The 288358-nt window shown below is 45.7% G+C and overlaps 2 protein-coding genes across 2 annotated transcripts in view; both read left to right on the top strand.

Moving 5' to 3' along the window:
* mmp28 (matrix metallopeptidase 28) overlaps positions 1-106851 on the top strand; it is a 147244-nt gene extending 40393 nt beyond the window's left edge. Inside the window, exons 2-8 of the mRNA XM_041198347.1 lie at positions 44643-44722; positions 61297-61484; positions 85384-85605; positions 88719-88964; positions 100917-101066; positions 104615-104782; positions 105755-106851. Coding sequence (XP_041054281.1) covers positions 44643-44722; positions 61297-61484; positions 85384-85605; positions 88719-88964; positions 100917-101066; positions 104615-104782; positions 105755-106158 — 1458 coding nt within the window. The 3' untranslated portion in view covers positions 106159-106851. The remainder of the gene's footprint in view (positions 1-44642; positions 44723-61296; positions 61485-85383; positions 85606-88718; positions 88965-100916; positions 101067-104614; positions 104783-105754) is intronic.
* Positions 106852-166317: 59466 nt separating this feature from the next.
* LOC121282962 (GAS2-like protein 2A) lies at positions 166318-271208 on the top strand. Its single transcript, XM_041196808.1, has 6 exons — positions 166318-166686; positions 197750-197991; positions 215662-215769; positions 218159-218255; positions 220305-220608; positions 267944-271208. The coding sequence occupies exons 1-6, from the start codon at positions 166320-166322 to the stop codon at positions 269739-269741; spliced, it is 2916 nt and encodes a 971-aa protein (XP_041052742.1). The 5' UTR covers positions 166318-166319; the 3' UTR covers positions 269742-271208.
* The last annotated feature ends 17150 nt before the right edge of the window (positions 271209-288358 follow it).

Below are 288358 nucleotides of genomic sequence, written 5' to 3'. Positions count from 1 at the left end.
GAGGTGCGTGCGTGTGTGGGTGGGTGGAGGTGCGTGCGTGTGTGGGTGGGTGGAGGTGCGTGCGTGTGTGGGTGGGTGGAGGTGCGTGCGTGTGTGTTTGTGGATCTGTGTTTGGATGTGTGTGTGTGTGTGTGTGTGGAAGTGTCGTGTGTGGAAGTGTAGTGTGTGGATGTGGAAGTGTGTGCGCGCGGATGTAAGTATATGTGTGTGTGCTTGGATGTAAGTGTGTGTGGCTGGAGGTGTGTGTGTGGGTATGTGTGTGTGGTTGGAGGTGTGTATGTGGGTGGGTGGAGGTTTGTGTGTGTGTGGAGGTGTATGTGTGTGTGTGTGTGTGGGTGGAGGTGTGTGTGTGTGTGGGTGGATGGAGGTGTGTATGTGTGGGTGGGTAGAGGTGTGTGTGTGGGTGGAGGCATGTATGTGTGTGTTTGTGCGGGTGGAGGTGTGTGTGGGTGTTTGGAGGTGTGTGTGTGTGTGTGTGTGTGGAGTTGTGTGTGTGTGTGTGAGTGTGTGGGTGGAGTTGTGTGTATGTGTGTGTGTGTGGGTGGAGTTGTGTGTGTGCGTGTGGGTGGAGTTGTGTGTGTGCATGTGGGTGGAGGTGCGTGTGCGTGTGGGTGGAGGTGCGTGTGCATGTGGGTGGAGGGGTGTGTGCGTGTGGGTGGAGCAGTGTGTGTGTGTGTTTGTGTGGGTGTGTGTGTGGGTGTGGGTGGAGGTGTTTGTGTGTGTGGGTGGATGGAGGTGTGTGTGGGTGGAGGTGTATGTGAGTGTGTGTGGGTGGAGGTGTATGTGTGTGTGTGTGTGTGCGGATGTCAGTGTATGTGTGTGTGTGCGCGCAAATGTCAGTGTGTGTGTGCGTGCGGCTGTCAGTGTGTGTGTCTGTGTATGTGTGTGGATGTCAGTGTGTGTGTGGGGACGTCAGTGTGTGTGTGTATGTGCAGATGTCAGTGTGTGTGTGTGTGTGGATGTAATTGTGTGTGTGTGCGCGGATGTAAGTGTATTTTTGTGTGGTTGTAAGCGTGTGTGGATGTAAGTGTGTGTGTGTGTGGATGTCAGTGTGTGTGTGTGTGTGCGCGCGGATGTCAGAGTGTGCGGATGTCAGTGTGTGTGTGTCAGTGTGTGTGTGTGTGGATGTCAGTGTGTGTGTGTGGATGTTAGTGTGTGTATGTGCAGATGTCAGTGTGTGTGTGTGTGTGTGTGCGGATGTCAGTGTGTGTGTGATTGTGTCCGGATGTAAGTGTGTTTGTGTGGCTGTGTGCAGATGTAAGTGTGTTTGTGTGGCTGTGTGCAGATGTAAGTGTGTGTGTGTCCATAAGACATAGGCTGAATGGCCTACTTCTGCTCCTATCAAGTCTGCTCCACCAATCATGGCTGATCTGATAATCGTCAACTCCACTTTTCTGTCTTTTCTCTATAACCCTTGTTTCCCTAACTGATTAAAATCCTGTCTATCTCAGCCTTGAATATACTTAATGATCCAGCTTCTACATCCCTCTACAGTAAAGAATTCCACAGATTCACTACCCTCTGAGAGAATAAATTCCTCCTCATCTCTGTTTTACATGGATGCCACCTTACTCTGAGATTATGCCCTCTGGTCCTAGACTCTCCCACAAGGGGAAACAACCTCTCAGCATCTACCCTGTCAAGCCGCCTAGGAATCTTATATGTTTCAATAAGGTCACCTCTCATTCTTCTAAACTCCAATGAGTACAGGCCCAACCTACTCAACCTCTCCTCTTAAGAAAATCCCTCCATACCCAGGATCAACCCAATGAACGTTCTCTGGACTGCCTCCAATGCCAGTATATCTTTCCTTAGGTAAGGGGACCAAAATTGTTCACAGTATTCTAGGTATAGTCTGACGAGTGTCTTGTATAGTCTTAGCAAGACTTCCCCATTTTCATACTCCATTCCCTTTGAAGTAAAGGCCAACAATCCATTTGCCTTCCCTATTTCCTGCTGAACTTGTATGCTAGCTTTTTTTGGGATTCATGCATGTGGACCTCTAAATCCCTCTGTGCTGCAGCTTTCTGCAGTCTTTCTCCATTTAAATAATATTCAGCTCCTCTATTCTTCCTGCCAAAATGCGTAACCTCACACTTTCCCACATTATATTCCACCTGTCAAGTTTTTGCCCACTCACTTAACCTGTCTATATCCCTCTGCAGATGTTTTATGTCATCCTCACCACTTGCCTTCCCACCTATTTTTGTGTCATCTGTAAACTTGGCGATTGTACACTCACTTCCCTCACCCAAGTCATTAATATATATTGTAAATAATTGCGGCCCCAGCACTGATTCCTGTGGCACTCCACTAGTTACAAGTTGCCATCCTGAAAATGCCCCCCTTATCCTAACTCTCCGTCTTCTATTAGTTAGACAATCCTCGATCCATGCTAATATTACTACCCCCAACACCATGGGCTCTTATCTTACTAAGTAGCCAATATGTGTGGTATCTTATTGAACCCTTTGGAAATCCAAACATATTATACCTACTGGTTTGCCTTTATCTATCCTGCTTGTAATCTCAAAGAATTCTAATAAATTTGTTAAGCATGATTTCCCCTTCATGAAGCCAAGCTGTCTCTGCTTGATTATATTATGTATTTCTAAATACCCTGCTATTACATCCTTTATAATAAACGCGAACATATTCCCAATGACAGGTGTTAAGCTAACTGGCCTATAGTTACCTGTTTTTTGTCTCCCTCCCTTTTTGAAAAAGGTTGTTACATTGGCAGGTTTTCAATCCTCTGGGATTTTTCCAGAATCTAAGGATTCTTGGAAGATTTCTACCAGTGCATCCACTATCTCTGCAGCTACTTCCTTTAATATTCTAGGATTCAACCCATCAGGTCCACTTCAGCCATCTCTGCCCTCATTCCTTTGTAACTACCCTTATTTAGGTTTAGCACAGTTGTTTCCGACCCAAGTTTCTCACTCTCAAACTGAATGCTAAATTCTACCAAGATATGGTCACTGTTCCCTAAGGGATCTTTTACTCTGAGATCATTTATTAAACCTGCCTCATTACATATTACCAGATCCAAAATAGCCTGATCCCTGGTTGGATCCACAACATATGGTTCTAGGAAACTGTCCCGAATACATTCTATGAATTCTTGCTCGTGGCTATCTCTGCCAATTTGATTCTCCCAATCTACATGGAGATTAAAGTCATCCATGATTAATGTACTGCCTTTTTTACATGCACCCATTATCTGATGATTTACTCCCTGTCCTACAATACAGCTACTGTTAGAGGGCCTATAGACTGCTCCCACCAGCCTCTTTTTCCCCATGTTATTTCTTACCTCCACCCATATGGATTCCACATCTTCCGATCCAAGATCATTTCTTGCTATCGTATTTATTCCATCTCATACTAACAAAGGTACCCCACCATCCTTTCCTTCCTGCCTGTCTTTTGAAAAGTCACATACCCCTAAATATTTAGTTCCCAGCTTTGATCTCCTTGTAACCATGGCTCCACAATGGCTATAAGATCATACCCATTAGCCTCTATTTGTTACGGCAATATATTCATTTTGTTCTAAATACTACATGCATATAAGTAAAGAACCATTCATTTTGCCTCATCACCATATTTCCCCCCTTTGACCCTACTTGCTTCTTTTTTTTAATGTTTGTACACTCTGTTCCCTCCTGTCACACTCTGGGTATCATTACCTAAATAGCTGCCCTGCAATGCTGCCAATCCTTTTGCTTTGTAAGTCTACGTATCCCCTCTCCAGAACCCCCCCTTCCCATTTAGTTTAAAGCCCTCTCTACAGCCCTAGTTATTCGATTCGTCAGGACACTGGTCCCAGCATGGTTCAGTGAAGTAGGTCCCATCAGAACAGTTCCTTTCTACCCCAAACAAAAACAGAATTACCTGGAAAAACTCAGCAGGTCTGGCAGCATCGGCGGAGAAGAAAAGAGTTGACGTTTCGAGTCCTCATGACCCTTCGACAGAACTTGAGTTCGAGTCCAAGAAAGAGTTGAAATATAAGCTGGTTTAAGGTGTGTGTGTGGGGGGCGGAGAGATAGAGAGAGAGAGAGAGAGGTGGGGGGGGGGTGTGGTTGTAGGGACAAACAAGCAGTGATAGAAGCAGATCATCAAAAGATGTCAATCTACTACAATAGTACAATAGAGGAAGTGAGAGGAGTTGAAGGAGAAATTATTCAGCGTGAGAACAAGTTCAGCCAGACGGAGGAGAGTAGTGGTGGATGGGGATTGTTCGAGCCTCTGTTCGAGGAAGAAGCTAAGGGCCCTCAGACCATCCTGGTGGGGGATGGAGGTGTAGAGGGATTGGATGTCCATGGTGAAGAGGAAGCGGTTGGGGCCAGGGAACTGGAAATTGTTGATGTGACGTAAGGTGTCAGAGGAATCACGGATGTAGGTGGGAAGGGACTGGACAACGGGAGAGAGAAGGGAGTCAAGATAACGAGAAATGAGTTCTGTGGGGCAGGAGCAAGCTGAGACGATCGGTCTACCGGGGCAGTTCTGTTTGTGGATTTTGGGTAGGAGATAGAAGCGGGCCGTCCGAGTTTGGGCGACTCTCAGGTTGGAAGCTGTGGGAGGGAGATCCCCAGAGGAGATGAGGTCAGTGACAGTCCTGGAAACAATGGCTTGATGTTCAGTGGTGGGGTCATGGTCCAGGGAGAGGTAGGAGGAAGTGTCTGCGAGTTGACGCTCAGCCTCCGCGAGGTAGAGGTCAGTGCGCCAGACAACAACAGCACCACCCTTGTCAGCGGGTTTGATGACAATGTCAGGGTTGGACCTGAGAGAATGGAGTGCAGTAAGTTCAGAGAGAGACAGGTTAGAATGGGTGCTGTTGTTGTCTGGCGCACTGACCTCTACCTCGCGGAGGCTGAGCGTCAACTCGCAGACACTTCCTCCTACCTCTCCCTGGACCATGACCCCACCACTGAACATCAAGCCATTGTTTCCAGGACTGTCACTGACCTCATCTCCTCTGGGGATCTCCCTCCCACAGCTTCCAACCTGATAGTCGCCCAACCTCGGACGGCCCGCTTCTATCTCCTACCCAAAATCCACAAACAGAACTGCCCCGGTAGACCGATCGTCTCAGCTTGCTCCTGCCCCACAGAACTCATTTCTCGTTATCTTGACTCCCTTCTCTCTCCCCTTGTCCAGTCCCTTCCCACCTACATCCGTGATTCCTCTGACACCTTACGTCACATCAACAATTTCCAGTTCCCTGGCCCCAACCGCTTCCTCTTCACCATAGACGTCCAATCCCTCTACACCTCCATCCCCCACCAGGATGGTCTGAGGGCCCTTAGCTTCTTCCTCGAACAGAGGCTCGAACAATCCCCATCCACCACTACTCTCCTCCGTCTGGCTGAACTTGTTCTCACGCTGAATAATTTCTCCTTCAACTCCTCTCACTTCCTCTATTGTACTATTGTAGTAGATTGACATCTTTTGATGATCTGCTTCTATCACTGCTTGTTTGTCCCCACAACCACACCCCCCCCTCCACCTCTCTCTCTCTCTATCTCTCCGCCCCCCACACACACACCTTAAACCAGCTTATATTTCAACTCTTTCTTGGACTCGAACTCAAGTTCTGTCGAAGGGTCATGAGGACTCGAAACATCAACTCTTTTATTCTCCGCCGATGCTGCCAGACCTGCTGAGTTTTTCCAGGTAATTCTGTTTTTGTTTTGGATTTCCAGCATCCGCAGTTTTTTTGTTTTCACCTTTCTACCCCAGTGCTGCTGCCAGTGCCCTATGAACTGAAACCCAATACTCCCACACCAAACTTTGAGCCATACATTTAACTCCATGACTTTATTTAGCCTTTACCAGTTTACCCATTGTTCAGGTAGCAATCCTGAGATTGCTTAATTTAGCTCCTAACTGTTCAAATTCTTTCAGCAGAACCTCCTTTCTAGTCCTATCAATGTCATTGGTACCCAAATGGACCATGATAACTGGTTCCCTCCCCTCCTACCCCAAGTTCCTCTCCAGCCCCAAGGAGATGTCCTTAACCCTGGAAGCGGGCAGGCAACACATCCTTCGGGACTCATGCTCACAGCTGCAGAGAACAGTATCTATCCCCCTAATTATATTGACCCCTACCACTACCACATTCCAATTTGCTCCCCCCACTTGAAGGTGCCGTGGTCAGTTTGCCCCTCCTTGCAGTCCCTGCTCTCGTCCACACAGTTTGCCAGTACCTCGTAACTGTTGGACAATTGCAGGGGCTGAGGCTCCTCGAACACTACCCCCTGGGTCCCCATACCTGCCTCACCTGCAGTCACACCCTCCTGTCCCTGATCACAGACGAAGTTCGAATTATCTAATCTGAGGGGTGTGACTGCCTCCTGCAGCAAAATGTGTGCATGTGTGTGTGAGAGTGTGGATGTAAGTGTGTGTGTGAGTGTGGATGTAAGTGTGTGTGTGTGAGTGTGGATGTAAGTGTGTGTGAGAGTGTGGATGTAAGTGTGTGTGAGTGCGTGGGTGTGAGTGTGTGTGAGTGCGTGGGTGTGAGTGTGTGTGAGTGCGTGGGTGTGAGTGTGTTTGAGAGTGTGGATGTAAGTGTGTGTGAGAGTGTGGATGTAAGTGTGTGTGAGAGTGTGGATGTAAGTGTGTGTCAGAGTGTGGATGTGAGTGTGTGTGAGTGTGGATGTGAGTGTGTGTGAGAGTGTGGATGTAAGTGTGTGTGAGAGTGTGGATATAAGTGTGTGTGAGAGTGTGGATATAAGTGTGTGTGAGAGTGTGGATGTAAGTGTGTGTGAGAGTGTGGACGTAAGTGTGTGTGAGAGTGTGGATGTAAGTGTGTGTGAGAGTGTGGACGTAAGTGTGTGTGAGAGTGTGGATGTAAGCATGTGTGAGATGTGTGGATGTAAGTGTGTGTGAGTGCGTGGGTGTGAGTGTGTGTGAGAGTGTGGATGTCTGTGTGTGTTAGAGTGTGGATGTAAGTGTGTGTGAGAGTGTGGATGTCTGTGTGTGTGAGAGTGTGGATGTAAGTGTGTGTGAGTGTGGATGTAAGTGTGTGTGAGATGTGTGGAAGTAAGTGTGTGTGAGTGCGCTGGTGTGAGTGTGTGTGAGAGTGTGGATGTCTGTGTGTGTGAAAGTGTGGATGTCTGTGTGTGTGAGAGTGTGGATGTCTGTGTGTGTGAGAGCGTGGATGTAAGTGTGTGTGAGAGCGTGGATGTAAGTGTGTGTGAGAGTGTGGATGTAAGTGTGTGTGAGAGTGTGGATGTAAGTATGTGTGAGTGCGTGGATGTAAGTAAGTGTGTGTGAGAGTGTGGATGTAAGTGTGTGTGAGAGTGTGGATGTAAGTGTGTGTGAGTGCGTGGGTGTGAGTGTGTGTGAGAGTGTGGATGTAAGTGTGTGTGAGTGTGGATGTAAGCGTGTGTGAGTGTGGATGTAAGTGTGTGTGAGTGCGTGGGTGTGAGTGTGTGTGAGAGTGTGGATGTAAGTGTGTGTGAGTGTGGATGTAAGCGTGTGTGAGTGTGGATGTAAGTGTGTGTGAGTGTGGATGTAAGTGTGTGTGAGATAGTGGATGTAAGTGTGTGTGTGTGAGTGTGGATGTAAGTGTGTGTGAGAGTGTGGATGTAAGTGTGTGTGAGTGCGTGGGTGTAAGTGTATGTGAGAGCGTGGATGTAAGTGTGTGTGAGAGCGTGGATGTAAGTGTGTGTGAGAGTGTGGATGTAAGTGTGTGTGAGAGCGTGGATGTATGTGTGTGTGAGAGTGTGGATGTAAGTGTGTGTGAGAGTGTGGATGTAAGTGTGTGTGAGAGCGTGGATGTAAGTGTGTGTGAGAGCGTGGATGTAAGTGTGTGTGAGAGTGTGGATGTAAGTGTGTGTGAGAGTGTGGATGTAAGTATGTGTGAGTGCGTGGATGTAAGTAAGTGTGTGTGAGAGTGTGGATGTAAGTGTGTGTGAGTGCGTGGGTGTGAGTGTGTGTGAGAGTGTGGATGTAAGTGTGTGTGAGTGTGGATGTAAGCGTGTGTGAGTGTGGATGTAAGTGTGTGTGAGTGTGGATGTAAGTGTGTGTGAGATAGTGGATGTAAGTGTGTGTGTGTGAGTGTGGATGTAAGTGTGTGTGAGAGTGTGGATGTAAGTGTGTGTGAGTGCGTGGGTGTAAGTGTATGTGAGAGCGTGGATGTAAGTGTGTGTGAGAGCGTGGATGTAAGTGTGTGTGAGAGTGTGGATGTAAGTGTGTGTGAGAGCGTGGATGTATGTGTGTGTGAGAGTGTGGATGTAAGTGTGTGTGAGAGTGTGGATGTAAGTGTGTGTGAGAGTGTGGATGTGAGTGTGTGTGAGATAGTGGATGTGAGTGTGTGTGAGATAGTGGATGTGAGTGTGTGTGAGTGCGTGGGTGTAAGTATGTGTGAGAGTGTGGATGTAAGTGTGTGTGAGAGTGTGGATGTGAGTGTGTGTGAGATAGTGGATGTGAGTGTGTGTGAGATAGTGGATGTGAGTGTGTGTGAGTGCGTGGGTGTAAGTATGTGTGAGAGTGTGGATGTAAGTGTGTGTGAGAGTGTGGATGTAAGTGTGTGTGAGAGTGTGGATGTAAGTGTGTGTGAGTGTGGATGGAAGTCTGTGTGAGTGTGTGGATGTAAGTGTGTGTGAATGTGTGTGAGAGTGTGGATGTAAGTGTGTGTGAGAGTGTGGATGTAAGTGTGTGTGAGTGCGTGGATGTAAGTGTGTGTGAGAGTGTGGATGTAAGTGTGTGTGAGAGTGTGGATGTAAGTGTGTGTGAGAGTGTGGATGTAAGTGTGTGTGAGAGTGTGGATGGAAGTCTGTGTGAGTGTGTGGATGTAAGTGTGTGTGAATGTGTGTGAGAGTGTGGATGTAAGTGTGTGTGAGAGTGTGGATGTAAGTGTGTGTGAGTGCGTGGATGTAAGTGTGTGTGAGTGCGTGGGTGTGAGTGCATGTGGGGGTGTTGACTGAGGAGAAGGTTTGAGCTTGACTCTGAAACTCTTACAGTTCAAGAGACTCATGGTAATTGGGGTAAAATTTGGACTGTAGGGGGTTTCTTCCTCTTCTCCTCCAGTAACCCCAAAAAAGAATTAGTGGAAATCTCTAAGAAATGGTGTCTGAACAGCTGAGGTTATGGCAGGAGATTGAAAGAATCCTTTGGGCATTGCAGTCTAAGCTTACATGTGAAGGATGGCTATGTGGGCAAAGTACCAGAAGGCAACTAGTTCCCATGTCATAGTTTGGCACACTAGCCATCATGAAAAGAAGGGAGAATATTTGGTTGTGCGGGGAAGGTTTTTCTTGCTATGTTCTCAAATGTTTCCTGACTGACTATTGTTCACAGTCAATTTGTACTGAAAACCGCCACCTTCAGACTATGCACAGCCCATTTCTCCTGAAATAGAGTGCTCCCATTTACCATGGGAAGACTGACCAGGGCTGTGGTTTCAATGGGGTGGAGGGCTGCCTCTGTGCAGAGTGGATTTTAATTGCTGTTTTCCTGCACTAACAGAAATCTCTGTGGTATCTAACAGTCCTGTGGTAGAATTGTGTGCTTTTACGACTAGGCCAGGATTAAATGCTGCACTACACAATTATCCCGCTGTCTCCGAATGTGTGTGCACTTTGTGGTTGCTTCAGTTTTGTGCCAGTATAAACTGGCATGGTGCGTAGAGACTGAAAACCAATCCTGCCTGTGAACAAGTTAGGGAAGAGCAGCGACAGAAGAGAAATATCAAGTGCTGTGAAACTACGCAAACACTTATCAATCCTAATTTTTTAATTGGACCTTTTCTGTGCTCCTGAATCAAATGAGTTCTGGGGAAATTGTGCATGTCTGTTAGAGTTGAGTATGGGAATTGAATTTGATGTGAAGAAACTCATATTAGCTCCATTATCATACTCCAAATCCGCTATCATGTTACTAAAGCACTAGTTAATCTGCATGAGAGCATCTCTGGGTTTGTGAACAGAAATATTTCCAATGAACGATTGTACCATGATTTTTAAAAAATTCATTTCTGGGATTTGGGCATAGCCAGTATTTATGTTCATCCCAAGTTGCTGCTGAGAAGGTGGCACCCTTCAGACAAGGTCTCACGGAATAGGAGCAGGATTTGGAGTAGGCCACTGGCTTCTTCGAGTCTGCTCCGCCATTCAATAAGATCACAGCTGATCTGATTGTGGCCTTAGCTTGAACTATCACAGTCTAATTCTTTGTAACAGGCTGAGTAGTTCACTCGACTTCTTCAGAGGACAGTTAAGAGTCAACCGTGTTGGTGTGGGATGAGACTCATATATAGGCCAGACGGGGTAAGGCCAGTGGTTTCCTTTGCTAAAGGACATTAGAGAAGCATTTGGGTTTTTATATCAATCCAGCAACTTCATGGCTAGCCCCCCCTTTTTTTTTACTAATACCAGGTTTTTAAAATGGAATCAAAATTCTCAAACTGTCATGGTGGGATTTGAACTCACTGGACTATTAGCCCAGACCTTTGAATGACTATTCAAGCAACATAACCAGCATACTACTGCACCCTCTAGACCTGCTAGTGTGTTCCTGCCACTCAATATGTTGTGGAGCCACAGATTATTTTACGGTAACTTTAATAAGTTTTTTTAAAAAAAGTACCTAACAACCTGCTGCAGCTTTGATAGAGGTGAATATGTTATATAGGTGGCAGAGCTTTCAGTGTGGCTCACTTGAATCATTGTAGCACTGTCCCTTTAAGAATATCAACTTGGCTGCCCTTTCAAGCTGCTGGATGTTGCCATCAGAGCCAGCAGGGGGCAGCACTGAGGTTGCTTCACTGGAACATGTTCTTACCCGAATGCTTAACAGACAGCTGCACTTAACCATTTGAGCACTGATTGACTGGAAACCAAAGCATTTAAACATGCAATGGTAAAACTGAAAGATATATCTATCATTTTGTGAGTTTTAATTTTGAACTCGAGGGGGAACAAAATCCAAGCTAATACTGCAGGCAGTTTGAAACAAAAAACAGAAAATGCTGGAAATAGCCAGCAGGAGGCAGCGTCTGCGGAGAGAGAAACACAGGCCTCTCCACAGATACTGTTGAAGTTATTGGCTATTTCTAGCATTTTCTGTTTTTGTCTCAGGTTTCCAGCATTCGCAGTATTCTATTTTTCAATTCCTGCAGGCAGTTTGTTCTGTTTCAGCAGTGAGTAAGCACATTGGATTACACAGGAAACCTGGCACAGAAACAGGCCATTCAACCCAACCAGCCCATGCCAGTGTTCATGCTTCACTTGAGCCTCCTCCCATCTTTCCTCATCTAAATCTATCACCATAAGCCTCTATTCCTTTCTCCCTCACATGCTTGTCTAGATTCCTTTACAAGCATCTACACTATTCGCTTCAACCACTCCCTGCGGTGGCGAGTTCCACATTCCCATCACTCTCTGGATAAAGAAATTTCCTCTGAATTCCCGATTAGGTTTCTTGGTGACTATCTTATATTGATGGCCTCTAGTTATCTTCTTTCCCACAAAAGGAAACCTTCTCTCTGTATCGTCTCAATCAAAACCTTTCAGAATTTTTAAGAGCTCTATTAAGTCGCCCCATAACCTCCTTTTCTCAAGAGAAAAGAAACCCAGCCTGTCAGTCCTTTCCTGATATGTATACCCAGGCATTTCTGGATTCATCTGTGTAAATCGTCTTTGCTCCCACTCCAATGTCTTTATATCCTTTTGATATAGCTAGTTGATAGTTTGGCTAGACTGCATACAGTATCCCCAGTGTGGTTTAACCAAGGTTCAATCCAGTTTTAGCATAACTTCCCTACTTTTCAATTCTATCCCTCCAGAAATAAAGCCCGGTTCTTGGTTTACCTTTTTATGGCCTTGCTAATCTGTGCACAACTTTTAGTAATTGATATATTTGTTCTTGAGATCTCTTTGTTCCTCTACCTGACCCAGCCTTGGACCTTCCAGCTAATAAGTGACCTCCTCTATTCTTCCTACCAATGTGTACTGCCTCACATTTATCTGCATTGAACTTCATTTACCAATTATTTTTCCATTCTGCATGTTTATTAATGTCCTCCTACTATTTGTTGCAGTCCCTCCCAATTTGGTGTCATCGTGCAACACCTCACTGGATATTGAGTAACTGATTTCTGGGTTTGAGGCTGTAACGTAATCTCATGCTTTGAATGCTTTATAAACCAAAGGTTTATTGTAATTCATCAATCTCTGGATCCCCCAGACTCTGTGGAGAACTGCCTGGAACTGGTCACAAGCAACTGCCAAGCAAACCACTTAAATTGATTCAAAAATCCAAGCTATTTAGATGTGCAACATTCTTCACAAATAAACAACAGTTTCTTGTTGTTTAAATAAGTTTGCAAGTTACCTCACCAATGATGCATGCTGGCATGCCTAGCATTGCCTCACATTTTGACAGGTCTGTAATTTACAACCAGTGACCTTACCTCTGCTCCTTCTCTATATACCCAGAGAGCAAGCCTTTTGGCAATGGATTACACAGACCATGAAAAGGTAGCATAACCCTTCTTGATGTCATTATTTGACTGATAGAAGAGTGTTACTTTTTTTTAGTCTTTCATGGGATGTAGGTGTCATTGGCAAGGCCCACATTTGTTGCCCATTCCTAATCACCCTTGAACTGAACAGCTTGCTGAGCCATTTCAGAGGGCAATTAAGAGTCACATATAGGCCTGGCCAGACCAGATGTGAGGACAGCAGATTTCCCCTCCCCTAAAGGACATTAGTGAACCAGATAGGTTTTTTTTTTACAATGATAGTGCCCACCATTACCAAGACTAGCTTTATGGTCCAGGTTTATTAATTGAACTTAAATTCCACTAGCTGCAGTAGTGGAATTTGAACCCATGTCCCCAGAGGATTGGTATGGGCCTCTGGGTTACTACTCAAGTGACTTTACCACTGCACCACCATCAGGTGAATTGTTGAAAGCTGAAAGTCAGTTGGGGAATGGGAGAAGTGGAAAGGGACGGGGGGAGTGAAGCTTGTTGTTGCCAGCAGGATGAAACAGGTTGGCCACGAATTGACAGCTGAGTTTTCACTGTACCTGATCTTCTTTCCACTGAAATTCACAGAACAATAGTTCCAATTCTTCTTGTTCCCTGGTCTCACTGTCACTTTTACGTGGTTTGAAATTAAAAATCTTAGCAATATTTTCCATGTGAATGGAATGAGCACAAGAAGTAGGAACAGAGAAGGCCATACGGCCCATCGAACCTGCTCCACCATTTAATATAATCATGGCTGATCTTGGGCTTCAACTTCATTTTCTTGACAACTTCCCATATTCCTTAATTCCCTGAGGGACTGAAAATCTCTCTATCTGAACCTTAAATATATTCAATGATGTAACATCCACAATCTTCTGGGGTAGAGAATTCCAAAGATTCACAACCCTTTGAGTGAAGTAATTCCTCCCCATATCGGCCCGAAATGATCAGCCCTTTATCCTGAGACTGCACCCCTGATTTTTAGATTCCCCGACCAGCAGAAACAATCTCTTGGCATCCACACAAACAAGCCCCCTTCTGAATCTTGTATGTTTTAATGAGATCGCCTTTCATTCTTCTAAACTCCAGAGAATATAATGTCACCTCACACCACAGGACAACTCCCTCATCCCAGGGGCCAATTTAGTAAACCTTCACCGTACCGTCTCCAGTCCGGGTATATAAAGTAAAAACAGCTGCAGTCAAAAATCCGCTTCTGATTCGCCAAGAGTCTGTCAATGCTGCTGCTATTTAGAGTGATTTCATCCCTGGTGTCTCCTACCACTTGAAACGTGCAGCCGTCAGTACACCAGTGATACCTCACCGCACGCCCCACAGAAACCACAATGTTAAGTGCTAGAGATTCAGATGGGCTGCTCACTGTAAGAACATAAGAACATAAGAAATAGGAACAAGAGTAGACCATTCGGCCCCTTCAATAATTTCATGGCTGATTTTCTTGTGCTTCGATTTCCACACTCCTACCCCCGATAACCTTTGATTCCCTTGCCTAACAAGAATCGATCTACCTCTGCCTTAACAATATTCAATGATCCCACCTTCACTGCCTTCTGAGGCAGAGCGTTCCAAAGTCACACAACCCTCTGAGAGAAAAAGATTTCTCCTCATCTCTGTCCTAAAAGGGCGACCCTTAATTTTAAAACAGTACCCGCTACTTTGGATTCACCCACAAGAGGAAACATCCGTGCGCTCATCTCCATTGCAAAAGAAAATCTTTCACTGCCAAATCATGGTGAGTTCAAATTCTCTCTTAAAACTATGTGACTGTTAAGACTCTGCGCTCTCTTACCTTATTTTGAAGAAATATGTTGTGAGAGTCAAATGTTAGTTACTGTGGTTATTCTTCCAATGTGGGGAAAGGATCATATAACCATGTGGCTCTAATGATTGGCTAACTAAATTGGTCAAATTTATTTTCAAGGAATATGATTTCATGGAAGCATGAAGACTACAGCGGGTAAGCAGCAGTATAACATTTAACTTGTCCAGATGTTAAGCTGCTGCAAAACATAACTGATCTGAGAGTTCAGATGCTTGGCAGTTATACACAGGATCAGGAATGGAATCCCCAATAAAGGTAATGTGGGTGCATGACTCTAGATGGTATCGCAACATGGTAACACACAGCCAAGCAGGGAATGAGCATCATAGAACTGATGCCCAAGTAAACTCCTGACTTTCTTTGCAATGAATGACAAAAAGAGCCACTTCTTTTCCACTAGTCAGAATATTAATTATCTCTGTCACACAGGTGGCTGTCTGTCACCTTTTTGCCTAACCCAGCCAACACTGGAAATAAAAGGTACTGGTGGTTTTATCTGGTCCAATACTTGTTTGATAGTTGCAGCAATCAGTAATAACAAATATTGTCTTCCTCCTATATCCTTTGTTGAGTGAATCCAGAACAACAGAGCTAGGGAGGCTAAATAGGCATGGGGATCACGATGAATTGACCGCCCGTATATTGAAATGTAGGCAACTTGGTGCTACCCTCTCATTGTATAGATTTCGAGTATGCAGCTAGCGCTGACGGTGCTGCTCATTGGCTGCATGTGCTGGTATTGTAACTTTCCAGCACTTCTTGAATGGGAGGTCCATTGTGACTGGAGCAGGTGTTGGGAGGATGCAGGAAATGAATCAGTGAGGAATGGCACAACATGGCACAGAACAATGCCCCCTCTAAATATTTTTTATTCTGCATGCCCTATTCATTTAAGCTTGCAGTACCTTTAAATTATTTTACGTGACCATGCACATGTGGCATCTTAAAGGAGATGATTTGTGCATGGCATGTATGGCTGCAGCTTAGAAGGAACACTGGGAGGATGTGGGCTCCAAGATGCTGCCCTGGAGGCCTCAGTGGGAGGAGGTGGAAAGTAGGAGCAAAATCCTGTCTCTGCTGGAGGGCCTTCCAGACTCATGCTCAGAAAGGCAGTGGGAGCAGATAGCCATAGGGTTTAATTCCAGGCGTCTAGCCCTCAGGACCTGGATGCAAGAAGTTAAATGATTTCACATGAGTGGTCAAAGTTGGTGAACGTGTCTTCAAATGCCATATCCCATCAGCTGCACCACTAATCTCAGCCACTGCTCAATTCATCACACCCATATCACTCGCCTACCAACAATATCCATCAATCAGGATTCGATCTTCACATTCGCAGCTTCACTTCACCCTGACACATTACCTGCTGCACACCTCCCACCCACATCCCTCAGCATGCACATACTGCCAACTATTCAACCATGACCGATGCAGCACCCAAACAGATTACATCACGCTAGCTGCCACACTTCCCCCTCACACTACAAGGCGATGCACAAGATGAGGGAGCAGGCATTAATCGGAGGGAAGCAGGTGCATATCCAAACCCCTCCAGGAGGAGATGAGGCTGGTCATTATTGGAACGACAATTGCATGATGAGCCCTCAGCCAGCAGCAGGCTGAATCAGTTTTTGACATCCTACTTCCACCTCATCCCATGGTCTCTGTTGATTACAAGTTGTAGTTTGTAACCATGTTCCCCTTGCTTTCCAGGTCAGTTAGTGACATTGCGCATAATTTAACAGATAGCACAGAGGCAGGAACTGCATGTGCTGAGACACCTGAGATGCTTGAAGCCAGGGTAGGGAGTAAGGATAACACATGAGCCAGCTCGCCGGAGGGGGAGAGGTCCCACAAGATTGCTGTCACAAAAGCCTCTGCTGAGTGGGTAGGTTATGGAAGAATGCTCATGGGTATCTGCACAATGAAATGCTCAGGGAAGCCTACCAGAAAGCTTATGGTCAATGGCAAGGAGCCATGGAGGAGTCCGGCACAGGACCTTGTGCAGGCCTTGGAGCCCATCTTTTCCAGTGTGGAACATAAGAACATAAGAACTAGGAGCAGGAGGAGGCAATTCAGCCCCTCGAGCCTGCCCCGCCATTCATTATGATCATGGCTGATCTCATTCTGGCCTCAACTTCAATTTCCCGCTCTTTCCCCATAACCTTTCAACCCATTACTAATTAAAAATCTGTCTATTTCCTCCTTAAATTTATTCAGTGTCCTGGCATCCACTGCATTCTGAGGCAGTGAATTCCATAGATTAACAACCCTTTGAGAAAAGTAATTCCTCCTCATCTCTGATTTAAATCTACCACCCCTTAGCCTAAAGCTATGGCCTCTCATTCTAGAATGCCCCAGAAAGGGAAACATCTGCTGCACATCTACTTTCTCTATCCCCTTTAGCATCTTGTATATGGAAGTAGTGGATAACTACACAGAAGTTCATCTACAGTTACCTACAGTAAAAGCCTTGCACCCAGCCGTGCTGTAATCGCTGGAGTAACATTGTGTAGAAGCACTAGGATGGACAAAGGCCCAGGGAAAACAGGCACTAATGGATGCAAAAGGGTAAAACAATGCTGGCAGCATCTGTGGAGAGAAGCACAGTTAACGTTTCGAGTCCGTTTGACTCTTCAACAGAACTAAGAAAAAATAGAAAAGGGGTGAAATATAAACTGGTTTAAGGTGGGGGGGGGGGGTGGTGGTGGTGGGACAAGAAGAGCTGGATAGAGGGCCAGTGATAGGTGGAGATAACCAAGAGATGTCACAGACAAAAGGACAAAGAGGTGTTGAAGGTGATGATATTATCTAAAGGAATGTGCTAATTAAGGGTAGAAAGCAGGAGAAGCAAGGTACAGATAGCCCTAGTGGGGGTGGGGTGGGGTGAAGGAATTGAAAATGGCTAAAAGGTAGAGATAAAACAATGGATGGAAATACATTTAAAAATAATGGAAATAGGTGGGAAAAGAAAAATCTATATAAATTATTGGAAAAAACAAAAAGGAGGGGGAAAATTGGAAAGGGGATGGGGATGGAGGAGAGAGTTCATGATCTAAAATTGTTGAACTCAATATTCAGTCCGGAAGGTCGTAAAGTGCCTAGTCGGAAGATAAGGTGCTGTTCCTCCAGTTTGCATTTGAGCTTCACTGGAACTATGTAGCAGGCCAAGGACGGACATGTGGGCATGAGAGCAGGGTGGAGTGTTGAAATGGCAAGCGACAGGGAGGTCTGGGTAATGCTTGTGGACAGACCGAAGGTGTTCTGCAAAGCGGTCACCCAGTCTGCGTTTGGTCTCTCCAATGTAGAGGAAACTGTAGTAGACTAAGTTGAGGGAAGTGCAAGTGAAATGATGCTTCACTTGAAATGAGTGTTTCAGCCCTTGGACGGTGAGGAGAGGGGAAGTAAAGGGGCAGGTGTTGCATCTTCTGCGGTTGCATGGGAAGGTGCCGTGGGAGGGGGTTGAGGTGTAGGGGGTGATGGAAGAGTGGACCAGGGTGTCACGGAAGGAACGATCCCTACGGAATGCCGCCAGGGGGATGAAGGGAAGATGTGTTTGGTGGTGGTATTATGCTGGAGTTGGCGGAAATGTTGGAGGATGATCCTTTGAATGCAGAGGCTGGTGGGATGTTAAATGAGGACAAGTGGGACCCTATCATGTTTCTGGGAGGGAGAAGAAGGTGTGAGGGCGGATGTGAGGGAGATGGGCCGGACACGGTTGAGGGCCCTGTTAACCACTGTGGGTGGAAAACCTCGGTTAAGGAAGAAGGAGGACATGTCAGAGGAATTGTTTTTGAAAGTGGCATCATCAGAACAGATGTGACGGAGGTGAAGGAACTGAGAGAATGGGACTGAGTCCTTACAGAAAGCGCGGTGTGAGGAGCTGTAGTCGAAGTAGCTGTGGGAGTTGATAGGCTTGTAATGGATATTGGTGGACAGTCTATCATCAGAAATTGAGACAGAGAGGTCAAGGAAAGGAACGGAAGTGTCAGAGACGGACCATGTGAAAATGATGGAGGGGTGGAAATTGGAAGCAAAATTAATACATTTTTCCAGGTCCAGACGAGAGCATGAAGTGGCACCGAAGTAATCATTGATGTACCGGAGAAAGAGTTGTGGGAGGGGGCCGGAGTAGGACTGGAACAAGGAATGTTCCACATACTCTATATAGAGACAGGCATAGCTGGGGCCCATGCGGGTACCCATAGCCACACCTTTTATTTGGAGGAAGTGAGAGGAGTTGAAGGAGAAATTGTTCAGTGTGAGAACAAGTTCAGCCAGACAGAGGAGAGTAGTGGTGGATGGGGATTGTTCGGGCCTCTGTTTGAGGAAGAAGCGGAGAGCCATCAGACCATCCCGGTGGGGGATGGAGGTGTAGAGGGATTGGACGTCCATGGTGAAGACGAGGTGGTTGGAGCCAGGGAACTGGAAATTGTTGACATGATGTAGACTGTCAGAGGAATCATGGATGTAGGTGGGAAGGGGCTGGACAAAGGGAGAGAGAATGGAGTCAAGATAGCAAGAAATGAGTTCTGTGGGGCAGGTACAGGTCTGCTGGGACCGTCCTGTTTGTGGATTTTGGGTAGGAGGTAGAAGCGGGCCGTCCGAGGTTGGGAGACTATCAGGTTGGAAGTTGTGGAAGGAAGATCTCCAGAGGAGATGAGGTCAGTAACAGTCCTGGAAACAATGGCTTGATGTTCAGTGGTGGGGTCATGGTCCAGGGGGAGTAGGAGGAAGTGTCTGCGAGTTGACGCTCAGCCTCTGTGGTAGAGGTCCGAGCGCCAGACAACAACAGCACTACCCTTGTCAGCAGGTTTGATGACAATATCAGGGTTGGACCAGAGAGAACGGAGTGCAGCAAGTTTAGAGAGAGACAGGTTAGAATGGGTGAGAGGAGCAGAGAAACTGAGACAACTAATGTCACGCCGACAGTTCTCAATGAAATGATCAAGAGAAGGTAAGAATCCAGAGGGAGGGGTCCAGGTGGAGGGAGAGTATTGGAGCTGGGTAAAAGGATCCGTTGAACGGGGAGAGGACTCCTGCCCAAAGAAGTGAGCATGGAGACGAAGGCGGCAGAAGAAGAGTTCAGCATCGTGCCGAGCCCGAAATTCATTGAGGTGAGGGCGTAAGGGTATGAAACTAAGTCCTTTGCTGAGCACTGAACGTTCAGTGTCGGAGAGGGGAAGGTCAGGGGGTAAGGTGAATACATGGCTGGGGCTGGGATTGGAAGACGGGGTGGGGACAGAGGGACAGGCAGGGGTGGAGGGTCCCGGATGGGTGTTGGTGTCGATGAGTTGTTGGAGCTTGCGTTCCTTTGCACCTGAAAGAAAGAGACAAAGTTTCTTGTTGAGGCATCGGATGAGACAAAGAATAAAATGAAACTGGGGGCACACGCAGCTTTGAAAAAGGGTACAGCGGTGCTGCTGGAGGGAGAGGTCGTGTGTGTTCGTTTGGCTGCGCATGGCACTGAGTGTGGATCTCAGGATGCAACAAGAACAGCAGTCTGAGCAGAGTTGTATGTCCTGCAGATAGCTGTAATCCTGGGTGGGTTCGAAACGAGGGATGGAATTTCAGTTGAAATCCACGTGGGGTAAGCCGGTGACGGAGACAGTCACTGAGGAAGGAAATATAGCTGTGCAAGTGGGTTTTAGTAAACACTTTGTCAAACACCAGGAGAGAAATGGAAAGCAATGAAGGTGAATAAGGCAAAAGAGAGATATGCAAATCCTGACGGAGAGAAGAGCAAACTTCTTCAAGGTAGGCATTCCTTGAAGAGAAGTTGCAATCAATTAAATGCTAACATAAAAGCAAAAAACTGTGGATGCTGGAAATCCAAAACAAAAACAAAAATACCTGGAAAAACTCAGCAGGTCTGGCAGCATCTGTGGAGAGGAGCACAGTTAATGTTTCGAGTCTGCATGACTCTTCAACAGAACTAAGGAAAAATAGAAAAGGGGTGAAATATAAGCTGGTTTAAGGGAGGGGGTGGGACAAGAGAGCTGGATAGAGGGCCAGTGATAGGTGGAGATAACCAAAAGATGTCACAGACAAAAGAACAAAGAGGTGTTGAAGGTGGTCATATTATCTAAAGGAATGTGTTAATTAAGGGTAGAAAGCAGGACAAGCAAGGTACAGATAGCCCTAGTGGGGGTGGGGTGGGGTGAAAGAATTGAAAAAGGCTAAAAGGTAGAGGTAAATGGATGGAAATACATTTAAAAATAATGGAAATAAGTGGGAAAAGAAAAATCTATATGGAAAAAACAAAAAGGAGGGGGAAAATCGGAAAGGGGGTGGGGATGGAGGAGAGAGTTCATGATGCAAAAGGGTGATTAGTTTATGTTTGTATGCAATGCATGTGCATGAGTTCATTTATACGTTTGATTTGGAATATTTAGTTTGTGGTGACTTTTAGTTTTGTATTGTGGCCAAGATGGTGCCGTGATGGTCTGTTGTCAGAGGGAAGGTAAGGAATGTGGGGCTGTGGGTTAATGGGGAATCAGGGCTATGGTTACAGGTAGAGCACTCAATGTAGCTCTACATGTGTAGCCCAGGAAGAAAGGGGCTGTGCAGGCTATTCAGTCCCTTGCTTTTCCTCTTGCTCCACCTCCTCCTTCTAGCAGCTCTGTGTGCTCTCTGTTCATTCTCCCGGACATGCTGTATCCCATGGAGATGGCCTGCTGGTACACCCATGTCTGGCTGCAATTGGTTTGTACAGAAGCCTTGCAGTCAGCAACAAGTCCTTCTAGCACCTGCCTCAATACTCTCCGGTAAACCTCTGCAACTTGAAGCAACTTTGGAAAACACCAAACTCGAATCATACCAACAGCCTGAAGAAATGAATCAGCAACTAACCTATAAATAGTTGATGGTTCCATTAACTAGTGCTTGTGGGTGAGAGAGAGGTGGTCCTTCATGCTGTTGCATTGCCAACCCTCCAGGATTGGTCTGGAGTCTCCATGAATTGAAGATCAATCTGCAGGACATAGCTGTGTGCAACCCTGGAGAAAAATCATTGGGACATTAAAAAAAGATTGTTTTTTTTTTGTTATTTTCTTTGAACATTTCTCTTTACCAGATATAAAAATATTGCAAATGGGGAAGAAAGGCAGTTTGGTTGACAGTCAAGCATCATCCAATTGGATAATGAGTCTTTTTGCTTTCCAATTGGTGTAGGAAGGCAGTGGGTTACAAGGATGGATGTGTTGGCCGACTAATGGCTGGAGTGTGGGGGGAAAGTCATGTGATGAAACCTCCAGGAATGCATTTAATCATGGTTGGCAACCTTATGCTTAACATGTGCTCAGCTCTGTGAGGTTAGGGGCATCAGCCTGAGCAATAGGTTCAGTACTGACATCCTGATCTACTTGTTCTGCATAATTCTGGTAGGCGTTAGCTGCATGTGCTGTGCCTTCGCCACAATGGCGTCTGGCACGATTCATGGCAGAAGTGTACGTGTATCCATCGACATCGCTTTGATCCCCAATTCACACCAGTAGCACCCAAACAGTAGGTGCTACTGAGTCTAATTTCACTCCCCTTGGCCAACCCATAGTGAAATCAGGAGGCATTTTTCACATGAAGGGTAGTAGAATTCTGGAGCTCTCTTCCACCAAAAGGCTGTTGGGGCTGGGTCCACTGAAATGTTCAAAACCGACAGATTTTTGTGGGATAAGGTTCTCGGGCTAGAGGTAAATGGAGCTGATTTACAAATCAGCTATCATCTAATGGAGTGGTAGGTTAGACTCGAGGGGCTAAATGGTCTACTCCTATTCCTATGTCCCCCAAGCTATATATCTGCCTGTTCAGTATGGGGACATTCTGATTCAATTAGTTTGTTAATAGTATGTGACAATCCCCCTCTGTGAAACTCACTGGTCCAGTTAGGTTCTAGAAAAATGTTGGAAGCCCTAGGCGGTACTTGTGTATTGTTCCTTTCCCACAAAGAGGAAGGTATTCCTGGAGGAATAGAGCGACTTAATTTCATTTCAAAACACAAGACCACATAAAACGTGGGTGTTTGCAATGTGATTGAGCTTTCACTAACTGGTGGTCAATAGGCAGCAGGTCCAAATATGTAAAGCCAGCTGCCCTTTGGAATATCTTTATATCATGTGGAATTTTGGTTGTCTGCCACAAAAATGATGTAGATATGTTAGAAAGAGTGCAGAAACGAGTGCCCAGGAGGATTCCAGAGACTAAATACTACAGACTCAAGGGGGTGGGGGGAAGACAAAAGTTAAGGAGCAATGGGGACATGATCCAGGTTTTCAAAATGATGAAAGGTTGAGATAAACAGGTTGGTAATTGCTGGGCAGGGAGTACACAGACCATGAGAATGAAATAAATATTTCCCAAGCCTAGAAAGATTACAGATTCGAACGTGCCCTTTCTCCCCAGTGGATCAACAGAATACCCAAAACACGCTGTGTCTGCTCACACTGAACAAAAGGAGATGGATCAATAGCAGCCAGGAAGGGAGTGAGAAATATAGAGATTTCCAAACCCACTATGTCTACCACCTAGAAGGACAAGGGCAGCAAATAGATGGGAACATTAGCACCTAGAAGCTCCCCTCCAAGTCACATGCCATTCTGACTTGGAAATATGTCACCGTTCCTTCACTGTCGCTGGATCAAGATCCTGGAACTCCCTTCTTAACAGCACTGTGGGTGTACCTACACCACACGGACTGCAGCGGTTCAAGAAGGCAGCTCACCAGCACCTTTCTCAAGGGCAATAAATGCTGGCCTAGCCAGCGATGCCCGCATCCTGTGAAAAAAATACAAAAAATGTTATGAGGTCCAACTGCTTCTTGTGGAAGTGTTGCAGAGATTAGGGGTGCTGGTGGGAAAATAAGACCATGACTGAGCAGTGATATAAACATTTGATGGGCTGAATGGTTCCAAAACATTCACCAGCTCTTGCATATGCAGTTGCCGGAGAGTGTAATATCGACATCAAACATTCCCTGGTCAGTTAAATGTTAAAGTTTAAACGTCCTTATCCCTAATGTCAGAGCACACTTTACTATATCAGTGTGACAGCTATATTTCTCACACCACCTGTCAAGTTTCTGCTCAGTGAAATTTCCAGATTAAATGTTAAATGTGGGTGGTTTAGCACAGTGGAACCATTTACTGCAAACTGTGTTATTTATCGACAAGATGGATTGTTGTCCAGCTCCGCCTGCCTTATGTTTTGAATAATGTTGTTAGTGCTAGTTTGCTTGAGTCTGCTTCAGCTCACTCCAGTCTGGAATCTCACAGTGAAGGTAGAGAGAGGGGACATCCATTGTTTCAGGCTGAGCTGGATTTGAACTCAAGTTCAAAGATGAAAGGACAATACACTTCATCACTGTGTCACATTTTCTTGTTAACTCCAGTATCCATAGATCCTTCAGGATGAGATGTTAAACTGTGCTGGTGCCATTTGCCCTCTCAAAAGGGCAGAAAAGAACAGCAGGGGGTTTGTCCCTGATCTCTTGGCCTGTATCAATCCCTTGACCAACATCATTAAAACAGATTTATCTCATTACCTGTGGGTGCTTGCTGTGTGTAAAATTGGCTGCCACTTTTCCTTACAACAGTAACTACACTTCAAAAAGTGCTCCATTTTGTAAAGTGCTTCAGAACACTCTGAGGTCATGAAAAGCTTCATTTAAATGCAGGCTCATTCATTATTGAGGCAGGATGATTTTATATCAATGAAGAGCATTAAGATGCTTTATAGTGATTTCTGTTTGAGCCTTGTAAGTTGTAGCTATGTTTGTTTGGATGGAGGCTGTATGTGCTATAGAGGAAGAAGAGTGCATGTATGGAGGAATGTCTATTGACTTATTTAAATCCTATTAGTGACAGCCTAGGGGGAGAGGGCTTGAAGGCATTGTATCTGCTAGTTTTCACCTCCTCTAATCTACACCAGTATCGTCCGATCATTCCTCAGGTTTGTTGGAGTGTTGTTGGGAGAATGGGACCTGATCTCCCACATATTATACTTTTTTGGTGCAGCAGTACTGTGTCCTGAACCCTTGAGAAGTTACAGCTATCACTATGTTTTATCAGTGTATCCATTAACAGTCTCTTCCTCTTGTGTATAAGGTAATTTATCAATGTTTTCCTGTGTATGACTAATATATACATCATGGTTGTCTGCTTTAAGGGATTGACCAGACCAGCCTCCTGAATCCAGGAGTTCTACAAGACCACCCAGACATTATGTCATGAATTCTTTCCACCTGAATCAGAGAAACTCCTGAACGTATACTTTCCTTTTATGTTTACTGCCTAGAGAACCCTTAATATCGGAAGGATATAATTTTGAATCAGGGTCTCCATCTCAGCCTGGACCTCCAGCTGCTTATCCCACTTTTCAATATTTCACTTCATCTCCCTTTCATTTTCCGGTTCAACTAAAGAGAGACTTGCATTTGGATAGCGCTTTTCACAACCAATGGATGTCTCAAAGCAGTTTACAGCCAATGATGCCCTTCTGAATTATAGTCACTGTTATAGTGTAGGAAACACAGCAGTCAATAGCACATTGCAAGTTTTGCTTGTGCTGAGAGACAACTGGGGTGGGGGAAGCAGGAAGGAGTGGGGAGCAGCAGAGAGGCAGAAAGTATTACTGACATGGAGAGGTTTCACCTCAATTTGTTCCAATGTTGGACATTCTGGTCTCTTTTCACTTTGAAAGAGCAAGACAGATCTAGTAATTCACGTATTCTGCATCTTAAAGTAGCAGGGATTATTACACCTAAGTTTAGTATTAGTTTAACTGATAACAGTATTATACTCATGCATACATAACTCCAGTGTTATACTGGAGTATATATAGTTATCTAACACCGGTATTATATTAGTATATATAATTAGTTACATAACACCAATGTTATATGAGTGCCACTCAGGAACTGTTTACAGTTAATGGTTGTAAACAGGAGCTCTGTGTGGAGAACTGCAGGTCCAGAACCATACTTTATCCCCTCATGTTGTACCCCTGTGAATGGCACTCAAACAAAAGATTGTTTGTAGACATTGATGACAAGTTACTGAATACAGCAGGCATTATACAGTTTACTGCTTCAGATAAAGTATGATGTCCTGCTTTGTACATTGAAACTCTGAGACTGATAGACTAATTTGAAATATGTGGATTGTATTTACTAAAGTATATTTTTCCTTATCACATTCCCTCTCCTTTCCACAGAAAGCCTTGCTGTTCAAATTCTCAGATCAATGGGTTTTTCTCAGTGTGTAGTGGTCATTTTATTGTAACTAAATTCCACTTTGCCATATGACCTGCTTGTAAGCATGCGCAAATTATTTATGTTCTGTCCTAGTTACCACATGACAATGATAAAATATTATCTCCATTTCTGAAGTACCTTTCAACCCAAAGAGGAAACCTGGCACCGATCAGGAGCTTGAGAGGAGGGTTGAGGAGGTAATTAAAGAAATGCTGGAAAAGGTAAGTATGGAAGATGCTTTTGAAAGTGGCAAGAAATATGGCAAGGCTTTAGCTCCAGTGTACTGGGGTGGGGGGGTGGGGGTTATTTATTTTATGAGTTCTTTCAACTTGCCTTCAAGTTTAGTCAGCGGACACTCCTTGACAATGTGAGTCATTGTTTGGACTGCACCACAGCTACAGCCTGGGTGTTCATGGCAACCCCACTGATGTTGGGCGGCTGCACAAAGGCCTTGGCCAGTCTGGAAACAGTTTAAAAGGGCCCACCATCGCCATGGGAGAGCAAAGTTGGGTGCGATGAGCAGTGGGAGAGTGGTTTCTAGTGGTTTCTTGGCATCAGGGAGACATACTGCTGGTGGATTGAGGAGATCATTGAGTAAGGGTAAGCTTGGGTTGGAGTAAACCTTCTCCAGAGTCTTGCCTGTTGCAATTAATTACCCTCCTGATGTGGGAGGAAATGTTGCTCAGGACTGGGAACCAGGGGAGGCAAGCTGGTCGCAGAGTACTGTGCTGATGTAATGTTGAGTTGAGTTGTACATCGATAAGTTTACTGTGGGCAGATTGGTACCATACCGGGGCGCAGTATTCTGTAGCTGAGTATGAGATGGCAAGAGCAGGTTCTTACAGTCTTGGCTACTTTGCCATCAATGGTGGAAGAGAAGGACGGATGCAGACTACACTGGAGAAGAAAGAGTAGAGGGTATGACCTGGGGCTCATAGAGAAACAAGATTGAAGAGATATTGTGGGGCCATGGAGGGATTTATAGAAAATGGCAAGAATTTTTAAATCAATGTGCTGGGTTAATGGAGAGCCAGTGGAAGTTAGTGAAGGTTGGACTAATAGCTAAGAGGGACTTAGTATGGGGTAAGATATGTTTGGGAAAGTCTAGATCAATTGAATTGTGTAGTGTGAAGCTAGGGAGGATGTGAAGGCAACATTGGAGGTCAAACCTCCATGGGACCAAGACATGAATGAGGGTTACAGTAACCCTGGCATTGAGGAGGGGTGAAAGTAGCCAATATTTTATAGTTAGTAACTTGGGTTCAATATTCTTCCTGTTTCTACCCAACTCCTCTAGGCCTAGTCAGGTTGAGGTATTTCTGGGTTCAAGCCATTTAAACAGGCCAGACACTGCCCTACATAAGCCCATCCCTTGAAGCATCTTGTGCCAGGAAACAGAGAAAGAGTTAGTCTTGTGGGAGGGGAGAGGGGAGGTTAAAGGCAACTGGCTATTATGTCTTCTGTGGGCTTCAGAGGCTGTAGAAAGTCTCTGGGCCCAAAATGTTTCATGCTGTATCTGTAAAATAAGATCCTTCTGCCTGCTTGAAGTATTTGGGACCCAGGAGATGCTCAGGTCATGGGCCAAGCTCCAAATGAACACCCACCAATGTAGGCAGAGGGAAATAAGGTGCCATTAAGTCACTCGTGCTTCTTTTACACAGGATTTACAGGTGTGTGCCTACTCTGATCTCCAAAATATATCTGTGCAATTGAAAAAGGATAGGGCAGGGACCTAAGGGCTCCATTCCTTTATCCTCAGCATCGTGCTGTGGAATTGAGAGTTGCCCTGGCACAAAACAAAGGAAATTCGGCCATAAGAGATGTGAAGTCTGAACACCAGGCCAGGGGTGAACAGAACTTTGTGGTGACAGAGGATTGGGATCAGCCCGTGGATGAGGTTTCATGAAAAATGTGAAGGCCGCCTGGGCTCTTCGCCTGCCCGCCAACCTTAAGGTTGGATGGGTAGCATTCTTAACAGCTTTAATTTCTTTGTTAACAGCCTTAATAGGCTTTTGATAGTTCAGCGGGCATACAGCTAACTTGGCTGCGTGCCCGCCGAACTGACAATCTAATTGATGCGGGGTGACGTTAGGACACAGGCCCGATGTCACCGTGCGTCATTTTACACATTGGTGAGCGGGCCCTGCCCCTGCTCGCTGATCCGAAAATTGTTCCCCAGATGTGTCAAAATGATTTACAGCCAGTGAAGTACTTTTTGAAGTGTAGTCACTGTTGTAATGTAGGAAATACAGCAGCCAATTTGTAGCCAGCAAACTCCTCTAAACAGAAATGTGATAATGACCGGATAATCTGTTTTTGTGATATTAGCCAGGATGTTGAGGATAACTCTCCTGCTCTTCTCTGAAATAGCGGCATGGGTTCTTTTACATCCACCCAAGCTGGCCTCTGTTTAACATCTCACCTGAAAGGCAGCACCTCCAACAGTGCAGCACTCCCTCCACTCAGTGCTGCACCGGGAGTGTCGGCTTTGATCTTTGTACTCGGGGCCCTGGAATGGAACTTGAACACGGAATCTTGTGATTCAGAGGTGAGAGTGTTACTTACCTAGGACTGTCTGCTAACTAGCAGAGGAAATCTGTAACTCCTTCCCCCAAAAGGCAGAGGATGCTGTGGGGTAAATTGGAGCTTTTAAGACTGTGAATGGCAGTTTCCTGTGATGCACTTAAATCAGGTGACGTGGTGCAAAGGCAGCTAAATCGAATTGATGATCTTTATTGAATGGCAGAGTAGACTCAAGGAGCTGAATGGCCTACTCTCCTTCCTATGTATATTCACCCTCTAATTACTGTTGTAGAGATCTTTGGTACAAGGAAACGTGCCTTAAGTTTTGGGTTTTTAGTCCACGTTGTATATTTTAAAATAACGCCCCAAACAGGCTGGCACTGTTTGTTTATTCGACATTTGTTGGTAACCCTGCTGTACCCAATCTTCCACTCTGCTAAGTTTGGCAAAGTATTATTGCAATTGCACTCAATAGGATTGGAATATGTGTTTTTTAACAATCCTGAAGGAAGCACAGGAAGTATTACAATTTAGGAAATTATTTAAAGTGTTATCTAAAATTGAGAAATAAACTTGGTAAAGCAGGAGGCCATGGTGTTATAAAGGTTACCCAGAAGGAAAACACAATTTGAGCCAGCCCCCTTATTTCCCAGTTTTTACTGGTATTCCATTTTAGGGTGGGGAAATGTGTAAGATGTCACATATGGCACTTCAAAGTTTGATTTGCTTAGAAGTTAAACAATCTTCTTGTTCCACTTTTGTCCCCCTGGCCTTGCCTCAATGAAACCACTTCTGTGATGTTTTTGACCGCATCTGACATTCATGCCTAATAGAGAAAGAAGGCAAAAGAGAGAGAGACAGCGTGAATGCCATGCCTGTGTATAAAAAGAGCAACTTTTGAAGCGCAATGCAGTCTCTATCTGCAAACCAGCAGTTTTGCAGTAGAAAGGAGGTAGTTTTCTCTTCTCCTTGCCACCATGACACCTTTTAACAAAGAGAATTTTCACTACAAGATGCATTTAAGGAGAGGCCACATGAGCCTGCAAAGGAGAAAGGATTAGAAGGTTATGTGGATAGATGAAGGGGGATGGGAGGAAGCTTGTGTAGAGCCTATAAACACTGATGCGGACCAGTTTGACCTCTTCCTGTGGTGTAAATGTAAGAGATGAGTTTTTGAAGAGATCCCCACTTCTTAGTTTACCTTACATAAATGTCCTTCCTTTTGACCAGTCATGTGTGATTACTGTGGAAATTCTGCCAAAGATACTTTTGGAGCAGGACAAGGGTCAGTGAAAAAATTCGCCCGCATGGTTTAATTTTTGGTAAAACAGTAAATTCTTTATAAAACATACAACGTAATGATTAAGGTAGTTAAATAAATGTGACACTGCTTTTCTCATTCCCAATAATGCAAACTGTTCTGAATATTCTGATTTCATTGGCTGACTGGTACAGCTCTAAGAGATGTGTTTATTGACAATGTTTACCATGAACTTAAGACTGAGATAAAAATTCTGTTACTGATTTGATGCTGTCTATTTTAGGGAGTGGGGTACGTGCTAGCCAATAGTTGCATCACATTTGCCAGAGTGGTGGATCACTGCAGCCCCAAGATTAGGTTTAGGTCCTGTCTCCATATCTTCCAACCTGTTTCAGTTCCAACTCTGAGCATTTGTACTGCACACTGGTTAGACCACCAGGTAAACTACTTTGGATTATTTGTGGCTATCCTGCATAAAATGGAAATAATTTCACTTTATCTGTTGGCTTGAAAGGGCCTAGTGTGAAGTGAGCTTGTCCAGTCTCAGCCAGCGGTCTCACTCAGCACAAAATGGCCACCTCACTGAGAGAAACACTAAGAGGGCTTGGTGTGGAAACTGGAAATGCCGCACTTGTATAATGGTTCTGTATGTAGTCTGTTATATTGGTACTGGGGGAAGATTCCATTCCTTATTAGCATTCTTTATTGCAAATTTAACTCCCTGTTCACAATAGAAAGAAAGCCTTGTGTTTAGCTAGCATCTTTAATAACCTCAGGATGTCCCAAAGTGCTTCACAACTCTTGACGTAATTTTGAAGTGTGCCTTCATAACTCCCATCTTCCTCATATGCTTGTCTAGTTTCTCTTTAAATGCATCGATATGATTCACTCCTTGTGGTAGTGAGTTCCATATTCTCATCACTCTTTGGGTAAAATAGTTTTTTCGGAATTCCCTATTGGATTTTTAGGTGACTATCTTATATTGATGGGCTCTAGTTTTGCTCTTTCCCACAAAAGGAAACATTCTCTCTGCATCCATTCTATCAAAACCTTTCATCATTTTAAAGAGATCACCCCTCAGCCTTTTTTGCAAGAGAAAAAAGTCCAAGACTATCCTTTCCTGATATGCACACCCAGGCATTTCTGGTGTCATCCTGGTAAGTATTCTCTGCACCCTCTTGGTGCTTTTATATCCTTTTTATAATATGGTGACCAAACCTGCACGTAATGCCCTCAGTGTGGTCTAACCAAGGTTCGATACAGGCTTAGCATGGACTATAGTGGTTCAAGAAGGCAGCTCACCAACACCTCTCTAGGGCAATTAGGAATAAATGCTGGCCTAGCCAGCAATGTCCACATTCCAAGAATGAATTAAAAAAAACTTCCCTACTTTTCAATTCTATCCCTCTAGAAATAAAGCCTAGTGCTTGGTTTACCTTTTTCTGACCTTGTTAACCTGAGGCACAACCTTTAGAGATTGTTGTATTTGTACCCTGAGATCCCTTTGCTCCTGTATCCCACCTAGACTTGCATCTTCCAAGAAACAAATGACCTCCCTATTCTTCTTCCTCATTGTAGTGATGCTGCTGATTGAGGGATACCAAGATACCATGCTCCTTTGAATAGTGCTGCAGGATCTGAGAGGGCAGCAAGAGTCTGGGCTTAACATTTCATCTGCCATGGTCCAGACCCATAGTTACCGGAGATGATAGAAAATATGACAGCGTTTAACATCTCATCTGGAAGACATCATCTGAGTAACTGCAGCACTCCCTCAATACTTCATTGAAGTGTCAGCCTGCATTATGAAGTCAAGTCTCTGGGGAAGGGTTTAAACCCACAACCTCTTACTCAGTGGAGAGAGTATTCACCATAGAGCCAGAATGCTGGTTAAAATGGTTCATAGTAATGCATTTCTTTGGGAAAAAAATCTTACTTTGATTGTTTGTGGTAATAAGACATTTTTGGCAAGATTTTCAGGCCTTTGTTGATCAAAACAAAGCATATATTCAGCCAATTGGCTATAAATAGAAATAGAACCATACAGCCCCTTAATAACTCTCTGATGTAAGATGTGTCATTGTACAGCTTCTTACTTACTTGGCCTTGAAGCTTTGTATATAATTTTCAAATACAGCAGCTTGCTGTGCGTACATGATACATCTATTTCATGTAAATAATTTAATTATTATTTCAATGAATGTCTCAGTGTGCTATATGGTGAGATCAGAACATTTTAACCATTCCAAAACTGTTAATCTAAAATATGATTGTTCTCAACTCTTTGCTTCCAACCTTTCTCTCCACATTTTATTGATACTACTATGGCCATTGCTGCTCTCAGTTTGGCTCTTTGATGCCTCCTAATCACTAAATCTGTCAGTATGTCCACTGTTCCTCCTCCGTTTGGCTTCAAGTTGTCTTATTAGATTATAAAAGTGCAGCTGCTCCTTTGAGGACTGTTCTGATGGTTTCCTGCACTAGCCGATATAAATAGGAGATATACAACCCCTGTGTCAATGGCAGTGGAGACACAGTGTTTTGTAAGATGAAGGTGGAATCATTACATTGTGTTTCTAATAAAAAGCTACACTACATGAATCTAAACGAGGAGACAGATGGTAAGAGGCCATAACAATTTTGCTCTCCAGAGTAAAGTGCCTAGTGTTGCAATTAAGACTTATCGTGCTACGTGCTACTGTCTGACTGGCATGTGGGTGGCGAAGCCCGCATGCCAGAGCTTAAAATGTCGCGCGAGCGTCCCGACATCAGCGCACGGCATTGCGATATTTCGGTCGGCAGGCGCACTGTGCAGCGGGACACGCGCCCACCATTAATTAAACTGTCTTTGCCTTGTCAGGCTGGAGTTGAGGTGAATTCTTGACCAAGTCACTTTACATTTTCTGAAATTTCAGGGATGCTGATTTTTTTTGAACTATCTGTATACAGATCTGGCTTGCCTTAGTGAGCAGAAATCAGAAGGTGTTCCCAGCAAATTGCTCGGGTTCAACTGATGTGAAAGAGCCCATCACTTACTTTTTTGTCTTACCTGACATGTAGTGGTCATATCTTAAAAACTCTTATCATTTGTTTAATTCTTTCAGCGCTTGGATTGGGATAGAAACTCCAAAGGCAATCCTCATGTCCCCAACGCAGCATTGAGTTCCCTACTTACCTCCCTCTGGATTTTCAGGCAAACCTCATGCCTGGTGCTCACATGCTCTGCTTGAAGCAGGTGGGCATCTCGTTAGGGCCCCCGATGCCAATTCTATCTCCACTTGAGTTGTGGCCACCCATTGAGAGGATGGCAGCATAGTGGCAATGTTACTGGAATAGTAATCCAGAGGCCTGGATTAATGCTTAAGAGACATGGGCCGGTTGGGAGAGAGCGCAGGTGGCACAGAGCCGATCACCCCCTGCGATCAGCTGCGTACTGCCATTTTATATGGGCAGGCCAATTAAGGCATGCATGCAAAAGAACGTAGGAATCTCCCTGAGGCACAGAGCTGCCTCAGGGAGATTAACTTCAGATTTAAAGTTTAAAATAAAGAAAGTTGAAAATCATTTACACATGTCCCCTCATGTGACAGCATCACTTGAGCTATGTTTATGAAATGTTTAAAAAATTTTTATTAATGTAATAAACCCTTCATGAAACCTCATCCTTTTCATGAAAAATGCGCCTTCGCATTTCATCGGCATCATAGTTGCCAGCCTTCAGCCAATTCAATTCACTCCACATGATATCAAGAAATGGCTGAAAGCACTGGATACAGCAAAGACTAGGGCCCTGACAACACTCCAGTCATAGTACTGAAGATTTGCACTCCAGTGCTAGCCGCATCCTTAGCCAAGCTTTTCCAGTAAAGATACAATACTGGCATCTACCGGACAATGTGGAAAATAGCCCAGGTATATCCTGTCCACAAAAAACAGGACAAATCCAATGTGGCCAATTCCTACCCCATCAGTCTACTCTTGATCATCAGCAAAGTGATGGAAAGTAGAATTGACGGTGCTGTCAAACGACACTTAGCAACAATTTATTCACTGATGCTCAGTTCGGGTTCTGCCAGGGTCATTCAGCTCCACATCTCATTACAGCCTTAGCCCAACCATAGACAAATGACCTGAACTCAAGAAGTGAGGTGAGGGTGACTGCCCTTGACATAAATGCAATATTTGACCATGTGTGGCATCAAAGAGCCTTAGCAAAACTGAAGTCAGTGGGAATCAGGGGAGAACTCTCCACTGGCTGGAGTCATACCTGGCACAAAGGAAAATGGTTGTGTTTGTTGGAGGCCAATCATCTCAGTCCCAGGACACCGCTGTAGGAGTTTTTCAGGGCAGTGCCCCAGCTGCAACCATCATGAGCTGCTTTATCAATGACCTTCCCTCCATCATCAGGTCAGAAGTGGGATGTTCACTGATGTTTGCTTAATGTTCAGTACCATTTGCAACTCCTCAGATACTGAAGCAGCCTATGCCCTCATGCAGCAAGACCTGGACAATATCCAGGCTTTAAGATGCTGCAGCAGTCCTTCTCGCTCAGTTGCTCTGCCTGATTTCCGGTCCCCAGATCAGAGATCAGCCTGCTGGGTAGCAGGTTTGGCAATGGCACCTCAATGTAATGAGGATCCCTGAACTAAAATACCCCATGCTGACTCTTCCAGGTGGCTGCTGGGCACTCTCCACTCATCCTCCATCAAATTAACAGACAGCACCAAAATTGGTGTCTCAGTTTCCCTTCCTTCAGTCATGATGCTGCTCAGTGTACAGCTATGTATTTTATTTTATTCTTTTATCTAGTCTACATGATTTTTTTCTGCATTACCAATGACTCATGGATCCAGCAGGGAATGGAATTTGCTATGTCCATGATGCCCTCAAACACACCCTCACTCTAGTGTTGCCAACCCTTCAGGATTGACCTGGAGTGGCCAGGAATTGAAGATCAATCCCCGGGACACAGCTTTGTGCAACCCTGGGGAAAAATCATAGGGACATTTAAAAAGATTGTGCTTTTTTTAAATCATTTTCTTCGACCATTTCTCTTTATCAGATATAAAAATATTGAAAATGGGGATAAAGGTTGTTTGGCTGACAGTCAAGGATCATCCAATTGGGTAATGAGACTTTTTGCTTTCCAATTGGTAGAAGAAGGCAGTATGTCACAAGGATGGATGCGTTGGTTGACTAATGGCTGGGGTGTGGGGGCTAGTCATGTGATGAAACCTCAAGGGACACATTTAATCACAGTTGGCACCTCATCCCAATCCTCTCCCCATGGCCGAACAGAATATCCTCGCTTCACAGGCTCATGTATGAAGGACCAGCCACTGAAGTGACCCCTGGGTGACTATAATTGCAGCAGGAGAGGGACATAAATGAGAGGGAGAGGTGAAGGGGAATAAATCTGCACTCACAAACTGATGCTTCTGAATGTGGGACACATGTATAATGTATACTGTCCCTGTTTTCTCGCTCCATAATTAGGCGCTATTTTGTTTTTAAATGCAGGCAGGAAATAATATTGAACTGCTTGGCTTGAGTTTATTAGTGTTTCAGCTTGGCAACAAGATTGCTCTTAAAAGAAAGTTCTATGTTTAAGGAAGAACTCCATTCCTGTATATGGTGTTGATGCAACTTTTATGTTTAGTATGAAACTATGTTCTAAGTATAGCAAGGGGGTTAAGTGCAAGGTTCAAATGCCTCTCCACTTAGTTGTTCATTCCTGAGCTGGGATTAGCAGCATAAATCAGTTCATCAAAACAACCAATATGGTGGAAATCAGTCATTCTCGTGATTACTGCACAACTAGTTACACACACTAATAAGGCAGCAAGTGCAAATTATGAATATCACCCCCATTCTTTGGGCAACAGGTGATCGATCATGTGTTGAAACGGTTCCTTTGCTCATGTTGTGCCCTTCCCCCTTACGCCAATTTTTTCCATCTGTGCAATTCCATGTGGCATTTCCATGATCATGGTGTTGTTCCGAGAGTGCCAGCCTATTGGGGTTCTGTTCCCAGTTGTACCAGTGTTGACAGGAATCAGAGGGAGAAAAGTTCCATCCTGGACAGTTCTTGTGAATCCTGCTTCTTTGTGGCCTTGCCAGGGCTTTGAGGGCTTGTTTACTCGGCCACCTTTTCAATCACGGGTGGAGCAACAAAAATAAATAAGAGCGGGGCAGGCAGGTTTTACCCTCTGTTAGCCCCATTGAAATATTTAGCTTCCCAGCAATCTACTGGGGCAAAGCTTTCCTTTGTATGCTTTGTTTATGCATAGTCTACCACTACTTCTACTAACCAAAAAAAGGAAAGACTTACGTTGTAAAGCATTGAGGTACTTTACTACAGCCAATGAAATGCCCTTAGAGCAGTAACTACGCTTTAATGCAGCAGCCATTTTGCACACAACAAGGTCCCACAAACAACGATTAAACAAATGATCAGATAATTTGTTTGCCGTGTGGCTTGAGGAATAAATAAATATTAGTCAGGGAGGACTCCCTTGTTCTTCTTCAAAATAGTGCCTTGGGATCCTATACCTCTAGCTCAGGAGGCAGTTTAACACCTCATCTCCACAGTGCAGGATTCTTCCAATACTGCACAGGAGTGTCAGACTAGATCGTACCTCTAGAGTGAGATTTAGGCCCACAACCTTCTGACTCAGAGGCAAAAGATCTACCATTGAGCCATCACTGACATCTGAGTAGGACCCAGGAGGATAGAAGGGCAACCTTTCATAGATGTGTGATTTTGTCTCGTGTTAATTTGGAACACAGTTACAGGCCTTCCAGATTTCAATCTCAAATCCATTCAGAGGATATCACAGAAGTTTAGCCAATGAGCACCCTTAACATTTGTTTGAAGCTTATTATGACATCTTTGCTCAATGAGATAAAGATGATTCTTGATGTCCATTTGCTGTAATTTTCTCAATGACTCATTTATATATTATTATTCCATATATAAACCATCAAACCCAGATTGGCTTAGATTCCAGTTTGTAATATTCTCTGTTTTGGATGTGTAGGCATACTTAACTGAATATTGACTGAATATTTAAACTTGATAGAAGATTAGCCTCTGAAACAGACCCATCTGGGTTGGGCCATTGTGGAAATGTCTGGTCCATGATGAAAATGATAACTCTCTGGCATACAAGAGCAAGCTTGCACCTTGTCAACTGTATTTCACTAACGTAGCACTTAAGATAGCCTTATTTCAGATTCCGGTTGAAAAATCCCCGAATTTCCCAGTGAGTGAAAACGCCATATCATGTGCTATAGAGGCACATGGATCAGTAGATGGCAGGGTTGGTTCACAGTCTAGGCTGAGTTAGATGGCCTCAGCAGGGACAGTAGTTGAGGTGCCACAATTGGTCTCAGGGCTAGGGAAGGGGAAACTTCAGTCAGGGCTCCCACTCCAGATCTCAGTCTAGACAGCCCTGGTTGAAAGTTAAGCATGGAGGACAGGTATAAGATTATCCTTAACTGTAATGACCCCTAGGAGTGAATAACTGGTTGAAATAGCCCTGGACATAAAGATTGGCCACATGACCAAGATGCTGGAGGGTTGATCGCGCATGAGGGAGTGTCTCCAAGTGTTGCTGCCTTTGGTGGGGAGCCGGAAGGAAAGTAATTTGGAAGAATAATTGATGCAAGATGGTCCACTGGCTTTAATTCTGATGGAACCTCTTTGCTGGTTGTCTAGTTGGGTATTCCTTCATACAGCATAAACTTCTACCACCCTCTCCTTGGGTTGAGCAGAAAGGAAAGAGGCAACTTAGTTTAAATTTCAAAATGAATCTGAGAAGCGAGTCTGTGCCAGGCCTTTCCTGACTCTGGGTAGGTCACCATTCGCAATGGTTTGATTAATTCCTAGAATGATAAGTGTGCGACTATAATGAATTGAAATTGGGCAGCGTCTGATAAAGGAAGCTTAACAACTTGGGCTGGGCCCTTCATTAAAACTTTTGACCATAATTAGAACTGTAACAATAGACAATCAATTATAATATGTGGATGACATTGCATTACAGGAAAGCAGTGTTTAAGAAACTCAGTGACCCTGCATTCCTGTGGAACAACATCAATACTGTGTTGCTACAATTCAGTTTGTGGCATTACGGTCTCTGGTTTACAGAGACTGCATAAGTCAAATTTCCTATATTTAAAGAAAGAAAGAACTTTCACTTATACAAGATCTTTGGTGACAGCAGGATGTCCCAAGACACTTTACAACCAATGGGGTGCTTTTAAAATGTAGTCACTGTTATAAAATTGGGAAATGTGGCAGCCAATTTTGACTACAACAAAGTCCAACAAAAAGCAATGTGATAATAATCAGATAATTGTTTTTTTACATGATATTCCTTGAGGGATAAATTTGGGCTAAGATGCTAGGAGAACTCCTCTGCTGTTCTTCCAATAGTACCATAGGATCTTCTACATCCACCTGAGAGGGCAGACAAGGCCTCAATTTAACATCTGTTATGGACAGGGGAGAGAGCAAACCGAATTCCTTTATCTTCCTCGCTGTCTGTCCATAAGCAGAGGTGTTCTCATTTTTGAAATTGACTGTGGCGTGTTTCCCAAACCCTGTGTTTGTGAAGTCAATTTTTAAAGCAACTCACAGCAAACTTTCTTTAGGGTTAAATCAGAAGTATTTTTTATTCATACATTCAAACCCAGAGGATGGCCGTCGCCACTACATACACGCACACAAGAAGGAAATAGGAAAGAAAAGAGTTTTACAGCTAGCGGCGAAATTTTCCGTGCCCGTTGGCGTTGGGCTGGCATGAGCGGACAATATGGTGGGAAGGCCAAAAATCGGTTTCATGCTGTTGTGAGACCAGTTTGCAATCGTGCGCTCTGCCCGTCAATGGCGAGCTGCGTTTCCCGCTGCCGCACGTTGGAAACTTCACTTTAATATATTTGCATATCATTATAAGCTCTGCTCACTGGAATCATCGCCCCTGCCACATCAAATTTACTGCCCATGCCGGTGGGAAAGCACACCGGCGCAGAACACATCTTGACGTGCAGAAGTCTAAACTTACCATCAGGGCCTTGCTCATATCGTGGCTTCCATACCCCCCCAAACCCCTTCTTACCACCACCCACCGCCCCCTCCCCCCAAACCCCTCTCTCTTACTGCCACCCAAGCCCCTCCTCTTCCCCTGACACTGCTGGTGGGAGGGGTTGTGGAGGTGGCTCTGACTTTGGCAACACACACACACACACACACACACACAATGCAAATAGACCCAACAGGTTTGGTGCCTGGTTGTGTGGCCCATGTTGGTGATTTTATGTGTGGTTGGCTGGTTTGCCTATGGTGTTGCAGCTGCTCTGCCAATATTGAGATTTTGGTGTGAGATTTAGATCTTGAATTGCTGTGTTCTGTGTCAAACTGAGGTACGTGAGGCAGCAAGAGCGGGGAATATGCTTTTTTGGTGAAATGGTGTGTTTTGTTGCTTGGCAACCAGAGCTGATAAGACATCGGAGGAGCAGAAGATGCTGGAGTCCTACAGTAACCAGACCTTGGAGGAATACATGCATCACACGCAGGTTGGATTCTCATGGACATGATTTTGTTGAGTGCCTGCTTCGAACATCAGTGTCTTGGCCATTGTCTGTCGAGGGGGTGGGAGAGGAAAGTGTAAGTTTGACTGAGAAAGGAAGGTGTACCGGCAGAGGGGAGGGTGAGGTTGGGAGGCAGGGGAATCGATGGTCATAGAGTCATAGGGTTATACAACACAGAAACAGGCCCTTTGGCCCATCGTGTCCATGCCGGCCATCAAACACCTATCTGTTCTTAACCCATTTTCCAGCACTTGGCTCATAGCCCTGTAAGCTATGGATTTTCAAGTGCTTATCTAAATACTTTTGGTGTCCGGGAGGTGAGGTGGAGGTGGGGGGCGGATGTACGGTGGGGAGGAGGGTGTAACGGGGAGAGTATAGCAACTGGGGAGGTAGGTGTTAGGGGAGAAGAAGGTGTAAGGGAAGGAGTCCAGGAGGAGGAAGGAGTCCAGGGGGAGGAAGGAGTCCAGGGGAAGGAAGGAGTAAGGGTGGAGGAAGGAGTAAGGCAGGGGGTGGGGTATGTGCAGGTGAACGTGCAAGGGAGGGGCCTGTGGAGTCGATGACTGCCTCCTGGGGAGCAAACTGAGAGTGGGTGTGGTTGGAGGGGATGATGAAAATAAGAGTGGCCAGAGTGAGCTGATAGGGTGAGGGTATGATGAAAGCGGTAGAAGGGATGGCGAGGGTGGTTGGTGGGGACTCGGAGGCAGACCTGGGGGTGGGAATGAGGAGGTTGTGGAGGTCAATTTGGATGGGGGTGGATGTCTCAGGAAGATAGGGAATGTGCACGTTCACCTAGACATTCCAGAAAGAAAAGGGTTGTGGCTGGTAGGTGATGATGGAGAGATGGAAGGTGATGCCAGGGGGGTCGACAGTGATGGGGGAAAGGATGTGGGTGACTGGGAGAGGGAGATAAATGGGGAGTTGAAGACAAACTTTACCAGCACCATGCTTCTAATATCGAAAGTGAGCGGAGCCACATGCGGGACGGGCACAGGTGCGGCATGGGAGTGTGATCAGTGGGTGGGCGGAGATGCAGGTCAGTTCAGATGGACAACTGAAAGTGAACCTCAGCAGGCAGCATTGAAAATTATCAGGACATTGAGATGACTGTGATGGATGAATCCTCCACGTGCGTGGGAGAGGGCTTGCATGAGGCTCCGAAAGGCTCTGCCACACACACACTTCTCCCTCCAGAATCACTCGTGGGCCGGCTGCGTGCTGCTGAACTCTGGTGGGTGAGGGATGTGGGGGTAGGACTCACAAAGCCTGTCAATGAAGTTGAAAGACAGCACTACACATTATTTAGTGAAAGTGAATATATTTTCAGCTTATTAAGTGACAAAATGTGTTCACTTGTGCAACCACTTGTGATTGGAACTTCTTGACTTTTCTAGGCCTAACACTTCTAGGTGCTGCCCTGACATCTGCAGCAGGGCTGGAGACAGTCTGTGTAATGGTTGGACCTATTGCCGCTGATGCCTTCGGCTCGTATGCTCCGGAGAGTCGGCTTGCTTTGCCTGTCCTCCTGTGGGCCAGCTGCTTCCTCTGCGATGACAGAGGACAAGGTTGAGGGGGTCACAGGCAAAGGCGACTCGAAGGGAGAGAACAGCCTCTGAGATTCCTGAATGGATGACCCAGGGGTGTCCAGCTGCCGCTCCTCCTCCCTTCGGGTGCCAGAGAGCCCTGGCCTGACCCCTTGAGGGGAAGGAGCACCTGGAGGGACGTTGAGGTGCCCATTTTCCTCTTGTGTTGCCAATGCAGGAACTTACCCATGGCTACTGTGATGGAGTTCAGGCCTGCACACAACTCTGCATTCTGCTGGACCAGAGTCTCCATGGCGCCTGCCATCCTTCCCATGGAGACCTCCATACTCACACCACTTCCTCAGAGCTCAGGCAGACTTAGTCCTCTGACTCTTGTACCACTCTGTTGAGGGCTTCCAACAGCTCTGTGTGATGTCGCCCCACCTTTGGCTGACTCTCCACAATGAGTTGGAAGGCCAAATCCAGAGGTTCATCATCTGATTCGGTCCTCACTGATCTCTCTTCCCCAGCAGTCCTCTGAGTGCCAGGGAGCTTGGCTGAACCTGCCTCTGCCTGTTGTGGACATGTGTCTATGCAGTGACCATCAGATTGTGAACCTGAGCCTGCTCTAGATCTAGGTCCCACTGAGGTGTGTCACTCTATGATGGTGCAGGACCTGGGCAAGCACTGTGATGGATCTTCCAGGCTGCTTATTTCCAGTTCTTCAAAGGAGGAGGTGTCCTCTTGGCTGGAGGTGAGGATCTGGATTGAGCTGAGGGACTGGCTGGCTGAGGGTGTCGGTCGCTTGGCAGAGCTCCCTGTGAACCAAAGTAGAGATAATTAGAGAGGGATGCTGTGGTGCAGGATCCTCAGGTGGGTGTTTGCCACTGACCTCATTGTTGCCATAGGCAGGGTCCACATCCTCAGCAGTCAGCACGATGGCACACTCCTCCTAATGTAAGCCACTCCATCCCCAGTCTGGGACCTCTCCCTGCTGCTGTAAGTCAGCTTCCCCTGTATGAAAACAGATGTAGAGAGTGTGAGCAGGACACATGGCACTGCGTGGACTGTTTGGTGAGCGGAGACATGGACAGGATGAGGACGTGAGCTCGAGAGGATATGAGCCTGATGGAGATGTGAGGGTGTGTGTGAGAGTGGTGTTTTTCCTTGAGGTGTGATATCCCTGTGGATATGTGATGGGTTTTGTGAGTGTGTGTGAGTTCAGAGTGATGAGAACAGTGACTTACCTTGATGGAATGGAGGAGATCATTCACCCTCTTCCTGCACTGGATGACTATCTTCTTTTGCAGGGCATTGGCATTGACCATTGCTGCCACAGCCGCCCATGCTGGATTGGTGACCTTGCTTGCTGGTCTTTGCCCAGAGCGAGACTAGAGGACATTGTGGTGGGCCTCCATTGCATCCAGTAGGTGCTCAGGGGAGGCGTCGCTAAATCTGGGAGTAGCACATTTCCTCCCTTTGGTAGCCATCGGTTCCCAGCAGCTTCCTATCCCTTGAAGAGTGCCAGATCTGTGCAGGGGTGGCCTTTAAATATGACGCCCCATTTACTGAAGGCCTGATGTGAAGGCAGGTTGGCGAATGAGAGGGCAGTGACCTGGTGTGTTTCCCGGGAACGCATTATTAATAAGGCGGGATTGGGATGATACAGTGTGAAAAGTCGCCATTGCGGTCAGATGGTAAAACATCGTTTTTCCCTCCCACTACCGGACCTACTACAAACCTGGGACGATTCCAGCCTAGGAATGACTTTAAAAAAAAACCCAAAGGCATGGATATTAATTGACGTGAATGTTGGAGTCCAGTGAGGATCCTTCATGCAGGAATTAAAGTTCAGCCAGCTGAAAGCAGGAGTTGCCAAATTCCTTCAAGGTTTGTGATGATGCAGCAAGATGAGGTTGGTATATAGAGACTTGCTCTGCCCTACAGGCGATGACAGGAATCTTCCAGAGAACCAGGCTTTGAGGAGGTTTAGACTTGAGGCAGGCTTTGTTGTCAGCCTGGAGTCCAGCTTCGGCGTTGACAGGCTGGATGTTAACAGACTGCCCTGGAAGCCCAGGAATGTAACATTCAAAATTGTCAAAGGGCAGAGCAGTTTAAGTCATGTGGCATTGCCCATTGATGAGTCAGTTTCAGGTTAACAATCAGTTTCTATGGGCAGAATTTCACCCATGTCAGGCAGGCTCAGGGGGGTGGGCGGGGGTGGTCGGAAAGCTGACCTTCGCGCTTGTGCTCAAGTGCGCACTTCATACTCTCCCTGAGGCATAGAGCTGCCTCAGGGAGATGAAGTGTTATAAAAAATAATAAAGAAAATTAAAATGTAATGAAACATATCCCCTCATGTGACTCTGGCACATGAGCAGGGCCATGATATTAATTAAGTTTTTAAAAAATTTTTTTCATTTTTATTTGCTTTAGGAAACCTCATCCCACATGTAGTTGAGGCTTCCTAAAAAGTGCAAAGGCCGCTTGGCCTTTTTGCCTGCCTGCTAACCGTAAGGGTGGATGGGCAGCGAAAAATGTCAGTCAGTTGAGACTTTAATGGTCTTAACAGGCCCTTTTAATTGTTGGTGGGCATGCTGCTGAAATGAAATATTGCGTGATTGTGCGTTGATGTCAGGATGCCCACCCAACATCAACGCACGTCATGTTATGCACGAGTGGGTTGGACACGCACCTGCCCGCCGAGCTAAAAATTTTTTACCCTATGTTTCTGGTCAAAATCCATTGTTCACCTTAGGAGATAGATGGTGGCTATTAGCGTCTCCGCAGGCATAATGGGTTTCGATGGCTCCCCCTCGGTTATAAGTCTAGGCTGGGGAGACAGATTGTCTGTCTGCTTCTCCCTTGTTTCATTGATTGTAATGGGGTTCACACAATGATAGATTTGAGACTCCACAAGGATGAGGGTTGAGCTTTGTCCTGTTATTACTGTTGGAAGTTTACAGAACTGTAGCCAACTTGCAAATCATGGGCTGTGTAGCAGCCATGTTTCTGGTACAGCAAAGTCCATTTTTAATAAGCAGAAGGTAAGGTGTGATTTAAACAGTTTATGATTTCTTTCACATCTTATGGACATGGCACATCTCATTCAAAAGATGACACGTGTGACAGTGCAGCACTCCCTCAGTACTGCACTGATATGCCAGCCCTTCCTTTGGGGCTACATTTAACTGTGATTTCTCTCAGATGCACAGAATTGAAAGCAAATTCTTAAACTGCTGTGAATAGAACAAAACTGCAAACACAAGACAATTAATTACTTGGCAGCATGCCCCTTGCACTTGGATCTGAAAGAAGAACAAGACAGGCAGATTGACATTCTAGTTCAACACCATGTTTACGACCTCAGCATCACAAATAACCACTAAAATTCACAGGGATATAAAATGTAACTAACCAACTGTTTTTAAGATATGATCAGTCCAAGTCGTGCAGGCGAGCTATTTTTGGAGCCACCAAAATAATATAACCCAATTAAACCACTTCTTCTCAGGTTATACTTCAGTAAGTGTTCCACACTTTCTTTATATATAAAGCAAGTTACAAAGGGCTATTAACATCATCAACTTACCGTGGTCATCATGTGCTAACTTGTAGTGTTGCTGAATGGACAGACAAGGAAGTTGGTTTGCAGTTTTCACGGAAATGCAGAAAGGCTCCCTAAAAATCCTGGGAAATACCAAATACCGTTCACCAAAAATGCAAATTTGACTTATTCAGTCAACTACAAGCACTGGACATGCGTACATGCCCATAATTCACCCATGAGGGAAGGTTTTCTTTGTACACTACGAGTAGCAAAATGGCGAACCAAGTTATAAAGAATTCACTCATTACTGCACACATTGTGCAGAGAAATTCTTCCGCCATGTCATGCTCTTGCCATCATACTAAATGAGCAGAGGCTTTTTCCAGAAGAAGGGAAGGAATATTAGATGGACATAAATCCAGTGAGGTTCCCTTTTCAACTGCTGAGAGTTTATTGGATCCACTAGCCATTCTGGTAGATCAAAAGAAAGGTAGAAGGACAATATTGACTTATTAACTAGTCAAAAGTGTGGATAATGATATTTAATATATAATAATAACACTGCTGTTTTCATTCAGTTGCTCTGACTTTAATAGATTTCTCTTTCTTTTTCTTTCCCAAGGCATTTTTAAGAAAATACGGCTACCTTGAACCTGGCCCTCCCGAGGAATTGACTTCAGCTCAGGTCAAAGAAGCAGTGAGGTGAGGTTTTTATCTGTAGACACTGAAGTGATATTAGGATAACATCAACACTGCATACCCAAGGGTTAACTGATTAGTTGCTGCATCACGGGCCTTTGCAACTAGGGTGGAATTTAATCCCCCCATTCCAGAGGTGGGTTGGGAGGTAAGTGGATGGTATATAATGGGACAGGAAAGTTAGGGGTGGAGACCCAGTCTCCTTCCCGACTCACTCCAATTAAAGTCCAGTGTGGGGAGGTCTGAGAATGGCCTTCCTGCCTGGAGGCCAAGTGAGGCTCTTAAACCTTCCACTTAAGAGCCTCATCCCACCACCGCTGGTATTCAACCAGTGGCAGGTGGGAGCCTTGACTTGGCAGGTATACCTGAAGCTTGGGGGATCTTTACTTTTGTGCCATCTTGACTCCAGTGGAGAGAGCTGCCAGCAGAAAAGGAGGGACCCACTGGAAGGCATCCTCCTGCCCTTGAAATGACTCCTCCCTCACTTCACTGCGTCTCTCTGACCGACCCCGGCAATCCTGCCCCACTCACCTTTACCCCAGGACTCCAGGGCCGATCTTCAGCCTGGGCCTACTGCAGTACCGGCAGTGACCACCGCTCCCAGTGGCATTGCCGGTACTGGAGAGCTGCAGGCCTCTGATTAACCAGCAGTAACCTGTTGTAATGAAGAACTAGCATTTTTTAAGTCTGCTGGGAGATCAACTTTTTTGTTTTATTTGGCTTTAATTCAATGAGTTTGAATATCTGTTTTGGTTTTGTAGCATAGATTAGAGGGTTATAAGTTAGAGATCGCATTCAGGTTACTTATGTTGAGGAGTTTCCATTTCAGAGATAGAGAACCGGGTCTGCATTTTTTCCATTGCTCAGGCCTTGACCTTTTGAAGGGTGGTTTTCAATTTTCAACTGGCAGTAACCTAGCAGAACTGGCTCTGCTAAAGGAGTTAAAAAAAAAAGGATCTGCCAAGATCAAGACCTATCTGTGCAGCTCCATCAACTATATTTGGACAGGTTGGTGATGAATAGCTTGACATAAACCAGAAAAGGCAACAACTCAAAATCTGTCGACTGCAAATATAGCTCAACTAGTTCCCTTGTGGAGAAATGTAAACTATCTATTAATGGTTTTGAGGGGGAAATAAGCAATGCACCAGGTTTTGCTGGAAAGGGGCAACTCACCCCGTGTCCTGTCAATTAACCCCTTGCTGTAAGTTGCTGCAAGTTCAAGAAGTTAATGGCACCAAAAGGACACCTGGGGCCTTGGTGAACAATATGACAACTGTGCATCTCCTGAACCAATGAAATTTAAGGATTGAGAATGAAACAGAGGAACAATGGAAAGACAGGTTTTTGGTGCCTCAGGGTATCAAGGGGTTTGGGGAGTAGGCAGGAGAGTGGATTTGAGGCAGAAGATCAGCCATGTTTATGTTGAGTGGTGCAGTAGGCTCAGGGGAGTGGCGTGTGGTCATCTCTTGCTTCTATTTCTTATGTTCTTAAATTTTAGAAGGACATCGGCCGAATTAGATTGAAATTAGTTACAGAAAGAGAAATAAGGAGAGGGATGGAAAGATTAGATTGAGAGAAAGAAAATAGATATTGTAAAGGAAAGGTAAGAAAATATTAAAAAATGAAAATTTAAATAATCTCCAATGACAATTTACTACCTGTAACAATGTAACACTTTAAATTGCTCCCTTTCTGGACCACAGAGGTTGAGTGGCATTGCAGGAATATAAATCTCTTCATTAACTGGGCACTCATGATGTCAAGTAACAGCTCTAATTTTCTGATGCAAGTTTAATTGACAATTAATCCACAAAGGCAGCAATTTCCCGAAACGCACAGGGAGTTTGAGGGCACGTTGCTGTTTTTGCAAAGCTAAATGCATTCAGGGCAAACCTTGCTGGATAATATCAATGTGATATTCATTGCCATTCGGTGCATCATTACTTTGGCAGCAAAAACTGGCCCAATGATTTGATTCTACACAATTTTATGAAATGCATAGTTGTAGCCAAGCTAGTTTAAACATGTAAGAATTGTTAAATTAGCTTTTTAACAAACTGATTTAAGAACAAGTATGAAGATATCTGCTGTTACAAAGTGTAAAGCTGCACTATCCACATGGAATGACTGACTCACCTCCAATCTCCCATTGCCAGGCATTTCATTTAAAATCAATTCAACCCAAAAGAAGCTCCATTTACTTCTTCCCTCCTCCAATGGGGGATAATCAACAATTTGTCACAAGACAATTGCCAAGTGCAGGATTGAACCCTTGCTTAGTGGGCAGCAGATTCTAGCAACTCCCAAGAGTGGTACATTGAAGAGCGCAAACTCACTATAAAATGTGTGGATTCATTGCTCATATCTCCCAACCACAGCATGAATCTACATGAGATCCCACTGAACTTCAGGAAGGCTGGTTTCCTCTCTGCATCACAAATACAGCAGGCACTAAATCCTACCTGACCTCCGAGTAATCTCTTCCAGCCTCGCTCATTGTCAAAGTTCAGACTTCCCTCCTCATCCATATTTACCATTGACACCTGCCTTCAGTGTGGTGGCTCAATCTAAACAAGGCTTGGACTTTATCAGTTAGTCTGATGTTCTCAATGTTCGCTGTCATGTTTACACAGAGTCAGTGACTTGCACCATTTATACGCTCAGAAATACAAGTCTTTTCCAAAAGTCTGTGTGTGTGTGTGTGTCTGTGCATGTGTGTTATGATCCCCAGCTGAGATTACCCCTGGACAAGCCTGATCCCAGGGTGGAGCCCGGCTTGATATATTCTAACTTTTATTAGTTTGTTTAGATACATGGCGAGGGGTTACTGAACAGAGTCACTGGAGTCAGTTAATGAACTTTTAACAAAAGCATAAAACATTTATTAAACAAGAAAAGTGAACAATATTATAATACTCCTTCACCCACAACTATACCTCTACAGATATATACAGATTTTTAAGAATAACACAAGTTACAAAAGCTGTCTTATACTCTAATGTTCACAGTAAGTACACAATTCTTGTAAACCAATAGGCACCCTGTGGTCAAACACACCACACTCTGAAACCAAGTGACAGATGCCACCCCAGACAGATGCTATGGATCTCTTTGTAACTCTCCCCAGACGCTTGTCACACCGTGAGCTGACCAGTCTCACTGATCTCTGACTTTCACATGAGGGTTTCTAATCTCCACGCTCGAAGGACTCGCTTTGAGTCTTCTCCCAAACCAATGATTTCTTTCGGATGCCCTCCGCAAGGGTTTGCCTCAAATGTTTCAAACTCTCCTTCTGGTGCTCCCCTCCCCTGGGTCACCACATGTATTCCAGCTTCCTTCCACGCACTCTATCTCACCGACTCAGCTGTCAACAGTACACCATGCTTCACATGCCCATAGCAAAGAGTTACAGACCTTCAGCCATCTCTTGGGAGCTTCTGGCACCTTGCAAGCTGTTCTTGCTTTAAATCTGCTTTCTGCAGCTTTTGTCTCTTTAAATCTGAAGATCTGAAGCTTGAAGCCTTTCTCTCTGCCCCTGACTCCTTAACTTTACTTAACAGGACCCTTTCCAGGTTCCTGTCCTTCCTTTGACTAGAAGCTTAAGACTTTTTCCTGTTCCACTCCTCTGGATTTTGGGGGTCTTTACTTGGGACTTGCTATCTGTCCCCTTTGCTCCAATCTCTCCTGGCAGCTACTTTCAAAACCAACTGAACTCAAAGAGCCTCCAAATCAAAACTGCTGTTTCTATTTTCTTCTGTGTGTGCCTGTGGGAGGGATCGGTCTCTCTGGACCCCTGTTGCTAGGCAACAGCCCAGTTTCTCTACTCTTATTTGTTTAACTTAGCTGCAAAAGTTGTAAAACTCATTAGAAATGCAGGCACTTCTTAAAGTGAAACTAAAACTCAATTTGCCCTTTTCTTAACACACAGATACAGAAATACAAATCAAGCTTAAACATTAAAGCTAAAACTCATTGCTAACACCCACAAATACAAATATAACTTAGTTAAACTATCTCTATTTCCTAATAGTGTGTGTATTTGTGTATATATGTGTGCATGTGTGTAAAGATGTGTGCATGTGTGTCTGTGTTTGTGTGCTTTCATGTATGTATGCACGTGTATGCCTGTATTCAGCCGGAGACCAGGAACTTCCAATTTTATCATCATCAATGTGAACCAGTCCCCATGCAAACCTTCAATTAAAAATGTTCCTTTCTATAGAGTTATATAGTGTCACTGAACACTGTGGCGCAATGTGACATTATCTGGTGACCTGCAGTAAATGCATCCTCACACTAATGGGGCCTCATCCCCCCCATGATACCTGGTTGAAAATGGCCATTTCCACTGTTCCTCTTGGGGCTTCATTGGTCTCCCAGCAATATTAAGGCGCAAGCCCAGGAGAATCCCCGCAGAATTTCAGGACCAACAATTTAACATTGAACTCACTTTCTCAAATCCCAATATATTCCTAATCTGGATTTTCATTTTTGCTCAGTGGGTAGCAGTCTTGCCTCTGGATCAGAAGGTTGTGGGTTCAAGTCCTGCATCCAGAGACTCAAACACCCAACTGGACTGGCACTCCAGGGTGTTTCTGAGGGAGTGCTGTACTCTTGGAGATGTTATCATTCAGATGAGGTATTAAATGTAGGCCCCGTCAGCCCTGTTATCTGAATGTAAAAAATCCCACAGCACTATTTTAAAGAAGAGCAAAGGAGTTCTCCTTGGTGCCCTGGCCAATATTTATTTCTCAACAAACATCATTAAAACAGATTATCCAACCATTACTGCATTACCGTTTGTGGGACCAATTTGTACAGAGTCTGGCTGTCATATTTCCTACAATGCAGCAGTAAAGCGCTTTTGAACATCCTGAGGTTAGGATAGGCATTTATTTAATCAAAATGATGGACTTCAGTGCTCAGCAGTGCTACAGTTGCCCACTTCATCAAGCACTCCTAGCTCAGGCACAGAGGCAGTGTGTAATGGGCAAGATTGGATCAGCTGCCCATTATACATCTCTCCTTCAAATGAAGCAAAAAATTCCAATATTACCCATTTATGCTGTTACCAAAAGTCAAAATTATTGCTAATCTTTCTGCCCTTGAGACTATAAATTAACTTGCACTCAGGCAAACCTCACAGAATGACTATATGTTACTTTTTTGTCAGAAGACTTTTTAAAATATTCTTTTCATGGTTTGCAGGTGTTGCTGGCTAGGCTGGAATTTTTATTTCCCATCCCTAATTGCCCTTGAGAAGGTTACTTTTGTTACTAATTAAGTAACTAATTTGTAACTTTTTTGTCAGGAGACTTTTAAAAAATATTTATTTCACGTGACGTGGGCCTCACTGGATAGGCCAGCGTTTATTGCCCATCCCTAATCTGAGTTTGGGTGTTTAGATTTTTATATATTGTGTAGAAATAGACAGCTAGATAGCCAGACATTCACTCTTGGACTAGTGGGCTCCTTGTTCTAGGGTATAGGATGTTATACTTTGACCACTGGCCTCTCCCATTGACAGTGAGTTACATCCTTGGATGAGGTATGTGTTTGTTCAGACTTAGTCTGCGTAGTATTTGGCTACCTTTCTGTGTCATCCAGAATTGGGTGTGGTTGATTCTCAGTCTTTGAGTCTGTTGTCAACATCCAAACTGCAAAATGTTCCTTCCTGAACTAGTATAGAGAATCCTGGATGTCCAATCAGTAACTGAGGTGCTGCAGTAATACAAAGTGACTTCAGACAGTGATAACTCATACCCCTTTTTATGAGTTGAAATCTAGCTAATAACATTATGAGTTAACTAAAGATGACCCATGATTTATTACCCTTTCCACATCCTGTGTTATATCCATCTCTCTCCCTGGCCACTAATCCATGCTGAACTAGGCTGTTCTTGAACTTGACATCCTGTTTTACCCAGAGCTGAGCTCAAACCCCATATCCTCTGCATCACCAAGACTGCTGACTTCTACCTCTGAAATATTGCCTGTTTCTGATGTTGTCTCGACTCATTTGCTGCTGAAATCCTCACTCATGCTTTTGTTATCTCCAACTTGGTGATTCCAGTCATGTCCTAGACGGGCTCTAACCTTCTAATCCCCCTAAACTTGAGCTCTTCCAATGGCCTGCTGGCTGGCTACTAACTCCTGCCATATCCCAATCGCCATCACGTCTTTACTCGCTGACCCACATTGGCTCCTGAATCACTACTGCCTCACATTTAAAGCACCAATCCTGTGATCAAATCCTTCCATGGCCTTGCCCCTCCCTATCTCTGCAACCTCCTCCAGCCCCACAATCCCCTGAGGACTTGGTTCTGGTCTCCCTGATTTCCTTTGCTTCACTATTGGTTACCGTGGTTTCAGCTGCAATCGCCCCAGGTTTGCACTAAGTGCAATAGTGAGCGGGATTAAGGACGATTTACCCGCCGGCCGCAATGGTGGCTTTTCATGAGGCATACAGCTAGTTCACCAGTCTCCATACTCCTGATGTACTCCTCCTGCAGGATGAAAGAGAGAGACGTGTGGGTTAGTTTGGGTACACTGAGAACCTCTCTTTGTTAAGTCTGAAGGCCCCTTAATGCATCCCAGAGAGTGCTGGCCACCACTTGGATGGCTGCTCAGCTGGCACCGCATGGCTGCCCAAAACCCCAATCACCTCCACCTCACTCCACCTGACCGATTGGCAGTAGCTTTGCCCACTGGACTGCATGTTGTGTTCTCAGCTCAGGCACAGGCACTCTCCTAACTGCTAGGCTGCGCTGTTAGCTTGAACCATGGGGGAGACTGGTCCAAACCAGGATGATGACATTGTAAGGGATTGTGAGCACCTCCACCAGCGACTGCTCCATGGCTAGCTTTAGCAAGGAGATTATACAACGTGCCCAATCGTTTAACTGCCATGCCGTCCAGTAAAACACTCATTAGTTTGCAGTCTGTGCCCAAGGGGTTAGAAGCTCTGGAGCATTTAGTGGCACTTCCATGCCTCTGCATTGCTTGAGTGGGCAGAGAAGCTAGAGACCCGACTCCAATCATATCAATGCGGCTGTGTCTGAACTGTCTCAACTGCGGAGGGATGGTCACTTTGTACAAGATTTCCCTAATGCTTGGCTGCTTCCTTCCCCTCCCCTCCACCCCACCCCACCCCACCCTGCAAGAGCTTGTGCACTACTATCAACTGCAGGGCAGCCCTTGCTGCTCCTAACCCCAACATGCCTCAGCCTTGAAGTCCAACAGGCAACCCTCATGAGCGCTAAACAACATTACTGTGCACTCACCTCCGAGTTTCCCTCAGAGTGCAGCCGCCAAGTGCATGCCTTATATATGCTGTTGTGAAACACGTTGATGTACTCGGATGATCCAGCGTGGGAGGTGATTCTGGCAGGATGGGCTTATAATAATATGCAGATGTATTATGATGAGATTCCCCTTGTCCAGCATTGGGAAACTCAGCCTGCCATTGACAGGCAGGGCGGAGGATTGCCAGCTGGTTTCATGATATTGTGAAACCATTTTTGGCCTTCTCGCTATATTGTCCACTCACATCACTGAACATGCTTGATGCCAGCGGGCATGGAAAATTCTGCCCCTAGGCTCTAAAGTGCTGGAATTCCTGTATCTGTGTGTCTCCCTCTTCTTTTGCTACACTCTTTAAAATCTACCTCATTCGCCGAGCTTATGGTCACCTGTCCAAATGTCTCCTTCTTTGGTTCTTATGCTCCTGTGAAACACCTTTTACTCTGTGAAATGCAAATTGTTGTTGGATATTCTAGAATGTGTAGTAACAATGTGTATTTCAGTAGCATTCAGTTGGCTGAGATTTGGCACCTACAGGCAGTGTAGTCTTGGTTGGGGATATCCCCTCTCCCCTTATAAGCAGTGACAATGATGGGTTAGTACTTAGCTCGTGCGACTCCGCTGGAGTCTCAGAAACTGGAATCAGGTGGCAACTTTGTTCTCTTTGAAAATCAGGATCTTTTCGTGACAGTGAGACTCCAATGGAATTTTACAGCACTAAGGGGCAGAACCTGTGCTACTTATGCTCCACGCATTCATAACATGATATAGAGTGTCCAACACAGCCACTCCAAAGAGAAAACCTTTATCCAAAGAGCTTTTTAAATGATTTTTGTTGGTCCAGAAAGAATATCTCACTAAAAAGCAACTACCCAACATGCTCAATGTTTCACAGCCCTGACTTGTGGAGGAGTGGTACGAAATCATCTCCCGTTCTCCATAACCAACCTGGCCCACCTGCACTCTGTGCCCAGCAACATGCATATGAGGCCCAGCCATGCTTCCATGATGATTTTTAAAAATATTATTTGTTCATGGGATGTTGACTTCGCTGGCTAGGTCAGCATTTATTACCCACTCCTAATTGCCCTTGAGAAGGTGGTGGTGAGCTGCCTTCTTGAACTGCTGCAGTCCATGTGGTGTAGGTACACCCACCGTGCTGTTAGGAAGGGAGCTTCAGGATTTTGACCCAGCGACAGCGAAGGAATGGCGATATATTTCCAAGTCAGGATGGTGAGTGGAATGGAGGGGAACTTCCAACTGGTGGTGTTCCCAAGTACCTGCTGTTCTTCTAGATGGTAGGAGTCATGGGTTTGGAAGTCGCTGTCAAAAGACCCTTAGTGAGCTGCAGTGCATTTTGCAGATGGTACACACTGCTGCCACTGTGCATCAACAGGGGAGAGAGTGAAGGTTGAAGGTGGTAGATGAGGTGCCAATCAAGCGGGTGGCTTTGTCCTGGATGGTGTAAAGCTCCCTCAGTGTTGTTGGAAATTGACACTACACATTTCAATTTTAATGGATTCATGAAAATTAGGAATGGGCAATAAAGCAACCCCATTGCCATTTTCTGGAGGTCAGCTAGTGTATCTTATCATAACAGATGAGAAAATGAATTGGGTATTTTGTTCGGTATTGTATATTTTATCTTTTATATCAGGGAGAGAGGAAGCCCAGACGCTATACTGAGGAAGAGTTTCTTTCGTATCCACTTGTAATTGTAAACACCAATAGGAAGATCTACTGGGGGTTAACTTGGGTCAAGTCACAGCAGCTGTTTAACTATGCTTCAGGTAAAAGAAATCCACATTTCTTGTGCGACGAAGCATAACAAGAAACAGGAACACTTGCTGAAAACTTTGAACAAGTCACAACCTCATACATGTTTAAGATCCTTTGCTACATTGCCAGACACAGTTCCCCAGATAAAAGCAGAATACTGCGGATGCTGGAAATCTGAAACAAAAACAAAAATTGCCAGAAAAACTCAACAGGTCTGACAGCATCTGTGGAGAGGAATACAGAGTTAACGTTTCGAGTCTGTATGACTTCTTCAGTTCCCCAGATGTTGATCCTGTCATGGGTGCAATTTCTAAGTGTTAATCTTCTGCTGGGCATGGTCCCATGGGTAGAGGTGGCCCTGAAGTGTTTTAGCCCCGTGGTTATTCTGTATTAGTTTAGAAAGTTTAGGTGGATAGCAGGCTAGTTAACCATGAGCACCATTGCAGCATTGCTTGACTCTGTTTCAGCAAATGTCTACAAGTGCACTGCCAGCAGATGTCATTTAACAGGGATCAGAAGCAGGAACCCTGACAGATTTTCACTCATTAACCCAAGGACGTTGAATCTGACAGCAATATCCCCAACTTTTATCCCGCTGAGAAGTGTTAATTCAGCACAGATTGGGGGTTAACTCCAGGACCTGGGTGGGCTATGTAGCTCTGTTACTCAGCTTTAAGTAGCAGAGATATGAGGGAAGCATCTAGAATTCCACATGATCCTGGATGATGTTTGTTTTCTTCCCCTTGATTCATTCTGGATAAAGATGAAATTAAAATTATGGATTGAATTTGCGTCAATGAGATGAAGCAGACATAGATGACAGTACAAGGCGGTTAAAGAAAGACTTGCCTTTATATTGCACTTTGCATGATGATCAGACATCTCAAAGCACTTTGACAGCCAATGAAGTTTGTTCTTGAGTGTAGTTACTGATGTAATGTAGGAAATGTGGCAGCTAATTAGCACTCCGCAAACTCCCACAAACAGCAATGTGATAATGACCAAATAATCTGTTTTTGTGATGTTGATTGAGGGATAAATATTGTTGAAGACACCAGAGGGAACTCCCCTGCTCTTCTTCAAAATATTGTCATGAAATCTTTAATATCCACTCAAGCAGGCAGATGGGACCTTGGTTTTATGCCTTATCTGAAAGATAGCACCTCTGACAGTGCAGCACTGCTTCAGTACTGCACAGGAGTGTCAGCCTTGATTTTTGTGCTCTTGCCCTGAAGTGGAACTTGAACCCAGAACCTTGTGATTCAGAGGTGGGTGTGTTATCAACGAAGTCATATAAATACTGTCACGACAATAGCAGGTCAGACGCTGTGAATTCTGTGAGGAGTATCTCACCTTCTGACTCCTCAAAGTCCGTCCACCATCTATTAGGCACAAGTCAGGAGTGTGATGGAATACTCCCCACTTGCCTGGATGAGTGGAGCCCCAACAACACTCAAGGAGCTCGACACCATCCAGGACAAAGCAGCCCGCTTGATGGGCACCCCATCGACCACTTTAAGTATCCATTCCCTCCAGCCCTGATGAACAGCAGCAGCAGTGTGTACTATCTACAAGATGCATTGCAGAATCTCATCAAGGCTTCTTAAACAGCACCTTCCAAACCCATGACCGCTACCACCTAGAAGGATAAGGACAGCAGGTACGTAGGAACACCACCACCTGGAAGTCCTCCTCTAAGCCACACACTACCCTGACTTGGAAATATATCTCCGTTCCTTTACTGTCGCTGGGTCAAAATCCTGGAACTCCCTTCCTAACAGCACTGTGGGTGTTCCTACACCACAGGGACTGCAGTGGTTCAAGAAGGCAGCTCATCACCACCTTATCAAGGGCAACTAGGGATGGGCAATAAATGCTGGCCCAGCCAGTGACACGCGCAACTCCTGAAGAGAAAAGAGTCACAGTTGACGGATAACAAAAGAGTATGTTTGTCTCAATAGAAGGAAACATGTTTCTGTTCAGACCCTATGTCGGCATCACTTGCGCAACTCCGGCTAACATACCCACCCATATGGGAGTGGGTGCAGCAGATGTCTGGATGTGGTGGCAGGTGAAAGAGAGCTGACTGAACTGCTCTGTAGTGGTGGTCCCCGCCCCTCCTAGCTACGCAGCTCGATTTAATACCCAATGAGATTCAATCTGAACACCAAGGCTGAGACTGTGTGAGATGTGGGACCTATATTTTCTCTCTCAACTCTGGTTTAAAGGAAAAATTTGCATTTTTATAGCACCTTTCATGACCTCAAGATGTCCCTAAGCACTTTATAGCTAACAAAGTACTTTACAGGTATAGTCACTGTTGTGGATTAATAAGGTAGCAAGTCTTCACACAGCAACATACCACAAACAGTGATGAGATACATGACCAGATATAACAGAAAATGCTGGAAAAAGAAATGGCTTGATAGGATAACTACTGGGAGGTTGTTTCCCCTTGCTGGGGAATCTAGAACAAGGGGGCACAGATTCAGGATAAAGGGCTGATCATTTAGGACTGAGATGAGGAGAAATTTCTTCACTCAGAACATTGTGAATCTTTGGAATTCTCTACCTCAAAGGTCGGTATGGTCTCTTCTGTGCCTATTTCTTATGTTCTATGTCCTTCAATATCCAGCAGGTCAGGTAGTATCTGTGGAGAAAGAAAGAGTTAACATTTCATCGGATAAAATATTTTAATGATCGGATGTTGGTTGAGAGATTATTATTGGCCGGAGAGATTTCCCATTCTCTGAAATAGTGCCATGGGATTTTTACACAGGAAGGCAGGGCCCCATTTTAATGTTTGATCTGAAAGATGACACCTCTGACAGCGCAGCACCCCCTCAATACTGCCTTGGAGTGTCAGCCAAGATTATGCGCTCAAGTCTCTGGGATGGGGCTGGAAGTTACAACCTTCTGACTGAAAGCTGAGATATTTATCACTGAGCCAAATGAATAAGGTTCTTTTTTTTAAAGCTGCTAAGTCATGTAAACTTGAGAGGTGAATCTGGTCTAGGGTGGGAGAAGCGGGTAAAATATTTTATATCAGCCACTTTCTTATTGAAAGGTGGAGCAGGCTCGAGGGACTGAATGGCCTACTCCTGCTCCTAATTTGTATGTTCATATACCCCCAATTTGTGAACCACTTGGAAGTTCATGTTGAAGTTTTTAGCTTATAATTCTGCTCACAGTTACTTGGCATTAATTGGCCTAGGTTCATTGTAATGGGCAATTACAAATGCAATGAATATGTTTTAAGTAGTCAGAACAGTTTCTTGACAGAAACTACCTCTGAATTTAAACAGTTGGACAGATTTTCTGAATGCAGTTTTTACAACACAAAGCAGACTTTTTAATTTGGTCAACCCAAACAAATCTGTACTTTATTTTAGTGAACAAGATTTGGTTTTGGAAGAAGTTATTTTTTTCATTGGCTTAGCTATCTATCTACCCTACAGTTCAGCTCTGTTCATATACAATTGTGGAATGTTAGTGCATAGCAGGGGTCACTTGGCCCAGTGTGACCAATTGGCCCTTATCTTGTGATTGTCCCGTATTTGAGGTCAATGTCCTGTATCCCAGTTTGAATGCTGCCTGGAAGTTCCCCTCCAAGTCACTCACCATCCTGACTTGGAAATATATCACCGTTACTTCACTGTCACTGAGTCAAAATCCTGGAACAGTGTTCTTAACAGCACCATGGATGTACACACACCACATGGACTGAAGCTGTTCAAGAAGGCAGCTCACCACCACCTTCTCAAGGGCAACTAGGGATGGGCAATAAATGCTGGCCCAGCCAATGAAACCCACATCCCAAACATCCCTAAAATAAAGGATGTTTGTTTCCCTGCAAGTTATTTTTTTAAATCTTGCACAGTACCCATATCTATGCAGTACCCACTGTCTTGTTGGTATTGCACAGTTCTGGCTGCATCCCACTACTCCCCCCACCTCCACAACCCCCCCCCCCCCCCCCCCCCCCCACCCCACCCCCATGGTTCTCACCGCTCTGGCAGCAGAACCCCCATACTCCACCACCCCGCCCTCCATGGTTCTCACCGCTCTGGCAGTACCTGTCACCCCTGCTCAAATGGACCTCCGTGCCAGAGTGTCCTTTAATTTTCTCCGTGAGAGTTGGTCACCAGACTTGGTCCACTGTGCCATTGCCAGCTTTGTAGAAGAGCTGTCCACTTACCCCATTCTCTGTTCTTCACACTCCATAACCATTTACATTTAGACACATTCCTTTTTCCTTTCTCCAAAACCATTGAGGTTTAGTCACATCCCCTTATCCTTACCTCATATCCTCTGAAATGTTACTTTTCCACTTCACTTTAAAAGTGATTATGGATTCTGTTTCCCACACACTTCAATGACCGAGCAACTCGCTGTAGAAAATCATTTTTCCTAATTCTTAGCTCCGTTGATACTCTTAGTTACTTCCAAGGTGTAGGTAGCAGCCACTGTTACCAACTCATCAATCAGTGAAATCATGTTTTTTTTCCAAATTTTACCCTTATCAAGGCACCTTTAGAAATTTGATCACCTTTATCAGTTCTTATAACCTTCCTTATTCCAGGAAAAGAGTCCCAGCTTCTTTAGTCTGTACTCAACCCCTCATCCCTGGGATCATTCTGCATCCTCTTCAAGACCTTGACATCCCCTATAAACTAAACCGCTCAAAATTGGGCACAATGTTCTAACTGCAGCCTAAACAATCAGCAGTAGAGGTTTGCTTTTGCATTTGTGACACTATTCGTATAACCTTGGATTTCATGTTTTTTTCTATCACCTTGTACCTTTAAGGATTTGTCTGTCTGAATCCTTAAGTGCTTCTACTATATTGTGTGGTGTATATCTAAGTTTTATCTGACATCTATCGGCCCAACATGGGGTGGTTGAAGCAAACAGCATAGACCATTTAAGGGGCAACTAGATACATACATGAGGGAGTAAGGAATAAAAGGATTTACTGATAGGCTGAGATCAAGTTGGGTAGGAACAAGGCCATGTGGGTTATAAACATCAACATAGATCAGTTGGGCCGAAAGGCCTGTTTTTGAGCTGTAAATTCTATGCAGCATAACCTGTGGCCTCTTGAAGTCACTCATAGGACAGAATCTCCTGCTCTCGCTCGTGGTGAGCTTAGAAATGGGAAGGGCATGTACTTAGATGTGATGGTGGGGTACTCGAACCCCCACTCCTAGCCACCTTTGCACCCTGCCCAAATTAAGTTCTGAGCGGGAAGGTTGACCATGGGCCTTCCCACCCCACCACCAATTGAGGCCCTTAAACTGCCAATTAATGATCATTTATGGTCCTCAGCCCTCCATTGCTCGTATTAACCCACCCTGTCCTACCGGCAGCAGCCAAACTTCCCCTCTGGTGCTGCTGAACACAAGAGCTGCCGGTCTCTAATTGCCGGTCTCGGTAAGTGAGGCTTCCACCCTCAGGTTTGTGATTCCAGGGGAAGGCCTGCAGGTGGCCTCTCCACTGCCTGGTTGGCTTGTGGTTCGATGGGCCTTCCTGAAAAGAGGCAGCGAGGGTCTCCCGATGCCTCAACAGGAGTCTGCCCATTATTTGGTAACAGCTGGTAGGAGTTTCCCTTATGCAATTGAATAGAAATATAAAGAGAAGGTCTGCATTTATATAACACTTTACAGAACCACAGACTACCCCAAAGCATTTTACAGCTAATGAAGTGATTTTTTTTGATGTGTAGCCGCTGTTGCAATTAGGAATCATGGCACTGTCCCACAAACAGCAATGTGTTAAAGAAAGATTTTTTTTTTCTCTCTAGTGATATTTGTTGAGGAATAAATATTGGTCAGAATATTGTCAGAACTCCGCTGCTCTTCTTTGATCGTTTACATCCACCTAAGAGGGGTAGATGAGGCCTTGATTTGAAGTCTCAAATGAAAGATTTCCTTCAATCAGCACACCATTTAGAGTGTCTGCCTAGATTACGTGCTTAAATCTCTGGCATGAGACTTGAGCCCACAACCTGATGATTCAGAGGTGTGAATGCTGCCACTGAGCCACAGCTGACATTGGATTCTTCATTCTCTAGAGTTCTAGTTTGTAAACACTTTTGCTTGGTTTCTAACTCTCTCTGAGGGGCAGAATACACCTACCCGTTTTATCCGACCAGGGATGTAGAGCGACATAGAACCAATAAACATGATATCTACTAAGGTAATCGCCACTAAAAATAGCTCCAGCATTTCAATGGCACTGTACTAGCGTTCCTCAGGAATTCAGATGTGCTGATTCATCCACCCAAAGAGGCCCAACCATTTCCAGGGACAGTTATTCATATCTTACTCTCCATTCCCAACCTAATAGCCCCTCCTGCTATTATATTCATGAACTGCCCCAGGATTTAAGAGGCAGGATTTAGGAATTGCAGCAAGGAATACTGTGGACAGATAGACTAAATAAACCAGATGTCTTCCCCTGCCTAAAGCCAACACTAAGTTATAATTTTACTAGAATGTATAAGTAACCTATTCGCATATAAATTATAATCTGAAGAAAATGGCTTCTTCCCCTCAAAAAATCACATTTGTATTTTTGCTCTGGGTGTTTTGGAGGGCAGTTGTGACCCTGTCCACAAGTCAGTAAATCAGGGATAACACTCCCTTGGCCCGTTCGTGGAAGCCTGACTGCATTTTATGCACTTCAGGCATTTAACTGCCTGCAATCGGGGCTTCTGTCCCTTTAAGGGATGATGTCCCACCCTTAAGACTGCTGGTCAATCAGAGGGTCAGCAACTCTTCAGTCCCAGCAGCGCCACCAGGAGTGGTGGCTACTGCCAGGACTGCAAACAGGCAGGACCAGCAGCGATGGAGGATGCCCCGACATGGAGCTAAGTGGGGTATCTGGGGCCTGCCTGAATGACTCCAGCGAGGGTGGATGGGTTGTTCATGAGGGAGGGAAGGCCTTTCACTAGGGGCGGTTTTTGCCACCATTGTGGGGTCTTCTATTGGCCACAGGCTACCCGATTAGGAGAGCCAGCGGCACCCCCACCCCGAGCCTGGAGTGAGGCAGTTGGGTATGTAGCGGTATTCACCTGCTGCTGGTAGAAAACCAGCGGCAATGGGAAAGGGCCTTTTCTTCCCTTCAGTTGGCACTTAAGGGCCTCAATTAACCAGGGTAGGTAAAAGGCAATAGGGAAGGAGGGCTATTGCCACTTTCCCTGCCACTGGTAAAATGCCAGGGTGGTGAGAAAGTGACCGGCTTGCCACCCTGCACCATCCCACCTGATTTTAAGCACCCTCACCCCCCTCATACCATGCTCCCTGGGGGTCTGTAAAATCTCAGTCAGCAAAATATATTAAATAAGATATTAAGATTTGGGTGAGCATCTTGTTACCTGTGGTTGCTCCTTGCGCATGCTGATTGATTTGTGATCCCCTCTGAAGCTGCTGTTTTGAGCTGAATGGCCTTGCTGTGTGCTCATTGCTTCTCTCTGTGATGGCCTTTTGCAGGGAATTCCAATGGATTTCTCATCTCCCTGTCAGTGGCGCCCTGGATGAACCCACAGTCCGGCAGATGGCTGAGCCGCGCTGCGGAGTGAAGGATGTAGGGAGCCATAATACCTGGGAAGAACGTGTGGAAAGTCTTTTCTTGGGACGAGCCAGCAAACCAAGGCGGGTGAAGCGTTACTTGCAACAAGGTAAACAATACCAGTAGGTACTCTGTGTAGTGCTGATAATCCAATTACTTTGGCCTTGTGCACAGTAAGTTTTTAGAGATTAATGTGCAACATTTATCCATTGTCATTACTTCCTTTTTCCTCTCCCCGCACCCCCCCACCCTCCAGCTCCACCACACTTCCCAAAGGCCTACTCCAGAGACCTGAGCACTTACTCAAGGCTGACGTTCCGTTCAGTACTGATGAGCTGCTACACTTCGTCCAGGACTGATGAAGTGCCGTACTGTCAGGGGTGTCCTCATTTGGGATGTGATATTAAATCGAGTGTCTGTCTGCCCTCTCAGGTGGATTTAAAAGATCCCACAACACTATTTTGAAGAACAATTTCAGAGTTCTTCACAGTCCTGGCCAATATTTCTCTCATAACCAACATCGTTAAAAACAGATTGTCTGATCATTTATCTCATTGCTGTTTGCAGGAGCTTGCTGTGCACAAATTCGCTGCTGCATTTCCCACATTACACCAGTGACTATAATTAAACATTAATTTCTTGGCTGTAACATACTTTGCAAAGTCTTAAGACTGTAATTTCTTCTTTTTTTCCATCAAACAAACTCTTCTAACTGTAAAGAAGAGTCCGCCTATACTTGATAACGCTAAGCTTTACCAGTAAGATGTGGTCATGTTTTTGAACTGTAATTATTGAAGAATTACTTCATGAACTTTCTCCCAGATAGATGTTACAGTGATCTTGGATGGCGATCCTTCTGTAGCTTGGTAGTTTTAATAGGCTCACTGTTATATAACTGTAGAAATAATCCCCTGTGTGGCTCCTGGATTAGATCATCTCTCTGAGCATGATGGGATGATTGATGAGAGAAGAGAGAAAGGAAGGAAAGGAGAGAAAGGGTCAGGAGAGAAGATGGAAAGCAAAAGAAAGTTTGAGAGGGGAGAAGAAAGGAGTGTGAGTAAGGGAGGGGGAAGGAGTGTGAGAGTGAGGTATGGGGAAAGGAGTGTGAGAGTGAGGTATGGGGAAAGGAGTGTGAGAGTGAGGGAGGGGGAAAGGAATGTGAGAGTGAGGGAGGGGGAAAGGAGTGTGAGAGTGAGGGAGGGGGAAAGGAGTGTGAGAGTGAGGGAGGGGGAAAGGAGTGTGAGAGTGAGGGAGGGGGAAAGGAGTGTGAGAGTGAGGGAGGGGGAAAGGAGTGTGAGAGTGAGGGAGGGGGAAAGGAGTGTGAGAGTGAGGGAGGGGGAAAGGAGTGTGAGAGTGAGGGAGGGGGAAAGGAGTGTGAGAGTGAGGGAGGGGGAAAGAAGGGAAAAGAGTGTGGGAGTGAGGGAGGGGGAAAGGAGTGAGAGAGTGAGGGAGGGGGAAATGAGTGTGAGACTGAGGGAGGGGGAAAAGGGAAAGGAGTGAGAGAGTGAGGGAGTGGGAAAGAAGGGAAAGGAGTGAGAGAGTGAGGGAGGGTGAAAAAGGGAAAGGAGTGTGAGAGTGAGGGAGGGGTAAATACGGGAACGGAGTGCGAGAGTGAGGGTGGGGGAAGGGAAAGGAGTGAGAGCGTGAGGGAGGGGGAAAGGGAAAGGAGTGTGAGAGTGAGGGAGAGGGAAGAAGGAAAAGGTGTGAGAGAGTGAAGGTAGGGGCAAAAAGGGAACAGAGTGAGAGAGTGAGGGAGGGAGGGAGGGAGGGGGAAAGGGAAAGGAGTGAGAGTGGGAGGGAGGGGGAAAGAAGGGAAAGGAGTAAGAGAGTGAGGGAGGGGAAAGGGAAAGGAGTGTGAGAGTGAGGGAGAGGGAAAAAGGAAAAGGTGTGAGAGAGTGAAGGAAGGGGCAAAAAGGGAACAGAGTGAGAGAGTGAGGGAGGGAGGGAGGGAGGGGGAAAGGGAAAGGAGTGAGAGTGGGAGGGAGGGGGAAAGAAGGGAAAGGAGTGAGAGTGAGGGAGGAGGAAAGAAGGGAAAGGAGTGAGAGAGGGAGGGAGGGGGAAAGAAGGGAAAGGAGTGAGAGAGTGAGGGAGGGGGAAAGGAGTGAGGGAGGAGGAAAGGAGTGAGAGATGAGGGAGAGGGAAAGGAGTGTGTGAGTGAGGGAGGGGGATAAAGGGAAAGGAGTGAGAGAGTGATGGAGGGGGAGAGAGAAAGGAGTGAGAGAATGAGGGATGGGAAAATGAGTGTGAGACTGAGGGAGGGGGAAAAGGGAAAGGAGTGAGAGAGTGAGGGAGTGGGAAAGAAGGGAAAGGAGTGAGAGAATGAGGGAGGGGGAAAAAGGGAAAGGAGTGTGAGAATGAGGGAGGGAAGGAGGGAGGGAAGGAGGGAGGGAAGGAGGGAGGGAAGGAGGGAGGGAAGGAGGGAGGGAAGGAAGGAGGGAGGGAAGGAAGGAGGGAGGGAGGGGGAAAGTAAAAGGAGTGAGAGAGTGAGGGAGGGGGAAAGGAGTGTGAGAGTGAGGGAGGGGGAAGGAATGAGAGATGAGGGAGAGGGAAGGGAGTGTGTGAGCGAGGGAAGGGGGAAGGGAGTGAGAGAGTGAGGGAGGGGGAAAGTGAAAGGAGTGAGAGAGTGAGGGAGGGGGAAAAAGGGAAAGGAGTGAGAGAGTGAGGCGGGGGAAAGGGAAAGGAGTGAGAGAGTGAGGGTGGGAGAAAGAAGGGAAAGGATTGAGAGAGTGAAGGAGGGGGAAAGGGAAAGGAATGAGGGAGGGGGAAAGGGAAAGGAGTGAGAGAGTGAGGGAGGGGGGAAAAGGGAAAGGAGTGAGAGAGTGAGGCAGGGGGAAAGGAGTATAAGAGTGAGGGGGGAAAGAAGGGAAAGGAGTGAGAGAGTGAGGGAGGGGGGAAAAGAGTGTAAGAGTGAGGGGGAAAGAAGGGAAAGGAGTGAGAGATTGAGGGAGGGGGAAAGGAGTGAGAGATGAGGGAGAGGGAAAGGAGTGGGTGAGCGAGGGAGGGAGGAGGAAAAGGGGAAAGGAATGTGAGAGTGAGGGGGGAAGGAGTGAGAGAGGGGAAAAGGAGAGTAAGAGTGAGGGGTAGGGGCGATGGGAAGAGACAAAGCCAGGACATGTGTATGGATTAATATATTTGTTACTGGTATTGTGAACACTGGGTATTGCATTTCAAACAGATGCTTAAAATGAGGCAAAACAGAATTGTGACACTTTGAGGTTTTACTTGTTCAGTTAGTGCAGATCTTATTTCTGGATCCTTCACTGAATGATGCAGTCATGTGCAGTATCACAAGTCCTTTAAGAGGAATCAGTTGCTTGTAGAGTAATTGGATTTTTGGTTGCTTGCTGCAGGTGATGAGTTCTCTAAATACTCAGCTACCTGAGTTACATCAGCAGCACCGTGTCATTCTCTGCGGGACAGGACTTAGTTACCCCCTTGTCAGTTTGATCAAATCCAATCTGGAACACAAATCAGCATGAGGGAGAATTAGTTTAAAATCATGTGACAATGTAAACATATTTAAAAAAGCATTTTTATGAAAGCTTTCTTTGCTGGCACTTGTTTCTCTGCCTGAACATGCTGACTAGATTCCAGTCTTGCTGCATCAACTTGCTCTCAAACCATCTTCCATCTCAAACCTTTGTGAAATGTCTTCCATGCACCTCGTTTACACACCCATTCATTAACTGATGATGACAGGTGTGAATAATAATTCAAAAGGAGAGCTTGGGTTATGAGGAGGAAAGCTGGTCTGGTGAATGAAGTGAGACAGACTCCATGTCCTGAGAGGTAAAAGGTTAATTCAGTCATAGGAATTTATTTGGCAATTGCTTTGTTTCCTTGGATAATTTATCAGCAGAACAAGGGTATTAGAAGTGCAATTGATATTACTTCCTGGGATGAAGGTATTGTCTTATGAGGAAAGGTTGAACACATTGGACCTATACTCATTGGAGTTTAGAAGAATTAGCAGTGATTTTATTGAAGCGTATAACATTCTGAGGGGTCGATGCTGAGAGGATGTTTCTCCCTAATGGGGGATTCTAGAATCAGGGGGCACAGTTGCTAAGTCAGAGGTGAAGAGGAATTTCCTTTCTCAGAGGGTCACTAGTCTTTGGAATTCTCTACTCCAGAGAGCAGCGGAGGCTGAGTCATTGGCTCACTCAGCCTTGAATATATTCAGATTTTTGATCTACAAGAGAGTTAAGGGTTATGATGTGGGGTGGGGGGCAGGCAGGAAAATGGAGCTGAGGCCACAATCAGATCAGTCATGATTTTACTGAATGGACAGCCAGGCTCGAGGGGCCGAATAGCTTACCCCTGCTCCTAATTCGTATGTTCTTATGTTCTCCATTTTGACCTACTGAGCTCGAGAGGAAAAGCACCATTTTGGTTAAATTTGCTGCCTGCTATTGTGGTGAGTTCTGCATGTGTCAGGACAGTGCAAGTCTCAATTGCAGATTATAGCTGAATTATCAGATATCAATCAGAGCATCAGTGGAGCTGCTATCTTGCTTTTAGGACCCTTGATCAGGAGGAATGTGGGGGTGGTTTTAAAATATAACCCCATCCCATTTGGTTCACTTAAACTCCATATTTGCACAATGAGTTTGACTATAATTCTTGGCCTGTGACACTTGGTTCATTATAGGGATGTGGGTGTTGCTGGGAAGACTGCTAATTATTGCCTAGCCTTAGTCACTCTGAGAATGGTGGAGGGCCAGCTGACTGCGGCATTGTACAACTGGGTGGTTTGCTAGACCACTTTTGAGCCAACCATATTAGAGTGGGACTGGAGTTACATGTATGCCCAGGCAGGGTGAAGACACCAGGTTTTCTTCCCCTTAGTAAATCCATAGTTTTTTTAACTGAATTAAAATCCTAAAACTACTAAGGTGGGATTTTAAACTCTTTGGATTATTAATCCAGGCCTCTGGATTACTAGTTCAGCAACATAACTGCTATGCCACAATGCCATACTGTATCCTGTGAAATTATCTGGTAAGATACCCGACTTGACATTGATGGTTCTGAACATGACACTGAGCAATGTTGACCTTGCCATCACTGCTGGAAATGGTCAACAGGACCAAAAAGACATGGGAAAGACCTCTTTATATGTTGTTGGATCTATCTTGGCCCATAGGTTACGAAACTGTTCCATTAGGATGAGTTTTTGTAATGGATTTTTAATCTCCTAAAGGAGTTTCAGGTCTGCTTGCGTGCCTGTAGACCAGACCATGCAGACCTGATGAGTTCACATCAGCTTTTCAACATCTGGTGAAAATTTAAAATGAATGTCCCACCTGAGAGAGTTCCTTAATCCTCAACTGGTGTGGATTCCATTGATCGCATGTTCTGCCATCGCACATCCTCCTGACCTGTTTTAGCCTGTTCATCCCTGAAGTGTCTCTGCTTGTGGATCAAGCTCTGTTTTATATTGGATCATCAGCATATAGAGCTCCTTTCCTGCAGGCATCTTTGCATCCTTCACCTTTTCACCTGAATGAAATTCGTTTCTCAACAAAATGTTAAGTGTTAGCCAGAGAATAGGGGAGAACACACAAGCTCCATGTCAAGCGCAGAATACCAGCCTGCCTTTGTCATTCCCACTCCTTCCTTTGAGTAAAGATCTAGCTATAGTTCCTGTGTTATATTAACATTCCCAGTCCTTTGTTTGTGTTGGGTGGGCTGGATTTTCAATGCCAGGTCAGGAATCCAATACCCAGTTGAATTCTGGGACTCGATCTGTGCCTGAGCTGCATCACTATTGTGCACAATTTAAAAATTTAAACAGTCTAATTGGCCAGGCGGCAATCTCAGTGCCCAATAAGAGGCACTAACTGCCCCCTCCAGGAGGAAGGAGCTGACTGCCTGGCACTGGTGGCAAAAGCAAGTGGCAGCCATGTTGGGGCTGCTGCTGCTGGCTTTCTGATTTGAGCAGGCAGCTCCTGGGAAGTGGAAGGAGGTGGAAACGGACTTGCACAACAGGGTATAGGACCATCGCTGTGCTGGTGGGGCCCACAGATTTGTTGAAAATTCCACCGCTGCAAATTAAGTTATTTGGGCCAGCAGGGAAACCGACAGCTGAGCACCAACTTGCACGAGAATGGTCAGGCTCATCAGAAAAACTTTTCAAAATCCCATTCTGCTTTGCATCGGCCTCCTTAGGAAGTTCCCCAAGGAACTTAAGGAGCCATTAATTGATGTCAGGCACCTTCCCCACTCCCTCATCCCACAATCCCTTTAAAAATCTGAAACTGTCCTGGAGTTGTTGGGATCCCAAAACGATCCCTGGGACCGTGATTTTCAATATCCTACCGTGACGGGTCCTGACCCCACCCACAACTGAAAATCTGGCCCAAGGTCTGTCTATGGATCCTGTGTTTTATTGACATTCCCTGTCCTTCCTTCGTATCATTAGCTTGGTTCAGTTGATAGCACTTCAAGCCTCACTCTAGGATACAAGTTGAATCTCCATTGAAACTTCCCTGCAGTGTTTGAGAGATTGCTGAATTGTAGGAGGTGTAATCTTTCCGATGAGAAGTTTAATGGTCTACCTTCTGGAGTGAATGTAAAAGAACTCATGACACTATTAAATGAAATGCAGGGAGTTCCTCTGGTATCCTGGCCAACATTCCTCCTCAACCAACCCGAAACATTAGCCAATCCTTCACATTGTTTAACAATTGTGGGATCTGGGCTAGTAATCCAGAGAAAAACAGAATTACCTGGAAAAACTCAGCAGGTCTGGCAGCATCGGCGGAGAAGAAAAGAGTTGACGTTTCGAGTCCTCATGACCCTTCGACAGTTCTGTCGAAGGGTCATGAGGACTCGAAACGTCAACTCTTTTCTTCTCCGCCGATGCTGCCAGACCTGCTGAGTTTTTCCAGGTAATTCTGTTTTTGTTTTGGATTTCCAGCATCCGCAGTTTTTTTGTTTTTATCTCTGTAGTAATCCAGAGACCCAGGCTAATGTTCTGGGGGGCATGTGTTCAAATATCACAGGGGCAGCTGGTGGAATTTAAAATTCAATTAATAAAATCTGGAATATAAAGCTGGTCTCAGCAATGGTGAAGCCATCATTGATTGTGGTAAAGACCCACCTGGTTCACTAATGTCCTTTAGGAAGGAAATCTGTCATCCTTACCTGTCCTGGCCTACGTGTGACTCCAAACCCACAGCAATGTGGTTGACTCTAAACTGCCACTCAGTTCAAGGCAATAAAGGATTGGCAGCAAATGTTAGCCTTGTTGATGTCGCCCACGTCATATCACAGAATTGAAAAAACATTAATAATGATTGCACTTCTGCAAATAATTCCTTGGGATTGAAATGCTTTGGAACATCCTGCAGGTTCAGCCTGGGTGTTAATTTTAACCTAACTTTCCCATCAGGAAACTGCCTGGATCAAAATGGTGGGTGAAATCAAATAAAATTGGGCGGCTGAATCAATGCAGCAAGTTTCTTGTTGGTGGGTTAGGTTAAAATAAAGAAAGAACTTGCATTTGTATAGTGCCTTTGAGAGCCTCCAGATGTTCCAAAGTACTTCACGTGGCCAGTGACGTACTTCTTGAAGTGTAATTCCTGTTGTAATGCAGGAGACACAGCGGCCAATTTGCACACAGCAAGATCCCACATATGGCAATTTGATAAACGCCTAGATAATCTGTTGTTAGTTGGGGGATAAATATTGACCTGGGCATTGAGGAGAACCAATGTGGTTAGGATCTTTTATATCCAGCTGAGAGGCCAGATGGGGCCTTGGTTTAACATCTCACCTGAAAGTTGGCATCTTTGACATTACAGCACTCCCTGACCCACTCTGCTGTTCTTTCAATACAGGTTAGAGTTAAAATCCAATGAAATTTGATTAGTGTTAAAGCTGTGTCAGTTTGAGAATAAATTCCTGATTCTGGAGGAGGAGATAATGTTAGTTTTTGGCCAAAATAAGTGAGTTTGGCTGTTGCACCATGTTTTCAGTTGGATTTCTGCTGGATTATTTGCTGCATTGTAAGGTGTCGGATGATGAAATCATGTCTTGTTTGCCCTCAGTGTGCCTTGGAAATTCATCATTGAAAGAATGCAGAGTCTGTCAAAAATCATCCTATTCATTTAAAATAACCTGTCATTTCATCTCCTCGGAGCAAGAACCAGGGTTGACAGTTTTTATCTGCTGGCTATCCAGCTGTCAATTAAACTTTCAGAGAATTGACCCAATATTATTCCAACACTGCAGATAAACAGTTCATTCAGTCATCCCCAAAGGAACATTGCTATATTTTGCTTTGCATTAATTCCTGTTATTTAACCTGCCGCATGCCAAACTTTTCCTCCCCTCCCCCTCCCTTTGAAGAAAAAAGGAGAATATGCATTTATATAGGGCCTTTCAAGTCCTCAGAATATTCCAAAACACCACACATCACCAGTTTGAAAGTGTAGTTACTGCTGTTAAGTAGGCAAGCATGACAACGAGCAAGCTCCTCACAAACAGCATGATCCGATAATCTGTTATTCTGATGTTGATTTGAGGGATAACTCCCCTGCATTTTATCGTGATAGCACAAAAATGGGATTTCTTTTTTTTTACATCCACCTGAGAGGACAGATGGGACTTTGGTTTAACTTCTCATCTGAAGGTCGGCACCTCCAGCCATGCAGCACTCCCTCAGTACTGCACAGGAATGTCAACCCAGATTTTGCACTCAAAACTCCAAATGAGTTTGAACCTGCCAGCTTCAAATTAGCAGTTGAGAATTTTACCACTGATCCAGGACTGACTTAGGGTTGAGACGGCTGACCTGGCTGGCTACGCTATCTTCCTCTTCCTCCAGCAATCTTTCCCAGTTCTGCTTCCCAGGAAAATGCTGCCCCTTGGCAGAATTTTACGTTCTGCGGGCGGGCACCCACCTGACCCGATCAGGCATAAAATCATGCAAGATGGTGTTGGGTGAGCGTGACGGATGTGTGCGGCAGTCAAAAGTGCACCCACCAACAATTAAGTGGGCAATTAAGCTCATTAATTGCACAATTGAAGCGATTTTTTTTTTTTATGGCCTGTCCAACCTTACGGTTGGTGGATGGGCCAATCGGCCAGGCGGGCTTCACATTTTTCATGAAACCTCATCCATTAGGAAATAAAATAAAAAGCTATACCTGGGAACAGCATTTTTGTGATGTATGAATGGGAGAACGGTGGGAGACTGATTGACTTCGTCTGTCTGCCCATCTCCCTTCCCTCCTTCTCTGCATCTTTGCTGAGCCTCAGATTCGTTAGTGGTATTGCTTTGATGAACTGCAGTTTGAACCTCTGCCGCTGGCTAACTCTTCACCCGAGTCCTGGGCCTGCATTTAGCGTTAGCAATGGGTTCCCACACCGACCCCACCAAACTCAAAAAGTTAGAGAATCGGTGGGAGCCCTGGTTCACTTCTATGGGTGAGGCCCGTTGCTATTTAATTGTCTTCAGGCTAGTGGTGGCTATTGCCTGTGATGCACCCCTGCTCAGGGGTGGGTTGGGGCGGGGGTTGGGGTGCAGGGGGTTCAGGGGCAAGGGCAGTTTTCGGCAGCAACCCCCCTTCCCAATGTGTGATGTCTTTTGATTGGTCATTGACAATGAGGGACCCCACTAGAAGGCCCCAGGCAAATCCAGCAGGGTATGTTGGGCAGCCTTCAGGAGGCACAGGGAAGCCATGTGAGTCCCATTAAATACCGGAGTCACCACTAAATTCTGGTGGGCTCAGGGGTAATCGCTCTCAAGTGGTTCGTTAATGAGCCTAAATGACAACCTACTGCCGGCATGTGGGATTCCTGCATCAAGCCCTTCCTGCCCTCAATTTATGTGGGGACGGTTTTCCTGACCGGGAATCCGATGTGGGTGCGCTCCTCCCTGATTCTCCCTGCAACCGCCCCCCCCCCTCCTCCGGCCGTTAGCATGCCCGCTCTGGCAGGCTCCATTAAATTCCGCCTCTGGTCTCACAGGCTGCCGGAGATTACTTCAGCAGCTGCTGGGCCCGTGGGAGTAAGCAGGCCCTTACAACTGATGAAAACCACGCTGCTGAAAAAATTGTCAAAACTGATTAATTCTGGAGCTTTGGGAATCGCAGTCAGGAATCTAGGTGTCCAAGCATCCCTGGGAATTTTTGGAAAGGATGTTTGTGGTCACTGATTAGGAACAGCACAGGAATCTCTGTGTAAGCAACCCATTTCCTAACCCAGGAGAAAACTGCAAGAACCGAAACCTTCCACAAAAATCATGTACTGTACTTGCACAATTGAGGCCTTATTTGAAAATGATACTTAGCTGACTCCATCAGTGCTGTGGTCAGAAATTCCCCCATATTACTAACATTGTATGTCTGGAAACTTCTGAACCCTATGGAGTAACAAAGTACCAGATTCAATTGCACCTGCCTGCTTCCCTGCCCCCCTCCCCCCACTAACCCTGCCACCTCCCCCATGTCTCTGCTGGCACAGTGGAGTCATGGAGACTCCAGGTGCCTTCGTAAAGGCAGGTGGGAGCTGGATCTGGAAGTTCCCCCACCGACCCCTCCCCCCCATTTCTGACACTTCCCTATTTTCACCAAAGGTCAGGGAATGGGGGGCGGGAGTGGCTCCCGCCTGTGGGAATTCCAAACTCAGCAGGGCCATTTGAACTCCGCGCTGTATTCATACAGACCCCGTTTTTGCTTGAGCAAGGGCCTTATCCCGTAATGTGGGAGTGAACAATCTTTAGAGAAGTCATAAGTGCTCTTGAAAGATAAAGTCTGCAGAACTGTCAAGCTGTCAAGTTATTTAACTGGCCAGCCCTTTAAAAATGGAAAAAAAATAACGGCCTGTTTGTGTCTGTGAGAGTTGAATAAAATCTGTTCTAGCAGTTTCAATAGCCTTTTGTTGACATAACCCTGAATGCTATCATTGGAGCATTATTAACCCTTGGCTGCTTTCTACAACCAATCATTAACACAGTGGGAGGGAATGGGGTGTTGTGAGGTCACAATTTGATTGATAACTCAAAGAGGTGATTAATAGATTAGCTATCTTTGATATAGGGTTATTGATACAAGTCTGATTGTTTTGATAAAGAATTAAGTTGTTGAAGGGTGGATTTTAAGGAGAGTTTCAATGGGAGAGAGCAAGTTGCAGAGTTGAAGAGAGTTAGGAGGTCACCGCATGGACGTGTGTCCACAGCAGGAGGAGGCAGGTTCAACTGAGTTCCCCAGCGCTCAGAGGACTGCTGGGGATCAGGCACCTGTGATGTTTAAGCCACATGACAAGCCCCTGGATTCAGCCTTCCAACTTATTGTGGAGAGTCAGCAGAGCTGTTGAAAGCCCTCAACAGAGTCATGCGAGTTGGAAGACTGTATCCGCCTTTTCTCTGTGCGATATGGAGGTCTCCATGGAAGGATGATGAATACCATGGAGACCCTGGTTCAGCAGAATGCGGAGATATGCGAAGACCTGCACTCCACTGCAGTAGCCATGGGTGAGTTCCTGCAGTGGCAACATGAGAGGCAAAAGGGGCACCTCAACATGTCCCCAGGTGCTCCTTCCCCTCAAAGGGTCAGGCCCAGGCCTTTGAAAGGAGGAGGAGCAGCAGCTGGACACCCCTGGGCCATCCACTCAGGAATCTCAGGCTGTGCTTTCCCTCCGAGCCCCCTTTGCCTGTGATCCCTTCAAACTCGTCCTCTGTCACCGCAGAGGGAACTGCTGCCCACAGGAGGACAGTCAAAGCATCTGGGGCCCTCAAGGCCTGAGCTCTCCAGAGGACTCAAGCCGCAATCATCAGAGGCAATGGGGTCAACCATCGCACAAACTGTCTCCACCCCTGCTGCGGATGTCAGGGCAGCACCTAGAAGTGGTAGGCATAGAAAAGTTAAGAATTTCTGATCACAGGTGGTTGTACGGGTGAACACATTTTGTCATTTTATAATCTGAAATTATATTCACCTTTACTGAATAATGTGTAATGGTGACTTTCAGCTTCTTTTACAGGCTTCACGAGTCCTTTCCCTTGCATAATGCGCCCACCCACCGTCCCCCCTCCCAAACCACTAACATTTCAGCAGCATGAAGCCGGCCCATGAGATTCTGGAGGGAGCAGTGTGTGTGTGCGGCAGGGCCTTTCGGAGCCTCGTGCAATCATTCTCCCATGCATGTGGATCCTTCCCACATCACACTCACCTCAATGTCCTGAACGTTTTCAATGCTGCCTGCTGAGGTTCACTTTCAGTTGTCCATCTGAGCTGACCTGCATCTCCGCCCACCCACTGCTCTCACTCCCATGCAGCACCTGTTCTCACCCACCATGAGGCTCTGCTCACTTTCGATATTAGAAGCATGGTGCTGGTAAAGTTTGTCTTCAGCTCCCCCATCATTTCCTCTCGCCTAGTCATCCATGTTCTTTTCCCCATCACTGCCGAGCCCCCTGGCATCACCTTCCACCTCTACATCATCACCTACCAGCCAGAACGCTTTTCTTTCCAGGATGTCCAGGTGAATGTGCACATTCTCTACCTTCCTGAGAATCCCACCCCCATCCATACTGATCTCCCTGACCTCCTCCTCCCACCCCCCCCAGGGTTTGTGTCTGCTTCCAAATTTCCACCAACCACTCTCGCTGCCCCTTCTTCTGCTACAGCCGCACCCTCAGCCTCCCACCTTACCACCTCCCTCTGCCCTCTCACATTCTCACCATTCCCTCCTACCATGCCCACCTTCATTTTGCTCACCAGGAAGCAGTCATCAACCCCACAGACTCCTTCCTTGCATGTTCACCTGCACATCCCCCCGCACCCCCTCTCCTTCCTCCTTCCTCCACCCTTACTCCTTCCACATGCAAACTCCTTCCTTCCTGTGGACTCCCTCTGCTCTGTGGACTCCTTCCTCCACCCAGATTCCCTCCTCCCCCTGGACTCTTTTCCCCCTCCAAACTCCTTCCTTCACCTGAAGTCCTTCCCCTTTCTGAACTCCTTCCTCCCCTTGGACTTTTGCCTCTTCCAAACTCCTTCACCCCTCTGAACTCCTTCCTCCCTCCGAACCCCTTCCCTTACACCTTTCTCCCCCTTACACCTACCTCCTCAGTCACTGCATTCTGCCCTGTTACATCCTCCTCCTCCCATACTCCCTACCCCCCACAACTTTGCCAACCCCCTACACCCGACACCTTCGTTCCCCCACTCCCAACCTCATCTCGTCCCGATATACCTTCCTCTCCCAGTCAAACCTGGACCTTCCCCTCCACTACCTCGACGATCACCCATAGCAGACCATGGTCAAGACACTGATGTCCCGAAGCAGATCCCAGACATCAGTGGTGACCTTCCAACTTCTGTGAGCTGCTTCCCAGTGGAGCTAGGTCCATCAGGATCCACCCAGCATACGATGCACATGTTCCTCCAGGATCCTCTAGCTGTCAGGCTCCAGCATCTTCTGCTCCTCAGATGTCCGCAATGTGAGCAAGGCCCTGACAATAAATCCCGACTTCTGCATGTCAGACCTGTCAAGGTGTGTTCTGCACTGTCCTGTTTTCCTGCCAACATGGGCGGTAAATTTGATGCGGGGGGGGGGGATGATTCCGGTGAGCTGGGCTTATAATTAGTTGCAGATGTATTAAAATAACGTTCCTGCATCTGGTGGCGGGAAACGCAGCCCATTGTTGATGGGTGGAGCAGATGATCGCAAACTGCTTCACGACATTGTGAAACCGATTTTGGCCTTCCCGCCATATTGTCCGCTCATGCCCACCATGAAGCCTGACACCAACGAGGATGGAAAATTCCCCCCAAAGATAACTGGCATGTCCATGGCAGACACATCTGACTAACAGTGCCAGCCTGCCCTGGAAAACACTAGAGTTAGAGAGGTGAGCATTGGATCACTTGGCCACTTCGACCAGCCAGTGAACATGAGAAATATATTTGCCTTTGAACTGATTCTCGTGACGTCTGTCCTCTTGAGGAATATGAAAACTCATTATTCGTGAGCAATGCAGATGTCATACATCCTGCCTCATTTGGAAAGAGCATAAGCATCACTTTATTATCATCATCTGGGGATTCATTTGTAACCAGATTATATGAGTGTACATGTGGATCATTCATTATTCATTAAGTTTTCTATTCCTCTTTCTCTTAGTTCCCTCTGCAACAAGGCAAGTGTGGGTTGGAGTATTGGCGATACAATGTCATGACTGTCCCTGACACATGCTCCCATTGAGTGCACCTCCTTCGCTGGGAGGGAGAGATATGAGATGAACCCAACAGATCCCTGCTTTACTAGGCACTGTATTATCCCGGAAAGCTTAGCTAAACCTGACTCTGGTTCATTCTTCATCTAGTTTCCAGTTTCTCTAATTATTGCCCCGGTTCAGGGGCCCATCATGGCTGTGACATCTTGTTTGATGTGGCACGTCGGAGTGGAGGTCTCGAGCTTTCTGTCAAGGACCTCTTTGTCACTCTTGCATGGTGTTGTGTTGATGACAGAGTTTTGAGGAAAAGTCTGGCTCTGGGGTTATCAACTCTGGTTGGACATATTCCTGGAGGTATCGCCACATGAACACCCGTCTCCAACTGCCCCAACCCTGTGCTCTGACCATTGGTCACCAACACAACCATCTTCACGTTTAGGCTCAATTGGATGATTCTTGACTGCCAGTCAGTGTTCCTCAACACCAAACATCTCTCATTTTTAGAAGTAATAAACAAAAGTGTTCAAATAAAATGAAAAATAATTAATTTTTCTCTAGTTACTGCAAGTATAGTCCAGGGGGTTAATGTTTAATATCTTTAAGTGTCCAGGACAATCCTGGAGGATCGGAAACCCCATCTAGGTCCCAGTAGAGCCCGAGGCTCATAGTCTTTTCATGCAAGTCAGGCAACTGCCAAGATGATCCTGTCAAGTCGATTTATATTGTTTTGGAACAATCTAACCTAGGTGGCTCAATAAGAGAGACTGGTGGCCTATGGGGTGTGATAACTCTGAGTTGCCTTCCTGCTGTCATCTGCCTTCTTCCTCAGTTTCCTCTGTAGTTATTGAGCCGCAGAACTTGTGTCATTATTCCAAGAGTTCAAGTCACTGACTGCTTGTCCCTTTGCACGCAGTTCAGAAGCTAATGGACGTTATCTGCCTCGCTCCTTAGTGGAAATGACTTTCAGAAGAAGCCTGGAATTAAAGTCAGGGGGTGATTTTTTCTCATTATTGTGCTGAGATAAACACTTTTGGCCCAGACAAAGGTTTTTATTCTTTGAGCTTGCTTTTAGATACTTTGAAGTTAATTGTTTTTTGGTGGAATGGTGCATGCATAATTAGTAACAATAAGGCCGGAGTTTGAAAGGTTAGAAATTCAAACTTTAGAGGTGAGGTCTTATTTTAAAAAGACTTGGTAGTGTGATTTAAAATTTTTAACTTGCCAGGAGTGGGGCAGCCCTGTAACACACAAGAAAGTCGGAAGCCAGTGTTGTTTAGGAGTCTTAATGTGACATTCCCCATCCAGAAGTCCTTTCTTTTTCATATCACCATAGCTGCTTACAGTGATTCTCTTCATTCTCCCAATGGCTCATTAATCCTTCTTTTTCTTAGGCAGCCCCTCAGGATCGAGGATGACTTGCTTCCACTCGGTTCTATGGGTTCTGAGATGGCTGACGGGTCCGGCGTGTGATCTGCAGTTGTGACACATGCAAAACATGTGGTGCTTGAAGGGCTGGGTAGACGAGTTATTGGGATGTTTTTGTGCTCCCTCTGACAGCTCAACTTTGCCTCTGCACCTTCCTGCTGAAGCCTTTCAATCTGCTCAGTGCCTTCCCGAATAAGCCTTCTCCATTTTGGTCTGTCACAAGCTGGGGTCTCCCGTGAGTTGACGGGAGATGTTTTATCTCTTCAGGGATATTTGAGGACATCCCTAAAGCATTTCCACTGCCCTCCTGGGAGTCGCCTGCAGTTGTTTAGGGAATCTGGTGTCAGGCATATGGACAATGTGCGCCACCCAGTGGAGCTGGTTTTGAGTGATAAGCACCTCGATGATGGGTGAGTTGGTTTGGGAGAGGACACTGCCGTTGGATTGCTTTTCTTGCCACGAGATTTGGAGGATCTTACGAAGGTATTGCTGATTGTACTTCTTCAGTGCTTTGAGGTACCTGCTTAGGTCATCCAAGTCACTGAAGCATATAGGAGTGCAGGGATCACTGCTGCCTGGTATAACGCATCCTCAGTCTCGGGTTTGAGATCCTGGTCCTCAAATACTTTTTTCCTCAGTTGGCCAAAGGCTGAGCTGGCACCTTAGATGTGATGATGAATTTTGTCATCTATGTCAGCCTTTGTAAACAGGAGGCTTCCAAGACAGGGAAAGTAGTACATGTTTTCCAGGATCTTGCTGTTGGTGTTAATTGAGGGGGGGGGTATTGATGTTGGAGCTGGTTGGAAGAGGACCTTAGTTTACTGGGTGTTTGGTGAAAGGCCCATTTTCTCTTATTCTTCAGAGAAGGAGTCGACAGTGACCTGGAGCTCAGTTTCTGAGCGAGAGCGCACACAATCATCATCTACACACTGAAGTCAATGGCTGAGGTGGACTGGTTTGATTTTGGGTTGAAGGTGGTGTAGGTTGAACAGTTTCCCCATCTGTTCTGTAGATTATCTCCAGGTCTGTGGGGAATTTGCTGGAGGTGAGGTGCAGTATTGCAGTGAGTAAAATGGAGAAGAGGGTTGGTACAATGACACAGCCTTGTCTGACCCGAGTTTTTACTGAGATAGGGTTTATGGTGGTTTCATTGGTGAGGATCACGGCTTGCATGTCATCATGGAGTAGGCGAAGAATGGTGACAAATTTCTGATGCAGCCAGAGGAGGATACTCCATTTGCAGAGGATGCTCCATAAGCCTTTAGGTTGACATCTACAGCTTTTATGAAGTCGAGCAAGGCCATGTGTAGAAGTTGGTGCTGTTCATTGCTTTTTTCTTGGATTTGTCGTGCAGTGAATATCATGTCTGTGGTGCCTCTCGATGGGCAAAATCCGCCTTATCTGATCTATCATCTCAATCAGTGGAACCCCCAAACAACCCAGGCAACAGAAACTATGCTGCAAGAAGAGTAACATCGAGGGCCTTAAAGATCCCATCAAGGCAATCGTTGGCATCTCAGTCGGCACCTTACTGCCAACCTCTCAACCTCCAGTCACCAGGAGCTACAGTGTGCCCACAGAGACCACCATAATAAGCACCCGTGAAGAGGTTCTTGGACCAGGGAATATCGTGACCGGCTTGATGAAAATGACCAAGCGATACCGGGCCTTACTGAGCATGAGCGCAGTGCTTTCACAGACTGGAAACTTCACCACAGCGCAAGAGAAAAGCAGCTGCCCTACAGGTGTCTGAAGGCAGCGGCACAGCAAAAAACCAGCGACATAAAGAACAAATGGTGGGTAGAAAGAGCACTCGAGATCCAACAGTTGATGGACACCAATGACATGCTCAGTTTCTTCAGCACTGTCAAGCCCATTCATGGCCCTAGCAGCCAAGGATCCTGCTGAGAACTAAGCATGGAGGGGAGCCCACCAAAGACAGGAGGGGCAGTCAGTTCTCATCAGAAAGAACATTTGGAAGTACTCCTCAACTGAGATTCTGTCTTTGAACATACAAACATATGAAATAGGAGCAGGAGTAGGCCATTCGGCCCCTCGAGCCTGCTCTGCCGTTCATTAAGATCATGTTTGATCAGTTGGTGTTTCAAATTCCACATTCCCATCTACCCCTGATAACCTTTAATTTCCTTGCCTAACAAGAATCAATCTACAATAAAGGCAAAATACTGCGGATGCTGGAAATCTGAAACAGAAACAAAAAATGCTGGAAAAACTCAGCAGGTTTGACAGCATCTGTAGAGAGAATGACAGAGTTAACATTTCAAGTCCGTATGATTCTTCTTCAGAGTTGAATCAATCTACCTCTGCCTTAAAAATATTCAATGTCCCCACCTCTACTGCATTCTGAGGCAGAGTTCCAGAGTCGCATAACCCTCTGAAGGAAAATCATTCTGCTCATCTCTGTGCTAAAAGGGCGACCCCTTATTTTAAAACAATGTCCCCTAGTTCTGGAATCACTGACCAGAGGAAACATCCTTTCGTGTCCACCTTGTCAATACCGTTCAGATCTTGTATACTTCAATCAAGTCACCCCTCACTCTTCTAAATTCCAGTGGAAACAAACCCGGTCTGTCCAACCTTTCCTCAAAAAACAACAGACTCATTCCAGGTATCAATCCTATATCTTGAATGTCCTCAACTTCATTCCTCAATATCCCATTTGGCTCAGTCTCATCACTACCTGAGTCTGGAACAAAGTCAACAAAGCCATCTGACAGCTGAAAATCACAAAGCCCCTGGAATCACGGCTGAAATCTTGAAACATGATGGAGATACATTCCTGGCACAGCTGTACAACCTCATTTCCCTCATCTGGGAAGAAGAATGCAGGCTGGGGGATCTTGGGGAGGCTGTGATCGTGATTATATTCAAGAAAGAAGAGAAGTCTGATTGCATTAACTACAGAGGAGTCTCCCTGCTGTCAGAAAGGGACGATTGTTGGAAGAACCTTCCTCAACCACCTGCTCACGACGGTCAAAGAATATTGATTCTCTGAGTAAGTTGTCCAGTTTAGGAAGGTTGCAGGTGCAATTGCTGGTCTGACTGACAGCAGAGTTGCAGAAAAACCATTATAGATGATCCACAGGGTTAGAGAGAGGTAAAGTCAGGTATGATTGTACGGGATTTCTGGGTTTGTTGTGTGTGACTTCAGATATTGACAGTGATTTCTCCCAAGATTAAATAGTTGAGGTTCACATCTGAATAATGGCCAACTGAGCAAGGTGTAGCAAATGGTTTAAGCTGGCATGTAGGTTGAAAAAAGCATCGTTCCTTTATTCCAGTAGCATAAAAAAACTATGTAAACTGTCAAGAGAAAGCGTAACTCCAAGGAACAACTATTTACAGAAAATATTCACTGCTAATGTTCCAGATCTCTGTCCTAGTTAGGCCTTGGCTCCTCAGTGCTCACCAGGTTTGTTCAGGCTTGTCCTACTGCCCAGCTCTTGGCTGCAGTCCTCTTCCCCTCTCCTTGAGGCTTCTCAGACTCCGGGGTGCTGCCAGTCGGTCTGACTAGGTCCCTATTCTCATTCGTGGCTCTTCAGCCACTCTCTCAAGGGCTTCAGGCTGCCCTGGATTCCTGCACACTGCCACTCACAAGTCCTGGCTGCTTTTTCCCTCATCTCACGGCATCTGGCTTCGCCATCAGCTTGTCAAAGACACCGCTCTCTGCAGGGAGGGGCCCACAGGAGCCAACCAGTTTCCCTAATCAGTGCACACTCCAACATTGCCACCTGTTGCCAGAGGCCCTGGTACAAAAGTATCCAAGAGGTGTGACTGCCCAAAAAACTGTCTTGACACAAAGAGTAAACGACATCAGGGAAGGGAACTAAAGCAGTTTTCTTATTTTTAGTGTCAAACCATAGAAACACATCTCAGTTTGGTCACTGAGGCGTCCAAACAATTGCCTAAAAAGAAAATGTCAGTTGGTGGTTGGGCTGTGCAGTGGCTGAGCGATCTACCAGGACACATGCCTTAGGCTCAGTTTTGCACAAATTGACTGAAGGGCTCCCATTTTTGAAAAGGGCAGAAATAAAATGAGTGAGTTTAGAAAGTTTCACAGTTCCTGCAGCTCACTTGACCATGAAGCAGCACTAAGAAAGAGCACAAGGATCAGCCACATTGTGAATGGAAATTTCACCCTGGCCCAATGTGGGGGAGGGGTTCGTCTGAGGCAGAGGCAGTGTCGAGGGAGCTTTATACTACCTGAAACATACTTTGAACCGGAGCTAATGGTGCTTGATGAGTGGCAATGGGTTCTTGCCCTCAGCAGCAGCACCCTTCACACAAAAATTTACACATTAACAACTCAAGATCTGAAACTATTACTGATTCTGTGTTTGTGGAGGCGGGGGCGGGTCGGGAGTCTGGATAAACATAAACTCAGTGCTTTACTTGCTGTTTCTCTGGGAATCTACAGTTTAGAATTTTGCACCAAACTCATTGTTTACTTAGCTTCCAGTAAAAGTGCAGGAACTGCCTTATCTTCTGGAGAGCTGTGATTATTCCAACTGGGAACCATTCCATACTGATCTTTCAGACAGTGCTGTGGTTGACATTTAATCTTTTGCTCATACTTAAATTGGCTGAAGTGGTACGCTATAAAAAAAACTCAGCCAATAAATAAAACTTCCAAACCTCCAACCTTCTGCATTGCCCAAGAAGTACAACTGGATCTGTCATCTCCCAAATCAAAAGAGGACTTCCTGTCACTTTGTAGTGATTATCTTGCAGAAATTGCTGTACATTCCAACGTTCAGTTCTTTGTGATCGTTCAAGCCTTACTTCCTTCCATTGGACAGCCTGGCTCCCTTCAAAGTGAGGGGGGTGGGGGGGAGGAGGGGCAGCAGTGAAAAGTGCAAGTTATGTCTTTATTGGGTGTGATTTTAAAATAACTAGGTTTAAACGGGAGGTTGCCTTCTCTTTGGATCCAAATTGGGAGATGCAGACACTCAATTTGTGGGGAAGAAAGTTAACATGGGATTCCACCTGATGTTAAGGGTATAAGGCTTGACAGACATGTAATTTCTTGGCTATCCCAGGGACTGTGATTTGATTCCTATCTATTGACTTCATTATAAAGTGTGGTTTGAGGTCGGCGTCGATATCAAGGAGCAAGACACTTGCTCTGATGCCTAATTCAGTGGAAGCTGGTGCTTGATACCATCTTCAAGGAATGAGCTTCAACTTCAAAGGGAATACATTCTTATAACAGGGGGAACTTCCTTACTGTGGACATCAGAAACTTCACTGGGTTGTAATCTAGTTTAACTGGATCCCACCTCATTTTCTCTGCATCCCCACCACCACCCCACCTGAATATTGGGTGAGACAAAAAGGAACGTTCATTTTCAAGTATTAATTCCAGAGGCTGAATTGAGTTATTGAGCTAGAAGTATTCTGAAAAGTTTGCACTTATCAAAAGGCCTGTGAATAAAGATGATCATGTTCAAATACGCAAAGCTGAGAGAATAGTTAGAAACAGGTCATTTGCAGTGATTGAGGAGAAGGTATGTGATCAAATGAAAGAGGTTTAAAACAGAATAAGAAAACTTCATTACACTGAGGGTAGTGAGGCTGTGGCACCAACTACCAGAGTTAATGATTGACACAGGGAGCGGGCCAAGCTATTAACCTAGCACTTCATCCCAGTTATTACCGAACTTGGAGCCACTGACTGATTATGTGAAAGACCTTGTTGTGTTACATTGCAATGGAATTACTCTCCAAAAGCCAGACTCAGTCAGCATGAGATATGAACTGTGAATATTTGAAGAATGCTCATTAGGCCCTGTGTTTGTTTTTTTATATATTCTTTGATGTGACGTGGGTATCAGTGGCAAGGCCAGCATTTGTTTCCCATCACTAATTGCCCTTGAACTGAGTGGCTTCCTAGGCTATTTCAGAGGGCACTTATGAGTCAACTGCATTGCTGTGGATCTGGAGTCACATGTAGGCTAGACCAGGTGAGGGTGGCACGAAAGTGAACCAGATGGTTTTTACAACAATTGATGATGGCTTCATGATCACCATCACTAAGGCTAATTTATGTTCCAGATTTATTAGCTGAATTTAAATTCCACTAGCTGCTGTGGTGGGGTTTGAACCCATGTCCCCAGTGTATGAACTTGGGCCTCTGGATTACTAGCCTGGTGGCATTACCACTAAGCCATCATCTCCCCCAAGTTGTACTCATGAGTGTTTCAATGTTAGCCCCAGGGGATCTCTAAGGTAAGGATATGTGAGATGGAATGAGCTGCATTGCTGGAGTGATATTTCAGGTTGTATCCTTCAAGCATTTGATGTCTGTAGTTATACGTCTGCTAAGTGCTGTGTCGTGCTGGATGTTGAACCTTTATGAAGCTGTCTTTGGCCTGATTTTTTTGTTGCTGTTCTCCAGTTAAATAGGGAAGGTTAAAGCCACTGAAAAACAACAATATGGTTGAGAATAAAGCTCTAACCTTTGGTCATTGCCCATCCACCATAAGCCAGGCCAAATTTCCATTCGTAGCTATGCCACTGGGGGCTATGAAGATAAAAATCTAAATGTTTTGTAAATGCTTTATCATTAACAATGAACTTGGCTGTCCTTCTCATTTCCTTATGCTTGTCCTTGCCCTCACACAAATACACCCGACATCACCCATACACCTCTGACCAGAGTCACACCACTTCTACTTTCTAACTGTCCTCTTCATGACCATATTCTCCACATTGTGCCCTTCACTTCATGCCTTTTCAGGCTTAGGTTAAGAATTCACCATGTGAGGATCCCTAGCAGAGGAGCAGATCTCTGAGATAGAAGCAGAAAATGCTGGAAAAACTCAGCAGGTCTAGCAGCATCTGTGGAGAGGAATACAGAGTTAACGTTTCAAGTCTGTCTGGGTCCTAACAAAACGTTAACCTTGTTTCTCTGTCCACAGATGCTGTCAGACCTGCTGAGTTTTCCCTGCATTTTCTGCTTCTATTTCCAATTTCCAGCATCCGCAGTATTTTGCTTTTATCTTAGCAGATCTCTGAGGTTTGGTGGGATGGTGTTTCTGCATGAATCTGGGATTAACCATCTCTTGCTCTGCCTCAGCTCATCTGCTGCAAAAACTCACAACTGTGTCTTTGTTACCTCTAAACTTGACTATTCCAATGCTCTTTTTGCCAGCTACCCATCTTTCACTTTCTCTATCACAGCTGCCCACATCCTAACTCGCATCAAGTCCCGTTCACCCTTCACCCCTATGCTCACTGACCTATATTGGATCCTTATCCACCAACACCTCGACTTCTAAGTTCTCACCCTTGTGTTCAAATTCTTCCATGGCCTCACCCCTCCCTATAGCTGTAACCTCCTCCAGCTCCATAACCTTCTGGGAATTCTGTGCTTGTCCAACATTGGCCTCTTGTGCAGCACTGATTTTCTTCACAGCACCATCGGTAGCCATGCCTTCAGCTGCCCAGATCTTAGGAACATAGGAATTAGAAAGGAGTAAGCCCTTCAGCCCTTCGAGCCTGCTCCACCATTCAACAAGATCATAGCTGATCTAGTTGTGGTCCCAGCTGCACTTTACTATTTGACCCCATAACCCTTGACTCCCTTGCCTACCTTAAGCTCCTGCATTCCCCCTCTAAAATTCTCTATTTCTCCCATCCCCTTTAAGGCATTCCTTAAATACTAACTCTTTGTCCAAGCTTTTAGTCATGCACCCTAATATCACTCTCTTTGGCTCAGTGTAAATTTTGTTTGTTCTTCTCCAGGTTTAATGGACAAGAATTGCCCATGTCCATTCTGAAGTGGTGTCAGATGTGGCCCAGTGGTAGTGCCCTCACCCCTGAGTCGGAAGGTCATAGCATTAAGTCCCACTCGCAAGGTGCGAACACCTAATCTAGGCTGAAATTCCAGTGCAGTACTGAGCGAGTGCTGCACTGTTGGAGGTGCTGTCTTTCAGATGAAATGTTACATTGAGAGTCCTATCTGCCATTTCAAGTGTATGTCTTACAGAGTGTACAATCTTGTGGGGCTATTTTGGAGAAGAGCAGGGCAGTTCCTATAGAATTCTTGCCCAATTTTATCCCTCAGCTAACTGAACAAATATGTAACCCTTACCACACTGCTGTTTGTGCTGTGCACAAATTGGCTGTGCTTTTCCTACATTACAACAGCGTTTGCACTTCAAGTTTTTAATTGGCTGTAATGTGCTTTGGGACAACTTGGGGTCATGGAAGGTGCTATAGAAATGCAAGTCTTTCTATTCAATGAAGGCCTGGAGGTGTCCTTCAATCCAGGCGCACATTCTGGAGCATTTTAAGTAATTGATGTGGTAACTGGCTGATGATGCTCTGAGTAACCTCACACTGAATGTCTCTGGTTTTGCCTGCTCCCCTTTAGGAGAAAAATGGTACAAGCACCACTTGACGTACAAGATCATAAACTGGCCCAGGTACCTGGAACAAAACCGGATGAAGATGGCAGTGAAAACAGCTTTCGAGCTGTGGAGCAACGTATCACCCCTGACCTTCTGGGAGGTGATGGACGGCCCTGCGGATATCCGCTTGGCGTTCTACCATGGCGAGCACAATGATGGAATTGGCAATGCTTTCGATGGACCAGGTGCTGACTGCTGTCTCATCGTAAGATTTTTATTTAACATGCAATCTTACTTAGTGTTCGGGTTCCGGTCAGGAACCACAACCAGCAGGGAGAGGCGGAGAAAGTTTTCATGCAGAGTTTCTATGATCTGGAATGCACTGCTTGAAGGGCGGTGGAAGCAACTTCAATAGGAACTTTCAAGGTAGCAATTGGTTATATACTTGAAAAGGAAAATAAAATGCTGGGCTGTGGGGAAAGAGTAGGGAGGAGTGGGGTTAATTGGATAGCGCTTTCAAAAAGCTAACACAGGCCAAATGGCCTTCCTGCTGTGCTGTCTGATTCTATGAGCTGATTCATTAGGCTCACTCTGTTGCTATCTCAACCCTAAACAAAGTGGTTCTCCGGGACTGTTTGAAGAAGTTGACCTCAGTGTTTCCCGGAAAAGAGATTCCTCTGTTTGCTATCTAGTAACCCTCTGAAAGCTCGTGTGTCAATGTCAGGAGAGGAGACTCATCTTTGATGCCCTTCACAGTCAAACAGCTTGCCTACACTCACTGTCTAGGTCAACAGATGAAGTTGGGGTAAGGTATAAAATGTTTACCAGTACTTGTACCTGAACAAAAGCATGTTCCTTCAGCTGAGGTCGGAGGGGAATTGGGTAAAACATCTATTCAGGCCTTTATCGGATGAATGTAAAGACTGGAACCAAACTGGGCAAAAGTCTAAGTGCACCTTTTTAATATTTTAGCCACTGGGATACAATGCAACTCTATGGTTGTGAAATTCTGTTTACCTCTTACTGTTATCACTAAAACTGCGGGTAAGATGGGTTTGAGGTGATATTAAGAAGATTATTTAAGAAGATAGGAAGAAATGTGAAGCTTATATGAAAGCTTACTGAGGCCTTAGTTAGGCTACTGTCTGCAGTTTTGGGCTTCACACAATAGGACAAATATTGAGGCTTTCAAGAGTGTACTGTGCAGGTTCATTAGGAGGCTACTTGGCATGAAGAAATAGAGACACAAGTGGGCAGTTTTCATTGGAACAATGCAGATGAGAGGCTGATTTGATTTAAAATTATAAAAGGAACTTTTACTGAGGTTCCAGCTGGGAAATGGCAGATGCTGGGATACAATCAACCCCCTATATCAACGTCCAACAGTTGAATGGGTGGGTGGACCAAAAGATGCAGGAGTGTGCAAACAGGGCAAGTGAGTAACATCAGAACTAGTGGCTCATGTGGAGGATAAACAGCAATATGGACTGATTAGGCCGAATGACCAGTTTCTGTGTGGGCACAACATTAAAGCACCTTGGGTCAGAAGGGTTAAACTATGGGGACTGGTTGAATAGACTAGGATCCCCTGAGTATAGAAAAATAAGAGGACATCTAAATATGATAAGGTATTTTAAGGATTTGATTGGATGGAGAGAGAGAGAAACCATTTCCTCTGGTGGTGGGGGTACGATGACGTGGGGGGCCGGGTGGGGGTTGGGGGGGCCAGATTGCAGGGGTTGAATGGCCTCCTCCTGCTCCTATTGGCTTAAATATGGTTTCTTATCCCATGGTGCATTAGAATCAATGGATTGTGAACCTAAGGTGTGGTGTTGCGCAGTTTCTCACAGTAAATCTTTGCCCAAGATCTAATCTCCTGACCCAGGATAATTATCTGTTGAGATTCCTATTGAAGAGTTCAGCTACATGGGTATTTAATGTCATGACAATTCTCCAACCTGCATTCCCTTTGATTAATTGCTCCTCTGCTGATGTAGTGAATTTAGCCACAGTTATTCCTAACATTCACCTCTCTAATCATAATTGTGACTCCCCTTGTATCTGGTCCTGCCATCAGAACATCACCATAAGTGCGCTCAAACTCCATTTACAGGCAGCCCCTGACATAGAGCTTCAAACTGGTTTTGAACAACATCTCTGCCTTAATGCTTAGAATGCCAGATACTGACCTGACTGACCCAATCCTCCATCCATCTCTTAAAGAACTGACTCAATCCCTCCATCCATGGCTTAGAAAACTGACCCGATCCCTCCATCCATCCCTTACAAAACTGACCCGATCCCTCCATCCATCCCTTACAAAACTGACCCGATCCCTCCATCCATCCCTTACAAAACTGACCCGATCCCTCCATTCATCCCTTACAAAACTGACCCGATCCCTCCATCCATCCCTTACAAAACTGACCCGATCCCTCCATCCATCCCTTACAAAACTGACCCGATCCCTCCATCCATCCCTTGGAAAACTGACCCGATCCCGTCACCCATCCCTTACAAAACTGACCTGATCCCTCCATCCATCCCTTACAAAACTGACCCGATCCCTCCATCCATCCCTTACAAAACTGACCCGATCCCTCCATCCATCCCTTACAAAACTGACCTGATCCCTCCATCCATCCCTTAGAAAACTGACCCCATCCCTCCATCCAACATTGAAAGAACTGACCTGATCCCTCCATCCGTCCAGTAGAAATCTGACCTGATCCCTCCATCCATCCCTTAGAAAACTGACTCCATCCCTCCATCCATCCATGTAGAACTGACCCAATCCCTCCATCCAACACTGAGAGAACTGACCTGACCTCCAGCAGATGAGAGAGGGGTATATGTAAGGGTCAGCAGTGAAGTTCCCTGTAATTACTTTGTGGAGTGTGTAGGTGATTTATTTAAGTGCACATTCCCTTTAAATATTTTTTGCATGGCAGTGCCCGCACAGTGTTTTAAAGAGAAACTCTTGTGTGCAGCCTGTATAGGGACTTTTGTGTGGTTTAGAGGCATCATTGTTCAGTGGGCATCAGAGCTCTCTGGGCAGAATTGAGGAACACAAAAAGATGTAAAACCGAGTGGTGGCCATTTTTTCTAGGCCTCCTGATCGCAGTGATAAAATGATACAGGGTTTCATTTTCTACCTGGGATTTATGTAACCATAATTTAGGGTCAGACAGCATTCTTTCTGTACTGAGTACTGTATGAATTACCATTCATATTATGGGTACCATTGGGCACTGTATGAATTAATTCCTTACATCATCTTATTTAACATTTTTATGACAGTGTTTGGGTTCCTAGCAATTCTTCTCTGTCCTTAGGTTACTCTCCATATCTGTTGCAGGAGGAGCCTTGGCCCACGCCTTCTTCCCCCGAAGAGGAGAAGCCCATTTTGACAATGCTGAGAGGTGGTCTCTAAACCGTGGCAAAGGGAGGAATCTGTTCATCGTCACCGCACATGAGATTGGCCACACCCTGGGCCTCGAGCACTCTCCTGTTAAAAATGCCTTGATGTCTCCATTTTACAAAAAGCTAGGCCGAGACTTCATCCTAAGCTGGGATGACAAGATGGCCATTCAGAAACTGTATGGTAAGCCTGGGATGCATATGATGTACCTACTCTTGTTCTGTCTCATTTAATCTTTAAAACTATCCAACAAGAGGCAGTCAGGAAACCCTAGTGTTTGGCTTCAGTTAAAAACCTAGGTGAAGGGGTGAGATCCATAATATAAGGTGCCAACATGGTTGCAATATTCTTTTTAAAATTCATTCTAAGGACAGGAGTGCCGCTGGCTGGGCCAGCATTTATTGCCCATCCCTAATGGCCCTTGAGAAGGTGGTGGTGAGCTGCCTTCCTGAGCTACTGCAGCCCATGTGGTGTGGGTACACAATGCTTCTTCTGTAGTTTGATACAACTGAGTGGCTTGCTAGGCCACCTCAGAGGGCATTTAAGAATTAACCATATTACTGCATGTCTGGAGTCACACATAGGCCAGGCCAGGTAAAGATGGCAGAATTCCTTGCCTGAAGGACATTAGTGAACCAGATGGGTATTTGTAACGATCCAATAATTTCATGATCATCATTAATGAGACCAGCAATCTATTCCAAATTTATTAATTAATTGAATTTAACTCTGACAGCAGGTTTGGTGGGATTTGAACTTGTCACTGGAGCATTAGTCCAGGCTTTTGGATTATTAGTCTAGTAATGTTACCACTATAGTATGCCACTAACATGTAGGAGCGAGGTAAGCCACGGACAGATGATGACACCAAGCTACAAATTACAGATTGGAGGAAGAACAGAAGATTGATTGAAGTGAGATTGCACAGTTTGAAGGGCTAGGAAAGGATGGCCAGAGTTGTACAATGATCCGTGTTTTTGGCACATGGAAGGGGAAGAACCCACTAAGGTCTAGGCTGGAAAATTTGGAGCTCAGTAGGAACTATAGAGAAAAGCTCGAGGAGTAATCACAGTAGTGTCAAGAAATAGAAAGACGACGAGGGATGCAATGAAGAAAAGGAGGCTGGAAGCTAGAATTAAGAGAAAATTGGAAAGTAGAAGTTTGGCCCAAGATGTTAAAGGCCAAAGTTCAAATTCCAAGGCTTTTCAGTGAAATCCTCTGTGCCACCCAGGGATGGGAAAGGTCGATGGATTGTGGGAGGATTATTGAAAATTGGAGCTTAGAAGCTCCTCTTAGAACTGTTTTGTTATCCCCACAACACAATGGACCTGGAGCCAATGTTAGTCTGCTACTGATTGGTAATGGAGGTGAGTCAGAGAACAGAGATGGGGACAAGGAGGTAATTATTGGATTTATGGGTGAAGGTTAATGAGGCAGTCCTGCTGGGACCTGAGATTCACAGCAAAGCAAATAGTGAACTGCATTGAATCATGTTAGTTCAGCCTGTTTGAGTAAACTGAAGGGAGTGTGCTCTTGACCTTTCCCACAGGTCTTTGCTGAACAGAAGATAGATTTCCTGTCACCTCAAAAATCCTTCGTGTCTTTAGTTACTTCAGAAGCAATTTGAGTTACCATAGATTCTACAAGTTACACACAGGACTGGGGCCAGGGCAATGGAAATCATTATCGATTTCCACCTGTTTAAATCCTTGACAATGAGGTGGCAGGCTGCTGGCCAGCTTCACACATGAGAGGGGAGTGGTCCATCTGATTCTGTGTTTTTTGTTCACTGTAATATTCACAATACTGTCATAAACTGATCCTGAATACCAGAGAGAGAGAGTTGTAATTTTTTTCCCCTTTATTCTTTCATGGGATGTGGACATCGCTGGCAAAACCAACATTTTTTGCCCTTGAACTGAACATATCATAGGACAGTTAAGAGTCAACCACATTGCTATGGATCCAGAGTCACATGTAGGCCAGACTAGCAGATTCCCTCCCTAAATGATGTTTGTGAACCAGATAGGAATTTACAACAATCAGTAGGCTTATGGTGACATTTATATTCTAGATTTTTTAGCTGAGTTTAAATTCCAGTAGCTGCTATTGTGCGATTTGAACCCATGTCCCCAGAGCATTAGCTTGGGCCTCTGGATTATTAGTTCATTGATATTACCACTAGGCCACCATCAAGCACTAATTTAACCAGGATCTCAGTAACCTAAACCCTAAAGATATGAATGGTTTGTAAATCATACCTGGGCCAGCCTGACATAAACTACTCCCATTTTCAACTAAACTAAGTCAGCTTTGCATTAGATAAAGAATCAGTAATAGTCCCCAGTACTGTTGTGCACGCTCCAAGTGGTTCAAATTGAAGCCCAATGATGTTTAACTTGCTTCCTTTGATCACATTATCTTTACAGATATAGATATAATTCGGCCTGGCCTAATTCATCCATCCACAATGACTCCCACCCCTTATTGCCGCATACAATTAGCTCGTATGTGATTCCAAGATTTTTGGTCCACTCCACCATCTGGAAGTCCATTCTATACATAGATTGCTCTGTGTGTTTATGAAAAACAACCTGAGATTAAGCCTAAGTTTACCTTTACTAGCTTTAACTGACATTCCTTGTCCTACCCTCATAATTTAATTGGAAATAACAATCTCGATTTTCCTTTTTCCCATTCCATAAATAAAAAAAAGAACTCGCATTTATATAGCACCTTTATTGACTCCATGATGTCCCAAAGTGATTTTGAGCCAATGAAGTGCTTTTGAAGTGTATTCACTGTTGTAATATAGGTAATCAATTTGTATAAATTCACCTCTCAGCCTAGTTCTTCCCAGGTTGAACAGCTAACACTTGGAATTGCTCCAAGAATTGGCTTCACCTCCCACTGAACCTTTCTCAGCTGGTCAGTAGCAGATGCCCCAGAGAAATGACATCAGTGCCCATGTTTGCCTTTTCTCTAGTTCTCTGCAACATTACACTGAGAGATTGGAAAACCAAGGAAATTCTACCCCGGATTTCTTCAGTATTTCCTCATCTCATGGAGCACTCCCTCAAGTGATTTGAGTACAACAGACTTTCTCTGGTTCCTTCACATAACAAAATTATCAGACCAGGCAGGGGGAGGGGTTCTTTCCCACTGGTGCGCCAATGGCTGTAGCTGATAAGATTTTCAAAACAGCCTGAGAAACATCTGTAATGCAGCTGATAATTACATTTCGATCTGTGCACAACACTGGAGTGTTAAACCGATAACCGTAAAGTTCTTGGGACAGAACTGGTTATATATTCAGACAGGGAAATTTAGAATTGGAACTGCATGCGCTGTTAAACATGGATCCTTCATTATTTACTATTCTCTTCCTAGCAGACTCCCTCTGCTGGTGCAAGTGTGTATGGTAGCCTCAAGTAGACAAAATATACAATGCAATTTTCAATACGCTACAACTTCCAGGCCTTGAGCCCATCTCTAGTGGATATGTTTTGCCAGTATTGGCTGGATTAACGATAAAAAGGACACAAGACAGATTGGAGGGAAAAGCCTCTTGCTGAGGAAGAGCAAGCAATGTGAATTGGTGTAAATTTGCAGAAGAGGGGGGAAGTGCTAATACCATGTAGGTTATTTTAGTCAACCCATGCACAGAGTACAGCATCCAATTTTTGAAAAGGCACAGCAAAAATTTGAAGTAGGTCAACAAGTGGGTTTTAAACCCCAGCATGGCTACTTTGTGCCATTTGTACCCACTGCCAACAATAAAGTAGCACTGGTCAAATCTGTAAAGATTCCTAAACCCTTTGCCTTCCCCTCCAACCAGTTCCCTGAAGACAATTTTGAGGGTATCTGTGAAGGGGCAGGAGCTCACCTGAGAGGGAAAGGCTAAAACACCAGCATTAGTGAGAAGCAGAATTCTCCACAAGTTTAATTCCACCACTGGAACATCCTTGGCTGGCTGGTAAAATAAACTTATTTGGCAATGAAAGATCACATAATGGGAAAACCTGGGCACTGCCAGCCTGTGGTATTTAATCTATAGGGTGTTGGGAGGAGAGGGTAATCAAATACTGAGGGGGCGGGTAGTGGGGGGGATATGAAACTTCCCAATTCATATCCTTGGCATGTGCACCAGAGTGGAAAATCTCCACATAAATTACCAACGATATTTATGGAACAATTATCTTAAAAAAAACTGCAAGGCACCATCTGGATTGGCCCCTGTGAATGGGTTACTGTCTCTTCAGGAATTCCTGAGCTTAGCCACATTCCAGGAGATTAGAGTTAAATTGCTTCTGTATGACTGAGTGAGATGGCAGATTAGACTGAGTTTCTGATAAGGCAGCTCAGTGCTGCAAATTCATGAAGTCTACTTGCAAATGACCTACGCATTAGCCCTAGGTTAACAGGCCTTCTGACTAAAGCTTCTCATAGAAATAGGAACTGTTAAAAATTAGGTATACTAAAATTAGGCTGGTCATTTGTATATTTACCCTTGTGTTTGGCACACTCTCAAGAGGTCTGTTTGGGATCCTGTGGAGACCCAGTGCACTCTGTGACAGTTTGACACGAATCTCCATCTGCTTAATTTCCCAATCCTTAGCACTGTCAGGAAGTGTTGGTTGGCAGCAGTGTCAATGCAACGCGCGGTTGTGCACCTTTCACTGTCAACTGTGGCTCAGTGCTAGCACTCTCTCTCCACTGAGTTGGGAGGTCATGGGTTCAACCCACACTCCAGGGACATGAATCTACTCTGGCACTCTAGTGTAGTACTGAGGGACTGCTTCACTGTCAGCTGAGTGCTATCATTTGGATGAAATGTTGAACTGAGGCCCCAGTCTGCCCTCTCAGGTAAGAGAAGAGATCCTCGGGCAGTATGCGAAGAAGAGTGGAAGAGTTCTTCCTGGTGTCATGAGAAATATTTACCTTTCATCCAAAACAAATGATCTGCTTATTTTATCCCATTGTTGTTTGTGGAAGCTTGCAATGCGCAATTTTGTGCCTCAGTTCCTACATTACAATGGGGGAGATGGTGGCTTAGTGGTAATGTCACGGGACTAGTCATCCAGAGGCCGAGGCTAATGTTCTGGGCACATGGGTTCAAATTCCACCACAATAAGAATCTGAGGGGGCTTGACAGGATGGATGCTGCGAGGATTTTCCCCTTGTGGGGGGATTTTAGAAAAAAATAAGAGGTCACCCATTTCAGACAGAGGTGAGGAGGGATTTCTTCTCTCAGATTGTTGTTAGTCTTTGAATTCTGTACCCCAGAGAGCAGTGGAGGCTGGCTCATTGAATATATTCAAGGCTGAGTTAGGCAGATTTTTGATCAATATGGGAGTTGGGGTTTGTGGGGGACAGACAAGAAAGTGGAGTTAAGGCCACACTGTGGCACCAGTCAGATCAGCCATGATCTTATTGAATGGTGGAGCAGGCTCAAGGGGCTTGGTGGCCTACTCCTTCTCCTATTTCTTATGATCTTACAATCATTTCACATCCATGCTGTCATCTACAAGACCTTGGGATCACCCTAGTCTAACTCTGCAATCCCCTGTACCTTACCCACCTCCTCCATCAAATCCTTCATTCCTTGGGCCCCCTGTGGACACCCCTCCTTTTCCCCTTTCCAGCATGTTACGTGCATGTTGTTAACTGAACACCAGATGGCCTGCTGATGGGAGCAAACCCATTGTAACATTTATGCTCTGAGGAACCCCTTGTATTGTTATTCTTTGAGGGAATATGGTAGAGGATCTGGTAACAAAAGCAGCTAGCTATTGGGGTGTTTGACTGGATATTATCTCTCCCACTCAGTCTCTCCACCTTTAAAAGAACGTTGTCAACCTTGCCATGCTTTCAACTTTGCCTTCAGCCACTCTTCCTGTAGTCTCTTCCTGCTCAGCGTCCATTTCTATTGCACCGTTTTATGAAGTGGCCTGGGATTTTCTTTTGACCTAAGGGTGCTATATAAATGCACATTGCCGTTGCGGTTTGCACTTGCTTTAGCCGATGGTAAATACAGCAGAAACAGTTATGGAGGTAGTTGGGGGTGTGGGTTCTGGTGGATGGGCCCCATCCCTCTCTTCTACTGCTTGACTTCTCGAGAAATCTCTTTGACTTCAGATTTTCAACTGTCACCTTAAGCTCTGCAGTGTCTTAGACAGAGAAGGAATATTGCAAATTTAAGGCAAAGCTGACTGGAGTATATTTTATTTAACTCAATGTTAGCAAAGAGGTTGACAGAAGTAACTTCCATCTCGTGGAGAAGATTTTCTGGTAAAATTAGGAAGAGTTAAACCATAAACATCCTGACGGGAAATTTGTGGCATTTTCTAGCGTCACTGATGCAATCTAGTTGAAGGCCAGGGGTCCTGGCGCCTGTCAGCCTCTTTCCGTTTGGGAATGTGCTGTGGGGTCTTGGGCTGTTATTGTTAACACAGCCCAATCACCATTATCCAGACAGGACTCGGGACACCAACATGTTCTGGTTCAGTGAGAGTTTGGATAAACGGTTGTGAACTAAAATATTAAATTGGGATACATTGGAAATTCTTTAACTACGTGACCGTTTGGATAAAGGAGCATGGGCAATATCATAAGATAGGCCCAAATGGACATGCAAACAATGACTGTAGAGTGGCCTCTTAATAAGCAACAAGTTGGATTTACTTTTTTGCACTTAGTTTAACTGTAATCTATTGAGTTTAACTGTAATCTACTGACTTTCTCTTGTTTACACATGTACTCCATCTCCCTACCTCCACTGCTCTTTACCTGTGTCTGTCTCTATCATCTGAACATCTCTTTCTTCATGTCTCTGTGCATGTGAGTATATTTATCCGCTTCAGACTTTCTGCTCCTCTCAATCCCTCTTGCTGTATCTCACTTTCTGCCTCTGTCCAAATTTCTGCTTCTCCTTTGCTGTCTCTCCCTCTTTCTCTCTCTGCATCTGTCTTCCTATGTCTCTGTCTCTGTGTCTCTCTCAACCTCTCTGCTTCTCTTGCTGTGCAAATCTTTTGCTGCCTTTTGCCTTTCTTATTTACTGCACTTTATCCTCGGTATCATTTTAAGCTTGTCCTCCGTAATTTTTCTTTTTCTTAAACCAAAATGAAGTTTCTGTAGTACACAGCATTAAATAGTGAATGTGAAAGTAAACATGTGATACACACACCCTGACAGATGCATTCACAAGCACACCCCTCCCAACTATATATACACAAACACACACTCGCACACATCAGTATATCTTTGATGATGTTACATTAGCTGCAGCATATAGACAGAGTTCAAATATTACTCCTTTTTTAAAATATACCTATTTTTAAACATGACAAAAGAGTTGAGATCCAAAAAGGCTAAAGGTCAGTCTTCAAACCAGTTTATTCCATGTATTGACTGACTCGGATGGTTGTGCAATAAAGCAGAGATGGAGAGGGGCAGTTTAGTAAAATATTGGGCCTGTAGATCTCTGAAAAAAACCATCAGCATCCTAAAAACTGACACAACAGATGGCCTTAGAGAGTTAAGAGACCTTTGAAGAATTTCAGGAGGAGGATGGTTGTCGGGGAGGTCACATTCCTAAACCACGAGGAGATGCTTTAGAAATGTCATCTGAGATAATGTCTGTCCTTTCCAAACACCCTGTGATAGTTCCAATGACCTGTAGTAAATAAATGCAAGTGCTTTTAATACTGTGCTTCTTGTTCTGTACAAACTCAAAAGTCTGGTCAGTTTAATTGTGCTGCCTTGTCAAACTGCAGGAGAGCGGAGGCTGGTACTGGAAGTGGGATGTAAGGGATGGAGCCGTCAGGAATATGTCTAACCAGGGTTAGTAACCCTACCTCCCGTGAGGCTATGGTGACGGACCAGGATCATCCCTGAGAAAATTCACAGCCCAAAGCTCTTCTAAGTTGTCAACTCTAACTCTGACGGGGGTTGGGAATTCATGGCTGGGTCTCTGGGGCACTAGGATCCCTAACGCATCACCCCCTCGCAACACCTCCTCCACAACCCCATCACCGTTCCCCCAATCCCCCCGCCTACATTCCTCTAACTTGGCCTGGCTTCATTTCAAATGTTAAATATATCTGCTAAATCTGACTGTTGAACACTCCTGATGCAGGAGTTCTTCTTGACTTGAGTGCACATTAGGGATCAGGGGACAGAGGTCAGCATGTACAACTTGAGATTCATGAATGGAGCAAGCTGATCACTAGTACTTTCCCATTGCGTGGATCCCTGCAGTGACAGAGCTGGCTCATAACATTTGCCCCATGGATCATCACTTGGCAACTCTCTCGTCTTGGAGTTAGAAAGCTATTGCCGATCCAGAGCCTTGAACACAAAATCTAGGCTGACATTCCAGTGCAGTACTGAAGGAGTGCAGTACTGTTAGAGGTGCCATATTTCAGATGAGACATTAAACCAAGGACCTGTCTGCTCTCTGAGGTACAGGAACATATGACACTACTCCAAGAAGAGCAGAGCAGTTTTCACCAGTGACCTGGCCAATATTTATCCCTTAACCACATCACTACGACATCTGATCATTACCACTTGGCTGCTCATGGGAACTTGCTGTGTGCAAGTTGGCTGTCCCTTTCCTCCATTACAACAGTCACTGCCCCTCAAAGTACCTCATTGGCTGTTAAGTGCTGCGGGACATAATGAGTTTGTGCAAGGTGCTATATAAATGCAGCACCTTTATTTCTTTTCATTCTGACTATGGGTTGGCATCAAGATTTAGTGGAGCTATTCGACTTATTATTTTAACTTTTATACTTACTTCTGTACATCACTTATAAGAAACAATGCTTAAAATCAAATCACATAAGTCAGAAAGATCCCAGTTGGCATGTGCAATATCCCTGGAGGATCATCCATTCAAGCAGGGAGAGGCAGGTTTGACTCCTGTCTGTGCTGAGAGAACTGGTCCTCAGTAGGGTTAAAATTGGACTCTTAGAAGGAAGGCCTCCCAGGCCTTTGGACTAAGGAAGGTTAAATCAGCCATCATTCTTGGTTCTATCACCATCATAGAACTAGATAGGAATTATGATACAGAGGCTGTTCTATCCACCCAAACCCTGTCAGTATTATTCTCTCATATCTGCTCTATTTCCAAATCCCCTTCTCTCTCTCTCTTTCCTTAATCCACCTAACTAACTTATGCTTCAATGTGGACCTGGCCTCTGCTTCAATCACTAACAGCATTCTACAGCCTCACAACTCTCTGTGTAAAAGGAAAAATCCCCTGTTCATTGTTGTGTTATTGGTTCATTTGATGTCTCAGTGATGAGATCTTGAGACTTGTATGTTTAAACATAAACCATTTACTATTAATCTTTAACAATATACAGATCTCAGTTAATGTCATGTATAATGCTGCTGCCATGCAGGTAGGCTGCTTCCAGAGGGTTCTCTCTAGACTATTACCATGTGGTTCTATATATCATACCGTGGGCAGTGCTATTCTCCAGCCCCATGCTAATCCTTGCTCTACTCTTGTTCACCTCTTGCCAAATCACTCTGAACTTCAGTGCATTGTTTCATTATAACTGATAGTTCAATTGCAGCTTTTTCTGAGGAATATTCAACATCCTTTTTAGCACCTCGTGTTTTTCCGTGGCTACATATTGATAATTCAAGGAGTCTTTCACGGTCGCAACTTCTTAGCGTGCCTTTTCTGCCTGCTATTTTACCTAATTGTACATCTGGTTGAGTTTCCCAACTCCTGCTTTGATTTGCCAACTGTAGAATTGAGGGTGCCCATTTTTTCCTGGTATCTTTGTGTTATCTCTGAAATTTGTTTGTTCAGATCTTGAATAGCTTGGTTCATTGAAGACTTCAGTTTATCATGTGTTTTCAAAGGTATATACTCAGCTTGAATCTTGCACTTCAAACCTTCCAGTTCAGCTCTGATGCAAACATTTTCCTGTAGAACAGCTTCACTTTCAAAAAGCTCTATTTTTAAGTCTTTCGGCTCTTAGCCATTTCTTTCTTCTGTACTAAACTTTTCGGCTCATGCATTTCATTGCATTGCCATGGTTGGCAACCATCTTGTGGTTTACTTGAATATTGTCTCCCTTGCTTGAGGTCTTTTGGCTCCTTTGCTCTGGGATCTTTTGGCTCCTTTGCTCTGGGATCTTTTGGCTCCCTTGCTCTGGGGTCTTTTGGCTCCCTCTCTGGGGTCTCTTGTTGCCCTCAGCACTTTAATGGGAGTTGCCCTCTGACTGGATTATCTTCTAATTTTCTGTCCATGGCTGTTTATTTTCTCTAGTCACTGCTTTAAATGTTGTTGCCCCTTTAAGGCTATCTGTGCAGTAACCATTTTTTTTCACTTCAGGTTGTCTGCAGCCTGTTGCTTTGCTCTCTGTGAATTTCCTGCACTTTTCTGATTATGATGGGCTCCCCAGCAACTGTGGGCCTTTTTAAAAAAAACTTCTTAAAACTTCAAAATAGCAGCATTTCTTTCAAGGGCGGTTCTTTCTTATTTTACTGCAGGTCCTTGGAACTTTGCACTTTAGGAGTTTTGGCAAGTGCACTTTTTTGAAGTTGTGAGCTGTCAACTCTACAGGGACATTTCATGTTTGAGTGTCCTGCACTCTAGGAGACTTCTCAGCCATTTGGTGATCAGCCTTTTTTTGAACTTAAAGCCATAGCACTTCTTTCTGTTTGCTGTGCTTGCCATGAAAGGGATTTAAAATTTTTTTTAGAACAGCAGCCATTCTCCTTTTTCACTTAAGCTCGGCCACCTCCTGTTACAAGGTGCTGGCTGGGACTGCCATCTATTCTACAATTTAAGTACAACTTCATTTTTGTAGTTTTGCTCATCATCTTGAGAACTGTCCAGGCCCTTTGACTCTGCGTCACTAGGGGTCTTGCGATTTTCTGTCATTTTGCTCACCGCCTTGTGAACTGACCAGTATTTTTCACACTGCATCACTCAGGCTCTTGCAATTATTGTATTTTTGCTCACCCATCTTTGTGGTCTGACCAGTTTTTTTTCTTCTTTTTTACTCTGGATCACTCAGGAGTCTTGCACTGGACTTCCACTCACTCTGTGGATTCCTCAACTTCTAAGTCTGTAGCGAATCTTCTTCAACTGTTTCCTCTTAGGCAGGCATCTCTCTGGTTTGGATTCAGCTGCTTTAGTTTCTTATACCTTGCGATGCTGTTCTGGGTTCATCATTTAAAATGCCACCTTTCAAACCAACGCTGGTCAGCATGTTATATACCACTGCTGATTACCATATTTTGTCCCAACGCTGATTGTCATGTTGTAAGGGTTGGTTTGGTGTTTCATGGAGAAGACTTGAGACTTGTAAGTTTACACATGAACCATTTATTACTAATCTTTAATTTTGTACAGATCCCAGTTAATGTCATGCATGGTGGTACTGCTGTACAGGTAAGCTGCTTCTAGAGGGTTCTCTCTAGACTATTACCATGTCATTCCATACATCATATGGTGGGTGATGCTATTCTCCAGTCCCACATTAATCCTTGATCTGCTGAGCATCTCTACATTACAATGGCATGCAGACACATACAACATCATACATTTGTCTCTGTCCTAAATCTATTAGATTTAATCTAATATATATCTATCTATCTTCTTCTGGAACTCTCTATCACAGGAAACAGTCTGTGGCTATCAGTTGTCCCATGGCTGCAAAAAGCAAACAGGAATACTGAAAATCAGTCACGGGCTCAAAGGGCCACCAGACCTGAATACCTTGCTGACTCTCAGAATCTGCACTGAACAACCATGACATTGGCATGGTATTAGAGGGAGAAATAGCACTTGGAGCTGTGTCTCAGGGTTATCCAGCTTCAATGACAAGGAGCTTCATTCTGGGTGGTGGGAGTAAGATATTTTCTAAGATGCCTGTGGTACTCCAGGGGTTAAAGCACCAGTTGACAAGTTTTCTCACCAAGCCGTTTATGTTAAGCAGACTTTGTCACGGTTGGTGTGGGATAATGAGGTGTTCCAGTCACTGCCTTCGTTCATGCTCAGTTCATAGAAACACAGCCTAGAACTCCCCTGAGCCGAGTGTGGAATGAAAAGCCTCATGAGATCTTCCCTCCCTCTCTCTCTCTCTCTCTCTCTCTCTGTTCCAGGGAAACCGCTCCATGTGCCCATGCTGCAGCTGCCAGCAGAATTGTTGATGTCCTTTCAGAACCCAGCGGAACACGCTAACCGTGGAATCCCATCAGACAGCCGTCTGCCGCCTTCATACTGCCAGACTCATTTCGACACCCTCACCAAGGGTAAGAGTTCATCCTTTAATGGGGCTCAGAATCTGCTCCGTCAGCCACTTGGGTTCCCCACCGGTTGACTGAATATTTCTTAAATCCATAACTAGATATCAAAAGTCTTCACTTTGATAAGAGAAATGTCTCCCTGACCATGTCACCATGACCACCTCTCCCCCCCCAACACCCCCCCTCTCATTGTCTCCTGTGATAACAGCAGTTATGGAAAAGAAAGGAACTTATTTATACAGATACAGACATGGAAAATGCTGGAGACCCCCAGCGGGTCAGATAGCACCCGTGCAGAGAACAGAAGGTGGTACACTCCAACAGTATTTAAATGGACCATATAAAGGGATGCGGTAATTTTGATAATTAACCGTAGTCCACAAAGGACAATGGACATCTCTGCCCAGCAGAGACAAGTGGTTATATATAGCTTGAGAGGCACCACTCCGCAAACGTGGCACAAGGCGAGGAGACAGGCCTCCATGAACTCCACACACATGACACAACACACACACACACACACACACATACATACACACAGAGTAACACACACACATATACATACACATGCACACACACATACATACACAGAGTCACACACACACACACATACACACAGAGTCACACAACACAGAGTCACACAACACACACACATACATACACACAGAGTCACAGACACACAGAGTCACACACACACGAGCGCGCGCACACACACAGTCTCTCTCACACACACAAACACAAAGTCACACTAATTCACATACTGTAGGCACAAAGACACACATGTACACTGCCAACAGATGTATGTATATGTACACACACACACACACACACACACACACACACACACACAGAGGCACACGTATATAAAAAGAAATTCAATCGCCATCTAGTGGAAACAGGAGAAATTGCAGAAGCAATATTGGAATGAGACTACAGGAGGTATATAAAGAGAGAAGAGAAAATGTGTGTGTGAATAGTTAATGGGGCTGGTGGAAGATGAAGCACAGAGTCACACACACACACATACATACACACAGAGTCTGGCAAAGTAGATTGGGTCTAAACTGAAAGGCGTTGAGTTTCCCCAGTGATCTCCCATCATTACCTCAGTGGAAACACTGGTGCAATGGCATAAGTAACCATTTTACCTCTTTACATTGTTTGCCTGGGGCTCTGTGCCATTCACCCCTTGGCTCAGCTGGTATCACTTTCCCTGAGTCAGAAAGCTGTGGGTTCATGTCCCACTCCAGGCACCTGAGCACTAAACATAGGTGAACACTCCAGTACTTTTATTGAGGGAGTGCTGCACTGTTGTAGGTGCTGTCTTTCATATGAACTGTTTAACCGAGGCTCCATCTGCCTTCCTGAGTGAATGCAAAAGATCCCATGGCACAACTCAAATTAGAGTTCTGGCCAATATTTATCCCTCAACCAAGACCTAGAAACAAATAATCTGGTTATTGTTATGTTGCTGATATTATGGGAGCTTGCTGTGCACAAATTAGTGACTGCACTTCAGGAGTACTTAATTGGTTGCAAAAGTGTTTTGGGACATCCTGAGGTTGTGATAAGTGCTGTAGAAATGCAAGCTTGACCTTTTCTTTCTTGCTGCTAATCTCCCATTGGCAAATCCTGTCCATAACAGGTCTCGAAACCTTGTCATTGGTGAATAAGTCTATAGCAGTCCTCAGAATGACTGCTGCACAAACTGGAGCTCCTTGGGATACACACACAACATGTAAATTATAAAAGGGTGGTAAAGGAAAGAGTAGGCCCAATTAGGGACAGAAAAGGGGACTTGCATGTGGAGGCTGGTGAAATGGCAGAGGTGTTGAACAAGTACTTTGCATCTATCTTTACAAGGGAAGAGCTTGCTACTCAGGCCAAGGTGGGAGAGGAGGTAACTGGTGCACTACAAGAATTTACAACTGCGAAGGAGGAGGTGTTGGAAAGGCTATCTTTACTTAAAAAAGATCAGGTACCAGGAATGGATGAGATGCACCCAAGGGTACTAAGGGTAGTGAGATTGGAAATTGCAGAGGCACTAATGATAATCTTCCAGTCTTCCTTAGACACAGGGGAGGTGCCAGAGGACTGGAGAATGACGAATGTCAAACCCTTGTTCAAAAAGGGGTGCAAGGATAAAGCCAGCAACTACAGGCCAGTCAGTTTGACCTCAGTTGTAGGGAAACCTCTGGAAACTTTAGTACGGGATAAAATCAATAGTCACTTAGACAACTGCAGGATAATTTTTGGAGGAGGTAACAGAGAAGGTTGATAAGGGCAATGCTGTTGATGTGGTGTATATGCATTTTCAAAAGGCATTTGATATAGTGCCACACAATAGACTTGTGACCAAAATTCTAGCTCATGGAAACCAGGCACTTGGATAAAAAATTGGCTAAGTGACAGGAAACAGAGAGTAGTGATAAATGGTTGTTTTTCAGATTGGAGGAAGGTTTGTAGTGGAGTTTCTCAGGCGTCAGTGTTGGGACCCTTGCTCTTCCTGATATATATTAATGACCTAGATTTGGTGTTCAGGGCATGATTTCAAAATTTACAGATGAAACGAAGATTGGAAACATTGTCAACTGTGATGAGGATAGCTTTGAACATCAAGAGGACGTAGACATGTTGGTGGATTGGTCAGACAAGTGGCAGATGAAGTTCAATGCAGAGAAGTGTGAGGTGGTTCATTTTGGCAGGAAAGATATGGTGAGACAGTATAAAAAAAAGGGAGAAACTCTAAAGGAGATGCAGGAATAGAGGGACCTTGGTGTATATGTACATCAGTCACTGAAGATGGCAGGGCATGTTGAGATATCAGTTAATAAAGCATATAGTATCTTAGGCTTTATTAATAGGGGCATTGAATACAGGGTAAGGAGGTCATGTTGAACTTGTGTAAGACACTAGTTAGGCCTCATCTGGAGTACTGCATCCAGTTCTGGGCACCATACTTGAGGAAGGATGTGAAGTCATTGGAGAGAGTAGAGGAGATTCACAAGAATGATTCCCGGGATGAAGAACTGTAGCTATGAGGATAGATTAGAGAGGCTGGGACTGTTTTCCTTGGAGAAAAGGCAGCTGAGAGGAGACTTGATAACAGGTATTCAAGATCCTGAGGTGTATGGACAAGGTAAATAGTGAGAAACTGTTCCCACTCAAGGGAGCATCAAGAATTAGAGGGCACAGATTCAAAATAAATGGCAAAAGGAGTAAATGTGATGTGAGCAAAAGTTTTTTCAGCCAGAGGATGGTTAGAATCTGGAACAAATTTCCTGACAGGGTGGAGGCAGGTTCGATCGAAGTATTCAAAATGGAATTGGATTGCTATCTGAGAAGAGAGAACGTGAAAGGTTACGGGGGTAAGGCAGGGGAGTGGTACTAGGTGGAGTGCTCTTTCAGTGAGCTAGTGAAGACTTGATGGACCAAATGGCCTCCTTCTGCACTGTAAAGATAATCTGACTCTGTAAAAGAACTGCAAATGCAAACTACAAAGACTCTTTTGAGCCGCAGTATTCTCAATCTGCTTCTGTTTTTCCCCTGCGCAGATTTAAAACAAAATATTTACATATTCCGGGGAGCTGATTACTGGAAACTCTCAAAAGATGGGACTAGAAAAGGACCTCTGTCACTGCAGAAGAGCTGGCCAGACCTGCCCCCAGCTATTGAGGCAGCAGCGGTGTCGGACAAAGGAGGGAAATTCTACTTTTTCAGAGGTAAAACTATTCCAATACAATTAAACACAGTTAATTATGTGTTGTTAAATCATCCTGGAGTGATATTTGATTTCTGAGTTATTGGTAGAGGTCACATGATCACAGTTAGTGCAAACAATCCTAATTTTGACATGACTCAACCTATCTTATTAAGCAGCCGGGGGTGCGGAAGAGGGAGGTGAGAGCGAGCAAGAGAGAGAGAGAGAGAATCCAAGAGGCCCGGGCTAATTCTCTTGGGACATGGGTTCAAATCTCACCACAGCAGCTGGTGGAATTTAAATGCAATTAATAAATCTGGAATATAAAATTAGTCTCTTGACTATGAAAGTACCATCGATTGTCTTAAAAACCCATCTAGTTCACTAATGCCTTTAGGGAAGGAAATCTGCTGTCCTTACCCAGTCTGGCCTACTGTGACTCCAGACCCACAGCAATGTGGTTGACTCTTAACTGCCCCCTGAAATGGCCTAGCAAGCCACTCAATTCAGGGACAATTAGGGATGAGCAACAAAGCGATGCCCACAGCCAATGAAAGAATAAAGATTAAAACAGTCCCTACCTACCGTCTTCTACAGTAGGGACATGAACTCCTGGGCACTGATACTAGTACATTCTCTTGGGCACTATCGAGACGATTGACCACATTATCCTCCTCCTGCCCTGTTCTTCCATCTCCTCCCAGATGTCCTCTCCTCCTCCTCCAGCAGTCCTCCTCGCCACAACCAATTTGATCAGTCATGTTGACACTGTCAAAAGAATCTATTAGTGCTTGTGAGCACAGGGGTGATGGGTGAATGCGAGTCAGAGTACAGGCAGCAGAATTTTGGATGGATTAAGGCAGGTGGAAGATGTGAGGCTGGCTGAGAGAGCATTGCAACAGTCTCTGTCTGTAAGCAAATTCTTGCACCTTGTTGCCCCCTGCTGTTTGTAACAGGTAAGACCAATCTAATGAATCCCTTTTTGTTAAACCAGGGGGCCGTTGCTGGAGATACACAGAAAACCGGCTGGACAAGGGCTTCCCGATGAAAGTTAAGGACATGGGCCTGCCTCGCCACCCAGATGCAGCCTTCTACTTCCGCCCACTGAGTCATGTGGTGATTTTCAAAGGGTCAAAATACTATGTTTTAAATGAAGATCTGATGCAGGTGGAGCAGTACTACCCTAGAACGCTCAGCGATTGGAATGATGTCCCGATTGGTATCAATGGAGTCTTCACCTGGAATGAGAAATGGACCTATTTCTTCAAAGATGAGAATTTTTGGAAATTTGACAATAGCAAACTGAAGGTGCTGCACCAGGGCAAATGGGCAGAGGAACTGGAATGGACTGGCTGTTGTTGCAGGAACAGTACAGATAATGGACATCTGCAGACGTGACCTGAGCAGCACAAGCTCATCAGAACTTGGAAATTAAAGTGCAATTCTCATCTGAATTCCTTCCTGTTCTCACTCAGAGAAATGAAGTTTCCCGCCCAGTCTTCTTATGAAAATTGGTGTCTGAAGCTCACAGCTCTCGATGCAGAGAGAGAACAAAAACGGGAAGAGGGTATAGAGAAACACCAAACACAAGGATAAGGTTTATAGTATCTGAAACAGAGATAGTGGATTATGTGCCTCAGTCATATAGACAGGGTATAAAGTAACCCAAAACTCAATGGTAAGATATCTGATTTCCCTAACTCGGGAATAGTGTACAGTATTCAAAAGCAGGCATTAAATGGACAGTACCCCTTACACAATGATAGGGTATAACATACCCCATACGCAACAAGTGAAGAGTGCATAACTCCACCACACTTGTTAACTCAATGACGTTACAATTGCACAGCACTTCCCTGTGGCTTTTCCCTGCCTGGTTGATGCTCTGTAGTTACAAGGCCGAAGAAAGAAATCTTCTTAGTGAGATCTTCAATCTCACTGAGGAGGCTTCAGCCCAATCCACATCTAACAACCTGCTCTGAAAACTCTGCTCATATTTTGACAGTTGTGAAAAATTCCAACACTACGGCTGAGACAATCCACAATATTCCAAAACAATCTACAACATTCTAAATCAAACAACCCAAAGCATTCTTAAAAAAACAGTCAATTCGCCATATCTCTCAATGAACATACAAATTAGGAACAGCTGTAGGCTACTTGGCTCTTGAGTCTGTTCCATCACTCAATAAGATCTGATTGTAACCTCAGCTCCACATTCCCGCCTACTCTTGATAATTTTTCACTCCCCAGCTTATCAAGGCTCAATGTTAATGGATCCTTTAAGGTATTTTGGGATCTGGATCTGCATCTTCGTCAAAAACTAATCAATCCTTCCTTGGGCCATATCCTAGCTGTGTACCAGGTTTTATTAAAATCTGACCATTAGTTTTTGAGATATAAGTTTTACAGACAAACAAACTAACAGAGGCAAAAACATTACCCCCGCCCAATTTCAGTGGCAGAACTAATGGTAGAGTATAGATTCCCCATTCACAATGACGAGTACAGAATACCCCATACACAACGATAAGGGTATAAAGCACCCCATACACAATGATGAGTATAGAGTATCCCATATACGATGATGAGTAGAGAATACCCCATTCACAATGATAAGAGTATAGAGTCCCCATTACACAATGATGAGTATAGAATACTCCATTCACAATGATAAGAGTATAGAGCACCCCTATACACAATGATGAGTATAGGGTATCCCCTACACAATGATGAGTATACAATACTCCATTCACAATGATAAGAGCATAGATTGCCCCATAGGCAATGACGAGTATAGATTACCCCATACTCAATGATGAGTATAGAGTACATCATACACAATGATGAGTATAGAGTATCCTATTCACAATGATGAGTTTCGAGTATCCTATAGACAATGATGAGCATAGAGTACCCCATACATTATGCATATAGAATACCACATTCACAATTATGAATATAGAGTACCCCATCCACAATGATAAGAGTATAGAGTACCCAATTCATAATGATACGAGTATAGAGTACCCCATTCACAGCAATTAGATATGTTACCTCAAAGGCAGCTAGGAATTATACTTTATCCAGAACACAGCGTTAGTGTATATTGTATTCAAAACCCTGTTATAAAATGGACAGGAGCCCAAATACAGGGTGATGTAATGTAGTATCCCAAGCACTTTTCTGAATGTTGAACAACTTTGTGTCCTGAAGTTATTAGCTTCCAAAGTTATTGCCTAACAGGACTGTTGGTTGTAGGTCTGGCTTCATCCAACTGCCTAGACACATAAAAAGTTTTATAACCCTCTAGAAATAATTCACTTTGTGTTGGGGTGAGACCCTACAGTCTCATTGGTCTCTTTCTGCCACCTGGATCGGGTGTCATGTGACAATCTTAAATCACATTGTTACCAGGGCTTTCTACAAAATGAATTACCAAACCTAAACTGCTGTCCCTGGTAAAAATTCCAAATAATTTTGTAAGTCAAACCATTTCACCATTGCCATGAAATGAAGTTACGTTGGGATCCTCATGGGAGACTTCTATCAGCTTTGGTGAAGCTAATGTAGGAGATATGTGAATCAGTCAGTCATTTGCAGAGGATTGGAACTCATGGCATATCTCACTCTGCAAATGGCTGTGCTTTTCTTTAACAAATTAATAATGGTGAGTGCCGTTAAAGCATCATTCCAATGTCACAACTTCCCAGCAATTTCTAGCCCATTGTGGTGCTTTTCAGAGATTGAAGTTGGGGCACTGCAAAGATCCATATTAGTGCTTGAGATTGGAGTACGGAGTGTGAAAGGTGGAAAATTGTTCCATTCACTGATATCTTTCATCTTGATGAATGATTGAAGAATATCGAGATCTTGTTCTTAAAAAAAAAAACTTTACCTTATAGTTGAAAGCTCCCAGAACACCACAAACATAACCTTTCATGCAGCACTTCTCAAGTTTAGGAGCAGGAGTAGGCCACTCAGCCCCTCGAACCTGCTCCACCTTTCAATAAGATCATGGCTGATCTGATTGTAACCTCAACTCCATGTAAAATTTATTTACTCAAGCAGAAGTCAGGGTAAGAATGTGCTTAATGTGCTGTACACAAACAAATAAATTAGGAGCAGAAGCAGGCCATTTGGCCCCTTGGGCCTGCTCCACCATTCAATAAGACCATGGCTGATCTGATTTTAACCTCAACTCCACATTACACCTAACCTTTGACTCCCTTGTTAGTCAAGAATCTATCTACCTCTGCCTTAAAAGTATTCAATGACCCTGCCTCCACTGCTGTCCATAGCAGAGAGCTCCAAAGACTCACAACCCTCTGAGAGAAAAAATGTCTTATCTCTATCTTTGATGGGAGACCCCTTATTTTTAAACTGTGTCCCCTAGTTTAGTCACTCCACAAGGGGAAACATCCTTTTAGCATCCACTCTGTCAAGTCCCCTCAGGATCTTATGTTCAATAAGATCATTTCTCAATCTTCTAAACTCCAATGGATATAGGCCCAGTCTGTCCAATCTTTCCTCGCAAGATAACTCCCCCCATCCCAGGTATCAGTTACTATGTCGGGGGCTGGAATGGTTGCAGTGATCTGTGTGAATATAAAACAAAAACAGAATTACCTGGAAAAACTCAGCAGGTCTGGCAGCATCGGCGGAGAAGAAAAGAGTTGACGTTTCGAGTCCTCATGACCCTTCAACAGAACTTGAGTTCGAGTCCAAGAAAGAGTTGAAATATAAGCTGGTTTAAGGTGTTTGTGTGGGGGGCAGAGAGAGAGAGAGAGAGAGAGGTGGAGGGGGGGTGTGGTTGTAGGGACAAACAAGCAGTGATAGAAGCAGATCATCAAAAGATGTCAACGACAATAGTACAATAGAACACATAGGTGTTAAAGTTAAAGTTGGTGATATTATCTAAACGAATGTGCTAATTAAGAATGGATGGTAGGGCACTCAAGGTATAGCTCTAGTGGGTTTTTTTTTTATAATGGAAATAGGTGGGAAAAGGAAAACCTTTATAATTTATTGGAAAAAAAAGGAAGGGGGAAACAGAAAGGGGGTGGGGATGGGGGAGGGAGCTCACGACCTAAAGTTGTTGAATTCAATATTCAGTCCGGAAGGCTGTAAAGGCTGTAAACCCCCACTAGAGCTATACCTTGAGTGCCCTACCATCCATTCTTAATTAGCACATTCGTTTAGATAATATCACCAACTTTAACTTTAACACCTATGTGTGTTCTATTGTACTATTATCGTTGACATCTTTTGATGATCTGCTTCTATCACTGCTTGTTTGTCCCTACAACCACAACCCCCCCTCCACCTCTCTGTCTCTCTATCTCTCCGCCCCCCACACACACACCTTAAACCAGCTTATATTTCAGCTCTTTCTTGGACTCGAACTCAAGTTCTGTTGAAGGGTCATGAGGACTCGAAACGTCAACTCTTTTCTTCTCCGCCGATGCTGCCAGACCTGCTGAGTTTTTCCAGGTAATTCTGTTTTTGTTTTGGATTTCCAGCATCCGCAGTTTTTTTGTTTTTATATCTGTGTGAATATAAACATGTTTTGGGCCAAGAGATAAAGCTGCAAGAATGTCAGCTGTTCTTGTAATTCTTAAATCCTTTTGGATCAAATTGTTTTTAGAAATCCCTAGGGAAAGGATGGGAAAATGAAAGTTGCATTTTCTTTGGCCTTATTGATAATTGTTTGAAATGAATTATCCCTGCATCCTATCATTGGTGATCTTTTAAACTGTCTTTTATTTGCAGCCTATCCTGTTTTTATTTGTATGACAGTTTAACAGTAATCTTCTGAGCTTGCCAACAAAACCCCGTGTTATTCACAAAATCATTCCTTACTTGCCAACACTCTGAATGTTACCCGCTCTGTGTTGCCAGAGAGATCTCAAACCTGGCTGGATGTTTTTCTGGCATTTTCATCACATGACCTTCTGCTCTCACTGCCCCACCCCCCACCCCCCCACGCTCCTGCCGTTGGTCGCTGAGCGCACCTATCCTCACAGGGCGTTGCCTTCCAACAGCCAATTAGAGAGCAAACAACCTCTTTGTTAGCTGGTTGGATCAGCAAATACTGATAAGCAAAAGTGTTCAAAAAATGGAGAAAAAAGCACAATTTTAAAAATTGCCCTGAGGAATTTTTTCCAGGTTTGCTCACAGCAGCGTTCTGGAGATGAATTGTTAATTCCAGGAGACTACAGAGCAATCTGGAGAGTTGGCAACCCTAGGGCATGTACTGCAATGCTGCTTTAGTCATGTGGTATTTTTACTCAACCAACATTTTGAAGAGTCTGTGTATTTACGTTAATCATTTTGAGCTGTAATTAAACCAAAATCTTCGTTTAAGAGTGCTATTTCTTTCCTTTCTTAAACAGTGGAGCCACCCTCCAATCCATGAGCACCAGAGCTGTTCAATCCATGAATCAATCACTCACATGCGACCTGTCTCCTTCTCCTGAACATAGTTTTGATTCCTGCCTGAGGAGGTGATGGCATAGTGGTTATGTCACAGGACTTGTAATCCAAAGGCTCTGGGGACATGAGCTTAAATCCCATGGCAGCTTGTGAAATTTAAAATCAATTAATAGACCTGGAATATAAAGCTACTAATACTGACCATGACATGATTTTTTTGCAAAACCTCATCTGGTTCACTAATGCCACCATTGGGTCTACATGTGACTTCAGATCCACAACAATGTGGTTGCCTCTTGAATGGCCTCTGAATTGGCCTTGCAAGCCACTCAGTTCTATCAAACCACTAAGTCTAAAAGGAATGAAACTGGATGGACCACCCACATTGAGCTAGGCACTGGAAATGACAATGGCCAAGCTCTGTAAACACTGCAAAGTCCTCCTTCCTAACATCTGGGAGCTCTCCAACGGACTAGTCAAGCAACAGCCTGACATTGTCATACTCACCAAACGATAACTCGCAGAAAATGTCCCGGAAACCACCATCACCATCCCTGGGTATGTTTTGGGTAGTGGCGCAGTGGTATACAGTCAGGAGGGAGCTGCCCTGGGAGTCCTCAACATCGACTCCGGACCCCATGAAATCTCATGGCATCAGGTCAAATATGGACAAGGAAACCTCCTATGGATTACCACCTACTGCCCACCCTCCCCACGCACCCCTTCCACCACCCCTCTCAGCTGATGAATCAGTACTCCTCCATGTTGAACATGACTTGGAGGAAGCACTGAGGGTGGAAAGGGCACAAAATCTACACTGGGTGGGGGACTTCAATGTCTATCACCAAGAGTGGCTTGGTAGCACCAATACTGACCGAACTGGCTGAGTCCTAAAGGACATAGCTGCTAGACTGGGTCTTTAGCAGGTGGTGAGGGAACCAACAAGAGGGAGATATATACTTGACCTCATCCTCACCAACCTGCCTGCTGCATTTGCATTTGTCCATGACAGTATTGGTAGGAGTGACCACCACACAGTCTTTGTGGAGATGAAGTCCCGCCTTCACATTGAGGATACCCTCCATCATGTTGTGTGGCACTACCACCGTGCTAAATGGGATTGATTTCAAACCGATCTAGCAACTCAAGATTGGGTATCCATGAGGAGCTGTGGGCCATCAGTAGAGCAGAACTGGGATCAACCACAATCTGTAACCTCTTGGCCCAGCATATCTCACACTCTATCATTACCATCAAGCCAGGGGTCAACCCTGGTTCAGTAGCAGCGCCAGGCACACCTAAAAGTAAGGTGCCAACCTGGTGAAGCTATAACGCAGGACTATTTGCTTGGTAAACAGCAGGAGCATCATGCGATAGAGCTAAGTGATCCCACAACTAATGGATCAGATATAAACTTGGCAGTCCTGCAACATCCAGTTGTGAAAATTCGTGAACAATTAAACAACTAACAGGAGGAGAAGGTTCCACAAATATCCCCATCCTCAATGATGGAGGAGCCCAGCACATAAATGCAAAAGATAAGGCTGAAGTATTTGCAACCATCTTCAGTTAGAAGTGTCGAGTGGATGATCCATCTTAGCCTCCAAGGTGACCTCATTGAACAGTACAGAATTCTCTCAGGGCATTATAGGGTAGATGTGGATAGATGTTTCCCCTGGCTGGTGAGCCTATAACCAGGGGACACAGTATCAGAATAAGAGGCAGGCCATTTAAGACTGATATGAGGAGGAATTTCTTCACTTAGAGGGTGGCGAATCTTTGGAATTCTCTTACCCAGACGGCTGTGGAAGCTCAATCATTGACAAGACAGAAATTGGTAGATTTCGAGGCACTAATGACATCAAGCAATATGGGGATTAGTGGGAAAAATGGCATAAGGGGTAGATGATCAGCCATGATCTGTTTGAATGGCAGAGCAGGCCTGGTGGGCCAAATGGCCTACTCCTGCTCCAAGTTCTTATGTTCCTATGACCTTCCCTTCATCATAAGGTTAGAAGTGGGGATGTTCGGTGATGATTGCACAATGTTCAGCACCATTCGCAACTCCTCAGATACAGAAATGTCCAAATGCAGCAAGACCTGGACAATAGTCAAGTTTGGGTTGTTAGTTGCCAAGCAACATTCATGGAACGGATCTCCCAATTTTGGCACAGGTTCCCACATGTTAGTGAGGAGGACTTTGCAGGGCTGCCTGACAGGCCTTCTCAACTCACGGGCTTGATAAATGAGGATTGCGGATCAACATCATTGTGCCAACCCATTCCAGATTGATTCCTGTGCCAACATTATCTGATCTTTCAGCAAGAACATTCCTGACATTAACCAGCAGTGAACAAACTTTCTCCTGTCTCAGTGTTCATTCTTTGCATCTCACCACTTGATGAATGATAGCATTTCACATAATCGTAGAATACATTTCTGCAAATTAGAAACAATCCTTCTTCATTTTGCACACGGTATATATAACTTTAAACGCAGCATGAGAAAATATGCACGTATAAGCTTGAATTGACCCTCAGCAGTGATTGTATTAGAGCTGTTAGGACATTCGGAAGAAATCACTCTGCATCAAACCCATTTAAAAGAAACAGATTAATGACTGTATAAACATAGCAAAGAAAGGGGAATGAGAGAGTAATCAGAAGCCAACTGATTTAGACTGAGCTCATCATAATGTCGAAAGCTTTACTTTCATTTTAATGATGTGTGATTATTGTTGACTATGCGAGAGAGACTTGTCTTAAGGGCAGGGCCTCAACCAGGAGCCGATAATGTTTGTCTGTTGAAGGGTCAGCTGTCAACACCTCTCCACTTCCTCTTGTCACTCAGCACCTTATCAGCTCACTCTCTGGAAAGTCAGGCCTTTACTTTCTCAGGATGGCTGCAGTGAATTGACTCATTGTCTTCTTATCTCCTTAACTGAATGAACTTCTGAAAAGCTGCTTTTTTTCTAGACATTTCGCAACATTCTCAAAGAGTCAACTCAAATTATGCAGCATCAACACCTGAGGCTCCGGATTTAAAGCCTGAATAAGGTGAAGTGGTTGTGTCTGGATACAGTAGGTCCCTGGAGGAGGGGAGACAATGGCATAGTGGTAATGTTACTGGACTAGCAATTCAAAGATCCAGCTGAATCCTCTGGGGTCATGCGTTCAAATGGTAGCTGGTAGAATTTAAATTCAATTAATAAATCTGGAATGTAAAGCTAGTCTCAGCAATGGTTATCATGAAACTATCATCGATTGTCTTAAAAACCCATCTGGTTCACTAATGTCCTTTGGGGAAGGAAATCTCTCAACCTTAACCAGATTAAAATCAAATCAGCCATGATCTTATTGAATGGCGGAGCAGGCTCGAAGGGCCGAGTAGCCTATTTCTGCTCCTCATTCATATATCCGTATGTGACTCCAGACTCAATACAATGTGGTTGACTTTTAGCTGCCCTTTGCAATGGTCTAGCAAGCCACTCAGTTCAAGGGCAATTAGGGATGGGCAACAAATACTGGCCTTGCCAGCGATATCTACATTCCATGAAAGAATAAAAAAAATGCCCTTAAGTTCCTTGTGTTTGGTCCAGGAGGTCCCCAATATTTCTTTTGTCTGGGCACAGTAGGTACTGTTGACACTTTTTTAAAAAGTAGGTGAGGTCATATTTTCATTACAGATCCACATTTTATTAAAAATACCAGCTAAACAAAAGGAGTTACAGATCCAGAGATGAGAGCTCCACAAGTCAGTAACCAACAGCCTAGACCCAAGTAAGCCCTGCAAAGTTGACTAGACTTATGTATGTACAGGAAACCACACTTTATATCACAGAAACCATACATTTCTATAGCATTCAAAAACAACTTACAGCGAATTAAGTACTTCTTGAAATGTAGTCACTGTTGTAATGTAGAAAACAGAGAGCGGCCAATTTGTTTTAGGCTGTGACATCAATGTCCAGTGATTTTGAACTTTGAGAAACATGGCTCTGTTGTTGAAAGTAAAAGAAAACTATAATTCCAGGTTCTTCACTCAGAGGGTGGTGAATCTTTGGAATTCTCTGCCTCAGAGGGCTATGGAAGCACAATCATTGAGCATGTTCAAGACAGAAATTGGTAGATTTCTGCGCACCAATGGCATCAAGGGATATGGAGACAGTGGGAAAAATGGCATAAGAGGTGGATGATCAGCCATGATCTGTTTGAATGGCAGCGTAGGCCTGATGGGCCAAATGGCCTACTCCTGCTCCTGTGTTTGCTACACTCCATTGATTGACAATCTGCTTTGAAATGGAAATGAACACCATGTGCAACTCCAAAAAAAGCCATCTGGTGTTTCAGTTTCAGTGGACTGCATTGCTGACACTTTCCAGTGTTTGTTTTGATAGCTGGGCTTATTATGAATGCTTGGCTGAGTGAGGGTTAGGGCGCATAAAAATTATGTTGGAGAGCTGGGTTGATGTCACAGTGAACAGTGGCAGGCCATTTGCCAGCTCATCTTGGCACCCACACTCCTCCAATGCTGCCACGGGACTCAGAAAACCCAACCCTGCCCGCCCACATCTCCGGGAGATGAAAATATGCCAGGTATGAACAGTAGTGACAGGCTTGGGTTTCCAAATTCGGGAAATAGCCCAACTCGCATTTTCCAAGCTCAACAAGAAAATCTAGCCTGGCGTGTCAATTTAACATCTCATCTGAAAGACAGCACCTCCAGCAGTAAAGCACCCTCTCAGTACTGCACTGCAGTGTCAGTCTTTTGTGCTCGATCTCTGGAGTGGGGTTTAAACATGGAACCTTCTGATTCAGATGGTGTGCTGCCAACCGATCCACGTCTGTCATGGGATAAGCCTTTACTTTAGACAAAGAAAGAACCCGGAACTATACAGCAGCTTATCACATTCTCAGAATGGCCCATAGCTTCCCTCAGCCAATGAGTTAGGCTTGAGATTGATTCATGCTAATAACATCTGCTTCAACTCATCCAGGCACTGTAGAGGATAGCTCAGCTCAGGATTTCATTTCTGCTGGTGGTCCTGCCAGTCCAGTTGATGGCAGAAGATGGCATCACCCTGGCTGTGACACACCTCATGGATGCCACACAGTGGGGCTGACAGAGCTTACAGTACGTGGAAACCAGCCAGAGTCGGCAGCTGAGGGGGAAAACTGAGGGGAGAAAAATTCCATGATAACCCATACGAGATGAAAAGCAATGAAAAGATGAGAAGAGTTTCTTTGAGGCAGAGATCGACCTCTGCATTTTTTTGCATTGTTTATGTTGCTCATACATCAGAAATGGGAAAATTTGAGGCATTTTGGCAAAAATAGTCAACAGAATTGAGAATGGGCCAATACAACAGTTTATTTATATATATTTAATCCCAAAAACCAATAATTTTCATGTGAATATATCAATATTAACTTGGAACATTTTTTTTAAATTCTAGAATAAACACATTTCTTACTGGATTTTCCACAGTTATAGTATGGTAGGAAATCCACAAGAGGGGGTGATTGGATTGGGTTACATAAGATCAGATTCATGAATCATAGGATGAGAACATAGGAACAGGGCTGGGCCTTTCAACCCTTTGAGCCTGTTCCCACATTCAATTAAAGCACGACTCACCTTCACCTCAATCCCACTTACCCACTTTGGCTCCACCTCTCTTAATAGCCATGTTTAACAAAAATGTATTGACCTCAATCTTGAAAGCATCAATGATCCCTCAACATCCACATCCTTTTGGGGGGGGAGAGTTCCAGATTTCCACCACCCTTTGTGTAAACAAGCGCTTTGGCTTTTATCTTCCTGATTTCACTCCTGAACAGCCTCATTCTAATTTTCAGATTATGTCCCCTTGAAACCCTGGAATTACATATTTGTCTTCTCCGGTTTGTCTGACTATCTCATCTTACTTACCTGAAAAATTAAATGATTTACCTTTTAGTTACCTAGCCTGATTTTAAATTAGTGCAATGTTTCCTTTTTATTCATTGGTTGGGTGTGGTCTTCGCTGGCTGGGCCAGCATTTATTGCCCATCCCAAGTTGCCGTTGAGAAGGTGGTGATGAGCTGCCTTCTTGAACTGCTGCCGTCCATGTGGTGTAGGTACACCCACAGTGCTGTTAGGAAGGGAGTTCCAGGATTTTGACCCAGCGACAGTGAAGGAATGGCGATATATTTCCAAGTCACGATGGTGAGTGGCTTGGAGGGGAACTTCAAGGCGGTGGTGTTCCCGTCTATCTGATGTCCTTGTCCTTCTAGATGTTAATGGAAATGGGTTTGGAAGGTGCTGTCTAAGGAGTCTTGATGAGTTCCTGCAGTGCATCTTGTAGATGGTACACACTGCTGCCACTGTGTAGGCAGTGACTGTTTGTGGATGTGGTGCCAATTAAGTGGGCTGCTTTGTCATGGACAGTGTCAAGCTTCTTGAGTGTTGTGGGAGCTGCACTTATCCAGGCAATTGGGGAGTATTCCATCACACTCCTGACTTGTACCTTGTAGATGGTGGACAGGTTCTGAGAGTCAGGATGTGGGTTACTCACATCAGGATTCACGGCCTCTGACCTACTCTTGTAGCCACAGTATTTATATGGTTAGTCCAGTTCAGGTTCTGGTCAATGGTAACCCCCAGGATGTTGATAGTTGGGGATTCAATGATCGTAATGCCATTGAACATCAAGGGGCGATGGTTAGATTCTCTCTAGTTGGAGATGATCATTGCCTGACACTTGTGTGGCGCGAATGTTACTTGCCACTTGTCAGCCCAAGCCTAGATATTATCCAGGTCTTACCCCATTAGGGCATGGACTGTTTCAGTATCTGAGGAGTTGTGAATGGTGCTGAGCACTGTGCAATCATCAGCGTACACCCCCACTTCTGACCTTATGATGGAAGGAAGGTCATTGATGAAGCAGCTGAAGATGGCTGGGCCTAGGACACTACCCTGAGGAACTCCTGCAGTGATGTCCTGGAGCTGAGATGACTGACCTCCAACCACCACAACCATCTTCCTTTGCGCTAGGTATGACTCCAATCAGTGGAGAGTTTCCCCTGATTCCCATTGACTCCAGTTTTGCTAGGGCTCCTCAATGCCACACTCGGTCAAATGTGGCCTTGCTGTCAAGGACAGTCACACTCACCTCACCTCAGGAGTTCAGCTCTTTTGTCCATGTTTGAACCAAGGCTGTACTGAAGTCAGGAGCTGAGTGGCCCTGGAGGAAACCAAACTGGGCATCAATGAGCTGGTTATTGCAAAGCAAGTGCCACTTGTTAGCACTGCTGATGGTCCCTTCCATTACTTTACTGATGATCGGGAGTAGACTGATGGGGCGGTAATTGGCCGGGTTAGATTTGTCCTGCTCTTTGTGCACAGGACATAGCTGGGCAATTTTCCACATAGCCGGGTAGATGCCAGTATTGTAGCTGTACTGGAACAGCTTGACTAGGGGCGCAACAAATTCTGGAGCACAAGTCTTCAGTACTATTGCCGGAATATTGTCAGGGCCCATAGCCTTTGCAGTATCCAGTGCCTTCAGCTGTTTCTTGATATCACATGGTGGTGCTATTGAGCCAGTCTTGGTGACGGACATTGAAGCCCCCCACCCAGAGTACATTCTGTGCCCTTGCCACCCTCAGTTCTTCCTCCAAGTGGTGTTCAACATGGAGGAGCACTGATTCATCAGCTGAGGGAAGGCGGTACTTGGTAATCAGCAGGAGGTTTCCTTGCCCACGTTTGGCCTGTTGCAATGAGGCTTCAAGGAGTCCAGAGTCAATGTTGAGGACTCCCAGGGCAACTCCCTCCTGACTGTATACCACTGTGTTGTCACCTCTGCTGGGTCTGTCCTGCCGGTGGAACAGGACATACCCAGGGATGGTAATGGTGGACTCTGGCATATTATCTGTAAGGTGTGATTCTGAGTATGGCTATGTCAGGCTGTTGCTTGACTAGCCTGTGAGACAACTCTCCCAATTGACTAATCAATTACTTGGCTTACTTGGAAAAAAAATGTCACCATTGTAGATTTACCTTCAGCCTTTGTCCAGGGGAGATGCAAGTACATGTAATAATTTCCCTCCCTAACAGCACTCTGGGTGTGCCTAAAGCACATGGACTGCAGCGGGTCAAGAAGGCAACTCGCTACCACCTTCTCAAGGGCAACTAGGGATGGACAATAAATGCTGGCCTAGACAGCGATGCCCATATCCCAGGAAGAGATAAATAAAAACAATCAATAGCTAGTTACTAGTCAATTGCATCACCAGTATGAGATCATCTGGGATTAATCTCATTGCTAAAGTAGGTTAGATTGACGGAAGAACAGGGCAGCATCCCAATAAAAGATAAAGTCAACCGTGTGTATGGTTCTTCACTTTCCCTGGCAGTGTTAGTATTGTGGAGCTATGATAGTGAGGGAATGGGAGCACAATCGCAGCCTGGAGTTGTGCCCACAGAGGGAGATTGCACGGATGGCTCTTTGCACAGTTCTGTCATCTTAGGTCAAAGGTTAAGGGCCTACTCCAGGGACTTGAGCACAAAATGAAGACTGATATTGGGTGCTACATTGTCAGAGGTACTGGGTTTTTGGATGAACTGTTAAGTCGAGGCCCAGGCTATTCTCACAATTGGATGCAAAAGATTCTACAGAACTATTTGAAGTCGTAACCAATATTTATACTTTAAAAGTACTTTATTGGCTATAAAGGGTTTTGAAACATATTGAGGTTGTGAAAAGTGCTATAGTAATTGCTTGTCTCTGACTTAGCAAGAATAACTCCCTCCTCCTAGCCACATGACTAATTCATCTCTCAGATACCGCACATTCAAGAAAGCATCCCCTTTGTAATCTCATAGCCTCCTGCAGAGAGTGAGGAGGGGGAGGGGTAGGCAGAGCTTATGACCCCTGCCCCAATCATTTTGAAATCAACCAATGACATAATTTCACTCACAGGAACCCCTGCCATCCATGTTCTGCCTCTAAGTTGAGTCTGAGAATCTGTACAACTCCTGGCACAGTTTTCAGACTGGGTAAATTGCCATTCCTAATTCCCAGCTCTGTCACCTTCCTGTTAAGTTGGCCAAATCGCAAGTTCAACAATCGTCCCCACCACCCACAGTTGGCCAAACCTGTCCCTCATATTTTCTGTTATGTAGTGTAAAGGGTTAATAGCTATTACACTAATAGCTAGAGTCCATTATCAATAATGTCAGATGATGTCAGATCACATGTAACTGAAACCTGAGGGAAGAAGGATATAATGGAGTCCTGCTAAAGTCTGTCTCTATTAATAGCAGGGCATTTAAAACAGTTTGTCACAGCAGCAGGAAATTTCCATTTTCAGGTCCAAATTTAAGGGCCCACCATTCCAATCTGCAAGTGTCCAAGAAATAGAGGATACTGAAGAACAGGGTGGAGTCTTCATAGATGAAGTGGCAGAGCCACAAGAGTCGTAGTCAATGGCCAGAAGACAAATTTTAAGTAGAAGTAGGTGTGTCCATTCTTTCTGATACCACGCCGTGGCTGACTGAATTTCCCCAGCCATCTACCATTCAGCTTCATGGTGCAGGAGGTATTCCACTCAAGGTGTGAAGAGAGATGACTGCTACATTTTGTTATAATGGTTTAGAGCTTACTGATACTCTAGATCTCATTCCTGATCAACAATGTTCCTTGTTGAGCAGAGAAGCTTGTATAACTTTACATCTTCTTTATTCACCAGTCACAGAAGAAACTCAAGTTGACTCAGAATGCTGTGAATCAGTCTTCATAGACAAAACTCCATCCCTACGACCATAGGAGGACATAGTAGATCTTTCATTTCTCTTCGAGGAGAGGCTAGGTGAAGCAGGAGACAGGGGCACCAAGGATTTGGGTGACCAGCTACAAGATGACAATCTAGACCTTAATTTGCTCTTTTGGGAAAGAGTGGAAGAGGATGATAACCAAGATGACACTGAACTTAGTGATTGTCGCAGGAGGAGATTCTGAACCTTATTTTACTTTTTGAGGACAGTGTAAATGATGACAATGACAGCTGAGGAGTTCAGCAGGTTATTGAAGAATGTGATAAAGATGCAAATCCATCTGGTCATTCCTGCTGAAGACACCAATGACAAACACCAACAATCTGAAACAGCACTCTTTTGTAGAATGAGGAACTGAGACCAGAAGTCCTTTACACCGTTACAGAACAAATCTCTGCTATCATTGAATCTGAAGTTAAATCTGCAGATCAAAAAACTACAAAGGTGCTTACTAAGACCATACTAACACCATAGGTATGCAGGAAAGTGTAATTTCTCTGCCTCTGTATGTTTCTTTCACTGCTGATACCGGTGACAGCATACTGTCTGATGAAGTTCCAGAGATCTCGCTGAGGAGCAAACTCACATCGAAGAGTTGAACCACTTCCTACAGAAAATGAAACTCCTACATTATTAGCCAGATAATCATAATTTTTTCTTTGGAATATTCTTTGTCCTTTGCTTCATCCGTCTGATTGGTTCATGGATGAGGCATTACATAATACTTGGTTTGTTGCAGCAGTAGAAGTTTGTAGACCCTCTACAACTGTACAAATCTTCACAGAGCTGAACGAGCTTCAATCTTTCAATTAAGAGGAGCCAGCAATCCGACCTTTCCCCAGAGTACCAAGAAAAAGGGAAAGGAAAAAGGGAAGAAAATGACAATCTCTGTTCATCGCCTTTATACTGTGGACTAGAAGCACAAATCTCTCTCTGAGGAGGTCAGTGCCATCCAAGGAGAAGATTCTGGAGAGCAAACACCCTACACATCTTCAAGGGAGCCAAGAACACAGTTGAAGATTAATGCCGCTGGCACAAGAAACTGTGGGTGGGGAGTTGGTGGGGGGCAGGGGCTATGAAGGGGAATTAGGAAGTATGTCGTTAATGTTAATAGGGAGGGCAAAAGACTTGATGGGCAGGTGAAGTATAAAGGGTTAATAGCCATTATGCTAATAGCTAGAGTATATCATCAGTGGTGTCAAATTACATGTAACTGGAGCCCGAGGCAAGAAGGTTTTAACAGAGTTCTGCTAATGTCTGTCCCTGTAAGTTAATAATCAACAAACGTTCACTAGTTTGCAACAGCCTGGTTTCCAGCTCTCTTCTATCAAAGACACCCAAAGTCCAGGTGTGATATTAATACACCTACTGCATAGCACCACAGTGCCATCCTCTTCCCAGCTCCCTTTGAGACAGACTGCAGAGGCACTAAGCCCCTTGCTTGGGCTGCTACTAACACTTCAGCCTAAAGCACAGCAGTACAAATGCAGTCCCAGGGTGGGCCTGTAATAATGATTGGAAGCAGCAGAGACCTTTAAACTTTTGAATTTGGGTGTAATAATGGGTGGTGACATTATCTGTTAAACAACGGGAAGGATTAAAATCTAACTCCCATAAACATTCAAACACAATTATTTTTGGGATGAAATTTTTACTGGACCTGATCTCTTAAAAGTATTGCTGCCTTTAAGGCCTCTGAAGCCCCTGAACCTCCTGCCCTTTCACCAATGACTCCAAGACTGATGTCCGTCCTCTACGCTACACCGACGGTCCCTGGGCAGATTTTGGGAAAATTCTGGTAACAGGCAGAGCATATTTGAGGAGCTCGCTGCCAAATCATCCCAGGAAAATCCAGAGACAAAAAAACACCTGCAGATTTTTCAGCAGGAACGCAGTTCAGACCGAAATGTGGTGTTGCCAACTATGTATTCCTGGAGGTTTCACCACATAAACCCCTGTCTCCAACTGTCTGCCTTGTCAAAGAGCTTATTTTTTGAATCCTGTTCTAATATTAAAGGGAAGTAAAAATTACACACAATTTTCTTCCGGGTTTGCTCGCAATAGTGTCCAGGAGATTAAACTTGAATTCCTGGAGACTCCATGACAATCAGGGAGGGTTGGCAACCATCCCTGAATAACAGACTGCAGGCAGGCTCAAAATGGAAGCGGGCTATTTGCACTCAATTTGTCAAGGTTAGACCATATGCAGGATTTCAGGTGATGATCTAGACATTGTATCCACACTCGAGGTTTGGCTGACCAGGGAAGAAGGAGGCAGAGCTGGGAGCTGGGGACTGTTGGACTGTTGATGTGTCCAGTCCGGAGGCTCCTTTGGGAACCCTGCAGATCACAGGCCCAGCCTGAAGGCTGTAGATGGACGATGGAGCTCCCTCGGAGTGAGATGGAAGACCTTGGTAACCAACCTCAATTGGAACAGGAGTTGGCCATTCAGTCCCTCAATGTTACCACACCATTAGTTAGATAAAAATGTAAATCTGTAAAAATGTAAGCTGTAAATCTGCAGAGAATGGTAAGAATTCCTCACCAAAACATTGATAGATATCCCAGAATTTTTGTTCAATAAGATGGAACTTGACTTATTGACTTATTCCATCAGTATGAATCGGTACCCCCCCACTTCCTCTCAATATGATGGGGAGTTGATGGAATATCCTGTGGGGGCTGTAATCAGGAGGTTACACCCATGTGCCAGTTGTGTGCCCGCTTTTCCAATGTTTATTTACACTTACATTTTCTGTCAATCAGATTAGCATACACTGGAATTTGGAAAAGGCTGTCAACAGTTAGATCCTAAGGAAATTGTGGGATATATTCCTTCTTTAAGCAAAAGAAATTGAGGGTTATTTTGGTGGTGTGCACGCAGGTGCTAATGGGTTCATGTGCTAAGAAGACACAGTCTGGCTTCAGCGTACAATTTTTGTCCCAATTGCCAATGATCAGCATTTAAACTTGTCTGGAGTGGGTAAAGCAGACCTGCAGGTTTAGCACTCAAGCATAGATTTGATGCAATTTTCATGGAGTTTCAGACGTGGGTTCCATATACTCACTTGCACTGAAACTGTGACTGACTCACAGTGACAGGTTTCAGAATAGTTCAGGGACCGAATCCTCTCCAAACCTCTCACAGTGAGTGAACAGTGAAAGCTGAGCTTGGCTTTAAGATGCGTTCCAAATTCTCACAATGACTTGCTTCCTCCTGTTCACCTGGCTGCTGTTAGGAGGAGGTGTTAGCTAAAGTGCTCCCCAAAAAAACACTGAGCAGCCTCTTTAATGAGCGCTAGCAGGCAAATTACTCATCAGTCAGCCCCTTAACAATTATCTGGGCAGCCATTTCGAGTACCGGCTTCAACAACTTTACCAAGAAAGCCTCTTGCGACAAACTTGGGCTAAACCAACATTACATCTCAAGTCACCATCTTGGTCACTCCTGAGGCTCTTTGGCAGCTAATGTATCAGGGAAAATTGCCCTCTGGGCTTAATTTTATCCTTGTTTAGACCAGTGTAAGTTATTGTAGGAAATTGTAGCTTGGGAACAGATGCATTATGAACAGCTTAGATTTGTCTTGGTGCAGGAAATAGGGTTAAAAGTGAGGAAATTTGGGCACAGTTTGATCACAGGCATAACACACACTTGCCAACCAGGTTTCTCCTATTGTTTATGCTTGGCATTTACTTTATGCCCTGATTATACACATGCCTTTTTACAGTCCACAGTGCAAGTCTGTGCTTGGCATAATGATGCTGAACATTCTTTGAAAAAGCCTCGGCTGAGAATTGCTGCTAGAGCTGACCTGTCTGTGAGCTCTGAGCTCTCTGAGTGGGACAAGGGCGAGGGGTATCACTGTTTCCAATGTAGGGGAATACCTTCTGACATTGCAGTAATTGGGGGCGAGAGGGGTAAGGGTCAACTATGTGACCTGTGGCAGCCTGGCTTGAAATGCTTCTTTAAAGGTTAACTCCCTAAGGCACTGTCGACACACTGAATGCAGAACTCAGGTCACTCAGCCTGATTTCCCACACTCACACTAGCCCCGGTACAATGAAGGCACATTTTTAGAGCTGAGTGCAGCTTGTTGCAGACACTAATGAAGCACTTAGTGATCTCCGTGCCTTCTGAGCAGGGGCCACATTACAAAAAGTGGGGGAGGGGCATGTACCCCCTGCTGATGCACGTTCCAAGGGTGACCAACCAGGCAGCATTTTGTTCAGGTATGAAAGCCACACTTCTTCAATTCTGGCAGCATGTGACACTTTGGACTGTTTAAAATGATTAACAAATGATTAACCAATTAACAAAATAGAACTCAGGGAATAGAAAGGTCAGTGTCAGCCTGGATAAAAACATGATTTAAGGACAAAAAGAGTGAGCCATTGATAAATAGCTATTTCTCATACTGAAGGATGGTAGAAAGTGCTGTTCCCCAGGGATCAGAGCTAGGACAGCTGTTTTTTTGATATATATATATAAATGACTTGGATATTGCATTAGAGAGTAAAATTGCAACACTTGCCAATTATACCAAACTAGGAGGTGTGACAAACAGTGAGGACTGCAACATGTCACAGATAGGCTAGCAGGACAGGTAGTGGCAGATGGAATTTATGGAAGAGAAGTGTGAGGTGATTCAATTTGGCAGAAGGAATAGTGAGAGGCAATTTAGACTTAATGGCACAGTTCTAAAGAGTGTGCAGGGAATAAGGGCCCTGGGGATCATGTGTCTAGATCTTTGAAGGTGGAAGAACATATTGAGAGCATATGGGATCTTGGGCTTCATAAATAGAAGCATTGAGTACAAAAGCAAGGACACTACACTGAGCATTTCGAAAGCTTTGGTCAGGTCACAGCTGGGGTATTGCCTCCAGTTCTGGTCACCACACTTTAGGAAGGATGTGTGTCCTTGAGAGGGTGCAGAGGAGATTTATCAGAATGGCTTCCGGGATGAGGGATTTTAGTTAAAAGATTAGGCTGGAGAAGCTGGCGTTGTTCTCCTTGGAGCAAAGGAGATTGAGGGGAGATTTGACAGAGGTGTACAAGATTATGACAGACATGCTGTTCCGTTTAGCTGATGGTACAAGGATGAGGGGACACAGATTTAAGGTTTTAGGCAGGTGATGCAGGGGGAACGTGAGGGAGAACATTTTTACACAGCAAGTGGTAATGACCTGGGACTTGATGCCTATGATGATGGTGGAAGTGGAGACAATGATTTCAAAAGGAAATTGGATGGACACTTGAAGGAAAGAAACTTGCAGGGCTTCAGGGATAACATGGGAGAATGGGGCTGACTGGATTGCTCTACCAAGAGCTGCATGGACTCGACTGAGCTTCTCAAGGGACGGGCAACAAATGCTGGTCTTGCCAGGATGCTCACATCTCAAGAAAGAATTTTTCAAACATGGTATTCTATTCCATAACAACTCTATAATTAGGGGGTTTGATAGGCTGGATGGAGAGAAACTATTTCCTCTAGTGGGGGGCATCCAGAACAAGAAGAATAAGTTTTAAATTAAAGCCAGGTCATTCAGATGCACCTTGTCACATTAGATTAATGAAAATCTCCAGAAGCTGTTGAGGCTGGGGTGGGGGATTGGGAGACGGTCAGAGGCAATTGAAAATTTCAAAACTGAGATTCATAGATCTTTGTTAGGCAAGGATACTAAGGGATATAGAACCAAGGCAGGTAAATAAGATACAGATGAGCCATGATCTAATTGAATGGCACAGCAGGCTTGAGGAGCAGAATGGCTTCCTCCTGTTCTTTTTACGTCTTACGTTCTTAAATGTATATAAGTTCAAAAGGGTGGTGCGGTCTTAACCCTTGGCTAATTCCTTCTGGTGATGCGAGAGACAGAGGATAATTTTTTTTTTGGAAAAATATACCTTATTCATAAAATAACTGAAAGTGCATTACAAACCATTTCTAAATGGCCATCACATAAAGTGCAATCAAATTCAACTTTTACACATGGATCACTAGGTGCTTCAATACAATCAATGAATATTACAGTTATTTCAATATGGTCATTACAGACAGTCAGACAGCGCAATGGTATTGGAGTTATCTACATACATCAGGTTGCACTCTGAGGTGCTTCAATACAATTATGATACATTCAGTGTTCTCTGCATACATTCATTCTGAGTCGTAGACAGAGGACAAATGCCTGCCCATACTGCTTCTTTGAAGCTGGCAAGACAAATTGATAAAACTGTATTGTGTCAAATTCTAGGCATCTAGGAAGATTGTCAAAGCCTTTCAGAGGGTATGGAGGAGATTTACCAACATGGTACCAGGGCTGAGGGGCTTCCATTAACTGGAGAGGTTGGAGAACCTTTGTGATAGAAAAAGGGCAAGATTTAGCTTCATGTTTTACTAAAACTGATGTCATTTCTCCTTTACACAATTACTTTAACAGGAGGTCTTCAATCGGGTGATTTAGCTCAAAATGGGAATCAATCTGATCTCACACCATAAAGACAGTTAACAAAGACACATCTGTCCTGCATTCTATCACATCATTGTTCTGTGGCATTGACTGTTAGGAAAGGGAAGCACTGCACAATAATGAATTTTGTCTGATGAAGTCAGTCTCTTCCACTCCAACAACCTGTAATCTATAATTCCAGAGTTCCCAGGGAGCTGTGGGGTGACTTCCGATGTTCTGAATGATTTAGTTTTACCATTATTATAATGACTTCATAATGGATGGGAATTATTCAAATGTGACTCATTTGGACTTGACATCATCGGTGAAATAGGGCCCAGCTCTGTAAGGATGTGCTTTGTAGCAGGATAAAGAGAGCTGATTGACAAAGGACTGAAGGCTGCAGGCCAGCATTTCCATTTTCATTTATTCATTCCCATACAACAGCAACGTGCATTTATATAGCTCTTTAATATTGTATGGTATTCCGAGGCACTTGACAGGAATGCAATCAGACTAACTTGGAGCAAGTCACATCAGAAGCTATTAGGACAGGCAACTAAATGCTTGGTGAAAGAGGTAGGTTTTAAGGGTTATCCTAAAGGAGGAGAGAGAGAGAGGTGGAGATGTTTACAGAGAGAATTCCAGAGCTTAGGATCTCTGGGAAGTTGAAGGTTGAAGGGAAGCGAGGCACATGATGCCAGAACTGGAGAAACACAGAGTTCTCAGTAGGGCTAGAGGAGCAATGGATACAACAGAAGCAAAGATAAATGGATTTATGGTCTTGCTCCCTATGGCTGTCTATTGTTGTACAGTGAGGCCAAATTTTTCTAGGTTTCTTAGGAAAGTTCCACAGGCCCTCGAAGTTAAACCTCAGTTTTCCCCTTTAGTTGAATTTTAAGGGTCATCTCTGATGAAACACAGGCACTGCACAGTCTTCCAGCCTTGGATTATTCACATAATTTGGCAACCTCCAAATTGCCTTATAACTTTGAGTTAGGTGTTGCAATGTGTCTGTTTTCTGGAATTTTGAAATTAATCCCCCTCTCTCTTCCACCCCTTTACAGCACCATCCCTAGGGATAGCCTGAACTCCAGTACCAAGTAGCATTTGTGTTGCACAAGTTTGAGGCAATGACCATCTCCAACAAGAGAAAGTCTAAACACCTCACTTTGACATTCAATGGTATTACCATTGTCAAACCATGCCCCGCCCCCACTTCACCCTCACCCCACCCCTGCCTCCACCATCAACATACTGGGGGTTACCATTAACCAAAAACTAAACTGGACCAGCAATATAAATACTGTGACTACAAGAGCAGATCAGAGGCTGGGAATCCTTTGGTGAGTAACTCATTTCCTGGGCTGGAATTTTAGCTCCTGTCAGGGCCAGGATCAGAGGTGGGTGAGGCTGAAAAATAGCCCGGCCGGCTGGCATTCTGGATGAGGCAGGAGCGGGGCCGCAGAGCAACCTGTCTGTACCTGGCGGGTAGCCAATTAGGGTCATTAAGAATCTTCTGGGCCTGAATCTTCTGGTTGGCGAGCGGGGGTGGGCCCCGCTTGCCGATGAATAAATGACACGCGGTGACATCAGGCGTGCATCACAACATCACCGCGCATCATTCAGATCTTGAGTTCGGCGGGCACGCACCAGAGACAGCTGCGCGCCCACTAAACCGTCAAAGGCCTATTAAGGCCATTTAAATAGCAATTAAAGCAATTGACAGGGCTGCCCATCCAACTTTAAGGTTGGCAGGCAGGCGAAGAGCCCAGGCAGCCTTCGCATTTTTCATGGAATCTCATCCATTTGGCAATGCAGACAGAAAAGGCCCAATAAGTCAAAGCATCTCTTCCTCCTGGGGGCTCAGGAGTTGTGACTGTGCCTGTTTCCTGCTGGTTGTCTGCTCCTCCCTGTGGCTATGTGTGACCTTGCCCTCTAAGGGGAGAATGTCTGTGAGTGGGTTGCAATGTGTTTGGATGATATGCCTGTCAGAGCTGAAGAGCTGGCAGTATGTGGAAGTTGTGAGATGTGGCTGTGAGGCTTTGCAGCAGTGCTAAGTGTGTGAGGGTGAGGTGGAGTATGTGAATGTTCGGGATGAGTCTTGATTGCCAGAGATTGCTGACAGTGAATGATGAGGATGTGATGGGGTGGGTAGGATATGGCATCGGAAGATGCATTCACTAACCTTGACCACTCCTTGAGATTAATAAATTTTGTGCGGCACTACAGCCATGCCCTTGGGGCCAGACTCCTTGGATTGATCTCCGTGGTTACCTCAGTAGTCACCAGCTCCCATTCCCTTTGCCGTGTCTGCCTTGAGAGCCTCCTGGTACCCTGTGGAAATATGCATCTTTCTTCCTTTCTACCTCCTGCAAAACATGAGAGAACCTGGGAGTGCCCTCTCTGGACTGTTGTCCCATTGGTAATCTTTATCCCTTCACAGAAACCCTTTTGGAAACAGTTGCAGCATCAACTTTAGGAAGCGCAGGTCAGGGTGACTAACTATTACGAAATAAATTAAGGAACACTTTGACAATGGGACCAGAGTGCTGGGGGAGTACTGGGGACTGTGAGAGAGGAGGTGTTAGTGACGGTGAGCAGGGACAGTGGGAGCACGGGTGGGTAGGTTGGTAAGGAGTTTTTCAATATGAGTGGGGTTGGGGACGAGGGTCCTTGAGATCATAATATGTGGGACCGGGGGTGGGGAGGTGGTTAAAATCAAATAAAATTTACAACTTATCTTGTTGAGTTACAGTATTATCATCCCTCTGCTGGCTAACTCACTCGCTAGCAGTCCCATTCGAATCACTCAAACTCACCCTGAAGACTCCGAGGATCAGTCTCCCACAGGCTGTCCTAAAAATACAAGGCAAAAGCCCTTAAAGGGACATGGGCAAACACTCAAAATAAGGGACATCCCCTTAAAATGAAAGACAGCAGGTTGCCCTGGGTAAGTAATAACTCATGTTAGTCTGGCATAAGCTTGGGCCCGCCTGTTGAACGTGCAATGTGCTCGGTACTGGGCTGCACTCATGATCATGGTGTGATGAGTAGGCTGCTTGCTGACTGCATCACCTCGATTGGGCGCAGGGTAATTGTGCATCGCGATCCAGAAAACCAGCCCTATCAAATGCTTAGCCTCAGATAACCATAAGTGAAGAAGGTACATCACTATACTTGTTTCTGGAAGGTTCTGCTAGTTTTGCTGTGCTGTTAGTGTTGAGAGGTATGAACAAACTACTGATTGCTCTATTTGTCAAATCTTGGAGTGGTTGTCACACGCTACTGCAATGAATAACAATCGGGTTGCTGCAGTATCTGTGTGCCATATGCAGGGGGCAAATTTATGGCTGCCACTGATTAGCTGTGAGACTGAATCAGAATACAAACACAAGTGAAAAAGCCAATGAAGAAAATTATTCTTTCACTCGCTTGATTACAGTTGGCTTCAGCAGTAACTGAGCAGAAGTCGGAGTTTATCAGAACTCAGGTGGTCCTTTTCATAAAAGCCATTTGGATTCTGCAATTCCTATAGGGAATTTCCCTGAGAACTAGGAATCTCTGGACCAGACTTCCATCCTCATTAACCTGGAATTTACCCAAGCTACCCTGCAGTGCAGGAATATAGGAGAAGACCTGAGAATATGGTGACAATGTGGATGTTAGCCTCTCCATCCATTTTTCATAGGTTTGATCATTCACTTATTCCGTCTCTGTCCTGTTGCAATTTCCTGCTCCTGCCTACACTACTTACTGTCCCATCTGATTTTGGATCACCTGTGAACTTGGATATATAACACCCTTCATTCCTTTATCCAAGTCATTAATAAATATGATGAAAAGTTGAGGCCCCAGAACAGATCCCTGGGGAACACTGCTTGTTACATCCTGCCAATTAGCGAGCTTACCCTTTATCCCTGCTCTGTCTCCCACCGCCCAACCAACTCCCAACACAATTCAAAAGGCTATTTCCAACTCTCCGTGCTCACATTTTTGCTAATAATATTCAGTGTGGAACTTTCACATAGAGGTAACATCATTTAGATACCTTGTTGGTGACCTTCTCAAATCATCCACTAAATTGGTCAGATTTACCCTAAACAAAGCCATGTTGGGCTCTCACTCATCACTTCATAATTATTAAAGTGCTCACTTACTCTGTCTCTAATAGGGTTGCCAACCCTCCAGGATTGGCCTGGATTCTTCAGGAATTGAAGATCAATCTCCAGGACACTGCTGTCTGCAACACTAGAGAAATATCATCAGGACAGTAAAAAAGATGGTGTTTTTATGTCATTTTCTTTGAAAATTTCTCTTTACTGGATATAAAAACATTGAAAATGGGGCAAAAAGACTCTGAGTATCACACCATCCTGAATTGGAACTATATCATTTCAATGGGTCAACATCCTGGAACTCCCTCACTAACAGCACTGTGGGTGTATCTACAACACTTAGACTGCAATGGTTGAAGAAGGCGGCTCACTACCACCTTTTCAAGGGCAGTTTGGGATGGGAAACAAACGCTGGCCTAGCCAATACCGCTTACATCCCATGAACGCAAAAATGTAGTGACAGTCAAGTATCATCCAATTGGATAATGAGTCTTTTGGCTTTCCAATTGCTATAGGAAGGCATGTGTCACAAGGCTGACTAATGGCTGGAGGGCTGGGCCAGTCATGTGATGAAACGTCCAGGAATACATTTAGTTACAGTTGGCAACCCTTGTCTCTAATGACAGATCCTGAATTTGAGATTATTGGGAGATTTGGGATTATAAATACATTTTAAATTATAGATAGATTCAGGGTTATACTTCTTTTGTAAACCCATTACCAATTAAGTGCCCCCTATGGGCACAGATGCATGGAAACACCACCCCCTGCACGTTCCCCTCTGAGTATCACACCATCCTGAATTGGAACTATATCATTTCAATGGGTCAACATCCTGGAACTCCCTCACTAACAGCACTGTGGGTGTATCTACAACACTTAGACTGCAATGGTTGAAGAAGGCGGCTCACTACCACCTTTTCAAGGGCAGTTCAGGATGGGAAACAAATGCTGGCCTAGCCAGTACTGCTTACATCCCATGAATGCAAAAATGTAAAAATTGAAAGAGATCCCACTGATCCACTGTAACAAAAACAAAGGAAAAACAAACCAAAGGAAACTTTAAAGGAAACTTAGTAACTTAAATTAAAACATCATTGTTTAGGTTGATAATGCACTCCAATAACCACACCCCACCCCCACGCCAGCACCCACTGGTTGCAGAAGGCCTCAAGCAAACCAGCAGACACCATGTGCTCCCTTTCCAGGGACATCCAGGCATGGACATGACCACGGAAGAGAGGCAAGCAATCTGCTACCTGGACCTGTTATCAGCCACCTTGGCCAGGCCCAGGAACAGTCGAACAAGGAGCTCCTCTGACCTGCCAGCTCCCACCACCCCACACCCCTGCCAACATCACCACCACCCCCCAACACTCCCCACCCCACCACCAACCACCACCCCCGCATCTGGTGGGTAAAAATTAGGAGCTGAAGTAGAACCAGAATTGAAGAGCAGCCCCTCCAGATGATGGAGGAGGGGCTGCAATCTCTCACACTTTACATAAATATGAAAGACGGACTCCTCCAGGGGTCTAGAGGCCTTTTGGAATCAGAAGGAGATTACCAGAAAACAGAGAGAATGAGGCATATAGCACTCTAGTCAAAGGCCATCCAGTACAGGAAACACATCATGTAATTCTGACCAATTTGCCTCTCAGTTACATCAAATAAAGCATAGGAAATTACATCATAGTGAGGTATCTGATACCAATCTAATGTTGTGATTAGTTAATTGAAAACTATTTAATAATGTGTCAGAACAATGTATAAATTCACCACTCAGTACAAACACTTTCCTTTGTTAGTTGCAACCTCTTTACTTGGTTGATCTATTTCTGCCTACACAGGTAACTGTAGACCTGTCACTTTAACGACAGCTGTGGAGTGTGGAATGACTGGAGTGCTATGTGTTCAAAGCTGTTGACTGATGTGCCTCGGTCACCTGTCTCCATGCAACCTGGTAATCTCTCTGTATTCCCAAAATGTTTCTGTAATCCTAAATGCTTCCATATCCCAGAATCCATATATATTTTTAAATCTATTTCTAATTCCAAATCGCCCTATAATCCCAAATCCCTCAATCTCACAAATCACTTCATTTCAGATGTCCGTTATTCACCATCCCAGGTATCTGGGCTTGTTTGTCTCTCCCAGGTAACTATTTCTATCCAAGTAGCTGCACTTCTATCCTACCTTTGATGTAATAGACATCCCAAAGTGTTTTATAAGGCGAACCATTAATCACCATGTACAATGGTTCAGTAAGTCAACTCATGGATGCTGTGCTACAGAGCCTGAAGACACTGGCTCCTCACTGATGCTTCCACTGCCATTAGTTTCACTTCAGTACTTATTGCTACTTAATAATCTTTTACAGGCTGCCATAAGCATCAGGAATCTATCTGACCATGAAAGGCATCACAATCCAATTATGTTTTGCCCAGCAGGAGTTATTGAATTGTCAGCAATGGGTTCACCCCAGTATATTCACCCATTAACGATGAAATAATTTGCATTTATATAGCACTGCTCATGATCTTAGAATGTCACAAAGTGCTGCCATCTGCTGGCATTATTTCACTGAAATTGCAGCTGAAACCCTCACTTACATGTGAAAATAAAGGATTTCCCAAGCTTGCTTTTAAATGGAGATAAATTGTAGGACTCTGAGGTACAGAGGAATCTGCATGAATCAGGGAAAGTTAGTATGCAGGTGCAGCAAGTGATTAGGAAGGCAAATGGAATGTTGTTGTTTATTGCAAGGGGAATGGAATATAAAAGTAGGGATGTTTTGCTACAGTTGTACAGGGTGTTGGTGAGACCATATTTGGAAAACTGTGTTCAGTTTTGGTCTCCTTATTTAGCAAAGGATATAAGTGTGTTAGAAGCAGTTCAGAGAAGGTTCACTCAACTGATACCTGGGATGAAGGGGTTATCTTATGAAGAAAGATTGGATGGGCTGGGTCTGTATCCATTGGAGTTTAGAAGAATGAGAGGTGATCTTATTGAAAGAGTAAGAGGCGCAGGATCAATGAGTGGAGACTTCAGTCTGAGTGAGACAGAGACCATGTGGGTATATTTACGAATTTGGTTCAAGTGGGAATTCAGTGAATAGGGGGAAAGAGGAGCTTTAGGTAAGGTTTACTGCAAGATGTACGACTTAGAATAGAATGCTGGGAGTTGGGTAATTAAGGAAGTTAGGGAAGGAAGGGAAGGAAGGGAAAGAGGTGCTCTTTTGCTTTCTGCTTTCTAACTTTCTCAGCTTTCAGGAAGTGGTCATACTCTGCTACAGGAGAAGAAGCTAGTTATGTGGTGAGTATCTAGTAATTAACTAAGGTTTATTCTCATCCTAAGTTCAAAATAGTCTAGCAACTGGTGGTAAGGTTAATAAAATATATAAAAACAAAAGTAAAATATATAATTGAATGAAATAATTAAATAATTAGAACAGATTAAGGATATCAGGACAGGTGATGTGTCACAGCTGCAGCATGTGGGAGCTCCTGGTTGCCAGTTTGATCCAGGGCAACCATGTCTGCAGCAAATGTTTAAGGTTTGAGCAGCTTCAACTCAGAGTTTATGAACTTTAGGCTGAGCTACAGACACTGCACTGCATCAGAGAGGGGACAATTACCTGGATTCGTTGTACCAGGAGGCAGTCACACCTCTTAGGACAGGGTCTTCTGATATGGTCAGTGGTCAGGAACAGGAGAGTGTGACTGCGAGTGAGGCAGGTAAGGGGACTCAGAGGGCAGGAACACAGGAGCATGAGCCTCTCCAATTGTCCAACAGATTTGAGGTTTTTTCAGCTTCTTTGGATGAGAATGGGGACTGCAGGGGGATGAGCTAACTGACATGGCACCATGGTACAGGAAGCCATCAAAATGGAGGGAGCAAAAAAGAATGTAGTTGTAGTAGGGGACAGTATAGTCAGAGGGATTGACACTGTTCTCTTCAGCAAAGATCGTGAGTCCAAATGGCTGTGTTGCCTTTTCGGTGCTGAGGTTCGGAGCATATGCTCGGGGAGAGGAACTTGCAATGGGAGGAGGAGGACCTAGTCATTGTGGTTCCATGTAAGTACCAATAACATAGGGTTGACAAAGATGGAGGTCCTGCATAGTCAGTATGATGACCTAGGCAGCAAATTAAGAAGTAGAACCTCAAAGGTCATAATCTCTGGATTATTACATGAGCCACATGCAAATTGGCATAGGACAAATCAGATTAGGGAGCTGAATGTGTGGCTCAAAGGCTGGTGTGGGAGAAGTGGTTTCTGTTTCGTGGGGCACTGGCACCAGTACTGGGGAAAGTGGGATCTATACCGTTGGGACAGTCTACACTCAAACCATGCTGGGACCAGTGTTCTTGTAAACTGCATAACTAGGGAAGTAAAGAGGGTTTTAAACTAAATAGTGGGTCAAGGGATCAAATTTGGGAAGATGTGGTAAATCAAAGAGTAGAGACAAGTCAAAAGAGAAAGGTATTGTTATGGGAAATGAGAAACAGGCTGTGACAGGAAGGAACAGAGAGCACAAATCTAACAGTAAATCAACTGATGAAACTAGATGTTACAAAAAGAATAAAAGGATAAATCTAAAACTTCTGTATATGAATGTACGTAGCATTCGAATCAAAACAGATGAATTGAGAGCACACATAGAAATAAATAATTACGATTTGATAGCCATTACAGAGACATGGCTGCAGGAGGACATGGATTGGAACCTGAATATTGAAGGCTACAGGATGTTTAGGAAGGACAAGAAGCGAGAAAAAGGTGGAGGGTGGCTCTGTTAGTTAATGATAGTATTGGCACAATGGAGAGGGATGACCTAAGTTTAGGAAGTCAGGATTTGGGAATGGTTTTGGGTAGAGATGAGTAATGGTAAAGGCAAGGATTCACTTGTGGAAGTTACGTACAGGTGCCCTAACAGTAACCACATGGTAGGATTGAACATAAAGGAAGAAATAATTGGAGCTTGTCAGAAAGGCACAGCGATATTCATGGGAGATTTTAATTTACATATAGACTGGAAAAGTCAGATGTGCAAAGATAGCCTAGATGAGGAGTACATAGAATGTTTTCGGGATAGTTTCTTGGAACAGCATGTTCTGGAGCCAACTAGAGAGCAGGCTACACTAGACCTGGTGTTGTGCAATGAGATGGAAGTAATTAATGATCTCATAGTGAAGGTGCCCCTGGCTAGCAGCAACCATAATCATCACATTAAACTCCATCTGCCAGATCTTTGCACACTCACTTAACCTATCTATATCTCCTTAGTCCTCTTCACAATTTACTTTCCCACCTATCCTTGTGTCATCATCAAATTTGGCAACTATCCCTTCAATCCCTTCATCCAGGTCATTCATATAAATTGTAAACAGTTGAGGTTCCAGCACTGATTCCCGCGGCACACCACTCGTTACATCTTGCCAGCCTGAAAAAGCCCATTTATGTCTACTCTCTGCTTCCTGTTAGCCAGCCAATTTTCTATCTATGCCAATATGTTACCCTCTATACCATGGGCTTTTATTTTCAGCAATAACCTTTGATGTGGCACTTTATCAGGTGCCTTCTGAAAATCTAAGTACAGTACATCCACCGGTTCCCCTTTATCCACACCACATGTTACTTCCTCAAAGAACTCCAATAAGTTGGTCAAACATGATTTCCCTTTCACAAAACCATGTTGACTCTGCCTGATGTTCTTGAGCTTATCCAAGTGCCCTGCTATAACTTCTTTAATAATAGCTTCTAACATGTTCCCTATGACAGATGTTAAGCTAACCGACCTGTAGCTTCCTGCTTTCTGTATCCCTCTCTTTTTGAATGGAGTTACATTCGCTATCTTCAAATCTATTGGGACCTTCCCTGAATCTAGGGAGTTTTGGAAAATTAAATCCAATACATCAACTATCTCACTAGACACTTCTTTTAAAACCCTAGGATGATGTGGTGGGAGGGGGTGGGTGCAGAGTGGAGTGTGGGGGAAGTGGTCATGCACTTGGAAAAGCTTGCCAAAAGTGAGCATTCTTTGGCAGCTGAGACTGTTCAGCTGCAACTCCATTGACATGCTTGGAGACAGGCCTCTGAAGCTTTTCTACCCACTCAAGCAACGTAAAAGCATAAATTCCACCAAATTACCCAGAACTTAACACCTCTCGGGTGCAGATTGCAAATTAATGTGCATTTTAGGGTGCAGCAGAATAGCTGGGTGACTGGGCAAGTTGTAGAATCCCCTTGCGAAAGGTGAAGGCACTCCCAACTCCTTGCATTGTTTTTATTAAGGTGTGGACCAGTATCAATCATGGTTCAAGCTAACAGCAGTGCGGGTTAGGAGAATGCCTGTGTCTGAACTGAGAGGACACCATACAGTCCAGCCGCCAAAGGTGCTGCCAGTCGGTCAAATAGAGTGAGGCATAAGTTGGTGGGGTTTCAGACAGCCAATGAGCACACTGCACATTGGCCATCTAAGTGGTGGCCAGCACTGTCTGGCATGTGTGAAAGGATGAAAGGACCTTCGGACTTAACCAAGAGAGGTTCTTAGCACACCCATGCTAACCCAAACATCTGTCTCTTTGATCCTTCAGGAGGAGAACATCCGGATCATGCAGCCTGGAGATTTAGCAGTATGCCTCGTGGCTTACAGGGAGCAGAGAAGAAGAAGAGTGTGGTGGAGGTGCCTGGCTTGGCAAAGGGAGGAACACCTCCCTCAAGATGAAGGGGCGACAGGGCCTCCTGCATACATAGCTGAAGATCCACAGAGAGCCATCGCTCATAGGCACCTCGCTAGGCCCAGGATCTATAGATAGTGCTTGTCATTCCTGCAGATGACTGAGAACCAGTATCACTGAAGACTGCGCATGTCTACGGAACTGGTCGGTCACATATGCCACTTGCTGCAGGATTTGGCGCCACAAGGATGAGGGCATCCACTACCAGCGGCTGTGAAAGTGACCTTGGCACTCAATTTTTATGCCAGTGGCTCCTTACAGGGGGACACAGGTGACCTGTGTGGGATCTCGCAAGCCTCCATGCACAAATGTATCCAGGAGGTCATGGATGCCACCTTTGCGAAGAAACAGAACTTTGTGCATCTCGCCTGGGATCAGGAAAGCCAGGAAGCAAGACCGCTGGGATTTGTGCAGGGTTTTCCACAGATGCAGGATGCCATTTGCCAGGGTGACCAGGATTGGGGATATGCTGGGTAGCAGAGGAGTGGGCTGGATGCTTCCACAGGAGTTGGTGCATCGCGCGTCCGTGGACGTTGGGCTCGCGGCTAATGCCATTCAAGACCTCAGGACGATCATGCTCAGCCCCAATGTCATTCTAGGCCTCGAAGTGGCGCAGGTGCGTGGTGGTCTTCCGTCTGAGCACACCCCTGTTCAACATTGGTACAAAGCCCCGAACATTCCTTTGGGAGCCAGTGCCCCGCAGCCTGAGTTGCCTCGTGGAAATGTCCTCTGTGTCCTTTAGCACAGTGCAGAGGGGTTTCAGGTATGGGCTGCTGCTGCACGCCCTTCAATTCCTTGCCCTCGCCCACCACCCGGACACGCGCTGGTGTGCCTTGCTGCTGTCCAGCGGCAGAGGTCCCCAGTGGGGGGCCCTCTACAGGGGTGTCTGCCCACTTTCCATTGGGGAGCTGGGGTGGAGGGTGTTGCATGCAGCAGTCCCATACAACCATAGGATGCGTTGGTTCAGGGACTCCCAAGATACCTGCATCTTTTGCAACATTGTGGAGTCCGTGGACCATGTCTATGTTAATTGTTGTAGGCTGCACCCCTTTATCAGTTATTTAAAAAATCTTTTATTGTTTTGTTTGCACTTCAGTTCCATGCTCCTGATCTACGGGCACCCAATGCGGCAGGGGGCTGGGAGGGAGGGGGACCTACTTGTGAACCTGCTCCTGGGCCTGGCCATGTTGGCCATTAACAGGTCCAGGCAGTGGATGATCGAGAGGGTCATCTGACCCAACCATCTGCCCCTCTTCTGCAGCTATGCTCATGGCCGGGTGTCCCTGGGGAGGGAGCACACAGTGTCTGCCGGCATTGTCAAGGCCTTCCATGCTTGGTGGGCACCACAGAGACTGGGGTGTTTTATTGACCTTGTTAATCACATTTTGGTTTAATGTTTGCAAGTTTCCTTCAAATTTTGTCTTTGCTTTTGCAGTTTCCCTTTAAGGGGCTGCTTTTTACTTTGCCACTAATTTTGTTAATTTAGTTTACTTGGTTGACTTAAAAGAGTTACACCTTCTTAACTTTCTTAATCCTGTCACTACATCTTAGCGCTCTACGGACATCCACAGCGGAGGTGGATGCAGCCCGCTGACTGCTATGCCCTGATTGTGACGACCTTGGCAGGCATCCTCTGGAGGGCCAAGACCTAGAGGGCCCCAGCCTGCTTTCAGGGTCCTGCAGTGTGGCACCCTCCTCGGCCTGTGGAGCTGGAGCTGCTGGAGTCACAGTAAGAAGGGATTCAGATGGGCCGGACATTCCCAGAGTCACCCGGGTGGATGGCCCCAGGGTGTGCACCTGCTGATCCTCTCCCTACAAATGTTCGAGGATCCCTTATTGACTTCCGGAGGAGAAGGAGAAGCTGGAGTGAGATTGAGCTGCCCCACACCCCTCTCATATTGACACTGCTGGAGGCCAACTATGGCATCAGTGTGCAGCAGTGGAGGAGTGATGTCCTGGACCAAGGTCTCCATGGCAGCTGCCATCCTGCCAGTGTTGAACTTGGTGCATTGGCATGCCGGCGCCATCACCTCAACCTGAAGACAGACAGATTCCTCCATCGTGCCTTGCAATCCAAGGAGCAGAGTGGACATCCCTTCCTGATGTTCCCGAGTTTGCCTTTGCAGCTCCAGCAACTGAGGTACGATGGAGTCCAGAGGCTCCTCATCTGACTCGGATCCAGCAGGTTTATGAGTTCCAGTAGTCCTCTGAGTGCTGGAAACCTGGGAAGTCCCTGCCTCCACCTGCTGTGGATCAGACAGTGTGATGTGCTCACTAGATTATGACCCTGAGGCTGCTCTAGAACTAGGTCCCACCAAGTGTGTGTCTCTGCGCTGGTGGAGGCTGTGGTTGAGTGCTGTGATGGGTCTTCAATGAAGGTGTCATCAGGTTCTTCTTCCAAGGTGTCTTTGGGGCTTGAGTGGAGGACCTGGGTTGTGGACCCCCTTGGCTGCTCCCCAGACTGCAAAAGCAGGAGAGGTAATTAGTGCATAGTGTAGGAGACTGCAGAACAGGGACTTACTTACAGCATGGTTGGCTGTTGGACATTGCACTGCTGGATCCTCACTTGCTTAATCACCAGCGACTTCACCGTCAGCACAGAAATGCTCCAGATCATCGACGGCCAACTGGATGACTCTACTATCAAAGTCTGTGAGGACCTTGGTGTCAGGTATTCCTCCACCAGTCTGCGACCTCTCCCTTTTGTCATGTGCCAGCTTGTCCTGCATGAATACAGATGGAGAGAGTGTAAGCAGGACACCTGCCAGGCCAGATGAGAAGATTGCCTGGCATGTATGGGTGGTGCCATGGATAGGATGAGGACACGATCCGCAGAGCAGATGAAGGTGTGTGTGAGAGAATGAATGGTGATGTCTCTTGAACTGGCAGTGAGTGAGATTTCTGTGGGTATGAGATGGGTTTATGAGTGTCTGAGTTGAGAGTGATGATGGCAGAACAGAGAAGATCATTCATCCTCTTTTGTTCTTTTGTCACTGGGTGTCTGTCCTGTTTTGCAGGACGTTGGCACTGACCACCCCCTGCTACCACCTCCCATGCTGGATTGGTGACCTTGCTTGCTGGTCTTCGCCCAGAGCAGGAGTATGAGGATTAACTACGTGGCGACCTTCAATACATTCAGTAGGTCCCAAGGGACGTGTCAGTAAATTTGGGGCCAGCATGTTTTCTCCATTTGGCAGCATGATTTTGCAGCAGCTTTTGATCCCTTCAAGAGTGCTAGCTCTTTGCAGGGCACTCTTTAAATATGGTGCCTTGATTACTGAAGGCTTGAGGTGACAGCAGGGCAGGTGAATGAGAGGCTGCCCCCGCCAGTGATCCAACGTGTTTCCTGGGAATGCATTATGAATGAGGTGGGACACACCGGGAATGGGACGATACGGCGTGAAAACCCACCATTGAGGCTGGCGGGTAAAATGCCCACTGCCACACGTTGTACAAATCTGGGACGATTCTGCCCTGTGACTGATCAGTGAAGGATTTGTGTGATCTGACGGACTAATCCCAGTCCCATCCAGTCTAACTTTCAGAATTCGCCATTTTGTGGTCCTTTATACAAAAGGTGCTTGGGGCGGACAAAAGATTCTCTTTAATCTACACAATAATTATTTTTCACAGCACACTGCAGTGGAGGCTGGATAAACAGACTGAGCTCCAGCCTCTGTTTCAGCCAAAACATTTCATTGTATCGTTGCCCATTCCATTCAATGTGTAAAGAGGCACGTATTAAGGGCAAGTTATTTATGTACTTATCAGGTTTGGCCTCACCTCAGTCATATATTATTTAACTTGGATTTACGTAGCGTCCTTAATGTGGAAAAACATTCCAAGGTTCTTCACGGTTCATAGACAGAATTGGACGCCAAGCCAAAGGAGGTGGAATTATAGGGCGAAATCTTTGTTTTGGAGGCTGGTAACAGGAGTCAAGACTGTTTCAGTATGCTAAACCCATCTTCTGGGGAAACAGTCACTCATTGGAATCTTAACCATGAAGTCCCTTTAGTTGGCATGGAGACAGGTCCCCTGTCTAATTAAGAATGGCAGGCAGGCCCTTGAAGCTGAAGGCCAATCAAATACTTTCCAGCTTCTAAGGAACATCCGGCCAAGGTAAATTTTAAGTAACTGAGAGGGCGCTCAAAGTGCCTCTCACCATTTAAAAAAAAATCCAATTAAAAATAGAGAAAGCAGCAAGGCTGCCAGTGTGGGGGATTGAAGGTGGGAGTGCACGCCTCTACCTTTGACTGCACCTCCATCCAAGCAGACGGGAGGGCCTGTAGGCCCGTCTGGATCACCGGTATCGCAGTCTGCTGCTGGGAGCCCGCAGCAGGGAATTGTTCTGCCCCCTGTCACAGCAAGACACTGGAGACCATGTGGAAAATCCCAGTTGTCTCCTTAACGAACCTTTAACAAGACTGTTAATGAGCCCAACTGGCTGCCTGCCTTCAAAATGGCTGATGCCAGGGACTGTGTCGAGACACCAGCACGCTGCCTAGTTCCAGTATTTTCTGGCGTCGTCTGCCTCTATTCCCATCCTCAGTGGGGCCCAAATCTTACACCATAGAAAGAGACAATTTAGTCCCATTATACCCGTACCCACTGTTCGAAGGAGTTATCCAAGTTAGACTACAGCCCAACTTTTTCCCTATAACCCTGAAATTCGTCCTCATGCAGGTACATGTCTTTTGAAAACCCCAGTCATTACCCTTTCTGGTCGTGTGTTCCAGACCCTCTGTTTGAAAAAAATGTCTCCGCATTTTCCCTCTAGTTCTTTTGCCAATTATTTTAAGTGTATGACTAATGGTTACCAATCCACTTGCCAGAGGAAGCAGTTTCTCTTTACTTGCTGCAGCAAAACACCTTATAATTTTGAATAACTTTATTAGGTCTTCCCCTTCTCTACACAAATGAGAACACCTGCAGCTTCTACAACCTCTACTGAAGTCCCTCATTCTGGTAAACCTCCTCTGTACCCTCATGAAGCCTTGATGGCCTTCCTAAGGTATGATGCTCATCCCTGTACATAATGCTGATTGTTAACCAGTGGTTTGTAAAGGTTTAGTATGACTTCCTTGTTTTGTATTCAGTGTCCCTCTTTATAAAGACAAGTATCCCAATAGGCTTTCTTAATCACCTTAGCAACTTGTCCTGCCACCTTCAAAGGTTTGCAAATAGGTCCATCTGCTCTTGCAACCCTTGCCCCACCTTCAAAACAGTGCCATTCAGATTTCATTGTCTTTCCGAAGTTGCTGCCAAAGTGCATCATTTCACGGTCCACATTAAAATCTATCTGCCATGTATCTTCCCATTTCACCAGTGTGTCTAATGGGAATGGCAGGTTAACATGTTAACATCTGCAGGCCTCTGGCACCACTCCTATATCCAAGGAAGATTGAAAGATTGTGGCCAGAGCTTCAGCCATCTCCACCCTAGCTTCCCTCAGAAAGCTAAGAAGCATGTTATTTAAACTGGGTGTCCTGTCAACTTTGAGTGATGCCAATGATGAGATATTTGGAGGGAGGGAAGCAAAAGGCTTGCCTAAAGAGATGTGTTTAAGGGTAGCTGAGAGGAAGGGAGGGAGGAAAGACAAGCGAAGGAAATTTCAGGGTATACCAGGGTCCAAACAACTGCCAAAGAGTTTCTCCTCTAGGGAGGAGAAATGTAAGCAGGCCAGCATTAAAGAAACAGAGAGTTCTGGAGGATTCGTAAGGCTGGAAGACATTTTGAAGATGGGGCTGGGTGAGGTTATGAAGAGATTTCAATATGTGAATGAACATTTTAAATTTGAGGTGGTGGGGGGGGGGGGGGTGCGGTGGGGGGGGGTGGGGGGGGTTGGGGCAGTGGTTGGGGGGGGGGGGGGGGGGGGGGGGGGGGGGGGGCACCAGGGGCAAATGTAGAGCAGTGAGGACAGAAATGGGGGTGACTTGTGAGAGGAGTGCAAAATGCACTGGAATAATTGAATAAGAAGGTGACCAGGGGGTAGAGGAGAGTTTTAACAACAGATTGGCTGACACAGGGCAGAGGTGGATGATGTTATGTAGGTAAAGGTCTTTGTATTGATGACTACATCAGGAGCTGAAATTGGATGTATCAGTCTATTTCAGTCTGAGTTAATGACTGGGGATGAGATTGAGTCAATGGCAAGGATATGGAATTGGTGGCTGCGGCTAAAGATGATAGCTTCAATCCTTCCAATGTTTAACTGGAGAAAATGGTGGCTCACCCACAATTGGATATCAGACAACCAATGTGACAAATATAGGCAGTGAAGGAATCAAGGAAGGGCCAACATTCTTCTAACAGATATATTAGTATGGAATAAAGGTGTAAGGCAACAATCAAAGAATTAACGGAGGTTCCACAAACACATAGGTTTGCCCTTGTGGTGTATCAGAGTGCCTGAGTTTAGTGAAAGGCTTTGATAATTGATCATTGCAACCCTTTAATATAATTCTGTTTCCCTTCAAAGTCTAAAGCTACCTTTACATTCCCCTGAGGCTGGCAGTGGGTGTGGGTTGGAAATCTATTGTTCAGTCTCACCGTTACAATTATTATGGACTAGTTTTCCCAGATGGCCTCATGTGATCTGTATTTGAAAATCAGACAGCTGCCAACAAAGAGGCAGGACTCTCAGCCCAGACAAGCTCACAGACGTGTTAACTAATGGAGGTGGGAGGATCTGGTTATTGAGTACCTTGACTGGGGCTCCAGAGAGGAGATATGAACCAGCCCAGTGCAATGGGAATGCTTGGGTTGTCTGCATGAGTAAGCTTTTGCTCACCCTATTGTCCTTTTAACCCCCTGCCACCAACGCCCCCTCAGCCACTAGTTAGCAAGTTAAAAACAAAGTCGAGTAAAATGGGATTTCTCCACTTTCACAGAAAAACTCCCCTTAAAACAGCAAAGTGACCCTGTTGCATTGATAACCATGGTTGGCACTCTTTGTAACTCTGTGAACTGACCCTCTTCCTCATTGACATCGAATGAAGCTTCTACTTTGAGACAGTACCTGACTCTCTGAGTTACACACATATAATTGGCTTTTTCTCAGTCCTCTTAAGGTCCCTTTCACAAGCAGCCCCCTGCCTAACCCCAGATAACTTTCCCCAAGTTAATTCAAAGCACAGTAGCAAAAATGCCTTAGCTCAAAAATGATGGCGGGGCGGGGGAGTGGGTTGGCCAGGGAGCCGGGGGTGGGGGTGGTGGGTGAGGGGGCAGGGACCAGGGGGGAGGGGGGAGACAGGGAGCAGGAGGGAGGGGAGAGACAGGGAACGAGGGGGGAGACAGGGAACAGGAGGGGAACAGGGAGCCGGGGGTGGGGGACAGGGAGCTGGGGGATGGGGGACAGGGAGCCGGGGAGTGGGGGGAGGTGGTGCAGTTTTGGGGATGACCTGGAACGTGTTGGTATTTCTACTCTCAGGGAAATGGTATGGGGTCAGGGTGCCTTTATTGCAGGTTGGCAATCTTCTTCCTTAGAGCATAGCCCAGACTCCAACCAAGAGGGGAGATTGGGAGGATTTTGTTGCATCATACTGAGGCTGCAAACAGGCTTTAAAAAGTTTTATCTTTGTGTCAGAGTAAGCCAACTCCAAAAGACAGTCAAGCATTCTGTAATTGGTGACTTTTCCATCCCTGCAACCTCTTCTAACCCTCCATGACCTCTGCACTCTGCCAATTCTGGCTTCTTGCACATCCCTGATTTTCATTACTCCTCCAATCGAAGCCATGAGTTCAGATATCTTAGCCTTAAGGTCTGGAAACCCATCCCAAAATCTCTCTGCCTCTCTATCTCTCTTCTCTTTTAAGACCATCCTTGAAACCCAACTGTCTTTGACTGAGCAGTCCCTCACCTTTTCTAATGTCTCCTTATATGGCTCAGTGTTAAATTTTGATGAGAAGCATCTTGGGAGTTTTTACAGCATTATAGGTGCTATATCACTGCAAGATGTTGCTATTGTTTATGTTCTTTAGGCAACATTTAATAGCAGTGGATGCCAGTGATGCACAGGGATTCCTTGCGACCAGTGCTGCTAGGAAAGCAAATGACAAGAAATTCATCTTTTGATGTATATTCCTCATTTGAATAGCATCTGAGGATATCTGCCAATCGGGGTATGGAGTTGATGGTAGGGATTGAAGGTTTTGGAATAAAAACAGAAAATGCTGAAGAGCCTCAACAGGTCTGGCAGCATCTGTGCAGAGAGAAACAGAGTTAGCGTTTCGAGTCTGAAACATTGGACAGGATTTTTAGGATGGCGTGCTGGGTGCAATCAGCGAGCCTGGGAGCAGCTGAGGAATGAACTGCTGCCCGTGATTGGCCCCCGACTGTGACTTCACACTGGCGGGTCAATTAATGGTCAATCAGAGTGAAGCACGTGCTGATATGGGTTGGGGGCGGGAGGAGGGCGAGCGCTGAAGTCAGTGCAGGCACAGGGGAGCATTCACAGAAAGCTCCCTGAAGGCAGAGAGCTGCCGCAGGGAATTGAAGACTTCAAAAGTATCAAATTAAGATTTTTAAATCTGGAAAAAGATGTCCACGCAACACAAGCAGTCACCTGATCATAGACATTATAAAAATTATGTGCATAGATTTTTAATTTTTTAAAGATTTAATATTGGAAACCTCATTCCGCCCTTGGATGAGATCTCCTGAAAAGTGCGAAGGCCGCCTAGCCAATTCGCCCAACCGCCAACTGTAATGTTGGACAGGCAGCGAAAAATCCCGGTTAATTGTTCCATTAATGGGCTTAATAGCCCTCTTAACAGTCGGTGGGCATGCTTCCGAATTTAGTGTACACCTGCAGACCGAAATATTGCATGAGTGCACAATGGCGTTGGGACGCTCGCCCAACGTCATCATGTGCTATTCTATGCTCGAGCGTGTGCCCACTGGCTCAGCAAAAAATTCTGGCCATTAACTCTGTTTTTCTCTCCACAGATGCTGCCAGACCTGCTGAACTTTTCCAGCATTTTCTGCATCCGCAGCATTCTGCTTTTATTACCGTTGAAGGTGTTGGCTTTAACCTTCCTAATATTTAGTTGGAGGAAATTGATGTTCATTTGGAATAAGCAATCTGATTGCACAGATACAGCGGAGGGGTTGGGAGGTGTGTTGCAGAGTGGGGATTGGACGTCTGACCAAGGGAAGTTTCCAGTCATACTGCCTGAGGCATTGTGAAAGTGGAACAGGCTTGATGGACCAGTTGGTCTTTTGCTGTGTATGTTCCTCTGTGGGAAGCTGCATCAATAGATTCAATAGGAAAAAAAATAAGACTTTCGTTTCTTCAGCACCTTTTAGAACCTCAGGACATCCCAACATGCTCCAGAACCAATGAAGTAAATTTGAAGATTAAACAGTAAATGCTGGAAATATTCAGATGCACAGGCAGTGTCTGTGGCGAGAGAGACAGAGTTAATGGGCTGAATATTATTTCAAGATCCTGATCCTGATGCCGAGTTGAATTCCAGATAGGGAAGCTGGAAGTGGCCACAGTGGGACCCTGGCAGAGATTTTCGAGGAGACAGCCAATTAAGAGGCTGCCTCCAGGAGCCTCATCCAATTAAGGGGCAGCAAGCTTGTTCCGCAGCTGGGAAGGTCAATGGGAGCACCCGAGGCTCAGGTCAGCTGGCAGCCCCATTGGGAGAGGTGGGCTTGCTGCTGCGGATGGGAGACCGGGAGGGTGTCTCAAGATGGAGTTACCCTTTGAAAACTTATAAATAGTACAAAAAAAAACTTATAAATAGTACAAAAAGACTTATAAGTAGTACAAAAAAATCCTACAGTCATAGCTGCCAGGCCCTCATTGTGGAGGCGGTACCTCACCACAGGATAGTCCGCAGCTGCAGACAGGGCCCTCACAGCTTACTGGATCCATGTTGACCCCCTTACCTGCTGTCCCCAAGCCCCCCCAACCAAACCCTGGCCTATTGCTGGGAGGCTGTCACCATGCCATCTACAGTGTAGCCACATCTTAGGGCCCATCTGCCATCTGAAAAATCCAAATGATGAGTGAAGAGTGCCCTCAATTAGCACTTTGATAGCCTCATTGGCTACCTTCCATTGGCAGGCAGGTAGCCCTCACGAGCTGCACCCCCACCCCCCCACCCCCAGCCCCCCGCTCCCCCTCCAGAAGCCACCTTCCTAAAAAGAAACTGGAAGCAGGAACGTGCTGGCAGATCAGCACGCCCACGAGTGGCACAAAATTGCCAGTATGCCCACCTCCAAACCCTCCTCTGCCTAGAGATGAAAATTTAACCCAATGACCTTCCATCAGAACTGGAACAAAGTAGAGATATAACAGGTTTAAACAAGTACAGAGGCAGGGAAAGGGGAGAGGGAGAAATAATAAAAGGAGAGTTCTGTAAAAGGGTGAGAGATTAAATGGCCCATGTAGGTTCAAGGCCCAAGGAAATGACAATGAGGCCATAAAAGGGGCAAAAGGTGAGTCTAGAGGAACGGAAAGTGACAAAAGCTGAATCATCACCAGCGTCTGCTGGGAGAGGGAGAAGTTGCAATCCAAAATTGTTGAACTCAATGTTGAGCCTGGAAGGCTGTAAAGTGCTTAATTGAAAGATGAGCTGCAGTTCCTCGAGCTTACATTGAGCTTCATTAGAGCAGTGTAGGAGACCGATGACAGAGAGGTCAGAGTGGGAGTAAGGCAGAGAATTAACATGACAGTGACTGGAAGCTCAGGGTCACAGAATCTTTACAGTGCAAAAAGAGGCTATTCGGCCCATCAATTCTGTACTGGTTCTATGAAAGAGCATCTCACCTAGTCTCACTCCCCTGCCTTATCCCCGTAACCTTGAATATTCTCTCTTTTCCAATAGCAATCCAATTCCTTTTTGAATACCCCGATCGAACCTGCCTCCACCGTCCTTTTGTTCCATACTTCAACCATCCTCTGACTTAAAACATTTTCCTCACATCACTTTTACTCCTTTTGCCAATTATTTGGAACATGTGCCCTCTAGTTTCTGACGCTCTCTTGAGTGGGAACAGTTTCTCACTATTTACCCTGTACATACACCTCAGGATCCTGAATCAAATCTCCTCTTGGCCTTCTTTTCCCCAAGGAAAAGAGTCCCAACCTTTCCAATCTATCCTCATAGCTATCCTCACAGTTCTTTATCCCTGGAACCATTCTTGTGAATCTCCTCTGTACTCTCTCCAATGCCTTCACATCCTTCCTCAAGCATGGTGCCCAGGACTGGATGCAGTACACCAAATGAGGCCTAACTAGTGTCTTATACAAGTTCAACATGACCTCCTTACTCTTGTACTCAATGCCCCTATTAATAAAACCTAAGATACTATATGCTTTATTAACTGATCTCTCAATATGCATTGCCACATTCAATGGCTTATACACCAAGGTACATATACACCAAGGTCCCTCTATTCCTGCACTTCCTTTAGAGTTTCTCCCTTTATTTTATACTGTTGCACTATATCTTTCCTGCCAAAATGAATCACCACACACTTCTCTGCATTGAACTTCACCTGCCATTTGCCTGCCCAATCCACCAACATGTCTAAGTTCTTTTGAAGTTCAACATTATCCTCATCACAGTTGACAATGTTTCCAATCTTTGTAACATCTGCAAATTTTGAAATCATGCCCTGAACACCAAATCAAGGTCATTAATATATATCAGGAAGAGCAAGGGTTCCAACATTGACCGCTGGGGAACTCCACTACAAACCTTCCTCCAATCTGATAAAAAAATCATTTATCATTGCTCTGTTTCCTGTCACTCAGTCAATTTCTTATCCAAGTACTTACTTACCCTTTTATTCCATGAGCTAGAATTTTGCTCACAAGTCTGTTGTGTAACACTGTATCAAATGCCTTTTGAAAATCCATATACACCACATCAACAGCATTGCCCTTATCAACCTTCTCTGTTACCTCCTCAAAAAACTCCAGCAAGTTAGTTAAACATGACTTTCCCTTAATGAATCCATGAATCCATGCTGGCTTTCCTTAATTATCCTGCACTTGTCTAAGTGACCATTGATTTTGTCGCAAACTATAGTTTTCAGAAGTTTCCCTACCACTGAGGTCAAACTGACTGACGTGTAGTTGCCAGCTTTATCCTTGCACCCCTTTTTGAACACAAGGGTGTAACATTCGCAGTTCTCCAGTTCTCCGGCACCACCCCTGTGTCTAAGGAAGACTGGAAGGTTATATCAGTCTGCAATTTCTATTACAAAAACAGAATTACCTGGAAAAACTCAGCAGGTCTGGCAGCATCGGCGGAGAAGAAAAGAGTTGACGTTTCGAGTCCTCATGACCCTTCAACAGAACTTGAGTTCGAGTCCAGGAAAGAGTTGAAATATAAGCTGGTTTAAGGTGTGTGTGTGGGGGGGCGGAGAGATAGAGAGAGAGAGAGGTGGAGGGGGGGTGTGGTTGTAGGGACAAACAAGCAGTGATAGAAGCAGATCATCAAAAGATGTCAACGACAATAGTACAATAGAACACATAGGTATTAAAGTTAAAGTTGGTGATATTATCTAAACGAATGTGCTAATTAAGAATGGATGGTAGGGCACTCAAGGTATAGCTCTAGTGGGGTTTTTTTTTATAATGGAGGTAGGTGGGAAAAGGAAAATCTTTATAATTTATTGGGAAAAAAAAAGGAAGGGGGAAACAGAAAGGGGGTGGGGATGGGGGAGGGAGCTCACGACCTAAAGTTGTTGAATTCAATATTCAGTCCGGAAGGTTATAAAGTCCCTAGTCGGAAGATGAGGTGTTGTTCCTCCAGTTTGCTTCACTGGAACAATGCAGCAAGCCAAGGACAGACATGTGGGCAAGAGAGCAGGGTGGAGTGTTAAAATGGCAAGCGACAGGGAGGTTTGGGTCATTCTTGCGGACAGACCGCAGGTGTTCTGCAAAGCGGTCGCCCAGTTTACGTTTGGTCTCTCCAATGTAGAGGAGACCACATTGGGAGCAACGAATGCAGTAGACTAAGTTGGGGGAAATGCAAGTGAAATGCTGCTTCACTTGAAAGGAGTGTTTGGGTCCTTGGACGGTGAGGAGAGAGGAAGTGAAGGGGCAGGTGTTGCATCTTTTGCGTGGGCATGGGGTTGTGCCATAGGAGGGGGTTGAGGAGTAGGGGGTGATGGAGGAGTGGACCAGGGTGTCCCGGAGGGAGCGATCCCTACGGAATGCCGATAAGGGGGGGTGAAGGGAAGATGTGTTTGGTGGTGGCATCATGCTGGAGTTGGCGGAAATGGCGGAGGATGATCCTTTGAATGCGGAGGCTGGTGGGGTGATAAGTGAGGACAAGGGGGACCCTATCATGTTTCTGGGAGGGAGGAGAAGGCGTGAGGGCGGATGCGCGGGAGATGGGCCGGACACGGTTGAGGGCCCTGTCAACGACCGTGGGTGGAAAACCTCGGTTAAGGAAGAAGGAGGACATGTCAGAGGAACTGTTTTTGAATGTAGCATCATCGGAACAGATGCGACGGAGGCGAAGGAACTGAGAGAATGGGATGGAGTCCTTACAGGAAGCGGGGTGTGAGGAGCTGTAATCGAGATAGCTGTGGGAGTCGGTGGGTTTGTAATGGATATTGATGGACAGTCTATCACCAGAGATTGAGACAGAGAGGTCAAGGAAGGGAAGGGAAGTGTCAGAGATGGACCACGTGAAAATGATGGAGGGGTGGAGATTGGAAGCAAAATTAATAAATTTTTCCAAGTCCTGACGAGAGCATGAAGCGGCACCGAAGTAATCATCGATGTACCGGAGAAAGAGTTGTGGAAGGGGGCCGGAGTAGGACTGCAACAAGGAATGTTCCACATACCCCATAAAGAGACAGGCATAGCTGGGGCCCATGCGGGTACCCATAGCCACACCTTTTATTTGGAGGAAGTGAGAGGAGTTGAAGGAGAAATTGTTCAGCGTGAGAACAAGTTCAGCCAGACGGAGGAGAGTAGTGGTGGATGGGGATTGTTCGGGCCTCTGTTCGAGGAAGAAGCTAAGGGCCCTCAGACCATCCTGGTGGGGGATGGAGGTGTAGACGGATTGGACGTCCATGGTGAGGAGGAAGCGGTAGGGGCCAGGGAACTGGAAATTGTTGATGTGACGTAAGGTGTCCGAGGAATCACGGATGTAGGTGGGAAGGGACTGGACAAGGGGAGAGAGAAGGGAGTCAAGATAACGAGAAATGAGTTCTGTGGGGCAGGAGCAAGCTGAGACGATCGGTCTACCGGGGCAGTTCTGTTTGTGGATTTTGGGTAGGAGATAGAAGCGGGCCGTCCGAGGTTGGGCGACTATCAGGTTGGAAGCTGTGGGAGGGAGATCCCCAGAGGAGATGAGGTCACTGACAGTCCTGGAAACAGTGGCTTGATGTTCAGTGGTGGGGTCATGGTCCAGGGAGAGGTAGGAGGAAGTGTCTGCGAGTTGACGCTCAGCCTCCGCGAGGTAGAGGTCAGTGCGCCAGACAACAACAGCACCACCCTTGTCAGCGGGTTTGATGACAATGTCAGGGTTGGACCTGAGAGAATGGAGTGCAGTAAGTTCAGAGAGAGACAGGTTAGAATGGGTGAGAGGAGCAGAGAAATTGAGACGACTAATGTCGCGCCGACAGTTCTCAATGAAAAGATCGAGAGAAGGTAAGAATCCAGAGGGAGGGGTCCAGGTGGAGGGAGAATATTGGAGATGGGTAAAAGGATCCGTTGAACTGGGAGAGGACTCCTGCCCAAAGAAGTGAGCCCGGAGACGAAGACGGCGGAAGAAGAGTTCAGTATCATGCCGAGCCCGAAATTCATTGAGGTGAGGGCGTAAGGGTATGAAACTAAGTCCTTTGCTGAGCACTGAACGTTCAACATCAGAGAGGGGAAGGTCAGGGGGTATAGTGAATACACGGCTGGGGTTGGGACTGGAAGAAAGGGTGGGGACGGAGGGACAGGCAGGGGTGGAGGGTCCTAGATGGGTGTTGGTGTCGATGAGTTGTTGGAGCTTGCGTTCCTTAGCACTTGAGAGAAAGAGAAAAAGTTTCTTGTTGAGGCGTCGGATGAGCCGAAGGATAAAATGAAACTGGGGGCACGCGCAGCTTTGAAAAATGGTACGGCGGTGCTGCTGGAGGGAGAGGTCGAGTGTGTTCATATGGCGGCGCATGGCACTGAGAGTGGATTTCAGAATGTGACGGGAACAGCAGTCCGAGAAACGTTTTATGTCCCGGAGATACCTGTAATCCTGGGTGGGTTCGAAACATGAGGGGTGGAATTTCAGTTGAAATCCACATGGGGTAAGTCAGAGACGGAGACAGTCACTGAGAAAGGAGATATGGCTGTGAAAGCGGGTTTTAGTAAACAACTTGTCAAACACTAGGAGGGAAATGGAAAGCAATGAAGGTGAACAAGGCAACAGAGAGATACGGAAATCTTGTCGCAGAGAGGAACAGAACTTCTTCAAGGAGGTAGGCATTTCTTGAAGAGCAGTGGCAGCCAATTAAACACAGAGATAAAAACAAAAAAACTGCGGATGCTGGAAATCCAAAACAAAAACAGAATTACCTGGAAAAACTCAGCAGGTCTGGCAGCATCGGCGGAGAAGAAAAGAGTTGACGTTTCGAGTCCTCATGACCCTTCGACAGAACTTGAGTTCGAGTCCAGGAAAGAGTTGAAATATAAGCTGGTTTAAGGTGTGTGTGTGGGGGCGGAGAGATAGAGAGAGAGAGAGGTGGAGGTGGGGTGTGGTTGTAGGGACAAACAAGCAGTGATAGAAGCAGATCATCAAAAGATGTCAACGACAATAGTACAATAGAACACATAGGTGTTAAAGTTAAAGTTGGTGATATTATCTAAACGAATGTGCTAATTAAGAATGGATGGTAGGGCACTCAAGGTATAGCTCTAGTGGGTTTTTTTTTGAAAATGGAGATAGGTGGGAAAAGGAAAATCTTTATAATTTATTGGGAAAAAAAAAGGAAGGGGGAAACAGAAAGGGGGTGGGGATGGGGGAGGGAGCTCACGACCTAAAGTTGTTGAATTCAATATTCAGTCCGGAAGGCTGTAAAGTCCCTAGTCGGAAGATGAGGTGTTGTTCCTCCAGTTTGCGTTGGGCTTCACTGGAACAATGCAGCAAGCCAAGGACAGACATGTGGGCAAGAGAGCAGGGTGGAGTGTTAAAATGGCAAGCGACAGGGAGGTTGGGGTCATTCTTGCAGACAGACCGCAGGTGTTCTGCAAAGCGGTCGCCCAGTTTACGTTTGGTCTCTCCAATGTAGAGGAGACCACATTGGGAGCAACGAATGCAGTAGACTAAGTTGGGGGAAATGAAAATGAAATGCTGCTTCACTTGAAAGGAGTGTTTGGGTCCTTGGACGGTGAGGAGAGAGGAAGTGAAGGGGCAGGTGTTGCATCTTTTGCGTGGGCATGGGGTTGTGCCATAGGAGGGGGTTGAGGAGTAGGGGGTGATGGAGGAGTGGACCAGGGTGTCCCGGAGGGAGCGATCCCTACGGAATGCCGATAAGGGGGGTGAAGGGAAGATGTGTTTGGTGGTGGCATCATGCTGGAGTTGGCGGAAATGGCGGAGGATGATCCTTTGAATGCGGAGGCTGGTGGGCTGATAAGTGAGGACAAGGGGGACCCTATCATGTTCCACCCCTGCCTGTCCCTCCGTCTCCACCCTTTCTTCCAGTCCCAACCCCAGCCGTGTATTCACTATACCCCCTGACCTTCCCCTCTCCGATGCTGAACGTTCAGTGCTCAGCAAAGGACTTAGTTTCATACCCTTACGCCCTCACCTCAATGAATTTCGGGCTCGGCATGATACTGAACTCTTCTTCCGCCGTCTTCGTCTCCGGGCTCACTTCTTTGGGCAGGAGTCCTCTCCCAGTTCAACGGATCCTTTTACCCATCTCCAATATTCTCCCTCCACCTGGACCCCTCCCTCTGGATTCTTACCTTCTCTCGATCTTTTCATTGAGAACTGTCGGCGCGACATTAGTCGTCTCAATTTCTCTGCTCCTCTCACCCATTCTAACCTGTCTCTCTCTGAACTTACTGCACTCCATTCTCTCAGGTCCAACCCTGACATTGTCATCAAACCCGCTGACAAGGGTGGTGCTGTTGTTGTCTGGCGCACTGACCTCTACCTCGTGGAGGCTGAGCGTCAACTCACAGACACTTCCTCCTACCTCTCCCTGGACCATGACCCCACCACTGAACATCAAGCCACTGTTTCCAGGACTGTCAGTGACCTCATCTCCTCTGGGGATCTCCCTCCCACAGCTTCCAACCTGATAGTCGCCCAACCTCGGACGGCCCGCTTCTATCTCCTACCCAAAATCCACAAACAGAACTGCCCCGGTAGACCGATCGTCTCAGCTTGCTCCTGCCCCACAGAACTCATTTCTCGTTATCTTGACTCCCTTCTCTCTCCCCTTGTCCAGTCCCTTCCCACCTACATCCGTGATTCCTCGGACACCTTACGTCACATCAACAATTTCCAGTTCCCTGGCCCCTACCGCTTCCTCCTCACCATGGACGTCCAATCCGTCTACACCTCCATCCCCCACCAGGATGGTCTGAGGGCCCTTAGCTTCTTCCTCGAACAGAGGCCCGAACAATCCCCATCCACCACTACTCTCCTCCGTCTGGCTGAACTTGTTCTCACGCTGAACAATTTCTCCTTCAACTCCTCTCACTTCCTCCAAATAAAAGGTGTGGCTATGGGTACCCGCATGGGCCCCAGCTATGCCTGTCTCTTTATGGGGTATGTGGAACATTCCTTGTTGCAGTCCTACTCCGGCCCCCTTCCACAACTCTTTCTCCGGTACATCGATGATTACTTCGGTGCCGCTTCATGCTCTCGTCAGGACTTGGAAAAATTTATTAATTTTGCTTCCAATCTCCACCCCTCCATCATTTTCACGTGGTCCATCTCTGACACTTCCCTTCCCTTCCTTGACCTCTCTGTCTCAATCTCTGGTGATAGACTGTCCATCAATATCCATTACAAACCCACCGACTCCCACAGCTATCTCGACTACAGCTCCTCACACCCCGCTTCCTGTAAGGACTCCATCCCATTCTCTCAGTTCCTTCGCCTCCGTCGCATCTGTTCCGATGATGCTACATTCAAAAACAGTTCCTCTGACATGTCCTCCTTCTTCCTTAACCGAGGTTTTCCACCCACGGTCGTTGACAGGGCCCTCAACCGTGTTCGGCCCATCTCCCGCGCATCCGCCCTCACGCCTTCTCCTCCCTCCCAGAAACATGATAGGGTCCCCCTTGTCCTCACTTATCACCCCACCAGCCTCCGCATTCAAAGGATCATCCTCCGCCATTTCCGCCAACTCCAGCATGATGCCACCACCAAACACATCTTCCCTTCACCCCCCTTATCGGCATTCCGTAGGGATCGCTCCCTCCGGGACACCCTGGTCCACTCCTCCATCACCCCCTACTCCTCAACCCCCTCCTATGGCACAACCCCATGCCCACGCAAAAGATGCAACACCTGCCCCTTCACTTCCTCTCTCCTCACCGTCCAAGGACCCAAACACTCCTTTCAAGTGAAGCAGCATTTCACTTGCATTTCCCCTAACTTAGTCTACTGCATTCATTGCTCCCAATGTGGTCTCCTCTACATTGGAGAGACCAAACGTAAACTGGGCGACCGCTTTGCAGAACACCTGCGGTCTGTCCGCAAGAATGACCCCAACCTCCCTGTCGCTTGCCATTTTAACACTCCACCCTGCTCTCTTGCCCACATGTCTGTCCTTGGCTTGCTGCATTGTTCCAGTGAAGCCCAACGCAAACTGGAGGAACAACACCTCATCTTCCGACTAGGGACTTTACAGCCTTCCGGACTGAATATTGAATTCAACAACTTTAGGTCGTGAGCTCCATCCCCCATCCCCACCCCCTTTCTGTTTCCCCCTTCCTTTTTTTTTCCCAATAAATTATAAAGATTTTCCTTTTCCCACCTATCTCCATTATAAAAAAAAACCCCACTAGAGCTATACCTTGAGTGCCCTACCATCCATTCTTAATTAGCACATTCGTTTAGATAATATCACCAACTTTAACTTTAACACCTATGTGTTCTATTGTACTATTGTCGTTGACATCTTTTGATGATCTGCTTCTATCACTGCTTGTTTGTCGCTACAACCACATCCCCCCCCTCCACCTCTCTCTCTCTCTATCTCTCCGCCCCCCACACACACACCTTAAACCAGCTTATATTTCAACTCTTTCATGGACTCGAACTCAAGTTCTGTCGAAGGGTCATGAGGACTCGAAACGTCAACTCTTTTCTTCTCCGCCGATGCTGCCAGACCTGCTGAGTTTTTCCAGGTAATTCTGTTTTTGTTTTGGATTTCCAGCATCCGCAGTTTTTTTGTTTTTATGCAATTTCTATTATCCCTGCTCTCAGTTCCCTTGGATGCATCCCATCCGGTCCTGGTACCTTAACTATTTTAAGTAAAGATAGTCTTTCTAACACCTCCTCCTTCTCAATTGTAAATTCTTTGTGCCAGTTACTTCCTCTCTCACTTCGGCCTGTGTAGCATTTTCTTCCTTTGTAAATACAGATGGTCTTTAAAGACACACTTGAGAAAGAACAGAGGGGTCCATCTAAGCGATCACACTGCCTGGCTTGGTCTCCCCAGTGTAGAGCAGGCCACATGGTGATCAGTGAATACAATCTGGTGAATTGAAAGTGGTATAAGCAATTCAGTGTTTCACTGGAAGGAGTGTTTGGGGCCATGGAGAATTTAATTTTAATTTATTCATTCATGGGATGAGGACGTCGCTGGCTAGGCCAGCTTTTATTGCCCATCCCTAATTGCCCTTGTTCAGAGGGCATTCTAAGAGTCAATCACATTGCTGTGGGTTGGCCAGACCAGGTAAGGGTGGCAGATTTCCTTTCCTAAAGGACATTAGTGAAACAGGTGGGTTTTTATGACAATTGTTTCATTGTCATCATTAGACTTTTAATTCCAGATTTTTTATTGAATTCAAATTTCACCATCTGCCATGGTGGGATTCGAACCTGGATCCCCAGATCATTACCCTGCATCTCTGGAATACCAGTCCAGTGACAATACCACTATAAGAACATAAGAACATAAGAATTAGAAGCAGGCGGAGGCAATTCAGCCCCTCGAGCCTGTCCCACCATTCAATACGATCATGGCTGATCACATTTCGGCCTCAATTCCAATTTCCTGCCCTCTCCTTATAAACTTTCAACCCATTACTAATTAAAAATCTGTCTATCTCCTCCTTAAATTTATTCAGTGTCCCGGCACCCATTGTACTCCAAGGTAGTGAATTCCACAGATTCATGACACTTTGAGAAAAGTAATTCCTCCTCATCTCTGATTTAAATCCACCACCCCTTAGCCTAAAACAATGGCCTCTCATTCTAGAATGCCCCACAAGGGGAAACATCCACTCCATGTCTACTTTGTTTATCCCTTTTAGCATCTTATACACCTCAATTAGTTCTCCTCTCATCCTTCTAAACTCTAGTGAGTATAGGCCTAAACTGCTCAATCTCTCCTCATAAGACAAGCCCCGCATCTCCGGAAACAATCTAGTGAGCCTCCTCTGAACCGCCTCCAGTGCAATTACATCCTTCCTCAAGTAAGGGGATCAAAACTGCACAGTGCTCCAGGTGTGGTCTCACTGATGTCTTGTACATTTGCAACAACACTGCCCTACTTTTATGCTCTATTGCTTTAGAAATAAATGCCAAAATTCTATTTGCCTTCCTTATTACCTGCTGTACCTGCATAATAGCTTTCAGCGATTCATGCACCCAGACCCCTCTGCACTCAAGCATTCTGAAGTTTCCCTCCATTTAATTAATAAATCACCTTCTTATTCTTCTGACCAAAATAGATAACCTCACACTTATCCACGTTAAACTCCATCTGCCAAATTTTGGCCCATTCACCTAACCTGTCCATATCCATTTGTAAATTTCTTATTTCTTCATAGCAGCTTACTTTCCCACCTATTTTGGTGTCATCTGCAAATTTAGCTATAGTACCTTTGATCCCTGAATTCAAGTCATTAATACAGATTGTAAATAGTTGGGTCCCAAGGACCGAACCCTGTGGCACCCACTAGTTACAGCTTGCCATCCAGAAAAAGACCCATTTATCCCAACTTTCTGCTTTCTGTTGGTTAGCCAATCCTCTATCCAAGCTAATATATTACCTCTAATTCTGTGTGATCTTATCGTGTATTAATCTTTTGTGTGGCATCTTATCAAAGGTCTTCTGGAAGTCCAGATATATTACATCTACAGGATCCCCATTATCCACTTTGCTTGTCACATCTTCAAAGAGTTCTAGCAAATTAACCAAGCATGATTTACTCTTCATAAAACCATGCTGACTCTGTTGGATTGTATTTTGACTTTCCAAATGCCCCATTGCTACTTCCTGAATAATGGATTCCAACAATTCCCCAACCACAGACATTAAACTAACTGGTCTATAGTTTCCTACTTTCTGCCTCCCCCCTTTTTTGAATAGGGGTGTTATATTAGTATTTTTCCAATCCAATGGAACCTTTCGTGAACCAGAGAATTTTGGAATATTATAGCCAATGCATCCACTATCCCCGCTGCTACTTCCTTTAAGATGCTGGGATGTAGGCCATCAGGTCCTGGGGACTTATCACCCTTTAATCCCAATAGTTTGCTCAGTACTTTTTCTCCAGTGATGGTGATTGTTCTAAGTTCCTCCTTCTCTATACCCTCTGCACTACCTGTTACTATTGGGGTGATACTAGTGTCCTCCACCATGAAAACTGAGGCAAAATATTGATTAAGCATCTCTGCCATTTCTGCGTTCCGCACTATTAACTCCCCAGTCTCGTCCTCCAAGGGATCAACATTCACCTTAGCTACTCTTTTTCCTTTTATCTACTTGTAGAAGCTTTTGCTATCAGTTTTTACATTTTGTGTTAGTTTTCTTTCATAATTTACCTTTGCTCTTTTTATTATTTTTTAGTAACTTTGTTGAACTTTAAAAGCTTCCCAATCTTCCAGCCTGCCACTGACCTTTGCAATTTGGTATGCCTTAGTTTTTACCTTTATGTTATCTTTAACTTCCTTGCTTAGCCATGGATGCTTTTTTCCTCCTCTTACCATCTTTCTTCCTCATTGGGATATATTTTACTTGGGAGGAATTGAATATCTCCTTAAATATCTGCCACTGTTCATCAACTTCCAACCTTGTAGTCTTCCTGCCCAGTCCACTAGAGCCAAATCTGCCCTCATGCCAATGTAGTTACCTTTGTTTATCTCCAGAACACTAATGTGTGACTCTCACTCTCAAACTGAACTTGAAATTCTAGCATGGTATGATCATTCTTCCCTAGAGGATCCTTTACTATGAGATCATTTATTAATCCCATCTTATTACACAAAACCAAATCCAGAATAGCCTGTTCCCTAGTTGGTTCCACAACATATTGCTCCAAGAAACAATTTCTAATACACTCTATGAAATCTCCCTCAGGACTACCCTTGCCAATTTGATTAGCCCAGTTTATGCATATTAAAATCACCCATGATTATTGCCGTGCTTTTCTTACATGCTCTCAGTATTTCCTGGCTTATACTGTGTCCTACTGCTGAACTACTGTTTGGGGACCTATAGATTACTCCCACCAGGGACTTCTTTCCCTTGCTATTTCTTATTTCTAGCCAGACTGACTCTACGTCTTGCTCTCCAGTGCCTATATCATTCCTCACTATAGCACTGATCTCTTCCTTTATTAACAAAGCTACACCACCTCCTTTTCCTTCCTGCCTATCTTTCCGAAACACTGAGTACCCTTGGATATTCAACTCCCAAACCTGTTCTCCCTATAACCACGTCTCAGTAATCGCCACCAAATCATACTTATTTATCTCTATTCGTGCTGTTAACTCATTAGTTTTATTCTATGTGCATTCAGATACAAAGCCTTTAAATTTGTCTTACTGTCAATTTTCCCTACTCTTATATGATTCTTTGGTGCAATATGGCGTTCACACACTCTGTCCCTTCCTTTCACTTTTTGGTAACAATCAGCCTTGTCTCTAACCTGCACCCTGACCCTCTCCTTAAAGTTTGATTTTTTATATTTCCATGCAACTGAACCCTCCCCCCCACTATTTAGTTTAAAGCCCTATCTACGACCCTAGTTATGCGATTCACTAGGACACTGGTCCCAGCATGATTCAAGTGGAGCCCGTCTAAACGGAATAGCTTCCTCTTTCCCCAGTACTGATGCCAATGTCCCGTGAATTCAAACCCACTTCTCCCACACCAATCTTTGAGCCACGCATTTACCTCTTATTGACCCTGTGCCAATTAGCTCGTAGCTCAGGTAGTAATCCAGAGATTATTACCTTTTTGGTTCTTCTTTTTAAATTAGCCCCTAGCTGCTTATATTCCCTCAACAGAACCTCTTTCCTCATTCTACCTATATCGTTGGTACCTACGTGGACCACGACAACTGGATCTTTCCCCTCTCACTCCAAGTTCTTCTGCAGCCTAGATGAGATATTTTTAACCCTGGCACCAGGTAGGCAACACAGCCTCCGGGACTCTTGATCCTGGCTACAGAGAACAGTATCTATTCCCCTAACTATACTACCCCCGATTACAACTACATTTCTCTTTTCTCCTCCCACTTGAATGGCTCCCTGTACCACGGTGCTATGGTCAGTTTGCTCATCCTCCCTACAGTCCCCGCTTTCGTACACACAGGGAGCAAGAATCTCGAGCCTGTTAGATAAGGGCAAGGGCTAAGACTCCTGCAGTGCTACTTCCTGGATCCCTCTACCTGCCTCATTCATAGTCACACCCTCCTGTCCCTGACCACTGGCCGAATTTAAGGTAGTTAATCTAAGCAGTGTGACTGCCTCCTGAAACACAGCATCCAGGTACTCTCCCCCTCCCTGATGTGTCACGCTGTCTGAAGCTCAGACTCCAGCTCATCAAATTTGAGCCAGAGTTCCTCAAGCAGCCAACATTTGCTGCAGATGTGGTCACTGGGAACCACAATGGGGTCCACCAGCTCCCACATCATGCAGCTACAACACATCACCTGGCCCTGCATCCCTATTTTATTTAATTAGTTCTTCAATTTGTTTTTAAATTTCCCACTGGGCTTTAGTTTATCAATCTGTAAAATATTTCCTCTATTTGCCTTTAATTTGAAAGCAAGTTAGAATAGAGATTCAAAATACACTTTTTAAAATCAACTGGAACTTGCTCTCTCTGCTGAGTTGAAGCTGAAGTATTCGGCCTCCGATCCTGGGCCCCAGTAATCACCTTTAATCTGAAATCAACTTAGAATAGATAGTTCAAACTAGTAATTACTTATCAACCAATGAACTTAGGGTTTTCCTGTGATGTCACCCTTTTTTTTTCCACTCGGCAACAGTGACTGCAGAGGACACTCTTCCCAGACTGCTTCACAGCGATGGTGGCTGCAGAGGACACTCTTCCCAGACTGCTTCACAGTGACGGTGACTGCAGAGGACACTCTTCCCAGACTACGCCACTGATATGTAGAGAGGAGGTGAAAGGGCAGGTGTTATATCTATTCCGCTTGTATGAGAAGGTGCTGTAGGATGGGGAGAGAGTGCTGTGGATGATTGAGGAGTGGACCAGGGGGTCATTGAGGGACCAGACCCTTTGGAATGCTGAAAGGGGAGGATCGGGAAGATGTGTTTGGTGATGGCATCACGCTGGAGATGGTGGAAATGGCAGAGGATGATTGTTGAATGTGGAGGTTGGTAGGGTGTAAGGTGAGGATAAGGGGACCTGTGAAAAGAGGTAAAGGGTGAATGCAGAGGGAAAGAGGATGGACGCATTCGAAGGCCCTGTCAACCATAGCGGAAGGAACCCTCACATGAGGAAATAGGAAGCCATGTCAGTAGTGCTAGTATGGAAGATAGCTTTGAACTACTTTTGAAATGTTGTGTTAGAGGCAGCACAGCAACCAATTTGTGCACATTAAGCTTCCACAAAAAGCAATGTGATAATTGAAGCTTTTGAAATATGAATCAGAATGTTTAGGAACTTAGGTCTATGAGCAGAACTGTTGCAGGCCATTTCATTCTTGTCCAGTAATAGTGGCAATGGAAGTATGAGGGGAGCCCAGCACTCCTGACCACTGATCTTGATTTAGGGCAGGTACTGGGTGGGAAAAGGGAGGAAGAGAGGGGCAAGTGCCCTCGGGGCCAAAGCATTTTTTGGCGATGAGTTGACGAAAACATCAGGTACCTCCATAGCAACTGGGCACGGAGAGGTGCTGGAAACTGGGAGGCCCTCACCTGGCCAGCCCGTCTGATCAGAATTGGTACTTCAGAATACTGAACAAAATAGCTTAGTATGGTAATAGAAACTATTCAAATCAAAGATGGTGCCTTTCATTTTTCAAGCATTTGCAGCTCTGCACTGGAGGATTGGGGGCAAAGAAACTGCCCAGGCATTGAGGAAGGTAGAGAAAGTTATCAGGGACCTGGAGATGGAAGCAGGGTTTAAATAAAACCTGATAAAGGGAGGGAACCAAACCAGAGCCATGGGGAAAGAAAGAAACTAACCATACAGGGCCAGAGTCATTGAGTCAGAGTCATGAAAGCACAGAAGGAGGGCCATTCGGCCCATCAAGTCTATGCTGTCTCTCCTTGGAGCAATGCAGTCAGGCCCATTCCCTTACTCTATTCCTTAGACTTGTGAGTTTACTTCCTTCAAGTTCCTGTCCAATTTCCTTTTGAAATCAATTATCGTCTCTGCTTCCCACAACTCCACAGGCAGCAAGTTCCAGGTCATTACCACCTGCTGTGTAAAAAGATTCTTCACAACCCTGAAAATCTTGCCCATTACCTTAAGAGTGTCCTCCAGTCCTTGTACCATCACTTAGCGGGGGCAGCTTTTCTTGTGCGATCTAATCTAAACCAATCGCAATCCTGTACACCTCTATGAAACCTCCCCTCAACCTCCTTTGCTCCAAGGAGAACAGATCCAGCTTCTCCAACCTAACCATGTATCTAAAATCCCTCATCATCGGGATCATTCTGGTAAATCTCTTCTGCACTCTCTCAAAGACCCTCACATCCTTCCTAAAGTGCAGTGACCAGAACTGGGTGCAATATTGTCACCTAATCAGAGCTTTATACAGGATCAGCACAACTTCCCTGCCTTTGTAATCAAAACCTCTATTTAGGAAGCCCAAGATCACATTTGTTTTTCTAACCACTCTCTCAATATGCCCTGACACCTTCAAAGATTGATGCACATGCACCCCCAGCTCCCTCTGTCCCTGCACACTTCTTAGAACTGTGCCACTAATTTTACATTGCTGCTCCCAGTCCCTTCTGCTAAAATGCATCACGTCAAAATTCTCTGTAATAAATTTCATCTGACCTATGTCCTGTTGCAGGGGATTGGTATCATCCTCACCGGCTGTCATACCTTCAAGTTTGGTACATTGGTAAATTTTGAATTTTTACTCTGTATTCAAAAAACCAAGTCATTTATATTTATCAAAAGAGCTGTAGTCCTAACATTGACCCTTGGAGAACCCCACTGCAACATGTAAAGTCCAGTTGGTTATTACCATAAACTGTAGTGTATAAGTCGACCCGGTGTATAAGCCAGCTTCATTTTCCAGCCCCCAAAATCATGTTTTTGCATATACTTGGCATATAATTCAACCCCTCTTTTCAATCACATCATGCTGTACTCACATTAGTTATCAGCCTCAATTTGCCATCCCAAAAATGCATGTTTTACTTACCATTATCTTATAACTGGGCACGAGGAAACGAGCAGGCGATATGGGCTGTGTTGCGGAAATGCATGAGAGTTTAAGACACGCCCATCTTTGCACGGTCGCTGATGACATTTCAAAATGGCGACCACATACCCATGCCGGTGGTTCATTTTTACACCCGGCGTATAAGACAAGGAGGGATTTTCTGATCAAAAATTTGAATCACCTGTCTCACTATCATCTTGTGGGACAATGCCAAGTTTAGCTTGATAATGCTTTGACATGTTTTACTGTTTGGAGGCATTATATAAATGCAAATTGTTGCTGTTGTTTGGTCAGAAAATGGCAGATTTTAGGTGGCTGGCTTTTTCTACTTTTTAAAGGATGGCTTTGCACCTGTAACGAAATGCTTCAAACTGGAGTTTGACAGGCAAAACTCACACTGGACACAACATAGTTCTGTTCATGATGAAATTGGCTTTTTATGACTTGAGTTTATTGATGTCTCAAAATTTCCCCCCATTTTTCTAGTGAGCAGCATCCAGCTTTATTTAAGGGTTATAAAACATTATACATTGAAAGTTAATATTTTAACAAGGAGGACAGAGGGAAATTGACTATAGAAGGGAAAGGGAGAAACTTATGAGAGAGAATGTAACCAAAGGCTTGCGGGGGGAGAGAAAGTTGCCCTGGAGCAGCTAGAAAGGAAGCAGGGTTATCAAAGGGAAGCGCTGTGTTTGCAGTCAAAAAGGAAAAAAAAACAAAAACAGAATTACCTGGAAAAACTCAGCAGGTCTGGCAGCATCGGCGGAGAAGAAAAGAGTTGACGTTTCGAGTCCTCATGACCCTTCGACAGAACTTGCGTTCGAGTCCAGCATCCGCAGTTTTTTTGTTTTTATCTCTGTGTTTGCAGTCAGCCCGGGCAGGCAGTGGTTAAATTAGGAGGAGGAGGGACGCCTTTTCCGTCGCTAAGGAGAGGGATCAGTAGGAAACACAAGTATGTGACTGTAAACACTGTGTCCAGGAGGGCGTGAGACTCCTTTAAACGCCTCTCCCCGACCCCGACAGGGGGGCTATAGGATCAGCCCCTACACCCGAGGGAAAGACGTTGGAGAAAGTTTGTGATTAAAGTAAGGTCTCCGAGGCACCAAGTGAGGCGCCGTTTGATTGGAGTTGAAGCAAGGAGATTAGGTTCCTCAAGTGGATTATGCTGTGATTCTGGTCAAGTTGCACAGGCATGGCCAACACTCACAATATCCAATCGGCCACTGCTAAGAGCATCCGTCCCTTTAAATCCAGCGAGGAATACCTGTTCGCCATGAAAGAGGATCTAGCCGAGTGGCTGAATGAGCTGTACGGGTTGGAGATGGGTCTGGAGAGTTTCATGGAGGTTCTGGAGACGGGCTGGGTGCTGTGCCAACACGCCAACAATGTGACCAGGGTGGCTCAGGATTTCTCCCGGGATTACCCCGAGCTGCTGTCCAAACAGAAGCTGCCTCAGGGCGGGGTCACCTACACCACCAGTGCCCAGCCTGGCACCTTCCTGGCCCGGGACAACGTCTCCAACTTTATCCAGTGGTGCCGGAAGGAACTGGAGATTAAAGGTTAGCTGCATGGCGAATCCTCGCTGACTTTGGATTTTAACTGACTCAAACCGCTTGTTTTCAGTCAGAGTTGCCTGTTCTGTGAAAGTAACCCTTCCGAATTCTCTCTCTCCCCCTGCCCTATGACCTTGCCAGGGTACAGTCCCATGCCAAAGGTGCCAACAACCACCTGGTGCTTTGCCTGAGTACCATTACTCAGCAATGAGTGTGGGTAGGCTATTTGACTGTGGTGGCCACCACAACAGATATGATTCTTTCCCCTGACTCTGGTTTCCTCCAATTATGATGTTCATCTGAAACCTCCTCAGGTGTTGATGAAATGTCATCGACTGGAAACATTAATCCTACTTTCTCTCCACAGATGTGGCCTAACCCCTGACTGTTCATGGCAATATCTGCATTTAATTTTAATAGTTAAGAAAAAAAACCCAAAAAGTTACATTTATATAGCACCTTTCTCACCCCGGATCACCCCAAACTATTCCAGAGCTAACAAAGTACTTTTGGCGTGTAGTCAGTTGTAATGTAAGAAATGCAGCATCCAATTTGTGCACAGCAAGCTCCCAGAAGCAGTAATGTGATAAATGACCAGATACCCTGTTTTTAAAGGTAGGCTATGTGATAAATCTTGGCTAGGACAGCAGGGAGAGCACATCCCTCCCACTCCCGGCCCCCTGTTCATATTTGAAATAACCTCCTGAGTTTATAAATCTTTTACAGCAATAACTTATATTTTCATTGCACCAGTAATATAATAAAACACCCCCTGAGGCTTCACTGCCGCATATGACACCAAGCCCCATAAAGAGATATTAGGTCAGATGACCAAAAGCTTGGCCAAAGAGCTAGGTTTGAAGGATTATTTTCCATCCACTTGAGAGGGCAGACAGGGTCTCACTTTATTGTCTCATCTGGAAGGTGGCATTTCCAATCACACCACACTCTCTCAGGGTCAGCCTGCTTCAAGCTGGTCAGAGAGCACATTGCAGTATTGCGAAGGTGCATCATTAAGTATAAAATCTTCCTCAGTTCTCTGCTCAAAGGCAGGTCCCACCCAAAGCACCAAATATAGGGCAGTGAGGCAGGTCCCAGATCCACCCTAGCTGGAATGGGGGGGAAATCAAACCCCATGCTGTTGACACAAATCTGATTTACACCAGCCATCTGCCTCTGCCCACCCCAGGAGTCCAAGTCGCTGTGGTAACATACACTTTTACATGCATGTTGTGGTTTGGAGCTATGGATAGTGATGGTAGAGGCTCCAGTTTCTTTCCATCACATCTGACCAGGAATCTCTCCTGCTCTTCAACACATTGGAAGGACTTACATGTTGATTCTTAATCTGTTTGACAATATTATAAACATACCTTTCACATTAAGACCTGGAGTGGGACTTAAACCCAGAGCTTCTGGCCCCAAGGCAGAGATGCTACTCACTGCACCACAAGACTTACAAGACTTACCTTGCAAAGTGTACATTGACAGTTACAAATTAAATAAAAAAATGGTATGTGTCCTTTTGCACATAGGAACATAAGAAATAGGAGCAGGAGTAGGTCATTCGGCCCATTGAGCCTGCTCCGCCATTCAACTAGATCATGGAGGATCTTCTACCTCAATGCCATTTTCCCGCACTATCTCCAGATGCCTTGATGTCATTAGTATCCAGAAACCATTCAATTTTTGCTTTGAAAATCTCCAATGACAGCTTCCACTACCCTCTGGTGTAGGGAATTCCAAAGATTCACCACCCTCTGAGTGAAGAAATTCCTCCTCATATCAGTCCTAATTGGCCTGCCTCTAATTCTGAGACTATGTCCCCTGGTTCTAGACTCACAAGCCAGGGGAAAAATCCACATTTTGGTCAGTTACATTCTTAGCAACGTCAATGGAGATCTGGGGTAGGTCAGAGTCCATGTGAGCAAATAAAACACTAAATGCTAGTTTCTTTTTGTATCAGTTCCCTTTTGTTGATTTTTGCCAGTGCTGTATAAGCTTTGTTTACCTATACTTTATAAACTACATTGTCCCTTTGTGGCAGGGAGGAGTATGTAGCAGAGGCACCTCTGTTCTAGGTGTTACCTTGTCAGGGTACACAAGGATATTGGATTGATGGAGAGTGATGGACCATCTTATAAAGATAGCACAGTCATGGGGAACAGTTAAGTCCACAGATAACCATGGGGACCTAGTTACATAAGATTTAATGTTAGTCATTGAGGTTATGCCCTCAACAACTTGCATTTATATAGCGCCTTTAACAGTAAAATATCCCTTGGCACTTTGAAGGAGTGAATTATCAAAAAAGGTTTGACACTAAGCAACATAAAGAAGTATAGGATAGATGACCAAAAGCTTGGCCAAAGAAATAATTTTCCTCTTAAAGAGAGAGAGAGAGAAGTTTTCAAGGGAGTTCTAAAGCCTGGGGCCTAGGCAGTTAAAGGCAGAGCCACCTGTGGTGGATTGATGAAAATTGGAGATGCTCAGTAGGCCAGAATCAAAGGAGTGCAGGTATCTCAGAGGGTTGTAGAGCTGGTGGAGATTACAGCGATAGAGAGAGTGAGACTATGCAAGGATGAGAATTTTAAAATTGTGCTATTGCTGGGAGGCAGCGTAGGTCAGTAAGCACAGGCTTAACAGGACTTGGTGTGAGTTGGGATGTGAACAGCAGATATTTGGATGAGTTAACTCTGGTTTACAGAGGATGCAAGTTGGGAAGCCTAGAAAGCATTGGGATAGTCAAGTCTAGAGGTAACAAAGGCATGGATGTGAACTTAGCAGCAGATGAGCTGAGATCCGGGTGGAATCAGATGATGTCATGGAGGTGAAAGTTGATGAAGGCGAGGATATAGGATCAGAAATTCAGCTCAGGATCAAAAATGATGCTAAGGTTGCAAACTGTCTGATTCAACTCAGACAATGTCCAGGGAGATGGATGGATTCAGTGATTATTGAGCACAGATTCCCATGGGGAAGAAGACAATAGCTTTAGTCTTCCCAAGATTTAACTGGAGGAAAGTGTTGCTCATCAGAAAAGCAGCATGATAAAACAACAAAATGCATTTAAACAGCACCTTTAAGGTGGAAAAATGTCCCAAGGTGCCTCACAGGAGTGTTATCAGACTAAAATCTATGTCAAGCTAAGGGGTGACTAAAAGCTTGGTCAAAGAGGTGGGTTTTAAGAAGGTTCATAAAGGAGGAGAGGTTAAGAGGTTTAAGGAGGAAATCCCAAGTAGATTCTAGCCTAGTCTGCTAAAGGCACAGCCATCAATGGTGCAACAAATGAATTGAAGGCTCTATGAAAGGCCAGATTTGGAAGAACAGGGGTTTTGGCGATTTTTATAGATGGAGGAGGTTATAGAGATGGGGAAAGGACAAGGCCATGGAAGGACCTGTACACGAGGATAAGAATTTAAAATTTTGTGCGATGGTAGTTAATGTAGTCCCGATTTCCATATATATAACTGTGTATGTGCCTTCAGCAGAAGTTGCTGACAATTTACTCTTTAATGATTTACTTTAGAAAATGTCCGATTCATTCCATGTTTAAATCCTCCATTTGAGTTCCCACCCCTGCCACAGTACTGAAACAACCTTTATCAACGTGCCACCACCTCGTGGCATTGTGGTACTGTTGCTAGACTGGTATTTTAGAGACCCAGGGTAATGCTCTGGGGACCTGGGTTTCAGTCTCACCACGGCAGATAATAAAATTTGAATTCAGTAAAAACCTGGAATTAAAAGTCTAATGATAATCATGAAACCATTGTTGTAAGAACCCAGCTGGTTCACTAATGCCCTTTAGGGAAGGAAAGCTGCTGTTCTTACCTGGTCTGGTCTACATGTGACTCCAGATCCACAGCAATGTAACTCTTTCGAGTACAAACATGTTTACATCTGTTTCAGATGAAGTTACATTGTTTCATAGTTTGCCATTGTGAGATTTGAACTCTTGATCTTGGGGTTACAAGCCCAGTATCATAACCACTTGGCTATTTAGGCCAAGCCCCACAGCAATGTAGTTGACTCTTAAAATTCCTCTCTGAACAAGGGCAATTAGGGATGGGAAATAAATGCTCGCCTAGCCAGTGATGCCCACATCCCATGAACGAATAAAAAAAAAGTCAGAAATGACATCCTAAATGACTGTGACCATGGTAAATGATCCCTCCTTGTCCTTCTTGCCCTGGCCACAGTCTTTAATACAGTTGGCCACATTATCTTCCAATGCCTTTCTTTTGAAATTCCTCCTAGCCTCACCCCTCCCTATCTCTGTCACCCCCTCCAGTCCTATATGCTCCCAAAATCTCTGCACTCCTCTTATTCTGACCTCTCACTCCATCACTGGCGACCATGCCTTCAGCTGCCTAAGACCCCAAGATGTGGAATTCCCTCTCTAAATCTCTCCACCTCTCCTCCTTTAAGACCCTCATTAAAACTCATGTCTTTGACCCGGCTTTTGATCATTTGCCCTAACGTCTCCTCAACATCAAATTTTGTTTGACGACTTTCTATGAAGCTTATTGGGATGTTTTACTATTTTAAAGGTGCTACATGAATGCAAATTGTTGTTATTGCGAGACTGATAGAACGGTAAGGCTAACTAATGCAGAAGCTGTTATAAAGAACACTCATTTAGCACTGTACACTATGGGGGTGGAACCACCCATCCTGTGATTCAGTGAAGCAATTGTAAGGGCAGAAGTCTTTGTTATTGCTTTAAAAATAATAATTCTGTCTGCTACTTTTAAAGTGACACTGCCTTCATGAAAGGGGATTTTTCTAAGCTGCCCCTCTATTTACAAATACAATTCCACTGCCATCTCACAACAACATATGTTCTTTTTTATTCATTCACGGGATGTGGGCTTCGCTGGCTGGGCCAGCATTTATTGCCCTTCCCTAGTTGCCCTCGAGAAGGTGGTGGTGAGCTGCCTTCTTGAACTGCTGCAGTCCATGTGGTGGAGGTACATCCACAGTGCTATTAGGAAGGGAGTTCCAGGATTTTGACCCACTGACAGTGAAGGATTTCCAAGTCAGGATGGTGAGTGACTTGGAGGGGAACTTCTAGTGGGTGGTGTTCCCATCTATCTGCTGCCCTTGTCCTTCCAGATAGTAGTGGTTGTGGGTTTAGAAGGTGCTGTCGAAGGAGCCTTGGTAAATTTCTGCAGTACATCTTGTAGATGGTACACACTGCTGCCACTGTGCATCAGTGGTGGAGGAAGTGAATGTTTGTGGATGTGGTGCCAATCAAGCAGGCTGCTTTGTCCTGGACGGTGTCAAGCTCCTTGATTGTGGGAGCTGCACTCATCCAGGCAAGTGGGGAGTATTCCATCACACTCCTGACTTGTGCCTTGTAGATGGTGGACAGGCTTTGGGGAGTCAGGATTGCACGATTCCTAGGCTCTGACCTGCTCTTGTAGCCATAGTATTTATATGGTTAGTCCAGTTCAGTTTCTGGTCAATATTAATCCCCAGGATGTTGATAGTGGGGGATTCAGTGATGGTAATGCCATTGAACATCAAGGGGTGATGGTTGGATTCACTCTTGTTGGAGATAGCGATTGCCTGGCACTTGTGTGGCACGAATGTTACTTGCCACTTGTCAGCCCAAGTCTTGATATTGTCCAGGTCTTGCTGCATTTGGACGTGGACTGCTTCGGTATCTGAGGAGTTGCGAATGGTGATGAACATTGTGCAATCATCAGTGGACATCCCCAGTCCTGACCTTATGATGGAAGGAAGGTCATTGATGAAACAGCTGAAGATGGTTGGGCCTAGGACACTACCCTGAGGAACTCCTGCAGTGATGTCCTGGAACTGAGATGACTGACTTCCAACAACCAGAACCATCTTTCTTTGTGCTAGGTATGACTCCAACCAGTGGAGAGTTTTCCCCCTGATTCCCATTGACTCCAGTTTTGCTAGGGCTCCATGATGCCACACTTGGTCAAATGCTGCTTTGATGTGAAGGGCAGTCACTCTCCCTCATCTTGGGAGTTCAGCCCTTTTGTCCATGTTTTAACCAAGGCTGTAATGAGATCAAGAGCTGAGTGACCCTGGCGGAACCCAAACTGGGCATCAGTGAGCAGGCTATTGCTAAGCAAGTGCCGCTTGATAGCACTGCTGATGACCCCTTCCATTACTTTACTGATGATTGAGAGTAGACTGATGGGGCGGTAATTTGCCGGGTTGGATTTGCCCTGCTTTTTGTGTACAGGACATAGCTGGGCAATTTTCCATATAGCCGGGTAGATGCCAGTGTTGTAGATGTACTGGAACAACTTGGCTAGGAGCGTGGCAAGTTCTGGAGCACAAGTCTTCAGTACTATTGCTGGAATGTTGTCAGGGCCCATAGCCTTTGCAGTATCCAGTGCCTTCAGCCATTTCTTGATATCATGTGGAGTGAATTGAATTGGTTGAAGATTGGCATCTGTGATGCTGGGGATGGATCATCCACTCGGCACTTCTGACTGAAGATTGTAGCAAATGCTTCAGCCTTATCTTTTGCACCACTTGCTGAGCTCCTCCAACATCGAGGATGGGGATATTTGTGGAGACACCTCCTTCAATGACTTGTTTAATTGTCCACCACCATTCATGACTGGATGTGGCAGGACTGCATAACTTAGATCTGATCTGTTGGTTGTGGGATCTCTTAGCTCTGTCTATCATTTGCTGTTTATACTGTTTGGCATGCAAGTAATCCTGTTCTTTTATAGCTTCGCCAGGTTGACACCTCATTTTTAGGTATGCCTGGTGCTGCTCCTGTCTTGCCCTCCTGCATTCTTCATTGAACCATGGTTGATCCCGTGATGGTAATAGTAGAGTGGGGAATATGCCGGGCCATGAGGTTACAGTTTGTGTTCGAGTACAATTCTGCTGATGCTGATGGCCCACAGTGCCTCATGGGTGTCCAGTCTTGAGTTGCTAGATCTGTTCAACATCTATCCCATTTAGCATGGTGGTAGTGCCACAAAACATGATGGAGGGCATCCTCAATGTGAAGGCAGTACTTGGTCTCCACAGTGTGTGGTGGTCACTCCTACAGATTCTGTCATGGACAGATGATTCTGTGGCAGGCAGGTTGGTGAGGATGAGGTCAAGTACGCTTTTCCCTCTTGTTGGTTCCCTCACCACCTGCCACAGACCCAGTCTAGCAGCTATGTCATTTAGGACTCGGCCAGCTCGGTCAGCAGTAGTGCTACCGAGCCACTCTTGGTGATGGACATTGAAGTTCCTCACCCAGAGAACATTTTGCACCCTTGCCACCCTCAGTGCTTCCTCCAAGTGATGTTCAACATGGAGGAACATTGATCCATCAGTAGAGGGAGGGCAGTATGTGGTAATCAGCAGGATGTTTCCTTACCCATGTTTGACCTGATGATGTTAGACTTCATGGGGTTCAGAGTTGATGTTGAGAACTCTCAGGGCAACTCCCTGGTGGGACAGGACATACCCAGTGATGGTGATGGTGGAGTCTGGGACATTATCTGTTAGGCATGATTCCGTAAAGATGACTATGTCATACTGTTGCTTGACTACTCTGTGAGACAGCTCTCCCAATTTTAGCACTACCCCCAGATGTTAGTAAGGAGGATTTTGCATGGTCAACAGGGCTGAGATTGCCATTGTCGTTTCCAGTGCCTAGATTGATGCCAGATGGTCCGTCCAGGTTCATTCCTTTTTGTGTCTTTGTAATGGTTTGTTACAACTGAATGGCCTACTGGGCCATTTCAGAGGGCATTTAAAAGTTAAGTTAGGCCAGACCAGGTAAGGACAACAGATTTCCTTCCCTAAAGGACATCTGCATAACATTATGAACCCAACTGCTAGAATCGTCCCCACCTGCTGGATCGTCCGCCCACCACACCGACTTTGTTTCACAACAGCACATGTAAGGTGTGCACTTGGCAGGCTGCAGTTTGAGGGGAACTCAGAGGTGAGTGCACAGTAACGTTTCACAGTACTTGCAAGGGTCACCTGTTTGACTTCAAGGTTGAGGTGCGTTGCGGGGGGCTTGCAAGGGCTGCCCTGCGATAGAGGCACATTGGGGGCATGGGGCAAGGGCTGCCCTGCAGTTGAAGGTAGCGCACAAACACATGTGGGGTTTGGGGGCATGGGGTGAAGGAGGGAAATCTTGTATAAAGTGACCATTCCTCTGCAGCTGAGACAGTTCAGGCGCAGCCACATTGATATGATTGGAGTCGACTCTAAATTCTCTGCCCACTCAAACAATGCAGCGGCATGAAATTGACACCAAGTGCTCTAGAGCTTTTCACCCCTTGGCCACAGACTTCAAACTAATGAGTGTTTTAGGGGACTGTGGCACAGTTGAATGATTGGGCAAGTTGTACAATCTCCTCGCTAAATCTGGCCATAGACTAGTCACTGGTGGAGGCGCTCACAGCCCCTTGCAATGTCGGAATCCCGGTTTGGACCAGTCACCTACATGGTTCAAGCTAACAGTACAGCCTTGCAATGCTGAGAGCACAGCATGTAGTCCAATGGGTAAAGCTGCCGCCAGTCGGTCAGGTGGAGCGGGGCGGAGGTGGGTCGGGTTTCGAGCAGCCATGTAACACACTGAACTCTGGCCATCCAAGTGGTGGCCAGCACTGTCCAGGAGGCCTTAAGGGGCCTTCAGACTTGACCAAGAGAGGGTCTTAGTATACCCATGCTAACCCACGCATCTCTCTCTTTCATCCTGCAGGAGGAGTACATCAGGAGCATGGAGCCTTGTGACCTAGCTGTATTCCTCATGGCTTACACAGAGCGGAGATGACAGAGAAGAAAGTGATGGAAGCATCTGGCTGTGCAGAAGCAGGAGCATCCCCTCCCCCCAGGAAGAAGGGTCGGCTGGGGGTCCCACACACGCTGCTGAAGAGCCACAGTGAGCCGCTGTTGGTTGGCCCCTAAGTAGACCCAGGATCTACAGATGCTGCCTTTCATTCCTGCCGACTGACCTGACTGAGAAGTAATGTCGGTGAAGACGCGCTTGTCTAGGGAACTAGTCGGTCACATCTGCCAACTACTCAGGATTTGGTGCCATGGGGACATGGACAGCATTCAGTGCCAGTGGCCGTGAAAGGGTGGCTGGAGCTCCTGCACAGACCACCGAAGAAGTATTGTGAGCCGTTGCTGGGTGGCGCCTAGTGACACCCAGGGTCTATAGACACAGCCTTTCAATCCTGCAGATGACCAAGAATCAGTGTCGCTGAAGTCTGCGCATGTCCAGGGAACTGGTCAGTCACATCTGCCAGCTACTGCAGGATTTGGCACCATGGGGACATGGAGGGCATCCAGTGCCAGTGGCTGTGAAAGTGATAGCGGTGCTCAATTTCTATGCCAGTTGTTCATTTCAGGGCTCCAAAGGGATCTCTGTGGGCCTCCACCCACAAATGCATCCATGAGGTCATGGATGCCATCTTCTCAAGGGCACACAACCTTGTGCATTTCGCCCGGGACCAGGACAGCCAGGATGCAAGAGTGATTGGATTTTCCCAGATCTCGGGTTTCCCACAGGTGCAGAGTTTGATCGGCTGCACTCATGTGGCGCTCAGATCTCTGTTGCAACAAGCGGTCAACTATGTCTACTGCAAGGGACTCCATTTGCTGTTTGTACAGCTAGTGTGTGACCACCAGAAACATATCCTGCAGGTCTGCGCTCAGTGTCCACGACTCCTACACCCTCAGTCAGTCACAGATTCTTAAAGTCTTCCAGGGTCCACAGAAGCTGCAGGGATGGCTCCTCAGGGACAAGGGCTACCCACAGAGGCTGTGGCTGATGACACCCATGCGACAGCCTCAGACTGCAGCAGAGTGAAGGTCTAATGGGGCTCATACTGCAACGCGCAACTTAGTGGAGCAAACCATCAGGATGCTGAAGATGATGTTCCGGTGCCTGGACCGGTCTGGTGGAGCCCTGCAATACAGTCCACAAGGGGTGTCACACATCATCGTCGTCTCCTGTGCCCTTTACAACCTAGCACTGCAACGGGGAGAGGAGCTGGATGAGGAAGAGATGGAGGAGCTGGAGGCCTCCTTGGATGAGGAGGATGCCGATGGGGATGAGGGTGAGGAGGTCCTCAAAGGCGACAATGATGGGGATGAGGCCCTTGCAGTGGCCAGCTGAGGCAGGCACGCTTGGGAGGCCCTGAGAGCTGCTAGATTTGTGGAGGATGATGACAACATGCAGTGAGGAGACACAATAGATTCTCACATTGCATCTGTGAATGTTTGACTCCAGTCTGGCTGATGGCAGTGCCAATACCCCCTGTGAGAATGCTCCTGTCATGGAGATGCAATGGAGGCCCTAATAGTCACTTGATTGCAGGAGGATGATGACGACATGCAGTGAGGACACTCCTTAGATCTTCACAAAGCCTCTGAGAGTGTCTTGACTCCTGCCTGGCCACGGGCAGCTCGCTTGCGCTCCGTGATCAGGGTCATATCATGGATGCAGCCATGAAACTTTAAAAGCACCTGATCCTTTGTCAGCCTGACCCCTTCAGGAACACAGCATCGCCGGTCACAGATGTTGAAGAGATGGGGACCAGCCCCACCTTAAAGGTGCTGAGAGCACACAGAGAGAATGAGAGAACTCAATGACACCAGCCTACTACATTTTGGCAAAAATGACAAGCACCGTTAAGGTGCAGGCATCAGTAATGTGTCCAGGGAGTGTGAGACCGGACCATTACTTTGGTCTGAAGGCTGCACAGAGCACTGGGAAGAGGCCCTGGATTGAGACACCTGCCTTTATCTTGTGTAGAAAGGTTTCACACCTGAGTGACATGAACACTGCTCATCAGGACAAGGAGCCATAGGCAGGGAGACATTCTTGGGAGTTTATTGAAAATATTGAACATTATGTACAAGATGTGCAATTACATCTTCTGAACTTTCCTAACCTGCCGCTACATCTTGTTGCTCCCCGGACATCCACAGCAGAGGTGGAGGCAGCCTGCTGACCGCTACGCCCTGTCTGTGATGACCTTGGTGTGCGTCCTCTGTAGGGCCAAGACCTGGAGGGCCTGGCCTGCTTTCGGGATCCTGCTCTGTGGCAGTGGCACCCTCCTCGGCCCATAGAGCTGGAGCTGCTGAGGTCACAGGAAGAGGGGGTTCGGATGGGCTGGACACTCCCGGAGTCTTGCTGATCCTCCTCCCAATGGGTGCCCAAGGGCCTCTGGCTGACTCCTTGAGGAAAAGGGGTGGTTGAAGTGAGATCGAGCTGCCTGGCACCCCTCTCATGTACACATTTTGGGGGCCAACTATGGCATCAGCGATGGAGCTGACCCCGCTCAGCAGTGCAGAAGCCACGTCCTGGACCATGGTTTCCATGGCGACCAAAATCCTACTAGTGTTGACCTCGGTGCGTTGCAATGCCAGCACTATCACCTCAGCCTGAAGATGGACAGACTCCTCCATCATGCCTTGCAATCTGAGGAGTGCAGCGGACATCCCTTCTTGATGTTCCCAAGCTTGCCTTTGCAGCTCCCGCAGCTGTGATGTGACCGAGTCCAGAGGCTCATCATCTGACTCAGACTCAGCATGTTTCTGGCCTCCAGCAGTCCGCCGACTGCCGGGGACCTGGGAAGTTCCTGCCGCCACCTGCTGTGGATCAGACAGTGCGATGTGCTCACCAGATTGTGATCCCAAGCCTACTCTAAAGCGAAGTCCACTGACTGTGTGTCTCTGCACTGGTGGAGGGTGTGGCTGAGCGCTGTGATGGATCTTCAGGGAGGGTACCTCCAGATTCCTCTTCAGAGGTTTCTTCGGGGCTTGATTGGAGGCCCTGGTCATGGACTCCGTTGGCTGTTTCCCAGATGTGCCTGCGAAAGCAAGGGGAGATAATTAGTGCATGGCAGTGGCCTGTGAAACAGGACACGTCACTCACAGCATGGTTGTCTGATGGATGTTGCACTGCTGGATCCTCACTTGGTAGAGCAGTGCCAACCTCACCATCAGCACAGAAATGGTCCAGATCCTCGCCAGCCAGCTGGATGGCTCTGTTTTCAAAGTCCGCGAGGACCTTGATTTCAAGCATTCCACCACTAGTCTGTGACCTCTCCCTCTTGCTGTGTGCCAGCTTGTCCTACATGAATAGAGATGGAGAAAGTGTAAGCAGGACACTTGCCAGGCCAGGTGATAAGTGTGCCTGGCATGTGTGGGTGGTGAGTGGTCCCATGGATGGGATGAGGACAATGATGGTGAGCGTGAGGGAGTGAATGGTGATGTCCCTTGAACTGGCAGTGATTGAGATCCCTGTGGATGTGTGATGGGTTTGTGAGTGTGTGAGTTGAGAGTGATGAGAAGAATGACTTACGCTGATGGAATGGGGCTGCAGTCTTCATGCCTTCGGGGCCATGTCTTCTCTGTCCTGGGCTGGAAGCACTGAGAGGTGTACGCATGGCTGCACTTTAAATATGGCACCCGGCATGCTGAAGTGGCAAGGTGATGGCGTGGTGGGTGAATGACAGCCCACCCGGCATGGAAACAGTGTGTTTCCTGGGAATGTGTAATTAATGCAGCAGGACTAAGATGATACCGTGTGAAAAGCTGCCATTGCGGCCGATGGGTAAAACATCGTTTTACCCGCTTGCCACCGCACTTAGTGCAAATCTGGGACAACTCTGCCCAAAGTTGCTTTGCAGAGGGTACATTGCAGATTCACCAGAATAATAAGGGCCTTAGAGAGTTATATTATGAGGACGATTTGCACAAAAATGCTTGGTATTTCCTTGAAGCTAAAAGGTTGAGGGGTGAACTAATTGAGATGCTTAAAATGTTAAGAAGATTTAATAGGGTAGATGCAGAGAAATTATTTCTTTTGTTCGGGGGATCATTAACAAGGGAGCAGAATCTTAAAATGAGAGCCAGGTCATTCAGGAGGGAAATCAGGAAGTAATTTTTCACACAAGCAGTATTCTGACTACATTCCCCCCCCCACCCCCCCCCCCCACCCCAGAGACTGTAAATTCTTGGGACAATAGGAGCATTCAAGGTTGAGATTGTCAGGATTTTGTTGGGTATCAAGGACTGTGGAACATTGGTAAGTGAACAGAGATGATCTACAGATAAGTACTGGCCTTGAATGCTTTGTTGGGTTGAGTGGCCTGCTCAGAATGTACTTGTACATTATGCCTGGAATTTTCCTAGCCCCATGGAAGTGACTTTGGGAATACTGGAGTACTGTGGAGGAAGTGCATCAGGCCGGCTCACAGGATCACAGAATTGTTACAACACAGAGGGAGGCCATTCGGCCCATCATGTCTGAAGCAGCTCTCTAAAGGAGCAATTCACCGAGTGCCACTCTGCCACTCCTCCACTTTATCCCCGTAACCCTGAACATTCTTCGTTTAGAGATAATAATCCAATTCCTTCTTAAATGCTTTGATTGAACCTGCCTCCGCCACACTTTCTCTGGCAGAGAGTTCCAAATGCCAACCTCTTGCTGCGTAAAAAGGTTTTCCTCAATGTTGCCAACTCTTTAACCAATTACCTCAAATCTCTGCCCTCTTGTTATTGATCCTTCCGCCAATGGGAACAGCTTTTGTCTACATACCCATCATGTTCCCACCTTCCTGAGCATTCCCCAGGGGACAGCTCTTACCAGCTGCGGCTACGTAACTGGCTGCAGCAGGTCGCCAATTAAAGTATTGAAAACTTCAATTAGTGCCTCTTTTGGCGCTTCAGTGAAATGCTATGAATGTCACACAGGCCAGGAATCACAACGGGTGTCATTGTTGCTCCTGCAGCTAACAAGCATTCAGGTCACCAAAGGATCAATTTTAAAATATTTTATTCATTCACGGATGTGGGCTTTGCTGGCTGGGCCAGCATTTATTGCGCATCCCTAGTTGCCCTTGAGAAGGCGATAGTGAGCTGCCTTCTTAAACTGGTATAGGGGCTGTTAGGGAGGATGTTCCAGGATTTTGACCCAGTGACAGTTAAGGAGTGGCAATATATTTCCAAATCAGGATGGTGAGTGACTTGGAGGGGAACTTCCAGATGGTGGTGTTCCCATCTATCTGCTGCCCTTGTCCTTCTAGATGATTGTGGTTTTGGGTTTAGAAGGTGCTGTCGAAGGAGCCTTGGTGAATTCCAGCAGTGCAGATTGTAGATGGTACACACTGCTGCCACTGCGCATCAGTGGTGGAGGGAGTGAATGTTTGTGGATGTGGTACCAATCAAGCAGGCTGCTTTGTCCTGGATAGTGTCAAGCTTCTTGGGTGTTGTGGAAGCAGCACTCATCCAGGCAAGTGGGGAGTATTCCATCACATTCCTGACTTGTGCCATTGTAGATGGTGAACAGGCTTTGGGGAGTCAGGAGGTGAGTTACTCGTCACAGGATTCCAAGCCTCTGACTTTCTCTTGTAGTCACAGTATTTATTTTCAATTTAGTTTCTGGTCAATGGTAACCACCAGGATATTGATAGTGGGGGATTCAGTGATGGTAATGCCATTGAACATCAAGGGGCGATGGTTATATTCTCTCTTGTTGGAGATGGCCATTGCCTGACACATGTATGGCATGAATGTTACTTGCCATTTATCAGCCCAAGTCTAGACATTGTCCAGGTCTTGCTGTATTTGGACATGGACTGCTTCAGTATCTGAGGAGTCGCGAATGGTGATGAACATTGTGCAATCACCAACGGACATCCCCACTTCTGACCTTATGATAGAAGGAAGGTCATTGATGAAGCAGCTAAAGATGGTTGGGCCTAGGACACTACCCTGAGGAACTCCTATAGTGATGTCCTGGAGCTGAGATGACCGACTTCCAACAACCAGAACCATCTTTCTTTGTTAGGTATGACTCCAACCAGTGGAGAGTTTTCCCCCGATTCCCATTGACTCCAGTTTTGCTGGGGCTCCTTGATTCCACACTCGGACAAATGTGGCCTTGATGTCAAGGGTAGTCACTCTCACCTCACCTCAGGATTTCAGTTCTTTTGTCCATGTTTGAACCAAGGCTATAATGAGGTCAGAAGCTGAGTGGCCCTAGTGGAACCTAAACAGGGTGTCAGTGGGCATGTTATTGCTGAGCAAGTGCCGCTTGATAGTACTGTTGATGATCCCTTGCATTGCTTTATTGATGATTGAGAGTAGACTGATGGGGTGGTAATTGGCCGGGTTGGATTTGTCCTGCTTTTTGTGTACAGGACATAGCTGGGCAATTTTCCACATAGCCGGGTAGATGCTAGTGTTGTAGCTGTACTGGAACAGCTAGGCTATGGAAGTGACAAGTTCTGGAGCACAAGGATTTAGTACTATTGTCGAAATATTGTCAGGGCCCATAGCCTTTGCAGTATCCAGTGACTTCAGCCATTTCTTGATATCACGTTGACTAAATTGAATTGACTGAAGACTTGCATCTATGATACTGGGGACATCCGGAGGAGGCAGAGGTGGATCATCCATTTGGCACTTCTAGCTGAAGATTGTAGCAAATGCTTCAGCCTTATCTTTTGCACTGATGTGCTGAGCTCCTCCATCATTGAGGACGGGGATATTTGTGGAGCCTCCTCCTCCAGTGAGTTGTTTAATTGTCCACCACTATTCACGAGTGGATGTGGCAGGACTGCAGAGCTTAGATCTGATCCGTTAGTTGTGGGATCACTTAGCTCTGTCTATCACTTGCTGCTTATGTTGTTTGGCATGCTAGTAGTTCCGTTATAGCTTCACCAAGTTGACACTCCATTTTTAGGTGTGCTTGGAGCTGCTCCTGGCATGCTATCCTGCACTCTCCATTGAACCAGGGTTGATCCCCAAGGTAATAGTAGATTTGGGGACATGCTGGTCATGAGGTTACAGATTGTGTTCAAATACAATTGTGCCGCTGCTGATAGCCCACAGCACCCCATGGATGCCCAGTCTTGATTGCTAGATATGTTCTAAATATATCCCATTTAGCACGGAGTTAGTGCCACACAACATGATGCAGGGTATTCTTAAGGTGAAGGCGGGACTTTGTCTCCACAACAACTGTGTGATGGTCATTCCTACTGAAACTGTCATGGACAGATGCATCTGCAGCAGGCAGGTTAGTGAGGATGAAGTCAAGTATGCTTTTCCCTCTTGCTGGTTATCCTCACCACTGCAGACCCAGTCTAGTAGCTATGTCATTTAGGACTCAGCCAGCTTGGTCAGTAGTGGTGCTACTGAGCCATTCTTGGTGATGGACATTGAAGCCCCCCACCCAGAGTACATTCTGCACCCTTGCCACCCTTAATGCTTCCTTCAAATGATGTTCAACATGGAGGAGCTTTGATCCATCAGCTGAGGGAGGGCTGCATGTGGTAATCAGCAGGAGGTTTTCTTGCGTATGTTTGACCTGATGCCATGAGATTTCATAGGGTCCGGAGTCAATGTTGAGGACTCCCAGGGCAACTCCCTCCTGACTGTATACCACTCTGCAGCCACCTCTGCTGGGTCTGGCCTGCCAGCGGGATAGGACATACCCAGGGATGGTGATGGTGGTGTCTGGGACATTATCTGTAAGACTTGATTCCATGAGGATGACTATGTCAGGCTGTTGCTTGACTAGTGTGTGAGACAGCTCTCCCAAATTTGGCACCAACCCCCAGATGTTAGTAAGGAGGACTTTGCAGGTTTGACAGAGCTGAGCTTGCTTTTGTCATTTCCATTGGCTATATCAATGCTGGGTGGCCCGTCCAGTTGCATTCCTTCTTTGTGACTTTGTAGCAACTTGATACAACTGAGTGGTTGCTAGGACATTTAAGAGTCAACCACATTGCTGTGATTTTGGAGTCACATTTGGGCCAGACCAGGTAATGTTGACAGATTTCCTTCCCTAAAGAGAATTAGTGAACCAGATGGGTTTTTACAACAATGGTTTCATGGTCATCATTGGACTTTTAATTCCAGATTTTTATTGAAAATTCCACCATCTGTGGGATTCGAACCCAGATCCCCAGAGCATTACACTGGGTCTCTGGATCACTAGTTCAGTGACAATACTGGAATGGCATCGCCTCCCCACAAAGCTCAGGGCAGCGCCATGTGAACAATCAAAGTAATCAGAACCCAAATGAAGGCAGAATAGCAAATATAAGTCCTGTAGCAAGAAAGATGAAGGGGTTCACTGTGATGAATACAGAATATTCAGAAACATGATACCATAAATGATGAACAGAGTGTCAAAGAACGACCTTTTGAAACTAAGTGGAAATATGAAACATTACAGTAAGTTAATATTTTTGTAGCACCATATGGCAGTGAGAGAGTAGGTGAAGAAATGCGAACAAAGTAGAAAATGAGGATGAGGCTGAGGTAATATAGTAAATCATACCTTTCCTAGTGGATGCAAGGAGTAAATAATGAATACTATGCTCTCCCACCGTACTGTAGGGATACTGAGTAGAACTAACTTCAGCATAAATCAGCTGGAAGCCTGGAACAGGTTAAAAGACCGTAAAACAAACGGATCTTTATGAATAGATTACTTCTTCAAGAGCAGTGAGAGAGCCAGGGGAGTAGACGTGTGAAGCAATAATTGACTCTCAAAAATGACAATCGTTACTGGGGTGCAGGGGAGGTCTTACGGCACAGTGGGTCGCTGCCTCTGAGCCAGAAACTCTGGGTTCAAGCCCCACCTCAGGACTTGATGGCCAAGGAAGGTACATTCACAACGTGGCCAAACAGTTTGTGCTGCGGGGCACGCCGTTGACCCAAGCAGGGTCAGATTCCAAAATGGTCCCACGCCAAAAATGTTTATAAGTCCAGATGATTCAGCCCATCTGTCACTCTCTGTCCCCAGAGTGATTAGAATTGACATCTATATTAGGATCTCCAGTCAATTATTGTGCCATGGAGGCCTCTCAAGATTTTATTAAGGATAGTTTGCCTCTATCTTGATAAGTTGCTATCTATGTGCAGCAAGTTCCTAGCTTATGAGGAAGAAGAAATTCCTGGTGCCATTGTACCTGATGAATTCAGGCCTGTGTGTGAAGCTATTACTGAAACTACACACTGTGTATAGGAAGTTATAATTGATTAAACTGGTCAACAGGGGTCTGGTTCCATTCATCAAGCAGAGTAGTGGGGAGCATTAACCTCTGTTATATTTATATCATTTCCCACACAACTAGTTTGGTCAGGGTCTCCCTGGCCACCTGGATTATGGTGTCAGTTACAAATCATCACACATGGAGTGGCAGGTCTGCACCTAAGACTTACAACAAGGGGACATTCTCCTTAACTCAATGTGCATAAAGACCATGGTCACGCTGTGCCTCAATGGAACTGGTCTTGCCTATCCCTGGACTCAAAACTGCAATGTCACCACCATAACTTTATCACTGTCAACCGTGGCTCAGTTGGTAGCACACGTGCCTCCTCATTACAGGGGTTCAGTTGCGTCATTATCGTATTGCTGTTTGTGGGAGTTTGCTGAGCACAAATTGGCTGCCGTATTACCTACAATGCAACAATGACTACACTTCGCAAAGTACTTCATTGGTTGTAAAGCACTTTGAGATGTCCAATAGTCATGAAAAGTGCTGCAGAAATGGAATTCTTTCTTTCTTTTAGTAAACAAAGTAAAAAGCCAAAGTGTTGGAAATACTCAGCAGGTCTGGCAGCATCTGTGGAAGGAGAAACAGAGTTAACGTTTCAGGCCATTGATCTTACAGCAGAACTGTATGTCGTTCACCTCTAACATCTTCCAGTTTTGATTGAAAGATCATTGACCTGAAATGTTAACCCTTATTCTCGCTCCACAAATGCTGCCTGATCTATTGTATGTTTCCAGCATTTTGGCTTTTCATTTGAGATTTTCAGCTCGTGCAATGTTTTGCTTTAGTTTTATTTATTAGAGAACACCCTGACCATTGGTGTTAATCACATATTGTTGCTATGCTGGTGCTTGACATATGTTCTGCTCAAGCAATAAGACAGACTGATCAGATTGAATCAATATTGGTTCAGATATTGGTTAGAAATTGGTGAGAAAATGGACTCAAACAAGGATGTAAAACAGGTGGAATTGCATATCTTACCCGTTATACCACAATATTCAGTTCTAGTGAAGTCAATGGATTTGGGTATTGGTCAGGGGTGCGTAACAGGCAATCAATGAGATATTGCCTGTTTTGAGTCCCTGCCCAAGTCCAATTTCACCCCCTTTGTGTTTCAGTTTAGTCTGTACATCCACCATTCCCTCAACTCAATGATTAATGTTCTGGACGGGTTTTATATCATATATTGTAAAATGGGAAAGTGAGAGGCAAATGGTGATAGAAATGGCTCCTACTGCACTTTGGTTGTGGCTCATTTACAGATTGTAGTGATTGTAGTGGGTTCCAGTTTGTGTGTGATGGAGGCAATATGTTCCAGGCTTCACAAGTTGACCACATGACGATTTTCTCCCTTCTAATGAGAAAATTTGGTTGCACTGGTGTCAGATTCACTCTAATTTTTTTTTATTCATTCATGGGATGTGGGCTTCGCTGGCTGGGTTAGGGTTAGGGTTAGGGTTAGGGTTAGGGGTTAGGATTTTGATCCAGTGACAGTGAAGGAATGGCGATATATTTCCAAGTCAGGAAGAATGCCTGGTTGGTGAATGCCAATGGCCTATTCTACAACAGGGTGCATGACAGCATCGGCAATTTCTGTCCTCATCTCCATCCAAATACGTACAGATCCCTGTAGGGATCACTGGATATTTATCCCCCTGTATCCTGGCCTCACTGGCTTAGGGGCACCAAAGCCAATTGTAGTATCCCTGATGCTTAGTACCCCTAGTAGCCCAACCTAAGCTAACTTGACCAGAGAACTGAACTTATGTCTGAGTAGCTCAGCTTTACATTAAATGGAGTCTTTACCAAAGCTATTGGCATGAGCAACAATTTTAAAGGCATCAGAATGATTGAGGAGATGGAGGGATTGGATTGTGAGAAGCAATTGTGCAAATGGGCATGTCAATAATGCCAAGCCCACCCTTTCATAAATCATGACAAAAACTCTGAAAAAATCAATATAAAACTCACGAGTTGCTATTTTTTCAAACCCATTTGGATTGACAATGGTTTATAAACCAATTAGTGGTTAGTTGCCTCTCCAGAAGGTCACAGCCCTTTACAAAAACTATATTACTGCATCAGATTAGGAGTCACCAGTTCAGGTTTCGCACTCACTCTCAGTCTCATCTGAGAAAACGCGCTTATTTTCAGCGATCTGGACTCACTACCATCGCTGACTCCACTCTGAGGAGGCCATTTTTAATTTTAAACTTTTAAAAGTTGCAGAGAGGACAACTCAAAATGGAGGAGCCCTCTCTCTCCTACCTGAAACGCAGGTTGCAGCTCCTTTCGAGCTGGGGGCCTCCAATTGGCCCTCCAATTTTGGGAGGCCACCCATCATTCTTTATTGGATGGCGAGCATGTCCCCCGCCCCCCAACCCGGCCACTAATTGGCCAACTCGGGGAAAATCATTGCCAGGATGATTATTTCCCACTTAGTGTGGGGTTGTGACTCCCATTTGATTCTGAAATCGGGGTGCTGATCCAAAACCCAAAATCCTGCCTCGAAAGGTGTCTTGTGCCTGTGACACCCCTATTCCACTCTGAGAATCTGTCGTTTGAAGCAACTGAGGAAGCGGCAAGGGTTTAAAAACACTTCAGATACACCAAGGCGCTTGCCAGTATAGAGATACTGCAATTTCTGGAGCACGGCCATGTATACAGGTCGCCATTATCAACTTCATTATTTACAACATCAGAATACAGCCGCCCCTATTATAGCTAAAAGCCCGAGAATCCAGAGCCCTCCCTTGGGATCAATTTTACATTGAAGCAATGTCTCTCATGATAAATTTGTGAGAGTTGGTATGTCTGGCATGTTATCACTGGATAAGACATGTTTGAGAGGTAATTGCTTTTTCAGGATTCAGGATTATAGTTGATGTAGACCAAGATAAACTGTTTCCCTTTTTCCAGTTCAATAGAAGCAGAAGACACAGCCTGCGCTTGGTGGGATATAAATTCTTAAACTAACCTGTGAAAACAATATTTTAGTGAGTGGCCATTCTATGACACAGGCTTCTTGGAGAGTTAGGGGAAATAGTGTTGATTCTTTCAATTGCAAATTAAATGGATTTCTCCCAGAAAATAACATTTTGGGATACAGTGTATGAATAATGAGTAATGTGCTTTATAAATAGAGTACAAAAACAAGGAAGCTATGATGATCCTTTATAAAAACATGGGATCAGCCTCCACTGGACTATTGGGACATCTCACTTTTGGAAGGATGTGAATACTTTAGACAAGCTGCCGAAAAGTTTTAAGAGAACAGTTCCACGGATGACCAGCTACAGTTATAAGGGTAGATCTGAGAGGCTGGGCCTGTTCCCTTTAAAGAAGAGAAAGTTGAGAAGAGATTTGATAGAGGTGTTCAAAATCATGAGGGGGTCTGGATAATGTAGATAGAGAGAAAATGTACCTGTTGCCTGAGGGGTCAAGCATCAGAAGACACAGATTTAAGTTGAGTTACAAAAGAAACAAAGGCAGGATATTTGTTTTACGTAGCGAGTGGATAAGACCTGGATTGTACTGACTAACAATGTGGTGGAGACAGACTCAATTGTGGCTTTCCTAAGTAGCTGAGGATAAAAATTTGCAGGGTTATGGGGGAAGAATGGGGGAGTGAGACTGGCTGAATTACTCTTGCAGAGAACTGGCATGGACTCAGAGGGCCAAATGGCCTCCTGTAACCATTTCTCAACCAACAGTAACAGTTTCAGTTATCATTTAGGAAGAAATCTCCCTAGTGTATCTTTGTTTTGTGCTTTCCTTGCGTGTTCCTGTGGGCATACAGGAAATCCATCAGGATAGGAATAGCTGGCAGGAAAAGATTAATTATGGCTTGGAAAAACTTGAAACAGTAACTGGGATAGTTATAAGAAAGAACTATATGTACTTTTCCTGTTTACTGTGCCTGGGAGAGCAGAGGATAATGAATCGTGAGCAGTAACACAGGATAATTAACAATTCATCTTTCGTTTTGCTGAAAAATGACAAAATGACACATGTTGTCGAAACGTTTTGTCTTGCACTCATCAGGACAATTTGCAAGAATATCAAATATAAAAGGAACAACAACTCATACTGCATGAAAGGAGAATGCTGATTGGTTGCCATGTGGACTCTGATTGGTAGAGGCGTTGCCATGAGGAATGCACCAGTTAACTGATGACAATCAAGTTAAGGTTATCAGCCGGGCTTGCAGCATGGGTCGCTTACACGCACTAGAAGCTACATATATTAATACACAGGATCCTGTCCTTTGCAGACAGGAAGAATGTGTACAAACATTGCACCTTTTTCAACTAAACAAAATAGGCTACAGCCATTCTCTGCTTGCCCTAAGGGCAATGCCTTGACCAATCAAAGTCAACGTGCTTGGTTTGAGTTTAAACAAAACTTGGCAGTTAACTGTCAGTCATCATTTAACTGGTGCATTCTCCATAGCAACACCTCTTACCAGTCATAGTCCAGTTGCCAATCAAGCAACATTCTGCTCATGCAGTACAAATTGCTGTTCCCTTTACATTTGGTATTCTTGTGAATTGTCCTGATGAGTGCAAGATGAAAAGCTTCAACAACACATGTCTTTTTTCAGCAAGACTCAAGTTCTATACTACCAAACAACTAATTCATCTTTAGCTAATTGGGTGAACTATTCACTAAGAAATGGTTTAAAAGCCTGGAGAAGGGATTGTTGGCTTTATAAATATTTAGTACCAGCACTAATATACACATGTATATATTATATATATAGCATAATATTGGGGTACAGTACTGGTAGATACAGGTCTGTCACTGTATAATTGGAGTACAGTACTGCTGAGAATACGTCTGTCACTTTACAATACTGGATACAGCATTGGTGGATATTGGCCTGTCTATAATACTCGGGGACAGTACTGGTAGGAACATATCTGCCACTGTATAATTGGGATATAGTACTGGTTGAAACTGCATAACAATGTTATGTTCGCACTGGTAGGAATATGTCTGTCACGTATAATCCTGATACAGTATTAGTGGAAAACAAAAACAGAATTACCTGGAAAAACTCAGCAGGTCTGGCAGCATCGGCGGAGAAGAAAAGAGTTGATGTTTTGAGTCCCCATGACACTTCAGCAGAACAGAGTAATATTAGGAGAGGGGTGAAATATAAGCTGGTTTAAGGTGGGTGTGTGGGCGGGGAGAGAAGTGGGGTGGGGGGGGTGTTGTAGGGACAAGCAAGCAGTGATAGGAGCAGGTAATCAAAAGATGTCACAGACAAAAGAATAAAGAGGTGTTGAAGGTGGTGATATTATCTAAACAAATGTGCTAATTAAGAATGGATGGCAGGACACCCAAGGTACAGCTCTAGTGGGGGTGGGGTGGAAAGACTAAAAGGTATAGATTTAAAAATAATGGAAATAGGTGGGAAAAGAAAAATCTATATAAATTATTGGAAAAAAACAAAAGGAAGGGGGAAGAAACGGAAAGGGGGTGGGGATGGAGGAGGGAGTTCAAGATCTAAAGTTGTTGAATTCAATATTCAGTCCGGAAGGCTGTAAAGTGCCTAGTTGGAAGATGAGGTGCTGTTCCTCCAGTTTGCGTTGGGCTTCACTGGAACAATGCAGCAAGCCAAGGACAGACATGTGGGCAAGACAGCAGGATGGAGTGTTAAAATGGCAAGCGACAGGGAGGTTTGGGTCATTCTTGCGGACAGACCGCAGGTTTTCTGCAAAGCGGTCGCCCAGTTTATATTTGGTCTCTCCAATGTAGAAGAGACCGCATTGGGAGCAACGAATGCAGTAGATTAAGTTAGGGGAAATGCAAGTGAAATGCAGTGTTTGGGCCCTTGGACGGTGAGGAGAGAGGAAGTGAAGGGGCAGGTGTTGCATCTTTTGTATGGGCATGGGAAGGTGCCATAGGTGCAGGTTGAGGAGTAGGGGGTGATGGAGGAGTGGACCAGGGTGTCCCGGAGGGAATGATCCCTATGGAATGCCGCCGGGTGGGGGGTGAAGGGAAGATACGTTTGGTGGTGGCATCATGCTGGAATTGGCGGAAATGGCAGAGGATGATCCTTTGAATGCGGAGGCTGGTGGGGTGATAAGTGTTTCTGGGAGGGAGGAGAAGGCGTGAGGGCAGATGCACGGGAGATGGGCCGGCCTCTCCCATTGGAGAGACCAAACGTAAACTGGGCGACCGCTTTGCAGAACACCTGTAGTCTGTCCGCAAGAAAGACCCAAACCTCCCTGTCACTTGTCATTTTAACACTCCACCCTGCTCTCTTGCCCACATGTCTGTCCTTGGCTTGCTGCATTGTTCCAGTGAAGCCCAACCTCCTCCATCCCCACCCCCTTTCCGTTTCTTCCCCCTTCCTTTTGTTTTTTCCAATAATTTATATAGATTTTTCTTTTCCCACCTATTTCCATTATTTTTAAATCTATACCTTTTATGCCCTGTTAGTCTTTCCACCCCATCCCCACTAGAGCTGTACCTTGAGTGTCCTGCCATCCATTCTTAATTAGCACATTCATTTAGATAATATCACCACCTTCAACACCTCTTTGTTCTTTTGTCTGTGACATCTTTTGATTATCTGCTCCTATCACTGCTTGCTTGTCCCTACAACCACCCCCCCCCCCCACCCCACTCCTCTCCCCCCACCCCCCGCCCCACCTTAAACCAGCTTATATGTCACCCCCTCTCCTAATATTACTCTGTTCTGCTGGAGGGTCATGAGGACTCGAAACGTCAACTCTTTTCTTCTCCGCTGATGCTGCCAGACCTGCTGAATTTTTCCAGGTAATTCTGTTCTTGTTTTGGATTTCCAGCATCCGCAGTTTTTTGTTTTTATCATAGTATTAGTGGATACTGGTCTGTCTGTATCAATACTGAGGCACAGTACTGGCAGGCACAGCTCTGTCACTGTATAACGCTAGGATACAGTACTGGTGGGTACAGTTCTGTCACTGAATAATACTGGGGCACATTACTGTGAATACAGCTCACTGTATAATGCTGGATACAGGTCTGTGACTATATAACACTAGGATACAGTACTGGTGGGTGAAGGTCTGTCCATATAACATTGGGGCGGGGGACTGGTGAATACAGCTCGCTGTAAGACACTGGGAAACTACTGGTGCATATAGGCCTATCAGCGAGGCCGGGATAGGTCTCAGGAGGGGGAGGTGAGAGAGTCAGTCAATTGACTGTGGCTCATAAGTTTCTTTCCCTGTGATGTATTGTTACCAATTGAATAAATAGGACACATGTTTAATCTCGGCTCTGGGACAAGCCTGATGTTATGTCCAATGTTGTGGTACAGTAGTGATTAGATTATCAGTCCGGAATGGGCGCTGCTTATTGCAGGTCGTAATCCTACCTGAATAATCTCTATTCGTATTGCCCCTTTAAAGGGAGTCATGCTGGTGGATTGATTATTTGTGTCATCTGTCTAGGTTTGTTGAAAATAATTAATTGGAAAAAAATCAACTTTGAAAAGCCCCTAAATTTAGATCACCCCAAATCCTCAACTATTCCAAAACGATATGGGTACAGTTGACTTTCTGTAACTCTCCACACACAGCTGATTGATCATTGTCAGGCCAAAATGAGAGCTGAGCAAAACGACTAGTCACTCTTGATTTTCTTTCTCACCCTTGTAGTGTGCTGAGTCAAACAGCAGGAAAGGCAATGAAAGACAGAGTGGAGTCTCATCTTTTACCACCTAGGTATCGGGCAGAGCAGAGGAAGGAGGATCGGGAGGGGGGAGGCAGCTGGTTAGCGAGACAACCTCCCACCCCTGACCTTTCCTGCCATTGATCTAAAAAAGAGGAACTTTGAGTGCTGCCAGTGTAACATGAAACCCCCAACCAATTCTCTTTTCTCTACACCTTGCAGGCAGTGCTCAAAGACCAGGTGCTGAGTATAGTGTTCAATGGTTCAACTGTTCCGCATGTGATTATGTGAGTCTGTTTAATATTGATGCTCACTTTGCTTGATTGATTAAGCCTGGGCTTGGACTCAGAAAAATAAACAAAGCTGAGGAAGAACTGGAAACCAGAGCTAAAACATGGAATAGACATTTTAAGGCATTGTGAATAAAACACGTAGAAACTAATGTTATCTCTGCATATATAGTGATATAAAATTTACAACACTGAGGTCAATAACAAGCCTCATGAAGTGGATCCCAGAAAGATCAAAGGATAGGAGTGGGTAGCAGAAGTTTTTTTGTGACTCCAGGTACATGAATTTATGTAAGCACTGTAATGTGTGAACGGAATTCTAAAATGTGGGTTAATTAATAAAGTTTGTAATCTTCTTCTTTCTAAAGGTCAAATCCTTCAACAGCAGTTTCAGTGTCTGGTGCTTCTATGTTACCAGAGATTAGAAAACAGCTCGTTTGCCACACAGCAGAGGATAACTGAGATGGGCTGTCAACAGCTAAAGCTCAATCATTTATGATAATCTAGATAGTCATGAACGGGATTGCTTGTTTCTGGGATAAATATGCACAAGAACTGGTGACACCAATAGCAATCAACACTCCACAGAATTACGAAGAAGAGCAAAGGATTCTTCCTGGTATCTTGGCCGATATCTATTCCTCAATCACTAAAACATTTTATCTGGTCATTATCTTACTGCTGTTTGTGGGATCTTGCTGTGTGCAAATTAGTTGCTGCATTTCCAACAGTATAATAATGCCTACACTTCAAAAGCATTTAATTGGCTGTAAATCGCTTTGGGACATGCTGAGTTTGTGAAAGGTGATATATAAATACAAATCTTTCTTTAGAACAGTGGTATAGAAATTCCCTGAAATGTCCCACTGTAACTTTAGTTGGAAGAGTGTCAGAAGCCTTGGGAAAATCAAAGTCAGTAGCCAATCCTTGTGGGTTCCTGATGATTCTCTGCCAAAGTTACCATGGAGATCACCCTCACCCCCTGGGGGAAATTTGAAACTTGTGACTCCACTCTTGTAACGTAATGGGTCAGGATCCTGTGGTTTCCCTGGATCACCTTGAGGCATTCATTTTATAGTATTGTCATAATACAGCTAGTGTCTTGCTCGAAGGCCCACTTTTGGGAATGCCGTAGCAGAGGGCAATGGAGTGTGGTTTTGCACTGGCAGCGTGTGCCTGATTTCCATCTTAACATTGTGGATATTGACCTAGTAGAGGCTGCTTTCTCCCCCACAAGAAAAGGGAAAAGTTTAGAACCAGATGTTCTGAGAAATAGTTTCAGTTTAATGAGGCCCTTCCCTGCCTATGGGCAGACTGGTGTTATGACCCTGACATTGAATAATACCCTCCACTTTGCTGCAGAACAAGGAAATGGCACTAAATCACAGCCTGGGGAGAATCCCACAGCTAGAAAACCTGAACAAAAATCACAGAACCCTTACAGTGGAGAAGAAGGCCATTCAGCCCTTTGAGTCTGCACTGGCCCTCTGAAAGAGCATTCTACCTCGTCCCAGTCCCCTGCCTTATCCCTGTAACACTGCACATTCTTTCTTTTCGGATAGCAATTCGATCAAACCTGCCTCCACCAACTTCTCCAGACTCCAACCACCCTCACATCACTTTTACTCCTTTTGCCAATTATTTTGAATCTGTGCCCTCTAGTTCTTGATGCTCTCTTGAGTGGGAACAATTTCTCACTATTTACCCTGTCCATACCCCTCAGGATCTTGAATGCCTCTATCAAGGCTGCAGTTGAGTTATTGGAATGGATTGCAAATGGTCACTGAGCCATATAAAGTTCCACTGCCTTGGGGAATTGGCACAGGGAAATTAGAAAGAAGCTTTAAAGTTTCGCGCTCCCAAGAAGTTATTTTCACCTTTGAGCTCATTTTCTTCCCTGTCTTAAGTTTACCAATTCTAGTTGGATATATTCCTGGAGGTGTCATTGTATTAACTCCAACCACCCTTCCCCCACACTCCTGCCATTGGGTTGCTCGACACAGCTAAACTCTGTCTACCATAGAAACCAATAGTTTTTAGAAAGATATTTCAACTTCCAGTGGCTGACTGGAAGGAAAACACAACAAGGGGCGGGATTTTACGGCCCCGCACACCATCGGGATCTTCCGGTCCCATCAAAGTCAATGGGCTTTTGAATGGCTTGCTGCATTTTCCAGCCCCGCCCCCACTGCGACCAAGCTGTAAAACTCCACCCAAGATTTCAAGTTTTAAGACTTTTACAGTAACAAACTAAAAGCAACATTCTCTAAACACTATTTCATTAGGCACCTTATGCTCTAAACTACAGAAAAGGTCCCCCATTTAACTCTTAAAATGACAGAAAATGCCCCCTCCACAGTTACACTTTACTTTGTCATAGGAACAAAGGACTTAGGAGGAGGGGTAAGCTGTTTGGCCCTTCCAGCCTGCTCCGCCATTCAATAAGATCGGGCAAGAGAATTCCACAGACCAACGATCCGCTGAGAGAAAAAATTCTCCTCATCTCCATCTTAAATGGGAGACCTCTAATTTTTAAACTGTCTTCCCTTGTTCTAGAACATAAGAGGAAACGTTCACCTGGTATCCACCCTATCAAGTCCCCTCAGGATCTTATGTGTTTCAGTAAGATTGCCTCTCATTCTTATAAACCCGAATGGGTATACAGCCAACCTGTTCAATCTTTATAACGTAAGCTCTTCATCCCAGGAATGAGTTGAGTGAACCTTCTCTGAAATGCTTCTAAAGCAATTATATCCTTTTTTAAATAAGGAGACCAAAACTGTACACAGTATCCCAGTTGTGGTCTCACCAAGGCCCTGTACAGCTGCAGTAAAACCTCCCTACCTTTATATTCCATTCCTCTTACAATAAATGTCAATATTGCATTTGCCTTGCTAATCTCTTACTCTGTCTGCATACTAACTTTTTGTGATTCTGTCCCTTAACTGGGCACTTCACTCTCCAGGAACCAGTCCAAAGCTATTCTTAGCTGCCAGTGGCTTGCTTGCTTTTTCCTTTCCTGGCCAAGTAACTACTAATCCCAGAACAGACGTTCATGGTGAGGACAAATTGGAGATTGTTCCCTTTAGCCAAGCTGGGTGAATCTTCCAGCCGCTTTTAAGTTCATGAACTCGGTCTCTTCAATCTGAGCATGTGCTCCCACCCCTGTTTCGTGTGGTGACCATCAGGTATTTTGTCTGTTTAAGGTGCAGGACTAGTTGCCTCTATCTTTCTGCTCTCTCTCTCTCTCTCTCTCAGATTATTGCAGACTTACCTGTCTGTTCAGTTCAGGAATATCTTAAAAAAAAGCCCTGAAACCTGATATTACCATGGCTAGCTCCGGACTCTTCCCCCCAAAGCCCAATTCCATGGCCCAAATACATGAACCTTGTATCAAGCAGAAATGCTAATTAGCTATCCTTTAAATCCCCAACTCCATTCTATCTTGGAATTAATTAAACAATTTAAAGTATAACTGTTTACAAAACTTGACATACCTAACACCTCCCTGTGACTTACAGACTAACAGCCTATCCACTGGCAGCAGAGCTGCCCTGGTCATTGTTTACAGGTGTGAATATCTCATGCTTTCTTCCCAGTAAGACAAATGGAACTGCTGACCCACGCAGCCCCTCACCACCCCCCCCCCGCCTCACACACCCCCCCACCCCACCTCACACACCCCAGCCCTTTAACTTTTAACAACCAAGATTGTTGTTGGGCAGAATTTGGAACAGGTCTCATGGTCCCTTGAATTTCTCCATTTTACCCTAAGTTAAAGAGACAGTTCCAAAACATAAAAATCTTACAGACTTCATATTTGTATCACGACCCGCACCAATTGAAATGCAAACAGACTTTTTGGTCTTGACATTCCTTCTAACCATGCTCCTCCCCCTCTCCCCATAAAGAGGTCAAAGGTTAAATGCAATCAAAGCCTGGTGCACGAGCGCCTGCTGCCATTTTTATGTCAATGGGTAGCGAGTGGCCTGAGTATCCCATTCTGGAGAGTCAAGATGCGTCATCATCAAATTTAACTCAGCTTCCTGCAGGAAATCCAGCAGTGAAAAGAAGACAGGAGCTTTGGCTCCCATAGCTAATGATTTTTATAACACTGTGTGGATCGGGAGGAGTAGGAGTGCTCCCCACCCTCACCCACTTCCCACCACCTCAAGGATTAATCTTTACCCTCCCTCCTGCCAATTCCACCCTCTCCCCTTAACCCCTCTTCTCCCAACACCCGACCTTCAACCAACTCAAACAGAATCTATTTCCTTCAATTATCTTATAAACCTCAACTTAATTCACTCCCTAGTCTAGGCTTCTCTAAAGGAGCTAATATTGGTATATTGGTAACTAATATATCCCCTTTGTTTTCATACAGCTTTCATCTGAAAAAACAAATCTCACCTATAGATAACAGTTCTACAGGCCAACATAAGGGGGTGCTGCAACATCAACCCATAGCTTAGGCAATGATTGACTAATCCCCAGTGCATTGATTTTCCTTTACAGCTTTCAAAAGATCTGGATTGTCAAGGTTCTTGAGGAGATTTTACAGTATGTTTATCAGCTGCAGTCTCACTGATTCTCACTGAATCAGAAAGCCGTACGTTCAAATTCCATTCTAGAGACTTGAGCACAAAGCCTGACAATTGGTGCAGTACTGAGGGAGTACTGCACAATCAGAGGTACCTTCAGATGAGATTTTAAACCGAGGCCCTGCCTACCTCTCAGATAGTCATAGAAGATCCCACGGCACTATTTTGAAGAAGAGCAGGGGAGTTCACCTCCATATCCTGGACAATATTTATTCCTAACCAACATCAATACAACAGATTATCTGGTGAATTATCACACTAAAGTTTGTGGGATCTTGCTGTGCACAAATTGGCAGCCCCGTTTTCTACAGTGATTGGACTTCAAAGATTTATTCATTGCCTGCAAAGTGCTTTAGGCCGGAGATCATGGAAGACACTATATAAATCTATCCTTGCCAATGCTTGTTTCCCGAGTTCTTTGGCCTGCTGGATCTAACTGTAGAATTTGTTCCCATTGCAGACGTGCTGATGTTTGAGACAGAGGACCTGGTCCTGAGGAAAAACGAGAAGAACTTTGTGTTGTGTCTGCTGGAGGTGGCGAGGAGGGCCTCCAAGTTCGGAATGTTGGCTCCAGTCTTAATCCAGATGGAGGAAGAGATTGAGGAAGAGATCCGCGAGGAGATGGACTTACCATCAGAGATCATCCCTCCAAAACCCAAACCACAGAAGGAGCTGTGTGATTTCAAAAACTTGGATGAAATGGTGAGTTTACCCATGGCTGTACTCTCCAACTGGTCCTACACAAGGAGCAGTGAGCAACATATGCTCTTCACAGTATCCTATAGCACAGTAGGAGGCCATTTAGCCCATCATGCCTGTACTAACTCTTTGAAAGAACTATTCAGTCAGTCCACTCCCCATAGTCTTGCAAATGTTTTCTTTGCAGGGATGTTTCCAATTCCATTTTGTAATGTTATTATTGACACTGCTTCCATCTGTCTGCGTAAGGTAGGCCAGATCATAACTCACGGCATGAAAAAAAATTCCTCATTTGCCACCTGTTTTTATGTCAACTATCTTAAATCTATATCCTCTGGTTGCTGACTCTCCAGCCTGTGGGACAAGTTTTTCATAATTTATCAGGACCCTTCATAATTTTGAACACCAAATCCCCTTGCAGGACCTGGAGATATCTGAGCACAAATCATTCAGGCAAGCTGAGAAAGTGGGTTAAATATTCATTTGAGATCTTGGGTTTAATTCATAGAGACACAGAGTACAAAAGCAAGGAAGGTATGATAAACCTCTATGTAATACTGGTTTGGCTCCAACTGGAGTATTCAGTACAGTTCTGGACACCACACTTTAGGAAGAATTTGAAGCCTCTGGAGAGCCTGCGGAAAAGATTCACGAGAATGGGTCCAGGGATGAAGGACTTGAGTTACGAGGATAGATTGGAGAAGTTGGGGCTGTTCTCCTTGGAGAAGAGAAGGTTGAGAGGAGATTTGTTAGAGGTATTCAAAATCAAGAGGGGTCTGGACAGAGTAGCTAGTGAAAAACTGGCCCACTGGTGGAAAGATCGAGAACCAGAGAGCACAAATTTAAGGTAATTGGCCAAAGAAGCAATGGCGACATGAGGAAAATCTATTTTGCACAGCAAGTGGTTAGGATCTGGAATGCATTTTCTGAGAGTATGGCGGAGGCAGATTCAATCATGGCTTTCAGAAGGGAATTGGATAAACAGCTGAAGAGAAAAAAAATTGCAGGGAGTAGGTGAGTTGTTCTTGAGAGAACTAGCATTGACACAATGGGCCGAATGGCCCTCTTCTATGCTCCAACCATTCTATGATTGTATGATTAACCTCTTCTGTTCTAAGGAAGACAATCCCAGCTTCTCCAGTTTCTCCACATACCAATGTCCCTCATCTCTGGTAGTTCTCCGTTGCTTAGAGACTATCCTGAAATTCTGAGGTAAAATGCCCTGCATTGTGGACTACCAAATCAAACAGATTGCAAAGAGTCCAGTGCAAACCTTGATCTATGCTAAGTAGGCTGACCAGGCAGATGTGGAGATTCTATGGTTAGTCCTAATATCAGCTCTCTTCCTCCTAACTATCATTGAATGACCTCTAGTAGAAACTTAACCTTTGTGAACACTGGGGTGTTGGAGCTTAGGATGAGGATGGAACGTGATCTTCCAAGCTGTCCAGATTTACAAGCTCAATAAAGCCACTTGGGTGAGAGGCTGGATAAAGACTGTGGGACGTTATCCCAGTATAGACCACTATGACTGAACCCTGACATCAGCAGCCAACATAAAAGAGAATCCCAAAGTCTTCTATAAGCATATAAATAATAAAAGGGTGGTAAAAGAAAGAATAGGACCAATTAGGGATAAAAAGGGGACTTGCATGTGGAGGCAGGAGAAGTAGTAGAGGTATTAAATGAGTACTTTGCATCTATCTTTACAAAGGAAGAAGATGCTACCCAGGCTGAGGTGAGAGAGGAGGTAACTGGTACAGGAGAAGAATTTACAATTGAGAAGGAGGAGGTTTTAGAAAGGCTATTTTTACTTAAAATAGACAAGGCACCAGAACCAGATGATATGCATTCAAGGGTGCTGAGGGAAATGAGAGTGGAAATTGCACTACTGATAACCTCCCAGTCTTCCTTAGATGCAGGGGTGGTGACGGAGGACTGGAGAATTGTGAATGTTACATCCTTGTGTTCAAAAAGGGGTGCAAGGATAAAGCTGGAATCTACAGGCCAGTCAGTTTGACCTCAGTGATAAGGAAGCTTCTGGAAACTATTGTTCAGTACAAAATTAAAAATCACTTAGACAAGTGCAAGATAATTAAGGAAAGCCAGCATGGATTCATTAAGGGAAATCATATTTAATTAACCTGCTGGAGCTTTTTGAGGAGGTAACAGAGAAGATTGATAAGGGCAATTCTGTTAATGTGGTGTGTATGGATTTTCAAAAGGTGTTTGATACAGTGCCGCACAACAAACCTGAGCAAAGTTCTAGTTCATGGAATAAAAGGGAAAGTAGGCACTTGGATAAAAATTTTGGCTGAGTGACAGGAAACAGAGAGTAGTGATAAATGGTTGTTTTTCAGATTTGAGGAAGATTTGTAGTGGAGTTCCTCAGGGGTCAGTGTTGGAACCCTTTGCTCTTCCTGATATATATTAATGACCTAGATGGTGGTGTGGAGGGCATGGTTTCAAAATTTGCAGATGATACAAAGATGTTGTCAACTGTGATGAGGATAGTCTTGAACTTCAAAAGATCATAGACATTTTGGTGGATTGGGAAGATAAATGGCAGATGAAGTTTAACGTGAGAATTTAGATGATTTATTTTGGCAGGAAGAATGTGGAGAAATAGTTTAAAATAAAGGGAGAAACAGAGGGACCTTGGTGTTTATGTACGTAAGTCATTGAAGATGGCAGGGCATGTTGAGAGATCAGTTAATAAAGCATATAGTATCATAGGTTTTATTAATAGAGGCATTGAGTACAAGAGTTAGGAGGTCATGTTAAACTTGTGTAAGACACTAGTTAGGCCTCATCTGGCGTACTGCGTCCAATTCTGGGCACCATACTTGAAGAAGGATGTGAAGGTATTGGAGAGAGTACAGAAGAGATTCACAAGAATGATTCCCAGGATGAAGAACTGTAGTTATGAGGATAGATTGGAGAGGTTGGGACTGTTTTCCTTGGAGAAAAGAAAGCTGCGAGGAGACTTGATAGAGGTATTCAAGATCCTGAGGGGTATGGACGGGATAAATAGTGAGAAACTGTTCCCGCTCAAGGGAGCATCAAGAGCTAGAGGGCACAGATTCAAAATAATTGGCAAAAGGAGTAAATGCGATGGGAGGAAATTTTTTTTCATTCAGAGTGGTTTGAGTCTGGAATGAACTTCCTGAGAGGGTGGTGGAGGAATGTTCTGTCAAGGTATTCAAATAGGAATTGGATTGCTACCTGAAAAGAAAGAATGTGCACGGTTATGGGGATAAGGCAGGGGAGCGGGACTAGGTAGAATGCTCTTTCAGACAGCCAGTGCAGAATTGATGGGCTGAATAGCCTCCTTCTGCATTGTAAAGATACTGTGATGAGTCATTGTATAAGAAACTCTATCGCAGCATGAGCCAGCACCTGTGAAACTGTATCCCCAACATGACACAGCCAGTGTGGAACTGTATCCCCAACATGACACAGCCAGTGTGGAACTGTATCCCCAACATGACACAGCCAGAGTGGAACTGTATCCTAACATGACACAGCCAAAGTGGAACTGTATCCTAACGTGACACAGCCAGAGTGGAACCGTATCCCTAACGTGACACAGCCAGAGTGGAACTGTATCCCTAACATGGCACAGCCAGAGTGGAACTGTATCCCTAACAAACATGTATCCTCAACATGACGCAGCCAGTGTGGAACTGTATCCTCAACATGACACAGCCAGAGTGGAACTGTATCCCCAACATGACACAGCCAGTGTGGAACTGTATCCCCAATGTGACACAGCCAGAGTGGAATTGTATCCCTAACATGACACAGCCAGTGTGGAAATGTATTCCCAACATGGGATAGAAACTGAGGTAGTGTACCCCAACACCAGCTTATGCCTGTTTATCTGTACCTCCATGTGAGTCCACAGACATCAGAGAAAGAATTTAAGGTCCTCTCTGGGATAATTTGGATTTGGATTTGCTTCGAAGCCTTCAATAGTTTCAGCTGGGGCTTTATAAAGACATATGTGTCAGAGTTTTACATGAAGAAAACTGGCTTGTGCCTGATCCGGACTGGCGTGAAATTGTGCAAGGAGACATTGGGCGAGCGTCCCGAAGCCATGGAGGGCGTGCATGGGAGTCAGAAGCTCACCTGTGACAATTAAAGGGCCAATTAAGGCCATTAATTTACCAATTGAAAGGAATTCTACGTTGCCTGTGTGATTTTGCGGTCACCACACAAGCAACACGGGCAGGCAGCCAACACATTTTCCTCAAGTTGTTTTCCTTGGGCAGGATTAAAGGCTCCAGAGCAAAGGTTCTGTCTCTTTAGGTTAACTATTTTGCAGTGAAACTTATGCGATTTGAGATGTTTCTCTGTCATTTCTGGTGCATTCCATGCGTCAATAGTTTTCTTTCAAAATAATTTTGCTTGCCATCTTTGTCTGAAGATTTCAGCAAATTGCACCCTTAGCTACATGAGGTAGTGCCTTGTGCATTTCAGATCATGGGGATTGTATACTCAGCTGCTGGGACCTCCTCTGAGGAGGAAGAGAGGGCCAGGAATGAGAGGAGGCCAGCTGACCACAGGCAGCGTCCAACAGAGTGATCTGTGGGAGGAGAGACGCAGGCACATGGGGTGCAGGGCCAACAGGGAGTGCAAGGCGGAAGGGTCTGCAGGAAATGCTACTATCGTGCAGCCAGAGTGTACAGACAGCGATCCAACTACCTCAACATGTCGGAGGTCCAGTGTTGAAGGAGGCTCCACCTCTCTAGGGAGAGTCACCACCACATGTCAGATGATTGGGCCGGAGATTGCCTCCAACTGTATGGGTGGACACCCCATCCCAGTGGCTCTGAAGGTCACAATGCCCTCAACTTCTACGTCTCCGGTTCTTTCCGGGGTCAGTGGGGGATCTGTGTGGTGTGTCCCAATCAGCTGTCCACAGTTGCGTCAAGCTTGTTACTGACACTCTCTTTGGACAGGTGATGGCATTAATCCATTACTGGGTGGGTGAAGCAAGCCAGGCTGAGTGAGCCAGAGGCTTCGCAGCGATTGCTAGCTTCCCCCGCATTCAGGGTGCCATCGACTGTACACATGTGTCAATGTATAAATTATCACACTGCATGGCAATCACCTTGTTAAAACCAATTGCTAGTTAAACAGGTGATGGGCATTGATTATCCTATCTAAATAGAATAAAAAGATACAGCTGGAACACTTTGTGTGGAAGCTATTTGGAAGTCAGTAGCATTGAGGAGTTGTCTTGAAAATAAACCAGCTTGAACCAAAAGATCAGCCTGGATTAATTCTTCCACCACAACCTCTTATTGTGAGTAACAGTGAGGCCATCAAGCTCCCTGTGGATGAGTTGGGAGCCTTTGTAAACAGAAAGGGGTTCCACTCAATGAGCGTTCAGATTGTCTGCGACCATAAGACACGGATCTTGCAAGTCTGTGCCCATTACCCTGGCAACTCACATGACACTTACATCCTGCAACACTTCCAGGTGCCAAGGCTGTCCGTCACTCCTGCTCGTTTGGATGGCTGGCTGGCTGCTGGGTGACATGGGCTATCCATGGAAAAGGTGGCTCATGACCCCACTCCAGCACCCAAGAACAGAGGCAGAGGAGAGGTACAACAGGAGTCATGCCTCCACAAGGGCAGTGGTTGATAGGACAGTGGGCTGCTGAAGATGCAGTTCAAATGCCTGGACTAATCAGGGGGAGCACTGCACTATTCTCCAGAGTGCATGTCGCTTATATGCATTGCCTGCTGTGCTCTGTACAATCTGGCTTTGGCAAAGAGGGATCCAGCAGAGGATGCGGATCATGAGGCAGCTCCAAATATCGTGGAGGATGAATCTACTGATGAGTGATGAGGAGCCCGGGGAAGCACAGAGTGAGGACATGGAAGCAGACATCAGGAATCTTCAGGGAGGCAGGGACATCAGGAGGCCTGGAAAATGTGCACCTACAGCTAGGCTGCCATGGTATTGATTCCAGCTTATGCCAAGGGCACTACCTCTGTACAAGACATATGTGATGCACAAGCCCAGGACCCCAAATTCGAACCCCAGTCTATGCAATAAACTTCAAACCTCTGCCACCCCCTGCATCTATAAGAACCATCACACATAACTACAAAATCAAAATCAATGTTTATGTAATATTCGAAGAAACAAGCATAACATTTCTGGTGATAACACCATCGAGAGAGTTTTGAAATATGAATGGAAATAAGATAATCTGTGGGACGCTCATGTTGTGCTCAAGGTGCCTTAAACTTAGGTTTCCGGGTGTTGCGTCTCAGTGCAGCACTCCACTCCTCCGCTCACTGGCAGTGGCAGTGGAGGCAGCCTGCTGGCTCTGCTGTCGTTTTGGCACTGATGACCTTGGCGGTCATCCTCTGCCTGAGCGGACTCCACCTGGAAGAGTGCGTCCAGTGCTATGACTGGGCACTCAGTCGTCACAGCCTCACCAGATGTGACGGTCACTGGCGGAGAAGCTGCTGCCCTTCTCCCGAGTGCCCTGAGAGGAGCCCTCAGTGATGACATTCAGCTCATCTGCCAGCGTGATGTTCAGTTGCACCTCCCTGCTCACCATTGATGGACGGGCACCCAGCAGAGTTACTAGGTATCTCATCCATCTCACACTGGCACCTGAGTTCACAGCTGGTGTGAGGGCTTGTAGGTCCGAGTGCAGCCCCAGAAACCCCCTATTCTGTTCCTGGAGCAGTCTCTCCATGAGAGTCGCCACTCATGGAGGAGGCTGTGCGCTTGGTGCTGAGGGTCAACGCAGTGCTCACACTCCGTATGAATTTCTCCTTGGCATGCAACCCTCAAGAATCTCAGCCACATCTTCAAGTGTATCCCACTGGACATCCAGCAATTGCCGCCTGATTGACCATTTCATCATTGCCCTTGGATTCAGCACAGTCCTGGTCTCCAGCAGACCCCGACTCCCGGTGCCTAGGGCACTCCCTGCCTCCCCCAGATCCTCATTTGAGTGGACCATGCCCTCCCCACTTGCACTACCATGGGAGCCAACAAACTTAAGCCCATGGATGTGGTGGTCACTGCGCTGTTGCCTGGTTCAGAGAGAGGGTGTGAGTGTGTCCTCTTCTGGTGTTAAAGATGGAGCATCTGCAGGAGGAAGGGAACACGTCAGTACATTCGATTATCACATAGTCAATGTGCATGCTGTGTGGGCTGATGAGACAATGGAGAACTGCAGCATGGTGCCGTCCTGATTGGAGGATTGATGGGCACTCGTGCTTTGACATCACCATTTCAACTAAGAAGACCCTACGATTTTTTCTCTCCCCGTAACTCTGCATCTGTGCATTCTTACCTTCCTCAGAGACCCCTACCTCACCATGTTTGGTGGAATGAGCTCTGCAGTGGCTCCACCACATTATGGCTTCTCTTCTGAAAGGGCAGAACAGATTTCATCCTTCGTGCTCCCTCTCCCTGCAGCACCATTCCAGCCTGGACCACCCTCCTGAGAAGCAGGTTGTGGGGCACGGCAGAGTGGCCCACCTCATCCTTCAATGCACTCGGGCCAAGTGGTCAGATCTCCCAGCCTTGGCCAGCACAGGCTTCAGTGCACCTTTGCACACACACTCTTACACCCCTGAGGCTGACCGCCCAAATACACATCTCCACACATTTCCATGCCATCTCTGTACTCATCCTTGCCAAATGCAGAAGATCATTGAACCTTTTGTGGCAATGTATCCATGCTCAGCGCACCATGTTGTGCACACTGACCTGGGCGACCACCACTTCCCATCCCTGGCATGAGGACATTACACCTGGCACTGACCTCCTCTGAGGATGCCCAGGCTATTGTCTGTAAAATGGGGGATAGAGTGCCCACCGGACTTGCCCTCCCGCCGTCTGTGCCTTCTGGGTGCTGAGACCATTAGCGCTGCAGATATTTCTTCTTTGATCCTGTGTAGAACGCTCCCACAGCCTTCCCCAAAAAACCCTGGAAGCCTTCAGGGTGCTGCCTAGAGAGTTTTTAAAGCCCCAGATGGGTCCTCATCAGATGCAGTGCCTGACTCATTCCCGTCCCTGCCTGCTACTTCTGGCGTTCCCGTGAATGTGCTGCCTTAATTGGCCACCCAGTGTGAAATTGCATGGACAACACGATCTCGCCCGGGAGCAGATTCTACATCCGCTCTCCTGCCCACCAATTTCATGTGCCCAACAAGCACGAAGTTCAAGCCATTGGGTCAAATTAAATACTAGCAATATTCCCTCCAACTCTTTTTAAGTTGTGCATGACCTGTTTATTGCACTGCGTGGGGACTTACAGATTGGCGCACAGCTTCACATGCACACATCTCAAAGAGACTGCTTCTTGGGTAGGGTCTGTTTATCTCCTATGCAGTAGATGCTAGACTGCTGCACAACCCTGCACCCATGCAGCTGAGAGGAGGTTAGATACCAGCCTTAACTTGGTTGGGAGAAGTGGGTAGTTGCACGTTATGGGTAATAGTGAGCCCCAGGGGTCTGTGCTCATACTTTTCTCATTTTCCATTGATATAAACAAGATGCACATTGGCACAAGAGGAATGTTACTGAAGTCTGCTGTGCCATCAGACTGTAAGCATGGAAAATGGTGAGGAAGAATGCAGAAGGATATAGGCAGAGTGGGCATGTAGGGGGCAGATGCAGTTTAAAGCAGGAAATTGTGAGGTAGTGCATTCAGGAATAAAGAACCGTGCCAGAGACTCTACCTGGGGTAAAATTCTTAATCGAATGTAGCAACAGAGATCTATGGGAGCAAATAGAGGAATCTTTAAAGGTGGGAGTGCAGATAAAAATTACCATAAAAAGGCCAATAATGTTCAGGAGTTATACATCAAATACTTCATAGAAAAGCAAGGAGGTAATGTTGGATTTGTACAAGCCTTTGATTAGGCCACAACTGGAGCATTTTGTGTAGTTCTCGACATTCCGTTATATTGGGAGCACAGAGAGACTCCTACAAGGAGAGCATGAATAAGAAGCTGAAGAAATGGAAAAGAGGAACATATGAACATAGGAATAGGAAGAGGCCATTCAGTCCCTTAAGCCTGTTCTGTCATTCAATTAGATTGTGGCTGATTTCTATATATTAGCTCAATTTACCCACCTTGGGTCTGTAACTCTTAATACCCCTTTCTTACAAAAATCTACCAATCTGAGTTTTGAATTTTTCAATTGATCCCCAGCCTCAATAGCTTTTTGTGAAAGTTCTGAATTTTCGCTAACTTTTGTGTTTTGCATTACCCTTGAATGGTTCTACCTCTAATTTTAAGGTTATGCCCTTTTGTTCTGATCCACCCCACCATTCTCCATAAACTGCAGCTCATCCCAACACTCTACTGCTCGTATGCTGACTTCTAGATTTCTTATTTCTAGATACCAATGACATCAAGGGACACGGGGATAATTCGAGAAGATAGCATTGAAGTAGAAGATCAGTCATGATGATGTTAAATGGCTGAGCAGGCTTGAGGGGCCAAATGGTCTAATCCTGCTCCTTTGTTCCTAAGTCCCAACACCATTGTGCCCATTGACCCATATTGGATTCCAGTTCCCATCTTCGTCAATTTAAAATATTTTGTCCTTGTGTTTAAATCCCTCCATCACCAATTCTGCTCCATATTGCTATAACGTCCTTCAACCTTACAGCCTCCCCCCTGAACTCTCCATTCCACTGGCCTCTGATGGTATTTCCTAATTCTTGACCCTATCAGTAGCTACTATGCTTTCAAACATCAAGGTCCTTTTCTCTGGAATGCCCTCACCTTCCCACCTCTTTTTCCCCCTTCAGGATCCTCCCTAAAAACAAGATCTTTGACTAAGCCCTTAGAAACATAGGAACATAGAAGATAGGAGCAGAGGTAGATCATTCGGCCCTTTGAGCCTGTTCCACTGTTCAATATGACCATAGCTGAACCCCTACCTCAACGCTGTACTCACGCTCTCACCCCATACCTCTTGACGCCTTTAGAGTCCATTATTCTATCTAGTTCCCTCTCAAATATACTCAGTGACTTGGCCTCCACAGTTTTCTATGGTACAAAATTCCACAGGTTCACCACCCTCTGAATGAAGAAGTTTCTCCTCATCTCAGTTCTAAATGGTCCACCCATATCCTGAGCCATTGATCCCTTGTTCTAGACCCCCAGCCAGAGGAAACATCTTCCCTGCAGCCAGTCTGTCCATCCTGTCAGAATTTTATACATTTCAATGAGACCACCTCTTATTCTTCTAAACTCCAGTGGATACAGGCCTAGACAGCCCAATCTCTCCTCATATGACAATCCTGCCATCCCAGGAATCAGTCTGGTGAACCTTCGCTGCCCTTTCTCCATGGCAAGTATATTCTTTCTTAGGTAAGGGGACCAAAACTGCACACAATACTCCATGTGTGGTCTCACCAAGGCTCTGTAAGACATCCTTGTTCCTGTACTCCAGTCCTCTCACAATGAATGCCAACATACCATTTGCCTTCCTAATTGCTCGCTGCACTTGCATGCTTACTTTCAGTGATTAGCGTACAAAGACACCCAGGTCCCTTTGTACATCAACACTTCCCAATCTATCACCATTTAAATAATACTCTGCCGTTCTATTTTTCCTACCTAAGTGGATAATTTCACACTTGTCCACGTTATACTACACAGCCATGTATTAGCACACTCACTCAACCTGTCTAAATCGTCGTGAAGCCCCTTAACGCCCTCCTCACTGCTCACATTCCTATCAAGTTTGGTGTCATCAGCAAACTTGGAAATATTACATTTGGGTCCCTCGTCCAAATCATTGATATATACTGTGAGCAGCTGGGGCCCAAGCACTGATCCCTGCGGTACCCCACTAGTCACCACCTGCCACTCCAAAAAGATCTGTTTATTCCTACTCTTTCATGTCTGCTAACCAATTCTCAATCCATGCCAATATATTACTCCCAATCCCATGTACTTTAATTTTACACACTAACCTCTTATGTGGGACTTTATCAAAAGCTTTCTGAAAATCCAAATACACCACATCCACTGGTACTCGCTTATCAAATCTGCTAGTTACGTCCTCAAAAAACTTCAGTATATTTGTCAAACGTGATTTCCCTTTCACTAACCCTTGCTGACTTTGTCTAATCCCATTGATTTTTTTCTAAGTGTCCTGCTATCACATCCTTTATAATAGACTCTAGCATTTTCCCTACTACAGATGTTAGGCTAACTGGACTGTAATGTGCTGTTTTCTCCCTCCCTCCTTTATTAAATAGTGGGGTTACATTTGCCACCCTCCAATCTGTTGGGACTGTTCCAGAATCTACAGTATTTTGGAAGAAAACAACAATGCATCCACTATTTCCATAGCCACCTCCTTTGGTACCCTGGGATGCAGATTGTCAGGCCCTGGGGATTTATCAGCTTTCAGTCCCCCTAATTTCTCCAGCACTATTGTTTTAGTAATACTAATTTCCTTCAATTCCTCCTTCTCATTAGACCCTTTGTTCCTTAGTATTTCTAGGAAGTTATTTGTGTCTTCCTCTTATTTTTACATGCTTATAGAAGCTTTTACAATCCACTTTTATGTTCCTTGCATGTTTACTCTCATACTCTACCTTTTCCCTTTTAATCAATCTCTTGGTCCTCCTTTGCTGAACTCTAAACTGTTCCCAATCCTCAGGCTTGCTACTTTTTCTAGCAACTTTATATGACTCCTCTTTGGATCAAATACTATCCTTAATTTCTTTTGTTAGCCATTTTCCTGTTGTGTTTTTTGCACCAGAAAGGAATGTCTAACTGTTGCAATGCATACATTTGTTCCTTAAATATTAGCCATTGCCTATGCACTGTCATGCCTTTTAATGAAGTTCCCCAATCTATCTTAGCCAACTCACATCTCATATCTTTGTAGTTTCCTTTGATTAGATTTAGGACCCTTGTTTCAAATTGAACTACTTCACTTTCCACCCGAATGAAGAATTCTATCATGTTATGGTCACTGTTCCCTAAAGGACCCTGTACAACAAGATAATTAATGAACCCCTTCTCATTGCATAATACCAAATCTGGGATAGCCTGTTCCCTAGTCAGCTTCTCAACCTACTGGTCTAAAAAATCATCTTGTGCATACTCCAGGAATTCATCCGCCACAGTATTATTGCTAATTTGGTTTGTCCAGTCTATATGTAAATTAAAGTCGCCCATAATTACTGTAGCACCCTTGTTACATGCATCTCTAATTTCTTGTTTAATGCAGTCCCCTACCTTATCACTACTGTTTGTTGGCCTATGGACAACTCCCAATAATGTTTTCCACCCCTTGTTACTTCTTAGCGCCACCCAGACTGATTCTACATCTAAATTTTCTGAGCCAATATCCTCTCTTACTGATTTCATCCTTAACTAACAACACCACCTCTTTTGCCTTTTTGCTTGTCTGTCCTAGATATCGAGTATCCTTGGATATTTAGTTCCCAGCCTTGGTCACCCTACAGCCATGTCTCTGTAATCACATTCATATCATACCCATTTACATCTATTTGTGCTGTTAATTCATCTACCTTATTGCAAATTCTCCATGCATTTGGATACAGTGCCTTTAGACTTGTCTTCTTAACATTTTCATACATCTTTTTTGTAACATGGCCCTATTTGCTGCTAGCCTTTGTTTCCTCTGCTTTCCATTTTTGATTTCTACTTTTCTGTCTTTCATTCCTATCTTTGTTTCCCTCTCTGTGTCTCCCTGCTTAGGTTCCCACCCCCCTGCCAATCTAGTTTAACCCCTCCCACCACCAACAGTAGTAACAAATACCCCTGCGAGGATATTGGTCCTGGTCCTGTTGGGGTGCAACTGTCCAGTTTGTGCATGTCCCACCTTCCCCAGAATTGGACCCAATGCCTCAGGAATTTAAATCCCTCCCTCCTACACCATCTCCCCAGCCACGCAATTATTTGGTCTATTCTCCTATTCCTGATCTCACTAGCATGTGGCTCTGGGAGTAATCCTTAAGGACAGTATTTGATCCAAAGAGGAGTCATATAAAGTTGCTGGAAAATGTAGCAAGCCTGAGGATTGGGAACAGTTTAGAATTCAGCAAAGGAGGACTAAGAGCTTGATTAAAAGGGAAAAAGTAGAGTATGAGAGTAAACATGCAAGGAACATAAAAGTGGATTGTAAAAGCTTCTGTAAGCATGTAAAAAGAAGAGGAAGATTACTACCTTTGAAGTCATGGTCTTGCTGCATTCTCCTGAGAGACCATCTCCCCCAGCAGTATCCACAATGGAAAATCTGTTGGAGAGGGAGATGGGGATTCCTGCACTATCTGCCTAGTGCTTTTACTCTGTCTGGCAGTCACCCATTCCCTTTTTGCCTATTCACTCTTTACAGTGCCTTTAGACTTGTCTTTTTAATATTCTTACACCAAGGAACAGGCTATCCTAGAATACCTTACTGAACGTGCTATCCACGAAGATCTCATGCTCCACAGTGACTCCAGTCGCAGCTCCAGCTCCAAAATTCAGATTTCAAGTAGCTGCAGCTGGAGACACTTGCTTTACACATGGCCGTCTTGAACACTGGAAGTCTCCCTGACTTCCCACATCACACAGGATGTGCATTCCACTTGGCCGAGCTGCCCTGCCATGACTTACCCTTAAATTACTCTCTTTACTTTTAATTCCTCTAGTTTAGAGAATATTAAGGACAGAAGAAATACTCACCAGGTCCTATTTATCAAGGCCACCGGTCTTCTTACTGAGGAAATAATTAGAAAATGAAAGGATCACTTCCTTCCCTCTTCACTAAACTCCCTCTCTCACTAAACTCCAACTGAAGCACTCCATGCAGCCAAAAGCAACACTGCAGATACTTGCTTTTATGCTGTCTGAATCTAGCTTCTGAAAACCTGTTTAAGTCAATTAACTAATTTACTGACTGCAGCTGCAAGCAGAGTCTATATAATCCCTCTTTTAAAACTGGACTAAAAGTTACCTTCTCCCAACCCAAAGAGCAACTTTTCATTAGTTGCTAATTTAGAGAAAGATTAGACTTTGGATAGAAATTAACCCTTAAATGTCCCTGTCTCACAAACTCCAACTGAAGCATTTTAATGCAGCAAAGCAGCATTCCAGTGCAGACAGCTCTTCACCACCCTTCCTCATCTCTCCTTCTTTGGCTTAGTGTTTATTCTTCTATGTCTGTGAGACATATTTTCCTCATTAAAGAAACTATGTAAGTGCAACAATCTTATGTTGGGAGCTAAGCTGACATTTCAGTGTAATATTGAGCTAGTTCTACACTGATAAAGGTGACTTTGGATGACAGAACCCAAGGATCGTTCAGGCCAAGGTTAAGAGAGCCTATGGCAGTGCTTCCCAGACTATTTTTTTACATGACCCATCTTAATGCTTGAAAATTATCAGAACTCCAGACACCATCAAAAACAAAACAGCAGCTTTGTAACATTCAGGATTCAATCATTAAATTTTGCCTATTAAAGATAAATATATCATGAATATATGAAAATCTGTGTTTCCAAAAGTCGATGGCTTTGCACCTGAGGTTCCTTTTGATGGAAATTCTCTATCTCTGTGATGGATTTCAAGCTGTAACAGAGATAGGGTCTTGAACTTGAGAGAGAAGAGCTGAGAGATGATGTTACTACTCCATTAGCAGATTTCCTCTGGACTCTTTCTTTAGCAGCTTGGATGATGTATTATAAGCCATTTCAAAAATGGTTGTTCTGGTCACATGACCTTTCTATCCATAATGATTTCAGAAGGTAGTTGGTTAGCTCATGTCTGGATAGACCACGGCTATTGTTTTATGGCCTAGGCGATTAGTTTCTTTATTACTTCTGAATGGACCATTGTTTCTTCTGAAAAGCTAGGAAGAACACCTATATGGTCATTGTCTTGGTAGACTTTCTGTCTTTGCCTGAAAGGGTACCTTTATAGAAATGCAAATGGTAAGCGTCAATACAGTTTCAGTTCATCTTTTGAAGTAATTCTTGACATCAGCAGGTGTGATATTTCATAGGAGGCTATCTTGGCATGTCTCATGTTGGAAATTTCCAGAAACTGGCCAACTTGTAATACCAGATGTCAGGTGATCTCTGGCAGCCATCTTAAGTCAGTATCTTTGCTTTTTTTAAAAAGTCCTTTTGCAGCAGTTCAATATATATTTGATCAGTCAATGAAATTAAAGATTATACATGCATACGTCAGATCATTGTGATATAGCCAATACCACAAAAAAGTGGTTTCTCGACCATTAACCTTATTTGTGACTTGTGCAACCTTGCTATGCACAAATCAGCACTGTATTTACATTTATAGCAACAACTGTAATTGTACTGATGTAATCCATTGTTTATAAAATGCTCTCGGATGGCCCAAAGACATGATAATTCATTACTGTGTGAAATATTCGGCTTTTACACTGGAAGCGCATCCCACGAAACTGCATAACTGCAATCCACAATTTTCTGTCTGTTAAGATGACAGACTGGGTGGGATGAGGGACAGCATTTGGCACGCTTTGTGAGTGTGACAGGAGCGTAAGTGGAGTTTTTAACCTCAAGAATTGAATTTATTTGTCTTCTTTCTGAACATGGGCCACGGCAGAGTTTCTGCAAAACAGAAAGAGTGCAATGATGAAGGTTGGAAAGGCCGTTGAGCCCATCAGTCCCACCCTAGCCCCTTCCACCAGGCAGCTGGGGCCTATTTGATCAGGATTAATCCAGCCCAGCTCAGTACGACAGGATTCTGGCAGCATTCACAAAACTGGATCAATTCCAATACTTTCATATATATATTCCTTTTCACATCAATCAATGAATTGAATCTGAACATGGTTCCACATTGCAAGAAGCAGAGCCCACAAGAAAATTAAACTCAATGAATGCCACCATTATGTAGATCATTCTACTTAGATTAATTGTATCATTTTTCAGTCATCTTTTTTGAGAAGTTGTTCCTGTGCTTGTTGTAAAATATCTGTGTATAATATTTTGCTCTGTACTCGAGGTATATATAGCAGTAAGATTGAGAATTCCATGCTACCACCGTAATACTTTATTTGTTTAAATCCACTCCAATTACATAGCAATGCCTTTTCTATTACATCTAAACTCTAATAAGGGTGGAATTGAATCTAGGTGAGAGGGTGTCTAGTTGGTGGGAGTCCTGCATTGACTCCATTGGAAAAGGCCTGCCTAACAGGCACTTAACTAGCCAATGGCAGGCCTTACCCAGGATTTAGGACCACTGGGAGCAGTAGCAGTTTCTGGGAATGCACCCACCAGAGGCCTAGGATCACTGAGGGACCCAGGCCACAGGTGAATGAGGGCAGGATGGGAGTCATGGAAAGGGAGTTGCTGGTTGGAAGTGGGAGGGATGGTTGGGAGAAAGGGCAGCGGGGTGGCTATCTGGAGGTAACCCCCATTCCCAATGCATGGCCCTTCAATCAGGCACTGAGTGCCCTTTAGTGAGGGACCCCCACCTCCCCACTGGTTGCCTGTAGGCTATCTGCATGCCAACCCCCTTGCCCGGCACTGGGTTAATACCAGCAAAAGTAGGAAAAGGCCTTGAAGTGGTCAATAATTTCCCACTTAAAGGCCTGAATCAGTGCCTGGATGGAAGGCCGTCCACAAGTCTTCCCACCTCAGACTTATTCAGACAGAAATGGGAAGGTAGCAGGGTCCCTACCCCACACCTTTCATCCTGATTAAATGCCCCTCCCCCCCCTCACCTCTAAACACACCGCTGAGGATCAACAAATTTTTAAAAATTCATTCATGGGATGTGGGTGTTGCTGGCTGGGCCAGCATTTATTGCCCATCCCTAATTGTCCTTGAGAAGATGGTGGTGAGCTGCCTTCTTGAACCGCTGCAGTCCATGTGGTGTAGGTACACCCACAGTGCTGTTAGGGAGGGAGTTCCAGGATTTTGACACAGTGACAGTGAAGGAATAGCGATATATTTCCAAGTCAGGATGGTGAGTCACTTGGAGGGGAACTTCCAGGTGGTGGTGTTCCCATGGCCAGAATTTTACGGCCCTGTTGCATCGGGGGCAGGGCTGTAAAATGTGGCAAGCCATTCCAAACTTAATTGACTTCAGCAGGCCCGTAAAATCCCTCTGTCATAACATTCCACCCCATGTGTCTGCTGACCTTGTTCTTCTAGATGGTAACAGTCATGGAAAAAGCTGCTAAGGAGCCTAGGTGAGTTCCACCATAAGACTCTAAGCCAATTCTTTCTCAGCTGCGGTTTAGTGGTGGATACCTGGCTTCTGAGTCCAAAGGCCATGGATTCAAGCTGCACTCCAGAGACCTGAGCACATAATCCAGGCTGATACTCCAGTGTTGTACTGTTGGAATTGCCTTCTTTCAGATGAGATGTTAAATTGAGGCTCTCTGTGCTGTCTGGCTGTTACAGGTTGGTGGAATTATTTGAAGCAGAACAGGGGGCTCCCAGCTAACATTCAGTTAAACAAATAATCTGATCACTTATTGCATGCTTTATGTGGGAGCTTTCTATGTGCATATTGGCTGCTGCAGCTCCTACATTACAACACTAACCGTGCTTTGAAAAGTACTGAAATGGTTGTAAAATGTTCTGAGACATTGTGAAGTTGTGAAAGGCGGTATTTAATGGCACACCCTATTTTTTAACCTGGTAGGTTCGTCACCTTGTGAGTCGCTGTACCTGTCCTGACCAGTTTCCCATGGTGAAAGTCTCTGAAGGGAAGTACAAAGTGGGAGACTCCAACACTTTAATTTTTGTGAGGGTGAGTGGCAGCAGATTTCCAGTTGCTTATTATTAAAGGGGCATCATTTTGCTCATCCCTATGAACTAATTTTGCCCAGTATTTCAGCTCTCTCTCCCCCTCACCACTGGAGAGGAATTTACAAGTGCCAAGCACTTGTGTTCATTGTGGATCTATTTGGAGAAATGTCCACTTATATTGTTGGGCTTGGTGGAAAGCCCCAGTGTGGTTCTTGAGTTGCGGACAATGCTGGCCAGGCCATAATTCATTGTCCATACGTAGTGGCCCTGACTAAGTGTTGGTGGGCTTGCGGCTGGGTGGTGTTTTTTGACACAGTGAGTGCATTCTTGTCTAATTCAGCGGGCAGCTAAGTGTCAGCCATGGTTAGTGGGGCTGGAGTCACATATAGGCCAGACCAGGAAAGGATGGCAAGTTTCCTTCCCTAAAGGACGTTTAATAAACTTGTTGGATTCTTAAGATAACCCAACAGCCTTATTATTGCTTTGATACTAGTATTTCTTTGATTTCCAGATACTTTAAACCTGAATTCAAATTCACTAAGTGACGTGATAGATTTGAATTGATGGTTTCTGGATTATTAACTCAGTAACATAAAGACCCAGATCTTTTGATCTCTGGATGGCCATACCCCAGAAGTGCCCTGGAAGATGCACTGGGGACCCCTCGGATGTCCCCATGGACTGACTACAGAGCAATTTTCTGGGAAGTTCGGACTTCTGTTGGGCAATTTCCTTGTGTCTGGATACCTCCAAAACTTTGAGTTAAAGTCAGAGACATCAGATGATTCCAACTCACAAAGCAGAAGAGTTACCCAGGAAAAGTTAGAAGGATAAAAACTAATTCTAACTCCTGGATAACTATACTAGTAGACCCCCAACTCTCCACTGTACCCCCTGACTACACCTCCTGACCACTCAACTCCCCTCCCAACCCCCACAACCTGTCTACCACCCTAAAACCCAACCACTCCTCAGACCCCTGACTAACCCCCCACCCCATGACCCCTCCTGATCATCTGGCTTCTTCCACATCCACTGACTACCCCCAACGCCCACCCCCTGGTTACCCTCTGCACCACCTGACTACCCTCCCGACCGCCCCCCCGCCCCGAACCTGGACTACCTCCCCACCACCCCAGCCCTGACTACCCTCCTAACCTCAACTGGCTCCAAACAGATCCCACCTCCGAGTATGCCCCCACTCCCCTGAATGCCTCCCACCCCGACACACCCTGCCCCCTCAACCAGTTACCTTACACACTTACCTTCTCTCTGTCGCTTGTCAAAGAAGCATTTAAACAAAGGGACATTTAAACTTACCAGAATACAGCAGCTAGTGCCGTAAAAAGAGGGTGTGGCTTGGCTTCCCCCAATGCTCCCACACTACAAGGAAAGGATTCCAGAAGCAGTTACATTCTGCAGTTCTCAGGAGCCACGGTTAGAAGTCTGAGTGAAAAATGTGGAGCTCCAGCGTGAGGTAAATAAAATGGAGCAGAATTGCAATGCGACAATGATTGTTACTGTTTGAAAGGTTCAGCCCAGTGATACCATTATTGTGTAACTTTGTTGAGCATCAAATCACAATAACCTGTATATGGGTTTTTCATAAAAATTACCCCTGCTGTTAAATTTATCGATTCCCATATCCTGACTTGCACCAATTCCCGTTAGACCCACCACTCCTTTGTTTCCTGACCTGCATTGGTTCTCGGACTGCAAACGCCTCCACTTTAAAATTCTGATCCTTATTTTCAAATTCCTCCATGTCCTCGCCCCTCCCTGTCTCTGTAACGTTTGGCAACCTTACATTCCCGGTGCTGATGAATTGTACGAACTGGGTGAGGTAAAAGTTAAAGATAGCAACTACCTTTCCAGTTTGGACCATTTACACCCGCTCTGCAACAAACATCTGCAAATGGCACTTTATCATTGGAACCCACACGTGTCAACCTCATGTCACAGGAAGGCATTGGTTCAAGTTACCATTCCTCTGTGGAGAGTGCTCAGGCTCCGTTACAGATGCACTTTTAACGCAGTCACATTTATCACTATTATCGCTCTCTGTTCCATCAAAGCAGGTGACGGATTTTATTTATATGTCAAAAATGTTTCCAAAATTTGATGCTAATATTCTGTGTCTGTATCCAACCTATAGAGTTTTGCACAAATTGAACAGTTTTAAATCTTAAAAATTATTTAAGGAGTTCATTGTCATCTCTAGATTGGAGGATCATTTATGGCAAGTTCTTCTTGTGTTTATTGTGTATCTATTTGGAGAAAGGTCCACTTATATTGTTCTAAACATGAAATTAAAATATGAATTTAAATATGTTTGTCTCATTAAAGAGAGATTGTTGTTCTCCCTCCTGATTTTCTTTCTTATTTTGTAGATTTTACGGAATCATGTGATGGTGCGAGTGGGTGGGGGATGGGACACCCTGGAGCATTACCTCGACAAACATGACCCCTGCCGCTGCACATCGCTCAGTAAGTGCATGTTGCTCAGGAACTGCTGGCTAAAGAGATAAGGCATAGGGAGAAGGGAGGACTGAGAAAGAGTAATAAATAAGGAATAGGCCATTTGAGCCTGCTTCACCATTCAATAAGGTCATGGCTGAGCTGGTTGTAGTGTTAACTCCGCCTTCCTGGCTACCCCCTCAAAAGCCTTGACTCCCTTGTCCATTAAAAATCTATAACTCAGCCTTGAATAAATTCAATGACCCAGCCTCCCACTGCTTTCTGGGGAGGAGAATTCCACAGATTAACAACCTTCTGAGAGAATATAATCTCCTCATTACTGTCTCAAAAGGGAGATCTCCTTTTTCTTAAACCGTGTCTGCTAGTTCCAGTCTCCCCGACAAGGGGAAACATCCTCCTGGTATATACACTATCAAGTCCCCTCAGGATCTTATATGTTTCAATATGATCACCTCTCACTCTTCTAAACTCCAATACATCTAGGCCCAACCTGTTCAGCCTTTCTCCAAAAGATAAGCCCTTCACTCCAGGAATGAGCCGAGTGAACCTTCTCTGAACTGCTTCTAATGTAATGACATCCTTTTTCAAATAAGCAGACCAAAACTGTACACAGTACTCCAGATGTTGTCTCACCAAGGCCCTGTAAGCTGCAGCAAAACCTCCCTACTTTTATATCCCACTCCTCTTACAATAAATGCTAACATTCCATTTGCCTTCCTAATCACTTGTACCTGCATCCTAACTTCTTGTTATTCATGTACCAGGACACCCAGATCCAAGTAATGCAGTCTCCCTCTATTTAAATAATATGCTGCTTCCCTGTTCTTCCTGCCAAAGTGGATATGTTCACATTCTCCCACAATATACCCCATTTGGCATATTTTTCGCCCTTCACTTAACCTGTCTATATTTCTGCGTAGCCTTTTAGCTCCTTTTGACAACTTACTTTCTTATAATGTAGCAAACAGACATCCATTTCAAAACCCAGTTGCTGTCCGCTCAAAAAGAAAAGTTCCCAGAGAAATAAATTGCCAATCCTGTATCATCACTCCCTCAAAATGCTGGAACTCTCTACCTGATAGCACTGTGGGAGTACACTGCAGAAGGTCATGAGCGTGGTTTAGCATGGCAAATTAGGGATGGGCAATAAATGTCGGTTTTGGCATATTCCAAGACTGAATTTAAAAAGCTTGGATCAGTCACCTGTTAAACAGCCGAAGGAAAGGCAGATTGGGTGGGGTGCGTAATGGGTGAGTCAATGCCAGCTAATCAAGTGTGTCAGCAGGAATTTCTACAAAGCTCTCTGTGCTTGACCAGCCTCCCAGAACTCTCAGAATAACAGATAAGGGAAATTCATTGGATGCGGTTCATATGAGGTTACAATAAGCATTTGCTATGTTACAAATCAAAGGTGTATTACAAAAATAATGGAACATGGAATAAAGAAGGATGTACCATAATGATAGAGAAAATGGGTTGGGGCAGAGAGCAAAGGATGTAGTTTGAAGGGAAGTTACTCACATCAATAATCTGGAGTTAGCAGTTGAGGGAGCAATGTTGAAATTTGCTGATAACTAAATTATGGGTATGACAAACTATGAACAAGACTGAAAGAGTGTAGGACAAAGGCTGGCAGCCTGGGCAGAGGAGTGGCTTCCACAGTTCAATGCAGAGGAATGTGGAAGTAAAAAGGACGGTAAGGAATTGTAGGTTAACTTGTAAAATTTTAAATGGAGTAGAGGGATCGAGGGGTACAAAAGTCGATGGGTTGAAAGGCCTACTTCTGCTCCTACGTCTTATGGTCTTATAGTTATAAAGATGGTAGTACATGTAGATAAATGGTGGCACATGGTTTTATATCTATAGGTACTGGATACAAAAGGAAAGAGATAATATTGGACAAGTACAAGACCTTGGATAAACTGCAGTTGGAATATTGTGTGATGTTTTGGGCTTCTGATAACAAAACTCCCAATGAAACTCCTGTTGATTGACTATTGAACTACATAGCTGACAGTAGATTTCCCGTAACTGAATAATAACATCCATTTTTAACAGCTCATAAGCAGGTATCCAGATTCAGCAGCCCCCACAGGTCCGCCACACCTGTTCATGAGATCAAGGCTCGCTTGCCACCCAGGACAGAGCAGACAAACAAGCCGCAGACAGCCCTCATTCTGTCAAGATCACAAAGCCTCATGCCTCCAGTGGAGTGGAGACTAAACACATCATCTGCTCTTTCTCTGAGGAGTCACAGTGCTGTTCGGCCCCCATCACCAGATGTTCACACTACCTCTGGAGGTAATTCAGCTGCGAGGGTGCCCCGGGACAAGTCAGAGCCACGGCAGCCCTTTCAAACCAGGTAGGGGCATTTAATCATCGCTCTTCTGCTGGGAAAGGTTTATCCATCGGCAATGACATTCTACTGCTTCCTATCCTGGTCTATTTTTATACGTATTGATATATCTGCAAAAAGTTTTTACATCCTCAGCATTTACCAAAACTCTTTACAGCCAATGAAAGGTAATCACTATTGAAAAGTAGGAAATGTAGAGGCCAGTTACACGCAGCAAGGTCCAACAAATGGGACTGAAACAATGCACCCTCTACCCTGAATCGCAAACTTAAAGGGTCCCCTCATCATTAAGGACAGCAACATGCAGACTGTGCTCAGCAAACAGAAATTAGAAAATTGACTGAAACAGTAGATCATCTGGTTCACGAAAATAGGTACATACGAACATCCAAAATAGGAGTAGGCCATTCAGCCCCTTGAGCCTACTCTTCCATTCAATAAGATCATGACTGAACTGATTGCGGCCTCAACTTTGCATTCTCATGTACCCTTGATAACCTTTGACTCCATTGTTAATCGAGGATCTCTCTGCCTCTGCCTTAAAAATATTCATTGACCGCGCCCTTAGGTGTTGGCTGAAGGGTAAATATTAATTGGGACTCTGGGAGTATTGTGGTCAGTGAAGGTTAAATATAAAAACCCATTGGGCTGAAAGGCCTACTTCTGTCCCTAGAGAATTCTGGGAGAGTGGGAGGTTGGAATTTAAGAGGTGTGAAGATTTTAAAGGGATAAATATTAAAGGTTTATTTCTACCAGGTAGTGAATCAGTAACAAGAGGACAGGAACTTTGTAACACCAATAGAAGCATAAAAAGTGCAAGATTTTTTCTTCCACTGCAGAAGCTGGGGGTACAGCCTCCAATGCAGAAGCTGGGGGTACAGCCTCCACTGCAGAAAGTGGGGGTACGGCCTCCACTGCAGAAAGTGGGGGTACGGCCTCCACTGCAGAAAGTGGGGGTACGGCCTCCACTGCAGAAAGTGGGGGTACGGCCTCCACTGCAGAAAGTGGGGGTACGGCCTCCACTGCAGAAAGTGGGGGTTTGGTCTCCAATGCAGAAAGTGGGTACGGTCTCCACTGCAGAAAGTGGGGGTACAGTCTCTAATGCAGAAAGTGGGGGGTACCGATCCACTACAGAAAGTGAGGGTACAGTCTCCATTGCAGAAAGTGGAGGTAGTTTCCACTGCAGAAAGAGAGGCACAGTGAACACTGCAGAAAGCATGGGTACAACATTCACTGCATAAAGTTGGGGCAGAGTCTCAACTCAGAAAGTGGGGACACAGTCTCCAATCCAGAAAGTGGGGGTACAGTCTCGATCAGAAAGTGAGAGTACAGACCATATTGCAGAAATTGGGGGCACAGTCTCCAGTGTAGAAAGCGGGGGTACAGTCCCCGCTGCAGACAGTGGGGGCACGGTCCCCACTGCAGAAAGTAGGGTTACAGTCTCCACTGAAGAAAGTGGGGGTACAGTCTCCACTGCAGAAAGTGGGGGTACAGTCCCCAAAGCAAGAAGTGGGAGTACAACCTCCACTTCGGAAAGCGGTGGTACAGTAATCATGGCAAAAATGGGGGTACAGATGCCACTGCAGAAAGTGGGGAGGGTACAATCTCCATTGCAGAAAGTGAGGGTAAAGTCTCCATTGCAGAAAGTGAGGGTAAAGTCTCCATTGCAGAAAGTGGGGGTACAGTCTACATTGCAGAAAGTGGGGATACAGTAAACACTACAGAAAGTGGGGGTACAGTCTCCACTGCAGAAAGTGGGGGTACAGCCCCCACTACAAAAATGGGGGTACAGTCCCCACTGCAAAACGTGGGGCTACAGTCTCCATTATAGAAGGTGAGGGTACTGTCACCATTATAGAAAGTGGGGGCAGTCTCCACTGCAGAAAGTGGGGTAAAGTCCCCACAATGGAAAGTGTGGGTTTCGTCCCCGCTACAGAAAGTGAGGGTACAGTCTCCAGTGTAGAAAGCGGGGATAGAGTCCCCACTGCAGAACGTGGGGTACAGTCTCCACTGCAGAATGTGGCGGCACAGTCCCCACTGCAGAACTTGGTGGTACAGCCCCCACTGCAGAAAGTGTGGGTACAGTCACCCCTGCTGAATGCGGGGGTACAGTCTTCCACTGCAGAAAGTGTGGGTACAGTCTCCACTGCAGAATGTGGGGTACAGTCTCCACTGCAGAACGTGGGGGTACAGTCCCCACTGCAGAACTTGGTGGTACAACCCCCACTGCAGAAAGTGTGGGTACAGTCACCCCTGCTGAATGTGGGGGTACAGTCTTCCACTGCAAAAAGTGGGGGTACCATCCGCACTGCAGAAATTGGGGGTACGGTCTCTCCACTACAGAAAGTGAGGGGACAGTGAACACTGCAGAAAGTGGGGGTACAGCCCCCTCTACAAAAATTGGTGGTACAATCCCCACTGCAGCATGTGAGGGTACAGTCCCCACTGCAGAAAGTGGGTGTACAGTCTACACTGCAGAAAGTGGGGGCATGGTTGCCACTGCAGAAAGTGGGGGTATGGTCCACATTGCGGAACTTGGGGGACAGACTCCACTGGAAGAAAGTGGGGTATAGTCTCCACTGCAGAATGTCAGTGTACAGTTCCCAATGCAGAAAGTGGGGGTACAGTCTGCACTGCAGAAAGTGGGGAAAAGTCCCCACTGCGGAAAGTGTGGGTTTCGTCCCCACTACAGAAATTGGGGTTACAGTCCCCACTGCAGAAAGTGAGGGTACAGTCTTCATTGCAGAAAGTGGGGGTATAGTCTCCTCTGAAGAAAGTGGGGATACAGTCTCCACTGCAGAAAGTAGAGGTACAGGTTCCACTGCAGAAAGAGGGGTACAGTGAACACTGTAGAAAGTGAGGGTACAACCTTCACTACATAAAGTAGGGGCAGAGTCTCGACTCAGAAAGTGGGGGCACAGTCTCCAATCCAGAATGTAGGGGTTGAGTCTCGATAAGAAAGTGAGAGTACAGACCACACTGCAGAATGTGGGGGTCCAGTCACTAGTGCAGAATGTGGGGGTATAATCACCACTGCAGAAAGTGGGGGTACGGTCTCCACTGCAGAAAGTGGGGGTACGGTCTCCACTGCAGAAAGTGGAGGTACGGTCTCCACTGCAGAAAGTGGGGGTACAGTCCCCATTATAGAAAGTGAGGGTAGTCTCCACTGCAGAAAGTGGGGTAAAGATCCCACTGCGGAAAGTGTGGATTTTGTCCCCACTACAGAAAGTGAGGGTACAGTCTCCAGTGTAGAAAGTGGGGGTACAGTCCCCACTGCAGAAAGAGGGGGTACAGTCCCCACTGCAGAAAGAGGGGGTACAGTCCGCACTGCAGAAAGAGGGGGTACAGTCCCCACTGCAGAAAGAGTGGGTACAGTCCCCACTGCAGAAAGTGGAGGTACAGGTTCCACTGCAGCAAGTGGGGTACAGTGAACACTGTAGAAAGTGAGGGTATAACCTTCACTACATAAAGTTGGGGCAGAGTCCCGACTCAGAAAGTGAGGGCACAGTCTCCAATCCAGAAAGTAGGGGTAGAGTCTCGATCAGAAAGTGAGAGTACAGACCACACTGCAGAAGGTGGGGTACAGTCTCCACTGCAGAATGTGGGGGTACAATCCCCACTACAGAACTTGGTGGTATAGCCCCCACTGCAGAAAGTGTGGGTACAGTCACCCCTGCTGAATGTCGGGGTACAGTCTTCCACTGCAGAAAGTGGGGCTACCATCAGCACTGCAGAAATTGGGGGTACGGTCTCTCCACTACAGAAAGTGAGGGGACAGTGAACACTGCAGAAAGTGGGGGTACAGCCCCCTCTACAAAAATTGGTGGTACAATCCCCACTGCAGAATGTGAGGGTACAGTCCCCACTGCAGAAAGTGGGTGTACAGTCTACACTGCAGAAATTGGGGGTACGGTCTCTCCACTACAGAAAGTGAGGGGACAGTGAACACTTCAGAAAGTGGGGGTACAGTCAACACTGCAGAAAATGGGGGTTCGGTCTCCACTGCAGACAGTGGGGGCATGGTCACCACTGCAGAAAGTGGGGGTACGGTCCACATTGCGGAACTTGGGGGACAGACTCCACTGCAGAAAGTGGGGTACAGTCTCCACTGCAGAACGTAGGTGTACAGTCCCCAATGCAGAAAGTGGGGTTACAGTATCCACTGCAGGAAGTGGGGATACAGACCCCAATGCAAAATTGTTGGTACAGTCTACACTGCAGAAAATGGGGGTACAGTTCCCACTGTGGAACGTGTATGTTTCGTCCCCACTACAGAAAGTGTGGGTACAGTTTCCAGTGTAGAAAGCGGGGATAGAGTCCCCACTGCAGAAAGAGGGGGTACGGTCCCCACTGCAGAAAGTGAAGGTACAGTCTCCATTAGAGAATGTGGGGATACAGTCTGCACTGCAGAAAGTGGGGAAAAGTCCCCACTGCGGAAAGTGTGGGTTTCGTCCCCACTACAGAAATTTGGGTTACAGTCCCCACTGCAGAAAGTGAGGGTACAGTCTTCATTGCAGAAAGTGGGGGTATATTCTCCTCTGCAGAAAGTGGGGATACAGTCTGCACTGCAGAAAGTGGAGGTACAGGTTCCACTGCAGAAAGAGGGGTACAGTGAACACTGTAGAAAGTGAGGGTACAACCTTCACTACATAAAGTAGGGGCAGAGTCTCGACTCAGAAAGTGGGGGCACAGTCTCCAATCCAGAATGTGGGGGTAGAGTCTCGATCAGAAAGTGAGAGTACAGACCACACTGCAGGATGTGGTGTTCCAGTCGCCAGTGCAGAATGTGGGGGTACAATTCCCACTGCAGAAAGCAGGGGTATGGTCTGCACTACAGGAAGTGGGGATACGGTCTCCACTGCAGAAAGTGGGGGTACTGTCCTCATTATAGAAAGCGAGGGTAGTCTCCACTGCAGAAAGTGGGGTAAAGATCCCACTGTGGAAAGTGTGGCTTTCGTCCCCACTACAGAAAGTGAGGGTACAGTCTCCAGTGTAGAAAGTGGGGGTACAGTCCCCTCTGCAGAAAGAGGGGGTACGGTCCCCATTATAGAAAGTGAGGGTAGTCTCCACTGCAGAAAGTGGGGTAAAGATCCCACTGTAGAAAGTGTGGATTTTGTCCCCACTACAGAAAGTGAGGGTACAGTCTCCAGTGTAGAAAGTGGGGATAGAGTCCCCACTGCAGAAAGAGGGGTACAGTTAACACTGTAGAAAGTGAGGGTATAACCTTCACTACATAAAGTTGGGGCAGAGTCTCGACTCAGAAAGTGGGGGCACAGACTCCAATCCAGAAAGTGGGGGTAGAGTCTTGATCAGAAAGTGAGAGTACAGACCACACTGCAGAATGTGGGGGTACAGTCGCCAGTGCAGAATGTGGGGGTACGGTCCCCACTGCAGAAAGTGGTGGTACGGTCCCCACTGCAGAAAGTGGTGGTACGGTCCCCACTGCAGAAAGTGGTGGTACGGTCCCCACTGCAGAAAGTGGTGGTACGGTCCCCACTGCAGAAAGTGGTGGTACAGTCCCCACTGCAGAAAGTGGTGGTACGGTCCCCACTGCAGAAAGTGGTGGTACGGTCCCCACTGCAGAAAGTGGGGGTACGGTCCCCACTGCAGAAAGTGGGGGTACAGTCCCCACTGCAGAAAGTGGGGGTACAGTCCACACTGCAGAACGTGATGTACAGTCTCCACTGCAGAATCTGGGGGTACCGTCTCCACTGCAGAATGTGGGGGTACCGTCTCCACTGCAGAACGTAGGGATACAGTCCTCACTGCTGAACTTGGTGGTACAGCCCCCAATGCAGAAAGTGTGGGTACAGTCAACCCTGCTGAACGTGGGGGTACAATCTTCCACTGCAGAAAGTGGGGGTACCGTCCGCACTGCTGAAATTGGGCTACAGTCTCTCCACTGCAGAAAGTGAGGGGACAGTGAACACTGCAGAAAGTGGGTGTACAGCCCCCAATATAAAAATTGGTGGTACAATGCCCACTGCAGAACGTGAGGGTACAGTCCCCACTGCAGAAAGTGGGTGTACAGTCTCCACTGCAGAAATTGGGGGTACAGTCTCCACTGCAGCAAGTGGGGGACGGTCCCCACTGCAGCAAGTGGGGGCATGGTCGCCACTGCAGAAAGTGGGGGCTACGGTCCACACAGCGGAACTTGGGGTACAGTCTCCACTGCAGAAAATGGGGTACAGCCTCCACTGCAGAACGTCGGTGTACAGTCCCCAATGCAGAAAGTGGGGGTACAGTATCCACTGCAGGAAGTGGGGGTACAGACCCCACTGCAAAATTGGTGGTACAGTCTACACTGCAGAAAATGGGGGTACAGTGCCCACTGCAGGAAGTGAGGGTACAGTCTCCATTATAGAATGTGGGGTTACAGTCTCCACTGCAGAAAGTGGGGTAAAGACCCCACTGCAGAAAATGTGGGTTTCGCCCCCACTACAGAATGTGGGGTTGCATTCCCCACTGCAGAAAAAGGGTACAGTCTCCACTGCAGAATTTGGTGGTACAGCCCCCCCTGCAGAAAGTGTGGGTACAGTCCCGCCTGCTGAACATGTGGGTACAGTCTCCACTGCAGAAAGTGGGGGTACCGTCCCCAGTGCAGAAAGTGGGGGTACAATCTCCACTGCAGAAAGTGGGAGTACTGTCTCCTCTGCAGAAAGTGGGAGTACTGTCTCCTCTGCAGAAAGTGGGGGTACAGTCTCCTCTGCAGAAAGTGGGGGTGCAGTCTCCTCTGCAGAAAGTGGAGGTACAGTCTCCACTGCAGAAAGTGGGGGTGCAGTCTCCACTGCAGAAAGTGGGGATGCAATCTCCACTGCAGAAAGTGGGGGTGCAGTCTCCACTGCAGAAAGTGGGGGTGCAGTCTCCACTGCAGAAAGTTGGGGTACAGTCTCCACTGCAGAAAGTTGGGGTACAGTCTCCACTGCAGAAAGTTGGGGTACAGTCTCCACTGCAGAAAGTGGGGGTACAGTCTCCACTGCAGAAAATGGGGGTACAGTCCCCACCGCAGAATTTGGTGGTACAGCCCCCCCTGCAGAAAGTGTGGGTACAGTCCCGCCTGCTGAACATGTGGGTACAGTTTCCACTGCAGAAAGTGGGGGTACCGTCCCCAGTGCAGAAAGTGGGGGTACAATCTCCACTGCAGAAAGTGGGAGTACTGTCTCCTCTGCAGAAAGTGGGGGTGCAGTCTCCTCTGCAGAAAGTGGGGGTGCAGTCTCCACTGCAGAAAGTGGGGGTGCAGTCTCCACTGCAGAAAGTGGGGGTGCAGTCTCCACTGCAGAAAGTGGGGGTGCAGTCTCCACTGCAGAAAGTGGGGATGCAATCTCCACTGCAGAAAGTGGGGGTGCAGTCTCCACTGCAGAAAGTTGGGGTACAGTCTCCAGTACAGAAAGTTGGGGTACAGTCTCCACTGCAGAAAGTGGGGGTACAGTCTACACTGCAGAAAATGGGGGTACAGTCCCCACTGCAGAAAGTGAGGGTATAGTCAACACCAATAGAGGTACAGTTTCCACTGCAGAAAGCGGTGTACAGAGAACGCTGCAGAAAATGAGGGTACAATCTTCACTGCATAAAGTTGGGGCAGAGTCTCGACTCAGAAAGTTGGGGACACAGTCTACAATCCAGAAAGTGGGGGTACATACTCGATTAGAAAGTGAGAGTACAGACCACGCTGCAGAAAGTGGGGCACAGTCTCCAATCTAGAAAGCGGGGATACATTCCCCATTGCTGACAATGGGGGTACAGTCTCCACTGCAGAAAGTGGGGGTACAGTCTCCACTGTAGAATGTGTGGGTACAGTCCCCCTGCTGAACGTGGGGCTACAGTCCCCACTGCAGAAAGTGGGTGTACAGTCCCCACTGCAGAAATTGGGGATACAATCTTCACTGCAGAAAGTGGGGGGTACAGTCTCCACTGCAGAATGCAGGGGTACAGTCTTCACTGCAGAAAGTGGGGTTACAGTCTCTTCACTGCAGAAAGTGGGGATACAGTGAACAATGCAGAAATTGGGGGTACAGTCTCTTTGCTACAAAAATTGGTGGTACAGTCCCCACTGCAAAATGTGCGGGTACATTCCCCACTGCAGAACGTTGGGGTTACATTCCCCACTGCAGAAAAAGGGTACAGTCTCCACTGCAGAACCTGGTGGTACAGACCACACTGCAGAAAGTGCGGGTACAGTCCCACCTGCAGTCTCCACTGCAGTAAGTGTGGGTACGGTCCCCCCTACAGAACGTGGGGGTACAGTCCCCACTGCAGAAAGTGTGGGTACAGTGAACAGTGCAGATAGTGGGGGTACAGTCCCCACTGCAGAAAGCGGGTGTACGGTCTCCATTGCAGAAAGCGGGGGTACAGTCTCCACCGCAGAATGTGAGGGAACAGTCCCCACTGCAGAAAGTGTGGGTACAGTCCCCACTGCATAAACTGGGGATACAATCTCCACTGGAGAAAGTGGGGTCTACAGTTTCCACTGCAGAAAGTGGGGGTACAGTGAACACTGCAGAAAGTGGGAGTACAGTTTCTTCATGGCATAAAGTGGGGGTACGGAGAGCATTGCAGAAATTGGGGGTACAGTCCCTTCACTACAAAAATTGGTGGTACAGTCCCCACTGCAGAAAGCGGGTGTACGGTCTCCACTGCAGAAAGTGTGAGTACGGTCCCCACTGCAGAACATGGAGGTACAGTCCTCACTGCAGAACATGGGGGTACAGTCTCCACTGCAGAAAGTGTGGGTACAGTCCCCCTGCTGAACGTGGGGGTACAGTCCCTAGTGCAGAAAGTGTGGGTATGATCCCCACTACAGAACATGGGGGTACAGTCTCCACTGCAGAAAGTGAGGGTACAGCCTCCATTATAGAAAGTGGGGTAAAGTCCCCACTGAGGAAAGTGTGGGTTTCGTCCCCACTACAGAATGTGGGGTTACATTCCCCACTGCAGAAAAAGGGCACAGTCTCCACTGCAGAACTTGGTGGTACAGCCCCCACTGCAGAAAGTGTGGGTATAGTCCCGCCTGCTGAACGTATGGGTACAGTCTCCACTGTGGAAAGTGGGAGTACTGTCTCCTCTGCAGAAAGTGGGGTACAGTATCCACTGCAGGAAGTGGGGGTACAGACCCCACTCCAAAATTGGTGGTACTGTCTACACTGCAGTAAATGGGGGTACAGTGCCCACTGCAGAAGTGAAGGTACAGTCTCCATTATAGAATGTGGGGGTACAGTCTCCACTGCAGAAAGTGGGGTAAAGTCCACATTGCAGAAAGTGTGGGTTTCGTCCCCACTACAGAATGTGGGGTTACATTCCCCACTGCAGAAAAAGGGTACAGTCTCCACTGCAGAACTTGGTGGTACAGCCTCCACTGCTGAACGTGTGGGTACAGTCTCCACTGCAGTAAGTGGGGGTACAGTCTCCACTGCAGAAAGTGGGGGTACAGTCTCCTCTGCAGACAGTGGGGGTACAGTCCCCATGACAGAAAGTGTGGATACAGTCCCCATGCAAGAATTGGGGGTACAATCACCACTGCAGAAAGTGGGGGTACAGTACCTATGGCAAAAATGGGGGTACAGTCGCCAATGCAAAAAGTGGGGAGTGTTCAATCTCCACTGCAGAAAGTGGGGATACAGTGAACACTGCAGAAAGTGGGAGTACAGCCTCCACCACAGAAAGTGGGGTACAGTGAACAGTGCAGAAAGTGGGGGTAATGTCCCCACTATAGAAAGCAGATGCACAGTCTCCACTGCAGAAAGCGGGGGTACAGTCCCCACTGCAGAAAGTGTGGGTACAGTCCCCCTGCTGAACGTGGAGGCACAGTCCCCACTGCAGAAAGTGAGGGTAGAGTCCCCACTGGAGAAAGTGGGGGTATAGTCACTTCGCAGCAGAAAGTGGGGGTACAGTGAGCATTGCAGAAAATAGGGGTAGAGTCCCCACTGCAGAAAATGGGGGTACAGTGAACACTTCAGAAAGTGGGGGAAAGACACTTCACTGCAGAAAGTGGATGAACATTGCAGAAATTAGGGGTACAGTCTCTTCACTACAAAAATTGGTGGTAAAGTCCCCACTGCAGAAAGTGGGGGTACAGTCCCCATGGCAAGAGGAGGCAGTACAATCACCACTGCGGAAAGTGGGGAGGGTTCAATCTCCACTGCAGAAAGTGGGGGTACAGTGAACTCTGCAGAATGTGGGGGAACAGCCTCCACCACAGAAAGTGGGGTACAGTGAACAGTGCAGAAAGTGGGGGAACAGTCTCCACTGCAGAAAGCGGGTGTACGGTCTCCACTGCAGAAAGCGGGTGTACGGTCTCCACTGCAGAAAGCGGGTGTACGGTCTCCACTGCAGAAAGCGGGTGTACGGTCTCCACTGCAGAAAGCGGGTGTACGGTCTCCACTGCAGAAAGCGGGTGTACGGTCTCCACTGCAGAAAGCGGGTGTACGGTCTCCACTGCAGAAAGCGGGTGTACGGTCTCCACTGCAGAAAGCGGGTGTACGGTCTCCACTGCAGAAAGCGGGTGTACGGTCTCCACTGCAGAAAGCGGGTGTACGGTCTCCACTGCAGAAAGCGGGTGTACGGTCTCCACTGCAGAAAGCGGGTGTACGGTCTCCACTGCAGAAAGCGGGTGTACGGTCTCCACTGCAGAAAGCGGGTGTACGGTCTCCACTGCAGAAAGCGGGTGTACGGTCTCCACTGCAGAAAGCGGGGGCACGGTCTCCACTGCAGATAGTGTGGGTATGGACCCCACTGCAGAACGTGGGGGTGCAGTCCCCACTGCAGAAAGTGGGGACACAATCTCCACTGCAGAAAATGCGGCGTACAGTTTCCACTGCAGAAAGTGGGGGTACCGTCCCCAGTGCAGAAAGTGGGGGTACAATCTCCACTGCAGAAAGTGGGAGTACTGTCTCCTCTGCAGAAAGTGGGAGTACTGTCTCCTCTGCAGAAAGTGGGGGTACAGTCTCCACTGCAGAAAGTGGGGGTGCAGTCTCCACTGCAGAAAGTGGGGGTGCAGTCTCCACTGCAGAAAGCGGGGGTGCAGTCTCCACTGCAGAAAGCGGGGGTGCAGTCTCCACTGCAGAAAGCGGGGGTGCAGTCTCCACTGCAGAAAGCGGGGGTGCAGTCTCCACTGCAGAAAGCGGGGGTGCAGTCTCCACTGCAGAAAGCGGGGGTACAGTCTCCACTGCAGAAAGCGGGGGTACAGTCTACACTGCAGAAAATGGGGGTACAGTCCCCACTGCAGAAAGTGAGGGTATAGTCAACACCAATAGAGGTACAGTTTCCACTGCAGAAAGCGGTGTACAGAGAACGCTGCTGAAAATGAGGGTACAATCTTCACTGCATAAAGTTGGGGCAGAGTCTCGACTCAGAAAGTTGGGGACACAGTCTACAATCCAGAAAGTGGGGGTACATACTCGATTAGAAAGTGAGAGTACAGACCACGCTGCAGAAAGTGGGGCACAGTCTCCAATCTAGAAAGCGGGGATACATTCCCCATTGCTGACAATGGGGGTACAGTCTCCACTGCAGAAAGTGGGGGTACAGTCTCCACTGTAGAATGTGTGGGTACAGTCCCCCTGCTGAACGTGGGGCTACAGTCCCCACTGCAGAAAGTGGGTGTACAGTCCCCACTGCAGAAAGTGGGTGTACAGTCCCCACTGCAGAAAGTGGGTGTACAGTCCCCACTGCAGAAAGTGGGTGTACAGTCCCCACTGCAGAAATTGGGGTTACAATCTTCACTGCAGAAAGTGGGGGGTACAGTCTCCACTGCAGAATGCAGGGGTACAGTCTTCACTGCAGAAAGTGGGGTTACAGTCTCTTCACTGCAGAAAGTGGGGATACAGTGAACAATGCAGAAATTGGGGGTACAGTCTCTTTGCTACAAAAATTGGTGGTACAGTCCCCACTGCAAAATGTGGGGGTACATTCCCCACTGCAGAATGTTGGGGTTACATTCCCCACTGCAGAAAAAGGGTACAGTTTCCACTGCAGAACCTGGTGGTACAGACCACACTGCAGAAAGTACGGGTACAGTCCCACCTGCAGTCTCCACTGCAGTAAGTGTGGGTACGGTCCCCCCTACAGAACGTGGGGGTACAGTCCCCACTGCAGAAAGTGTGGGTACAGTGAACAGTGCAGATAGTGGGGGTACAGTCCCCACTGCAGAAAGCGGGTGTACGGTCTCCATTGCAGAAAGCGGGGGTACAGTCTCCACCGCAGAATGTGAGGGAACAGTCCCCACTGCAGAAAGTGTGGGTACAGTCCCCACTGCATAAACTGGGGATACAATCTCCACTGGAGAAAGTGGGGTCTACAGTTTCCACTGCAGAAAGTGGGGGTACAGTGAACACTGCAGAAAGTGGGAGTACAGTTTCTTCATGGCATAAAGTGGGGGTACGGAGAGCATTGCAGAAATTGGGGGTACAGTCCCTTCACTACAAAAATTGGTGGTACAGTCCCCACTGCAGAAAGCGGGTGTACGGTCTCCACTGCAGAAAGTGAGAGTACGGTCCCCACTGCAGAACATGGAGGTACAGTCCTCACTGCAGAACATGGGGGTACAGTCTCCACTGCAGAAAGTGTGGGTACAGTCTCCCTGCTGAACGTGGGGGTACAGTACCTAGTGCAGAAAGTGTGGGTACGATCCCCACTACAGAACATGGGGGTACAGTCTCCACTGCAGAAAGTGAGGGTACAGCCTCCATTATAGAAAGTGGGGTAAAGTCCCCACTGAGGAAAGTGTGGGTTTCGTCCCCACTACAGAATGTGGAGTTACATTCCCCACTGCAGAAAAAGGGCACAGTCTCCACTGCAGAACTTGGTGGTACAGCCCCCACTGCAGAAAGTGTGGGTATAGTCCTGCCTGCTGAACGTATGGGTACAGTCTCCACTGTGGAAAGTGGGAGTACTGTCTCCTCTGCAGAAAGTGGGAGTACTGTCTCCTCTGCAGAAAGTGGGGGTACAGTCTCCTCTGCAGAAAGTGGGGGTACAGTCTCCTCTGCAGAAAGTGGGGGTACAGTCTCCTCTGCAGAAAGTGGGGGTACAGTCTCCACTGCAGAAAGTGGGAGTACTGTCTCCTCTGCAGAAAGTGGGGGTACAGTCTCCTCTGCAGAAAGTGGGGGTACAGTCTCCTCTGCAGAAAGTGGGGGTACAGTCTCCACTGCAGAAAGTGGGGGTTCAGTCTCCTCTGCAGAAAGTGGGGAGTGTTCAATCTCCTCTGCAGAAAGTGGGGGTACAGTGAACACTGCATAAAGTGTGGGTATAGCCTCCACCACAGAAAGTTGGGTACAGTGAACAGTGCAGAAAGTGGTGGTATTGTCCCCACTACAAAAAGCGGGTGTACAGTCCCCACTGCAGAAAGTGGGGGTACACTCTCCTCTGCAGAAAGTAGGGGTACGGTCTCCACTGCAGAAAGTGGGGGTGCGGTCCACACTGCGGAACGTGGGGGACAGTCCCCAATGCAGAAAGTGGGGGTACAGTATCCACTGCAGGAAGTGGGGGTACAGACCCCACTCCAAAATTGGTGGTACTGTCTACACTGCAGTAAATGGGGGTACAGTGCCCACTGCAGAAAGTGAAGGTACAGTCTCCATTATAGAATGTGGGGGTACAGTCTCCACTGCAAAAAGTGGGGTAAAGTCCCCATTGCAGAAAGTGTGGGTTTCGTCCCCACTACAGAATGTGGGGTTACATTCCCCACTGCAGAAAAAGGGTACAGTCTCCACTGCTGAACGTGTGGGTACAGCCCCCACTGCTGAACGTGTGGGTACAGTCTCCACTGCAGTAAGTGGGGGTACAGTTTCCACTGCAGAAAGTAGGGGTACAGTCTCCTCTGCAGACAGTGGGGGTACAGTCCCCATGACAGAAAGTGTGGATACAGTCCCCATGCAAGAAGTGGGGGTACAATCACCACTGCAGAAAGTGGGGGTACAGTACCTATGGCAAAAATGGGGGTACAGTCGCCAATGCAAAAAGTGGGGAGTGTTCAATCTCCACTGCAGAAAGTGGGGATACAGTGAACACTGCAGAAAGTGGGGGTACAGCCTCCACCACAGAAAGTGGGGTACAGTGAACAGTGCAGAAAGTGGGGGTAATGTCCCCACTACAGAAAGCAGATACACAGTCTCCACTGCAGAAAGCGGGGGTACAGTCCCCACTGCAGAAAGTGTGGGTACAGTCCCCCTGCTGAACGTGGAGGCACAGTCCCCACTGCAGAAAGTGAGGGTAGAGTCCCCACTGGAGAAAGTGGGGGTACAGTCACTTCGCAGCAGAAAGTGGGGGTACAGTGAGCATTGCAGAAAATAGGGGTAGAGTCCCCACTGCAGAAAATGGGGGTACAGTGAACACTTCAGAAAGTGGGGGAAAGACACTTCACTGCAGAAAGTGGATGAACATTGCAGAAATTAGGGGTACAGTCTCTTCACTACAAAAATTGGTGGTAAAGTCCCCACTGCAGAAAGTGGGGGTACAGTCCCCATGGCAAGAGGAGGCAGTACAATCACCACTGCGGAAAGTGGGGAGGGTTCAATCTCCACTGCAGAAAGTGGGGGTACAGTGAACTCTGCAGAATGTGGGGGAACAGCCTCCACCACAGAAAGTGGGGTACAGTGAACAGTGCAGAAAGTGGGGGTACAGTCTCCACTGCAGAAATTGGGGGTACAGTCTCCACTGCAGAAAGCGGGTGTACGGTCTCCACTGCAGAAAGCGGGGGCACGGTCTCCACTGCAGATAGTGTGGGTATGGACCCCACTGCAGAACGTGGGGGTGCAGTCCCCACTGCAGAAAGTGGGGACACAATCTCCACTGCAGAAAATGCGGTGTACAGTTTCCATTGCAGAAAGTGGGGGTACAGTCTCTTCACTGCAGAGAGTGGGGGTACAATGAACATTGCAGAAATTGGAGGTACAATCTCTTCTCTACAAAAATTGCTGGTACAGTCCCCACGGCAAGAGGTGGCGGTACAATCACCACTGTGGAAAGTTGGGAGGGTTCAATCTCCACTGCAGAAAGTGGGGGTACAGTGAACACTGCAGAAAGTGGGGTACAGTGAACAGTGCAGAAAGTGGGGGTACAGTCACCATTGCAGAAAGTGGAGGTACAGTCGCCACTGCAGAAATTAGGGGTACAGTCTCCACTGCAGAAAGCGGGGGCACGGTCTCCACTGCAGAAAGTGTGGGTATGGTCCCCACTGCAGAACGTAGGGGTACAGTCCCCCCTGTGGAAAGTGTGGGTACAGTCCCCCTGCTGAACATGGGGGTAGGGTCCCCACTGCAGAAAGTGGGGGTACAGTCTCCACTGCAGAAAGTGGGGGTACAGTCTCCACTGCAGAAAGTGGGGGTACAGTCTCCACTGCAGAAAGTGGGGATACGGTCCCCACTGCAGAACATTGGGGTACGGTCTCCACTGCAGAAAGTGGGTGTACTGTCCCCACTGCAGAAAGTGGGTGTACCGTCCCCACTGCAGAACGTGGATACGGTCTCCACTGCAGAAAGTGGGGGTACAGTCTCCAATGCAGAACATGGGGCTACAGTTCCCACTGCAGAATGTGGTTGTCCAGTCCCCGCTGCAGAAAGTGTGGGTACAGTCCCCCCTGAAGAACATTGGGCTACAGTCTCCACTGCAGAAAGTGGGGGTACAGTCTCCACTGCAGAAAGTGGGGGTACAGTCTCCACTACAGAAAGTGGTTGTACAGTCCCCACTGCAGGAAGTGGGATGTACAGTCCCCCCTGAAGAATATTGAGCTACAGTCCCCACTGCGGAAAATGGTTGTACAGTCCCCACTGCAGGAAGTGGGATGTACAGTCTCCACTGCAGGAAGTGGGGGTACAGTCCCCACTACAGAAAGCGGATACAATCTCCACTGCAGGAAGTGGGATGTACCGTCCCTACTGCAAAACATGGGGGTGCAGTCCCCACTGCAGAACGTGGGGGTGCAGTCCCCACTGCAGAACGTGGGGGTGCAGTCCCCACTGCAGAACGTGGGGGTACAGTCGCCACTGCAGAACGTGGGGGTACAGTCGCCACTGCAGAACGTGGGGGTACAGTCGCCACTGCAGAACGTGGGGGTACAGTCGCCACTGCAGAACGTGGGGGTACAGTCGCCACTGCAGAACGTGGGGGTACAGTCGCCACTGCAGAACGTGGGGGTACAGTCGCCACTGCAGAACGTGGGGGTACAGTCTCCACTGCAGAAAGTGAGGGTACAGTCTCCACTGCAGAAAATGGGAATGCAATCTCCACTGTAGAACATGGAGGCACTGTCTCTGCTGCAGAAATTGGCAGTTCAGTCTCCACTGCAGAAAGTGGAGGTACAGTCCCCACTGCAGAAAGTGGGGGTACGGTCTCCACTGCAGAAAGTGGGGGCACGGTCTCCACTGCAGAAAGTGGGGGCACGGTCTCCACTGCAGAAAGTGGGGGCACGGTCTCCACTGCAGAAAGTGGGGGCACGGTCTCCACTGCAGAAAGTGGGGGCATGGTCTCCACTGCAGAAAGTGGGTGTACCGTCTCCACTGCAGAAAGTGGGTGTACCGTCTCCACTGCAGAAAGTGGGTGTACCGTCTCCACTGCAGAAAGTGGGTGTACCGTCTCCACTGCAGAAAGTGGGTGTACCGTCTCCACTGCAGAAAGTGGGTGTATGGTCCCCACTGCAGAAAGTGGGTGTACGGTCCCCACTGCAGAAAGTGGGTGTACCGTCCCCACTGCAGAAAGTGGGTGTACGGTCCCCACTGCAGAAAGTGGGTGTACGGTCCCCACTGCAGAAAGTGGGTGTACGGTCCCTACTGCAGAAAGTGGGTGTACGGTCCCCACTGCAGAAAGTGGGTGTACCGTCCCCACTGCAGAAAGTGGGGGCACGGTCTCCACTGCAGAAAGTGGGTGTACCGTCCCCACTGCAGAAAGTGGGTGTACCGTCCCCACTGCAGAAAGTGGGTGTACGGTCCCCACTGCAGAAAGTGGGTGTACGGTCCCCACTGCAGAAAGTGGGTGTACGGTCCCCACTGCAGAAAGTGGGCGTACCGTCCCCACTGCAGAAAGTGGGCGTACCGTCCCCACTGCAGAAAGTGGGTGTACCGTCCCCACTGCAGAAAGTGGGTGTACCGTCCCCACTGCAGAAAGTGGGTGTACCGTCCCCACTGCAGAAAGTGGGTGTACCGTCCCCACTGCAGAAAGTGGGTGTACCGTCCCCACTGCAGAAAGTGGGTGTACCGTCCCCACTGCAGAAAGTGGGTGTACCGTCCCCACTGCAGAACGTGGATACGGTCTCCACTGCAGAAAGTGGGTGTACAGTCCCCACTGTAGAAAGTGGGGGTACAGACCCCACTGCAGAACGTGGGGGTACAATCGCCACTGCAGAGCGTGGGGTAAAGTCCCCACTGCGGAAAGTGTGGGTTTCGTCCCCACTACAGAAATGAGGATACAGTCCCCACTGCAGAAAGTGGGGTTACAGTCCCCACTGCAGAAAGTGGGTGTACTGTCCCCACTGCAGAAAGTGGGGGTACGGTCTCCACTGCAGAAAGTGGGGGCACGGTCTCCACTGCAGAAAGTGGGGGCACGGTCTCCACTGCAGAAAGTGGGGGCACGGTCTCCACTGCAGAAAGTGGGGGCACGGTCTCCACTGCAGAAAGTGGGGGCATGGTCTCCACTGCAGAAAGTGGGTGTACCGTCTCCACTGCAGAAAGTGGGTGTACCGTCTCCACTGCAGAAAGTGGGTGTACCGTCTCCACTGCAGAAAGTGGGTGTACCGTCTCCACTGCAGAAAGTGGGTGTACCGTCTCCACTGCAGAAAGTGGGTGTATGGTCCCCACTGCAGAAAGTGGGTGTACGGTCCCCACTGCAGAAAGTGGGTGTACCGTCCCCACTGCAGAAAGTGGGTGTACGGTCCCCACTGCAGAAAGTGGGTGTACGGTCCCCACTGCAGAAAGTGGGTGTACGGTCCCTACTGCAGAAAGTGGGTGTACGGTCCCCACTGCAGAAAGTGGGTGTACCGTCCCCACTGCAGAAAGTGGGGGCACGGTCTCCACTGCAGAAAGTGGGTGTACCGTCCCCACTGCAGAAAGTGGGTGTACCGTCCCCACTGCAGAAAGTGGGTGTACGGTCCCCACTGCAGAAAGTGGGTGTACGGTCCCCACTGCAGAAAGTGGGTGTACGGTCCCCACTGCAGAAAGTGGGCGTACCGTCCCCACTGCAGAAAGTGGGCGTACCGTCCCCACTGCAGAAAGTGGGCGTACCGTCCCCACTGCAGAAAGTGGGTGTACCGTCCCCACTGCAGAAAGTGGGTGTACCGTCCCCACTGCAGAAAGTGGGTGTACCGTCCCCACTGCAGAAAGTGGGTGTACCGTCCCCACTGCAGAAAGTGGGTGTACCGTCCCCACTGCAGAAAGTGGGTGTACCGTCCCCACTGCAGAACGTGGATACGGTCTCCACTGCAGAAAGTGGGTGTACAGTCCCCACTGTAGAAAGTGGGGGTACAGACCCCACTGCAGAACGTGGGGGTACAATCGCCACTGCAGAGCGTGGGGTAAAGTCCCCACTGCGGAAAGTGTGGGTTTCGTCCCCACTACAGAAATGAGGATACAGTCCCCACTGCAGAAAGTGGGGTTACAGTCCCCACTGCAGAAAGTGGGTGTACTGTCCCCACTGCAGAAAGTGGGTGTACCGTCCCCACTGCAGAACGTGGATACGGTCTCCACTGCAGAAAGTGGTGTACAGTCCCCACTGCAGGAAGTGGGATGTACAGTCCCCACTGCAGGAAGTGGGATGTACAGTCCCCACTGCAGGAAGTGGGATGTACAGTCCCCACTGCAGGAAGTGGGATGTACAGTCCCCACTGCAGGAAGTGGGATGTACAGTCCCCACTGCAGGAAGTGGGATGTACAGTCCCCACTGCAGGAAGTGGGATGTACAGTCCCCACTGCAGGAAGTGGGATGTACAGTCCCCACTGCAGGAAGTGGGATGTACAGTCCCCACTGCAGGAAGTGGGATGTACAGTCCCCACTGCAGGAAGTGGGATGTACAGTCCCCACTGCAGGAAGTGGGATGTACAGTCCCCACTGCAGGAAGTGGGATGTACAGTCCCCACTGCAGGAAGTGGGATGTACAGTCCCCACTGCAGGAAGTGGGATGTACGGTCCCCACTGCAGGAAGTGGGATGTACGGTCCCCACTGCAGGAAGTGGGATGTACGGTCCCCACTGCAGGAAGTGGGATGTACGGTCCCCACTGCAGGAAGTGGGATGTACGGTCCCCACTGCAGGAAGTGGGATGTACGGTCCCCACTGCAGGAAGTGGGATGTACAGGTCCCCACTGCAGGAAGTGGGATGTACGGTCCCCACTGCAGGAAGTGGGATGTACGGTCCCCACTGCAGGAAGTGGGATGTACGGTCCCCACTGCAGGAAGTGGGATGTACGGTCCCCACTGCAGGAAGTGGGATGTACGGTCCCCACTGCAGGAAGTGGGATGTACGGTCCCCACTGCAGGAAGTGGGATGTACAGGTCCCCACTGCAGGAAGTGGGATGTACGGTCCCCACTGCAGGAAGTGGGATGTACGGTCCCCACTGCAGGAAGTGGGATGTACAGGTCCCCACTGCAGGAAGTGGGATGTACAGGTCCCCACTGCAGGAAGTGGGATGTACAGTCCCCACTGCAGGAAGTGGGATGTACAGTCCCCACTGCAGGAAGTGGGATGTACAGTCCCCACTGCAGGAAGTGGGATGTACAGTCCCCACTGCAGGAAGTGGGATGTACAGTCCCCACTGCAGGAAGTGGGATGTACAGTCCCCACTGCAGGAAGTGGGATGTACAGGTCCCCACTGCAGGAAGTGGGATGTACAGTCCCCACTGCAGGAAGTGGGATGTACAGTCCCCACTGCAGGAAGTGGGATGTACAGTCCCCACTGCAGGAAGTGGGATGTACAGGTCCCCACTGCAGGAAGTGGGATGTACAGTCCCCACTGCAGGAAGTGGGATGTACAGTCCCCACTGCAGGAAGTGGGATGTACAGTCCCCACTGCAGGAAGTGGGATGTACAGTCCCCACTGCAGGAAGTGGGATGTACAGTCCCCACTGCAGGAAGTGGGATGTACAGTCCCCACTGCAGGAAGTGGGATGTACAGTCCCCACTGCAGGAAGTGGGATGTACAGTCCCCACTGCAGGAAGTGGGATGTACAGTCCCCACTGCAGGAAGTGGGATGTACAGTCCCCACTGCAGGAAGTGGGATGTACAGTCCCCACTGCAGGAAGTGGGATGTACAGTCCCCACTGCAGGAAGTGGGATGTACAGGTCCCCACTGCAGGAAGTGGGATGTACAGTCCCCACTGCAGGAAGTGGGATGTACAGTCCCCACTGCAGGAAGTGGGATGTACAGGTCCCCACTGCAGGAAGTGGGATGTACAGTCCCCACTGCAGGAAGTGGGATGTACAGTCCCCACTGCAGGAAGTGGGATGTACAGTCCCCACTGCAGGAAGTGGGATGTACAGTCCCCACTGCAGGAAGTGGGATGTACAGTCCCCACTGCAGGAAGTGGGATGTACAGTCCCCACTGCAGGAAGTGGGATGTACAGTCCCCACTGCAGGAAGTGGGATGTACAGTCCCCACTGCAGGAAGTGGGATGTACAGTCCCCACTGCAGGAAGTGGGATGTACAGTCCCCACTGCAGGAAGTGGGATGTACAGTCCCCACTGCAGGAAGTGGGATGTACAGTCCCCACTGCAGGAAGTGGGATGTACAGTCCCCACTGCAGGAAGTGGGATGTACAGTCCCCACTGCAGGAAGTGGGATGTACAGTCCCCACTGCAGGAAGTGGGATGTACAGTCCCCACTGCAGGAAGTGGGATGTACAGTCCCCACTGCAGGAAGTGGGATGTACAGTCCCCACTGCAGGAAGTGGGATGTACAGTCCCCACTGCAGGAAGTGGGATGTACAGTCCCCACTGCAGGAAGTGGGATGTACAGTCCCCACTGCAGGAAGTGGGATGTACAGTCCCCACTGCAGGAAGTGGGATGTACAGTCCCCACTGCAGGAAGTGGGATGTACAGTCCCCACTGCAGGAAGTGGGATGTACAGTCCCCACTGCAGGAAGTGGGATGTACAGTCCCCACTGCAGGAAGTGGGATGTACAGTCCCCACTGCAGGAAGTGGGATGTACAGTCCCCACTGCAGGAAGTGGGATGTACAGTCCCCACTGCAGGAAGTGGGATGTACAGTCCCCACTGCAGGAAGTGGGATGTACAGTCCCCACTGCAGGAAGTGGGATGTACAGTCCCCACTGCAGGAAGTGGGATGTACAGTCCCCACTGCAGGAAGTGGGATGTACAGTCCCCACTGCAGGAAGTGGGATGTACAGTCCCCACTGCAGGAAGTGGGATGTACAGTCCCCACTGCAGGAAGTGGGATGTACAGTCCCCACTGCAGGAAGTGGGATGTACAGTCTCCACTGCAGGAAGTGCGGGTACAGACCCCACTCCAGAACGTGGGGGTACAATCGCCACTGCAGAACGTGGGGTAAAGTCCCCACTGCGGAAAGTGTGGGTTTCGTCCCCACTACAGAAAGTGGGGCTACCGTCTCCACTGCAGAAAGTGGGGCTACCGTCTCCACTGCAGAAAGTGGGGCTACCGTCTCCACTGCAGAAAGTGGGGCTACCGTCTCCACTGCAGAAAGTGGGGCTACCGTCTCCACTGCAGAAAGTGGGGCTACCGTCTCCACTGCAGAAAGTGGGGCTACCGTCTCCACTGCAGAAAGTGGGGCTACCGTCTCCACTGCAGAAAGTGGGGCTACCGTCTCCACTGCAGAAAGTGGGGCTACCGTCTCCACTGCAGAAAGTGGGGCTACCGTCTCCACTGCAGAAAGTGGGGCTACCGTCTCCACTGCAGAAAGTGGGGCTACCGTCTCCACTGCAGAAAGTGGGGCTACCGTCTCCACTGCAGAAAGTGGGGCTACCGTCTCCACTGCAGAAAGTGGGGCTACCGTCTCCACTGCAGAAAGTGGGGCTACCGTCTCCACTGCAGAAAGTGGGGCTACCGTCTCCACTGCAGAAAGTGGGGCTACCGTCTCCACTGCAGAAAGTGGGGCTACCGTCTCCACTGCAGAAAGTGGGGCTACCGTCTCCACTGCAGAAAGTGGGGCTACCGTCTCCACTGCAGAAAGTGGGGCTACCGTCTCCACTGCAGAAAGTGGGGCTACCGTCTCCACTGCAGAAAGTGGGGCTACCGTCTCCACTGCAGAAAGTGAGGGTACAGTCTCCACTGCAGCAAATGGGGGTACAGTCTCCACTGCAGAAAGTGGGGGTACAGTCTCCACTGCAGCAAATGGGGGTACAGTCTCCACTGCAGCAAATGGGGGTACAGTCTCCACTGCAGCAAATGGGGGTACAGTCTCCACTGCAGCAAATGGGGGTACAGTCTCCACTGCAGCAAATGGGGGTACAGTCTCCACTGCAGCAAATGGGGTACAGTCTCCACTGCAGAAAGTGGGGGTACAGTCTCCACTGCAGAAAGTGGGGGTACAGTCTCCACTGCAGAAAGTGAGGGTACAGTCTCCACTGCAGCAAATGGGGATACAGTCTCCACTGCAGAAAGTGGGGGTACAGTCTCCACTGCAGCAAATGGGGGTACAGTCTCCACTGCAGCAAATGGGGGTACAGTCTCCACTGCAGCAAATGGGGGTACAGTCTCCACTGCAGCAAATGGGGGTACAGTCTCCACTGCAGCAAATGGGGGTACAGTCTCCACTGCAGCAAATGGGGGTACAGTCTCCACTGCAGAAAGTGGGGGTACAGTCTCCACTGCAGAAAGTGGGGGTACAGTCTCCACTGCAGAAAGTGAGGGTACAGTCTCCACTGCAGAAAATGGGAATGCAATCTCCACTGTAGAACAGGGAGGCACTGTCTCTGCTGCAGAAATTGGGGATTCAGTCTCCACTGCAGAAAGTGGAGGTACAGTCTCTACTGCAGAACGTGGTGATACTGTCTCCGCTGCAGAAATTGGGTGTACAGTCTCCACTGCAGAACATGGAGGCACTGTCTCCGCTGCAGAAATTGGGGGCACAGTCTCCTCTGCAGAACATGGAGGTACTGACTCCACTGCAGAAATTGGGGGTACAGTCTCCATCGCAGAAAGTGGGGGCTACAGTCGCCACTGCAGAAAATGCATCCATTTATTCTATTAGGATTTACCAGAAGTGAGCAATAAAACTTTAATAGATTGTAGCAATAAAACAGTCTGTTACAGTCTAACATAACTAACATCACATCTGCAACAAGCATCCCATCTGAACATCAGGATTTCCTGCACATACAGGAGATTTTCAATTCGCTATTATAATTGTTAACATCTGAATCAATATCCATGCTAAGAACATCATCACTAAGGTAATCACACTGTAATGAGATACCAGCAGCTGATTGAAGCTACTTGAACACCAGACGTTGTTTGAAATCAACAGAGCTTTTTAACTCAGTTAAGTGAATACAATTAGCAGATTGGACAAATCACCAAAATTTGGTTTCTTCCCTGGCATGGCAAATGATCTGAAACAAAAACAGAAAATGCTGGCGCAACTCAGCAGGTCCAGCAGCATCTGTGGGGAGAGAAGCACAGTTAACGTTTCTTGAAGAAGAAATATACAGACTCGAAACGTTAACTCTGTTTCTCTCTCCACGGATACCGCTAGACCTGCTGAGTTTTTCCAGCGTTTTCTGTTTTTGTTTCAGATTTCCAGCATCCGCAGTGTTTTGCGTTTAACTGCAAAAGATTTGTTGAGCCATTCAAAATAGCAGCGGTTTAAGCAGTGTCTTGGTCATTGACCCCTATGGTAATGGAAACCGGGTAATGTCACTTGTTCAATAGAAGTATCCACCTGTGTTAAGCTTGACAGTGTGGATGGTGGGGAGTATATGAGAATTCACAATGAATAAGCCCTGCGGCTAATAAAACCAACACAAATCATAATATTTAAAAGAGCATTGGATACACTTCTGTGAAAGAAAATACTAAACTCGTAGGGAGAAGGAGCAGAGATTTATGATTAGTTAGGGTGTAGGGTAATGTCACTTGACTAGTAAACAGAGGCCGAGGCTAATGCGGTGGGGACATGGGTTCAAATCCCACCACAGCAGCTGATGGAAATTGAATTCAATTCATAAAATCTGGAATTGAAAGCTTGTCTCAGTAATGGTGACCATGAAACTATCATTGATTGTTGTAAAAACCCATGTGGTTCACTAAGGAAACCTGCCATCCTTACCTGGTCTGGCCTACATGTGACTCCAGACCCACAGCAATGCGGTCGACTCTTAACTGCACTCTGAAATGGCCTAGCAAGCCACTCAGTTCAAGAGCAACTAGTGATGGGCAACAAATGCTGGTGTTGCCAGCGACACCCACATCCCATGAAAAAATAAACTTTTTAAAAATGTGTAGAGGCAGCATTGGCACAACTTTGAGGAACAGAATGGTCTCCTCCTAGCTGAAGCTTCTAAGGTTAAATTTTCTAGCTGGACCTGATTAATGAAGGAACCGAAACAATATATAACATGTTTGAAACACTCGGCAAGTCAAGCCCAGTGCATGTGGAGAGAACAATGTTTCCATTTCTGATGATGGGCTAGATTTGAAATGTTAACTTGTTATTCCTCTCCGCATATGCTGTGCCTGACCTGCTTTCCAGAACTTTCTATGATTCTCGCATCTACAGTACTTCGTTTATAGTTTCTTAAGTTCGTGACATATGCAGGAGAGTGGAACAGAGAAAGGTTAAGGCCAACTATTCTGAAGAAGGAGCTGAATCTGGGGTAAGCCAGACAGGCTGATTGGATCTTGCTATTCTTAAAATCTATCTTTTTGACCAAGCTTTAGGTCACAATTCCTAAAGTCTCCATCTGTACCGTGTCCCTTGTCTAATTACGCTTCTGTGAAGTATCTTGGGATGTTTAGTCACGTTAAATGATTTTGTTGTTGGCTGTCCCTTGATTTGAGGTTGACATCTACTCAGGGTCATCAGTTGATGCCATGGGTCTTCATGTGGACCGAACAGGCCGACTCTTGACCCAGAGATCTTTGGGCACATGGGGCAGGATGTCCCATGAGGTATTGAGATCCGGAGTGCAGGATTTGCTTCCCTTTCTTTCCTTCTCTGTCACTGCTCTGCCTCATCATTAAGAGGTTGGGACTCAATGCGTGGTGCAGCTTGATGGACAAGTTGTTGCCATTTTGAATGATTGGCAGCAAGCTCCTCCCAGTCATTAATGTCAAAGCTGCTTCACTTCAAGGAGAGTTTCAGAGTGTTTTTGAAGCGTTTCCTTTGTCCTCCCCTGGCATGTTGAGAGTTGAGAGAACCGTACCTGGTGAAGGAGACGGTTTTTGGCCATCTGGACACAGTGTCCAGTCCAATGAAGTTGATTCTGTTGGAATTTTCTTTGAATGCTTGTGGACTTGGCTTCAAGAAGGACATTAGCATTTGTTCATTGGTCCTCCCACTGAATCTGGAGGGTACAGCAGAGGAATTGCTGATGGAATTACTCCAGTACTCTTATGTGTCACTGATACACAGTCCAGATTTCACTGCAGTACAGGGTGTGGTGATGAAACAGCTCTGTACATTGGGACTTTATGAACTTGCGGAGGTCTTTGTTGTCAACCACTCACCGCTGTAGCTCGTAGAAGGCTGCGCTGGTGCAGCTGATCTGTTGTTGGATCTCTTTGTCAATAGTGGCCTTTTGAGAGAGGTGGCTGCCAAGTTATGGGAAGTGCTCAACATATTCCAGAGTCTGTCCTTTAACATGTATAGGTGGTGGAATATTTGGCTGACCAGGTCTGGGTTCATATGAGTTTTGTTTAGGCAACATTCAACATCAGCTGAGTGTCCTGTATGCAGAATTGAAGAGATCAAGAGTGGCTTGCAAGTCTGGTGAAGAGTAGGCAATGGCACTGCAGAATTCCAGAAACTGTAGATCATGCTTGTCCTCCCAAATCCATTGGATGAGTGCACAAGTCTTAATGTGAACAAAATTCTGTCAACTATGAAGACCTCAACTGGAATACATCGGGGCCACAAGCTTTGTTGTTTTTCATTCGATTGATTGCTTGTTGCAGCTGTCCTATCACTGGTGGTTCATTGATGTTTTAAGGGCTGCCTTGAAGAAGGAGAGAGTAGTATTAGAGTGTAGAGAGTTAGAGAGGGACATTCAGAGCTGGGAACCTAGACTGTTGAAGGCATGACCTCCAGTGATGGGGCGAGATAAATGGTTGCTGCTGTGTTTTCTTATGTACAGCTGAAGGAGCCTGCATTGAGTGATGTGAGGGCCAGGTGTATGCATCAAGCTGTTGGCTTCTTCCAGAAACATTGCCCCCCCACCACCTTCCTATGATCCTCAGCAAGTAATTGCTCGGATTTTTGTACTTTGTGCAGTGCAATTGTCACCAAGGGGGTCTCTATTTTGAGGAGGATAAAGGTTTTCTCCTCTCCTCTGCAGGCCATAAGGCAAGGGATATAACCACACACCTACCTGTACCAGCGCACCATTCACCCTTCTTCATGTCCAGGTATCTGCATGCTGTTCTGTCATGGGAGCTGAAGACTCACAACCAAGCCTGATCTTTTCACCCGATGCATGCTTGCTTGCATTTTGATGGGGGTAGGTCACTGACTAGCAGTATGGAACGGTAATCCTAGCTGACTATTACCCATTTCCATTTATTTCTCTCTCATAGTGCACTGACCAAGATTTGAAACTGAGACTTACTTGGCCAATTTTTACTATTTTAAGCATCTAGATTTTCCCTTCATTTTTGAATTGGCTCCCATCTCTCACTTCCGTACCTGCTGCAAGGTAAACAAACTGGTTGCTCGGCCCTGAGCAGGGCTTCCCCGTAACGAAGCATGTCCATGGTGGTCCATCATGATTTGATCATTCTCTCACCTCCAGGTAAGTTCCTGCCATCAGTGCTCCAACATTTCAGGGCACCAGGCAAAATGAATCAATCTGTTATCATAATCAGACAGATTACAAACATCATAAGACCAACTCTGCTCTCTTCCCATCATTTCTCATTGTCCTTTCTCATTCTCCCCTTCAATCTTTCTGTGGAGTTCCATCAGCTTAACTTTTCCCTTGCATGTAATCTTGAAACAATGTCCTTTGTTCATCTATAGGAAATTTATATCATAAGTATATTGTTTAAAACATATGTGTGTGTGTGTGTGTGTATTCTCAAGGGCAACTGGGGGTGTGCAAGTGATGGCCATGCTTTGGAACTTCAAAAGAAATTGGTCAAAAGGTCGCCGTCTGCATATCAATGCTTTCTGAATCCACAACTCTATACGCATCATTTATGTGCACAGATTTTGTTTGATGTCTACATTTTCCCCTGTATGTCTTCCATTAAATAAAATGTGTTTGATTTACAATTCATATGCAGACAAGCGACCTGACGTAAATGAGCAGCTTGTTTCCCACCTTTACGGATAACGATATTTAATGGTAGCTATTCATCTAAATGGATCCATTTAACAGCTGATTATTTGGTACAAGAGTCCAGCTAGTCATGGCATTAATCACTTCTCGGCTGCCCAAGTAATGCTTGTGGAAAGCAGCACTTTACTGTACAAATTATGTTTGTGTTCAACATTATCCTTTTTGGTCCTACCTCTATCTAAAGGGGAATTGCATTCACTGACGCTGCGTTTATGCTGTGTCTGTTGGCCTGTATCTACTGTCAGTTCCAGAGGCTAGTGATCTTGTTAGACTGCCTGGCTGCTGTCTGACTGGAACTCCCAGAGAGATCTCACATTTATCTTTGCAGCACAGGAAACGTATTATGGGTTACGGAGTTGAGATGCAGATCATCTATAATCAAATGGAATGGCAGAACAGGTTTGAGAGGGTGAATGCTTTCCTTCTGTCCCACATGTGGTTATAGGAATATGTGGAGCTTTCTTGTCAGCTGTGCTTGCAGAATGTGACCAGTAGTCTCCCTACCCTGTTCAATGTTTGGACTAATTGCAGTTCAATTTAAATAGAAGGCAAGATGTTCAGAAGGCCCCAGTCACCTTTAATCCAGGTTTCAGTTCATGTTAGATTCAGGCTCATGTGGGGCCAAATTAAAATGGTCGATTTGGGCCAGATTGGACCCTGATTCTGGATTTACACCACAACTTCAGGACTCCCCGCAGTGTAGTGACAAATAAAAGGATGCGTATGCTGCCCTTCACAAAAAGGGTTTCATTTCTACTTGAGGTGGGTGTTTCGAAGCACATTCCCCCAGATTTTCATATTTCTAATTGCTGAGTTTCTAGTATCCTGGAGGAGAATTATATTTATCCATTAAAAAATCTTACTTCTCCGCACGTTTTTAATCATTTTTTCTATTAAAACTCCTAATATACAAATTTATAATGGACCTTGCCAATGTAAACTTGTCACACTGTAATTACACCATCCAACCAGTAGGGGTGCTAGGGCAATACCAATGACGGAAAAAGTATGATTGCGCTTAGCTAAGTTGAAATTGTGTTTTCCATTATAAGAATGGACATTGGAATTTATGTAATAGAAAAATAAAACTGAAATAAAACATAAGGTATGACTTTGAAAAGGGAAATGAATTATACCTAAATGGTCTGATCCAGTTATCCCCTGTTCTCTAACCCCAATTCACTGAACACTACTCTTGGGCTCCCTAGGTTCAATGCCAATTTTTCAAATGATCCCGCAGCCTCAACAGGTTTTTGGGAGGAGATAGTTCCAAATTGACATTCCCCTTTATGTGAAGAAGAACTTTACTCCTGGATAGCCTGGCTCTAATTTAAAGGTTGTGCCCCCTTGTTCTGGACACCCCCCCCACCCAACCTCCTCCCCCCCCACTGCTTCCCCCCCCCACCCAATGTGAGGAAATAGTTTCTCTATGTCTACCCATTAAATCCTTTAATTAAACACCTCTGTTAGATCACCCTCTATATTCAGGGTATAGGCCGGAATTTTCCGACCCCATTCGCATCGGGTGTCATGGCAGGCGGGGGTGGTGGGTGGGGGTGGGCAGGGTGGGGTTACAATATGGTGAGAAGGCCAAAAATCGCTTTCACGCTGGTGTGAAAGCACAGCGCGATCATCCGATGGTGTCAGGTGTGGCGGAATGCCAATCGCACTGGAGACTGGCATAAACCCACTTTGCATGCTGCCAGCCCAGGACACATCTGGACAAGTGTGACATTCAGAAGTAGGGACTTACCGTTAAGGCCTTGTTCAGATTGTGGACATCTGAGGAGCAGAAGATGCTGGAGCCTACAGCTACTGGACCCTGGAGGAACACAAGGATCACATGCTGGATGGATTCTCATGGACATGGCTCTGCTGCAAAGCAGCTCTAGGAAGGTGGGAGTCTCCGTTAATGTTTTGGGTCTGCGTCGGAACATTACAGTTTTGGCCATGGACTGTTACGGATAATTGATGTTATGGCTCAGCCAATGGTAAATGCTGAGCTGCTCAAATCCCAAAGGGAAACTTGAAACAACTGTCAATTGTTTCCAATTTGTATGTATTTCAAGATGCCGGCCTTGAATTTAACAGTAATAAGACCAGCGAGTCTTATTCGTTTCTTACAAAACTAAATTAAACCTTTATTAATAGAAGAAAAGATTTGAAGCACATACATAGACCTATAAATTGCTACTATGATAACTTCTAAATCCCATAGTTAATCTAACTCCCAGTTATACATTTGCTAAGACAACAGTAAGACACACAGATTTTAAAAGACCCAGGCAAAGTAACACACAGGATCCTGAACAGTTGAATTCAAAGTGAGATTTCTCAGCTTTGGTTCCTTGTAGACAGCAGCTTGAGGCTTAGATGCTGAAAGCTTTTCACACTTGTGTTAGATCTTGGAATTCCTGTCCTTACACACACACTTTTCTCCTTTATACATATTTTCCCCTTTGAATGCAAATTCCCATTGTTTCACAATGTCTTTGGACTTTATCTCTCTAATAATAAAAATCTCTCATCATACCAATTTTACCAGTAATCTTTGGGGAAAATAAATGCACTGTTTCTTAACTTCTTCTGGCTAGGTGAAACATTTCACCCCCTCATTTGAATTCAGGCTAGTTATTTAAAAATGCAAATGTTCCTTTTGCACCTTACATTCTATAACTTCCCATGTTTATCGACTTAACATTTCAAACCTAGTTTATCTTCAGATACATCAAAGCCTTCAGACCAGTTGCCTTTAATCACACACAACATACACACACACACACACACACACACACACACACACAAAGACATAGATACAGACCCTACTATTACTCTACAATAAATTCCAATAACATTATGAAATGACAGTTGATGAGGTGAGGGGCAGAGGAAGATCCAGCTGTGAGTGGGTGGGAAGGTGTATTTGGAGGTGAGTGGGGTTGGGAGGGAGGTCAAGGTTTGACTGGGAGAGGAAGGTGTACTGGGTGGGTGACATTGGGAAGGGGTGTTGATATCAGTGGGTGTGACATTGGGGGAGGAGATGAAAGTTCTGGGGACGGTGAGGTTGGGAGGGGGGAGGGAGCACAGGCAGTGGAGGGTGTAATAGGGAGAATGCAGCTATCAGGGAGGTAGGAGTAAGGGGGAGGTGGTGTAAAGGAAGGAGTTCAAAGGGGGAAAGGACTTTAGTGGGGAGGAAGGAGTTCAGAAGGGGGAAGAAGTCCAGGGGGAAGGAGTCTGGGAGGAGAAAGGAGTTTGGAGGGGGGAAGGAGTGAGGATGGAGGAAGGAGTAAGGGGGGATGTCCAGGTGAACATGCAAGGTGGAGAGGGTCTGTGGAGTCAATGACTGTCTTCTGGGGAGTGAACCGAGGATGGGTGTGGTAGGAGGGAATAGTGAGCATGAGAGGGGGCAAAGTGAGCCAGAAGGGGTGGTGGGTGGGGTGAGGTTGCAACAGTAGAAGGGATGGCGAGGGTGGTTGGTGAGAGACAGACACGAACCTTGTGGGTGCAAAGGAGGTGGCCAAGGAGGTCAATGTGAAAGGGGTGGGATTGTCAGGAAGGTAGGGAACCTGCAGATTTAAATGGACATCCTGGAAAAAAAAGAGTTCTGGTTGGTAGGTGATGGCGGGGATGCGGAAGGTGATGCCAAAGGGGTCAAAGGTGATGGGGGAAAGGACATGGGTGACTGGTGGAGGGGAGAGGATGGGGGAGCTGAGCAGAAACATGATTGGTACCATTCTTCTGAAATTGAAAATTGGCAGAGCCTCATGTTGGATGGACAGAGGTGCTGCATGGAAGTGTGCTCAGCGGGTGGGTGGAGATGCAGGCCAGCTCAAATGGACAACTGTGTTATTATGTGGCAGGTGATATGTGCCAGGCAGACCCAATCCACAAGTGAAATGTGGCCACACTTTCACAGTAGTTTTGCAATTTGTATTTATTATGAGAAGATTGGAGCAGTGAAATCAGAAGTAATGAGTCCACCAACATCTTTAGAGATTTAAAAAACAAAATTAAAACATTTATTAACAAAAGAAAAGATTTCAAGCACATACATAAGATTGCTGTTACTTAACAAATCCCAAAATTCCTAATTAACATGACTCCTAACTACACCCCCTTTAAGGCAACAGTCCAAAATAGATTTTAAATTTAAAAAGCAAGCCAGCAAGCTACCACAGCACCCTCTCGACGGTGGAATTCCAAAGGCTTTTCTCCAACTTTAGTTACTGGACACAGCAGACGTTTGCAAAAATGGCTGCAGGCTTCTTCAAGGCTGTTTCACACACTCCTATTAGATCTTACATTGCCCCCAACATAGTCTTTCATTCCCCTTTATATATGTTTCTCTCTCTTTACTCTGTAAATTCTATTGTTCCATTTGTCTTTCCAAATTTACTTTTCCCATAATATAGAAAACTTTCATGTTGCCAATGTGACCCCTTTCCTTTTGGGAAAAATAAACTTGCTTGGCCTTGCTTACTTACCAGCCCTTTGAAATCCAAACAACTCCTTCACTTATCTAAAAATGCAAATTTCCTTCACACCCTTTCTGCTAAGATTTCATCTGTGTTTACTCATTAGCAATTCAAGTACCCTTCTACACCTAGCTCCTTTTGATAATTTCAATCTTGCAGTCTAGCTGACTCCAATTCAATTAAATCACACACAGACAGAATCATCTATACTCACCCCTATAAAGCTACTTTACAATAACCCACTATAATGTTATGAAAATTATTATAGTTCCGTAACTACTGAAAGAGAACAACTACCAGGCAGCATTGAAAATGCTCGGGACTTTGAGATGAGCATGATGGAGGAAAGCTCCGTGTGCATGGGAGAATTCTTGCACGAGGCTCTGAAAGGCCATGCCAAACATACATTTCTCCCACCAGAATCACTCGTGGTCCAGCTGCATACAGCTGAACTGCTAATATGTGGGTGGGGGATGCAGAGGGATGACTTGTGAAGCCTGTAAATGAAGCTGAAAGACACCATTACACTTATTCAGTGAAAGTGAATATATTTTTTAGATTATAAGGTGACAAAATGTGTTCACCTGTACGAGAGGGGAAGGGGCACCTCGACATCCCTCCAGGTGCTCCTTCCCCTCAAGGAGTCAGGCCAGGGACCTCGGGCACCCGAAGGGAGGAGGGGCCACAGCCAGATACCCCTGCGTCATCCACTCAGGAATCTCAGAGGCTGTCCACTCCCTCTGAGCTCCCTTTGCCTGTGACCCCCTCAACCTCATCCTTTGTCACAGTAGAGGGAGCAGCTGGCCTACAGGAGGACAGCTAAAGCAAGCTCGGGCCCTCAAGGACTTAGCTCTCCAGAGGACACATGCTGAAGTCATCAGAGGCAACAGCGCCAACCATTACACAGGCTGTCTCCACCCTTGCTGTGGATGTCAGGGCAGCACTAGAAGAAGGGGTAGACCTAGAAAAGTTAAACATTTCTGATCACAAGTGGCTCGTCATCTGACTTGGACCTCACAGATGCCTGATCCCCAGCAGTCTTCAAAGCGCTGGGGCACCCGGCTGAACCTGCCTCCTCCTGCTGCGGACACGTGTCCATGTGGTAACCACCAGATTGTGAATCCGAGCCTGCTTCAGATCTAGGTCCCACCAAGGTGTGTGTCTCTGCGTTGATGGAGGGTGTGAGTATGCACTGTGATGGGTCTTCCAGGCTGCTTATTTCCAGCTCTTCAATGGAGGAGGTGTCTTCTTGGTGGGGAGTGAAGACATGGATGGAGCTGAGGGACTGGTTGGCTAAGGGTGTTGGTCCCTTGGCAGAGCTCCCTGTGAAGCAAAGTAGAGATAATTAGTGCATGGCAGCAGTGTCAAAAGCAGGAGAGAGAGCACTCACAGTTGCTTTGAGAGAGGGATGATGTGGTGCAGGATCCTCACGTGGGTGTTCGCCGCTGACCTCACTGTCACCATAGGCACGGTCCACATCCTCACCAGTCAGTGCAATGGCACACTCCTCAAAGTGAGTGCGGGGTCTAATGTGGGCCACTCCATCCCAGGTCTGGGACCTCTACCTGCTGTCGTGAGCCAGCTGCTCCTGCATGAAAACAGATGGAGAGAGTGTGAGCAGGACACATGGCACTGTGTGGGACGTTTGTGAATGGAGTCATGGACAAGATGAGGACGTGAGCTCCAGAGGATATGGGCCTGATGGAGATGTGAGTGTGTGTGAGAGTTAGTGGTGTTGCCCCTTGAGGTGTGAGATCCCTGTGGATGTGTGATGGATTTGGGATGTGTGAGTTGAGAGTGATGAGGCAGTTGACTTACCCTGGCAGAATGGATGAGAGCATTCATCCTCTTCCTGCACTGGATGGCTGACCTCCTCTGTGCTCCAGTCACTCTGACCACCGCTGCCACCGCCTCCCAGGCCAGAATGGTGACTCTGATGGACCTCCTGCAGCCAGTTTGGGTGATTGTGGCCGCCTTCCATGCGTCCAGTAGGCCCCAGAGAGGTTCACTAAATTTGGGGGCTGCCGTCTCCTTTGCTTTCGGGGCCATCTGTCACCTGGAGCAGTCCTGGTCAGAGGACATGAAGTAGGCTGCACTCTGGTGCGCTTTAAATATGGCGTCTGGAGCGAGGAAGCACTGAGGACATGACATGGCAGACAAATCGGAGCCTGCCTGCCAATGATCTGTTTGTTCCCCTTGAATGCATAATTAATGAGGTGGGAATGTGACGATACGGTGCGAAAAGCCTCCATAGTGGCCAGCGGGTAAAACGTTCTTTTCCTGCCCATTACCGCACTTTCTGCAAATGTGAGATGATCCACTCATGGGGCAGAATTTTCCCATCTTGTCCCCAACGGGTTTTATGGTGGATGGGAGTGGAGAATCCAGCGGCAGGCAAGAAGTCACAAATCCGCTGGCATAAAAGCAGATTGCAATTTTCCTGATGGTGGGTTAATGGTGGGTTGGTTATCCCGCCGACTAGTGGTATGAATGCCCTTTGCATTCATTAACATCTCATGAATGCTCATTAAAACAGCTGCTCACCGGAATCTTGTCAGGCCTTCCAATCTTGTGTCACACCCATGGGAAATTACGTCGGCCTCGAACCCGTTTGAAAAGGGGGAAGCGTGCACATGTCGGTCCTCAGTTCACTGGTAACTTTGAGGTGAGTGGAACATACTACCTGCCATAGCGCTGTGCCGGTCTTGTTGCGATGAACGTCACTCTGCTGGGGCTGTAGGATTGGTCTGCTCCTGCTCTATGCCTACATTGTCCCAAGGAACACCACTGTGCTGTGGTACTCATGCAGGCCTCCATTTTCAGAAACTAGCATTTCAACCAGGGGTCAGCTGTGAGGCGAGGGTGTGGTCGATGAACACGGGGGGGACAATGGGGAGGGAAGGCTGTGTAATGGCAGTGAGGAAGCAGGGCAAACATGAGGGGGGCCTGACTGCAGTCACCCCCTAACCTCTTGTTGCCACAGGAGTGAACAGTTGTGAAGTGTTTTGTCACTTCTTTAACAATTAAGAATACACACACACCTAACTGCTCCTGAACTCCAACTTCCTGTGTGAAAAACAGAAGATTCTTTTATTCCTTATTCTCCACCAGAGGGCAATATATCCAGGAGCACACCCTACTGTCCGGTTTTATGCAACAATTCTTTTTTGTCCTTTTACCAAATAGCATAAACTTTAAACACAAACATCACATCTCCTCTCCCTTTAGCCAGGAACAAATCGGTCAGGCAGTTTGCAGATTTGCTTTGGTCTAGAGAGGAGTGTTGGCTTAGATATCTCAGTTTGTTTGTTTAGAAATGGAAGGTTCTGGTGTTCCACTTGTTTCTGTTCAGGTTCATCAGTTGCAGCTACAGGTGCTACAGGTTTGTCAGTTGAATCAAGCTGGGTTTCACCAACAAGAACAGATATTTCCCAGAAATCTACCACTGTGACTGGAGATCCCTGGAAATTTGGTTCCTTGGATTTGGCATCTCTAATCTGGTCAGTGTGTCTCTTCCAGATTCCACAGGAAGATTCAACATCATAGGTCAGTGATCCTCGATGCTTGATGATTCATCCCAGGAGCCACTTTGGTATCCCACAGTAATCTTGGACCCGAACAGGCTGATCCAGATTAAACTCACAAGCTAGTTTACTTGTGTCATGTGACCTTTTCTGATCAAGTTGCCTTGAACCAATCTTTCCTTTCAAATCTGGACACAGCTAATCCATTCTGGTACACAGTCATCTTCCAAACATCAGTTCAGCAGGAGATACGACTGTTGTTGAATGTGGAGTGTTACGACACATTATCAAAAAGTTCTTCAGCTTCAACTTCCAATCTGTTTGCATCCTCCCCTTTAATATGGCCATTTTGAATGTCTGGACAAAGCACTCCACTTCACCATTTGAGGATGGGTGGTAAGGCGAGATGAGAATCTGCTTGATCCCATTGTTTTTCAGGAATGTTTGAAATTCACATGGCGTGGACTGTGTGCCACTGTCAGACACAATCTGCTCCGGCAATCCAAAAGTAGAGAACACATTCCGGAGAGCATCAATGTCTTTGCTGAAGTAGTTGACTTTATGGGAATAACATGGGCCACTTTGTGAGGATCCACCACAATCAGGAACATATGTCCAAGAAGTGTTCAGGCAAAGTCCACATGAAATCTCTGCCATGGGTGGTCAGGCTAAGCCCACGGGATGTAATGGGGCAAGTGCAGGAGAAGACTTCATTTCTTGGCATGGAAGGCAGCCACTGATCATGCCTTCGATATCTTTATCCAGGTGTGGCCACCACACATGTAGACGAGCTAATGCTTTCATTTTGACGATTCCCATTTGACTGACATGAAGTTCTTCTAACACTCGTGTTTGGAATTTTAGAGGAATAACAACTCGGATTCCCCATAACAAACAACGGTCTTGCAGAGTCAGCTCAAATTTACGCATGTAGCAAGGTCTAAGCTCAGTAGTTACTTGTTGAGGTACACACCAACCTTCCTGTGTGTACAGGTAAACTTTGGAGAGCACAGCATCCCTCTGCATTTCAAGTCGAATTTGATCCGTTTTAACAGGTAGCATGTCTATCTGGTTCATATTGAAAGCAGTGGCTTCATTTCTGTGTGTGGAGCTGTGGTGCAATAGAAGTCTGGAAAGTGCGTCCATATTTCCATGATTCTCAGTCGAGCAAAATGTAATTTCGTACTAGTAAGCAGATAAGATCAGTGCCCACCTTGTAGCGGCAAGTGTCGGGGTTTGTGACTTTGGGCTAAGCAACTAGATCAAAGGCTTTTGGTCTGTAATTAACGTGAATTTACCCCTATGTAAATATTGGTGTAACTTCTTGCCTCCATAGATTACTCCAAGAGCTTCCTTCTCAATTTGAGCATAATTTTGTTCTGCCTTGGACAATGTGCATGAGATGTATGCAATGGGCCTTTCACTGCCATCAGCAAATGTGTGGGAGATGAGCTCCAACACCAGATCCACATGTATCACAAGCCAGGCTGACAGGCAACTTTTCATTGAAGTGTGTCAAGGCTTTAGCAGAATTGAGCTCTTGAGTTACTTGAAACTTTCTTGACAGGCTTATGACCAATCCCATTTGCATTCTTCTTCAGATTATTCAGTGGTGCTGCCTTGGTACCAAACTGAAAATGAACTTGCTGTAGTAATTCACAAGTCCCAAAAATGAACAAAGCTCCTTAACATTTTTGGGCTGTGGTGCATTCATCAATCCCTCCACCTTTCTGGGTGAGGTTGAGAAGCCAGTTTCATCGATCACATGTCCCAAGTACTATGCTGAGGGCTTCAGGAAAGAGCATTTGGATTTCTTACAGCGGAATTCATATTTTTCCAGTCTTCACAGGACTCTGTCTAGGTTCTGTAAATGAGTTGGGAGGTTTTTCCTGGTGATGAGCATGTTGTCTTGGAAGCAGATTACACCAGGGAGGCCCTGCAGTACTTTGTCAGTGGCCTGCTGGAATAAGGCTGATAATGACGTGATTCCGAATGGTAGTTGTTTGTATTGATATAGACCTCTGTGTGTTGATGGTTGTATACTTCCTGGAATCTTCACTCAGCTGCATTTGCAAAAATGCCTGTGATAGGTCAAACTTTGTGAATAATTCACCTCCATTCAGATCAGCGAATAGGTCCTCAATTTTCAGTAGCGGGTACTGATGCTCTCCCATGAAAGGATTAATGGCGATTTTATAGTCATCACATATTCTGATAGACCTGTCATCCTTCACTACTGGGACTATTGGAGCTGCCCACTCTGCATAATCAACTTTCTCAATTATCTGAAAGTTTTCAAGTCATTCTAGTTCCTGTTCTATTTTTTATCACATTGATTAGGGAACTGAATGTAGTTTGAAGAACCTTGGAAAAGCTTCAGCCTTCACAGCAAGTTTAGCCTCAATGTCTTTAATAAGTCCAAGACCTTCTCAGAAGACATCAGTATGCTTGTCTAACAAGGACTGCAACATGGGGTTGCAATGCACTTTATTTATTTTATTCCAGTCCAGCTAAATTTCTTTTAGCTAGTTCTTGCCCATAAGCGATGATAAGTGGCAACCTTGCTGTTTGATCTCCATATTTATCTTGAACGGACATTTTTCCAAGTACATTCACAGGCTCACCAGTGTAGGTGCTAAGCTGGAGGAGGATTTTCTCCAATGGACATTTCTTGAATATTTTCTCCCATGTCTTCTCTGAAGCAATAGAGACAGATGCTCCAGTGTCAACGTCCATTTCAACCTTTTTACCATTTAAGGCAATGCCAACTTTTACTCCTTCATCTAGTTTCAGATCAGACTGATTGCAATACAATTGCTCTTCTGCATTGTCGCTGTTAGTTTCACTTTCTGTCTCGTCTGGACTCAAATTACTTTTATATTTTGTTTCCAAGTAATGTGCTTTTTGAAACTACCTGTTTATTTTCAAGTATGCTCCTCATGATGCCAATTTCTTGGCAGTACTGCTATACTGTGATCAGCCTTTGATCTACATGCACGCTGTATGTGTCAATTTTTTCCACAGTAGTGACAATCAGCGGTTTTCCACTTACAGGCTTCTGCATTATGCTCTATTCCATTACAGTGGTAACATGTTTGGAAGTGAGTACACCCTGACTTCATTATTTTAACTTCGGCATTGTTAGAATATACTTTCAAATCTCCAGCTTGTTTCTCTGCCATTTCTATGCTTTGCGTAATCGCGAACACTTTCTTCTGTGTCAACTCTTGCTCCGCTAATAATCTACGCTGAATTCTTAAATTTCTTAGTCCACAAACCAAAGGATCATGCAATGTTTCTTCCAGGTAACCTTCAAAGTCGCAATGTTCCACTAATTTTCTCCACTCATCCAGGGACTGGGAAACTGACACTCTCAAGCTGTTCTCTTCGGTGAAACTTGAATCTCTCGGTAATAATTGCTGATCTGGGATCAAAGTCCTTTCTCAATACATCCACAAGCTCTTTAAAGCTTTTATCTGCTGGTTTGTCAGGAACAAATTAAAGTGAAATTTTTCATTCCAATGACTGTAAGAAACACTGAGGCCTGCTTTTCCTTTTCAATCTCATCCACAATGAAAAGCTGTTCCATTTGCTCGACATAAACTACAAAGTCCAGAGGATCAAAAGCCTCTAAAGCCCCTAATAATGATGATCCCATCTTCATCATCATTTGAAGTGTTTTGTCACTTCTTAACAATTAAGCACATACACATACACATACACACGGCTATCTGCTTCTGAACCCCAGCTTCCTGTGTGTAAAAAAAAAAACAGAAGGTACCTTTATTCCTTATTCTCCACCAGAGGGCAATACATCCAGGACTGAGTACACCGTGTCAGGTTTTATATATCAATTCTTTTTAAATAAAATGTCCTTTTAAAAAAAAACAAACATTAAACACAAATACCATAAGGAGCCTGCTTAGAATGAGAGGAGGAAGACCTTCTTGCGATGAAAGCCACTTAAAACCAATGGCTTCATGAGCACTGTTAAAGGGCAACTCAGAACTCAGTGGCTTCACATCACAGTTGTTGATCTCAAGAGTAACACATAGGAATGTAGAATTTAGGAATGCAGGCAATAGTGAAGGAGGCACAGCTGTATCATTTTTGGCATTCCATTAATGAAGGCCTGTCATGTGTTTACCAGATTTGACACTCTGAATGGGCCAAAGGGCATCCACTCATTGACAATGAGCAACTGATTGGTCATGCATATGCTACATAAGAGATTGGAGTACAGAGCTAGGTTGGGTCACTCATCTCGCTGAAACTTTAGCATCCCACGCAGATGTTACACATCTGTGATGCTGTCTCAATGTGTGTGCTAGTGTCTCAGGGACAAGGCCGCATCAGCCACCATGCAAGTAGGACAGGAAAAGCTATGGACCCTTACAGTCCCCAAAAAGAGCCATCTACTGACCTTCACTTTCTTGCCCCTTGAATCATTAATGTTGTCAATTAGAGAGAAGGCAAAAGCAGATATGGATCCAGGGTTCAATACTGCCTTTGTTAGGATCCCAGTGCAATGGAGGAAGTAAAGGAGGGAGAGGCAATTCCACACTTCAGCAAGAGGGACATGGTCAGAGCATGAACAGCGGGGGGGTCAGGAGGAGAGACCCAGACAACGGGGTGATTCGCCAGACTTTGGGTTTATCGTAGAAGAGTCTCTTATTTTCAAATGAGTGAGAGGCAATGCCGTGCATGTCTGCACTTGTCCCGAGCTCTGGTACATCATATATGCCACATTCTTCATGAAGACCTGACGCCATGTGGAGTTGGAGGGTTTCTCCTTCCAGTGGCTTTGAAGGTGACCACTGCACTCAATTTCTTGGCCTCTGGTTCTTTCCAAGGGTCAACAGGGGACCTGTGTGGCATCTCTCAGTCTGCAACACATCGTTGCATAAAGGAGGTCACAGATGCCCTTCACAGGAAGGCCCATCATTATTTCAGGTTTTCTGTGGATGAAGATAGCCAGGCTGAGAGATTCATCGGCTTCGCCGCCATCACAGGCTTCCCAAGGCTGCTGGGTACAATAGACAGCAGCCATGTGGTTATACAGGCTCCATGGCAGCAACCCCTAATGTTTATAAATTGCAAGGGCTATCATTCCATCAATGTACAACCAGTGTGTGATCACCGGAAGCACATACAGCATGTTTGTGCACAGTAACCTGGGAATTTCCATGACTCCTACATCCTGAGTCACTCCCAGGTGCCTGAGATTTTCAAGGAGCCATTACATGTGCAGGGATGACTGCTTGGGGATAAGGATCACCCACTGAAACACTGGCTGATGACACTGGAGCATCGCCCTCAGAGTCATTTCGAGGAGAGATACAACGCTGCTCACAGCTCCACACGCTCCCTTATAGATCAGACCATAGGGCTTCTGAAGATGCATTTCACGTGGCTCACTCCAATACACTCTCGACAGGGTTTCTCGCATCACCTCAGTGTGCTGCGCCCTTCACAACCTGGCAATGCAAAGAGGTGAACCCCTGTTAGAGGGTGAACTGGAGGATAATGAGAGCTCATCGGAGGACGAAGATCTGGAGGCCCAGGAACCTCATGAGGCTGTAGAGGGTCAGTATGAGTGTGATCACACCATGGAGGAAGGAAGATGTGGGAGACGTGCCCGTGATATGTTAATCACTGACAGGTTCCAAGAAGAGTGAAGTTAAGTGAGAGAATATGGCCACTTCTCTCCTAACCCTCAAGGCCATTTACTTTCAACTTAGGGGATGTCCACCAACTTGCAGCAAGAATGGGTCCCACATTCATACTTGCGCCTTCTGGCCTCATGATTCACCATGCCATGATCTTTGCTTTGGTCCGTGGGGCCCTGTGAGTGAGTTCACCCTGTGAACTGAGAGTCCGCTTAGGAACAAGAGCGATGCAAGAGAAGACTTGAAGCCATCGCCACCATCTAATGATGTAAACACTGCTGTGACTGAGATGCAGACATGTCTAGGGATCTCTTCCTCCCATGCAGAACTTTTCTTCTGCTACTGAGGAGACACAAATGCCTCTCGAGTATCAATGCTGATGAGCTGCCCTCACTCAATGGTGTTCCTTGAAGAAGAGTTAGAAACGCTTACATCACACAAATAAAGATTTAAACACATCTCCCTGACTTCACACAAGGGAATGTGAATCTCACAGTGAGACACTATCACTGAATGGTAGGAAAGCTTAACCTCGAAATAAGAGGATTCCAAAGTACAAAATAAGTTTATTTTTATTCATTCATGGGATGTGGGTGTTCATGGCCTGGCCAGCATTTATTACCAATCCCTCATTGTCCCTAGGTCAGAGGGCATTTAAAAGTCAATCACATAGCTGTGGGTCTGGAGTCACATGTAGGCCAGGCCAGGTGAAGACAGCAGATTTTCTTCCCTAAAGGATATTAGTGAACCGGATGGGTTTTTACAGCAATTGACAATGATCTTATGGTCAGCATTAGGCTTTTAATTCCAGATTTTTATTGAATTCAAATTCCACCATTTGCCACAGCGGGATTCAAACCTGGGTCCCCAGAGCCTTCCCCTGGTTTTCTGGATTACTAGTCCAGCAACAATACCACTAGGCTATTGTTTCCTGAAGAGAATGGTGATCTGCTCCAAGATGGCCTCCCAGGCCGGAGAGGTAAGGCTATTGTGCTTCCTGAAGCCATCCCTAGGATAGGCCTTTGCAACTACACCCTTCTGATCAAGGTCTGGAGGGCCTGTCCCATGTAGCGGGGTGCTGCCTTCTTCTTGAGGCTCTCGGCCTTCCTCTTCTGGCTGCCAGACATCGCTGGTGGGCTGGAGAGAGTGAGATTGTGTTGGACTGGCCTTTAAATATGGTGCCCGGACCTTCGAACCCACCAGCTGATGGCGGGTGGACAAATCAGCTCCCAAACACGCCGGGTGATTCAGACGGATTCGCACCTGTACATAACTAATGACCCCCCAAGCGCAGAATTGGGCGTTGGTTCCCAACATTCCGGACAGCGGGCTGGGCGCTGCTGAAACTGCCCGCCACCACATTTAGTCTCATGAAGGGAAAATTCCACCCATAGTCTATGAAAGCTGTCTGCATAATTTCAACGTCTTTAACACTGGTATCATTCTGGTGTACTGCTGTACTCCTTCTATGGCCGGTAACTCCTTCCTCAGGTACAGTGCCCAGAGCTAAACCAGAACTTTAGATAACTGTAACTTAACTTCCACTCCTTTGTATTTCCCCTTTACATAAAGGGAAATGTTTCATTAGCCTTTTAGATACTTTCTTATCCATGTCCACTAGTTGACCTCCTGGGTGCCTAGTGCACTTGGAACCCATATAAGCAGCAGGGCAGTCTTTGTATTAGCCTTCCTGAAGAGAAAGACTTGACATAGTGTTTCCGTGGTGCCTTACTACAGGAACATCACTACAAGTAGATGTTGAGTGTAAAGTGGTGCTATTCTGATTGATACCCACATCTCTCTTTTTGACAAAGGTGGTGCATGAAGGTAATAGAACCATATTATCCACACAACCCATCCCGACAAGATGTTAAAGCTAATTATGCCTTCTCATCTGACTGCTAATGGGCATTTATCTGTGACAGAATTTAGACTGTGACATTATGAAAGAATGAAACTTTCAATAGGAGGGTATTTCTCTTTTAAAATGAATCTTGATTGGACTCTGATTGAATACAGTTTACAGGCAGGAACAGGTTATTTTCCAGGAAGCTGACTACTTCCCTGTGAGATTACGATTATTCATGACACCACATATTCTGTTAATAAAATGTCAAATCAATGGAGGAAATAGGCTACAACCGGAAGAGATGAGACCAAGCTCCCATGTGTGCTCCAGGCAATGCTGTGATGCTGTTGTTTCCTGGTGTGCCAGTGCGTTGCTATTCATTTCCTCTCTGGCCTTGTGTTGGCATCAGTTTCCTGACCTGTGCTGTGTTGTGATGCCTTGAACTCATGCACCCCATTCTCTCAAAAGTATCATGATGAGTATAAGATATAATTAGAGACAGAAGTGAAGACTGTGAATGTCTAAAGATTTCCAGATGAAAGGTGTCCTCTCCCCCTGCCAGAGAGCATTGTGGGACTTCAGAATGACAGACAGCCCAAATCCATTAAGGGTATTCTCTGAATGGGAATCTGAATGTGGACTGAGTCCCTGACAGAGCTTGTCTGGAGTGGCAAGCTTCTAAAAAATCTCTGCTCACGTTCTGGCAGCAAATTTATAGCCCCTGTACCTTTTCTAACCGTTAAATATCTGTTTTGATTAATAAGGAGCAGATGGGATGAATAATGTGATAAAGCCATTACACTCTGCAATTGTGATCACCCATTTGTCTCATGTGAGATATGTCTCTACAATCTCACACACTTAAAATAAAAGTATTGCTTTGTTTTGAGTTGTGATTTATAGCACATGAACACTTGCGGTTCCACCTCAATGCTGAAGTAATGGTGGAGCACAAGAACTGAAGTGCTGGGACTTCTGAGGTCAGACAGTTTGTACATTGTTGGTGGGGACTGCACCGTATTGATATCAATGGGACACGCATTATCTAGTGGGGAGGAGGGGCAGGAAGATGGGCCACTGACCAGCTGCTAGGGGAGAGAATGTAAAGTTCCAGCTAAAGATTGGAATCATATTGAAAGTCATTTTACTAGTTGCCTGATGCTCTTTGGCTGGGTTGTTCCAGAATTTCCAAACCAGGACTGAAATTGTCCCGCAGATCCCAGTACCCCCCCACTGTACAGCTGCTTCGCTGAGGGCACGACAGGGGCAGTACAGGAAGATGAGTGTCCATCAACCCACCAGCCCTGCCTCTATTCACGAGATCAGGGCACAAAGAGGCAGAGGTACTTGTTCAGTCCTGCACTGGCATGTCAGCCTCAGGTTTGGAGTGTGGGTTGAACTGCAACCTTTGGACTCAGGGCCTAAAGCGCTACCAACTGAGCAACACTTTCATTCAGCTATCATTGTTAGACATCTTTGATAGTATAACTTTGGTGGTAATTAGAATACTGCTTAATCAGAACTGTAGATAGTTGGACTCTGAATAGTCAGCATGGTAAAATTGGAATTCTGTTTGCTCTGAAGTTCTAAACTTCACATGTACCTATAAACAGTCAGGAAATGCAGCATCGAAACCCCAGCTATATCATCCCTTGACATTTATAGAAATGGAGATTTCCCTGGGTTTACTTCCTGGCTCCATATTGGCACAACACAACCTAACCAAGAGACAGAGCCAAAATAGGGCCAAAGGCCTTATTTGAATAATTTCATGTAACTGCCATTTCCTGACACACCCACTCATTTGAAAAAGTTAATAATAGGCCACTTACCTTTTTTAAAATTCTTCAATGGGATGTAGGTGTTGTTGGTAAGGCCAGCATTTATTGCTCATCCCTAATTGCCCTTGAGAAAGTGGTGGTGAGCTACCTACTTGAGCTGCCTCGGTTCATGTGGTGTAGGAACACCCACAGTGCTGTTAAGGAGGGCACTCCTGACTTGTGCCTTGTAGATGGTGGACAGGCTTTGTGGAGTTGGGAGGTGAGTTACTCATCGCAGAATTCCCAGCCTCTGACCTGCTCTTGTAGTCACAGTATTTATATGGCTAGTCCAGTTCAGTTTCTAGTAACCCTAGGATGTTGATAGTGGAGGTTCAGAGATGGTAATATCTTTGATGTCAAGGGGCAATGGTTAGATTCTCTCTTGTTGGTGATTGTCATTGCCTGGCACTTGTGTGGACCAAATGTTACTTACCATATATCAGCCTAAGCCTGAATGTTGTTCAGGTCTAGTTGCATATTGGCAAGGACTGCTTCAGTATCTGAGGAGTTGCAAATGACACTGAACATTGTGTGATCATCAGCGAATATCCCCACTTCAGACAAAATGACAGAGGGAAGGTCATTGATGAAGCAGCTGAAGATGGTTGAGCTGAGGAAATTACCCTGAGGAACTCCTGCAGCAATGTTCTGGGACTGAGATGATTGACCTCCAACAACCACAATCTTTGTGCTAGGTATGACTCCAACCAGTGGAGAGTTTTCCACCTGATTCCTATTGATTTCAATTTTGCTAGGGCTCTTTGATACCACACTCGGTCAACTGTGGTCTTGATGTCAAGGGCAGTCACTCTCACCTCCCATCTTGGGTTCAGCTCTTTTACCCATTTTGAACCAAGGCTGTAATGAGGTCAGGAGCTGAGAGGTCCTGGCACAGCCCAAACTGAGCATCAGTGGGCAGGTTATTGCTATGTAAGTGCCACTTGATAGCACTGTCAATGACACCATTCATCACTTTACTGTTGATCGAGAGTAGACTGATGAGAAGGTAATTGGCCGGTTGGATTTGTCCTGCTTTTTCTGGACAGGACATACATGGACGGTGTTGTAGTCTCACTGGCAGTGGCCCGAAGGTAGGTCACTGAGGGGTGATGGAGTGGCAAAGGGTGGATGGGGGCACTAGGTTATAGATGTGGTGGTGAGAAAGGTTCATACATTGTTCCCAGGACATCACTGCAGGTGTTCCTCTGGGTGGTATCCTAGGTCCAAACATCTTCAGCTGCTTCATCAATGACTACCTTTTCATCATAAGGTCAGAAGTGGGGATGTTTGCTGATGATTGCACAATGTTCAGCACCATTTCCGACTTCTCAGATACTGAAGCAGTCCATGTCCAAATGCAGCAAGACTTGGATAATATCCAGGCTTGGGCTGACAAGTGGCAAGTAACATTCGCACCACACAAGTGTCAGGCAATGACCATCTCCAACAAGAAGGAATCTAACCATCGCCCCTTGATGTTCAATGGCATTACCATCACTGAATCCCCCACTACCAACATCCTGGGAGTTAACATTAATCAGAAACTGAATTGGACTAATCATATAAATACCGTGACTTCAAGAGCAGGTCAGAGGCTAGGAATTTTGTGTTGAGTAACTCACCCCCTGACTGCCCAAAGCCTGTCCACCATCTACAAGGCACAAGTCAGGAGTGTGATGGAATACTCCCCACTTGTCTGGATGAGTGCAGCTCCAACAACACTCAAGAAGCTCGACATCATCCAGGACAAAGCAGCCTGCTTGAACGGCATCCCATCCACCACCTTCAACATTCACTCCATCCATCACTGATGCACAGTAGCAGCAGTGTGTACCATCTACAAGAGGCACTGCAGCAACTTACCGAGAATCCTTGGACAGCACCTTCCAAACCATTCCTCCACTGTTGCTGGTCAAAATCCTGGAACTACCTCCCTAACAGCACTGTGGGTGTACCTACACCACATGGGCTGCAGCGGTTCAAGAAGGCAGCTCACCACCACCTTCTCAAGGGCAATTAGGGATGGGCAATATCCTAGCCAGTGATATCCACATCCCGTGAAAGAATAAAAAAGCATGCCTGTCTGTCTCTGATCCAGATGCTATATTCGTGCAGTGCACCATGCTATAGAGCTGGGAGAAGGCATTCCAGCTTCTCTTGGCTTCACAGCAACCATTACTGATTGATTTATTTTTAAAAAATTCTTACACAATTCTCTGGTAGCCACAGAGGACATTGAGAAAGGTCGGCACTATACTGTTCACTTACCTCTGTCACAGGGTTAGCACCAGCTTTAGGTGGTCATCCAGAATGCCTGAAAAGCTGCTTTCACCAATATAGCAGTGTCTATAACACAGGCCCAGATCCAGTATTGGCCACTGTACAGTGCAATTGATTTCTTTTGCCAACCCAACGTTTTCCACTCGGGGAAAAGAAATGCAGGGTGGACCAGTTTCTACCCACATTCTTAATCAACAATTATCACAGCTAATCACAAGGAAAACAAATTACATATTTTTTGGCTTTCTACTAATGGAAATGTTTCTGATTTAGGCAAAAAGATCGGACACCTACTCCTTCTTACCAGATGTCAGTCAATGTTGGCAGCACCAGAGCCAACTCCAACACTACTACAGCAGCTAGAACAGGGAGAGAGAGGAACAGGACTTTACCAGTATCTTCAAAACCATATCCTGTAGCTCAAGAGAGCAAACGCACCATTGTGCCTACAATGGACACCAAGAAAGTACCAAGTCAACTTCTTGTTCCTCAACAATCAGACAACAGGTTGAACCGGACTTGGACTAATGCCCAGTTTGTTGAGTCCAAAATGGACCAAAGTAACTCAAATGAGAACAAACAGAGCACTAGTGCTTTATCACAGACACTCAAACCTATTTCAGAAATGACCTCCAGGATCTCCAAAGGTTCAGCAAGGAGTAATTCGCCTGCACCTGTCCGAGTGAGTAAGTTCTCAATCATTCAGGACACTGAGAAGAGAGTTGAGAAAGGTCAAATAACTCATCGACTTCTTAGCCCAGCTGGTACCTGGCAAGAAAGCTGTCGGCAAGAAATGAAATGTATCAGCAAACCTTTAACTGATGGAGCAAAACAATTGACTCAACAAAAAAGTCAGATTCAGTCACGGACTCCAGACCCTTTCAGCATAAATAACAACAACAATAAAGGTGTTAAAAATGACAAGGATGAGCTGTGTTTATTCACACCTCCACCCATTAATCCTGCACAAGAGTCAGAACTATACAAAAGCCTTGAAGATGAAATTGCATCCAATATGAAAGCTCTAGAGGTGGATTTAGTTAAGGACAATTTGGAGTACAGTGGGATCAATGCATTTGCTTCAGTGTCCAGTTTGTCTAGTTCTTCAAAACAGAAGGAATTTAAAAGATTCGACTCTCCCAGTTCATCCAAGTGTTCAGTTTCCTCATTCCCAGATGCAACCAGTCCTTTTGATTACGTTGATAGACCTTGCAGCTTCAGTAATGTGGCTTCAACCCGGTCAATAAAAGTGACTGAGAATGGCAGCAGTTTTAATGCTGTTCTTTCTGAACTTGTTAGCGGAACACAGAAGCTCAACCGTGTGGACATTGAGAACTGGATAGCAAAGAGCCCACCAAAAATGATATTCACTGATGCTAATGCCAATCTACAGACGGCAGCTTTGGGTTCCGTTGAAACCAGTAAACTGTTTCCCAACAGAATTGAAGTACAAAATGAACGATACGCTGGATCAGCGCCTGTTCAAAGCAACCAAGATAACAATGGCTTAAAGGACACAAATCTGGGCAGTATGAAAAATCATACAACGCCTGCTCAGAATATTATGAATGCTCTTGAGGTGAATTCCAAGTCCACAAATGAAGGATCTGAAACCAATTCATCATTGGAATGGTCAGATCCACCCTGCACTCTCCAGAAAGTCAGAGTTCAACAAGAGAGGCAAAAGCGGTCACTAAAAAAACCAGAGAGAGTCCCTTCCATCTACAAGCTGAAGCTTCGGCCCAAAATACGCCCCAGACGTGATAATAGACCTGAAAAGAAGCCATCGAAAATTCCCACTCCGATATCCTACAGAGTGGCAGATAAAACATTAAAAGGTATGACAAAATCTGGAAACTCCCACAAATTCCTCAAAGCCAACAGCAAGATTTCAAAGTCTAAAGGGCAGGGAAAACAAATCCCAACCTTGTATTTCACAAAACCTGAGGAAAATCGTTTAGGAGAAGATCTTTCTCAGCACAGTGTCTCACCAAGAGGCAGAACTGCAGTACAACAATCCATCCTAGAGGACACTGAGCAAAGAAAAGAAGATGAAGAATCCTGGGTTTAAAAGCTTGAAAAAAATAGTTACAAATATCTTGTCCTCAAGCAATTCTTTGCAGGCCATCAATATTTCAGTGTGGGTCATTCTTCAAAACAAATACTTCAAATCCCAGTACTTAATTGAGTGGCAGAGAAACAGTCCAGCAAAATCCACTTGTCACTGAAATCAAACAAGTTTTCTAATGAAGTTAAATGCGATGATAATTGCATAAACAAAGGTACAAGAAAACAAGAACCATAAAAATTGCACTATTTAATGCTAATTATACCTAATAGAGAAGATGGCACTAATCTCAATCAGATGTGGTAAAATATTTGAAGCTCAAGAATTGAGAGGCATCATGAATTGCATATTTATTCATCTTTATTTTATAACATGATCAGTTTAGACTGACTCCATTAAAGTGTTGGGTTCCTAAAATAATTGTTTACAAATTCTGATTTTTTTAACTTGTTTACAAATAAATTCACTAATGATTATAATGAACTTAAGTCACCTTTATAGAGATGGTTGGAATTTGCTATCTTTTTTAAACCTTGTCTCATCAGATCATTTCTGATGTTTTTTTATTCGCACATTGTTGGATATTAAATCCTAATTTATCACCTGTATTTATATTTCAATAAGAATCTGAAGTGACCAGTGGACTGGTTCTTTGTCTGACACCTTGATCTCTAGCCCACTCCTGACTTACCAGTAAGTGTGGGCCAGGGCAAATTGAACACTAAAGTATGTAAGTGAGTACATTTTAATTAGAGTCATGCCATTCAGGGTGATGTCAGGAAACACTCCTTTGCACAATTGGTAATGGAAATCTGGAACTCTCTCCTCCAAAAAACTGTCAATTGACATCATTGCACATTATTCTTGATTGGAAAGCAGCTAAGGATTCACAATTCTAGTTGACTATTTCTTGGTAACAACGGCTCAATTGAAAATTTCAAAATGGGAACTGATAGTATTTTGTTAGGTAGATGTATTAAAGGTTACAGAAGCATGGCAGTAAATGAGTTATTATACGGATCAGCCATGATAATTGAATAGCGGAACCAGCTCGAAGTGATGAATGCCCTAATCCCAAGATATGCAAATGAAAGGAGGTTATACTGAAGCTGTATGCTGAGTGTTAACATAGTCTGGGATAATGGCTGTGGTTATTGGGCGGATGTCCTCTTGTGCTCTGTGTGACGTTGTTATTAATACACTTAGGATTTTGCTAGATCGAGTGCACATCGTTCTTGATTGGAAAGCAGCTGAGGATTCACAATTCCTTTTTCTTGGTAAAATGGTTCCCCAGTTCACTGAGTCCTCCCATCCACGTACCCAGAGACTTTCAATTCTATGGTATCCAAATCTTAATCAGAAGTTATTTTTGTTGCCTTGTCTTCGATAATTTTTTTTGCAGTCAATTTTTTTTCTGGAAGAGGAATAGACAATCATAATTTTTTTCAATAAAGAGACTTTTCACTTAAACATATGTGTGCTTTAATGGGATTTTAACAAACACCTCCAGTTGGCTTTTCTGTTACAAATTCTTATGCCTGCATTTGTAATGGGCACTGCCTATGTAAACTTGTCACGTTGCAACAATGCCCTCCTGCCAGTTAAGTTGGTGTTGTCTTTCAAAGATATTATACTTAAAAGTATCGAACTCCAGGGCATCACATCTCAGGCACCGTTCGTACATTAGCTGAAATGAAGGCTTACCTGTCATTTTGGTAATTAAATATCCTATTAACTAAATTGTTGCATCAAATGCAGTTTGCTTGTGCAGTAAGTAACAATCAGGAATGAGTAGGCACCAGGATACCGAGCAATCAAATTACTTCATTTTATTATTAAGATTACCAGTCACTAACAGGCAAGTAAGAAAACCAATTAAATCACTCCAAAACATTTGTGAGATCTGTTTGAGCCCCCAACTTCACATTTCCTTAAACGTCCTGAGTAAAAGTAACATATACTTCAAAAAAATGTTTTAAGAAACTAGTGTAGCATTGCTTTGATACAATTGCCCACAGTGTCGTAAGTCCCTAGAGAATGTTCTCTTAAAGAGGCCTACTGTGCTTTGAGGAACGTTTGGCTCAATTTGGAGTACTTGGCTGGATTTAGCTTTAATGCTGGATTAGCCTTTGATGTCGTTCTCTTCTAAAATTTCCCTGGTTCCTCATAATGTAGCTGCAGTCTATGCCGGTCATGGTAAGCTCCTTTATCGTGGTTCAACCCATCACTGCTATGTTCTGGTGGGTAGTCCCTGCCCTCCTCATAGAAGCCTAACCTGACCCTGTGCTTCTTCAAAGACTTATACCAACCCACTCCGTGTGCTTCCTATACTTGTTCATTTCTTTATCTTCACTCACTTCCCTAGCACAATAGCGTGAAGTAGTGGATGATATTTCAGGCACATTAACAGTTGACAGGCTATAATACAAACACCCCTTCTCCGTTTGATAGGGTGCCTAGTTCGTATAATGGGAAAGTGTTTCCAACTCCCATGGATTTCCAGTATGGCGGGGGTGGGGGTGGGGCACTCAAGTATCCTGCTGGATGTCAAGCCAGAATTCAGAGGTTGCTCATTCACCTGGCCTGAAGATTTGGCTGCCCATTTGTCACCTTCACATGCAGGTTTGCTTTATACTATTCGATCTTTAGATGCAAGTGATGGTATTTGTTGCCCATCCCTCATTGGTCTGAGGCAGTATGATGCAGTCATAATGGTAAAGGGCTGAACAGCAACACAGAAGTTGGATTTACAGGGCAGCAGACATTTTAAAGGAGCAACAAGGTGAAAGAAATTGTAGAATAGAATCATACAACACAGGAGATGGCCATTTGGCCCATTGTGCCTTTTGAAGGAGCTATCCAATTAGTTCCACTCCCCATCTCTTTATTCATAGCAATGCAAATTTCTCTCCAAGTATTGATCAAAATCCTTTTTGAAAGCTGCTATTGAATTTGCTTCCAGCATGCTTTCAAGCAGTGAATTCCAGATCATTACAATTTGCTACATAAGAAAAATTCTCCCATTTAACTGCTGGTCCTTTTGCCAAATATTTTTAATCTGTGCCTTCTGGTTACCAACTCTCCTGCCAGTGGAAATCATGCAAATAAATTTCCATACAGATAAGTGTGGGGTGGTGCATTTTGATAACATGAATATGGAGGCCACATAACTATTTGAATAAATAAGAGTACAAATGGAATAGAAGCTAAGGATCTCAGCAGCAAATAGACAATCACTAAAGGTAGCAACAAAGGTTAACAAGAAGATAAAAAAAAACAACGCACTGAGGTTCATTTATATAGAGGAATAGCATTAAAAAGCAGGGAAGTTATGTTAAACTCGTATAGAACCTTGGTTAGGCCACAACTGGAGCGCTGCGCACAGTTCAGGTCAGCCAAGGATATAGATTCATTGGAGAAGGTACAAAAAGGATGAATCCAGAACGTAAGAGGCTGTATCTAACTCAAGAGTGAATTAACAGACTGGGGGATTGCTGCACTTTTTGAGGTGCCATCTTTCAGATAAGATGTTAAATTGAGGTCCCATCTGCCTCCTATGGTGGGTGTAATAGATTCCATGACACTATTTCAAAGAAGAACAGGGGTATTATCCTCCTTGGCCAGGACAATATTTATCCCTCAATCGGCATAAGAAAAACAGATTATCTGGTCGTCATGTTGCTCTTTGTGGGAGCTTGCTGTGCACAAATTGGCTGCCACATTTCCTACAGCACAGTGACTATACTGTGCTTTAAAAATACTTCAGCGACTCTAAAGTGCTTTGAGATGTCTGATAGTTGTGAAAAGTGTTATATAAATGCAAGTCTTTCTTCTTTCAAATGGTCCTTAAAACCTACTTACCTGCCCTTATATCTTCTTAATGGCTCAGCGTCAAACTTAGTTTGATAAGACTCCTGTGAAGTGCCTTGGGTTGTTAATTACATTAAAGGTGCTATAGGAATACAAGTTGATGTTGTTTCTTTGTTGCTGTATGGTGTCTCACTCATGCTGTTTGTTTAGCTATCCCCTTTCACTTTCCCTTTGTCTCTTTCACAATCTTGTCGCCCACTCCTTCTGTCTTTAGAGAGTAGTGATTGGGTTATGGACTATTTTCAGGTGACCGTGTGCCCCGACAGGGAGGCCAGAGGTCAGCCTGAAATTGTTCCTGGGCCCTTATTAAAATTTTATGCCCAAGTTGCTGGTGATGATTGTGCCTCCAAAGATAACTCTGAATGATGATGGATTAGGCTCCATTTAAAGATTCCAAGTGAGGCAGGTCCAGCTGCTCAATAAAATAATTTACTGGAAGGGGCTCTCATTTACATATGTAAATGGTCCATTTCTTATTTTAGTGGCTGGCTTAGGCACTTGTAAATCTACCTTTACCAATATGGTGGTCCCATGTGTTCTTGTTGTCCTTTGATTCTCTAATGTTGGTAATAATCACACTTTAAGCTTGGAAAGATGAGAGCTCTTTATATTTAGTATTTACCATGCTGCTTTGTACAAAAGAAGGACCAGCTTGAACTGGTTCTGTTATACATCACATGACTCTCTAGTGCAGCTGTGAAATGTGGCCCCCTGAAACACTAACAGGTAACAATTAGTTCCTAGCTCTTCACAGGTGTTTACAGATGTTTAAACCAGGCTGCCAATTTGCTAACATCCATTTTACACTATCACTCAAAGCTAAAATGACCCCCATAGACTCACTGTTTAGAACATATTTAACCTAAAATTTACCTGAATAAAGCTATGCAAATTTGATTTCTGAGTTTTCACAGGAAAATGTTGATGAACAAAAGCTGCCAGAGGCTGGAGAAATATATTCTATCAGCACAACTGACTGGTACTGATGTATCCTGGTGAATTAAGTACACTTTACAGTGCAGTAACCTTCTAGTTATGTCTCAAGCCTCAAAAGGAAGCATCTTTATGGAAAAGGAAAATAGTTAAACCATAAATATTTCTTACTGGGGAGCTATTTCTGTGGCTTTGTGCTGAATAGCCAGCGGTGGAATTAAGTCACACAGACCAGATCCCTACCTACTGTATCTTCCCATATAATCCTGAGGTAAACATCATCACTGACTGCTGCTGTTGACATAGAGACAGAATAGAAACCAAATTAAATAAGAATGCATCAGTAAACAAAACAATACCAGGAATTATTACAGGACTGTAACCTAATTGTAAGATCAAAATAGTACTTGTATACAGATTGAATTACACTCAATGAATTAGATTCCAGTCTGCAACTCATTCCCGGGCATTCATTATTCTATATATAAACCATATGAATCCTTAATTAGATTCTAGCTCATAACTCACACCCAGGTATTCCTATTCTATCTATACATCACCTAACCTCCATTAGATTCCAGCCTGAAACTTACTTCCAAAGGGAGAATCTTTGACTCAGCAAGCAGAAGCAGGGCCCGCTCGCCAAGGTGTAAAATGATGCAGGGTGACGTCGGGCGTGCGTCCCTACGTCATCACGCATCATTCAGATTTTCAGATTGGCGGGCACGCACCCGAGTCAGCTGCACATCAACCAAACTGTCAAAGGCCTATTAAGGCCACTTAACTAACAATTAAAATAAGTAATGGAGCTGCCTGTCCAACCTTAAGGTTGGCGGGCAGGCAAAGAGCCCAGGCAGCCTTTACATTTTTCATGGAACCTCATCCATGGGTGGGATGAGGTTTCATGAATGATTTTAAATTTTCTCAAAAAGTTTTATTGAAATTAATGCACATGTCCCAGCTCATGTGACAGTTTCATGGCATAAAATTTTTTTCAACACTTTATTCAACTGTTAAAATTTAAAACTAATCTCCCTGAGGCACAGATTTCTGCACACTTTTGCACGTATGCGTGAAAGAGCGTATTCCCGACTCACCACCCGCCCCCCTGCCTGCACAGTGCTTCTGGGTGCACATCACTCTGCGCGGGCCTTTATTAGCCCGCCCACATAAAATGGTTGGGTCCACATCCGCCTGTGGCTGCCCCCGCACAACCCCCACAATGGGGGGAAAATTCTACCCCAAGTCTTTGAATATTGCTGAAAAGAGAGACATGTTGCCAAAGTTTTTCATCTTGCACTCATCAGAACAAACACAAGAATACCAAATTTCAAACGATGACACAATTTATACTACAGGTGAAAAGGGTGCTGATTGATTGGCACAGTTGACTTCGATTGGCTGAGGCATTGCAATGTAGAAAGCAACTGGGAGCCATAAGTAAAAAATGGTGTAGGTCTTGAACATATTCTTTTTGTTTGCAGCGGTCCCTGCGTATGAACGTATGATGCTTCTCACAAGTATTAATGAGCCATGTTGCGAGCTTGACTGATTTTCTTAAATTGGTTATTAGGGTAGCTATTAGCACACTCAGGATTACTGTTCAAACATAGAGTCACTTCTAACAGAATTTTGCAAGTGTGGACTGGTTGAGTACGGTCTGTAGGTCAGAGGCTGGGAATTTTGCAGAGAGTAACTCACCTCCTGACTCCCCAGAGCTTGTCTACCATCTACAAGGTACACGCCAGGAGTGTGATGGAATACTCTGCACCTACCTGGATGAGTGCAGCTCCAACAACACTCAAGAAGCTTGACACCATCCTGAACAAAGCAGCCCAGTTGATTGGCACCCCATCCACCACCTTAAACAAGGTGTCCTTCTACCACCGACACATAGTGGCAGCAGTGTGCACCATCTACAAGGTGTACTGCAGCAACCCACCAAGCTTCCTTAAACAGCACCTTCCAAACCCATGACCACTACCATCTAGAAGGACAAAGACAGCAGACACAGGGGAACACTACCACCTGCACGTTCCCCTCCAAGCCACACACCATCCTGACCTGGAAATATATCACCATTCCTTCACTGTCACTGGGTCAAAATCCTGGATCTTCCTCCCTAACAGCACTGTGGGTCTACCTACACCACATGGACTGCAGCGGTTCAAGAAGACTGCTCACCACCACCTTCTCAAGGCAATTAGGGATGGGCAATAAAAATGCTGACCTAGCCAGCGATTCCTATGTTCTGTGTAAGAATTTTAAATAATTACAAGCAACTGAAGGAACACACTCTATGATTTGATCGGCCAGTCACTGGGACATATGGCTTATATACCTAGCATTGCACTACATAATTTATACATGATTTTGCTCAATTGTGTGGTTGGCATAATGTCTTTATGGACTGATTGCAGCACCCTATTAGTGGAAAATACCACACGCATAGCCACTGCATAGTAAAAGTGTGAAATGGCTTCTTTAACCTATTGTTCAAATTTTTGAATACTAGGGTAAACACACCATTATTACTCTGTCAATTCTGTCTGGAGTAGAGGGCATTCTAGTGAGGTGTAAACATCTTAGCCATTGTTCCAGCAGCCAAATGCTTGCTTTACAATGCTCCTACTATTTGAGTCCACTTAATTGGGAATTCCCTGCTGAGGTAGGGTTGGGACATGGCAATGTCGTGGGCTACACTTCAAGTGAACAACCCAAGTCTCTGAAGAACCAATTGTTCAACCTGTTATCACCCTGATAATATTGGGAGTCGATCATTCTCTTAAGTTAAGGATATCATGGTAACTTCCTGGAATTTGCGGATTTGCATGCACAGTCCTTTAGTGGTGATCATTCATGATCTTTTGGTATCCTTTTCTGTTGAATGTTGTTACACAGGAAGGACCACTTGGCTGCTGTCAAGGATGCTGCATTCTTGGAATACCACAACTATAAAACTTGGTAAAAGCTTGCTGTTGGTATTGGTAATGTAAAAGTCGATGTCAGATGTCTTGCCTTGCCTGGTTCCAGTAGATGGTGTATTGCCTGGTTCCAGTAGATGGTGTAATTCTGAAATGTATTTCTTGATGAGATTTGGCCCCTTTTCACATCACTCCTCAGGCATATTAAAACGGCCCTGTGACCAGCATTACACTCAGATGGGCTTTGTCCTTGTAGCCCTGGATCTCCCTCACCCTACATTTTAAAAAATTCATTCATGGGATGAGGGCTTCGCTGGCTAGGTCAGCATTTATTGCCCATCCCTGATTGCCCTTGAGAAGGTGATGGTGAGCTGCCTTCTTGGACCGCTGCAGTCCATGTGGTGTAGGTACACCCACAGTGCTGTTAGGAAGGGAGTTCCAGGATTTTGACCCAATGACAGTGGCATCCTTCTCCTGCCCCAAACTGTTCAACGAGGTGATGCATTCTGATGCATTCATGCTGCTGGATGGACTGAAACATGTAAATCAGTTATTTCAATGCCTTTCCCTCTTCTCCTGACTGTATGTCCGCTGATCCTCATCTCCATTGCTTTACTGTCATCTGTTGTAATGTCGCTGGAGGTGATCCATATACAAATGTGAGCCTGCAATGATTATTTTGACAAGATAAAAAGAATTTGATGGTCTTGTGGCACATTGGGTAGCATCCCTGTCTCTGAGCCAGAAATTCCAGGTTTGAGGACTTTATGGCCAAGGAAGGTACTTTAATAATGCGGCCAAGCAGGTTGCATATCAACCTGCAAATCCTTCCAACACACAATGGCAGGCAGTAGACACCTGGTCAGCCATGTTGATGCGGAGTGGCACCCCTCAATTTACTGCCTCTGGCTTCATGCGTGCGACCTGACCCATTCTAGGCAAAATGAGCTTGGAAGCAGAAGTAAGCATGTGCTTCATCTCTCTCATGAGTCTCTTAGACGCAAGATAGAGAATTGTTAATGCCAGGTGTGTTCATCAGATTGTGTGTGAAACTATGTCATTCTGAAGGGGAATTTTGTGCAAAGAAACTTGTGCAAAATTTTCATTTGTGCTCTTTCTAAAACCAAAAATGTCTCAACTATTGATTGTTAACTAATGATATAATTGAAAACATGAAATTTGAACATGAATAATAAAAAGATAACAAAAGTCAGAATAATAAACTTTATTTTTATCCAAGCCAAGGAACCTAAACAATGACCATTTTAATGATCAAACAGTATTTCCTCTAATTATTTATACCCAAGTACTTATTGTTAGCTCTGCAGCTTGGAAATGTGTATTTGCCCTTCCCAGAATCCAATGCACTGCTCACCCAGAAGTCAAAGGTCAGTAGACATTTTCACGAAAGTGCTTCAAATAAAACTGCTCAGTTTCAAACCAGCAGATGGTTACAGTATACGACAAATATATAACAGTCTATAGTGAGGATCAGGGATAACCTGGTGCAAAACCCTTGCTGAATTTTCTGCTTCTTCCAGTAGCTGATGTTGTGATCAAGTCTCTCTGAAACTCTAGTGGTTTTGTTGACACCGGGGTAATTCTGCAGTCTGGTGCTCCCAGTGGAGAGCGACACTCTCAGCGAGTGCAACTCAGGAAGTCGCAGGCATGCAACCCCTCAACAATTTCCTGATGTGCTTTACTCGTGAGTTCCACCCCATGTCAGGAAGACCACAGAATTGCCAGCATAGAATCGCTCCTTCTGTCCATTAAACAATAATGAGATAATGGCCTAATAATCTGATTTTGTTAAAAGCAAAATACCGCGGATGCAGGGAATTTCAAATAAAAAGAGAAAATGCTGGAAACGGTCAGCAGGTCTGGCAGCATCTGTGGAGAGAGAAACAGAGTTAACGTTTCAAATCCGATATCAGATTTTGGTAATATTTGAAGAATAAATGTTGGCCAGTCCACAATGGAGAGCTCCTTTACTCTTCCTCAAATGGTGCTATGGGATCTTTTATGTTATCTACAGGAAAGCTTAAAACATATAAGATTCTGAGGGAGCTTGATAGGGTCAGCGCTGTGAGAATGGCCCAGATCTTCTGGTCTCCGGATGGTCGTACCCCCAGAGCTACCCCAGAAGATGTGCTGTGGGACCACTTGAAGTCCCAATTACAAGGGCTCCATGGGAATTTCCCACGGAGTTTGAACTTTCGTTGGGCAATTATCCAGTGCCTGGACCCTCCGAAACTCTAAGTTAGAGTTGGGGACTTCAGATGGTTCTGACTTACTTAGCAAAACAGCTGCCCGGGAAAAGTTAGAAGGATTAAAACCAATTCTAACTCCTGGGTAACTGTACTACTGATCCCTGACTACCTACTGGACCCCTTCGACTACCTCCCCCACCATGATACCTCCCCGACCATCCTCTGACCACCTGAAAACCCCTACTCCTGAACTACCCCTCAACGCCCCCTGACTACCCGACTACACCCCACCTCATGACTACCCTCCTGACCCCCAGCTGACCACCAGACCCACCCCCTGACCTCTCAACTAACTCCCAATCACCCAACTGCCCCTCACCCCCTGAATACCCCCCAACTACACATCACCACCCCCGACCACCCAACTAGCCTCCTATCCCCACCCCCAACCCACACTACCTCCTCACCCACTCACATTACATACTTACCTTCTCTTCTAGCTCATCAAAGTGCCTTTGGGTAATTAAACTTACCAGAATACAGCAGCTAATGCTGTAAAAAGGGGTTATGGCCTGGCTTCCCCTGAGGCTCTTGCACTATGAAGGAAGGGCTCCAGGAGCAGGTATGCTCCACATTTATCAGGAGGCTTGGTCGGAGAATGTGGGCGAGAAATGTAAGTAAATAGGAGTGGAGTGGCAATCCGATGGTCAATGCCACTCCACGAAAGATTTGGCCCATTGTTTCTTCTGGTCCCCAAACATGGGGACACTGTCTCAGGATAAAGGGCTGATCATTTAGGACTGAGATGAGGAGAAATTACCTCATTCAAAGGGTTGTGAATCTTTGGAATCCTCTACCCCAGAGGATTGTGGATGCTCCATCATTGAATACATTTAAGGCTGGGATAGACAGATTTTTAGTCTCTCGGTGAATCAAGAGATATGGAGGACAGAGAAGAAAGTGGAGTTGAGGTTCAGGATCAGCCATGATTGTATTGAATGGCAGAGCAGACTCGATGGGCTGTAAGGTCTACTCACATTGCTATTCCTTGTGTCTTGTGACAGTTGAGAACTTGGCCTAACCTCCCCCCTAAATGACTCTCTCATTACTGCATCAAAATGCCTGACTAAGTCAAGTTTCTGGAGTGGGGCTTGCATACAAGAACTGAATAGCCAGATTACAGCCCATTTTGGCTTTGACCCAATATTTTGTTGCAATTTCCAATGGACTGATGGGGGCAGCTGGCCTAAAATAGATGAGGTGACAGAAATGAGGTGAATTCAGAGAGGCAATTTTCATCTACATACTGTAAATGAACGAGTGGTGAGTGTGCATGGGGGCCAATTGGAGGAGTGAATGTGAGACCCGTGCGAATTTTGGTATAGGGTCCTCGTTTTCACACAGTTGGTGAGGTACCAGCATGAAAAGCGCTTCTCATGGGCAGTTGGCCAACTTGGAGAGGTTAAATGGACAGTGTGGCCCCCTGTCAAAGACCTCCTGCAGCAATTTAGAAAAAGAAAGAGGTGACAGGCAACATAAATACAGGATCTACAGTTGCCACGACATAGGCTTTCAAATCTGTTAACAGTGTGCCATTATATAACATATTTAATGTAGTTAAAAAGTCACAAGAACATTATCAAACAAAATTTGATACCGAGCCACATGAAGAGATATTAGGACAGGTGACTAAAATCTTGGTCAAAGAGGTGGGATTCAACATGTCTTGAAGGAGGAGAGACAGGCAGAGAGCTGGGGAGGTTTAGGGAGGGAATTCCAGAGCTTAGGCCTTAGGTAGCTGAAGGCGTAGCCAACTATGGTGGAACAAAGAAAATTGGGAATACTGAAGAGGGAATTGGAGGAGAGCAGAGGTCTTAGGTTCAGAGGTTATAGGCCTGAAGAAGGCTCAAGAGATAGGGAGAAATGTGGACAGAGAAGGTTTTGTAAATCAGGATGAGAGTTTTAAATTGAGGCATTGCTGGACCAAGAGCACAGGGGTAATGTGTGAACGGGACGGTGTAAGTTAGGATGTGGGCAGCAGAGCTTAGAGGGATCTCAAGTTATTTAGGGATCAAGGCAGGAGGCTAGCCACGAGAGCATTGGAACAGTCCAACCTAGAGGTAGAACAGGCATGAATTATGGTTTCAGCAGCAGAAAGGCTGGGGCTGGAAAGAGACAGTCAGTGTTAAGAGGTAGAAGCCTTGGTGATGGAGAAGAATTGTGATCAGAAGCTCAAATATCAAGGTTATAATTGGTCTGGTCCACCCTGGGACACTGACCAGGAACCGGAATGGTGTTGGTGGGGTAAGGGATCGGAGGTCGGGAGTGTTGGAGGTTGAGGGTTGGTGGGGGGATCGGGGTGATGGGGGAGGCCCGTGAGGGGGCAGGGTCAGGGGTGTTGTGGGAGGACGGTTGGGGGTATTCGGGGGAAGTACCTTGGGGGCAGTCTGGATCTTTACAATAGTTACTCAGAAGTTAGAAGAGGTTTTAATTCTTCTAACCTTTTCTGAGTAACTTGATATAACCTCGGTGGAATTGTCTGAAGTTTTGCGATTTAAACCACATTTTCAGATGGTTCCCAGAGCAGGGCAATTGTCCAGAAGGAGTGTGCACTTCTGGGCAATTGCTGTGCAAACCCTTACCTGGGAACCTCCCAGAGGGATTCCCCAGTGCATCTTTGCGCTACCCCCCCAAATCCGATGCTAGGGCACTCAGAAGTTACAGGCCATTGGTCTTCCCAATATTCAATTAGAGGACATTTAAAACCCACAAGGCACTGACAGAACAATGTCTCCAAAAGCTCCAGCCACCTTTGCCTGACAACATTAGTTCCCTTTAAATATCATTAGGGTTAGCCACTTCCTGACTTGTACCACTCATAGCCGGTTGTCAGGAACAGGGAACGGTGTCAGTCATGCAGGCAGAGAGTGAGATGGTGTCTGTCTGACTCCAGTTTTAGGCAGAGGAACACACAACTAAGCAGTGGGGGTTTGCTGGTTCAATTAGCATCAGCATAATTCTAGTTCTTCTGCCAAGCGTATTTGAACACAAACAGAAACTGTAGCAAGACAGATAAAGAACACCTCCCCATTGCCCAGTATGCTCCCCCATCATTAATATCTAATTTTCATCCAGTATCAATCATGCCCTGTTATATAGATACCCAGTGTTAGGTGTTGCAGAAAAGGAGGAAAGGTCCAGTGAAGAATTCACAGAAAGTTTACTCCTCAGTGCATTTTGTCACACCTTTTCTCCCATTTGTAACTGCTGATAACTACTTTAACCTCGAGCTTTGTGTCCACCGAAGACAGAATGTGCATTTATATAACACCTTCATGATATCAGCATGTTCCAAAGAGATTCCCAGTCAATACAGTATTTTTGAAGCGTAATCACTGTTGAAATGTAGAAACATGGGTTTCCAGATGTGCAGGGAGCCCAAGGGCAACAAGATTAGTCAAAGGATGTGGAGCACCACCAATAGAAGTACCTGTGGCGGAAATCTCAGGCTAGCTGGGACAGACTCTCGGAGAGCAGCACAATCATCTGAGGACACTCCTGTCATGTTATCAATAGCAAGAATTTAAACCTAATTTTCCAATTAAACTGTGAGATACTTGTCAACTAACTGGAGGCCAATGAAGACAGCTCTCTCCAATCTGCCACTTTAGGTTTCTACATCTCTCCTTCCCTCTACAAATTTCCATTAGCTTGGGATTTTTCTCTGTGTTCCTCAACCAACACAGCTCCAATTCAGAACATCTGCCAAAAGCCCTTTCCAAATCTAATCATGTTGCCCTGTTGTTACTCTGAACTCTAATTGGCTGCTTTTCCTATGTGCAGCCTGAATGACAGGAACTCGCATCGGTACATGCCACTTAGATCTGACGTGGTCTTCATCTCTTGGCATTCATGTCCTTATATGGAGCTGCCACAACAGCTTCACTACATGGGAAACCTGGCAAATAAGCACCCCCTCTCTCTCTCCATCTTGAGTGTCCTGTCTCCCTCTCCATGTTGAGTGTCCTCTCCCCCTCTCCATGTTGAGTGGTCTCTTGCTCTCCTCACTTTCCTCTCCCTCAATGTTGTGGCCCCATTCTCTCTCCATCTTGAGTGTCCTCTCCCCCTCTCCACCTTGAGTGTCCTCTCCCCTCTCCATATTTTGCTGACTTCCTCTCTTTCTGTCTCTCCATGTTGAGAGGCTCTCCCTCTCTCCTTCTATCTTTTGCAGCCTCTTATCTTCTCCAAGTCTCACATCATGTTGAATAAGCTGTCTTTTTCTCTCAATGGTGAGCAGCCACTCTCCTAGCCTGATTTCCCTGTGTTGTGCTGGATCTAGATCCCTAATAAATTAATCAATTTTTCTGTCTGTGTTTCTTCTAAAGCTCATTTGAAGAAATACTCAGAATTGCATGTGGAATTATGTAAATAAAGTTTATTTCACTCTATGATAGCATTTTTTGGTGAGGGTATAATATCATTCAGTGTTTAAACGGTAGGTTCTTTAATGGGAGAATCAAGGGATTGTCTTTATGCCTGGTTGATTAATAATTACACAAAATACTCATTAGTAATCAGAATGAGCACAATTCAAACAGAAATTCAGTCACTGATTAAAAATCTGTAGTTTACTATCAATCAGGCCAAGCTGCAATGTTGCTGAGATACTATTAATCAGCACCAGGATCAACTGGATTCACTTTTGGTCTTAACATGATCTGGGCATAATGTTATCCAGAGTCCAAGCAACAGAGTGGGGTAGGAGTGAAGAGGGGGGAGAGAGGCAATAACAAGGCAACTAGTGCACAACACGTACGTAGTTTGCTACACACCAAACTCTTTGTCAGCAATTTTTTGCTTTAGTTTGCCCCAAAGCAGTCACCGGTAACCAGAAACCTGGGTAAAAATCCATGTCTTATTGTTCATTATCACTTCAGCAAGAGCACCCCTCCCCCTCCTAGCTCGCATTTATAATGATGGGAAGTTCTACTCGTTCAGTAAGACTTGCTCGCTTCTTGACATATCAAGCAATGTCGAACATGCTGGTTAATGGCCTAATTACTTTCCACTGACTTTTCTGCTCATGAGGACCAGAGAGGTTATTGTACAAAATGAACCCTTTTAGAAAATACAGTCTGTTACAATTGGACCGCTCTGATAGCTGAGGCTCAGTTGGTAGCACTCTCACCTCTTGGTTCAATCTCCACTCCAGGACTTTGGGCACAAAAGTCCAGGCTGACACTCCATTGCAGTTCTGAAGGCGTGCTGCACTTTCAGAGGTGCTGTCTTTCAGATGAGATGTTAAACTAAGACCCTCATCTGTCCTCTCAGTTGGACATAAAAGAATCCATGGCACTATTTTGAAGAACATGAGGGGAATTCTCCCCAGTATCCTGGGCCAATAGTTATCCCTGAATCAACATCACAAAAACAGATTATCTGGTCATTATCACATTCCCGATTGTGGGAATTTGCTGTGTGCAAATTGGCCATCACATATCCTACGTTACAACAGTGACTACACCTCAAACATACTTAATTGGCTGTAAAGTGCTTTGAGATTTTGATGAATGTGAAAGGCACTATATAAATTCAAGCCTTCCTTTTTAGGACAGCATCAAGCGTGGGCCAGAATGCCTCATGTGGTATTTACTCTGACTGGATTTTAGGGGATTAAAATAATGGAAATAAAGGAAGAAAGTCCATTTATATAGGATCTTTCATGATATCAGGCTCAAGCTACCTGGTTTAAATTTCAAACAATGGTTGGCAGTTAACAGTCAGTCAACATCACTGGTCCATTCTCTATGGCAACGCCTTTACTAATCAGAGTCCACTTGCCAACCATTCAACACTCTCTTCACATACAGTATAAACTATTGTTTTCCCCTTAGATTGGTATTCTTGCAAAGTGTCCTAATGAGTGCAAGACAAAAAGCTTTGCTGTGTCTCTTTTTTCAGCAAGTTCTGTACTACTAAATGGCTATTTATATCAGAGCACTTTACAGCCAATGAAGTACTTTTGAAGCGTAGACATTGTCGTAACACACAGCTGCCAATTTACACACAGCAAACTCCCACAACGAACAGTGAGACATTGACCAGATAATCAAGAAAAGGAGTGCATTACAGTTCAGGAATCACCCAGCTGATTCTATACAATACTGGCCAAGAGAGAAACCACATAATGCCATTACGAGAACACACAATGCAAACAACAGCTATGTTGGTTCGGTACTTGGCCCATTATTTAGGGGTTAATCAGTCAGTCTACGGTGAGATAATCCCTTAGGTTGTAAGTAGCTGTTACTCCAGTGTTGTACAGAAACAATTTTATTTAGTTAATTATAAAAATTTGGTGTTGAAGAGGCTAGAATTCTATCTGATTTCACCGCAGACAGCAGCTATTATTTAAAACGTATCAAAGGTAGGTTCCAAATTTCCTTAGCAGTTGCTATGGGAGACTGGTGAGGCTGGGGGGGGGGGGGGTCGCGAGGTGAAGGGGTTAAAATTTAACTAACTGGTTTGCTTAGTTTCATTGAACACGGGATGAAATTTATGTTAATATTATTAAATCTCTGTGTGGCAGTTAGGGTTGTCAACTGTGATGAAATGTATTCCTGGAGGTTTCATCACATGACTTTCCTCCCCCTCCAGCCATTAGTTGGCCAACACATCCATCCTTGTGACGCACTGCCTTCCTACGCTAACTGGAAAGCAAAAAGACTCATAATTCAATTGGGCAATACCTGACTGTCAGCCAAACAGTCTTTTTTCCCCCCATTTTCAATCTTTATATTTGATAAAGAGAAATGTTCAAAGAAAATTACAAAAAAAAGACAATATTTTTTGATGTCCCTATGATTTTTCTCCAGGGTTGCACATGGCAGTGTCCTGGAGATTGATCTTCAATTCCTGGAAAACTCCAGGCCAATCCTGGAGAGTTGGCAACGCTAGTGGCAGTGCCGATCCACAATGTCAAGCTGAGGTTCCATGGAGACTCCCTTCCATACCTCACCAGAAGAGGATGCTCCAGCTGCACTAGAAACAGCCCAGGCCCCCTATCTGTAATATATAATGCCCCTGACCCAGGCAATGGACCAACAATTGGTGGGTTTAAGTCCAGTCCCATCAACCTTTGAATGAAGAAGGAGATACAAAGCACATATCCTGTCGTCAGAGAATTTACATATTTGTAGTCACTTTGGTTACGGACAAAATCCTGCTGCTGAGAATCAGAATAAATGGCTCTGCATGTTTTAATGTGGCCTATTTAAAGATTTCCTGATACAGATTGGAACTCCTATGTACCTCAGAGTTTAGATCAGTTCTAAAATTACAACAGTGAACAACACTTCAGAAATTTTCATTGGCTGTGAAGTGCTCTAGGATATCCTGAGATCTTGAAAGCAGTGATAGAGATGCAAGCCTTCCTTTTAATATGGGCGGTGATTAAGTGAGTCTGTCTGTACAATTATACCCCGACCTGATACACATGCTTTCTCATTTTGCATGTGCATTTCACAGATGTTCAAGTTTACTATTAACGCAACTTGAATTAAAGAAGCTTCAAGCCCCTTTTCTCATCTTGATCTGCTCGTTTTCCACTGCATCCCCCTGCGTTTCAGTCAGTCTAGACAATTGTTGAGTGGAGACCAATGTAGACGTTGATTGGTTGAACAAAGGGATTTGAGCATTGTCAGACTGATTTGAGTAACTAGCCTCATACAAAAGATGTGCTGCATTTTTGGAAGTTCCATTTTTAGCAGCAATTAGTCATGCCTGGGGAGCAGGAAAATGCCCCCGTGTTCCTGCATGGAACCATGGAACTCTGTGACAGCAAGAATCAGTGACCGAGGGATGAAATTCAAAACAAACATTCAATCTGTGAGAAACCAACCACATCATTGCACTGAAAACACCACACAGGTAGCACAATCCCCATAGAATTGATCTGATCTTTAGGTCCCATTTCCCAGCCCAGTAGTAATTTATGAAATGTTAAGTATGTGGGGTATCTGCGCTGTTCACAGTTGAGGGAGCAGTGTCACTCAAACCTGTTGCAATTGCTCAAAACCATTTCATTTATGGCCCCAAGGATTAAAAATTGCAGGGCTGAATGTCAGAAGTCTGGCATTGGTGTGGATTATTCTAGTATTGAACAGCATGATATTAAGTGGCAGGAAGTGAAAGAGGTCCACATCTCAGCCCAGGCTCTGGTGAAACGTCCAAACATGTCTCATTCTTTCAGACCTGGCTCACCTGTTGAGCATTTCCAGTGTTTTCTGCATCTATTCCACTCACAGCCAACAGAGAGAGACATCAGACAGCGATAGAGACTTTCATATCGCATGAGTCTAAATTAGCTTTGAATTCAGACTGATCCTTTGACAATTGCACTAAATCCTCTCAGTTATGAGCTGCTGGATCAACCAAAGAAACCATCACATAGTTGATTGGCAGATAGACGCGTTAGCACTTTTGTTGACAGGCTGGTTCCTAAAGCCCTCATTAGATGCTGGAAGTGCACCTTTCACAACCTCTGAATATCCCAAAGAGCTATATACCCAATGCAGTACTCTGTTGTAATACAGGAAACATGAGAATCAATTTATGCACTGCAAGGTCATACAAACAGTAATGACAAGAATGTCTGATTTTAGTGATGTTAGCTGAGGGATTA

The sequence above is a fragment of the Carcharodon carcharias genome, chromosome 10 (assembly GCF_017639515.1).
Source record: "Carcharodon carcharias isolate sCarCar2 chromosome 10, sCarCar2.pri, whole genome shotgun sequence".
Taxonomy (NCBI): Eukaryota; Metazoa; Chordata; class Chondrichthyes; order Lamniformes; family Lamnidae; genus Carcharodon; species Carcharodon carcharias.
This window is presented reverse-complemented; position numbering and strand designations above follow the sequence as displayed.

Coding starts and splice junctions, on each gene's coding strand:
- LOC121282962 (XM_041196808.1), top strand. CDS start 166,320: ATGGCCAACACTCACAATATCCAATCGGCCACTGCTAAGAGCATCCGT. Junction 218,256..220,304: donor CTGCCGCTGCACATCGCTCA/GTAAGTGCATGT, acceptor CATTTTTAACAG/CTCATAAGCAGGTATCCAGA. Junction 220,609..267,943: donor CGGCAGCCCTTTCAAACCAG/GTAGGGGCATTT, acceptor TTTCTGATTTAG/GCAAAAAGATCGGACACCTA.